This window comes from Salvia hispanica, chromosome 4 (assembly GCF_029641045.1).
Source record: "Salvia hispanica isolate PSC_SH4W2 chromosome 4, Shi_PSC_v1, whole genome shotgun sequence".
NCBI lineage: Eukaryota > Viridiplantae > Streptophyta > Magnoliopsida > Lamiales > Lamiaceae > Salvia > Salvia hispanica.
This window is the reverse complement of record NC_142695.1, coordinates 40,630,804-40,915,972: the sequence shown is the minus strand read 5'-3', so window position 1 is coordinate 40,915,972 and position 285,169 is coordinate 40,630,804. Positions and strand designations below refer to the sequence as shown.

Genomic DNA, 285,169 nt, shown 5'->3' with positions numbered 1-285,169 from the left:
TATAGTGCACAATTACTACTTAAACCACATGTAATAATGTAAAAAAATTATTTCCCTTTTATTAAATATAAACATAAATTTTAAATACTAACATTACGACTCTTTGATGCATGTATAGTGATGTTTCAACTTCCCCACACTATTTATATTGGTATCATGACATATCTAATATATTAATATCACTAAATGCAGTTAATAAAATGATTACTTTATGTAGACAATCCCTAAATGCGTAAGTTGTAAAATGATTACTCAGTTAATAAAAAAGTGTATAAGATGGAGTAGTAGTAAATAAAAAGAATTTATATCATGAGTGACATGTGCATGAGTTTGCCTAATTATAATGTGGTAATGTTTGAGACTAAAAATCTCGGATTCGAATGCACCGGTCTTGGATTTGAATATACCGTAAAAACAATCTATAAATTTTATACCTATTTACCTATAAAAAAATCTGTATCAGAAAATATGAGATAAATAATAAGCACTAGACTACTATAAATAAGCTAGTGAGGCCACAAGCATCGACCACATTCAAAGCAAAACCAAAGTAAATCATGGCCAAGCTTTTCCAAACCCTAATTCCACTCCTTTCCTGCATAGCCTTGCTCCTTGCCACCGCCAACACGGTGCGGGCGCAGACGACCTCCTTCCAATATGATTTCAACGGCCCGCAGCCGACCGACCTACTCTACCAAGGCGACGCCCACTTCCCATACGACTCCACCTACCTCCGCTTGACGAACACCAACGAGACGACTGGGCCAACCCGTTAAAGTACCGAGTTGGCCGAGCCGTGTATTCCCACCCAATCACATTTTGGGAAGCCGAAGCACAGGTGGACCTCGAAACCATCGTAACATTCATCATCAATTCCAAAGTCGGCGACACAGACGTCCCAGCTGATGGCTTCACCTTCTTCATCGAGCCCGTTGGCACTCCAGTCGGTTAGACCGGCGGCAAGTTTGGAATCTTTGACTAATCAGGTATAAATCCATCGGTCTTCGTGGTGGAATTCGACATCTTCACCAACCCCGGAGTGGATCCGGGATACCCTCATGTTGGGATTGACATTGGATCAAATGTTTCCAAAAAGAAAATCAACGCCGGCACCGCACTTATTAGGCAGGAGGTGACTGCCCGCATCAACTACGAGGAAGCTACCAAAGTCATTGTTGGAAATAGAAAGCAGAGAACAACAAGAGATAGAAATATTCGTAGTCTAAAAGTGTATATCAGAAGATGACTCCAAATTGACTTGTTTATTCCACTAATATGAGGTGCTATTTATAAGCCCTCTAAGCATGAAGATTACAACGACAAACTGAAATGAGCTTAAAATCAGCAATAACAGAATATAGCTAATGACTAGGAACATTAAACAACTAACTAAGAATGAGTCAAACTAAAGCTGAAACCAACAAAGACTAAGTCCCGATACTTTCAATTATGAGTCAGCAATCTTCATTCAACAGTCATCAGGGTTCAAGTCAAGGCGGGCTCAAAAGAACCTTTTGAGCTAAGCTATGTGTTCGATTTGAGCATCATTCTCCCTCAGAAGGTTGAGGTCAGAATATCCGCATCCACTGGAGGGGAAGTCGTCGTTCACGACCTCATATCGTGGTATTTCACTTCCACTCTGGTGTACTCAACAAGATAACGACGATAAAGGAAATCGCGAGGACGTAGAACCTCGACGATCAACCGGAATTTGGGTAGTTTAGAAGAAAGCAAATAAAATATAAGGCAAATTGGTTATTTCATAAAATGCAAAAGTGAAATAACAAGCCTTTTTATACTAAGGACCGTAGGGTTGATTCGACCTACGATTCGAGAAAGAATCAACAAAAAAAACCCGAAAAGGAGCTTATAATTAAAAACGACCCAAAATAGTATTTAAATAATTAAAAACAATAATTCTAATTGAAAAAGGAAAAGAAATCAATAACTAGTGATTAAACAAAATCACCGAAGTAATCTGGCTTTTTCCGCGGTTGAGGCAGCAAAGGCCTCTCCTTTGCCGGCTGATCTGAGCTCTCCGGTTCCCTGGTGTTGAATGACCCGACACCATCCGTCTCCGTCTCTTTCGGCTCCTCTAACTCCTTAGTCTATCGCGGATCGCGTATCAACTGTTACGAATTGATCGGATTGCTACGAACAACAAACAACCAAGAACGAGTAACCAAAATACCACAACCACAACGGTATACGTGGTTCGATCAATGTGATCTACATCCACGGGAAAAGCACTCAATCTTTATTGCTCATTCACACACAACGATTACAGAAAGTGAATCAAGAATCAAACGCAATACAAACCATGCACTCTAGAAATCAATCAGCTCAAACTCGAGAGCTCTTTCAACTATTTCCTCACAAAGACAAATGCACCACACTCTTTCTTGAGCTGAAAACCGTCAACTCCGAGCCTTATATGCGAAAGTGAGGCAGTTAATTTGGTGTAATAGAATGAGCTCAAGCTCCAGCTCACCCATTTGTGAAATAATGGCCCATACTCCAACAAATCTCCACCTTGGGACATTAGTGAGCAATGCTGATTGTCTTCTCCAAATTTCCATCTTCCTTCACTGTTCCATCAAGCTGACCAGATCCATAGAATGCCTCAGTTTGGATGCTGGCAAAGTCTTGGTTAGCATGTCAGCTACGTTTTCCTCGGTTCTTTTTTATTCAGTGTAAATGTGATACAGAGTTTACAACGTTAAATAGACTAAGGAAATCTTCATATGGTAAACCTAATTACAATTATTGCTCCTCTATTTTTGGTACAATATATTCCCATACCAATTGCATATCTTCTCCCTGATTTCGTGCGATATTATTCTAACACTCACCCTCAAGCTAAGTAATGGGGTTCCCGATACTTAGCTTGCACAGTACTTCTTGAAAAGACTTTGAATTTACTACCTTTGTCAGGATATCCGCCAGCTGATCTTCAGACTTGACATAAGGCATTTCCACCACTTTTGCTTCAATATTCTCCTTTATGAAATGTCAACTTCCACATGTTTGGTTCTATCATGTTGAACCGGGTTCTCAGAGATACTAATGACCGCCTTGTTGTCACAAAACAGTCTACAAGGTAGGGCAGGTCCGAGGTCCAATTCCGTCATCAATCTCCGCAACCATAATATCTTTGTCAATCCACTCTTAATTCCTCTGAATTATGCTTCTGTGCTAGAAAGTGCTACTACTTTCTGGTTCTTGCTTCTCCACGTCACAAGAAGGTTAAATATCCGGCTGTCGATTTCCTATCATTCGGGTAGCCTGCCCAGTCAGCGTCGGAGAAACCGTGTATTTCCATGTGCCCGTGTTTTTCAAATATGAGCCCATGCTCAGCCGTACCCTTCAAGTATCGGATAATCCTCAAGACTGCCTCTCAGTGTTCCTCTTGCAGTGTTCCTCTTGCTGCACGTGTGAACTGACTCACGACTCCCACTGCATAAGCAATATCTGGTCTCGTGTGGGATAGATAAATAAGCTTCCCGACCAATCTCTGGTATCTTCCCATGTTAGTCTGTCTTGCGCCTTCCTTTATCTGCAGTCCATGATTTTGTACCATCGGGGTGTCCACTGGTTTGCAATCAACCATTCCAATTTCTGCCAACAAATCGAGCACATACTTCCTTTGATTTATGAAGATCCCTTTCTTTGACCTCAACACTTCAATTCCCAAGAAGTACTTGAGAATACCAATGTCCTTATCTCGAACTCATGAAACAAATTCTTCCACAGCTCGACTATCTCTTCCCCATCATCTCCGGTAATGAGCATGTCATCTACATATATAATCAAACACGTGATCTTGTCACCCTTTTTCTTAATGAATAGGGTGTGGTGTGAGTTGCTCTGTGTGTACTCGTATTTCTTCCTCATTTCCGTGAATCTCCTAAACCATGCTCTCGGGGATTGTTTCAGTCCATACAATGTCTTCTTGAGTTGACATACCTCTGATGCACTATTTTTTAGCACTAAAAATACCTGCAAGTATACAGGGTAGATCTAGTATAGCTAAAGGTCAGTACCGGGATATCGAACACGGGGAATATAATTGCAACTGGCTATTATGTACTAAGCGTCAAATACTATCTAGAGAAACAAGAGATTTGGTTTAACTAAGCATAAATAAATAAAGTAAAACAATAAAATCAAAGAAGATAGAATTAGGCAAATAGAGGAATTTCAAGGATAATGATTTCACTGACTCTTTAGTTATTCTAATTAGTTCTGCGTTCATCCGACTCAAGTTTTACCACGATCTCTCCCTATCATGCATCAATACTCATGTCACAATTATTGTATGAACATATAAGATAAACCAATCAAAGTTATCACCGATCAAACAAAGAGGAGAGGAAATATATCGTGGCCCGAAGTATTGAGTTGGCTGAACATGAGAAGATAAACACAAAAGCAAAGAGAAAGAGATAAGTATGGTCGATTGATATGGAGATCAATCGTGAAGATATGAGTTTGATATTAAAAAAAAAGAGTTTTTATTATTATAATCTAAAAGATTGAATTGTAAATTAGTTTTCGGATTCTTTGCTAAATAGAATTAGGAATTAGTTTGGGATTATTTAATTATTTAGTGTCTAGTTTTAGTTAGTATTTACGTTTCATTTGTTTTTAATAAGATTTAGTTAGATTTGAGTCTATCATTTAGCTTAGTTTCAGTTAATTATTTTGTCTATAAAAGGCATAAGATGTATACGCATTAGAGGAGGCGATTTTGATGAATAAAAGTTTAGTTTGTTTTCTTGAGTTTGACTCTTGATTTCCCTATTTTGATTACTTGTAGCAACGTTTTCGTTCTCGAAATAGTTTATTGATTTATCGATTGAGCTTCCGCCCTCAATCGTGGCATCATTCATTCCAATTCTCACCACCATATTTCACGTCATTCCATATTCATCTGTACTATAAAGTTGTAGGAATGTTATGGATACAACAGGTTCTTGCAATTTTCATTCATATTCCGAAGCATGTTCGTGTTATGGATGTTACAAGTCACGGAGTGTCATGCCAAAACCCGATTATCATAGTTATCGCAGACCATACGGTCGACGAGAGGCTGATTTGTTTGGAGAGGTGTCGCGAGTTATTGGCGAGCCAACGAGGCTCACATCAATGAACATATAAGATAAACCAATCAAAGCTATCACCGATCAAAGATTGACAATAATCAAGGTAACGGCCAATTAGTCGAACAAAAGTTCAAGAAAAATCAAGTGGAAACGAGTTCTGAACATTAAACATAAAAAGAACTACATAAAAGTCAAATACTATCAAACCTCAAAATTCTATTGTTTAGCAATCCATAGACAGATGAACTAAAACAATAATTAAAGTACGAGACATGAAATAAACAAACAAAATCCAAGGATGAATCTTGAAGTCTCCATGCTCCTCTTGCCTTGCTTCAATCTCCAAGAATGGTGATGGAATGATGGATGAAGGAATTAGGGTTGGAGAATGGAGGGGGGAGCCATGAAGGCTCCCCTTTTGGGGGCTATGAATTGGTTCAATTCTATGAATGAGGTTATGGGGTATATAAAGGCTTTAGAAGGATTTAAATTTGGTAATAAGTGCCCTCCAAGCATTAGGAAATATGTAATTTTCTTTCCTCATAGTAGAAGGAAAAGATTAGGCTTCACAAGGTAAGATCTTTTTTCCTTCTTCAATTTTCCGCCTAGACTGCAGCTGGCAGCTTTGCGCGACTTTGGTAGAACGGCCATAACTCTCTACACAGAACTCCGATTGAGGTGATTCTTGTACCATCTTAAATCTCTTTTCAAGACGAAGAGAATAGTATATAGAACGCTCCGATCGGACTTTAGGATCGCCGGTAAATTGAGTTTGAAGACAGCTGTCGCGCGCCGCATTTTTGTTGTGGGCCGCCGCACCTTGGCCGGCGGTCGCCGCGAGTAGTCCAGAAGCTTCTGACTCTTTGTGGCGGTCGCTGCGCACTTCCCGGCGGTGGCCGGGCGTGCCTTTGTCTCTGCTGAGCACCGACGGTCACCGGAAGTGTTGCGGCGGTCGCCACACGCCACCTGAAGCTCTCCAGATTTCCTACTACGCGTTTTAACTCCCTTTTTTGGCTCAAATATGCACATTTTTCACAAAACATGTCAAAATATCAAAATAGATAAAATATGCAAATAATGGACATGTAATGCAACTTTGATATTAAAAACGGACCAAAAAATGGCCTTAAAATAGTGCAAAATGCGAGCGTATCATACCCCAAACTTGAATATTTATTTGTTCTCAAACAAAACAAGAAAGAAACATAAAATAGACGCATGGAATGCACAAGGACTAGACGTCATAATTGCCTCAAAGGATGAAAGAATAGATTAAGCATGTATTAACGCAATCAAATCAAGCAAGGCTTATTAGTGCACTTTCATTACTAACTCGTGGAACACCTTGAATTCATGCACTCACATGTGGCAAACTTCCAAAGATGGGAAGTGTTCTCTCACTCTCAAAGTGTATAAAGGTAATGTGTATATAAGCACTCAAATCATGTATCATGCAAAGGTTACCATAGGCTTGCTCAATGTGATTAATCATCAAAAGTCCGAAAGGTCTTTATCTTTAGTTGTAATGTAGGCTCTTTGGTAGGTGAGGAATATTTGGCTAAAAAGTGACTAAACCCAATAATAGCAAAAGAGATCAATTTCTACCACATCAAACTTAGCACCCAACCAACAATTCAAATATCAGTAAACTTAGACTTTGTCTATCTTTTTTCTCACTTCCCAAATTCCTTTGATTTTTTTTTTCTTTTCACAACCTTTCTTTCTCTTTTTTTTCATAGACATCCTTTCTAAGATCAAACACATATTTGGAGTTCTTCACTTTTTCACAACTAGTACTTTTCTTTACATTAAGCACACTACTTTTTATACTTTTCCTCCTTATCTCTCCAATTCTTTTACAAAAGATAGAAAATTCTAACTAACTCAAGGAATTGTCCCCATTGTCTCTCAAAATTGGCTCCAAAGGGAAAATTTTGAAATTTTGAGAGGGTCGAAAATTTTGGATAAAAGTAGGCTAAGAAAACATGGTCATCATCCTCCTAAATCAACTTAAACACTATGTAAACTTAGGCAAGACTAAGAGCAAGTTCTAGAAACATATGCATGCATGCAGATAAATCACACAAGAATGAAATTTAGGCTCAAATCCTCACAAGGTATAGGGCATGATTCAAGGCGAACAAGCAACTCACTAATTATGCACCTTTTCACCAAACCATCAAATCAAAACGTTAAGCCAAACTTAAACATAGATGGAATGTAATATCATTGGCAACTCGGTCTAAAGTGTGTCCCTAAGCATTCATGTTTCTAGGTTCTTCATGTTAAGTTCACGAAATGGATTCAAGAAAACATTTTTAGAACACAAAATTCTCCTACGGGGTTTTGTAAAACAAAAACAAAAACTTAAAGTAAAAAGAAAATCCCAAAACAAAAACCTAAACTCACGGTCCACCACTTCATCCCCCTAAACTTATTTACAACAAAGTGTAAAATAAGTTTGTAGAGTCGGTAGGGACGTGAGTGAACTACTAAAAAGAAAACATACCTTGAAAAATTTAGCGTAGAGGCTTGACGGGGTGAAAATTCAAAAAAGATCAAAACATCGCGCTGGAAATTGTGCTCAGGTGGCGGTCCACCGCGGCTTGTCCGGCGGTCGCCGCACGATGTCAGATGGTTCCAGCGTTCAGGTGTATAGGCACAAGATGTCTGGTGGATCACTCCCTTTTCCTTACAAAACTGAGTCATAGTACTGTTCACAAATTCCCTCCCATTGTCGGACCTAAGGGTTTTGATATTAGTATGAAATTGTGTTTGAACAAGTTTAAAGAAGGATGCAAATTTATCAAAAACTTCAGATTTGTGTCTCAAAAAATAGATCCATGTCATTCTAGTGCATTCATCAACAAATATCACAAAATAACGAAAGCCATTCCCACCAACAAACGGCGCGGGACTCCAAACATCAAAATGTACCGAAGAAAACATAGATTGCATACAAGTATTTGTGGGTTTAAAGTCTGTCTGTGGCTCTTGGCCAAAACACAAGTTTCACAATAAAAATCAGAAGGAATAGAAAGGTTCGGATAAATCAACTTAAAATAACCAGGAGAAGGGTGTCCTAGTCGTCGGTGCCAGAGCCAAGTTACCTGTTTCGTGGATCCGTGAGCCAGCATCGCACTCCCATGTTGAGCTATCTCATCCACGTAGTAGAGCCCTTGTCTCTCAGTGCCACGACCAAGAATCCTCCTCGTCTGAATATCCTGTAGAATGCAAAAATCGGGATGCATTAGAAGGGTATAATTTAACTCTTTCATCACATGACTTATGGACATCAGTCTCTGAGTTAAAGTCGGAACTGTTAGGTTTGGTATACTGAAAAGTATGTTTCGAGCAAGTTTCGCTCGAATAGAATCTTGCTTGTATACGTAAAACTCTATAATTCCCTTTTAACCCGATTCAGTATTATTCGAGCAGTTTCGCACGAATAGAATCAGTATATTATTACATTGTGTTTGCTTGTGCATTTATAAAATGTTTTATAAACATTTAAATGTATAAGAAGCAAACAAAGTCTAAGTCTTTTGCTTAGTAGACTAGTTGTGGGCGACGTCCACTTTAAGGTAACATAGTCGGTTCTATGAAATGCTTTGCAAAAGAAAAAGAAGAATTTCACAACCCAGATAGGCTTAGACTACCTATCGTGAAAGGTTGCAATGTCAGTCCGATTATTTCTAAGCCTTACTGAAATAAGATGACGTTGGTGTAGTATAGCACTGAATGGATCTAACAGCAAGACGTGTCTTATGCTATCTAGTGAAAGACTAGGTCTTGATAAATAACTATTTCTTAATCTACATACGTTAGCATTGAGCATGCGTTATTGATTATGCACTACTTTGACTTATCAAATGGTGCGGGTTTTTCGCAACCCAATAATCCTGATATATTGGGTAGTGGTAATTAATATCTAGCGGTGCTAGGATTGCTATTATGTTGAATCGTGCGTGAGGCGAGTCTCGTTTGATAATATCCTCAAGAGGAGCTCGAACAAGGTTTTATTATTCGGGAAACTGGTCAATTGGAGTTTTATTACTCTATGAATAATAAATAAGTTTCTTGCTAAGTTCACTCTTGGAATTAATAAGATGTTAATTAATTAAGTCCATAGCAGACTATAATTAATCAATGGACATTTATATCTTAAGCGCGGGTAATAAATAATATAAATAATGGAAACCCGGATTACTTGTGATTTCGGATTTGGATGGGGAGTACAATATTACTTCTGTAGTGGCTGATTACCTTCAAATTATATGAATTTCATATCACACTTGTTAGTACAAACCTATCCCACATCGGAAATTTAGGGGAGGTTGGAAGGTGTATATAATTCATGTCCAACCCCAATTAGTTTGAGGCCTTTTGGGAGTGACCCAAAAACAAATCCGTGCGAGCTTGACCTAAAGCGGACAATATCAAACTAATGTTAGCCGACGTCGCCAACCCTGACAAGTGGTATCAGAGCCAGGTTGGCGTCGGGTTTAGTCCGATTTGCGAGACCCGTGTTTGAGTGGGGTTAGCGATCGGTCTGAGTCGGATTATGTGTTTTGATGTGGTTTCGGTTAGAGGGTGGTTATGTATGAATTTGATCATATTTTGTCTATTATTGGACATGTTTATATCTACTTCTCTATTATGTTGGTATGTTGACCATTTTGTTAAGAATGTGTAGAAAAGGCACAAAATATGAGGATGTACAGCAGCCTTGGTTTGAGACAATATTTACTGGAGATTTTGAAGTCCATTCAGCCCCTAATTCATATCAATCTCTTCGTCTTCGAAAGATCTTCCCGTGGGTATCTCGCACACCTCAATTGGAGTTCGGTAGAAGAAGTTATGGCCGTTACAAGAACACTGCGCTGTCCAGAAACTTTCACGCGGCCGGGTGAATTATTACACTATATATTCACCCGGCCGGGTACAACGATTCTGCGCGAAAAGGGTCAGAAAGTGGTCGAAAATGACCACCCGGCCGGGTACGCTATTTTGGCGTATTGTCTTGCCAAAAACGCGATTTTTTATGGGAGATTAAAGGGAAAACGCCGAGGGTTCATATCATTCTACACTTACCGCCTCCAACACTGGCACACACCCCCAAGAACACCTTGGAGAGAGGGAATTGAAGATTGAAGACTCTAGATCGGAAGATTGAAGTTGTCATTCCATAGATTCATTCTCACAGGAATATCTTAATCTTTTCTCCATGTATTTCATAGAATCTTTTGCTTTGAACATGGTTTTTATGAAGAACATGAGTAGCTAAACACCTTTTTGTAGAATTCTTGGTGATGATGCATTGATTTCATAGTTTTTATCCAATTAATTTTGTTCTTACCTTGGTCTTGTAGTTATTTGATTATTCTTAGGTTTATTCCTTTCAATTGCTTGATCACCACTTGATTGTGTAGGATTAATTAGATTAATCGGGAGATGAAATAATTAATCTGGAAATAAGAATAATTCACACTTTAATGCAATAAAACTCGGGAGAGTTGAGGTTTTGAGTGAGTTCTTTGACCTAATCGAGCTTTTGGGAGTTAGGGGTTTTAGGATTAGATGGGGACTTCAATCCTAGCACCTAATCTACAGGTTTCTCACCTCGGGAGGGGGTTTAATCTATAATTGTGGTCGACTTAGTAACTCTAGAGACACCAAAAGATAAGCCAATTTGATTGGATAAGAGCGTGGAATTGTGCATCGGATCCTCGAGTTCTACAATTTTCTCCATATTATCTTTTCACTCCGTGTTTATTTGTTTTTACTTGTATATTTGCTTATTATATGCTTTTATTAGTGTTAGAAAAAGACCAAATCTTTCCCGATTCTCTAGATAGTAGTCAACGTTTGTTCGTGGTAGTTAAGTTGATACGAATTTGTCTCTGTGGGATACGATACTCTTGCTTGCTAATTGCTACACTAGCCCCATACACTTGCGGGTATCACTTGTGTTAAAATAAGTCGAGTCACCTGTGCAGCGAATCTGTGTCCAATTTCCCCCCCAAATGACGAATCGGCATTGCCATTGGCTTCTCCGGTGGGTGAGGGCGACGCCGGTGGCATGATTCGACGTCGAGCCGCCTCCATCTTCACCCATCTGTAGGCTTGCTCAACTGATGGGGTCGGTTCCTCCTTCAAAATGTAACCAAATTGAATCGTACTCTTGATTCAATCCAATCAGAAATTTGATCAATCGTTTCTCATTTGAGTGTGTTCGGAACTGATCGATTCCCTTATCGCAGCAACTAATCGGTTGCTTCTGGCTTCTGTCAATGCTGATCCACAACCTGTGAATCCTCCTTCTAATCTTCTTAGATGAACCGTCATATGGAAATATGAAGCCTACCCTAGAAGAGGCTCTCGCCACCTTCTGTATCTGGCATGGTTTTTCTGTAGGGTGTGGTTTCTGGATTTGATTTTGGCCGGAAAAAGGTTGAGAATTGGTATTGGCTATGATGAAATTTTTTTGAGCCTAGGATCGTTTTTCTGCTCTGAGGCCATATTAGAATCGGTAGAGGGAGTTCTTTTTTATTCAGTGTAAATGTGATACATAGTTTACAACGTTAAATAGACTAAGGAAATCTTCATATGGTAAACCTAATTACAATTATTGCTCCTCTATTTTTGGTACAATATATTCCCATATCAATTGCATATCTTCTCCCTGATTTCGTGCGATATTATTCTAACAGATATCTTCACATACCCTTTATCAATCTCATCCTTGATGAAGTGAAGTTTAACATCTATATGCTTGCTACGCTCGTGGAATGTCTGATGCTTAGCAAGGCATATTGCGCTATTTGAGTCACACAACACTGTCACTGGCACTACATCCTGCTCCCTTCAGCCAAAAACTCTCTTTGATTGCTTCTGTAAGAGAAATGTACTCTGCTTCTGTTGTAGATAATGCAACAACCGATTGTAGACTCGATTTCCAACTCACTGCTGCTCCATACAAAAGAAACACATAACCAGATTGAGACTTTCTTGTATCTACACTTACTGCAAAATCAGAATCGCAAAACCCCACCAATGCTCCAACTTCACCTTTGTGATTTCCATCAAACAGTATACCATATTCTTGAGTGCCTATCAGATATCTGAGTACCCATTCTAATGGCATAAGTGGTAAATAAAATGATGTGTAGGGTTATTATTTTGTTAAAAACTTTCCATAAATGAATGTGCTCTATTTTTTGTGGACGGCGAAAAATGATAAATGTGTCCTATTTTTTTGTGGACGGAGGGAGTATGTGAGAAAAATTTAAAATTCGAGAAAAGGAAAATATGGAATTTAATTATTCAACTATTTTATAGAAACATTCAATATATTAAAATTAATTATAAAAAATTACGCAGATTCTCGAACAATTTTTTTTATAATATGCTAGTTGGATGCCAATGATATTATTTCCATTGGTCTCTAAAATCATGAACTTTGCCTAAAATTTGGTATTTCCCATGAACTTTGAAATTGGTATATAATATCACGAACTTTGCATTTTGTTTGGTATTTCCCAAACTCACTCAAATAAGATATGTTCATCAAAATCTTATTTAACGTAGGCAACCGTGATATGTTTTATAATATTTTGAACCACTTTTTAAGTTCATAACATGTATGATAAAAAGTTACGTTGAAAATCACGTTGATTTAATTGTGTGAAGTATGAGAAAAAAGCCTTGTAAGTTAGTCAAATATAGTAATAGACATGCCATGGGAAATACCAAACAAAAAGCAAAGTTCGTGATATTATATACCAATTTCAAAGTTCATGGGAATTACCAAATTTTATGCAAAGTTCATGATTTTAAAGACCAATTTCCCTAATTTTAATAACAACAATTATCATCGTTGTCAATCTATATAGCTAAAAAAAAAGCAAGCATCTGCCAACACCTTCCACTGAGCACATAACAAGAACCTGTACACAAGAACCTCTCCATACATACTATGGAGGCATAAGTTAGTTATGCAATTAAAGGATCTGGAAAACTATAATTTAAAATTTGGAAAACATGGTCTTTGCAAAAACCCTACTACAGTACATACTTGTAGTAATCCGAGAAATTTCCCTCTCAGGCTTTCCTTACAAATCTAGATTTAATATACAAAGCTATGGACGAGAAGATGGCTAATCCTCTTGCTCTTGCGTATATATTTCTCTACGTTATTCCTGTAACAGCCCGGATTTCTAGGATATAATAACTACGGGAGCTGCTACCAAAGCGGACTTAAAAGCACCAAGAATAAAGCCTAGGGTTTCCATTAAAGAGGTTTGACCAATGTATTGAACGAACTACTAGGAATTTAGTCAACGATTAAATCAAGAGAAATAAATGAAGGATAAATATTATAACTGTGATAAAAAAAAACAAGGGTTCAACATAATTCCAACGAAAAACCACAAGAAGTCTCAAACTCCGAATTCAAAAGGAATAAGTTCAAAGTAACCAAGTGATGCTAAAGTGTTCAAAGATTCAACGGAAAAAGGCCAAGAGAAAGTGGAGCCATGTATGAAGACATAACTACACTCGATTGTTCAAAATAACCATCTTAATTAATTAATGTGCTCAACACCCGCCACCGCTCGTCGCCATTCAACCTGCACATAAGGAAAACACATGCAGGGCTGAGTATTTTGAAATACTCAGTGAGCTCGTTGGCAAAACATTTTACAAGTTATGCCGCCCTTACCATAATGAACTCGAGGTTTTACAGTTTTCAAAATAAATATTCAACGAGTATCACAAAAATATTTCCATAGATTGGCCAATCAAACAATCCCCCATTTTCTCATCAAATTCCACAATCACAATCATATCCATGGTGCGACGAAAGTGTGGCCACACTTTTCGCCCACGAGACCGGCCAACTAGCAAGGACGGCTCCCGATCCCCACGTGTACACAGCCTGGTAGGGTTTGCGGCCCGTACTCAGACCCGAATTCGTATAACATATCCACAGCCCTATCCCAATGGAGCGAACTCACAAACTAGGCATCAGGCGCACAATATCACAACAAAACAAACATAGGCATGGCATAACAGTTAAACCACCCTTATAACACCAATCAATATTTTTGCAAGAAGTAAAAGAGTTTAAGAATAAAGCCCACCTCGACTGCTTAGATTTCAAGTAGTTTTGCTTTTCCGTTATCCGGCTTCGCAACCAAAGTTTCACCTTTTAATCACATAAGCACATATCACGAATTAGGTTCAACACTACTCTTACTCATGCATGTCTCAATACTTTTCCCTTTTCCCAACGATTTATCTTATCATTACTAATCAATAAAAATCATGTTTATCACACAAGAATATTTAGCCATCAAACACACACTACACAAACACAACACACACACACACGACACGCATACACACACACGCCACGCATACACATACACGCCACATACATACACGCCACACACATGTAACATATTCTCACATCCCTTTTATCCCACTTTCACTCAACCAAGATGCATGAGGGTTCAAGAAGACCGGTTAATCGGTTAGAAAGAAGAGGAGTCGAGTAGAAACGAAGAAGATGAATATAAAATAGCTTATGAGAAAAACGATCGGTAGGAATTAAGTATTAGCCTTGGTTCTTCAAAATTCTTGGATTGAACTTCAATTCTTCTTCAAAAGATGACAAAAATATTGGAGAATGGAAGAAAAATTGGAGAGAGTGGGAGAGAGGAGAGGGGCGAAATTTATTGGGGCTAGGGTTAGGGGTTCTCTTATTTATAGTGCTCAACAAGATCTTTAGGTAATTAAAATAGAATATTTGGTAAGATTTTATTCTCCACAATTAAATAAATAAATATTGTGAAGTAGGGAAGAAGAATTAACAAAAATAGACTAGGGTATCAAGGCATGTAATTTTCGAAATATATGGCTCCCAATTAGCCAAGATTTTGTTTTGGTATATTTTACGGAGTAAAATAAAATATCATGGAGCAAAATAAAATATTAAATCACCCACTTAGAGATTGGAAATAGGCGTGTAGTATGGTTGATATATAAGGAATGGATTTTTTTTTTTATATTAACTAAAATAAGATATGGCAAGATCTCTTGAGGTATGGAAAGATTTGGTAGAATATTTAAATTCTAGGTATGGAAGGAAATCAATAAGGGATCAATTAAAAATGAAATAAATTCCTCCTTCCCAAAGCTAGGTGATTTTCGAAAATCACCTTAATATTAATAGGGCTCGATTTTTCCCATTAAGAAATAGGGAAATAATTGGGTTTTGGATTTAATTCGGATAAATATCCCAAGAATTAAATTAAATCCGGAAAAAATAGAATTCCTTCTCCAAAAGTCCAAAGGTTCGAAAATCTCACTATTTAGGTGGCTAGTATTTATGGAGAATTTTCCCAAATATTCTCATTCACCCTTAAACAAATAATTCACCTCATAATTTAATAAATCACATGCCACTTCACATAGTCAACAAATTTGACTTTTCAAACTTCCCGGTCAAAGAAACTCATGCAATAAATTCATTTATCAAATAATTCACATCTCACATCTCCCACGTCATCAATAATAAATTTCAGGGCTCTAAAATTAGGGTTCGGAAGTTCGGGATGTTACAATTCCCCCTCTCTTACTTTACTCTCTCCATCAATGGCGGACACACTAAGATAAGCCCTCCCCAAATTTTTTTCCTACATTTTTTCTTGTAAATTTTTAAAATTTGTAAAATTGAATGTCAGCCCTTGCCAAAAAATGCTTATGAAGAGTAAATTATTGAAAGTTGAACTAAAAGAAGGGGCTGAATCTTAGAATCAGTAGAAAAAATGGATGCTGACTGCGTGAAGAGAAGACGACCGTGGGCATTAAAATACAATATAATACTCCTAAATGATTACTATCTGTGAATTTTTTTAATAATTATTTTCAATTCAATTTTATCTTTCTATTGGACTGTATTTTATACTCCTAGTTTCCACTAAATTTTTCTCTTCTAATGCACTGTTTTAACTTTTAATTCATTCTCTTTTATTAGCCATTTTATTTCGTAGCTTTTGTATTTTACAATCTTCCGATACATCAATATTTTATCTTTGCTATTTTGAAGTGCTAAGAAGCTATAATTATACTATGATCGTATATATAGTCAAAGAAGTTGGAGCATGATTAATAAAAACAAACAGTAATTTCATAAAACCAGTGGTGCATAGTACATAATAACATACACACACAAATGGATGAGAGCATCATCTTATTTTAGGAACTCAACGAGAGCAAATTAACTCAGTCGCTAGTCCTTATTCACATTTATCGCATACTTAATCACACATACTGGCGAATGTGGGCGTCGTGGTTGGCATTGGTATGCACAAGAGTGGAAATGAAATACCACGATATGAGGTCGTGAACGGCGATTTGGCCTCCGGTGGATGCGGATATCCCGACCTCAACCTGCTGAGGGAGAATGGTGCTCAAGTCGTACACATAGCTCACCTCATAAGTTTTTGAGCCTTCCGTCATGTGAACGCTGATCACTTTGGTAGCTTCCTCGTAGTCGATTCGGGCAGTCACTTCCTGCCCGATTAATGCGGTGCCGACGTCGGTTTTAACAGTGGTTGTGAGAAAGACTCATGCCAGCTCACGGATGAAGATGTGGCAACCCGATCCAAATCATCTTGTGCAACGAATGAAAGTGAAACAAGTCTTACAAAGAGGGTGGAGAATTACGTATGTAAGAAGAAGGATGCAGCTACTATAGATAAGAACCTGCCAACTGGTGGTGTGGACCACAAACGCAGCTGGAAGCAAGTTGTTACAGGAGCAGCTTGATTTGTATTTTTGTGTCATCAGTTATTAGATGCTTTTAGGGTTTATTATCTTGGGTGCTGAACCCCCTGCATCTATATATGTATAGGGTTTGACAGCAGCTGCACTCATTGAATGAAACAGTGAAAATATTTCCTTTCTCAGCTTAAGTCTTCTTTGCTTTCATTTTTCAAGGCTTACTTCGTAATCTTTTAGTCGGTTGTGTTTTGGAAACATTTGATTCAATATCAATCCAAACATGATGATAATTCGGATCCACTCCGCCGTTAACGAAGATGTCAAATTCCACCGCAAAGACGGATGGATTTTGACTGGATGTGTCAAAGATTCCGTAGCTATCGCCGGTGAAACCGATTGGGGAGCCAACGGGTTGGATGAAGAAGGCGAAGCCATCGGCTGGGTTTGGAGATGCTCTAAAGATTATATTAAAAAATTACTAAAAACATCTCCAAGGGGAGAGGTAGAATGGTGAGGTTAACTAATATAAATATATAACTATCATATTTATCTTTTTTCATGGAAAGTCATTCTCCAATGTGAGATGTATTTGAAAAGGTATTATATCTTTTTTCCATTTTGAAGTGATATCTTTACCTCTTCCATCAATGGAGAGGTAAAATCTTATAACCACCATATTTACCTTCTTTTCAGGAAAAATCATTCTCCAAGGGAAAAGGTATTTGAAAAGGTATTACACTTTATGTTTTTTAATGCACATTTTGCATGATTATTTAAAAGAATTAATTTACCTTTCTATATACTTCCTTCGTTCTATAGTAATAGAGGTGTTTCTTTTTTACATGGAAATTAAGAAAAATTGTACTCCCTCCGTCCCAAGGAAGATAACCCATTTCTTGGGTGGCACGGGATTTTATGCAAATTTATTTTGTGTGTTGAGAGGAGAGAGTAAAGTAAGAGATAGAGAATAAAGTAGAGATAAAAGTGTTTCCATTTTAAGTAAGGAGTCATCTTAGTTGGGACAAACTAAAAAGGAAAGTGGGTCATCTTCAATGGGACGGATGGAGTATTAGGTAAGTTAATTAAAGGGAAAAAGTAAGAGAGAGTAAAGTAGGTGTGGAAAAATATGTTGACTTTTACTAAAAATGAAATGACTCTATTAATATAGAACGTACCAAAACAGCAAAATGACTCTATTACTATGGAATGGAAGGAGTACCTTTTTTCCTTTAAAATATGTTAATTTTGAGAAAGGTATATTTCACTATTTAAGAATGTAAATATATTATATCCTACACACTGCCACTCTGTACTCAATCATCCACGTAACTTCAATTTTCAAGGAATCTAAGTATGTAAATATATTATATCCTACACACTGCCACTCTATACTCAATCATCCACGTAACTTCAATTTTCAAGGAATCTAAGTATAATTCATTTTATTCTGTTCTAAATATTCGTTAACACAGGGTAAAGAAAACATAACATTGCTATACACGTACTCTCTCATTTTGTGAATAGGAGTTCGATTTTTCCATTTTATTTTGTTCATAAATAGGAGTCCCGATTCATTTTGATAATAGATGATAATAGAGTCTCACATTCTACTAACTCATTTTATTCACATTTTATTTAAAACTAATGTATACAAACGAGACTCATATTCCACTAACTTTTTTACCCACTTTACTTAACATTTCTTAAAATTCGTGCCAACTAATCCACTACTATAATTCATTACATTATGTTCTAAATATTCATTAACATAGTGTATAGAAAATATAATATTACTATACATTTACTACAGTTTGTCAGCGAATATGAGTTTCATTTTTCCATTTTAATCAGTCCATTAATAGAAGTCCCAATTCATTTTAACTACACATGGTAATAGAGTCTCACATCCACTAACTCATTCTACTCACATTTCATTTAAAACTATTATATAATAGTGAGATTCATATTTCACTAACTTTTTTCCAACCCACTTTTCTTAACAATTCTGAAAATTCATGCCGCCAAGAAATAAGACTTCTAATGGCGACGGAGAGAGTAATAAAGAATCTCGAGTTTTCAAGATAATATCATAAACTTCAATCGATTTGCAATTTCTACCCAAATACAAATTCGACCAAATTAAACTTTGTCACCGTTTGACCCGCACAGGTTTTAAGAAATGTAATAGAAAGTGGGTTGAAAAAGTTAGTGACATGTGGATTCTACTTTTATGTACTACCTCTATCCCATTAAAAATGAAATATTTTCCTTTTTGGATTGTCGGATTAAAAATGAAACTTTATTAAAATGGAAACACCATCCTTTCTACTTTTTCATCTCTCTTACTTTATTCTCTCTTCATTGACTTACAAAACAATGCTACATAAAATCTCGTACCTAAAAGCAAATGACTTATTTCTAATGGGACGGAGGGAATGAGTTAGTGGAATGTGGGTTCCACTACCAAAAATGGTAAAAGAGAAATCGACAAAATTTTAGGGACGAAAGAAAATGGAAATACGTGACAAATTTTCAAGGACATGGAGAGTACTACTATAGTAAAAATATACTAGTAAAAAAAATTATTCTATGTCGTTCCTAAAACTTCTATCTTGTTGGAAAGGACAGATATATACTCCTTCTGTTCCATAGTAATAGAGTCATTTTGTCATTTTGATACGTTGCATAGTAATAGGGTCATTTCCCTTTTTAGTAAAAGTCAATCACATTTCTCCCCACCTACTTTACACTCTCTTACTTTTTTCTCTCTCCATCTCTCTACCTTTTTTCCACTTTATTCTCTTTTTACTTAACTCACCTAACACAATTTTTCTTAATCTCCGTGTCGAAAAGAAACGCTTCCATTACTATGGAACGGAGGGAGTACTTCATCTTTCACATAAGAATATTCATTTTTTTCCTTAGTATTGTGCTCCGCAAAAGATAAAAAAAAAACTACCAAATTAGGATTTTGAATGAAAATATCAATTTAGTGTTTTGAAAATATCAACACAATGATTTGAGAATTTCAACACATTGTTTATATCAATACATTGGTTTAAGAATGACATTCTACATGAATTATATTGACATATTTTATATACTATGTTAATACTATGTTGATGTACGAAAAAATTGAATTTTTTTTTATTTTTTTCAAATTTTGATATCGGAACATATGCAAGTGAGATCTTGTTAGAATCCTTATGAAATTATCTTTAATTTAATATATGTTGTGCGAAAATATAATTTAAATCGAGAAAGTTATATGTATTTTAAAGTTATGTGATATTTTTCAAAAGTTAGTTACAACTAATTTGTTATAAATTGATCTTAATACCCTTATTAACGTTTTTTGTTGATCATATTGACATTCCGGAGCTGATGATAGGCCCTTGATTTAAATATCTAAGGGCTATTATTTAATTGTAGTTAGCAATTAAGTATTTAGTTAGTAATATAACACTCTCCATATGTGTTATATATATTCTATTAATTTATATTTATATTTTATAGATATATATTATATTATACTATACTCCGGGTTTTTTTTTCCGATTTTTTGGTTTTTTTATATAATTTCAGTTTTTTCGGTTTAGTTCAGTTTTTTAAGTTCGGTTTTTAATTTTTCGGATTCGATTTGGTTTGGGTTTTGAACTAAATTTGGTTTTGACAAAAACCGAACCGAAACCTGAATGCTCTCACCCTAATTGAATCTGATATTATTTCTAAACTATTTTCTTCTGCCCTCTGCTGTCCTCCACGTTTCTTTTCTTTTTCTCTCCATAACACTATTCATATCCCACCAACTTTTTCAACTCACTTTCCATTAGATTTCTTAAAACTCGTGACGTGTCAAAGTGTCCCAAATTATATGGGACGGAGGGAGTAATATAACAGTTCAAGTAGTTTGAAATAATATCAGATTGAAAAAGTGAAATTGTGAATGACCAAAAATGCTTATCTCACTTCTTGGGGCATTTTCTGGAAAAAAAAAACAGTGCAAAAGGACCACCGATGAAATAAACTATTAGTCCAGGGACCATTGGAGATATTTTAAAGTCGAGGAACTATTCGCGAGATAAACCCATAATCCAGGGACTGTTTTTGTAGTTCACTCTTTAAACTAGTACGTATATACTAGTAGAACCCACATTCCACTCTTTTTTTCACCAATTTATCTTAACAAATTTTAAAACCCGTATCGAAAAGATACGAGGCTGCTATTCGCGGACGGACAGAGTATACATAATGACAATTTGGATAAATTTACGAGAGTCAATTTTCCTTTTTTATGAAGTTACAATTCTTTTGGGCTTCAATTTTCATTAAACAGTTCATATCATTTTAAAATTTTGGCCCAGTTAGATATAATTAAATTATTGTAATTTTGGGCTATTCAAACCACCATCCCCAGTAATAATAATTATGTAAATTCAAAATTAATGAATTTAGTAAAATAAATTATCGTTTATATTTTCAATATTCCATTATTACTTTTAAGTGAAAAGTAAACGCAAGAATATCGTAACTAAACAGCACAAACTGATTCCATTCCATTCATACTAATAAAGACGTGACACATAACATAATACAGCAACAAGATGGTTAATAGCCTTATTTTTGGACTTAATTATAAACGTCCTTATTAAGCTTACACACACTCAAACAGTACTACCATGAAAATCACACATACTGGCGAATGTGGGCATCCTCCAATTCACGGTTGGCACTGGTATGCACAAGAGTAGAAGTGAAATACCACGATACGAGGTCGTGAACGGCGACTTGGCCTCCGGTGGCGCCTGATATTCCGACCTCAACCTGCTGAGGGAGAATGGTGCTCAAGTCGAACACATAGCTCACTTCAAAACTTTGTGAGGCTGCCGTGACTTGAACGCTAATCAATTTGGTTGCTTGCTGGTAGTTGATACGGGCAGTCACTTCCTGCCCCAGAAATGCGTTGCCCACGTTGGTTGTGTTTTTGGAAACATTTGATCCAATGTCAATCCCAACATGACGGTAACTCGGATCCACTCCGGGGTTGGAGAAGATGTCGAATTCCACCGCGAAGACGGCTGGATTTTGACCGGATGTGTCAAAGATTCCGTAGCTGCCGCCGGTGAAACCCATTGGGGAGTCAACGGGCTGGATGAAGAAGGTGATGCCATCGGCGGGGTTTGAGTCGCCGCTTCTGGGGTTGATGATGAATTTTACGGTGGTTTCGAGGTCGACCTGCGCTCCGGCTTCCCAAAACTGGATGGGGTTGGAATACACGGCTCGGCCAACGCGGTATTGCAACGGGTTGCCGGAGCTGTCGGTGTTGGTCATGCGGAGGTAGGTGGAGTCGGATGGGAAGTGGGCGTCGCCTTGGAGGAGTAGGTCGGTCGGCTGCTGGCCGTAGAAATCATATTGGAAGGAGGTTGTCTGCGACCGCGCCAAGTTAGCGGTGGCAAGGAGCAAGGCTATGGAGGAAAACACTGGGATTAGGGTTTGGAAAAGCTTGGCCATGGTTCACTAAACTTCGGTTTTGCTTTGGGTGTGGTGGATGCTTGTGGCTTCTCGAGCTTCTATTTATAGTAGTCCAGGGCAAATAAAGAATTTTAAAAATTACAAATGAGTGGAGTAGTACTATATGTTTTCCTCTTTATCAATAATTGGTGGTGATTAGATTGATTGCTACGTATGTCCTGATTATTCATTTAAATATATAGTGTAAGGAAAATGTGACACTGCTATACGTGTACATAACCTCTTATTTTCATAAGGATGTTATCGAAATCTCAGTTATAAATTTTGACAAAGAAATTCGCAGAAAAATGGAGTATAATTTGTCATGGGTCAATCAATATATAGTGGCTTACTCCTTGAGTATAATGCTAAAAGAAATGATCTATTCATCTCACTATAAGTGATTCTTAGTTCTTCTGTTTTTGTTCTTCCACTCTTTGCGAGTTACTTTTTTTTTTTCAAAATTCAAAAATTATAGTACTCCCTCCGTCCACGAAAATTCGTCTCGGTTTGACCGGGCACGGGTTTTAAGAAATGTAATAGAAAGTGAGTTGAAAAGGTTAGTGGATTGTGGGTCCTACTTTTAAAGTATTAGTTTTATAATAAAATGTGAGTATGAATGAGTTAGTGGAATATGGGGTCCACTACCAAAAATGGTAAAAGTGAAGTGGGACAAATTTTGGGGGACGGACGGAAATGGAAAACTGGAACAAATTTTCGTGGACGGAGGGAGTATTATTTTTGTTATCTTTTACTTTATGCTTCACTTCTATATTCTAATTTATCCCCTATTTTCTTTATTTATTTAAATCACAAGCAATACATTTTACTCTCTCCATTCACCAATATATGATCATATTTGATTAGCCACAAATTTTAAGAAATGTAATAGAAAGAGTCAGTGAAGTGTGAGTCTTATTTAGTTATTTTGATATATTATTAATTTTATAATTAAATGTGAGTGAAATAAAGTTAGTAGATGGTGGGGTCCATTACCATAAGAAAATTGAGACATTTATTAGTAGACGGGTGAAAAAGGCAAAATGGGACGTTTATTGGTGGACGAAGGAGTGATTCTTTTGCAAAAAAGAAGTGCATTGTGTCGGAACAGAAGTATTACTCCCTCCATCCCACGGAAGACGTATAACTTTCCTTTCTAATATATCTCACTGAAGATGTCATATTTCTATTTTTGAAAAAAAAAGTTCTCTCTCATAATAATATACTCCCTCCGTCCCACTCTAAGTGAACCATTTCCTTTTTGAGATGTTCCTAAATGACACATTTTTGAAATAGAAACATCATCTACTTTTTTCTTTCTTACTAACTTTATTCTTTCATTTAACTCACAAAACAACACTACATAAATCTCATGCCGGAATAGACATGCCCTACTTAGAGTGGGACAGGGGGAATAAAAGTTAGTGAAAAATGGGTCTCACTTATATATACTCCATCCGTCCCAAGGTAGATGGGGCTTTTTTTTTGGACACGAGATTTAAGAAATTAATTTATTAAAGGTGGATAGAAGAAAGTAAGAGGGAATGAAGAGAGAAGAAGAAAGAGTAAAGTATGAGAGAAAACAAAGCTTTTACCAAAAAAAAAGTAAAAATAAGAGAGGGAATATATTTTTTACCAAAAAGGAAATGACCCAGCTACATTGGGACAAACAAAAAAGGGATATGACTTAGCTATCTTAAGACGAATGGAGTATTTATTTTATGATAAAATGAAAGTGAAATAAGGTAAGTGGAATGTGGTCTACTTACAATTTATGATAAACGTGAAATAAGACTCTTAATGAGGGATGGTCGAATATGTCAAAATAAGACTCTTAATAGGAGACGAAGGGAGTAGTATATACTTAATTATACCTGAGATTTATTATTATCAATTTATATATTACCCATTAATATTTTTTATTCACTAAATATTACTATAAATTTAACTAAACTAATTAACAATTTATGTTTATTTATGCATATATTTTCTGTAATACTATTATGCCGCATAAAATATTTTCAATTAATATGAACTTTTATCTATTTTTCTGTATATAATAAGTATTAAATTTTTTGGCTACACTAATTAATAAATTATGTAAGTATTTAACTATATTTTTGAAAAAAAATAATTAGTTAAAATTTGTCATTCACGGAGTTTTTTTTATATTTATATAGTACTCCCTTCGTCCCAATGAAGATAACCCCTTCCTTGAGCGACACGGGATTTTATGCAGTTATATTTTGTATGTTAAGAGCATCCACAATAGGAAGGACTTCCCAAAAACACCTTCTACCATGTAACTAGGACTTCCCACCCCACTGCCACCCCACTTCCCACCCCACTGCCACATCCCACTACACAATAGTGGACTAGCACTAGGACTAGCCGATGCCCTAGCCAATAAAACAAATTAAAAAATATGATTAATTCATTTTAATTGTTGGTGTTTATCAAATATACAAAAAATAAAGTGCAATGAGTTGTAAATATTGAGTATAAATAAAAAAAAAATTAAAAGTGGGACGTCCTACCTCTTTGCCGGCGCCAGTGCACAGACAAGGAGACGGACGCCCGCCTTTTACGACGGACGACCTCTCGTCCTTCTGAGACGTCCGTCACCCGCTCGCCGCCCACAATAGTGGACTAGCATACAGATTAGCGGCTAGTCCGCGTGCTAGTCCACTATTGTAGATGCTCTAAGAGGAGAGAGTAAAGTAAGAAAGAGATGATAAACTAGAGATAAATGTATTTCCATTGTAATGGGTCATCTTGGTTGGGACAAATCAAAAAGGAAAATGAGCCATCTTCACTGGAACGGTATAAATTTTAGTTATATATGAGGTTTAATATTTTTCGTGATACAATATTATTAGTACTCCCTCCGTTCCATAGTAATGGAGGCAAAATTTTTCGGCACGGAGATTAAGAAAAATTGTGTTAGGTGAGTTAAGTAAAGAGAGAATAAAGTGGAAAATGAAAAAGGTAGAGAGATGAAGATAGAAAAAAGTAAGAGAGAGTAAAGTAAGTGTGGAAATATGTGTTGACTTTTACTAAAAAGGGAAATGACTCTATTACTATGGAATGGACGGAAATGGAAAAACGCCCCTATTACTATGGAACGGAGGGAGTATATTATAATTTTCACTATATTTAATATATTTATATTAAGTTATACTCCATATTTGCACTAATATAACACTAGTGATTCAAATTGTTTAACCCGTTAAACAAATATAAGTAGCTTCGCTAAATGGTCTGGTATACCCCACTAAATTGTGCTGACCACGTTTGTCATTTCGAACAATATTTTTGTGCATATAGGGGTCAGTATAAAAATCAATCCACGAGATATGCAAATCTAATATCGTACATTTGGGTGAATATAAAAAACCATTCCACGACAATATATACGCAAATCTTTCATAGACTTATATAATATAGAGACAAAATCGAAGGCGCCATTTAGATTACTATTGTAATTTTGTAACACATCACCGCGTCTCATGCACGTCAATTTTTTTAACTGCTGAAAATTATCTTTAAAATGTCGTGATTCTCGTAAAGTGCCAACTCATCCACCTATGCAATCATGGGTTTATTTAAGTCATTTATGATATTATATTATGAAAAATATTGATTAATTTTAAAGATCGAAGGAGAGGCCAAATTAGGACCATTAGATTGAGTTTTTTCTATAAAATTTGCTATTGTGTAAATTATTTTAGTCTTCATTACAAGCTCAATTTACGTCATTCTTGCAGGTTTATTACCTCATTGTAGTATACCTTGAAACTACATTATGTTTTTAGTAGGTTTTGAAATAATTCAACACATGCTTCGTTCAAATTCCTTGAACCGAGTTTTTGCGTTATTCACTTTAAAAAATACAATTCATTACAGTAGGTTTATTACTTCATTAAAAAATGTTATTAATTCATTTGACAAGGTATTTACTTTATTACCGTAGGAATTCAAATGTTTTACACATACTTCATTCAAATAGTTTATTACATCATTCAATGTGCTTATTACATCATTCAATTACGCTATCATTTCATTTAGTTGTCATAACTGGAATTTGGGGACTATCACAACATCAACAGAAGTTCTTGACGTCTCCGTCCGCAAAACAGCACGTATGCACTGGAATGAAGTAATAATCCTATATGAATGAAGTAAAAACCTACTGCAATGGAGTAATATATTCTGGATTGAAGTTAAATTCTCCTAATATTTTATGACTTATTTGTCCTGGACTGAGGTAAAATATGCTCATGATGAAGGCGAAAATAATTTATACATTTGCGTATCTCATCCATAAAAAACTAAATCTAAGGACCCTAATTTGATCTAGTTCTACAGTCCCACAATAAGGAGTGAATTTACATGAGACTCCATGTTCTAAATATTCATTAACATAGTGTAAAGAAAATATAACATTGCTATACACGTAATACGGAATCTCGTGTTCTCAAGATACTATCATTAACTTCAATCGATTTTCAATTTCTACCCAAAATAAAATTTCGACCAAATTAAACTCTAGTTTTTCTAAAACAAAAATTCTTCTACAATTAAATTCTACTACTAAAGTTAAAATATAGTATCATCCACAAGTGTAAAACAAATATAACAATTAATGCGGGACGGGTCTAGTAATATATAGGACTACTACAATTTTAGTACTTCCGCAATACATAAACGTTGGAATCGAGATTCATCAACATAAATTTAATCAAACCAACTTTGGGAAATGGGCAGAAAGATGCGAATTTTTTTGAAGAAAATGAACGCGCCCGGACTTAACTAATTATCATTTAATTATAATGGTTATTATGGCACAGTTATACGTAGTATTGCCTATGGAATGCTTTGTTAAATGAGACACTGACTCAGCTGCATAAAATTAAAATGAAACTTTATCTTTCTTTTATTACACACCCACATGCATCTTCCACCTATAGTATGTTCGGTTGACAAGACTAAATCTCATGATTAAATATGTATCATATTTGGTTTATAAGATTGACCATACAACTTATTTTAGATGGATAGTCTCATGATAATTAGTCATAGCCTCCCCCTTCTAACTAAAACAATCCCACAACTTAATCCTAGATGGATAGTTTCAATATATTTATAATGGCAACCAAACGCTATCTTATACTCCCTCCGTCCCACTTAAAATGCAACATTTGAGAATCGACACGAGATTTTATATAGTGTTGTTTTGTGTGTTAATGAAAAGAGAGTAAAGTAAGAGAGATGAAAAAGTAGAGTTAGAGTTGTTTCTATTTTAGGAAACGTTTCATTTTTAATGGGATAACCAAAAAAGGAAAACGGTGCATTTTTAATGGGACAGAGGGAGTAGTATTTAACAAAATAGTCTACAATGATTACAATTTACAAAGGCGGGAGATAGAATTATGCTCGGTATAAAATATGAGTACAATTTTAGTAGTTCGGTACTCCCTCCGTCCCAGGGAAGATGACCCCTTTGTGGGACGGCACGGGATTTTATGCAATCTTGTTTAAGATGTTTAAGTAGAAAGAGAAAAGGTTGGTGGGTGTTTTAAGTATGAGAGAGAAATAAAGTAAGATAGGAAAATAAAGGTAGAAAGAGAAAATATAAATGGAAGTTTTAAGCGAGAGAGAAATATGAAAAATCTATAATTTATTTCACTTATTGATTTAAAAAATTCTCAAAATATACAATTAAAAATATTGACAATTTCAACAAATTTTTTTAAATTAATTATATGCTAGATTAAAATTTTTGAAAATTAGGATATGATTTTGTCATTTTCTAAGTTAATGACTTATTCAGAAAACATAATTGTAAAGACCCATTTGATTGTTAATTTAATTAAAGTGTGAAAAATCATAAATTCATAAACTACGTAAAACGTAAAATTATGTGAAGCAAAAAAAACCTGAATTTAACTTGGCGGCAAATCTATTCATTCAATTCTGGAAATTTCAACTTGGCGACAGATTTAACAATTGAGGATTTCATTTATTTCATTTTGAAACCTTTCAAGTTGGCGGCAGAATTCAACAATAGATGAGGCAAAAAGGATTCTTCCACACAAAAAATTAAATTGCTTCCTAACACTAAACCGACAGCTAATTTAGAGGAAGTCATGGTGGGCAAAAAGGAGTCTTCCACACCAAAAATCAATCTTGTCGTCCAATTTATCCGTCGTCAAAATCGGCAATACGCCTGAAATTTGGGAAATTTGTTTTGACATCGCCGGAAATCGCATCGGTCTCGTCGGCCATTGCGGTTCTCTGCGCTATTTGGCACAGACAAAAAGATGATTGGTGAAAGGAGAAGATTGCCGGAAAATATTGCCGGAGATGATTGTCGGAGATGATTGCCGGAGTCGATTGTCGGAGACGATTGCCGGAGAACGAGATCGCCGATTAGATCTATGGTTTTGTCAAAGAGAAGCAGAAGTGGGCGGTCAAATTGGGTAGTTAATTAGTGAATTAATTAGGGTTAATTAATTAGATTTAAAATTTCTTATTTTCTTCTGATTATTTCCTTACTAAGTAATGGGTCATCTTGATTGGGACAGACGAAAAAAGAAAGCGGGTCATCTTTAGTGGGACGGAGGAAGTAATATTTTCTCAATAGCGCGCGTTATAAGTAATTGGTTTTAATTTTTAATAAAAAGATAATATACTCATGCAATAATGTTCTCTTATTATATCATTTCTTACTTTAATATGAGTATTTACTTTACTTTATTTTATTTTTACTTTTTTATATTTTTTCGTTCTATTAGTTTAACTACATAAGTACATCCCCTTGTCTCATTACAGAGTTTCCTTTATTTTTTTGTCCTAATACTTCTATTAGGAGTGATCGTTTTTATTTTTTAGCAAAAAATAATTGCTTATTCTTCTTAACTTTATTCTCCGAATATTTTCATTTTTTTCGAAAAAATAATTGCTTACTCTTCTTTAACTTTATTCCTACTTTAATTATACTTTACATATATCTCTACTCTATTTTTTTCTATTTTATATTTTTTCAGCTAACTCATTAATTAATAGTATTATTTTTAAAATTTCGTGGTTAAAAAAAATCAACCAATAAGAGGGAATATATATTATCTTGGGAATGGAGATTAATAAGATTAGATTAATTGCACCAAACCAACTTGGAAAGCGGACTGAAAGATATGAAAATTTTTTGATTTGACAAAAGAAACTGAACGTGTCCGCATAGAATTGATTATCATTTAATTAACTAATATTATTATGGCATAGTTAATTACTGCTGCACGTGAAATGCTCTGTTCGATAATGACTTTGGATCTCAGCTCAGCTCTAATAACCCCGTGATAATCCAACTATTAATATAATCAATCAAATCTAGAAATGGAGAATTTATATTTAATTTCGATCCATATCATTTTTATGTAACTAAAATATCATTGCTGATATATTTTTATATAGATAGAAAACCTCTGACCCTAGTTATTTGAGTTTTGTTCAATTTTGAGTTATTCTAAATTATTTGAGTTATTTATTTTTAAGGTTAAAACAAAGTATTTGATCTCACTTATTTTATCTTCTTTCTTACTTTTATTCTTTTGTCTTTCCTAATTTATCCTTTCTTATATTATATTTTTTCTCCCTTTAACCTACTAAATACTAAGTACAACTGTAACAGCCCGTCCTCTTAGGGTACAATAAATGCGGCGGCTGCTACCCAAACGGACTCTAAAGAAGTAAACAAAGGCTAGGGTTTCATTTAAATAGTGTTGACCAAAAGATTAGGAAGAATATCAGAGTATTTAAAACAACAACTTCACCTAGAAAACTTGAATAAGAAAAAGGAAGGTATGATAAATGACGTTCAAAGATCTCAAGAGTATGACATACTCCCTCCGTTCCTTCATAGTTGAGTCATTTTTCCATTTCAGAAAGTTCCCTCATAGTTGAGTCATTTCCATTTATAGTAATTTTTTCCTCTCTCTTACTTTATTCTCTTACTTTATTCTCTCTACTTTATTCACTTTTTACTTTATTCTCTCTACCTTTTTCTCTTTCTTACTTTTTTATCTATTTATTTAACACACTCAACATTCATTTCTTAAACTTCGTGCCGAAAAGTTCCGCCTCAACTATGAGGGAACGGAGGGAGTAGTTTCCAAGATAAAAACCACAAGATAGTCTAAGGCCTCTAAACCGAAAGGAGAGTGCAAAATATTCAGAAGTAACATAAGTGTATCAAAAACTCAGCGGAAAGCGACCAAGAGAAAGAATAGCTATGTATGAAGACACAACTACGCTTGAAGTTCAAAACAACTATCTTAATTAATTATCATGCTCAACACCCGCCACCGCTCGTCATCATTCAACCTACACATAAGGAAAACACATGCAGGGCGAGTATTTTGAAATACTCAGTGAGCTCGTTGCCAAAACATTTTATAAGTTATGCCACCCTTACCAAGTGAACTCGAGTTTTAAACAGTCATAAAGAATATCACGAGTATCACAAAATATATATTTTCCATAGACTGGCCAGTCAAAAATAACTCCACATTTTCTCATAAATTTCCACAATCACAATCACAATATTTCCATGGTGCGACGAAAGTGTGGCCACACTTTTCGCCCACGAGACCGGCCAACTAGCAAGGACGGCTCCCGATCCCATCGTGTACACAGCCTGGTAGAGTTTGCGGCCCATACTCAGACCCGAATTCGTATAATCACATCCATAGCCCTATAGCCCAATGGAGCGAACTCACAAACTAGGCATCAGGCACACAATATCAAAAATAAAACGAACATAGGCATGACATAACAGTTAAACCACCCTTATAACACCAATCAATATTTTTGACAAAATAAAAGAGAGTTTTTAAGAGTAAAGCCCACCTCGACTGCTTAAATTTCAAGTAGTTTCGCTTTTCCGTTATCCGGCTTCGCAACCGAGGTTTCACCTTTTAATCAAATAGGCACGTATCACAAATTAGATTCAACACAAACTCCTAACTTATGCATGTCTCACTACTTTCCCTTTTTCCCATCGATTTATCTTAACGCCATCATTCAATAAAATCAAGTCATGCTTATCATATAATTTCATTAGTATTCTACCTCTAGATCTATCATCAACATGTGTCACACAAGAGTATTTTGCCAACATACACAACACACACACACACGCACACACACCCACATGCATACATATTTACATATCATTTTTTATCCCACGATCACTCAAATAAGATGCATGAGGGTTCAAGAAGACCGATTCATCGGTTAAAAAGAAGAGGAATCAAGTAGAAAGAAGAGGATTAAATATGAGGATACCTTATGAGAAAAACGAATGGTAGAAATTTAGTATTAGCCTTGTTTCTTCAAAATTCTTGGATTGAACTTCAATTCTTCTCCAAAAAATGACAAAGTATTGGAGAATAGGAGAAGAAAAATTGGAGAGAGTGGAGGAGGGAGGGAGGCGATAATATGGGGGCTAGGGTTTAGGAGTCCTCTTATTTATAGTGCTCAACAAGATCTTTAGGTAATTAAGATAGAATATTTGGTAAGATTTCATTCTCCGCAATTAAATAAAATAATATTGTGGAGTGGGGAAGAAGAGTTAACAAAAATAGACTCTAGGGCAAATCCCTTAATTTTCAAAAATTTAGGCTACTTAATTAGCCAAGACTTTGTTTTGGTATATTTTACGGAGTAAAATAAAATATCACGGAGCAAAATAAAAATAAAAAAATCCTCCCCATTGGCATAGAAATAGGCGAGTAATGGCCTTGTAAATAAGGCATGGATTTTTGAATATTAACTAAAATAAGGTATGGCGATGATCTCTTGAAGTATGGAAAGATTTGGTAGAATATTTAAATTCTAGGTATGGAAGGAAATCAAATAAGGAACCAATAAAATAAGCAAAATATTATTTCCTTCCCAACATAGTGATTTTCGAAAATCACTATTAAATAAGGGGGGTGTCGAAAATCATAAAAATTAGATGGCTAGTATTTATGGAAATTTTCTCTAATATTCTCACTCACCCTTAAACAAATAATTTACCTCTTAATAAACCACATGCCACATCACATTAGTCAACAAATTTGACTTTTCAAACTTCCCGGTCAAAGAAACTCATGCAATAAATTCACTTATCAAATAATTCATATCTTCCACGTCATCAATAATAAATTTTAAGGCTCTAAAATTAGGGTTCTAAATTCCGAGATGTTACGACAACATTCTTAAATCTAATACTGAAAACAAATTAACGCCTCAAATAACAAGATATAAAGGGACTATAACCTACAGTCCTATATATTGCACCAGGGCGCATGTAAATGCACCTCTTATATGTAAACCAAGCTACTGTGATTTACAGTTCCCCTAATTCACAAAATCTCGAACGGTAACGTAGTATAATAGTATCAAAATTATTGAATGTTTACTTAGTGATGCAAACTTGCCACAAAAATAAACAAACCAATAATGAAAACATATAAGCCTTAATTTTTAAACCCCAAGACAGTAGGTTGATTATATAAACCTTATTGTACGAAGATAAGCCTCAATTTTAAAATAACGAAAACATATAAACATATAGTAAGTTTCATGTGCTTTCATAAGTTTGTGTTAAAATGACACCATACCACCATTCCTAGCTAATCATTTGTACGCGTGGACGAATTATCAGCTGCCATGTGGCAATCATAAAAAACGCTCAGGGGTAAAATTTCTTGGACTGCAATATCCAATATGCTAAACTGCAATTTTTGCTCGTCTGCAATATCCAATACGCTAGGCTGCAATCTATAGATTGCAGTATAACATTTATACTATTGCTGCTACGTGGTGTCACAGTATTATTTTAAAAGATGTTGTCATTTTAATGCACCCCTGTTTTCATAATATCAAACTTGAAGAAAAGCCTTAATTTTTAAATAATGAAAACATATAAGCCGTAATATTCTCAAAAGATATTTTAAATAAGGACTTATTGTACGAAGCCTTGCCGGGTTACTTGGAATTTATTATATACAATGTCATAAATGAGGTTTCAAAATAATGCATTCAATAAAAAGAATTAATTAATTTAAACTAACAGCGGATTTAATTAAGTTACTTAAATGGTATAGTAATTTGAATATGGACAAAACATGATCAGAAGGAATTAGTACAATTGCAATAATATTCTAATAGAATTAAGCTCAAATTTATTAATTTAGGAAGTCCATTAAGGAAGCCCAATCCATATCGCCTTGGATTAATTCCTAGCCTAAAACATCACAAAGGAAAATAAGATCACAATTAGGGATTAAACTATTTAAATTGCATCTGCTTGATCCTTTTATTTTTGATGATATTTATGGCTTTGTTAACAAATGAGAATTCAGATAGCTTCTTTTCGTTTTGCATTAAGCAGAAGTATCCGTCCATTCATTCACAAGAACATTTGAAAAGGTGAACTTATTGATGAGCAACCGCTAAAGAAACAATGATTTCTTAACAAACTCGACATTAATGAAATAAACACTCATTAATCTCAATAAGAAGACAATCCCTTTTACATCAAATAAATCAGACAACAACAACATCAGCAAATAACAATAGCACACCAATAAACTAGACTGATCAGAGGCAAACAGTCTTTATTACCACAACCCCAGAAAGTAGAAACCAAAAGACCTCACACACAAAAACATAGTAGCACATTCTGGATCCATCACTCCACGCAGCAACGATACATGATGAACTTCTCCATGGGTTGATTACACTCTCCGCAGAGCATTGTTCCGAGGATGTCCTCAATCCCCGGAATGGTAAGTCGGTTGCAATGATGAGGAAAATCGCGTGCCAGGCGGGCTAAATGGTCGTGGAGCCCTGTGGTGAAGTCCAGCGTGGTCTCAGAACTGCTCCACGAGCTATATCCTTCGAATGCCTTGAGTATCATATCCCCATTAGCCTTGGCGATCTTCTTGAGGCCGGCCCCTTCCCCTTGGCTGATGAGGCCCCACCCCTTGTCGTGATCGCCAAGGGCAAGCATGTTCATTGCCTCGCGGAGGAAGGGGTGGCGCTCGCTTTCTTTGACTCCCTGGTGGAACTTTGAGTAGAGCAAGCATTCGATTCTTTTCCAGAAGTTAATGGATGTGGATTTTTCCCATACTTCAACACCAGTGCTTGACAGAGTTTGTGTAATTTGAGTCATGTGATCTTCTCTCGTATTCTTCTTGTATATGTACACCATCTGCAGCTCGATTTTAGCTTCACCAGCAACTCTCTTTGCTTCATTTACGAATTTTTTTATCCATTCGTAGTCATCACCACCAAACAAGCAGATGTACTTGTTTTCTTTTACCTGTACATAGAATCAAAATTATTTTCTTTTTTCTTTTTTGTTTTAATTAATTGAGAGTAATTAGTTGAGTAATTAGTTACCCATTCGGACATTTTTTGAGTAGTTTGTTGAACCATAAACTTGAGGCTCCATTCCCTGAGAGTCTTCCATTGCTCCTCCTCACGCGTCCGACTGAAGGGGAAGGCTGCATTACCCCATGTGCACATCATGCTATAGGAATCTTCATGAACCACTTTTCCTCGGTGATCTATCGACACCATTATCGACTTCTCGGAATAGCGCCACTCCTCTCTCGCGTACTTGACCAAACCCGGTTTCACATATTTTGGATGCTCGATTGCATGCCATGGCATCTTGCACTTCCAATCATTAAATGTTTTCTCATCATCTTCACTCATCTTTTCCACGATCGGGACCCACACGATCTCATACTGCGCTTTCTCTCTCGATCGTTCTCTATAGAAAGTGCCGATTTTCGTTATTTCTTCTTCGGTAATTTTAAGACCCGAGATTAGTAACAGCACTGTTTTCCCTTTCAGAACTTCCACGTCTACCTGTTTTTCAATCACTAAATATTTTGATTACGCACTCACAAAATTATATTCATACTATTTACTCAGAATTATTGGTTGTACCTTTTTGTCGCCTTCACATGAAACTAGACGGGATTCATCTTTTTTTCTTTTTAGAATAGTCTGTAATACACTCAGGTTGCCCATATGGGTTATGTTCTGGTTCAACACCACCTTTAGCTTCTCAACATATCTGATCCGTTTCTTCTCCTCTGCCAAGTTTTAATTTCCATCAAATTAATCACTACCTAGTACTTATAAATAATAGTAGTAATTAATTACTCACCTATGTGTATGTTGCACTCATCAAATTGTTTCTCGAATGAGGTATGAATTTCGGTGATCTTTTCCTCCAATTTAGTAATGCTCCGTGTTTCAGTGTACGAACTTTTTCGGCAAAATTTACAAGCAAAGTTAGTAATACAGAAAACCATATGATGCATGATGCATTATTAGTAGTAATACTTTAATAGCTTACATTTCTGTAGTGTTTCCAACAATTACTGAATAATGAGATGCGCAGGCGACGACTAGTCTAGTCATCCAATACACAGCAATTGGTATGTGATTCCTTGCTTCAATCATCACTTTTGCCTCATTTGCCATGTATTTTGCTCTGAAACTAGTCCTAAATTTGGCAATGAACCTTGTCACCTTAATTGAGACTCTCAATGCCCCCATAATAGCCTCGAAGCTGGATTTCATATTTTCGTAAACATCATCAGTGTGGTCCGGAATCTTCTTGAGCAACGCCACTAAATTTGTGAGTTGATTGCTTTTTTCGAGCTTGGCAAAGAGACAGTATTGGCCATATTCTACAACAAAAGATGCCAAAATTATCACGATTTTATCCTCCCATGTGTAGTTTGTAAGCAGTTGCAGAATCTCCAGCGATGTCTTGTTGCTATCCCCTTCCTTCGAGCACTGGCAGTTCAACTTTACAAAGAAATGACATTTTTTTCAGTTTCCCAATTATACTATTGGTGAGGTACTAGTAGTATATATAGTAAAGAAAAGTAAGTAGTGAAATTAATAGTATCTAACCACACAAGTGATCTGGTGTAACAAATAGGGTAGATTGTCTGGAAGGCTATTGGGTCCAGATATAATCTTCTTGGCCTCCTGACCCGGATCTATCTCCTGTGGAATCATAAATATATAGCCTCATCATTTGAAACTCAAATAAAGCTATATAAAATCACAACAAATACACTTACATCAACGTTGTCCGCACGATCATGATTGATGATACATTCGACCGAGTTAAGAAGACATTCATCGTCGAAGAAGCTGACGCCATCTATATGATGTTCTAGAAGATTCTTTCTGAGAGCAGGGTCGTCAAATGAGAAAGCTGATGTCTTGGTTGATGTAAATTCCATCTCGCCTTCTCTCTAGTCTCTGCTATGTATATATGTTTTGCTTGTTTTTCAGTGTGATTCTTGATTCACAAAATGCGCTCTTTAAATAGCGGAGAATTCAGATAAGGTGACGTTTTAGCATGTACGTAAGCATGTAGAACTACAGTTAACTATATAAATTGTCCTACTAATTAACCTATAATAATATGTAGAACAATGTACATGATCGGGTCACTTCTTTTATTTTCCTACGTGTTAATATTAGTTGATCATAATTTTATAATTAGAACTTGAATTCGGTTTGAAACTACTCCAAAAACTTGTCATTTATTGTTGACATCGCACTGATATATTTTAGGTCATTTTCTACTTACCTTAATTTTGAGTTTTGCGAGAAGCTTCAGCTTCTGCTAAAACATGATAAGAACATATATATTTTAGGTCATTTTATGTCATATAATTTAAAATAGAGGAGTTATTTATCGTACAAAACTGCCCCTCAATATTGTTAATTTTTGTGAGATTCATTGTTTGTAATAATTCATTTAATTATCATGTGTTTCTTCAACAGACTAATTCAGTTCTTGGTTTTATTTGAAGTTTGAGGCTTTATTAAAAGTAAAAACAAATCAAACATTATGTTATTCTTTCAAATACTAAAAATTTTGGGGCGTAGACGATATTTAGAAGAAATGTTAGTTTCGAATTAGTCAACTATTGTAAGTTGTAACAAACTTGTAGTTGCATAAAGGCCATGTTACTTGTTGTTATAGTACTAGTTAAATTAATTACATATTTGATAACAACCTAGTTTTGTTTGATTTGCCTAATGACTACAAGGCGACGTAGAAACTCTGTTTTATACTTTTATCAATTCCACAGCAACATGGCTACGCACACCGTTCCCACTTATATATACATTAAATAAAATCCTAACAACTTAGAATCGAACGATCGAGTAAGAATTTTTTTAATAAGCTACATAGTTCTAACATTCCTATTGCATCTTTAAAAATTCCCATCAATTAGTTATCTTTGATTAGTTTTTCTTTTGTGTCTTCTAGAATTTGAAGAAATTATCAAAATTATTTGTTGATTTTTGCTTAGCTGTTCTCGGACAAGCATGCATAGATCTAATCGATTCTTTTAGCAGTATCATATGATAAATATGTAGACAAATTCTCCTTTAGCACCAAGCCAATGTGTAGGTTAGTTGGGTTAGTACGTAGGGATCAGATTAGGGTCGGATTCACTAATTACCAAGACCTCTTTGTTCTTGTACAAGAGAGCTCAGCCAAACTCTCACCCACGCGGCTGATAAGTTTACAGGTTACAAAGGAGAATCCCTCACAACTATTACAATTACAGTAACTAGTTCTAGCTAGGGTTCTTGAGTAATCTTGACATCTTGATACACCTACACACTCAAGAAGATTGTTAGTATAACAACACAAGATCCTTGCGGATCTAAACAACAATCAACAAAGTATAACAAAGAGACAACTGAATAGATCGCATAATATGGCTCAGAGCCCGCCACATAGCCCAGATCTATTCAACTAGAACCAAATCCAAGGGAGCAACGATGAAACGACTGGAGTCTACCCTCACACCGTCACAACCTTCACCGAACCGCCCCTTCACACCGGATTAGGTCACTGGAACCACCTCGGAACAGAAACCCTAGTTCTCACACTTACAAGCAACCGAAGCAATTGCCTTCCACACGACTCAGGGATCAAGTATTCACACAAGAATGGTGAATCATCTCTAGAAATCAACCGGAAAGGCAATCGGAGAGTAGAGAGAAGGTTGAGAGTCTCAGAGAGTAGAGAGAGAGAGTGTATCGAATAATAAGAGAACAGAAACCGGCTAGTCTCACACATAAACAAACACACATCACAAACCCTTAATCCAACGGCTGAAGAGCCCAATCCAAGTGAAGAGACACGTGGCAGCATCTGGTGTGAGAGGGAGAAGCAGCTGGGCTTCTGGGTCAAGTCCAAAGAATGGATAAAGGCCCAGACACAAATTAAATCAGGCTCAAGCAATAATAGTCCACATATATTCAACACAGAGCTTGACCTTAACCCAACTCAATCCAAAATTTTACTTCCTTCGTCCCACCGAAGATGACATACTTTCATTTTTTACTTTGCTCCAATCAAAATGACTCACTATAAAAAATGGAAACACCTTTTATCTCGATTTTATTCCCCCTCTCTTATTTTACTATCTCCACTTAACACACAAAATAAAGTTGTATAAAATCTCGTGCCTCTAAATAATGGGTCACTTTCATCGAGACGGGGGGAGTACTATTTTGTAAAAGTAATTAACAACTGTAATAAATCACTTCTGTTGTGTGAGTAAGTAATATAAATAGAAGTAATTATTATTACAAAATTTAATATGAAAAAAATTAATTGCGTTCAAAGTGATTTTTGATTATATAAAAGTTTTTTTTTTATTTTAAATTAGATAATACTCTTTCCGTCCCACAAGATTATGCACTTTTTTCTTTTTACCCCGTTCCACAAGTGTATGCACTTTCTGATTTCGAAAACTCTTTTCTCTCTATTGTGGCAGGAACAATACTTTGATTACTTTTCTTTTTGTCTTTGTCTTAATTATATTTACTAATTATACATTAAAACCTTGATCCACCCAAAAGTGTACTCTTGTAAGACGGAGTGAGTAAAATAATTGGTTTGGGTACCCTGTACTGACTAGGCGTTACTTCTAATAGATAAAAAAAAATCAAGATCTGAATAACAAAAATAAATAATCAAAAGAACATGTATAAATTGGTTATTTTTAAATCCTAGAACTCTAAAGTTTAGTATTCTATAGACCAGAAAATTAAACGAGGACAATATTTAAAGTAAATGATATAAATAAAACACTAGATGAAATCCGTCAGTTGAATCTGGCGTTCTTACGTCTTCTTCCTCTTGCCTTGAATTTCTTGGATCTTTCAACTCTTCAATGAATTTTTCAATGTTTAAATCATACTGTAGTTTGGACTAGAGTGTTTATAGGGTTCTAAATCGGTGGTTCCACCTTTTATCCCCAAAATTTAATGATATATTTATATTACCATGTTATTAAAACGTCAATAGTACTGTAGCAGTACTCAGCTCACTAGTTCCAGTAAAATACCTAAGTTGGAGGATCAAGTTATACATTTCTAATTTTTTTAAATCTTTTTATTTTTTAAAGGTGAGACATGAGCATTTTTCTATCAAGTAAAAATGGGTTACTAAGTTTACCAACTTAAATTAGACTGTGCTGGTGTTGTTTGTACGATAGATGTTATTCTCACGGGTATGTATGGCTGAAAAAATCACCAGCAATAATGCATACACAGGCTTCGTCGGATCACTCTCATTTTGTAAATTTTTGGGTATATCAAACAACTTTGTTTGACCGAAACTCTACCTTTTCTAGCCTACTTTCAAACACACCTTAAGGAAGACTAAATTATTAATGTGTTCAGCAAGGTGAAAAAGTTTCGGCACAAATGAATCAGAATATTTAACTAATATAGCAAGTTTAGATATAGGCAGTTAGATACACATACTTCATCGGATGATTCGGATCACTCATTTTTTTAGGGATGAGATGAAAGTAATTTTTTGGTATCAAACAACTAATTTGTTTGACCGACTTTCCATTTTCTAATTCTATTATATTACTCTATCGTCCCACGAGTGTATGCACTTTTGGTTGGATACAAGTTTTAATACTTCCTCCGTATCATAGTAGATATTACGCTTGGGGATTGACACGAGATTTTAGGAGGTGTTATTTTGTGTGTTAAGTGAAAAGAGCAAATAATATTTTTATATTAATGTGAAAGAGAATTTTTTTAAATAAGTAATGTGATATTTGTAGGACAAACTAAAAAGGAAAGTGTGACATCTACTAGGGATGGAGGGAGCATAAAATTAATAAAATAAAAAAAAGATAAAATAAAATGAAAATAATGCATACTCGGTGAAATGAAAGAGTTATTACTTTTAAGTGTTACTTCCATCATCTCATGTTAAACATAGAATTTTTGAGCAAGTGGTTTTTTTTGAGTAGGTGGAAAAAGATCAAGTGCCAAAGAGAATGGTATAGGGAATTGAATAAAGAATAAGGTTAAAAGAAATAGCAAAGTAAAGGAGGAAAAAATGAGTGCTTTTATTTTGGGTAAAGAAATGAGTGCTTTTTTACGAAAGACGAAATGAAAGTAACTTTTGGGCATCAACAACTAATTTGTTTGACCGAAACTTTTCATTTTCTAATTCTTTTACTCTAAATCATGCTACAAGAGTACACCTTTGGACATAAATTTTAATATAAAATTAATAAAATAAAAAAGAGAGAAAATAAAATAAAATTAATACATGCTCTTGTGGGGTGAAGAAAGTTATTATTTTAAGTATTACTTCTATCATCTCAGGTTAAACAAATAACTTTTTTTGCACATAAATTGAGCAAGTGGTTTTTAGTGAGTAAGTGGAAAAAGATTAAGTGAGAAAGAGAATTGAATAAAGAATAAGGTTAAAAGAGATAGTAAAGTAAAAAAAACAAATGAGTGATTTTTATGAAAAGAGGAAATGATAATTTGTTTTGGAATGTACGGTAAAGAAATACGAATAGATTTACTTAGATAGAAAAATTAAACTAATAATTTCACATACTAAAATAAAAATAAGAAAACCTATATGCATATTAATTTTAAAAGTGTACTGACCTTTTTTAAAGGTGCATTACCGTTTCCAAACTATAGCTCTTCCCAACTCTGCAATCCTTTCCTGCAAATCGCAATCAGCTACTAAAACACAACTGCAGCTGCAATTGACAGTTAATAGGTAATCCTTGCCTTCAATTGCTTATTTGTTTTTTCCATTTCTTCATCTTTTAATTTGCTTAGACGAGCTTCTGTACGCCTAAATTAGTTGAGAGGAACCGTGAATTAGAGCCAGATTTACTAATTAGAGGGTGAATAATTGAGAAAGATGAAACAAACACTGTATATGTTAGAATAACAAAATATAATTGACTATTTTTGTAAATTGATTGTTGTTTACAGTAAGATCGTGAATACTTTGATGAATGTAGGGTGATTTCTTGATACAAATTACAAACCAATGAATTATTTGGAAGAGTCTGCTTTGCATTGCACGGGTTTGTATGTTTCATAATCATGGTTTGTCGCATTCAGTCAGGATAGAAGATTGGAAGAATAAGTTTTTCCTAGTCAATTGTCATAGTTAGGCTTGGCTTGTTGATTGTTGGAAAGAAAGTATAAAAGGCAAGCATTGTTTATGTCCTCAAAATAATAGTGTTTTGGTTAGCTTTAAAATCATGCAACTCGGTGAAATGTAATCGTGCATCCTCTATACATTCTCTTGACTCAGAACAGATGAACTAGATGCTCTTATATACATTCAACTACAGGTCCCTTGATTGAGAACTAGATGCTCTTAAAGTTGATTCCGGAACTAGATGCTGTTCAAAAACTTGTTGAGGGAATGAAATGCTCTTAATGTGTGCAAAATATAATTGTAAACATTACACACTCTAAAAACACCCCACCACTTAGTAAATTCCAAACTGCCATCCCCTTTAATCTTCTTGTGAACCCCTGCAGCCACAGCACATCAGACCACCATCTCCCTTGTTTCTTGCAATCTCCATCAGCCACTGTAACTATTAGTTTATCTGTAATTCTTTGCTCCAACTGTTTATTTCTTTTGCGTGCTGACTAAGCACTGTTTCTGTTTTTCCATTTCCAATACTTGTTTATTATTAATACCGTGAGTTAAGTGATTATGAACAATCGAAAAGCATACATATATTTTTTCTTTGAAATATAAAAAACGCAGATAGTACATGATGATTTATAGTATAATTTTTAATTGTTATTTCAGTTGTTTATGATTGATTTACCATGATGGAGACCATTTGCAGGCCGAATATCCAGTTAGAAAATTGGTGTTTCTTCTTCTGTTATGACTTATGTGAGGTAGATTATTGCAAACATAACAATGTGGTAAAATTAAGATTTACGGCAGATGAAAGTAGTACTAACAAATAAACCATGAAAATGTCCGATTTTGACAACTCCCCTTTCATTTTCACAGTGGAAATATTCAAATTCTCATTAAATATCTTGTTTCTTTTATGATGAAAAGTTTCAGTTTCAGAAAATTAACTATTTGCTTGCTTCATATTTCATGTTTTCTTAACAAATGCCTATGTTGCTCTCTTTAATGCAGTTAAACTGAATTTTGTTTGAGAGAGAAAGAGTCAGATGGCTTATGCTGCTGTTATTTCTTTAATGAACACAATTGAGGGTCTCCACAATTCTTCTCGTATTACCTTTGATGTCACCACCCCTTGTCCAGAAATCATAGAACCGGCTTACGAGGAGTTGAAGTCCTTGCAAGAAGTTCTTAAAAGATTGGATGGGAGCAGCAAGAGTGGCAGCAGGAAGAAGGTGAATGCTTTGGATTCTCAAATCAGAGATGTTGTTTCTCAGTTTGAAGATAAACTTGAATCTCATATCTCAAATCAGTTTCTTTCACAATCTAATGAAAAGCATTAATGGAGATGAGAGCCATCCATTGCTAGTGTCCATTGACCTGCAGGATTTAAGGAAAGATTTTTGTTCTTTTGTCGAAATGGCAAAGCGAATGGAGGAGCAGTATGTTGATCGGTTAATCAACATGACTGAAGAAGAAGAAGAAGAAGATGATGATAATGATGAAGTTGTTTCCTCCAGAATTGATTTAAGTGGAAATATGCCACATTCAAAGATGGTTGGATTCTCTGATCTGTTTGACCTAATCAAAGATGGGATCATGGGGGATGAGAGGTTCCGTGCTTTATCAATTGTAGGAATGGCGGGCATTGGTAAGACTACTTTGGTTAATGAGATTTTCCAAGACAAAATGGTTGCGAGTCAATATGACTGTCGCGTATGGGTGAAAGTTGGTAGAAAATTTCTATTACATGAAATTGCACGGGACATTCTAGCTCAAGTGGAACATCCAGTTACGGACAAGGAGATTGCAGAGAAGGGGGTAGCTTTCTACTTAAAAAATTTTTTGAAGAAGAGATGTCTTATTGTACTGGATGATGTATGGGACAGAAGTGTCTGGGGTTACTTGAGAAGTTCTTTTCCTGAAGATGCGAGCTCTCAAACCTTGCTCACAACAAGACTACAAGAAGTTGCTCTTGGTGCTCTGAATTTGAATATTGATGGCATCAAAGAAATGCGCTTTTTGGACAAGGAAGAAAGTTGGGATCTTCTCCGTGACAAGGTGTTTGGTCAGGATTCATGCCCACTTAAACTTGAGAAAGTTGGAAAGAAGATTGCTGAAAACTGTGGAGGCCTTCCTCTTTTGATTGTTAGGGTTGCTGGCCTCCTGTCCAAAGCCGAGAAGACACCAGAGTACTGGAATGAGGTGGCAGAGAAACAGAACTTAGTTTTTGTGGATGCATATGACCAAATGATAGAGGTACTATATCCAAGCTATGAGTATTTACCTCAACATCTAAAAGCATGCTTTCTTTATATGGGCGTTTTTCCTCAAAATTATGAGATTCCTCGATCCAAGCTCATCAATATGTGGATTGCCGAGGGTACATTTCTTGAGCTAAGTATGCTTGAAAAATCAGACTATCATGCTATTAACTATTTGAATGAGCTTACTTCTAATAGTGTTATCAGCTTCCACCGAGCGACCTGTTGGTGGCTTGCTGGACAAGAACTTATGAAGACACTGAGAATTCATTCCGCCTTTGGGTATATGGCTACCAAAATTGCTAGGATGACGAATTTTTTTCATGTTATAAGAAGTCGTTTTGATGGTTTAGAAGAAGATATAAAATTACAACATCGACTATGCATCCACAATAACATTTTATTGGGCATCAAAGTATTTTACAAGTCTATGGAAAATGATTGTGCATCCATTGTGCGTTCTCTCCTTTTATTTGGGTCCCTATTATCAGTATCCAGTGTCAGTATCTGTCAATATGAGGCTGCTTAGAGTTCTTGATGCTCTTAACATCCGCTTCTATGAGTTCCCACTTAAGGTACTTAAACTAGTTCAATTAAGATACCTTGCTCTCACATACAACGGAAATCTCCCTACTTCGATATCCAAACTTCGAAGCCTTCAATTTTTAATAATCCATAGACATGTGAGCGTTCAATCTTGTGGAGATCTCTCATACAAGTATGTGCCGTTGGAGATATGGGATATGCAAGAACTAAAGCATATTGAAGTCATGAGAAGCAACCTACCAGATTCTAATTGTAGTCTTTCCTTAAAAAAGCTCTCCAGACTTTTAGGTGTGAGTGCTTACAGCTGTACTAAGGGGGTGCTTGAGAGAATCTCCAATCTGAAAAAGTTAGGAATTCAAATTGAACTGGTACCTGATGAAGATAGTAGGCTCTTTGGTCCCTTGAATTGCATTGGTACTCTAAATGAACTAGACTCTCTTAAATGTGTTGTCGTGAATCCTGAGATGAGTTGTTGTGTTATTCCTCCGCCTGCCCCTTGTTCAATGTTCCTGCCAAATCTGCGAAAGTTGACTCTGAGTGGCCTAGGCTATCCTTGGGAATACATGAGTATAATTGCTAAGCTGGAAAATCTTACCGTGCTTAAATTGCAATGCTATGCCTTTCAAGGCCCAAAGTGGGAAATAAAAGAGAACGAAGCCTTTGGCTTTGGATTCCTTCAAATTGAAGACACTGATTTGGCTGAATGGAAAGTGGCGCCTGGCGGTATGCCATGGATTAGGAAATTGAGCATGAAACACTGCTACCATTTAGAAGAGCTCAATTGGGAACCTGATAACTACATGATTAGGAAGATAGAAGTGGTTGATTGCAACCCTTCACTTGTGGCCCGTGTAAACCAAATTGAAGCAGCTCAGTTGGCAAGGAAATATCGTAACCTTGGCATTTCTCTCCATTCCTCATGGGTTGATGGGAAACTCAAGTCGACAACAACCCCGGTCGAGAGGTTAGCCATTCCACTTGCATTACATTTGTCTCGTATTTCATTGCATCAGTTATTTTACGACAATAATGTATACTGTCATCGTGTGAATGAAAATGTTATATTAATGCATGTTTATAAATTAGGCCATCTCAATGTATAATTATCAGCAATCAGTGTATTCTACTATGTGAACCTGCATATATATAATTATGTACTGTGAGTCTGTGATGTGAATGCACATTTATATATTAAGGTTACTAGATATGAATGATCAACTTCTCAAACTTCGCCCTCGAATACTGCAGGGTAAGGACATTTTGGGATAGGGTTCCTTTGAATTCGGGGAATATGATTTAAAACCACACAGATACAAATTGAAGAGTCTGGTCTGATTGGTGATGAATACTTCGGCTCCTTCGCTTTTGGTACAGGCTCTATCCATGTACACTCAACTTCTGAGTAGCAGTCATATGTTATATTTCTGACAAACTATCTTAACCTCCTAAATTATTAAGGTGAAAGAATTACATTATCGTGAACTAATGATTTCAAGTATCATAAAATTAAATATGTCGGAATATTATTAAGGTGAAAGAATTACATTATCGTTCCCTACGAATTTGGTCGCTTAATTATATTATGCCCCCAATAATATATTACTATGGATAATTGTATAATAGTAGTATGATATGATATGGTATTATATTATACTCCATCCGTCCGCCATTAAATGTCCTATTTTTCTGTTTTGTACGTCCGCCAATAAATGTCTCATTCCACTTTTATTTCATTCCACTTTTATTAGTATTTGTTAAGTGAATCCTGCATTCCAAATAATTTCTTAAAATCCATGTCGGTCAAATATGCAAATTTAATCGTGGAAGAGGGAGTATATATAGGAAATATAATAATTTATTGAACTCTATATTAAAGCATTTCTTTTTAAAATATTTGAAAAAAGAGATTGAAACCCTGATGTGAATTCTCGTCATCCATCTTATTGATGTAGTAGTAGTTACGGTTTCTTAGTAGTTACGGTTTCTTATGGGGCTGTGAATGTTACAAGTACACATCTTCCTTGGACAACCTAGGCACCATAGTATCTACTCCTTCCGTCCCTGATAATTCCACCTAGTATTCCATTTCGGGTCGTCCAACATAATTTGTCTCACTTCACTTTTATCATTTTTGGTAGTGGACCCTATATTCCACTAACTCATTCATACTCACATTTTATTATAAAACTAATACTTTAAAAGTAGGACCTACATCCCATCAACTTTTTCAACTCATTTTCCATTAGATTTCTTAAAACCCGTGTCGGGTCAAAGTGTCCCAACTACATACTGACATCGATCTCTTATGCTTGACCTCAGGTATATCTGCTGACTACAAGTACGTATTACATATTTATATCCGTGTGTGTATATATTGATTCTATGATGATGATGATTTCTTTTGTGAAAAAAAAAAACTGATCAATATTTGCGTGATATGTTGCACTTGTTCCATGAACTAATTTTCAAAGATATTAAATTCCTGCGGAAGCGCGAGAATAAAAGATCATCTACTATATGAACTTACCTAATACATAGTCAAATTATCTTTGAACAATTCAAATTCAACAACACATCAATTTAGTCTATCTAAGTCTATGTGAGAGACGATAAACAAGGATTAAACATCTATAACGATAGAGGCTTCTAAAGTGATAGATTCCAATATTAAACACATCAACGGCGTCAAAATGTGGATTCAATGGTGTAGATACATTTAAACAAGCCTAAATTACAACTTGGAACAACATTGGGAGTTTAGCCTAAACACATGGTAAAAATCACAAGGAAGCATGCTCTCGTTGAGTGGAACAGAGACTTGAGATCGGATCGTCGGAATTTTGGCCAGAACTTATTCTTCTTCTCTCTCTATCTCTCTTTTTCCGTGTCTGAATTTCCCCAAAAAACTTCCAAAAACGCCACTTAAAAATCATAAAAAAACTGCCAATTTGCAGTTGGGCGTAAAACTCCACTCGGGTCGATTAATATGATTTAATGCTTTTGAGACTTGATGAAATGTGTGTTTGTTGATGAATTAATCCTAAACAAAGGCGCTTGTTTTGTTTAATTTTGTTTTAGTACATCAAGGGTTTTGTTTATTCAATTCTTTCCATAGGTGTATTTTTTCTGTGAATTGAGTGTTTTTTAATGTATTTTGTGTTGTTTTTGTAGGAGCACATTGAAGCTTACACCTAAAAGAGAACATGGACCTGTCCTTGCACCTAACAAAGATTTTGAGACTTGATGAAATGTGCATGTATTAAGAACGAAGTTCTTATAAATGGAAAAGACGGCCTCCAAATCGCAAAAGTCGTGACCTTATGAAAACAAAAGGATAGAAAAGAGAAACAAATGGTGAAATAAAGGTGAAACTTCTATTTTGAGGGTCTAATCTTGTCTTGAATTGATCTCAAGTTTGGGGGAGTGAAATTGGGTTGTAAAGACCTTGGACCTTATTGTTGACACATTGTGGATGTTTTGTAAATCGCTTAATGAGTTAAAGAAGTTTGATTTGAAATCCACAAGCCTCTAATGTAGAAGGGACTCTCTTTTATATTAATTTTTCACTTACTTTATTTTCTCTCCACTTGAACTATTTATTACTCCCTCCGTTCATGAAATATTGCCCAAGTTTGACTCGGCACGAGTTTTAAGAAATGTGAAGAAATGTGAGTTAAAAAAGTTAAATGGAATGAAGGTCTCATATTTACATACTCACTCCGTCCCAATAAATATGAAACGTTTGCTTTTCGGCACAAGATTTTATTAGTGTTGTTTTGTGAGTTAAAGAAGATAGAGTAAAGTAAGAGAAAGGAAAAAGTAGAGATAAGGTTATTTCTATTTTAAGAACCGTTTCATTTATAATGGGACAATCCAAAAAGGAAAACGTTTCATTTCTAGTGGGACAGAGGGAGTATTAGTTTTATAATAAAATGTGGGAGTAGAGAGTTGGTGGAAAGTGGGGTCCATTTACCAAATATTGGAAAGAAGCAAAGTGGACAACTTTTCACGGATGGTCCATGAGAAAACTGGACAACATTTCACGGACGGACGGCATATTACTTTCTCAAAATACGTGCGAAAAAAGAAAGTGGTCATTTTAATTGTAACCGAGGGAGTAATGTAAGAATGAATATTTATGTAGATTCAAAATTAATTAATTCACTACTTGTTATTCCGATATTACTTTTGAGTCAAAACAAAATCAAGTTGTTTAGACCATTTTTTTTTGGGTAGTTACCAAGGATATCCATCGGCGAGTCCAATGACTGTTCCCCGTGCTGATTTTTATGCACCTCAATGGGTGGGACAGGTGACCTAAGAATTTAAAACTGCTTCATACCCAAAGGCAGAGATCGATCCCCCTGACCATTTGATTAATTCTAATCATACATTAAATCTCAAAAAAATTTTAAGAAAACTTCTTCAATCATAAGGCAAATCAAAACTTATTTTTGATCAGTTTTCCTATTGAACAACACGAAACTCTTTTGGGTTTTTTTTTATGGAACAACAAATATGGCTGTGTACCGAAAAATTTATGAGGTAAAATATAGGTGTATATATAATATTCTTTTGGATATTGTGTTTGGTATAAATGATTAGTGTAAAATTAATTTTTAAAGTAACACTACTATACTAAGAAATGGGTTTCAGTTTTGTGTAAATTGTTGGAGAGGCCTTAAAACTGTTTTATATTAGTAAAAGTCTTAGAGAGAATGAATGCATATTTAAGCGGCGGAATACACATGCATTCGTGACTTAAAAACACAAACTAATTCCATTCCCATCTCATCTCATGGTGACAAAGTGATACATAAAACATAATGCAGCAACAAGATGGTCAATAGCCTTATTTTTGGACTTAACGTCCTTATTTAGCTCAAATAGTACTACCATGAAAATCACACATACTGGCGAATGTGGGCATCCTCCAATTCGCGGTTGGCACCGGTATTCACCAGAGTTGAAGTGAAATACCAAGCAAAGGCGTCAAAGACGGCGACTTGGGATCCGGTGGAGGCGGAGATTCCGACCTCAACCTGCTGAGGGAGAATGGTGCTCAAGTCAAACACATAGCTCACCTCAAAAGTTTCCTAGCCTGTTATGACTTGAACGCTGATCAATTTGGAAGCTTGCCGGTAGTTGATGCGGGCAATCACCCCATTCCTAAGAATTGTGTTGCCAACGTAGATTACGTTTTTGGAAACATTTGATCCAATGTCAATCCCAACATGACGATTACTCGGATTTGTGACGAAGATGTCGAATTCCACCGCGAACACGGACGGATTTTGACCAGATCTGTCAAAGACTCCAAAGCTGGCGCCGGTGTAACCGACTGGGGAGCCAACGGGCTGGATGAAGAAGGTGAAGCCATCGGCTGGGTTTGTGTCGCCGCTTTTGGGGTTGATGATGAATCTTACGGTGGTTTCGAAATCGACCTGCGCTCCTTGTTGCCAAAATTGGATGGGCTTGGATTACACGGCTCGGCCAGCACGGTGCATTAACGGGTTGCCTGAGTCGTCAGTATTGATCAAACGGAGTGAGGTGGAGTCGGATGGGAAGTGGGCGTCGCCTTGTAACAGTAGGTCAGTTGGCTCCGGGCCGCCATTGAAATCATATTGGAAGGAGGTCCACTGCGACCATGCCGTATTGGCGGTGGCAAGAAGCAAGGCTATGTAGGGAAGCACTGGAATTAGGGTTTGGAAAAGCTTTGCCATGGTTTTATTTAGTTTTTGCTTTGGATTTGGTGGATGCTAGTGCCTTCTCGAGCTTCTATTTATAGTAGTCCAGTTATAAAGTTTTTTTTAAAAAATTACAACTATATTATTTGTACAACTACGTACAGCCCACCAAATTGGACTCCCTGTGTCAAATAGAGGAGTAATTTTTATTTTTTGCATAGAATTACTATCGTGCGTTAAAAATTCGGTCAGTATAAAAAAAATTCATTTTGTAAATATATATAATATCTTACACTAATTATTTGGATCAATATAAAATCATTCCACGAGATATATGCAAATCTGTCATCACAGTCAACCATCTATATTACTATTGTAAATTTGTAATCCCCTATGTCATGCATGTCAAATTTAAATGCGTTAATTCAGGTAAAACACATTCCTAGGTCCTTATACTTTAGTCAAAATGTTTATTAGGTCTTTGTACAATTTTTTCGTTTTAATAGGTCCTTATACTTTTCACAATATTTTTATTAGATCCTCGTATAAATTTTCGTTTTAGTAGGTCCTTATACTTTGATCATAACTTTCATTAGATCCTTGTACAATCTTTTATTTTAGAGACTTTTTTACATTTATTATGGATAATAACTAAATTTAATTAAACTTAATGAACTTTTTAATATTCCATTATTTAACTAGCATAGTCTATAAAGATAATATCATTATGTTATCCAATAATCTCAATAAGTTGTAAAGAATAATAAAAAGATTAACCGTGATGATTGAAGATTAAAATCGAAGTTTTTTTTTAGAATAACTATCCAAATTATCAATTGATTATTTATATTTATATTGAAAGATACATTTCCCTTAAGAGTCCCATTATCCACAAATCCACTCTTAAAGACCGAACCACCGAACCCTATCAAATTAGGGCTTTTAGATCTAGTTTTTTATGGATAAGATACAGAAATTTATAAATTATTTCCGCCTTCATCACGAACCTATTTTAATTCATCCGAAGGTAAATAAGTCATACTAACATGTTACGAAGATTTAACTTCGTTCCAGAATATATTACTTCATTCTAGTAGGTTTTTACTTCATTTCAGTAGGTTTTTACTTCATTCCTGTACGTAAATGTGGTTTCGCCGTCGCGTGCCGTTCTTTCTCTCTACAATATCTATCACCAACGCCATGACGCTAATATGGTTTAATAAACACATGGAATAATGTAATAAATTATTGGAATGAAGTATGTGTAGAAGCATTTGAAGTCCTACGGGAATGAAGTAAAAATCTTATCCAATGAAGTAATAACGTTTCTGAATGAAGTAATAAACTCACTTGAATAAATTGTATTTTTAAATGTTAATCAAGCAAAAACTCACGTCAATGAATTTGAATGAACCATATGTTGAATCATTTCAAAATCTATTGGAAGCAAGTAAAAACATGTTGTAGTTTCAAGGTATTACGTACATAATGAAGTAATAAACCTATATAATGAAGTAAAATGGGCTAGTAATGAAGTAGAAAAAATTTTCACAGCAGCACATCTCATCAAAAAAACTAGATCTAATGACCCAGATTTGGTCTCTAGTTTGGTCTTTAAAATTGGTTCGACATTGATCACAACTCTTTCCCTGAATATTTATAATCATAAGATAAGTTAAATAATTAAATTAAAAGGTTCATTAAATTTAATTAAATATAATTATTATCTAAGATAAAAATAAAAGAATATTTTAAAATAAAAAATTGTATAATGACCTAATAAAAGTTATAATCAAAGTTTAAGGACCTACTAAAACGAAAAAATTGTATGGGGATGTGATGAAATTTATGAGAAAGGTATAATGATCTATTAAAACGAAAAAATTGTACGAGGACCTAACGAATATTTTGATTAAAGTATAAGGATCTGAGAATGTGTTTTGCCGTTAATTTATTCAAATGTTAAGAAGTTCCAACTTCACCATGTCAATTTTAATTTTTAATTTCTGTAATTTATTGAAATGTCATGACGTCCGAATCACCCACTATAAATTTTAATATTTAATTGCTTTAACTTATTCACGTCATGAAGTCCCAACTCCCAACTCATCTACCAACGCAAATTCATGGGTGGATCTAGTGCGTTGGCAGAGGGGCAAATGCCCTCTCTCACAGTTCTCACTCACAATTTGTACTCGCTACTCAAGCATTCCGACTAATCAATTACATCTATACACGTAATAAAGAATGTGTTTCATGATAAATCATGTTGTGTAGTATCATGTATTTCAATCTATTGCAGTTTCCACCCACGATGGAAAGTCAGACCAAATTAAACTCTAGTTTTCCCTAAACAAAATTCTACTAACATTAAATTCTAAAATACTGTAGCAATATAGTAAAACAATTTTTTTCTTTAACTAAATATGTAATGGTACAATTAGATGTTAAGTGAAATGAGAATAATATAAAAGAATGAATATTAATGTAGTTAATACATCTATTTTATTTTATTATATTAAATTCTCATCAACATACCATCAAAAAACTCTAAAACAAATTATAATAAGACACTTGTTATATCTATTTTATTTTATTGAATTCATCTTCTTGTTGGCAACATAAAAGGATGAAACAATTTGTATTCATAGTGGAACAATTTTGGTCACGGAAGAAGTTGTATATATATGTTTGTTATATTATATTCCCTCCGTCCCACAAAAGATGTCACACTTGTGGGACAGTATGAGATTTTAAGAGGTTTTGTTTTGTGTGTTAAATGGAGAGAGAATATATAACTTTTATATTCATGTGAAAGATAACTTTTTCCAAAAAAGGGAAATGTGACATCTTTTGTGAGACAAACTAAAAAGAAAAGTGTAACATCCTTTGTGGAACGGAGGGAGTATATAGTAACTACTCCCTCCGTCCCAGAGAAGTTGGCATACTTTGAGAATGGCACGGGATTTTAGGAGGTTTTGTTTTGTGTGTTAAATGGAGAGAGAAAATATAATTTTTATATTCATGTGCGAGGAAACTTTTTTCAAAAAGGGAAATGTGACATCTTTTGTGGGACAAACTAAAAAGGAAAGTATGCCAACTTCTCTGAGACGGAAGGAGTACTAAATTTGTGAATAGTTTTCAAATTTAGTAATAATACAATTTTTATAAGGAAAATGAATGTATTTAGTGTAATTCTATTTGTCAAAATTCAAAAAATTATTGTTGGTACATATCATTGCCATATGATATACCTATAACATTGACTTTTTGCTCAATACAAATTAGTAAGATAGTACTTCCTCCGTCCCAAGGAAGATGACCCCTTCTTTGGGCGGCACGGGATTTTATGTAGTTATATTTTGTGTGGTAAGAGGAGAGAGTAAAGTAAGAGAGAGAATAAAATAGAGATAAATGTGTTTCCATTTTAAGTAATGAGTCATCTTGATTGGGACAAACCAAAAAGGAAAGTGGGCCATCTTCAATGGGACGGAGGGAGTAATACTCTCTATGTCATATTAAAAATAAAATATTTTTTTTTAGATTATTCCATTAAAAATGAAACATTTTTTAAAGTAGAAATAACTTTATCTCTACTTTTTCTTATTTTTTCTTACTTTATTCTCTATTCGTTAACTCAAAAAACAACACTGTATAAAATCATTTGCCGAAAAGCAAACATTTCATATTTATTAGGACAGAAGGAGTATATTAGTTATAATATGGTATTATACTCCCTTCTTCCCAAGTTACTTGAGTCGTATTCCTTTTTGGGTTGTCCTCATTTCTCTTTTTGGCTAAAAACAAAACATCTAATCACACCTACTTTATTCATTCTTATACTTTACTCTCTCTTCGTTCTCTTACTTTATTCCCTCATCTACTTTATTTAACACACAAAACACAACTTTCTTAAATCTCGTGCCAAAAAGAAATGCATCAAATAACGTGGGACAGAGGGAGTATAAAATATAAATGAAGGGTCACGTAATAGAAAGATAAAGTATTAAATAGATAAAAAAGTATAGATTACTCCCTCCGTCCATGAAAAACAGTCTCATTTTACCATTTTGAGATGTCCAAAAAAAATAGTCTTATTTCTATAAGTGGAAAATTTTTCTCTCATACTTTTCCTACTTTATCACCTCTCTTCCATACTTTATCTAGTTTTTCAGTTTTCTCCATATCTCTCTTACTTTACCTACTTTTTTTTTCCATATTTCTCTTACTCTATCAAATTTCTCATTAAAATCCATGTTGTCCATAAGATGGTTTTTTTTTTGGACGGAGTAGTATATTAATGACTTAATGTAGAGTCACGCAATATATACATATAAACTACTAAATACAGTAGATTATATATGAAATATTTCTGATTTTCATAAATAAATTAAATAAATGTTAGTTCAAACATAAATTATGATAAAAGTCTATTCCAATACGTTATATAAGATTATATATGAAATATTTCGGATTTTCATAAATAAAATAAATAAATGTTAGTTCAAATATAAATTATGATAAAAGTCTATTCCAATACGTTATATATAAACATGGGTATATGGGGTCATATTCTAATGCTCATAGCACCCTAATCTAAAATCAAGACCAAATCTCCACCCTTAGATTTTAAATGAGTGGATGGGATTAAATCTTACTAATCTAAATAAATAGTAGATAAAATATCGGTAATATCGTCTTTATGTTATCATATGATAATATTCGTGAATGTTTGTTTATATCAACATAGTTGTAACATCCCGGAATTTAGAACACTAAATTAAAGCCCTAGAATTAATTATTTGATGACGTGGAGTCGTGAATGCTTTTATTTCATGAGTTGATATGGTCGATTTGAGTTAGGGTATGTGTTGAAAGTTTGAAAAGTCAAACCAATTTAATTTAATGGTGTGGCATGTGATATATTAAGTTATGAGACTATGTGGCAATTTAATTGTTTATGGGTGAGTGAGAATATTAGAGAAAATTTCCATAAATACTTATCACCCTAATTCTTGTAAATTTTCGAACCCTAGACCCCTTGGAGAAAGAATTTCTATTTTTTCGGAATTTATTTAATCCTTGGGATATTTATCCAAATTAAATTCCAAGAGCCAATTATTTCCTTGTTTAGAGATGGAAAAATCGAGCCTCCTTATTCTTCTAGTGATTTTCGAAAATCACTATAATTGGGAAGGAAGGAATTGTTTTATTTTATTTGATTCCTTACTTGATTTCCTTCCATACCTAGAACTTAATTATTCTACCAAATCTTTCCATACTTCAAGAGATCTTGCCTTACTTTATTTTAGTCAATATTCAAGAAATCCATGCCTTATTTAAAAGGCATAGAAATCGCCCCTTACCTTGCTTCATGGAGGATTTTCCTTATTTTTATTTTGCTTCATGATATTTTATTCTATATGGAAAAATACCAAAACAAAATCTTGGCTTTTTGGAAGGCCTAATTTTCGAAAATACCATGCTAGATGCCTAGCCTATTTTTGTTAATTCTTCTTCTCTACTTCACAATATTATTTTATTTATTTATTTAATTGGGAGAATGAGATCTTACCAAATATTCTATTCTAATTACCTAAAGATCTTGTGGAACTCTATAAATAAGAACCAAAACCCCAACCCTAGCCCCCATATTTTCGGCCCTCTCCCTCACACACACTCTCTCAATTTTCTTCTACATTACTCCATTAATCCTTCATCCTTTGAGGAGAAATTGAAGTTTAATCCAAGAACTTTGAAGAATCAAGGCTAATACTTGTTTTCTACCGATTGTTTTTCGCTAAAGAGGTATTTTTGTTTAAGAGTTATGTTTGTTCTTCTTCTACCTCTTCTTTTTCTTCTTCCAACCGATTAATCGGTCTTCTTGAACCCTCATGCATCTTAGTTGAGTGAAAGAGGGATAAAAAGGGACGTGGGGACATGTGTATGTGTGTGTGGCGTGTGTGTGTGTGCACCGTGTGTGTGTGTGTGTGTTGTTGTGTTGTGTAGTGTGTGTTTGATGGTTAAATAATCTTGTGCGATGAACATGATCTCGATTAATTAGTAATGATAGGATGAATCGTTGGGAAGAGGGAAAAGTAATGAGACATGCATGAGTAAGAGTAGTATTGAACCTAATTTGTGATATGTGCCTATGTGATTAAAAGGTGAAACTTTGGTTGCGAAGCCGGATAACGGAAAAGCGAAACTACTTGAAAACTAAGCAATCGAGGTGGGCTTTACTCTTAAAACTCTCTTTTATTTTGTCAAAAAAATATTGATTGGTGTTATAAGGGTGGTTTAACTGTTATGCCATGCCTATGTTTGTTTAAATGTGATTGTTGGATATGCTTATACGAATTCAGGTCTGAGTATGGGCCGCAAGCCCTACCAGGCTGTGTACACAATGGGATCGAGAGCCGTCCTTGCTAGTCGGCCGGTCTCGTGGGCGAAAAGTGTGGCCACACTTTCGTCGCACCATGGAATGATTGTTAATTGATGAGAAAATGGGGGGTTATTTTGACTGGCCAGTCTATGAAAATATATTTTGTGATACTCGTGATATTCCTTTTATAATTGCTTAAAACTCGAGTTCACTTGGTAAGGGTGGCATAACTTATAAAATGTTTTGGCAACAAGCTCACTGAGTATTTTAAAATACTCAGCCCTGCATGTGTTTTCCTTATGTGCAGGTTGAATGACGACGAGTGGTGGCGGGTGTTGAGCAGATTAATGAATTAAAAAGGATATGTTGAACTTCAAGCGTAGTTGTGTCTTCATCCATAGCTATAATTTCTCTTAGTCGTTTTCCGCTGAATTTTTGATATACTTTAGAATTTCTTTTTGGAATATTTGCATCTTGCCTTCGGTTTGAAGCCTTAGTCTTTTCTTGTGATTTCGTCTGGGATAATGAGCCGTGCTCACTAGATATTTTGATCGCCATTTATGATATTTTTCTTCCTTTAATCTTCTAGGTTAAGTTGTTGCATTTAATACTCTGATATCTCTTTCAATTCTTTTGGTCAGTACTCTTTAAATGAAACCCTAGCCTATGTTTACTTCTTTGGAGTCGGTTTTGGGTAGCAGCCGCCGCATTTATTGTACCCTATGAGGGCGGGCTGTTACATTTGGTATCAGAGCCTCAGTTCTTTCCGCTCTGGACCCAAGAGTCTTTTTCAAACTTTAGGTTGTCTTTATAATCTTTTGTATAAATGAACCAAATGTGGAAGGCTCAACACCGCAGCTCGTCTCGTTCAACCGCAAAGAAAGAGGTACTAGATATTTTGTGACTTGTGCTTGAAACTTGATGCTTTTAGAAATGTTGTGAATGAGAAGTGACGCTTTCTGAATAATGATTTGTTGAATATGAGAACTTGTGAAAAGCATGTTCTATGTGCTAGAAATATTATGAATGCGAAGCGATGCTTCTTGAATGATTTGCTGAATTACACATGAGAACTTGTGAAAATTTGTGAAATGCGAATGTGATCACGTGAGACTATGTTGAAATGTTGCTATGCTTAGATTTGGACTTTTGGACCTAGCATGTTTAGCTACGATCACAGCGCTTGTACCAACAGTAGAAACGTGAAAGAACTAGTATAAGGCCGTTAGTGTATGTGGAGATTCGACGAAACGCGAATAGAGAACGCACGAATAGTCGTCTTAAGAACGAGAACCTTGGACGCGACGTTTTGAACCACCATCTTTTGACTCTTATACACTTTCGCAGCACCATGTGAGATCACGCACTATCTATTCTTTTCCACCTTTGTGATGGTGCTGACTTGTTCCTTTTCCCCTTTTGTAGATGGTCCAACCTTATCACGCCCTTATGCGTTGCCGTTACGCTAAGAATAGGAACTTTCCGGTGGAGCGCTATAGAGAGCTAGAATGGGACGGAGAGCAGTTCCTTCTGAACTTCGTCACCGACTTCTATGGTCATTGGCTTGACGCCTACGTGTACGGGACTACCCATCACGAGAGAATCATGCGACTTATCCCTATACTGCCTTCCCCTTGGAGCGAGTGGACCGCTCAAGCCTCAGTATCCTACACTTGGTTTAGCCCGCCCAAGTACACGCCTCGAGGAGACTTCGTCGGCCTAATAGGAGTCTTACTTCCGGCCATGTCTGCCGCCGTTGACGGACCTCCACTCCATCCGCCAACGCAAAGGTACTCGCAAGGAGCAGCACGCCAGATGAAGTATCGCGATGACGAGGAACCGCACGTTGCTCGCGTTCCCCGTAGAAGGACCCTTAGGATGCCTGTTTCGGCCCCTCGAAGGATCATAAGAGAGGCCGAAGAGATGCTTACCTCGATTCCTTCGCCCCTAAGCAACGAGAAGAAGGACGAGGAGATGGGATCGTTTGGGAAAGGAGAGAGTTCGAGCGCCGAAAGTGTCGGAGAGTCGGGAGAACCCGAAGAGGACGAGGGCAGAAGTGGCTAGTGCTCGAATAGCGACTTTGTTTTCTTTTCCCCACGTTTTGAATTTCTAAGAACTTTTTTTTATGTTGTTATTTTCCTTCCGCGATTGAATCGCTCTTTTCCATTCTTTGTACCAAGACCTTTTGGGATCATTTTTTTGAAATTTTATGGGGAATTCGCACCTTTCATTCTATTACATGGCAATGAAGCCGTCTTCACTCTTTTTATCCTTATTGCATGAATATACTTGCTCTTTCTATTATCTTCCGAGTGTTTTTCCACCTTATGGTGCAACCTTATTATGTTCTCTGTTTTCCTAACAACTGCTATTGTGCGGTCTTTCATTGGACCCTGCTTGTGAATGAGTTTAAAATCTTTTCTTTCAAAGTACCCTATCGCTACCTTGAAATGTTAAGTAAGTGCGCTAACCGTTCGAGTGTGATAAATCAGAATGCCGCCTAGACGCAACGTGAGGAACGAGGAACCATCTTCCCATGCTTCGGAAGAGCAAAGCGTGACGCAACCAAGACCGCCATCACCACCTCCACCACCACCTCCTCAAGTGGATAGGGAAGTTGTGAAACTTTTCCTGGACCAAAAGCCTCCTACCTTTGACGGGATGGGTGAACCTGCGAAAGCTGAAACTTGGATACGAGCCTTAGAGCGCATCTTCCGAACCTTAGTGTGCAACGATGCGGAGAAGATGATCTGCGTGACACATCAACTGATTGGATCCGCCGATTTCTGACGGGATGACTTGGGAGGAGTTCAAGACAGAAGTTTACGATAAGTACGTACCCAAGAGCTACCGCAAGGCGAAAACAGCCGAGTTTCACAACCTCACCCAAGGACGTCTGTCTGTAACCGAGTATGACCGTGCACTTTGTGACATGACCCGCTATGCGCCGGAACAGACCGAATGAGAAGCTGGCTGATAAGTTTTGTGAGGGCCTTAGGCACGAGATTAGGATGGCATTGGCAGTCCGCGGAACCCTTACGTACGCCGAGGCGCTAGCCCTCGCACTGGATGTAGAGGCAGCAATGCCAAAGGAGAAGAGTGCGGGGAACACCGCAATGACATTACCCCCGCCACGTCCTAACCATAACAAGAAGAGATGGGAGGAGAGTAGGAACCACCATGACAATAAGCGATACCGCCCCAACGGAGGAGGACAGACTTCGTTCAATCCAAGGAGCGACCCCCGTGCCAGACCACCTCAGTGTAACGTTTGCGCCAAGTACCATTTCGGGCAGTGTAGAGGACCGAACTCGAATAGATGCTTCAACTGTGGAGGAAACGGGCACTTCTCGAGGGAGTGTCTGAGCAAGGGAAACGGACCAAGGCAGAACCATCAGGGTTTCCGTCAGCAGCCGAGAGCGCCACCTACGAGCTCGGGAGCAAACCCGAATCAGCAACTGCGTCTGCAGCAGCCTGTCCGCCCAAGACTTCCAGCCCCGGCTAGAGCATACGCTATAGAGCAGAAGCAACCCAAAACTGAGCAAGGAAAGCCCGAGAGTGGAAACCTGGCAGGTATAGGCGAAATCCTTGATACCCCTATTGTTGTTTTGTTTGACACGGGCGCATCTCATTCGTTCATCTCTGAGTTGTGTGTGCATACCTTAAGCTTACCTACTAGGAAGTCTGAACATAGGATGATGGTGTCCTCACCAGTAGGAGGACTGGTTGAGATCTCTCGTTTTTGCTTGAACGTAGAAATCGTACTAGGAGAACTTCAGTTAGTTGCTCACGAACTGCGAGTTATGACGATGAGAGACGTTGACGTGATCCTAGGAATGGATTGGTTAACTGCGAACTTTGCAACGATCCGTTGTAAAGAGAGGCTAATAACCCTACAAACCCCGGTATGGAACCCGCCGTGTACCACGGAATCTCGATGAACCAACAAATCGCTGTAGTCTCTGCGTTACAAGCCACCGCCATGATGAGGAAAGGACGCCCGGCCTACCTTGTCTATCTCCGCGGAGAAGAGAAAGAGGAAGCAAGGCTTGAAAACGTTGCTGTCGTACGAGATTTTCCCGATGTTTTTCCCGAGGAGTTACCTGGACCGCCGCCAGATAGGCAGTTAGAATTTACGATCGATCTCGAACCTGGAGCCGCCCCCATATCGAAGGCGCCGTACCGCATGGCACCTAAGGAGTTAGAGGAGTTAAAGATTCAGCTGCAAGAGCTCATGGACTTAGGTTTCGTTAGGCCCAGTGTTTCGCCATGGGGCGCACCGGTGCTCTTCGTTAAGAAGAAAGATGGGTCAATGAGAATGTGTATCGACTATAGAGAGTTGAACAAATTGACCCTCAAGAACAAATACCCTTTGCCGAGGATATATGACCTGTTCGACCAACTCCGAGGAGCCGGAGTGTTCTCTAAGATGGATTTGAAGTCCGGATACCACCAGCTGAAAGTACGAAAGGAGGATATCCCTAAAACCGCATTCCGTACCAGATATGGTCACTATGAGTTCGTGGTGATGCCGTTCGGTCTGACGAACGCCCCAGCCGTGTTTATGGATTTGATGAACCGCGCTTTCCACCCGTACCTAGATACGTTCGTCTTAGTGTTCATAGATGACATCTTAGTCTACTCGAAGGACGAAAAGGAGCACGCGGACCACCTACGGATCGCGCTGGAGACGTTGAGGAAGGAGAAGTTGTACGCCAAATTCAGCAAGTGTGAATTCTGGCTGAAGGAAGTCAACTTCTTAGGACACATCGTGTCAGCAGAGAGAATCCGAGTGGACCCCGCTAAGGTCGAGGCGGTACAACAGTGGAAGTCGCCATCGACGCAGAACGAGATTCGGAGTTTCCTAGGTTTGGCAGGATACTACCGAAGGTTCATAGAAGGATTCTCCAAGATAGCGAGACCGATGACCCAGCAGCTCAAGAAAGGAATCAAGGTGAACTGGACGCCGGAGTGTGAAGCAAGCTTCCAGCTTTTGAAGGAGAAATTGACCACCGCACCAGTGTTAGCTGTGCCAGAGCTTGGAGTCGACTACGTAGTTTACACCGACGCTTCGAAAGTCGGATTAGGATGCGTGTTGATGCAGAACAACAAGGTGATCGCTTACGCGTCGCGACAGTTGAAACCGCACGAGTTGAACTACCCTACCCACGATTTAGAGTTAGCCGCAGTAGTGCACGCCCTAAAGATTTGGAGGCACTATCTCTACGGAGTTAGGTGTGAAATCTTTACGGACCATAAGAGTTTAAAGTACTTCTTCGAGCAGAAGGATCTGAACATGCGACAACGGAGATGGCTCGAGCTAGTGAAGGACTACGATTGTGGTATCAACTACCACCCCGGCAAGGCAAACATAGTAGCAGACGCTTTAAGCCGTAGAGACCATTCGCAACTCGCTGTTTTTCTAACAGAAGAGGAAAGTTTAGTGCGAGAGTTGAGTAAGTTGCGGATAGAAGTAGTTAGAACACCCGATACCGTGAAAGGCCGAATCGCCGCGTTAGTAGTAGAACCTGATCTAAGGACGAGGACCGTTGCAGCTCAACGGCTAGATGAGAAATTGGAGGAGATTCGAGTCGAAGTAAGAACCGGTGAGTCCGGACAGTTTAGCGAGGCTTCCGATAACGCTCTCACCTGTGCGTGCCAAACAACGAGGGTCTTAGGAACGAGATCATGAGCGAAGCTCACGAAACCCCATACACTGCTCACCGCGGGAGCACGAAGATGTACCAGGATCTGAAAAAGTCCTTTTGGTGGAACGGCATGAAGAGAGATGTCGCAGCTTTCGTGGAACGTTGCTTAGCCTGCCAACAGGTGAAAGCCTTACACCAACGACCGTACGGGAAGCTACAACCGCTTGAGATACCCGAGTGGAAGTGGGAGCACATCGCTATGGATTTCGTGAATGCGTTGCCGAAAACCCTTAAAGGGAACACCGCGATTTGGGTGATCATCGATCGACTTACCAAGAGTGCGCATTTCTTACCAATCCCCGTAACCCATGGATCGGATAGGCTAGCTCGGATCTACATCCAAGAGATCGTGCGACTACATGGAGTCCCAGTGACGATTACGTCTGATCGTGACCCGAAGTTTACCTCAAAATTTTGGATTAGTCTACAACTCGAGCTTGGAACACGCTTAAACTTTAGTACCGCTTTCCACCCACAATCCGATAGGCAATCCGAAAGAACGATACAAACTCTCGAAGATATGCTAAGAGCCGTGGTGCTCGACAGAGGCGGAAGTTGGGAGACCGCACTCCCTTTGATCGAGTTCGCCTACAACAACAGCTTTCAAGCGACGATCGGCATGGCACCATATGAAGCACTTTATGGGAGAAAGTGTAGATCTCCGCTCTACTGGGATGAAGTTGGCGAACGAAGAGCACTTGGACTTGACGCAGTCGAAGAGATGGTCGGAATCGTTCGACAAATTCGTGCGCGAATGAAGGAAGCTCAGGACAGACAGAAGTCGTACACCGACGTTCGACGGACGGACTTACAGTTCCACGCTGGTGATAAAGTTTTCCTCAAAGTATCCCCGTCGAAAGGGATAACGCGTTTTGGAGTCAAGGGCAAACTAAAACCGCGTTTTATCGGGCCGTGCGAAATTCTAGAAGGAGTAGGACCCGTAGCTTATCGTTTAGCGCTGCCGCCCAGCCTTGGGAATGTGCACAACGTTTTTCATGTGTCGCAATTGCGAAAGTACGTGTTCGATCCGAAGCATGTGATTCGTTACGAGGATATTGCTGTAAGCCCGGATCTGAGCTACGAGGAGCAACCCCAGATGATCTTGGATCGAAAGGTCTAAACCTTGAGGAATAAAACCACTGCCTTCGTGAAAATTCAATGGAGAAACCACGGGCCCGAGGAAGCCACGTGGGAGCGTGAGGATAAGATGATAAAGCTTTACCCGGAACTCTTTCCGTAAAAGGTACCAAATTTCGGGACGAAATTTCTTTTAAGTGTGGTAGGATGTAACATCCCGGAATTAAGAACCCTAAATTAAAGCCCTAGAATTAATTATTTGATGACGTGGAGTCGTGAATGCTTTTATTTCATGAGTTGATATGGTCGATTTGAGTTAGGGTTTGTGTTGAAAGTTTGAAAAGTCAAACCTATTTAATTTAATGGTGTGGCATGTGATATATTAAGTTATAAGACTATGTGGCAATTTATTTGTTTATGGGTGAGTGAGAATATTAGAGAAAATTTCCATAAATACTTATCACCCTAATTCTTGTAATTTTCGAACCCTAGACCCCTTGGAGAAAGAATTTCTATTTTTCCGGAATTTATTTAATCCTTGGGATATTTATCCAAATTAAATTCCAAGAGCCAATTATTTCCTTGTTTAGAGATGGAAAAATCGAGCCTCCTTATTCTTCTAGTGATTTTCGAAAATCACTATAATTGGGAAGGAAGGAATTGTTTTATGATTTCCTTCCATACCTAGAATTTAATTATTCTACCAAATCTTTCCATACTTCAAGAGATCTTGCCTTACTTTATTTTAGTCAATATTCAAGAAATCCATGCCTTATTTAAAAGGCATAGAAATCGCCCCTTACCTTGCTTCATGCAGGATTTTCCTTATTTTTATTTTGCTCCATGATATTTTATTCTAAATGAAAAAATACCAAAACAAAATCTTGGCTTTTTGGAAGGCCTAATTTTCGAAAATACCATGCTAGATGCCTAGCCTATTTTTGTTAATTCTTCTTCTCTACTTCACAATATTATTTTATTTATTTATTTAATTGGGTGAATGAGATCTTACCAAATATTCTATTCTAATTACCTAAAGATCTTGTGGAACTCTATAAATAAGAACCAAAACCCCAACCCTAGCCCCCATATTTTCGGCCCTCTCCCTCACACACACTCTCTCAATTTTCTTCTACATTACTCCATTAATCCTTCATCCTTTGAGGAGAAATTGAAGTTTAATCCAAGAACTTTGAAGAATCAAGGCTAATACTTGTTTTCTACCGATTGTTTTTCGCTAAAGAGGTATTTTTGTTTAAGAGTTATGTTTGTTCTTCTTCTACCTCTTCTTTTTCTTCTTCCAACCGATTAATCGGTCTTCTTGAACCCTCATGCATCTTAGTTGAGTGAAAGAGGGATAAAAAGGGACGTGGGGACATGTGTATGTGTGTGTGGCGTGTGTGTGTGTGCACCGTGTGTGTGTGTGTGTGTTGTTGTGTTGTGTAGTGTGTGTTTGATGGTGGAATATTTCTATTTTTATTAATGCATGTTAGTAGAATTCCATTTTAATGAAGGGCTTTAGTTTTATTCCAACTTAGGAAGTGACGCATAATCAATATGCGTCTTTAAAAGAAAAACGCACAACGGTCATGCGTCTTTACGTAATGACGCATAATTGTAATGCGTCGTCTGGCAAAAACGCACGAAATTTTGCGTTTTGGAGTGACGCACAATACTTATGCGTCGTTAGTTTGTGACGCATTAGACTTATGTGTCTTTAGTTAGTGACGCATAACCCATATGCGTCTTTCGTTAGTGACGCATAAGGGTTATGCGTCTTCCAGTCGAGTTTTAAAGCAGCAGCAGCGACGCAGAATCGCGAAAACGAAGAAGCAGACGAGAGAAGCAGGCGATTTTCCACTCTTATCCGACGCGATTTTCATCTTTTCCGACAAATTTCAAACATATTTCGGTAATTGCTCTTCAATTTGGCTACATTTATCCTTTATTGGTTAATTTCTGTATGTTTTCCCTAATTTAACAAAGTTAGGGTTTAGGATGAAATTGATGAAATTTCGGACGATTTGTGTTGTTTTGTTGCCTATTTGTGTGTTTCACATGTATATAAATTCGTAAGTGATTCAATTTTTGATGAAGTTGGATTGTTGAAGTTGAATTTTTTGATTAAGTTGAATTTTTTGATTAAGTTGAATTGAAGTGTGTTTTTGAGTTGTAGTTGCGATTTAAGTTGAATTGTTGAGTTTTTATGATTAAAATTGAATGTTGATTAAGTTGGGTGATTCTTTTTGGTGATTATTTTGAAGCTGGAATGTATGTTGATTAAGTTGGAATGTTGGAATTTTTTGGAATGTTGGAATGTTGATTAAGTTGGGTGATTATTTGGGTTTAGAGTTTATGATTAAGTTGGAATGTTGATTCAATTTGGGTGATTATTTTGAAGCAGATGGCATCTTCAAGTTCTGAAGAACAGTTATGTTATGGTCCTGAGGATCCATCATTACTCTTTCATCAAAACGAACACATTTCAGCCTCATTGTTGGCGAATGGCGCAACAAATGTGTTTAGAGTTCGTCGGACGGAAAGTAAGGTCTGGATAGTACAAATACATCCAACTGTGAAGCATTGGCTGGATGTATGGGGTTTCAAAGGCTTGTTGGAGTGTGGAAGGCCGATGAGGATAGACAACGAGCTTATCACTGCCTTGATCGAGCGCTGGAGGCCTGAGACACACTGTTTCCACCTACCAGTTGGAGAGGTTACTGTAACCTTACAGGATGTGCAAAGCCTGTGGGGCTTGAGAGCAGACGGTCGTGTTTTCACTGGCCGTGACTATCCTATCGGATATGAAGATTGGCCCAGCAAGTGTCGAGATATGTTAGGATGGATACCTGATGTAGAAAATGAAACGAAGCAGGGCGGTTTGTTAATGACATCTCTTATCCACCAAACGACGATACCGTTGGGAGATGGGTTGTATGATTATGTATACATGCAAAGGGCACGTATTCATGCGTTGATCTTGTTAGGAGGTCTTATTCTACCGGACACCACAGGGTGCAAGGTTTCATTTATGTGATTGAATGCCTTTGACGATGCCTTTGACGTGTCCAGTATCAGCTGGGGTAGCGCTGCCTTAGAGTTTCTGTATCATTATTTATGCGAGGCATCTGTAGGCAGACAGAGAAGAGATGTGGGTGGACCTATGGTTCTATTGCAGCTATGGGCGTGGGAAAGAATGTCCACATTGAGGCCATCCTTTTTGATATCGCCTATGCACACGCCGTATACCCCGTCTGGAGCCAAGTAATGTATTTTTAACTCACTTAACTATGTTTCTTTGACAACTTCTGACATAATTTTTTTGTATAGGTGGCACGGAGTTACAGAAATTGGAAATGCTCCCCGATATTCAGTAGCTCATTATCGTGATCAGTTATCACTGATTCGTCCCGGCCAGGTGAAATTTATTTTTGTTGTGTTAGTTAATGAATTTACTATTTTCTAAACTATGAAATTAATTTTGATATTTATATTTTTTTTTTGTAGTTTCTGTGGACACCGTATGCAGATTGTATCCTGCCTGATTACTGCATTGATTCGACTGCATCCTTCTTGTGCGACACTTACTTGGTGTGTTGGTCATTTGTCGAGGCACACGAGGCTGGACGAGTTTGCCGACAATTTAACCGCTACCAAGGTATTCCTGAGTATCGTGATAGGATGCTAGATAAGGCGGGACATTTGTGTAAAAGTCACCGCCGTGGGAGGAAGGGCGCTGATTGGGCAAAGATACATAAATTCTACATTGATGAATGGGATTTGAGACACGACAGGTCCCAATCAACTTTTCACCATGCAACAGCGTCCGTGGAAGGTTCTTGTCATCAGGGCTATCTGGCGTGGTACAATAGGATCACAGTGTCGTACATAGTTCAACCTGGGACGCAGTCAACAGTTGGGATGAACGAGACAGCCTCTTCGTTGAAATTGATGGTATGTTATGTTTTTGTACATAAACATGTATTTAGTTTGATGTTTGTATAGATTGATTGTAATGATTATATATTTGTATTATCTAGGTTGAAGCCCTTCAGGGGATATGGCATTTGACCTCTGAACATGACAACGACCCTCGGTTACGGCAGATCCGAGAAATAGCCACTGAGGCCCTTCGTGCGACGAACCATACTGATGTGATGGAGTATCCAGCTTCGCAACGGCGAAATGTGGCCATGCCGCCACGCCCACCAACTTCTCTTCGTCATGGATTGTCGGGTGTTCGGACGGGTGGACACGAGTGGACACGACAGCATAGGTTGTCACAGCCGCAGCAGCCGCAGCCCGAGTATACGGTACCATCGCCACTGCATCCAGAATACGATCCCCCAGGTTGGTCTCAGTTGAGTGGTGCAAGCCACGAGCACTCGCAGTGGGGAGCACGATCATCATGTGACTCATTCTTTGGCGGTGGGTCTGATTGGGACGCAGCGGTAGCAGGACGTGATCCATACTTCCAGAATTATCAAATTGTGGATCCGGTGGGGGAAGAAGAAGGCGAGAGCGAGGAAGAAGAGGTTGGGGAAGAAGAGGGTGGGGAAGAAGAGAGCGGGGAAGAAGATCACGAAGTAATATTTCGACCACCCACCGAGGGATCCTCACGACCAGCTGTGAAGAGTTCATCAAGTACGTTTGGGAAGGCTATGCACAATGTATTGAGGGGATTTTCAACAAGGAAGAACAAAGGGAAAGCTCCAACAAAATTCACGCCTTCGGGGAAATAAGTCTTTGGTAGAATAGGGGTTGGCATCATATGTTGTTATTTGTTGTTATTTGATGGTATATGTTGGTATATGTTGGTAGTTGTTGGTATTGAAACAGGTTTTGGCCACATATTTAAGGTGAATTCTTGCAAAAAAAATTTAAAAAATGACAATACAAAGTTTCGATTGTGATTTGCTTCCGTTTGAATATCAGTTACAGCATAATTGATAAAATACTCGAAATGACAACAATAGTCTGATACGCCCGGATTTTGCTTCCGTTTGAATAACAGTAGTTGTTTACTGCGTTTAATATTTTCAGTTTTCAAAAGTTTCCAAAAAAAAATTCTTGTTTCTCCAGATAGTAATTGAGTTCTAGTAGGAGATAGACACTTTGTGTACGTCTTCCCCGTGTTCGATATCCGGTACTAACCTTTTGCTATACTATACCTACTCTGTATACTTGCAGGTATTTATAGTGCAAATAAAAAGTGCATCATAGTCATCTGACATAACAACTGTCAACAAAAGTCAATCAAAATCATAATAACCGTCAACAAAACAAATTCAATAGTCATCTCACAAATGTTACAAAATAAACATAGTAACTATCAAACAAGATCCATCGCATATGCCCCAAAACAAATATCACCAACATTCGCCCTAGAAGCCATGCCATCTGTTGTCAGCATTTCCTGCAATTCAACTAAAATGTCAATACAAAACATAACATATCTCAAATACACAACTCAATTCCAAACAGATAGCAAATATATACCACACATTTACTGAACAGCACCGGCTGAGCAATTTCTTCGGTCATGCCCCTCTATCCCGCAATTTCTGCAACGGCGGGGAGCTCTCGGCGCATCTTCCTCGCGGACATCCATTTGATTAAGTATTCTCCTTCTTCTAACTCGGCCACGCGTTCTAGGAATCAACTGCTGAGGGGTGATGTGCAAATTCCATGAAGGTTCTACCCAATAATCTTCGTGTCTTGGTGCATCAAATGAAACTGGACCATAGTACTGCGACCTCCATGTACCGATGTAGTAAGACTCATCTATGAGGTCAATCATAACGTGACTTCTGTCTCTAGCAACAGCACAACCATGCGAACAAGGAATTCTCCACGTCTGCCACTTACCACAACTGCAACTCGAATCCAAATACTTGACTAGTTGAACATTGTTGCCCTTTGACACTCCCTTTTCTATTCTTCCTCGAGTTCGGACATGGTACTTCCCTATATCTCGGTCAATGACAGTAATGTAATGTTTTCGCCCCTTTGAGTCATTCTTAGCAAGCATGTCCCTCGCCCACGGGGTTAACTCACCTTCGGTGTGTTCTATGAGTGTCTTCTTCTGCACCCACCAACGTACCGTCCTCCAAAATGTCAAATCTACCAACGCTCTAATTGGCAACTCTCTCACACCCCTCAACACGTTGTTGTAGCACTCCGACATGTTTGTTGTGGCCACCCCCCATCTAAGACCACCATCATAGCACAGTGACCAACGTTCTTTTGTAATCGTATTGAGCTTTCTCACCGCACCATGGCTGACATCATTTAGTGCTCGACGTCTTCTGCCAAATTTACGTTCTTGAGTAGTGACCCCCAACTTCCAGATCATGGCCTTCACATTGGTGCCCTTGTGCTTCTTCAAAACATTTGCCCTCATATGGATCAAACAAAATTTATGGTGTATCTGCGGGGCGGTTGTCATGATTTCAGACTTCATTGCATGGAAGATTCCTTTATGCCTATCTGATATAATGCACACCTCTCGTTCGTATTTCACCACATGAGTTCTTAAATGATCTAAAAACCACGACCAACTGTCGTTGGTTTCTTCATCCACCACAGCATATGCAATAGGCAAGCATGTCTTGTTCGCATCAAAACCACAAGCAACAAGCAACTTACCTTTAAATCTTCCTCGGAGGTGAGTCCCGTCTATTGTTAACACCGGTGCGGCCTTCTGGAACGCATGTATTGCAGGCCCAAATGCCCAGAAAACATAGTTGAACACCTTTGTACGCCTCCGACTGAACAGCTCGTTGTGCTTCCACTCAACAATGGTGTCTGGATTCTGTGACTGGAGTTCAAGCATGTAGCTTGGCAACTGCCTAAATGATTCCTCCCATCCACCATATACAAACTCTATAGCCTTTCTCTTTGCATACCATGCCTTCTTGTAACTGATCGACACACCAAATCTGTCGTGAATATCAGCTATTATTGAGAAGACCTTGAAATCGGCACATTGTCGCACATGATGTCGAATCAACAGAGCAATCATTGGCGATGAAAAGTTTGCATGATCTCTGTTAGCACGGTGGCCTACACAAGTATGTCGATCCCTCCACTTCCTAACTTCCCACATATCGTCATGCGACCTTTGTGTAACTGAAACCTCCCACTTACATTCCCTCGCTTTTTCAGCGTCGGTGGTGCTGATGATGCCTGTTCCTGTTGCTGTCGTTCCTGCGGGATATTTGCATACGGCATGCCACCTTCTTAATTTGCTCTCGACGACCTTAAACTATTTTTCCTGCCACAAACTCCACATAGTTACAGCAGTCTTCACATGTAGCTTGGAATCAAATTTTGTTCCTAGCACAATCCGATGCGGCTCTTTCTCATCCCAATACAAATTGCTGTGTTCATTATCAACAACGTCATCAGAAGGCCGACTTGGTAATTCACGAAAGAATCTCAACCCCCTAGGATTGTATTCCGGAAGTGGCTGTTCACCTTGCACAACAGGTTTAAATGGTACTATCTCATCATCAGAACTACCATCATCAGAACCATCACCATTACCATCACTGAGATCAAGGTCTGGCTCTGTCTCAGATAGCAGTGTAGGCTCAACAAGAACATCTACTTCATCTACCTCATCATTTGGCTCAACAAGAACATCAGCATCATCTACAACATCTTGCTGCTCATTCATACTACGATCGAAGCTCGTATGATCTACCCTAGCAGATGATTCAATACCACAGTCAAAGCTCATTTGTTCAACCCTCGCAGATGATCCAATACCACAATCCACAACTGGTGGGATTTCTGAACCTCTCACAGGTGAGTACTCTACAAATAATTCAATACATCCACTTGAATTTTGAGCATTGTTGAACATAAACATCACACTTTCATCATTGCAAATCACAGAACATGTATAACTCATACCGGAAGCAAATACTATACATTGTCTCCATAATAATTCAACCGTGTATTGGTTTATATCTATTTTCATCGCATCACATATCATTGCTACCAATTCATAATAGGAAACACACGAATTTAATATGATGGAGCTCCTTGCACGAGGTGGTTCATAACCAATACCCATATGCGGTAGTTGAACTACTCTACCACCCCAATACAAACTCACAAATACTTGCATAATTTCTGCATCCAAACATGTAAACAAAACAACAATTAGGGACATTTTTCCTACAAGCCCTAATTTACTAAATTGGGGAAAAACTAACAAAGGAAAGCAAAATAAACATGAATAATGATGAATGTAGCTAAATTGAAAAATAATTACCGGAACTTATGGAGAAAACGTTCAAAATCGGTCGAAATCGTCTCACAAATCGCCAGAGACGCGATTTGAACTCGCCACTTCACTGTTCTGTGAAGTTCTGCCTTCTGTGATCTGTTAAAACCCGACAGAAAGACGCATAACCGTTATGCGTCACTGCTTGAAGACGCATAACGGTTATGCGTCTTTCAAGAAAGACGCATGACGATTATGCGTCTTTAAAGACGCATGACAATTATGCGTCTTCAACTAATGACGCATAACCATCATGCGTCTTCAAGCTGTGACGCATAAAGGTTATGCGTCACTCCTAAAGATGGAATTCAACTAAACTCCTTCATTCAAATGGAATTCAACTATCATGCTAGAACAAAAAAAGAAAGAAGTCGTTTGATGGTTAAATAATCTTGTGCGATGAACATGATCTCGATTAATTAGTAATGATAGGATGAATTGTTGGGAAGAGGGAAAAGTAATGAGACATGCATGAGTAAGATTAGTATTGAACCTAATTTGTGATATGTGCCTATGTGATTAAAAGGTGAAACGTTGGTTGCGAAGCCGGATAACGGAAAAGCGAAACTACTTGAAAACTAAGCAATCGAGGTTGGCTTTACTCTTAAAACTCTCTTTTATTTTGTCAAAAAAATACTGATTGGTGTTTTAAGGGTGGTTTAACTGTTATGCCATGCCTATGTTTGTTTAAATGTGATTGTTGGATATGCTTATACGAATTCGGGTCTGAGTATGGGCCGCAAGCCCTACCAGGCTGTGTACACAATGGGATCGAGAGCCGTCCTTGCTAGTCGGCCGGTCTCGTGGGCGAAAAGTGTGGCCACACTTTCGTCGCACCATGGAATGATTGTTAATTGATGAGAAAATGGGGGGTTATTTTGACTGGCCAGTCTATGAAAATATATTTTGTGATACTCGTGATATTCCTTTTATAACTGCTTAAAACTCGAGTTCACTTGGTAAGGGTGGCATAACTTATAAAATGTTTTGGCAACGAGCTCACTGAGTATTTCAAAATACTCAGCCCTGCATGTGTTTTCCTTATGTGCAGGTTGAATAACGACGAGTGGTGGCGGGTGTTGAGCAGATTAATGAATTAAAAAGGATATGTTGAACTTCAAGCGTAGTTGTGTCTTCATACATAGCTATACTTTCTCTTAGTCGTTTTCCGCTGAATTTTTGATATACTTTAGAATTTCTTTTTGGAATATTTGCATCTTGCCTTCGGTTTGAAGCCTTAGTCTTTTCTTGTGATTTCGTCTGGGATAATGAGCCGTGCTCAATAGATATTTTGATCGCCATTTATGATATTTTTCTTCCTTTAATCTTATAGGTTAAGTTGTTGCATTTAATACTCTGATATCTCTTTCAATTCTTTTGGTCAGTACTCTTTAAATGAAACCTTAGCCTATGTTTACTTCTTTGGAGTCGGTTTTGGGTAGCAGCCGCTGCATTTATTGTACCCTAGGAGGGCGGGCTGTTACAATAGTGTATTACAAATATCAACAATATAACATAAGAATATCAACACTAGTACAATAAAATATCAACACATATTTATTGAGATTTTTACATGGTTTTATTGAGATTTTTACATGGTTTTATTGAGATTTTTTGATGTATTTGTTGATAAAAATCTGGTTATCAACATTTACGAAAAATAAAATAAAAAATATCAAATTTCGGAACATATGAGATTGAGATCTCGTTGGAATCCTTATAAAATTATCTTTAATTTGATATATTTTTTGCGAAAAAATAATTTAAATTGAGAGAGTTACGTAAATTTAAAGTTTTAAGATGATTTTAATGAGAGATAATTGACATTAACACCCTATAATTTTATTTATTAATTTTATTTATTAATTTTCTTAATTAAAAATATAATCCATGTGGCATTATTTCAACCACTAGATCTTCTAATCTAATGACTATGATTTAGTCTTAGTTTGGGATTGCTAATTAGTTAGCAATTAATCACTCCCTTGTGTATATGTGAATAATTATGTATATATACTCCCTCCGCTAGTAAAAATAGGTTGAATCTCATTTTTCATTTATCTATAAAAATATTCCATACTACCTTCGTCCCTGAAAATTTGTCCCATTTTTTCATTTTCGTCCGTCCCCCAAAATTTATCTCATTTCACTTTTACCATTTTTGGTAGTGGACCTCATATTCCACTAACTCATTCATACTCACATTTTATTACAAAACTAATACTCCATCCGTTCCGCGGTAGTTGAGTCATTTCATTTTCTGCACTCGTTTTGGAAAAATGCTTCTCCCTCCGTCCCGGCTAAGATGACACATTGCTTAGCCGGCACGGGATTTTAGGAGTTATTGGTTAAAGTGTTTCATTGGAGAGAGAGAAGGTGGATGTAAGTATTAAAGTAGAGAGATAAAGAAAGATGAATATTTTAATACGAGTGAGAAAAAGTGGTTGGGTGTATTAATTGGAGAGAGAAAGTTACCGAAAAAGGAAATGTGTCATCTTAGTTGGGACAAACTAAAAAGGAAAACGTGTCATCTTAAGCGGGACGGAGGGAGTAATAAATAGTTAAAATAGAGAGAGAGTAAGGTAAGTGTCTGATTAAGGTAGATAAGAGTTTTATCTACATTATTCCCTCTCTTATTTTACTTTTTCTTCACTTTAACTATTTATTATCATTTTTTTTAAAACGAGTGTAAAAAATGAAATGACTCAACTACTGCGGAACGGAGGGAGTATATAAAAGTAGGACCCACAATTTACTAATTTTTTCAACTCATTTTTTATTATATTTTTTAAAATTCATGTTGAATCAAAGTGGGATAAATTTTGGGAGACGGAGGGAGGTAGTATTTGTTAGACTTACTATATTATTATGTCATAATGAGTAATGACATTTTGGTTCCCTGTATACAAGTGGGAGTGGCCGTCATTTTGAATAAATATGGTACAATTATAAATTGGAAATATATATATTTGTAAGTCTATTCCTAAAAACGTAACCTTACTTTACTAATTTGATCCGCCCATTAAAATTAATCCTTTTTTATATAGAATTATTTTTGCCACACATTAAATTATTAATAATGTGAATTCCACTGTCACTAATACTAATTCAACCAATTTTTTCATTAGCTGACTTTATCAATTTATATAAAATCTATGTATCAAATTATTAATAATGTGAATTCCACTGTCACTAATACTAATTCAACCAATTTTTTCATTAGCTAACTTTATCAATTTATATAAAATCTATGTATCGTTTCTAAAATCTTTATTTAATGTGGATGAAGAGAATATATTACCCAAAGTTTCCCATTTGTTAATCAAACTAAGACTACAAATGCCCTAGTAACAGTGGCGTATCCAATTAAGTACAATGGGTATAATTGCATTCCCAAAATTGTGAGTAGCCTAGTGGTAAAATGCTCCCATTTCTAGCGCTGGACCCGGGTTTGATTCCCCTTGAGCGTGATTTCGGCCATTCTACCTATATTTTAGTTTGTATATTTGGCTAAAATCATTTAAGTACTCCATTATTTATGTTTCTAATTAATGTATCATTAATATACTAATATATTATTTGTTTTTTCATTTGTTTCAGTTTTGTTACGTATGAATATATTATAGGCTGTAATCATAGTTATTTATATTTTTTAATTATCATCACATTTTATTATTTATACTACTAGTAAATATGATACATTCTGCTTTAAAATTTTTAAAAATTCCTTCTAAACTACTAAAATAAATTCTTTATTATATATGTAACGACCCGTCCTTCTAGGGTATAATAAATACGACGATCGTTATCTAGGCGGACTTAAATGCAATAAGGATCACTGGCTAGGATTTCATTTAAAGGGATTTTACCAAAGTATTTAATGAACAACCAAAACGATAAGAGTAACGGCTTAGCAATGAAGTTCAATGAAAAAGGGCTATCACAATTAATATTCAAAACGACAAGGTCTTAAGAGGTCTTAAGATAATCCAACAATCCAAACTGTATCATGTCTCAACAATTCAACAAAATGAAGTAGTTCAAACTCAACCAAATAATAATAAGTCTCACGTTTCAGCGGAAACATCCAAGAGAAGGGTGAAGCCATGTATGAAGACACAACTACACTCGGAGTTTCAAAATGACCATATTATTCAATTATTTTGCTCAACACCGCCAATCGCTCGTCGCCGCTCAACCTGCACATAGGGAAAACACATGCAGGGCTGAGTACTATAAACATACTCAGTGTACTTATGCCGAAAACAGTTTTATCAAAATAATAGTTATCATGCCATTTCAAGTGTCCATCGGGGTTTTATCTTTAGAAATGCCTGAAGCACCAAAATATATCCTTTATCAAAATCACGGTCACGCAACCATTTTTCACATCGACGTTTACCATATCCTCATTCTACATGACAAGGAATGCGGCCGCAATCCAGGTCACTAGACCGGCCAACCCGTACGCTGGCACACAGTCTAACATTGGTGTACACTAACCCAAGTAGAGTTTGCGGCTCTACAAGGATCCGAATTCGATTAAATCAATAGTGGCATAGCCACAAGGGATAGGCACGACAAAACAAATCACAGCATGATAACACAGATTTCATTCTCATCAATAAGGATTTAGGACGATGTCCTTATTTTAAAAGAAAAGCCCACCTCGACGGCTTAGATCGCAAGTATTCTTTTCCCTTTGCTATCACGCTGAGAGCGCAGGTTATCACCTTTAAATTATGTGTATCACAATTCAGTCTCGGTCATTGATTCAAAAATCATGCATGTCCCCAACATTTCCCTTTTCCCATCAATTCATTTTAATATCACCATTCAAAGTCAAGACATGATTATCATATCACTTTTTTATTCGCACTACAACTCCAGATCTATCATCAAAACATGTCACGCATGAGTGTTTCACAACACAAATCACACGCACACACACAACACACGCGCAGGCACACTGAGGCACGCACACACACACGCACGATCCGCACACACACACATATGCATCCCATTCATCAATTGGTTTCCTCCTTTCACTCGATCTATATGCATGAGGTTTCAAGAACACCGATTGGTCGGTTAGATGAGAAAAGATTGATATAAAAATACATTTTCTTGATAGAACGAACGGTACAACAAAGTAATAGCCTTGATTCTTCAACAATTCTTGAGTTTCAACTTCAATTCTTTGTAAAGAATGAAGAGATCTTGAATAAAATAGAAAACAAGTTGAAGAAAGAGTGGAGGAAGTGGGAGGCGTGATTTTCAAGAGTGGGAGGCGTGATTTGTGGTTTTAGGTTTAGGGTTTCTCATGTATTTATAGAGTGCAAGATATAATATCTTTAATTAAATAAATTAAAGATTTGGGAAGATATGGGGGAGGGAGTTGGCGTGATTTTTGAGAGAAATATGGAGGGATTCGAATTTTATGCTATTTAATTAGCATATGATTAAATTTGGGCATTTCACGGAGTAGAATAAAATATCACGGAGCAGAATAAAAATAATAAATCCTCCCAAATAAATTGGGAGTAGGCGTGAATTTTGGCTCATTCCACAAGGAATTTAATTAAATTCCTAATTAAAATAGGATATGGCAAAATCTCCTTAGATATGGTAAGATATGCTAGAATATTCATATTTATTCATGGAAGAGAATAAATAAGGGATCTAATAATATAATAAAATAATTCCTTCTCCCATAAATAGGAGATTTTCGAAAATCTCCTTGGAATAAACATAGGGGACGATTTTCTCATGGAGAAAATAAGAAATAATTGGACTTTGTATTTAATTTGGATAATTATCCCAAGCGAATAATTAAATCCAAGAAAAATAGTATTCATTCTCCAATAATAATAGGGGTCAAAAATTCCAATAATATGTGTAGGATATTTATGAAAATCCTATTTAGTCTCACTCATCCCTTGGGAAATAATTCGCCAAAATATATATTATCCCGCATCAAAGTATTCACACAAAATCAACCATTTTTACTTCCACCTCATATTCTCAACACATTGACCTTTCAACGGCCACATCATATTTTCTACATCTTTGACTATTCAACAGCCACATCATATACTCAACATATTTGACTATTCAAATAAATCTCAACTCCAAATCGCAATTAGGTCACAAAGAATCATGCAATTAAATCAATCATCAATTAATCCACATACTCCACAGCATTAAAAGCATTTAATGCAAAATTTTTATGTCTCGAAAATTAGGGTTCGAAAAAGTGGGGCGTTACAATATAATAATAATAATAATAATAATAATAATAATTTGTATTTTATATAGTGAAAATTTTCAAATAATAAAACACAAAAAATTATTTTTTATACTATATAATAATTTGACTCCCTTGAGAATAAATAATCGAGATAATAGAAAAAAGTAGTTTATATAATAGAAAAAAAAACAGTTGAATATTAAATCTCTAAGTTAATGTAATTATTAATCGTACCCCCAATCTAAAATTTCTGGATCCGCCACTGCCTAGTAATTTTTCAGCAGTTTAACATAAATGCGATGGGACTAATAGTAAATTAATAAGTATTATCACTATTATTTAAAAAAATATATTATAATGAGTAAACAGGTCGGAGATACAACTATCTTGTTAAAAAAAGAGTGAACTACATAAATAAAGTACTTGAATTTTGATATTTGCACATAAATAATCCCTGAACTTTAAAAATATCGTGGATATAGTCCTTGAACTTAAGGGGTAGTTTAATGCATAGTACTTTTTCACTGTTGAACCTATTTTTCCACAAAAATTCTCTCTAAGACATGAAGGATATTTTTAGAGCATTTTTTTACTTTCATAAAATTGGGATACCTGGTACTAGGTATGATACTTTATGTTTGGTATCTGAAATGATATTTTTCACTTCACTTGCTCAATCACTTTATATCAAATCATCTTTCTCTCTTTTTCTCTTAAAATTATAGGAAGGAAAAAAATAAAACAAAAAATATTATACAATTATTAAATATATTCATCATAAAAATAAAAATTATAAATCAAATTGAAAATAAACATCTTTCTCTTTTCACTTTTGTTTATGATCTTTATTATTTTTATATGATTATTTTTTATGCCGAACGTCTAGCATATATATTTTCACTCTTTATTTTTTATAGTGAACTACTCCCTTCGTTCGCAAAATATTGTCTATGTTTGACTCAACACGAGTTTTAAGAAATGTGAAAAAAAGTGAGTGGGAAAAGTTAATGGAATGTAGGTCCCACATTTATGTAGTAGTTTTATAATAAAATATGAGGGTAATGAGTTAGCGGAAAGTGAGGTCCATTTACCAAAAATGGAAAAAAAGGCAAAGTGGACAACATTTCACGGACGGACCGAAATGACGAAACTGGACAACATTTCACGGATGGAGGGAGTATTAAACTAGTACTCAGAAAATGGAGTTGTACTTTTTTATTACAAAATCAAATTTTCATTCAGAAAGTTTTATAAATCTCAAATTCAATTTCGATTTTTACTCTTCTACCCTTAAGCCCTTGAGCAGTCCATTTGTGCATTTAGTTTGATTTAGTATTTGTTTGTCTGTGACGGACAGACTATGCCAATCCTTTTTGCAGACCTTTTTCTTTATTAATTATTCATACTATTTTAAAGTTTCGCAGATTTATAATAGAGTGAACTACAAATTTAGTACTCCCTCTGTTCCCTCGTAGTTGAGGCGGAACTTTTTGGCACGAAGTTTAAGAAATGAATATTGAGTGTGTTAAATAAATAGATAAAAATGTAAGAAAGAGAAAAAGGTAGAGAGAATAAAGTAAAAAGTGAATAAAGTAGAGAGAATAAAGTAAGAAAGAAGGAAAAATTACTATATATGGAAATGACTCAACTATGATGAAACTTCCCGAAATGGAAAAATGACTCAACTATGAAGGAACGGAGGGAGTACTTATGTATGGAGGTTCGAACGCTAGACACCCCTATATTTTAAAAATATCGCCATACATCTCTATGTATTGACTTAATATTATTTGAAGAATTTGTTCCCGGTTCACGGACGTTTAAACCCTTTTTCCACTTGAATTTAACCACAATGCCACTAAGGGCATTCTAGTCTTTCTAGAACCAGAGGTACCATTTATGATATTTTAATATTCTTATAGGGGTACCTCAAATGAAATTTTAATACTATTGATACTTGAAACGATATAAAATTTAACACTTTACAATTTCAAGGAAATAATTTGTCTTCATGTCTACATGTTTAACACGAAAGCTAATATAATAATATTATATTATTATTTTTAAAAAAGTTTACTTTTCTTTATCCTCTCCAACGAGGACATCCATTTTTTACCTCTACAATTTTGATACAAAAGTGCAGTTCAGCCCCTTCTACCATTCCAATTTTGATTATTTACTCTCCAATAATATTAACTTGGTGAAGGCTGAAGAGTTTTTAATAATTTTCAAAAAATTGAAATAGAAAAAACAAAAAAAAAGTTCTCGAAAGGGGCTTAAGCCCTCCATCGAGAGAGAAGAGAAGAAGTGAACGGTCCTTTTTATTGAGAGTGAAGTTCAAATAGACAATAGGCAGAAGTGGCAGAGTGGAAAAGAAAATAGTGCATTCTAAATATTAAAAAACCCTTCTACTAGCATTTTGGTTAAATTTGAGTGGAAAAATAGCTTAAAATTATGTGAGTAGTGAAAAGGCCTTTCAAATGATATTAGGTTCATACATAAAGGTGTGTGGCGATATTTTTGAAACTTAGGGGTGTCTAGCGTTCGAACCCCCATACATAGGTCCCAAATTTGTAACTTACTCTATTTGAAAAGACTGAAATGCCCTAGGTGGCATTTTGGAAAAGAAAACGAGAGTGAGAAGGGCATGAACGACTGTAAAAAGTGAAAAATTACTTTTTTTTTCATTAAATAAACTCCTAAGAAAGGAGGAAATTACAACTGATGTCAAGAGGGCTTGAACTCAGCACCTCATACATTGATGTCTAAGTTATTTGCAGCTAGGACAAAGGCTCTGGACAAAAAAGTGAAAAATGACTTCAAATGATATTATATGCATGCATAGAGATGTCTGATGCATTTTTTGAAATATGGGTACCTTCAAATGACAATTATATAGGGGTGTTTTTTGTAGTTCACTCTTTAAAATATGGGTTTGGGGAGTGATCTTATTTTACTTTTTATCATTAATATATTTAAGATTTTTATAGAATTTTTATTTTAGTTTTTCATTTTCTATCATTTTAAGAGAAAGAAAGAAAAATAATAATTTGATATAAAATGATTGAAAGCGTAAAGTGAAAAATATTATTTTGGATATACAAACTATACAAAAATATTATACCCTTGCTCCATATTAAAGAAAGAGATAAAAAAAATATAATACCTGATATCGAGTATCCCAATGCTATGAAAGTATAAAAATGCCTTCAATGCCCTTTGGGGGCATTTTTGATAGAAAAAGTGGCCAAATAGTAAAAAGTAGTACTTCCTCCATCCCATAAAAGATGTCACACTTTCCTTTTTAATTTGTCCTATAAAAGATGTGACATTTTTCCATTTGGAAAAAATTCTCTCTCACATAAATATAAAAATTATATTTTCTCTCTCCATTTAACACACAAAACAAACCTCCTAAAATCTCATGTCGTTCCACAAGTGTGACATCTTTTGTGGAACGGAGGGAGTACTATAAAAGAGATTACCTTCTAAATCAATGGGCTATCTATAATATTTTTAAAAGAGTGAATTATAAAAATGGTCTTTGGTCTATGGATTTATCTCGCCCATAGTATCCGGACTTTAAAAATATCGCTAGTAGTTCCTGAACTAAGGGTTTATTTTGAAATTGGTCTTTTTGGTTATTTTTTATCCGAAAATGCCCTTGGGCTGCTAGGCAATTTTGTGTATCACAATTTTTAACTCTTTTTAATGATGATCTAAATATGATATTATTTTAAAATTATCTTCTTCTTCCCTTTTTTTCATCCTCCACTTTGTTTCTTTTTTCAATATTAGATTTAATTATATAAAATTAAATTTAAAATTTAGATTTTTAAATACCAATAAACTGTTTTTAATTAAAATTATTAATTTATGTATAAAAGACTTTTGTGTGAGTTGGGTGCATAGTTTTATTTATATATATATAGACGTGAGTCGAAAAAGAATACATAAATTATTGATTTTAATTAAAATAATTTATTGATATTTAAAAATCTTAATTTTAAATTTAATTTTATAAAATTATTCTTATATTAAAAAATAAAACAAAATGAAGGATGACAATGGAAGAAGAAGATAATTTTGAAATAATATCAGATTTTGTACATCATTGAAATAATACCATATTGAAAAAATAAAAAATGTGAAAAGATGCCCAGCAGTCCAAAAGGGTATTTTCGGATGGAAAATAACTAAAATGACCAATTTCAAAATAAACCTTAGTCCAGACTGGACTACCGACGATATTTTTAAAGTCTAAAAATTACGAATGATATAAACTCACAGTGCTGATACTTTTTTGTAATACACTCTTTTTTAATTCAGAATTCAGAAATCCATAAATCTCGAACTTTCAAATACAATTAAATGAAAGTAGTGCTCCTACAATTTAATGTACTTCGAGATCGATGATGAAATCGGGATTCATCACCATAAATTAAATAAAACCAACGTAAGAAAGTGGGTGGAAGATCCAAAACCTTTTGATTTCAGATAAGAAAATGAACGTCTCCGCATTTAAGTGATCATCATTTAACTATGATTTTTATGGCACAGTTAATTATAGTATTGCCTTTTAAATGCTCTGTTAAATCAGACAATGACTCAGTTACAGATATATAATAATAAAACCTTATCTTCATTGATAAACACACGCATCTACAGTATCTATTGTTTATATATCTATATTTATATGTAGTACTACGATGAGTGAAAGCGGCTAGAGATAGAATTATGCTTGGCATATAAAATATAGTATTCAATTTTAATAGTACATTACTAAAGTAGTACCCCCTCCGTCCCGGCTAAAATGACATATTGCTTAGCCGGCACGGGGTTTTAGCAATTATTGGTTAAAGTGTTTAATTGGAGAGAGAGAAGGTGGGTGTAAGTATTAAAGTAGATAGATAAAGAAAGATGGATATTTTAATATGAGTGAGAAAAAGTGGTTGAGTGTATTAATTGGAGAGAGAAAGTTACCAAAAAAAGAAATGTGTCATCTTAGTTGGGACAAACTAAAAAGGAAAACGTGTCATCTTAAGCGGGACGGAGGGAGTAGTAGTTTTCAATTTTAATACAGTACTAAAATAATAGTCCTTTCGTTCGTGAAATGTTATCTAGTTTTGCTATTTCGATCCGTCTATAAAATATTGTCAGTTTGTAATTTTGGTCCGTCCGTAAATATTATCCACTTTGCTTTTCTTTAAGTGCATCTCACTTTCAACTAACTTATTACACTAATATATTAAATTAATATATAAATATAGGGCCTCTATTCCACTATCTTTTCTATTTATTTTTTTTACATTTCTTAAAATCCGTGTCGAATCAAACATGAACAATATTTTGCGAATAGAGTGAGTATTATCGTGGGAATCGAGATTCATAATCATAAATAATTACACCAAAACAACTTTGGGGAAATGAGATTCATCAACATAAATTAGACCATAACAACTTTGGGGAAATGGACTGAAAAATATGAAAAGTTTTTATTTCAGAGATGAAAAAGAACTTTTCCTTTATTTAATAATTAATTTAAGTAATGTTTATTATGGCACAGTTAATTAATGCTGCATGTGAAATGCTTTGTTAAATTAGTCACTAACTCACTTACTATAGATCTCAGCTGCAGCTAATTAAAATAAGAGAATTAAAATACACATGTCACAGTAGCCTAATAATTAACCTTTAGATGATATATAATCCCACTTTAATATGGACCATTAAATCTAGAAATGGAGAATTTAGATTTAACCCAGTGTACAGTAGACAAATTATCCAAGGTATAGATATTGATGCAACATGCCACAATAAAAACGAAACAGATACAAAAATAATACTACATGTGATGCCAGTGTTGAAAATGTAGAATTGATTTGGATTGAGAAACCTCCATTGCAGCAAAAGAGAAAACTACAAAAGATGAGAAAAATCGTCGACTCTGGAGATGGAGAGAAAAAGGAAAAATTTTATTAATGGGCTACATTTTTGCTAAGTGTTCGTTGCAAAATACAAAGAAGGCCTTAGGCACAAATACAAACAAATAAAATGCTAAACACTAACTAATAAAGGAAAACAATATCAACTAATTATATTTTTATTTTTAATTTCAACAGCCAGCATCTCTTTTTCCTTTTAATTTTAAGTTTGGTCGCGAGTGAACGTCGAACATTTAGTTGTATGTCGTCCTTGTTATATTTTGGAAATTAGTGGAATAGTATTAACCCTGCAAATTAAGTTCTTTTCATATTTTATCAGATCGAATTAAGAATTTTCGAAATGGCAGTGGATATGACTTAGTGAATAATCCTAAGAAGGACATATGTTACTAAATCACGTTTCATAAAGGAAGCAAAGGAATAGTAGTATAATATTTTAGGCCTATGAACTAAATGAGAGAAATAAGACACCTTTTCTTCAGCCCACGCCTAGGCCTGTTACCTGAGTCCTGTTTGGATGAACCCATTTCAATCTGCCAGCTCCAACACGCCTAAATACTCCATTTTTCTGTGTGGAAAACCGAATCCAACAACAACTCATTCACGTGCTCCCGGCTCCCGCCGTCCCATAAAAATATCTATCTATTTTTGTAACATCCTTCTCTTTAGTAAAGGCAGTCACATTCTCCATTAACAATACTATAATTACTTTTTCTTTCTATCGCTCTATTACTTTATACATTAGTTTCCGTCCTATCCCAAATCCTATCGCTCTATTATAGAGCTGTTTGTTCACAGCATATAAAAACCATAATGATGTATGAACAGAGGCAGGTGATACCGTTACCTTCATTGGATTGGTGGGATGAAATTATTTTCAAACTCCTATATTATGTACTCCTATGGTAGAAATTTGGACTTCCACATAATTAATTTAATGTGTATGATTATTTTTTTATTGTTCAATTAAGTATTCCATTAAAGATTAAGTTTGGGCTGAAATGTATATTTAATTTGTTACAAAATGAGTGGATACAATAAGAGATTTTCTGTTTGTCGAGCAAACAAAAAGTAAATAAAAATTTTATGTAATTATTCATTCAATTACTACAACAATATATACTTGTTTTATTAATAATAATAATAATAATAATAATAATAATAATAATAATAATAATTGCCGACAATCTATATCACCAGAAATGCGGACTTCAGCCAGTTCCTTTCTCCGATTGAGCACATATCCATACAGGATTATCAATCACTAATTGAGTATCTCACTGTTGGTAAATCCGCTTTTTGCAGTGACTAATGTACCATGCACAAAATTAATATAGTAACGAATATTTGAAGGATAAAAGAGTTCTGTAGGTTCAACGTTAATTAATTAAGTACTAAAACAAATTAGCGCTGTTAGTATTCCATGGAGTATATATTACTTTTGAAGCAAAACTAAACGCAGCCGCTTAGAGGTGGTATTAGTGTCGCAACTATTTTATAGTAAGAAAAAGTCGAATCAATGCATATTTAATTTAAGAGGAATTTGTGACTGAAAAACACAAACTAATTCCATTCCCAATTCCCATCGAAGTGAAACATAAACATAATAATACAGCATGGTCATGAATAGCCTTATTTTTGGACTTATAAACGTCCTTATTTAGCTCACACACACAAAGTACAATCACACATATTGGCGAATGTGGGCATCGCTGTTGGCACCGGTATGCACGAGAGTGGAAGTGTAATACCACGATATGACGTCGAAAACAGCGACTGCGCCTCCTGTGCTGGCGGAGAGTCCGACTTGAACCTGCTGAGGAAGATAGGTGCTCAAGTCGTATACATAGCTCACCACAAAAGTTTGTGAGGCTGCCGTGACTTGAACGGTGATCAATTTGGAAGATTGCTGGTAGTTGATGCGAGCAGTCACCTCCTGCCCAAGAATTGCGTTGCCGACGTTGCTTGTATTTTTTGAAATATTATCATTAATGTCAATACCAACATGACGGTAATTTGGATCATTAGTGTTGATGTAGGTGTCGAATTCCACTGCGAACACGGCTGGATTTTGCGGACTAAAGATTCCAAAGGAGCCGCCAGCGGATCCGATTGGAGAGCCAACTGGCTGGATGAAGAAGGTGATGCCATCGCCTGGGTTTGAATCAACGGTGTTGATGATGAATTTAACGGTGGTTTCGAGGTCGACCTGCGCTCCGGCTTCCCAAAATGTGATCGGGTTGGAATACACGGCTCGGCCAATGCGGCCATTTAATGGGTTGCCTGAGCTGTCGGTGTTGATCAAGCGGAGGTAGGTGGAGTCGGATGGGAAGTGGGCGTCGCCTTGGTAGAGTAGGTCCGTCGGCTGCTGCCCGTAGAAATCATATTGGAAGGAGGTCGTCTGCGACCACGCCGTGTTGGCAGTGGCAAGGAGCAAGGCTAGAAGTGGAATTAGGGTTTGAAGAAGCTTTGCCATGGTTTGATTAGGTTGATGTATTTTGTTTTTTGCTTTGGATTTGGTGGATCCTTGTGGCTTCTTGAGCTTGTATTTATAGTACTCTACTGCTAAGTCGTACTCCTATACTGTACTATGTTTTATAAAAAATTACAACTACTACTCCTCACACTTTGTACTTAAGCATCTAATCCAAGGTACTATTCCCTCCATTCCATAATAATAGAGTCATTTAACCATTTTGGTACGTTCCATAGTAATAGAGTCATTTCTTTTTTTAGTAAAAGTCAACACATCTTTCCACACATACTTCACTCTTTCTTATTTTATTCTCTTCATCTCTCTACCTTTTTCATTTTCCACTTTATTCTTCATTTACTTTACTCACCTAATATTACAATTTTTTTTAATCTCCGCGCGTGCCGAAAAGATACGCCTCCATTACTATGGAACGGATGGAGTATTAATTATACATTTCATTACATTATGTCCTATATATTCATTTAAATAGTATAAGGAAAATGTAACGTAACATTGCTATACACATGTAGTATCATTATAAACTTCAATTACAATTTCAATCCAAAATAGAATTTCGACCAAACTAAACGCTAGTTTTCCCTAGAACAATAATACTATCCAAAATAAATTCTAAAATATTGTAACAAAATAGGAGTAGTAAAACAATGTTATTCTTAGACTGCATATGATAGTACAACGAATCTACGAATCATTATATTAATACTTTTTGTTTAACTTATTTCAATAGGTCCTTTTATTAATTTACTTTTATTAGGTCGTCACCAATTCATAAATTCATTTTATTTCGTTAAGTCCTTTTACAATTTTTTGCTTTATTAGTTCCTTTTACTAGTTCCTTATACGCTTTTAATCTAAGAAAGCCCATAATTTAAATTATACTGATGCATACATTTTTAATGATGAAAATGTCAATTGTGGTTAACGAAGTCTGTTGCAATAATTTAACGACTCTCACTCAAGTGAAAATGCAATGTATATAATTTTGAAAAAATGTGTATTTTCTACATATATAAGTATACACAATGCAACTGTTAATTGAACAATTTTATCTATATATGTAGTGGGATGTTCGTATATAAGATTCGAATACATTATCTACTTATATTATGTAGTAGTAGTAATATTTATTCTAATAAACGGACAGGTGTGCAGCCAGCAAATTGGAGTCCCTTTGTTAAATAAATACTTTTGTTATTTTACTATAATAGTATAATGTGATAATTAAATGAATATTATTTATACAAATATAATGTACAGCCCACCAAATTGGACTCCCTTTGTCATGTATAGAACCAATTTTTACTTTGTAACATCAGTTGGTTAATATAAAAAAGCATTCCACGAGATATGCGAATCCAAGGCAGCCATTTTCATGCATGTCAATTTTAATTGCTTTAATTTATTCAATTGTCATGAATTCCCAACTCATCCATCTATGCAAATTCATGGGCGGATCTAGATATCTAGTGCATTGGCAAAGGGGCAAAAGTGCCTTCTCTCAAATTTCTCGCTCACACACATTGTAGATTGTACTCAAGCATCAAACACAACTAATATTTACGATAATTCATTGCATTATCTCCTAAATATTCATTTAAATAGTGCAAGTAAAATAAACATTGACATACATGTCATAAAGAATCTCGTGTTTTTCATGATAAATTTGTGTAGTACTCCCCATTAAATTTCCATTTAAAATTTCATTTGACTTGACACGGGTTTTAAAAAATTGTGTCTTTATAAAAAAAAAGTAAAGGATAAAGCTAGTGGAATTTGCATATGTGATACCAATTTTTAGAAGTATTAGATTTATAATGGGTTGTAAGTATAAAAGTTAGTAGAATATGTGATCCACATACTAAAAGTGGAATAAAGCAAATAGTTATAAAAATAGTAGACAACCCAAAATGTAAAAATGAAAGGAAGACAAGGGGAGTACCATAAGCTTCAATCGATTGCAATTTCCACCCAGAATGGAAATTCGACCAAAGTAAACTCTAGTTTTCCCATACAAAAATTCTACAAAAATAAATTCTAAAGTATAATAGAACAGTTTTATTCATTAACTATGTATATAATGATACAACTAGATGTTTAGTAATTAAGTGAAGTGAGAATCAAATAAAAAAAAAATAAGAGTAAAAAGCAGAAGAAGGAATAAAATAGATAATTAAAAATTAAATAAAATAGGAAAGAGATTAAAATATAAGAATTTATGTATGTTGATTTTTTTAAATATCTTAACCATAATGAAACAACTAAAAATAGATTACAAACTCAATTTTTGTGGGACGGTTGGGTGAAGTATTACTTATCAGCCTAGCTAATCCCTGCAGTAGACCTTCACTATATACAAGTGGTCGTCATTCTAAATGAATATGGACAATTATAAATAGAATTATTTTTATTTATAAAAAGTGGTATTTGTTGTCTTTTGAAATTATTTTATTTAAGTAAAAGAAATTGTTCGTGTGAATAATATTTACTGTAATTCAAAGGCTTGATATGTTTATATACATAGAAGCAAATCATTCTTAGATACCACGGGTCAATATTAGTTTGTTTTAAGATCATTTAAAAATGAATAACTTAAAATGATCTATAAATAACGTATGAATTTTCAAATCAAGATTTCATAAGATGATTTAAAATTTAACTAATAATGACATTCGTTGTTATCTAATAATGATAGTTTTGACTTTTGCGTTCGGCAATCAGATGCATAAATTGTTGACAGTGAGATTACATTATCTTGTTTGGTCCGTGTTTTGAAAAAAATATCAATTCTTATTTTGATCATAATATAATTATATACATATAGATGTTTCGTCATATATACATCTTCCTTTCCCAAAAAATATCCTTATTTTGCTAATTTGGTCCACCGACTAAAATTAATCCGTTTCAACATAGAATTATTTTCGCCATACATAAAAACTATTGATGTAGGTTTCACTGTCACTAACACTAATATAACTATTTTTTTCTCGCTAACTTTACTAATTTGATATTAAAATCTGTATTGTCTCTAAAATTTCTATTTTATGGTGATAGAGAGAATATTGGAGTAGTACCCAAGATTTCCCATAAGTTGTTAATCAAATTACGACTATAGATACTCTAGTAATTTTACTAAACTAACAATTTAACATAAATGCTATGGGACAAATAGTAAATTACTGTTATCCTTACTATTTTCAAAGTATATATTACAATGAGGAAAATAAGCTGGGTTGAAATCGAGATTTATCAACATAAAATAAACAAAACCAACTTAGGAAAGTGGGAGGAAAGATACGAAAATTTTTCGATTTCAGAGAAGCAAATGAACGTGTCCTCACTTAATTGATTATCATTTAATTATAAATTTTCCATGGCACAGTTAATCAGTGTTGCATGTGAATTTTGAAACCTTATCTTCTAATCTAGAGTGTATAATACTAAAATAAAAAAGAGTAGTGATTTAGAGACATAATGTTTCCAAGCCATAATAATATTGTGACTAATTTACCCTAACATTAAAGTATTAAATAGATATATACCTAATTAAGGAAAATTTAACCAAATTAATTATTCTTATCTAAATGCATATATGTTAATTGGAGATAAACTTAATCATGCAACTAGAGTAATGAATTTAAAATTTTTTCAATCAAAACCATTCTTGTCGTGTAAATTTTTAAAACAATTAATTAAAAAATCAGTAATTTAGATTACCAGTATTAATTAACACACTACATAACTAAATTATTATATTTAATTGTAAAATAATTTGATTACTTAAATAGCATCATATGCTTTTTCAAATAGATTTTACGTTTGTGCTATTCTTTCATAACTTATTTTTTTCCTTAAATTTTCTGAAACATTTTGTCAATATAGTAACAATGAAATCATTCATTTAATAGTATATGAAAAAATATGTAAAAAATTAAACATTTGTCTTATTCAAATTGGTTTATATAATAAAATAATATACTATTTTTTCATTATCTTTTCAATTTTTTTGTTATTTTTCTTTGCTTTAACTAAATTTAATATTTTTTATTTAATTAAGCTAGGGCGTCTAATATTTTAATATAACTATTTAGTTTTAAAATATTAAATAGATGAGTTAAGAAAATACAATTAATTTTTATTCAGATTCAAATCTATCGTTTTAAATGTTAAAAATCAAAGAAATTATGAATTTAATACAAAAATAATTGGATGAATCTACTTTTCTCATTTTAGATTATTTTAATATACCACATGTCAACTACTACTAATTGATTAATAATTAAAAGTAATAAAAATCATAAACTCTGCTAATATTATAAGATAGTGCGGAGTATTATTTGTTTAGAGTTAGGAATTCTAATATTTGCAAAAAAAAAGAGTGAGGGAATATTAAATATGTAGCTTTAAAATGTTAAATATATAAGTTAAGAACATGCGATTATTTATTGATCACTGTTAAACATAATCTTTCAAAAATTATAAATTAAAGAAATTATAATTTTGTAAAATAAAGAATTAAACTTAAAATCATAAACACTAGACTCAATTAGCATTCGTACACCATGTATCAAATCTAATTTATTGCATGTTATAGTTAAATATTTTAATATATTTAAAATATGAAATAAATGATATAAGAACATATGATTTTATCGAGGTTCAACTATAATGGTCCAAGATTTAAGAATTTAAAAAAATCAAAATAAAAAAATAAAAAATTAGAACTAGAGAATTCTTAAAATCAAAACCATATACTCACTTAATTAGTAGTATTAATATATAATATAGTATTATCAAATTTTAATGTGTTGGGTGTTATATTAAAGTGAGCTAAAAAATTTATTATTTTTTAAAGATTATTGTGAATAAAAAGTGATTAAAAGAATAAGTTTATCAATATTGAAGATTATAGTATTATAATTACAAAATAATTATTTTTTGTCACATGTTATAGTAACTCTAAGTATTTACAGTTAAAAAATATTAGATAACTAATTATTTATATTTTATAGCGCTAATTATTTGTTAAAAATTATTTAAATTCACATTTATAAAGACTAATTCATTAAGAAGTCTGAAATTATTTGTTTGCTGATAAATCTTATTTTATTTGTAGACAAAATGTACACTAAATATATAAAGCTAATAAAATTAATATTTAAAATTTTAAAGAAATATCTTTAAGTAAATGCATTAAAATGGGCATATATAAAAAAAAGTTATCAAATCATGTTTTAAACAATTAGATGATTGCAACATGTTATTAAATGCATGCATCATCTATGAATAATCAAAATTTATATCCTTAAATAGGTGTATTTAGTAAACAAATTAATGTAGGGATAATAAAGTACATATACAAAATATAAATTTAATTAAAAATATGATATAATATATACATACCATTTTAAGCATTATGGCTTAGAGACATTATGTCTCCAAAACATTTTCCAATCAAAAGAGTAGTGATTTAGAGACATAATGTCGACTTTGCGCACCAATCAAAGTGCTGTCGACTTTGCGCACCATCAAACCGTGCAATCTCTGTGGGAGAGCCTGCAAACTACATTCGGAAGTACTGTAGATCCGTATCTGTTGTACGATCTAGATGAAAAGGCAGGCCGAATTATGCAAGGGGAGCAGGGGCTGGATATGTATTGGCGACATCTCGACGGAATCTTGGTCGAGATCAACCGATGCCAACATCAACCCGTGGATTGCTGCGACAAGGGGATTAGCCAATTTCGGACATATGTAGCAACAAGACCGCTGTTCGAATTCCTCACCGACTGAATTTGAGGTATGACAGAATCCGAAGGGACATCCTCAAGGAAGTCCCGTTGCCCTCAGCCAAGGCCGCATACAGTCTAGTGAAACGAGAAGCTACTCGGCTCAAGATTATGCCAGTAGCAGACTCTGATTCCCAGACCGGCACAACCATCGACGAATCATCATCGGGCCGAGTATGGCTTGGTTTTGCAGTCAGAAACCAACCAAACCAACCACAGCAACGCTCAACATACCAGCCACCGCCACCAAGAACCACCACACAACGCCGCGGATTCAAACCCGACAAATAAAAAATGTGGTGCTCACACAGCGAAAAGAACAAGCATACAAGAGAAACATGTTTCCACCTCGTCAGATTTCCAGAGTGGTGGGACGAGAATCAGAAGGCCAAAGCCCGACTTGCAATCGGACTAGAGGATGGAGGAGAGATGTTCCCGCAAGGGACAGGCAACCGGGAAGTCGTCGTCGCCCGTGGGAGAGTAGGGGTGATGCACTATTTTTTAGCACTAAATAAACCTGCAAGTATACATAGTGTATATAGTATAGCCAAAGGTCAGTACCGGATATCGAACATGGGGAAGGCAAACACAAAGTGTATATCCTCTACTAGAACTCAATTACTATCTGGAAGAACGAGAATTTTTGGAAAACTTTTTGAAAATAGAAAACAATTGAAAACAAATAACAACTAGATGCGAATAAAACACGGAGACAATCGATAGAGATAATGGAATCCCAGGGATGTGCGTTCATAGTTATGGTTATACAAATTCCACCCTAGCACGATTATTACTTTGATAGGAAGAGTTGCCTAGCTTATGCTCATGCGATACAAACGTTGATTACAAGATTAGGGTTATCAATCCTAACACGTAACTCCAAAAAGCTCCAAAGACCCTTGAAAAGTCCTCACTCTCAATTAACAGTGCCGTTTTAAGGGAAGTTAATTGTAGTGTCTACTAAGTGAATCTAACTCGCTAGAACTCTTTCACAGTTATGAAGCAAGTTGTATTAAATCATACCACACAACGCCGCGGATTCAAACCCGACAAATAAAAAATGTGGTGCTCACACAGCGAAAAGAACAAGCATACAAGAGAAACATGTTTCCACCTCGTCAGATTTCCAGAGTGGTGGGACGAGAATCAGAAGGCCAAAGTCCAACTTGCAATCGGACTAGAGGATGGAGGAGAGATGTTCCCGCAAGGGACAGGCAACCGGGAAGTCGTCGTCGCCCGTGGGAGAGTAGGGGTGATGCACTATTTTTTAGCACTAAATAAACCTGCAAGTATACAGAGTGTATATAGTATAGCCAAAGGTCAGTACCGGACATCGAACATGGGGAAGGCAAACACAAAGTGTATATCCTCTACTAGAACTCAATTACTATCTGGAAGAACGAGAATTTTTGGAAAACTTTTTGAAAATAGAAAACAATTGAAAACAAATAACAACTAGATGCGAATAAAACACGGAGACAATCGATAGAGATAATGGAATCCCAGGGATGTGCGTTCACAGTTATGGTTATACAAATTCCACCCTAGCACGGTTATTACTTTGATAGGACGAGTTGCCTAGCTTATGCTCATGCGATACAAACGTTGATTACAAGATTAGGGTTGTCAATCCTAACACGTAACTCCAAAAAGCTCCAAAGACCCTTGAAAAGTCCTCACTCTCAATTAACAGTGCCGTTTTAAGGGAAGTTAATTGTAGTGTCTACTAAGTGAATTTGACTCGCTAGAACTCTTTCACAGTTATGAAGCAAGTTGTATTAAATCATACAAGATTGTGTCACCAATCATGCAGCATCAGAATTACTTAGGGAAGAAACAAAGTAAAAACAAAATAGATATTAAATAGAAAACTGGAATTGTATAACCAAAGTCGTTACTAACACATCCCTAGAATCCTATGAGTTTAGTTACACATAATGAAATAAGTTAAACACATAGATTGAAGGAAAAACAATTTGAACATAAACTTAAAGCAAATAAAATCCGTAGATTGAATCCTTTTCGTTCTTGATGTTCTTGAAATCCTTCTCCAACTCCTTGCACAATTGAAGTACTCTAGCTTTGATCTCTGTGAATTATTTTGCAAGTAGAAGCTCTCTCTTTTGATGAAACTTGAGGTCTTATTTATATGGGAAAGCCAATCCTTGTTATAAAAGGAAAAGATCTTCAAAATATGGTAAATCTTGGAGCAAATCTAGGGCATCTCGTATTCGCCTCCTTTCTCCAGCGGGCCGCCGCACATTGGCCGGCGGTCGCCACGTTGGAGTCCAGAGACTCTGTTCCTTCGGCGGCGGACTGCCGCACAACTTCCGGCGATCGCCGGGCTAGACGTCTCTTCCAAGTGTAATTTTCCGAGGTGGACCGCTGCACTGCTCTGCCCGCCAGGCGCCGGCGGTCGCAGTACAACTTCGCGGCGGTCTCCGGTCGCCGTCTGACTCCAGATTTCCAGACTTTGCATTTTGGCTCCCTTTTTCGGCTCAATTATGCACATTTCTCACAAAACACGTCAAAAATACCAAAATAGACAAAATATGCAAATAATGGACGCGTAGAGTGACTTTGATATAAAAAACGGACCAACTAATAGCCTTAAAATAGTGCAAAATCCGAGCGTATCAAGGGGACGACAGTCAGCTGCAGGGTGGAGGCGGCAGAACTGGTAAGGCAATCGGAATCGCAGAAGTCGCGTTTGCAGAACGGAAGGAAGGAACCCTGATGAGGCTCGTTTCATGCATGTGTTCCATAGTAAAACTACACCTAAATCTTTGAACTAACGTTTGTTTCTGAGCCAGGTGTGTGAAATCCTCCATTTTTAAAAGAAGGAACAAATCAGTTGGGCGGAAGCACGAATCAAGAAAAGAAGGCAAAATATTGCGGCATTGAGTTGATCAAGTTAGAAATCAAGCGGAGCCAGCAGGAGTTCTGCATTGGAAGAAAGAGCGAGAGACCCCACTACAAAATGTGAAGGACATCAATGACATATCGGAGAGGTGGTACCCTAGGGATGAGAGCCCTATGCTTTTCTATATAAAGAAACCCAACACATGAAGAAAAGAGAGTCCCCTCCAGTAGTGTAGGGAGGGGGTTTGGGGTCTCACAAGCTTTCTTAGGTAGAATATCTTTAGGAATTCAGCCCTCTTCTTAGGCTGAAATCGGAACTCTCTTGCGCTTCATCTTTCTGATTTCGTTGCACGCACACACTTGGTCCTAGCTTAGTTCAGTTTTAATCGGTGTTGGTTTTATTTTAAACTTTCTGTTCTGCTATTCCACCTCGAGAAGGAGTGATGAAACAATTTCCTGCTTTCCTTACTTATTCACAGTTAACTTTTGATGTAATCGACTTTCTTATGTTTTGTTTTAGTTAAATTCGAAGTTATGCTTTCATTTCCATCTTCGGTGTTTTAGCTTTGGAACGTTTTGGTTTGCTTAGATCCGAAGTTTTCTGGTTAAAAGTCCTCAATATGTTTAGATCTGGCATTTCTTTATCATTTCTTGCATGAATATGGTTTAATTCTTGTTTTTACGTAGTCGTAGCTTTTATCTTAGGAGTAGATTTAATTTTATGAGTTGTTCTGATGTTTCATCTTCCTTAGCTTTTTAGATCTGTTATTTACTCTATTTTTCATGTTGATTTGTTGAAAAAGATGAAATTGTTAGAAAGTTTTTACTTTACAATGCTTTTTGCAGGGGACTTACAGTCCCCGTTTATTCTGTTTGTCCATTTATGGAAATGTCAGTTGACTTGATCAAGTAGTTAGTTTCGTCAGTTTAGTTGTTCGGTTCGGTTTACCTTTCAAAATCTAGTAGTTTAACTTAACCCACCCCCTAGAAAGCGTGGAAGCAGTCAAGCCCCAAATCGTGTCATGCAAACAAATGTCCAACGTCTCATCTCTGTGTGATCGATCCTTACTTCCCTATATTAGTTAATAGTATTAGTGGGTTAAGGTTTTGAAAACACGTCCTTTTAGCTCTTCCTTTCTTCCCACTCGAGTCGGAGTTAGTCAAGTTGATCAGGCTGAGCTTTTATCGGATCCACTCATCTGCAGTTTTGCAGGTAGCAGGTAGAAATAGGCTAGCTGATCAGGTCGACGATCCAACTTGAGCAAGCCACAACGATATAAACCAGAGAAGAAAATAAAGCAGAATCGGGCGGGTCAGTTTCAAACCCCAATCCCCAATTTAAATTGCTATTTGGTCCCTCAAATACTTAGTGATGCTAGAGAATTACCCCATTGTATAAATAGTATTCAGTCTAGTCCCCTGAGTTTAAATTATACGCAATTAAGTCCCCATAATAAGGAAATTCAAAATATGGTCCCTTAAATAGCTGAAAAATCAATTTTGAGTCCTAATCGTTGCGCCCCTGGATAGTATTCCAATTGCGTGTGTTGCCCAAAGTAAAACTGATTCTAAAGAAAAAATGGTAGACTTTTAAGTGTAGGGCGACGAATACTATGTCTTATGATAAAAATGATTTTTCTGAATTTGATGGAGCAATGAAAAGCCACATACAAACTGCTGATGGGAAATTGACAATTGTGAGTGGCAGTGGAACCATTCAGTTTTCCCTAACCTTAAAGCTCACAAATTGCCTCTATGTGCCCAAATTGTCCCATAAGCTCATGTCACCATGTGACGAAAGAATTAAATTGTACGTTACGATGCATCCAAACTTCTGTGTATTACAGTATCAAGACGAGGAGGATAACTGGGCACGCCACTGAGCGTTAAGGCCTCTATTACGTGGATGAGATTGCTCAACAAGGTGGCACTGCGATGCTTTCTCACGGATCTGCTAATCGGGAAGCTTGGTTGTGGCACCCAGACTGAGGCATCCATCCTCGGGTTATTTGAAATTATTTTTTCCAAAGTTCTCTCATTTTAAAGGTATTACTTGTGAATCTTGTGTGTTGGGAAAAAGCCATAGACAAATCTTTAGATCAAGTGATACTCGTGTTAAAACTATTTTTTCTATAGTGCATGCTGATGTTTGGGATCCTGCTCCTATTATTGGTGATCATGGTATTAAGCATTCCCTTATCTTTATGGATGATTGCACTAGATTGATTGAGTATGTTGATTTTACAAGTGAGAATAAAATAAAACAGAATAAGAGTAAAAAGTAGAAGAAAGAGTAAAATAGATAATTAAAAAATTAAATAAAGTAGAAAAGAGATTAATGTATACGAATTTAGGTTTGTTGATTTTTTTAAAATATCTTAACCATAATGAAACAACTAAAAATAGATTACCACTCTTGTGAGATGGATGGACGGAGTACTCCCTCCGTCCTCCAATAATTGTCGACTTTGGTTATGGCACGGGTTTTAAGAAATGTAAAGAAAACCAAGTTAAAAAAAATAGTGGAATATGAGTCTTACTCTTATTTATTAGTATTATAATAAAATGTAAGTTGAATAAGTTAGTGGAATGTGAGACCTACTTATCATTTAAGAAATGTGAGTTGTATGCTACTTATCAGTTAGTGGAGTATAATAAAAGTGAAAGTGAACAATTAATAAGGGACGAACAAAAATAGTAAAAATGGACAATTAATGGGGAACGGAAGAAGTATCACTTCTAAATGAATATTGTAAAATAATAAATAGAATTACTTTTATTTATAAAAATGGTATTTGTTGTCTTTTGAAATTATTTTATTAAGTAAAAGTAATTGTTCGTGTGAATAATACATACTGTAATCAAAGGCTTGATATGTTTATATACCTACATGACTGAGATGTATACAAAATTTAATTTTATTGCATAACATTGATGCAAATCATTCTTAGATACTATGGGGTGATTATTATTTTGTTTTAAGGTTATTCAAAAATGAATAATCTAAAGTGATCTAAAAATAACATCTATATTTTTCAAATCTGAATTTTATAAGATAATTTAATATTTAACTAACAATGACATTCGTGTTATCTAATAATAAGAGTTTTGCGTTCTGCAATAAGATTGCATTATATATCGATCGTGAGATTATATTATCTTGTGGTCTAAATTTGGTCCACATTTTAAAAAAAGATCAATTCTTGTTTTCATCATAATATAATTACATACATATAGATGTTTCGTGATATATACTTATAACTTATTCCGTCTCCAAAAAATAGCCTTATTTTGCTAATTTAGTCCACCGACTAAAATTAATCCATTTCAACGTAGAACTATTTTCGCCATATATTAAACTTTGATATAGGTTTCACGGTAACTAACACTTATTTAATTATTTTTTCCACTAACTAACTTTACCAATTTCGTATGAAAATCTTACTATCGTTTCCAAAAATTTCTTTTTTATGGTGATAGAGAGAATATTGTACCCAAGATTTCCCATTAATTTGTTAATCAAATTACGACTATGAATGCTCTAGTAATTTTTCCAAAGTAACAATTTAACATAAGTGCTATGGGACAAACTAGTATTTCCTCCGTCCACTATTTAAATAGTCTTTTGCCATTTTGGTTTGTTCACGATTTATAGAATTATTTATTTTATTCATTTTTAATATGCAAACTCCATATTCTATCAATTTTTTACACTCACAATCTAATATCTCACATTCCATTCATTTTCTTCTTTTACTTTTTTTCATATAGTGAAATAATTTTTTAAAATCCGTACCAAGTTAAAATGGCTTTTTAAATCGTGGACGGAGTATTATTCTTATTGTTTTCAAAGAATAGTATTACAATGTGGAAAATAGGCTGGGGATACAAAAAAATGTTGAAATCGAGATTCATAAAAAAAAAATAAACAAAACCAACTTAGAAAAGTGGCAAGTGTTAGTGGCAAATGTTGAAATCGAGACTCATCAACAAAAAATAAACAAAACCAACTTCGGAAAGTGGGAAGAAAGATAATGAAAATTTTTTGATTCCAGATAACAAAATGAACGTGTCATCACTTTATGGATTATTAGTTAATTAATGATTTTTTATGGCACATTTACTGAGCTAGAGATATATACTATCCTATCCATATTATAGTAACGGAGACGTTTCTTTTCAGCATGAAGATTAAAAAAAATTATTTTAAATGAATTATAAGTAAAAAGAGAAATAAATTGGAAAATGAAAAAAATAGAGAGATGAAGAGAGAAAAAAATAAGAGAGAATAAAGTAGGTGTGAAAAAATGTGTTACTTTTACTAAAAAGGGAAATGACTTTATTACTATGAAACGTACCGAAATAACAAAATAAGGGCATCCACAGCAGTGTCTCTTATCCGTCTCTTAACCGTCTCATCTCTTCACTATTCATGGGCCCCACTGTACTTTTCACTCCATCTCTTAACTAAGAGATAGCACTCACATCCATCCATCTCTTAACCATCTCATCTCTTAACTATTCATTCAATTTCATTTTTCATTTTTATTTTCAACAAATCCAATTAATAAAAAACACACTTCATTAAATAAAATAAAATTACAATTTAAAATTCTAAAAATAAAAAAAAATACATAATTAAAATCCTAAAAAAATAAAAACACACATAATTAAAATCCTAAAAAAATAAAAATACACACCATTAAAAAAAATGGAGGCAAAGAGCTGTCTAATGAAGATCATTTGCGTCTACTCATTGCCAAATTTTGCCCAAATGTGCTCCATTAGATCCTCCTGGAGTTGGCCGTGGGCGGTAGAATCACGTGTCCTAGCCCGAATACACATCCGCTCTTCCAAAGACGGATGCAATCCACTGCGAGGCGGACTACTTGCGGTAGAGCTTCCCGCGGTCTCAGGGTCGAACCAATTTCCCGCCTGAGGTCCTTCGTCGGCAACAATCATGTTGTGCAAGATTATGCACGTATACATGATGTCGACCATATTATCTATAAACCAAGTACGAGTCGGGGCTTTGATAATGTTCCATCGAGCTTGGAGAACCCCGAACGCTCTCTCCACATCCTTGCGAGCAGCCTCTTGCTTCTGCGCAAAAAGAGCCTGTTTTTCGTTCGCAGGCCTGTTGAACGTCTTCACGAAGGTTGGCCACTTCGGATAGATGCCGTCGGCAAGATAGTACCCCATTTTATACTGGCGGTTGTTAGCGACGAAGTTGATGGCCGGCGCTTTACCATTCAGAACTTTGGTGAAGAGGTCGGAGTGGTTGAGCACGTTGATGTCGTTGTTCGAGCCGTGGATCCCGAAATACGCATGCCAAATCCATAGCCGGTAGTCGGCGACGGCCTCGAGTATAACGGTGGGGTGGGTGCCTTTGTGGCGGCTCGTGTATGACCCTCTCAACGCCGTTGGGCAATTCTTCCGCCAATGCATGCAATCGACGCTCCCGAGCATCCCGGGAAACCCGTGTGCTTGTTCGTGAAGTTGAAGCAGAAACTGACAATCCGCGGTGTTTAGCTTCTTCAGAAATTCGTCGGTGAAGGCTGCCCGGACGCCTTTGCAGAAGTTCATCAAACAAAGTCTCCCAGTGGTTTCTCCGACGTGTAGGTATTCGTCGAACAAATCCGCCGTTTGTCCAGTAGCAAGCTGACGGATTGCTGCAGTACATTTCTGGAGCGTCGTGTGACTGGGACGGCCAGTAGCGTCGAAACCTTCTTGGAAGTACTCTTCCCGGGCCGCCAATGTATTTGCGATATGCAAAAATAGCGGGCGTGACATACGGAAACGGCGACGGAAGTAGGTATCATCCCATCTCGGGTTGTTAGAGAAGTAATCGCGTACCAACCTTGCGGCGGCTTGCTCCCTGTCACGATGGATGTATTTCCGGGTTCGCTTTTGACGCGCCGCGGCTTCCTCCTCCTCCCTACGTCGATCTTCTTCTAGCGATTGTTCCATTAGTTGACGCATTAGCTCAAATGGATCCATGAATTGATTAAATTTGGGAGAAGAAAAATGTTTTGAGATGAAGAATGTAGTGTGTTTGAGTGAGAATAGAGAGTTTTTTATGGTGGATAATTTGTGGGAATGATTTGGTATTTATAGAAGTGATTTGGGGCTTAAAAAAAGTTAAAGAAAATTAAAAATTTGTAAAAAACGGCTAGTATAATTTTTGAAATTTTTTTTATATATATTTTTTATTTTTTTTTATTTTTTTCTGATTTAAAAAAAAATAAAAAAAATCAATTTAACGGATATAAACGACGCCCACTTGCGGGACGACGAGTGGGCGTCACGCACGAACCGGAGCTCGCCACGTCGCCCAACCGCGTGGCGTCTCGTCTCGCCGGGAGCCCCTTCACTAAGAGACGTGGGACGAGATAGAGACGGGATGGGGACGGGATGCATCCCACAGCGGCGTCTCTTATCCGTCTCGTCTCTTCGAGACGAGATAGAGACGGTTTTGTAAACTGCTGTGGATGCCCTAACTCTATTACTATAGAACGGAGGAAGTACTAAACAAAACCTTTATCTTCTTGGAGTCTACACATAATTTTTACTATTGTTTTTTATAAAGAATAAACTACAGTGAGTAGAGAGGATAGAGTTAATTAGTATTATGCTTGGCAGCGCGACGGAACTAAAAATTTATCTAAGGCAGGCCTAAATTTTTTAAAAATAGTATATGTAATAATACTCGATAAAAATGATATTTTCATAAATAGTACATTTCCTACTTATTTCACAAAGTTTAGGACATCCACAACGGGGCGTCCTATGCGACGCCCTAAGCCCCGCCCTATGTACTGCCACATCAGCATTTTATCCTCCGCCCCTTTCACTTGCAGTGGGGCGGACTATAGCCCGCCCTAAGCGACGCCCTAAGCATTTTATTTCTATTTTGTATTTATATTTTTATGTTTGCAAATGTAAATAAAAATAAACAAATAAAAACAACAAAATTAAAGGGAAATTCTAAATTTACTTAATTAAAAAAAAAGTTAAAAAATAAGAAATAAAAAAAAGCACTAAATACAAAAAAAGTAGGCTAGTCTAGAGTAGTCCCAACTTGCGGCTGAGGCCATCGGTCATACGCTGGATACCCTCAATTTAAGCCGGGTTGGTCGCCTGCATGAGGGCGGTGTGCGCGTCCAACAACGTCCTGTAGGCGGAGGAGGCTGCCAAATCCGAGTAGGCATGGGCCGCAATCGAAGTCGCGGACGGCGTCGAACTCGGGGTCGGCGATGGGGCTTGGTCAAGTGGCGCCGCGGCGGATGTGGTCGCCTTGCCCTTGGCTTTGGCAGCCTTGAGGCCAGAGGGACGCCGGGATACCGGAGTGCCGGAACTCTCATCCTCGAACACCGGATTGTTGAGGTCCATTGGAGACGCGCCGCTATCGCTGCTTGTATAATCAGCGAAGGTGCGCTACGACGCCCTCCTCCTCGCCGCCGTCGATGGGGGAATCACACCACCAACGAACTTCTGCTTGTCCCTCAAGAGCGCCCGGCACTGGTAGTGCTTGAAATCGCCGTACAATGAAATGTACGACTGCATCGCTTTGTCCCGCACATCCGCGAGACTCTCGCCACTGCCCTGCTCCCTCTCGCTCTTCTCGTACTCCCCTGCGAACAAATTTACTTGCTTTTTTATTTGATCTCAGTGCTTGCGGAGCTGCTCCCTGTGGCGCTTGTAGGCGTACGCCGGCTTGGCCTCGTTTTATTTATCGGCGATGCGCTCCCAATACGAAGTCACCTTCTGGTTGTTGGCGTACACCGGATCCTCCGAAACATCAATCCAACATCTCGTCAAGACGATCGATTCAGTGTCGGAGTAGTTCGACCTTCCCGGGGCGAACTCTTCACACACCTCCATTGAATGCAACTTCTGGGCTCGTGCCTTGGTCCGCTTCTTCTTGGTGGCGGACCCAGACGCAGCGGCGGCGGCGGAGGGGCGGTGGGGAGAAGGCTCCATGTCGGAAAGGCCGTACGAGTCGGTGCTGAAGTCCGGATCGTACTCGGCATTGGTATCGAATGGCCGGTATTCGTCGGGTTCTGTACCCGGCCATCGTGCACTATCGAACATCGGACTGTTCGGATAATCTCCGGAATCCATTTTGTTTGAAATATAGAAAATGTAGTGTGAATTTGAGAGTGAAGTGAGTGAAAAATGAAGTGAAAATGAGAGGAATATATAGGTTTTGAAAATTTAATAAAATTAAAAAAAAAACAGAAACGCGTCGCATCGTCCGCGTCGTCCACAGTGGCGGACAATGCGACGGACGATGGGGTATCCTCCGCGCATCGTCCGCGGACGACGTATCGGGCGCGGACGATGGTTAACCCATCGTCCGCACCATTGCGGATGCCCTTAGTAATAATCATATAAGTTGGAGTCTCATATTTTTTGGAACGGATTTTAAAAAATGTTAAAAAAAGTTGATGAAAAAAAGTTAGTGTAATATGAGTCTCTTTTATATATATATATATATATATATATATATATATATATTAGTTTTTAAATGAAAATTGGGTGGAATGAGTTCGTGAAATGTGAGATCTATATAACTTTTATAGTAAAATTGAATCGGATCTTCTATTTGTGGATGAACGAAATAGAAAAACGAGACTCTTATTCGCGGACAGATGGAATATTAAACCAGGAAATTTTAATTTTTTTTATGATATTATCTTGTCCCTATATAAATGTTGTCTTTTGGTTTATTCAAAGCAATATTTTTTCCATTAAAATAAGAGAAGAAAAATATTGATCTTAATAAAAATAGTAATAGTACATCGTTTTAAATGGCATCCTAAGTCGATGGAGCATTTTGTAAACGGATAACACAAGTGAAAGAATTAAATATATATATATATATATATATATATATATATATATATATTCAAAATATTAATTTTAGACCTACTATATTGACTAAAAGTTAATTACTACCTCCATCTGTTAAAAGTTGAATCGAATTCACACGAACACAAAAGAATTTGGGGAAGAATTTTGAGAGCGATTTTATTGAGCTAAGAAATTTGAATGAGAAGAATTACAATTCTCGGTGCCCCTCTTTCTCTATTTTAATCCAGCTAAAAAACAAAGAAAACTAAATAAACTAATTAAGTTGATCTAACGGGTGTAATACAATCTATCAACTAAAGATCAAGGGTCGAGATTTAAACCCTCATTTAAATCTTTCCCACCAAAACTAAGTGTTGGGGTATAATGGTTGAGCTGAATTGAGCATATATCAACAAATCTCCACCTTGCTCAAGCAGCTTCAACTCTCTCTCGCAAGAAAATCAACCTCCTGCACAGCTCCACCTTCTCCCTTAGCAAAGCTTTGGTCAGCATATCAGCGGGGTTCACAGCAGTATCCACTTTGAACACCTCCACCTCACCCTCTTCTATCCTTTCTCTGATGAAGTGTAGACGAACATCTATATGCTTGTTGCGCTCGTGAAAGACCTGATGTTTTGCAAGACATATAGCACTGCTATTGTCACAACCAATAGCTATAGACTTCTGCACAACCCCAAGTTCAGCAGCCAGCCCCTTCACCCAGAAACTTTCTTTAACAGCTGCTGTCAAGGCAAGGTATTCTGCCTCTGTAGTTGATAGTGCAACCACATTTTGGAGACTTGATTTCCAACTTATTGCAGCTCCAAACATGTGAACACATATCCTGATTGAGATCTCCTGTTATCCACATTTCCAGCAAAGTCTGAATCAGAGAACCCCATCAGAGCCTCTCCACTCGAGCTGCTACCACCTCCATACAATATTCCCAGACTTGCAACTCCCTTTATGTATTTCAGCAGCCACTTAAGAGCTGCCCAGTGCTCCTTGCCATGATCAGCCATGAATCTGCTAGTCAAACTCACAACATGGGCAATGTCTGGCCTTGTGCAAATCATGGCATACATCACACTGCCTATGATATTGACATATGAGATGAGCTCCATTTCCTTCCTTTCCTTCTCATTCTTTGGCTTTTGATCCATAGACAATTTAAAATGTTGTGCCAATGGTGTAGCTGTCTCTTTAAGGTTGTCAACTTTAAACCTCTTTAACATTCTGAGTATATAATCAGACTGACCCAACCAGATTCTTCCCGCCTTTCTATCTCTGACTATATTCATCCCAAGAATTTTCCTTGCAGCTCCAAGGTCTTTCATGTCAAAACCTGACCTTAGATCATCCTTTACTTGCTGCACTTCCTTCATACTAGATCCAGCCACAAGCATATCATCTACATATAGCAATAAGTAAGCCACTGACATCTAGCTGCTCGAGTTCCCAATTTTTGTTTGCTACAACTGCCATCAACATCCTAATAGAGCTATGCTTTACAACATGTGAGAACACCTCGTTGTAATAAATACCATATTCTTGGCTGAAACCTCTTGCAACCAATCTGGCTTTGTATCTGATAGAGCCATCTGCCTCAATTTTCCTTTTGAAGATCCATTTGCAAGTCACTAGCTTTCTGCCTTCCACTTTATCCACCAGACTCCATGTTCTATTAGCCATTAATGAATCAATTTCCTCATTCATAGCCTTTAGCCACTTTTCCTTATCCTTACTTGCCATAACTTCCTTGTATGTCATTGGCTCTTCAAGCTACAGCTGCTCTGCAACAGTTAGAGCATAGAATATCATCTCAGAGTCAGAAAATCTGCCAGGAAGCCTTGTTGATGTTCTTCTGACCCGATCTCTAGCAAGTTGATAATTTGTCAAGTCCTCAGTAGTATCACCTTGATGAGTGCCAGTATCTGACCCAACATCCACATCAGTGCCCATCTCTTCACTCTCAACATCTCCCTCAAGTGTACTCTAACCCTGAGTTCCATTTGCATCAACACCAGACTCCACCTCAAAATCATTACTCTCATTAGCAACAATCCTGACACCATCAGAAGTACTTTCTTTGTGGAGATAAGGCATATCATTTTCTAGGAATATCGCATCTCTACTAATCAGAATCTTATGATTACCAGGCTCTATAAACCATAGACTATAACCCTTGACCCTTTTTTGATATCCCAGCATTACACACATCAATGCTCTGGGATCCAATTTCCCCTGCTTCACATGAGCAAAGGCTTTACAGCCAAAGATCTTTAATTCAGAGTAACTTGAATGCTTCCCATACCACCTAAAATCTGGTGTATCACCATTAATGGAGGAGGATGGACACTTATTCATCAGGTGCACTGCAGTAGAAGCAGCCTTCCCCCATAATTTCTTTCCCAAACCAGAAGAGAAAAGCATGCATCTAACTCTCTCAACTATGGTTCTGTTAGCTCTCTCTGCTATCCCATTTTGTTGGGGATTCAAGGGGACTGTCATGTGCCTCTTTATTCCCCTCTGCTTACAAAAGGTGTCAAATTCTTTAGACAAAAATTCAAGGCCATTATCTGTCCTGAGGCACTTCACCTTACATCCCTTCTCTAACTCAACCTCAATGCACCATTCTTTAAATTTCTCAAAGGCCTCAAACTTTTCTTTTAAGATATAAATCCAAATTTTCCTTGAATAATCATCTATCAAAGACATGTAGTATCTACCTCCCCCTATAGAGTTCACTGAAGCAGGTCCCCACAAATCACTCTGGATATAATCAAGAGGGGAAGTAGAATTGTGTTTACCAGTGGTGTATGGTAGTTTCTTTGCCTTTCCTCGTATGCAATCTTGGCATGGTGGCATGTCCTGTTCCTCAAAAGCAGATATGACATTCCTTTTCACCAATTCCTTTATGCTCCCCATTTCTGGATGGCCAAGCCTTTCATGCCATAGCTTTATACTGGTTGGCTTCACCAGGTTGAGCTGACCCTTCTGGACTTTGACAACAGAAACATACAGATAATATAGACTCCCTCTTCTCTGTACTGTCATGATCAGATTATTGCGTCTTTTAACCATCATCTTTCCACCAGAAGAAGAAAAACAACACCCATTCATCTCAAGTGACCCCAATGATATTAACCTCCTCTTAACTTCTGGAATGTACCTGACATCATTGAGTATCTTCACTAATTGATCTTGCATCTTTAATCTGATGGATCCAACTCCCTTGATATTACAAATCTGATTGTTTCCAAGAACAACTGTGCCAGAAGTCTCATTAATATGCTCAAACCAATCAAGATTGGGCAAATATGGAAGCTACAACCGCTATCCATGATCCAAGAAGCTCCATCAATGGTCTCCATCACATTCAAGGCTTCAGCTGCCTCATTTGACTCAACATAATCAGATGTGTTGGTGCTCTGATTTCCAAATGTTGTCTGCTTCTTCTTCCACCCAAAGCAGTCCTTCTTGAGATGTCCAAGTTTCTTGCACCAGAAACACACCCGGCTCTCTTTCTGATTAGCTCCAGAAGTCTTGGGACCATCATACTTCTTCTTGAATGCCTTTTTTCCTTTAAACCCCTTTATATTTAAACTTTCTGAGGTTGAATCCCCAACTTTGGAACCAGAGTCTTGCAACTCCTTGGCTCTAAGAGCAGACTGAACTTCCATAAATTTGATAGTTCCTTCCCTTCCATACATCATAGCATCACGGATATGGTTATAAGATCTAGGCAAAGCATTAAGCAGGAGTATAGCCTTATCCTCATCGCCTATTGTTACATCAATATTCTCGAGATCATCTATAGCTTTATTAAAATCCTTTAATTGCTCAAGAACTCCCTTCTCATCCAAGAACTTATACGAGTAGAGCCGTTGTTTCATACATAGGCGATTAGCAAGAGATTTGGTCAAATAAAGATTCTCTAACCTTGCAAGAATACCGGCCGTCGTAGTCTCTTTCGCAACCTCCCTTAACACCTTGTCAACAAGACATAGAACCACCACGCTGTGCGCCTTTGCCATAATTTCAGCTCACTTCGCAGCTGCCTTCTCATCAAGATCCGCCGGATCCTTCTCCTTCTGATCCGCCGGAGCTTTCCCCTTCTCATCCTCCAACGCCGCCGATAAACCCTGTTGAATGAGCATCGCGCGCATCTTCATCCGCCATAGACCGAAGTCGTTTTTACCGGTGAACTTTTCGGCTTCAAATCTTGAAGCCATCCTTCTTCGCGAGTCCGATTCCAACCAAAACGATCTCAATTGCCTGCGCTTCCCACAGACGGCGCCATTTTGTTAACAGTTGAATCGAATTCACACGAACACAAGAGAATTTGGGGAAGAATTTTGAGAGAGATTTTATTGAGCTAAGAAATTTGAATGAGAAGAATTACAATTCTCGGTGCCCCTCTTTCTCTATTTCAAACCAGCTAAAAAACAAAGAAAACTAAATCAACTAATTAAGTTGATCTAACAGTTCTGATACAATCTATCAACTAAAGATCAAGGGCCGAGATTTAAACCCACATTTAAATCTTTCCCACAAAAACTAAGTGTTGGGGTATAATGTTTGAGCTGCATTGAGCATATATCAACACCATCCCTGAAAGTTTGAAACAATTTACCATTTCAGTCTATCCCTAAAAGTTTAACACACTTCACTTTTTATCATTTTTGGTAGTGGACCTCATATTCCACATTCTTACTCATATTTTAGTATAAAACTAATACTTTAAAAGTAGAACCTACATCCCACCAACTTTTCAACTCACTTTCCATTACATTTCTTAAAACTCGTGTCGGGTCAAAGTGTGTCAATATTTGGGGGACGGAGGTAGTAAATTTTATAATTTAAATTGCTATTAATAATTTTATATTAATATAGAAACACAACAAAACCAAGATATTTCAAAATATATTATTGGAATAAACTAAACAATTCACCTAAATATAAATACGTAATAAGTAAAAAAAAGCATAATATTGAATCAAATGACAAAATCACAAATTCACAATATTTACATGGATGTTTTATTCCAAATCCGATTACAGACTATAAAGAAGACGAAATTAAAGTGGTCCCCACATTACAGCTGTAAAGTAGTATCATTCCCATCTTCCTTACCCTCTCTCCTCCTCTACTCCTCTGTAAAAAAAAAGTCAAATTCGCATTTGGGCTTTGGATTCTCAATAAAAAAATTTTTTACTTACTTTAAACTCTCTAACTCTATTTTCTCTTTATTTTTCTATTTTTTTATTTTTTATTATTTTTTCTTTATTAATAATTTAACACTATTTTTTTAATCACATGAGGAAAAAATTCTTCTACTATATAGGAGTATGAAAATAGTATACACTTTTTTAATGCAGTTCAGTAATATTATCGTGGGAATCGAGATTCATCAACATAAATTACACCAAACCAACTTCGGGGAAATGGACTGAAAGAGATGAAATTTCTTTTTTCAGAGAAGAAAATGAACGTTTCCGCATTTAATACATTATATCATTTAAAATGGCACATTTAACTAATAGTATTGCACGTGAAATGCTCAGTTAACTAGTAGTATTGCACGTGAAATGCTCGTCTAACGAGACACCAACTTTAAACTAATTAAAATAAGAGAATTAAAAGTATACATGTCACGTTAGCCTAATAATCAAGATAATAGTACTTTCCCTTTTCCAGTGACGTATCCAGGATTTTGAATTTAAGGGTGCAAAAATAATTACAACGACTTCAAATTTTAAAATGTGACTAATTTTTTTTGTTTTTCTGTTGTACTTTTTCAATTATTATTTTTATATAAATCTTTTTCTTTATTTTTTTTATCAAAAACTTTATTTTAAACAAAAATAAATTATTTTATAATATCATCTAAATTATATATTTGAAATACATGTATTCATGTTTGTTAATTAGTAATATATAATATAGATATGAATATAATGAGGAGGTTAGTTTTATAAACATGGAGTATTTTATAATACTTATTTCAATTTAATAATTTACATTGAGTTTTTTATAAATTACAAATATATACTTTATATTATTCATATAAGTATCTATTAAAAAATTAATTAATGAAAGTTAAATATGAAAGAATGCATAATTAAATTAAAAAGAGCAAGTTAGTGGTTAAACTAGTAAACGTATTTGTTAAAAACAAAGTAATTAATAAAACTTAAATATGAATTGAGAACCAAAATAAAATTGAATTAGATATGATATAGATTAAAATAAAGCTAATTTGGAGAAGAGAATGTTTAAATTAACGTTAAAAGTTGGAAATGTGGTTAGCAGGTTTCGAAACGGGTGTACAGCTTGGAGGATGAGGTATCTTACCACTGGGCCATCGACGAACTTGAAGGAAATTCGACTACATATAGTATTAATGTACAAAATTTTGGGGGTACAGTTGTACCCCCTTATATCAACGTGTATACGCCACTGCCAACTCCCAACTAAGATTAAAATTTTTAAAAAGTAGGAGATAAAAAATAAAGTAGAAAAGATAAAGAGAGAGTAAAGTAGATAGTGGATAAAGTAAGAGTGATTGATGTTTTATTTTTTTTAAAAAAAGAAAATGACTCAACTTAATTAGGACGTTCAAAAAAGAAATATGACTCAACTTAGTTGGGACGAAGAGAGTATTAAAGATGAATAATGCTATGCGGCCACATTATGGACATCCAATAAGGGTATAAGATCATCCATAATCTCGGCCTGGTTTCAGGTTCCAAGTCCTCTCTACGTCATCATTTCCCTAAGTTTCTGGACCAGACCACAACTACTCTATCCCTGCAGGCCCCAACTACTCCCTTCGTCCCACTTTAGGAGTCCCGGTTGAGTTCGGCACGGGTTTTAAGAAATATAAAGGAAAGTTAGTGAAAAAAGATAGTGGAAAGTGAGTCCTACTTTTATATATTAGTTTTATAATAAAATGTGAGTGGATAAAGGTGAGTGGAATATGGGGCCTATTACCAATTATGGAATATTCCAACCGGGGCTCCTAAAGTGGGACACCTAAAAGTAGTAAACCGGGACTCCTAAAGTGGGACAGAGGGAGTATTAAATTGCACAATTCACAATTGCAACATATTTTACTCGTAAAATAGAAAACGTTGAACAACTAAAATACGGAAAAGTCATTGTGGACTAGGCCCAACATTTGCATGGGGCGATGCCGGTAGGTACCAGTTGTTGCGTTGACGAACTCGTTCAACTGTCGTTTGTCGCTTTTAAACCAATCCATACGAAGAACAAATATTGAAATAATTTAGAGGATTGAAGTGAGAAATTGGTGGAAGAATATTGAAAAAATGAGATATAAATAAGCCAAAAAAATCGGAAAAAAATATATAGGAGGTTCGGGTCTGGACTGAAGGCCCTCAAACACCGGGCCAGGACGCAATAGGGCACGGCCCCGGAGGCTCCAACGTCGAGCCGAGCCGCAACGGGGCACAGCTCCGGGCGGCTCCTCTGTCACCAGGCGCGGCTCAGGCCGCGAAACGCCTCCCTCCAACACGCAGATCGCAGGCCGGGACTCAGGTGCGGTCCGGCCCGCCTATGTTAGTGATGCTCTAATGGTACTAAACATTATAAAATATTAGAAAAACTAAGCCTAGTTGTTAGTGAATAAGTATTTTACATAATAGCCCTTTCCCTTGAAAATTCTATGTTTCCAATTTAATGTCCGACTCTTTAATCTTCCACCATTTCTTCAATTCAAACTAATTATTCGGACCAAATTCTATAATGATGATTTATAGATTCAGATATAATTTAAACGATTAATAATAGTCATAATGTTAATAATAATAGTGATATTAACAACATTTTACTATTATCATTAGATTATATCACACCTTTAAATTATTAATTTATAAAATATAATGAGATTATTAAACTTTTATTCCCTTCGTCCCACTTTAAGTGAAACATTTTCAATTGGACACGATATTTTATGCATTGCTATTTTGTGAGTAGAGTAAAGAGAGTAAAGTAAGAAAAAGAGAAAAAATAGAGAGGGATATATTTTCATATTTGAAAATGTGTCATTTAGAGTAAGACATCCTAAAAAAGAAAATTTGTCACTTAGAGTCGATATATTTAAATATTATATAAATATTTGTAACTATATAATAATAATAATTATTTATTCATCTTTTTGATATTGTCGTATTATAAACTTTATTACAGTTTCATAACATTATTTTTAAAATTATCATTAACTTTGTATTTCACTTTATACTATCACTATATTTATATTATATTGTATTAGTATTGTTATTTAATTATTACACTACACTATATATATAGCGTGTAGAGTAAAAATAATTTAAATATTTCATTATAGAAAGAGTGATCAATTGTTAACTAATTAACAATCCCAAACTAGGACTAAATTTTAGCCATTAGATTAAAAGATCCAGTGGTTGAAATAATGTCACATAGATTATATTTTTAATTAAGAAAATTAATAAATAAAATTAGAGGATATTAATGTCAATTCTCTCTCATTAAAATCATCTTAAAACTTTAAATTTACGTAACTCTTTTGATTTTAATTATTTTTTCACAAAAAATATATCAAATTAAAGATAATTTTATAAGGATTCCAACGAGATCTCAATTGCATATGTTTCGACGACGTTCGGATGATGAAATTTGATATTTTTTATTTTAGTTTTCGTAAATGTTGATAACCAGATTTTCATCAACAAATACATCAAAAAATCTCAATAAAACCATGTAAAAATCTCAATAAATATGTGTTGATATTTTCTTGTACTAGCGTTGATATTCTTATGTCATATTATTCATATTTTCTTGTATTAGTGTTGATATTCTTATGTTATATTGTTGATATTTGTAATACACTGTGTTGATATAAAAAAACATTCATGAAAAATTATCATATGATAACATAATGATGATATTACCCATTTGTTGATATTTTGTCTACTATTTAATGAGATTCGTAAGATTTAATCTCATCCACTCATTTTAAAATCTATCTAAGAATGAAGATTTAGTCTTGATTTTAAATTAGAGTGCTATAAGCATTAGAATAGGACCCAGTATATTTACTTAATATTGTTCATTGTTATTATAAAAATCTGAGAAAAGAAGAAAAGAAGTATGCGTATATCTTACAGAAAGCTAACTAAAATATTTGTTAATGAATTAAGACAAAAGGTGAAATAGTCATGGAAATTTTGATACTATCCAATTGCATTAAATTTGATAGAAATGAGCTCTGTTTCACTTTTATGTTATGATATGATTACAACTTCTGATAATTAATAACAAAGTTTATAGAATTAGTGAGAAATTTAAAAAAAAAATACCGTTACATTAAAATATGAATATAATCTATATCTATATAAGTATAAAAACAACAATTAATAGATTTAAATAATGATTTAGATTAATTTAATTTAAAAAAATAAACATAACTTGGAAATAATTGAATAGATATTTATAAATTAAGAAATAATTTAAGTTCAAAGTGTTAATTATTTTGAATTTATGTTGCGTAATTTATTGTCGATAAAGTTAAAATAAGCTACAGAATAATCTATCAAACAAGTGAAATGAAACCCAAAAAAAACTAGGGTTCACTTTTGGGCCTATCAACTGAGAAAAATAACCTAGTGAAATGAAATGAGAGAAATAAGCCCACACCTGTTTCTTGAGTCCACTTTTGATGAGCCCATTTCATCTTTTCTTGAATCAATAAACCACCTTTTACAGCACAGATGCTGCAAGATCTTCATCTGCCTAACCCACTAATTATCCTAGAAATTAATAAAAAAATATTGAGAAAAGTTAAGTAAAGAGTGAAAAGAACTGGCGAAGCAGCGATGGCCACGGTGGGGATGGAGCAACGGCGATAGTACCACTCTTGTTGGATTGCTCCCATTTTGGACCAGATTAATTATTTGGGCTGAAAGCAAAAGACTTGGCCCAGCAATTTAAATTAATGATATGGGAATCAACGTAAGGTTTAGGCCAAGGGAAAACAAACAAATTTTTTCGATTAAGCTGGGCAAAATAAATTAGTTCTTGGATTGACTAATTAATTTTCATTTTATCAAGTAAAAGAATTCAGAATTTTTCGTAGGATGCATTATGCATTTTATTTAAGTTTAATGATTTCTTAAAGTTTATAAACTCTCCAAAATACTAATATACTCAAGATACATTAGTTGTAAAATTATATCCTAAAAATAGAACTAAATTAAAGAGAGTATATAATTTATGTATATTTACTTTTTTTTCTTATGACTATTAGGGCGTGTTCATTTTGGAAGTATTGGGCAATTCTTGGCCAATTGGGAGAACTATGATTGTTCACTTTCCACTAATTAATTAGACTAAGCCTTAGAATTCGAGAGAGGATCGTCCTGTTCATACGAAATGAACGAGAATTGAAATCTTGGACAATAGGCAAGATTTGTTTAGTTTTTCCACCAAGAATAGGAGTTAATTTTCCACATTTGCCCAGACCTTCCACCTCATTACCTTCTCTCTCACTCTTTTGGAGGTTAATTTTGTTATTTTCCTTTTTGATTAGTCAAACTTTGAATTTAGGGCTATTTTTTTCCATATATATATGTGGGATATAGTGTATCAATTCTTGAAAGAATTCAATTCTAGGAGATTGTAGAATTGGAAATCTTATAGGGTGAATACACCCTTATACTAATTAATATTCCAACTTACAATTTCTTGCCAAATTTATACATGTACATAAAGACCTCTACAATTGGTAGTTTTATCCAGCGAACAATGGAGGATGCTGGCAGATCGGTTGCAGGTTGCGAAAATCATGGATTCTATCTAGATGCGTTCACGATTCTGGATACAGCAGTTCCTGTAATTGGACCGTGAAGAAATGGACCGAACCATGATGGTTGTATGCTAGTTTTGACGGTTCTGGTCTGGTGTTGGTTAAACAGATTATAAATTTAAACCATTGAAAATCAATAATCCATATTTAAAGTTGGGCTCATGAATTGTGAAAAAATATACAAGGTGGTTCTGTTTTTTTTTCAAGCATGTACGGAAATGAAATTTTCATTACACTGCTACAAACAAGAGTAAAAATTATAGGTATGCTACGTTTTGTACAGTGTAGTTAAGAAAGGGCTAAATTCTATAAATAGTGCATTCTGGAAATCGGCTTCCACCGATAGGGGTTTTTTTTTGAATTTCTGTAAATAGGTGTTGCGCATTCTAAGAATGCGTATTTCAAATACGCATTCTTAGAATGCGCAACTAAGCTGAATTCAGCAGTCAACCAGAAAAGTCAAAATTCAAACTAAATACGCATTCTTAGAATGCATATCTCACTTGAATTAAATTGGGGCAAATCGGCCAGAACAGAACGCACAACAGACACGCTGCTTCTTCGATTCTGCTGCTTCTTCGCCGCCGCCGCCGCTCCCGTCGACCTGCCGCCGCCGCCGACGTTCTCCCCCCCCCCACGGTATGTATACCTCTGCCCGATTCTTGGAAGGGATTCGTGGGTAAGGAGGCTGGAGTTCGCGCAGAGGGCAGAATGCTTCTGCCCGATTCTGTTTTGGACGAACTTTATGAAGGGGAGATACGCATTCTAAGAATGCGTATTTAGTTTGAATTTTGACTTTTCTGGTTGACTGCCGAATTCAGCTTAGTTGCGCATTCCACGAATGCGTATTTGAAATACGCATTCTTAGAATGCGTATTTCAAATCACCCATTTCCAGAAACAAAAAAAAAACCTACCTATTGGTGGAACGATTATTGTAGAAGACCCCATTTATAGAATTTAGCCGTTAAGAAAGTGTGGCCTAAAACATTCTTAGTGTGATCGAACAAAAAGCTGTTGGATCATATATACCAACATCAAAACTGGATTGCAGCAACAACACCTACAACACAAATCAAAATCAAGTTACTACTCGTACGAATGCAGCAGCGTGTATCTGTATCTGTTCGGTTGCATGTTGCCCTTTGATCAGTTAAGTGCTTTGCATTATGGTGATTCCTTGTCACCATATGGTGCTGTGCTGATTGCCCTAAAATCGAAACACCGTCACCCGTTCAAATTCAATGTCACCATTTGAATCTTTACTCATTAGACAGTTTGACACAAAGTAGAGCAATGTTTTACCTCTCCTTGCGCTTCTCTAGAAATCGAGCCAACGATTTCCTCCTAAATTGAGGTACAGAGCCTGATCACAATGCAAAATCAGCATATTAGAGAAAGGGAGAGAAGGGAGATAGCATGAGTTGATTTGATTCATTTATAGAAACAGAAGAATACTTGACGAATTATTGAAGGATGCAGAACTGGATGCTGGCGAACTAACTGCTCTCAATGGCTCGACTTTGTTAGACGAGACAAGAACGCTGCCTTGTTTAGAAGCATTCATGTCACTGATAGCACCAGCCCAGCTGAGCGATTGAGAAACGCTAATAGGGGCATTTGCTGCAGGGTTAGGCCGATGCAATGCAACGCCATAGGGATGATTCACTACATAACTTTCAAGAATTGAAGGCCTAGGCGTGACTGCTTGAACGGCCGGTGAACTAGAAGCCGTGGGAGGCCCATTTCCAGCCAATAACATAATAGCCTGAGCCTATACATTTATTCATATATTAAAAATACAAAACCAGAAGAGCAAAATAAGCACAAATTCTTGCAGCTACAACATAATGTGATGTACCTTATCTGCAGAAACATTGTCGTATACACAAACTGAGCCGTTATAGAACATCGTTAGTTGGGCCGGAGCCCCTGATATCTTGGGTGAATTCCTGCATAATGGATGTAGTTTTTGTCATTTTCTTCAGAAAAAGATTTCAGGTCTATAAATGCAATAATAATACCTTAAATCTGTAGTTCCGACAACAGGGCTGCTCGAAGACAGAGGTGGGATAGCAGAAATCGGTTGTGGGCTAAGGGGCAGAAAAGATGGATGAACAGAGGCAGGTGATACCGTTACCTTCGTTGGATTGGCGGGATACGTTGTGACCGTGTACCGCACTCCTCCTTGATCAATGTTTTTCTGAGTAGTCAAAATGAATCAACAATTGAGCCTAAATGATGAAAACATGTGAAACAAAAAAATAATGAAATGAAACAAAACAAAAAAAAGATATTGGCTACCAAAGTATCTATTGAGAAATGAAACAAGGTCAATAAAATACACAAGCAAGTCTACTATTTGATATACGTCGAGCAATACATGGAGTAACTCCTGATGTAGCAGTGAAAGCGGATCGACTTATCAAATTCCATTCAATGGTTATTAGCAAAGAAAATCGAAACTAACCTGCATAACGGTAGAGTAAGAAGTGCGATCAGAGTCGATTTCTTTGGTGGTTATCGTCACCAGACCAGCAGAAGCGAGAGAGTCGAAACCCGTCTTAGCATTAGAACCATGAAAGGGCAAGAGCTGAGGATTGGCATAGCTCTTGTTTGGCAATGGCCATTCCATTGCTGCACTTACTAATGAAGCTAACAAATCTTCAAAAAAAAAACAGTATGCAAATCTCCAACAAGTATCCAATCAACCACAACTCTTTGCTAACTAATGTAATGAAATACTAACATCTTAAGCAAGAATTAGGAGCTGTCTAGATCCAGAAACTTCATGGAAAATCAAAATATTGAAATTTGTTATTATTATAACGTTAATCAGTGACAAAGTATAATATTGCGATCCCAATTAAATAAATTGAAATGCCGCCCTTCAATAGCTGTAAATCAGCTTCAAAATATTCAATTGTAAGTTTCTCATGTGCATTAAGATAACATAATTGTAGTTATCAATGTAATAAAGCGAGAAATATGGGCTTCCAAGTGGTTAATATAATATTAAATATAGCATACATGGGAATATAAAAACTTGCTTATTTTAATTTGGAATCATTTTTAGCCTTTAGGAGACTAATTTATTCTTGTCTTCTGGTGACTTCTAGGGGTGCACAACTAATTTCATAATAAAATCGATTCTTTAATACTATAAACAATGAAGAAAGCACGTTAGATTGCACAACCAACTAAAGGGAAATGAAAAGTTTCAAAGGACTGTTTTCCTTTTCTTTTTTATTACTACTCCTACTAAACAATTTAATTATTAGCAAACTACATCTTTATTAGCTCATTATTTTATATCGCATTTAGACTTCTTCTTGCAAAACGTGAACCTTCATCCACTCAACACGTATATAATTAATTTAATCCAAGAATAATCATAAACTGCAATGAAATTCATTTCACCGAAAATTGAAAATCTAATTAAGCAAGATTACTTGAAATTAACATATAAAATCAAAATCTTGAAGTTCAACCAGAAAAGATACAAGGAAGAAAAAACTGGAAGCTCACTGTAAACAACTATTTTCAGTTTTAGAAAAAATGTAAATTTCATAATTCGTTCCTGGAAAATAGGGTTGCATCTTAAATATCTGAACTTGAATAAAAATCACATTTTAGGGATCTTAATTGCAATAAGTCATGGTAGAGGTGCCTAAGCTGAATATTTTGCACCTGAACCTGAATTCTTTTATTTTCACCTTATGTTGAAACACGTATAAAATAATTGATTAAAGTTCAAGAGAAATTAATTTTATGCCATAATGAGATTAGGGATTAATTATGAAATTCAAATTCACTCTTTAGAAAATAATTAAGTTGTTTCCATTTTAAAACCCATGTCTAAGAGGTATCGCGGTATAGAGTTAGAGATCTTCAATTATTCGAATATCAATTCAAGATGCATGCCAAGCAACACAATTAGAATATTGTGAGTCAATTCAATTGATATTTTGTATAAAACCCAATCATATAAATATAATCCCCGGACAGTCTTATTTAGTTATTTTGACTTGGAAGGGTAATGGTATCCATAATCTCTCAGTCTAAATAAATGTTCTTCACATCTTAGATGGCCATAAAGAAATTTATTTTTTTAGAGGAACTCCCAATTACTCGAATATACGATCTTTGTTTAGGATAATTAATCCACTCATGACCTAAGCAATCTAAATTTATGATATACATATATATTTATAGTCGAAAGTCCTCTAAAATATATATATTCTTACTTTAAACTCGAATAATTTCTGTACATTGAACTGTTCTAAAGAAGCATCAAAAGTCAAACTTATTAGCTTGATTTAAATTACCAACCTAACATTAACATTAACAATAAAGAATACTCCAATTAATTACACTAGCAACCAACTAGATACATATAAAACAATATTATACAACTCGATCGGTTAAGAACTACTGTAGAATAAATAATGGAGGGGAATGGTAACCCTAATCTTTCAAAAACAATTAAATATTGGCTTCAATACGTCATTTCCTAAGTCATTACCTAGTTTTGTTCCAATTTGTTTATCTTTTTTAATATAGAGAAAAAAAATATTTATAAAATGTGGAAAGACATTGCATATGATGGGAAATTAATAAAATGCACTTAATCATGGTTTCACTTTTATTTAATCAAAATAGAATAAAATTTGATTACGCTTGGACGTCTACAAATTACGTTCTATACATTAATTTTCAGTTTGAATTTGATAATACATAATTAAATTCAATAATTTCTAACTAGATGATTATATATTTTATGTTTGATGTGATTATGTTGAAGTATAAATATGTAATTAATTATTGATTTATTTAAGGAGTTAAAACCTTTTTAAATTCCCTCACCCCGCCCTTTAATTTGTTCTTTTTTACACTTTGAATCTAGATTAAATAATGTATATTGAGCATGTACATTATTTTATTCCTTAATGGTTAGATCTAAATAGATTTGGAATCTTACTATCTTGATCCCGTTTTCTACTTTGAGATATCAAGCTGACACGTATAGATTGTGGCATCAAATCACGATACATAAAAGTACAAATGATTTATTGATCAATTATTGAATTTAACTTATTAAAGTTGACCAAATAGATAAATTAAATCCAATAGCATTATAAATATAATTGGGCTATTTATTAGCCCACTCACTAATATTTGCCGGTTAGATAGGCTTTCTAAGCCCATACAAAAGGCATATGTAATATATTAGTCATTCATTAGCAGATTGGCCCTTATTAAATAATAGAGGAGATTTCTTGATAAATTAAAACTCTCACCATGCTATCTTGATTGGGGTTTTTTAAAATCTAATTTTCCAGCCTAGGAAACTCTATTATACGCCATGTCAAGGGAAAAAAAATATGTAAACCCTAAATAGTTGGTTTTAAAAAGGGTTTGTGACTTATGAGTATGGCTATCTACAAAATTAAATCATCTATCCCACCAATTAAATAAAATTGCACTACAAAAATTTAGATTTATATAGTACTTGATGAGTATTAGCAAGTTTGGTCCCAAGACCTTTGAATCATGAGTTCGTTTGTTCCACCAACTAGGTCATTCTAAATTCGAAACCGTAAACATACGTATGATATTAAACACAATCCAAAATTAGTCCAGCACAAAAATGATTTATTTCAAAGTTTAAATTAAACCTATCTTGTTTGTGAAATGTGCGAAGCAAACAAAGAAATCAGAGTGAATACGTACACAACGTGTATATATATATATGAACGATGAAATATTTTATTATGTACATAAATTTTAACTTGCCCGAAAAAGTTTAATTTCATTTTAAGGTGTCAAGAAAAAGACATTGACGAAGAAACTATACTTGTATTGGCACTCAATCTTAGGACAAATCGTCGCTCCTAAATCCAAATTAACTTCATCCGTTTGTCTGCAAAAACCCTAAATGTCTCCGCGATCCCAACATCGTTTCTATAAATATGTGGAATTCATCTTATAAGGAGAATAAAAACATGTCATTGGGAAGGTTAATAAGTGTTTATCGTTAAATCATCAAATCAAGGAATGAACAGGTTCGAGCGATTTCAGATCGATGCTCTAGAGGTGGCATTTGGAGAGAGAGATCATCTGTCTAGAGAGAAAAAGGCGGAGCTAGCAAATCAGACAGGACTGGATGTGGAGCAGGTAACGAGCTGGTTTAATCGGAGGCGGAAGCGGGAGAGAGAAAGGGAGAGGAAGAGGATGTCGGAACGGAGATATTTGGAGCTGGAGGAGGCTTTGCGGGAGAGCAGAGAGAGAGAGGCGAAGCTTGAGCAAGAGGTTGAAGAGAGCAGAAGGAGAGAGAATGGACTTAGGGCTGAGATTCGGATTTTAAGAGAGGAAATTGGAGGTTGCATGGTCACACACTTCGGATTATGAATACTCCTATGAGTTTGTCATTTCTGATTGTCTGTTTAATTATATTTTCATGTCGCCTTAATAACTTACTATCATTTAGATATATTATTTTTGTATCGAAGACGAGATTAAATATGTTCGTTTTTTGTGGGTTGTATTTCGTTAAGTTAGAATTTGCATACCTAGTTTGTTCAATTCCGGTTGTTCATGTAACTTTAAGATAGATGAGCTATCTATCCTACCAAACTATTATAACACGTATTTTTTTAGTTTTTTCTTGGAACCTTTACTTTTGAATCTAAATACACAGATTTTAGTCTTTTCAGATTTTTTTTCTTGAAATTAAAATTTCTCTAAATTGAAGCTTACGTTTCCGGTGGAAGTATTAGGTTAGGTTAGCAAAAAAACAATGATGATTGAAACGAGCTCATTTTTAGATAAAATAAGATAATTTGTCTGCCAATACACGAACTTTTGAAATTTTCTACATTTCCCGAAACATTTGAGATTTTCTTGACTTTCAACTGAACTTTGATTTTTTTTTTTTTTTTTATTTTCTGGTTTATCCTCAGCCGTTGATTTTTCTCTAAAATTAGTTAATGGCCAACACTTTGTTAGAAGATTGTATGTGAGTATTGCAAGCGCTTGCGTTTTTACTTATAGAATGAGTATAACAAACACATGTGTCTCGACAACAAGATGAGTTTTCAGATTGAGCTATATGGAAATATTTTGAGAGAACTCATGTGATTATTTACTCCATGCACAAAAGAACAAAAGAATTGTTACGTACACAAATGTTAAACAAATGCAATTTTAAAAAGACAAATTAGGGAAATTCACAAAAATAATGTTAATATAATCGAAATATTCGCCGAGGGGAAAACAGAAAATTCGAAGTTCACGTATATAGATTAGAAAAAATGAAAGTAGTAAAAGTAAAAGTTCACGAGTAGATTCAAAACTTTTACTTTTGAATCTAAAGTTCATGTATATTCAACTCTCTTTCGCTCTCTATTTATTATTCCACACCCACATTTTCTCTCTCCAATTAAACATATTAATCAACAACTCCTAAAATTTCGTGCCGACTAAAAAATATGTCATTTTAGCCGAGACGGAGGGAGTAATTGTCAAAGTCCTAATATAGGAATATTATCACATAAAGAAATCCAATTTCCATATAGCATAGTACTCCCTCCGTCCCCCATTAATTAGTACCAGTTGATTTGACACGGATTGTAAGAATCTTAGTGGAAAGTGAGTAGAAAAAATTAGTAGAATATGAGTCCTACTTTTATATATTAATTTTATAATAAAATGTTAGTGAAATGAGTTAGTGGAATGTGAGGTCTATTACCAAAAATAGTAAAAAGTTAGGGTGTCAATTAGTTGGGACGAACGAAAAAGAAAATTGGTGTAAATTATTGAGGGACATGTGGAGTACTAGTATATAACTATTTTTCGTATTATATCCACTGACAAAAAAAATCTCGATCATCGAAATTAAATCAAAACAATTCTTTCTCCCTTGTCTTGATCATGACGGCCGGCTTTGACAATATTTACAAGCTTGGTCCAATAGACGAGAAGAATTATTAATGCTTTAATGTGTGTGATCATAAGCAATTTTGTTTGTAGGTTTTGCCTCTCTATTGTTGTCTTTGTTATTGACTTATCATAGACGACACTTATACTTTAATTATTAGCCATTGGATATGTAGATGGATACGACGAGAGCCTAATTAATCATTTATGCTGCTGAGTCTGTCGGCGGCAGCTGCACTGGGGCATCCACAATGGGACGCCCTAAGCGACGCCCTATGCACCGCCACTTCAGTATTTTATCCTCTTCATATTTCACCTGTAGTGGGGCGGACTATAGCCCGCCCTAAGCGACGCTCTAAGCATTTCACTATTTTGTATTTATGTTTTTATTATGTTTGCAAATGTAAATAAAAATATTAAACAAATAAAAACAACACAATTACAGGGAAATTCTAATTTTACTTAATTAAAAAAAAAGTTACAAAATAAGAAATAAAAAAAAGCTGAAAATACAAAAAAAGGAGGCTAGTCTAAAGAAGTCCCAACTTGCGGCTGAGGCCATCGATCATCCGCTGGATGCCCTCGATTTGAGCCGGGTTGGTCGCCTGCATGAGGGCGGTGTGCGCGTCCAACAACGTCCGGTAGTCGGAGGAGGCCGCCAAATCCGCGTACGCATGGGCCGCGGTCGAAGTCGCGGACGGCGTCGAACTCGGGGTCGGCGACGGGGCTTGCTCAGGCGGTGCGACGGAGGAGGATGTGGCCTTGCCCTTGCCCTTGGCAGCCTTGACGCCAGGGGGACGCCGGGAGGACATCGGTGTGCCGGAACTCTCATCCTCGAACACCGAACTGTTGAGGTCCATCGGAGACGCGCCGCTATCGCTACTTGTATAATCATTGAAGGTGCGCTTCGACGCCCTCCTCCTCGCCGCCGTCGATTGGGGAATCACATCACCAACGAACTTTTGCTTGTCCCTCAAGAGCGCCCAGGACTGGTAGTGCTTGAAATCGCCGTGCAATGAAATGTACGACTGCATCTCTTTGTCGCGCACATCCGCGAGACTCTCGCCACTGGTCTGCTCCCTCTCGCACTTCTCGTACTCCGCCGCGAACAAATTTACCTGCTTCTTTACTTGATCCCAGTGCTTGCGGAGCTGCTCCCTGTGGCGCTTGTACGCGTTCGCCGGCTTGGCCGCGTTGTATTTCTCGGCGATGCGCTCCCAATACGCAGTCACCCTCTGGTTGTTGGCGTACACCGGATCCTCCGAACATCAATCCAACATCTCGTCAAGACGATGGATTCGGGGTCGGAGTAGTTCGTCCTGCCCGGGGCGAACTCTTCACACACCTCCGTTGTAGACAACTTCTGGGTTCGTGCCTTTGTCCGCTTCTTTTTGGTGGCGGACCCGGAAGCGGCGGCGGTGGGGGAGCGGCGGCGGCGGAGGGGCGGTGTGGAGACGGCTCCATATCGGAGAGCCCGTATGAGTCGGTGGAAAGGTCGGGATCGTACTCGGCGCTGGTGTCTAATGGCCGGTATTCGTCGGGTTCTGTACCCGGCCATCGTGCACCACCGAACATCGGACTATTCAGATAATCTCCGGAATCCATTTTGCTTGAAAATGTAGTGAATTTGATGAGTGAAGTGAGAAAAATGAAGTGAATTTGATATATATAGGTTTTGAAAATTTAATAAATAAATAAAAAAAAACTAAACCGCGTCGCATCGTCCGTGACCCATCGTCCGCCTCGTCCACAGTGGCGGACGATGCGACGGACGATGGGTATCCTCCGCGCATCGTCCCCAGACGATGTATCGGGCGCGGACGATGGGTTACCCATCGTCCGCGATGCTGCAATGGCAGACGATGTGACGGGCGATGTCGCATCGTCCGCCCCATTGCGGATGCCCTAATATTTAAAACTGTGGTTTGCGTAATGCAGTTAAATTGATTGATTATTACATGCAATAAAAAACTATCTTAATAACATATGCAAAAATGGCATTTTGTTGTGACTGTGAATTAGCTGATTATGTAAGAATTTGTACACTTTTGTAATCATTCTGATTAAAAAAGCTAATCAGTAGTTCTCAGTAATCAAACACTATTTTTGATGTGAAAACTTGAATTAGTACCACCTAACTAATTGACATGTCTTGTGATTTGAGACATTTCTCAAATCATAGTTGAAAGTGCCGTTTATGTGTCTCATTGCGCTGTTACTAATTTATTTTTATTTTTGTTGTTACAAAGAGGAATTTGTAGACCTATATGAATTATGTGTTCGTGCAATAGTCTACATGCACTGTGAATCGTCTTAGACAAGAATTAATGTTCAACAAATTAAGTTAACCTTAGTAATTCAATATTTACAAACTCATTCAATTTACTAACTAGGCTAACTCAAGAGTCCGGCTCTATTCTTTATCGTGCATTTGTCATGGCTAAATCAATTATGAACAAGATGTAAGCATCTAAATTGTTTTATTAGGCCATTATTCGACTGTTTTTTCTGTTTTGCATACGCAAGAGATGGCTTAATTTATGAGATAATAAAATTTCTAAATACAAGAAAGACAGATTAATTAGGTAGCAGGTAGCAACTAGCTTGGCCTTCACATCAAATACTCCATACAGAAGCAAAACCTGTTGTCTAATGACTGAATATGCGATTCTTGAAAAATATTCTTGTTTATTTTATTCATATCAAGTTGTAAACAATTATAGTAACAATTTTCTTTATTTACAACTTACAACACACTACACTAAATTTGAGTTTTTAGCCTATGAGTTGAGAAATAACTTCTTACTTGAATTTGTTCGACTAATATACAAATAACTCATTTGATTCTATATATTTTTTAAATCATAGTACTACTACTTTCTTGAATACGGAGTGATTCGTTGTCGATCGGAATACCAAAATCTCCGACTATCAAATTTCAAATATGATAATGAATTTATACATGATAATAAAACTTCTTTTAAGCTTACATTTGAAAACATCAAAGTCGGCTTCTCGAAGCTCAATAAGTAGTAATTAACTTAAAACTAGTATATATACAAATGCTACAGTTTGAGTGAAGTTTGATTCAACTAATTATACTCAATTTTGTCAAAGGTGGCCATATAAGAGTTATAAATAAACAAAATGAAGAGCAATCATTGAATCTTGATGATAATTCAAACAACCTTCAACTTATATAATTGGCTCCATTTGGCCCATATCTACCAACCTATAACACAAATGTATATAATATTAAGTATGTCCTGGATCATTATTATAAACATAGATTAGTATGAATTGGGCGTGTCTGTATGTGTATATATATGTCATGTTCGTCGTACCAAATTACAAGTAGGATCTTTTGTTTACCTCTACACCATTTCAAAATCTTCTTGCTCTAAATAAACTCTGCATGTGTCTCTTGATCTCGATACAACGTCGGACAATCGGTGGAGTGACTTATCTGGGCCTGGGTATGGAGTATAGCTAGCTTGTGTTAATTATATATGCAGTGAAGGCTATACTCCATATCCAGTCCTGGCTAAGTCTCTTCTGCTGCTGCTTCATCCTACTCTTTTTCTGATAACTCGTTGCCGCTACCTGTAAGTGTGTTAAAATGTCACTACCAAAAAAAAATTGTCTAAGAACAATTTTCAGTCAATTAAGGACGCTAAGTTTTATGTTCTAAATACACCACATACGATTTAAAACTGTCTTATTCAGTATTGGAGTCCTAACTAAAATTAAAAGCCAAATGAATACTATCTCAAAAAAGCAAAATATTTAAGTTCAGTGGACAATTATGCCCTTAGCTTATAGGATATTTTTCTGTGTGCCCTTAATTTCTGTTGATATTCAAAATTTTCCAACGCTAAGTAATTGCGTTTTTAATTTTGTATCCTTATAAGATAGTGTGTTGTAGTACAAGATGAATGGGGTTTTTACTCCGCCAGTGATTCTTCAAAGGCTGGGAATTGAGAGGTAAGTACTTTCTTCCTACTTTCTCTTCTAGGGTTATTAACTAAGAGAAACGATGTTCCAAATCATCTACGCCATTGCTTTTGTTCCAAGCACACCACAACCCCAGAAAGATGTCTCGCCCATCAAATTTTACGCCAATGATCGATTCGAACTCGATGTAATTTGTCGTTGTTTATGTGAATAAAACACCTTTGCATGTGTTCTTTCTGTGATTATGCTTTATCCGAATAGGCTAAACACAATATTGACATGTTTCTATGTATAGTCTTGATTGTATATCTCAATGTTCTGATCGATTTATCAATTTCAAGTTGGATTAGCATTTCTATCTAACTAGATTTTTAAATCAATCCAATCATACAAATTCTCTTTGATCAATTCAGAATTCCATATTTACTTGCTCTCAATACAAACAAACAAATAAATAAATAGGTCTGAAAATTCAGATTATCATAAAAATAATCAAATAGTATAATAAAAAAAAAACTTCAATCCACGATTTAAATAATAGAAGTACTAGATCATATTGCATGTGTCAAACTAAAATAATAGAAGTGCATTAATCGAACCAGCATATATTACAAGCCGAACCGAAATTAATATTTGGAATTGATCAGTTTCGTATGTGAAAATATTACATCCCACAAGAACAACAATTTAATGACTGATCATAGTGAAACTTTAATTTCCTATTAAAAATTCCAACGATAAAATTATTCAATTTAATTGATGGTTGAATGAGAAGAGGCATAGAAGCCAACGAGAACCTAGCATAGATTATATTAATAACATCTCAACATCGGGATATTATTTTCAAATAAAAATATAGAAATTAATATGATATTTTTAATATAATATTTCAACGATTGTACAAAGCTCTTATTCCTGCAATATCATCTGCATGTAAACCCTTCGTTAGTCCAGCTCCGATCCCTGAATACATGATTGCTGCATTAACTGAGCTATGTCCGAGCCCTAGAAGGTGACCGATCTCATGAAGCGCAACGCTTTCCAAGTCGAATGCACCTTCAACTGCTCCAATGGACCACCTCTCGTCAGCATCATAATGAAACCTTCCATTAGTTGGTGGAAATGCATGAGCTAGGGTTCCACCGCGGCCATCAAAAGGGGACCCGTCTCCATGATCACCGTTGTGGAACCCTATGACCAGATCTGCATTTTGATTGGTTTGGGCACGTGCGAAGGTGAAATGTGTGGAAGAATCCCATTTTTGGAAGGCACGTGCCACGGGCTCCATGGCATTTGGAGGGAAGTTGGGCAAGAATCTATAAGTGAGATGTGTTTTGGAAGATGGCCATCTAGGGTTTCCTTCAATGAAACTGAAGTGAGATATTGTGTGGATGTTGCTTGATCCCGGCTCGTGGTTCATGTTGCGCGGATGCATGTAGTTAGTGCCATTAACTATATCAGGTACCCCACATCGTGGGGCTTGCATTTTTGAAATCGTTTCATCATCTACGATTCCCGAGGGTTTGATGTGGTGATTTTTCTGGTAGGTTTTGATGGCTGATTCTAGGATATCATCGAAATCATCATCAGTGGCATGAGTTTTGCTTTCATATTTGAGATAACCGAATTTCTCGAGATAGGCTTTCAGCTTGTGGATCTCTTTTGTGTTGTTTCCCTTGTGACAACCTTTTAATTTATTGATGAAATCAAAAGGGGAGGAGGTTTTGTCACTTGGGTTGCTCCTTTTGGCATGGCCAATTGGAGCAAGTAGTATGAAAATGAGAAAGATGAAGGAGGTGAACTCAAAAATCTTAAAAGCCATGAATAGGTATTTGAAGAATTGTAAATGTAATGGATTTGTTTTGCGATACATGTTAATTATGCTCTACATTCTACGTATTTATAATGACTCTTGTGGGGTATATTATTCCTTTTTGTAATGACTTTGACGAGGTAATGGGGACAATTGCGGTTGCCTTCTTTTGTTTTTCATTCAATTACTATGACTTGGAATAATTGGGTGTAGAATACGTTAATTACAATTAGATAATAAATAAAGACTAGGTCATCTACAACAAATTATTCGTTCTAATAAACAAGTTTTGTATAGTCTTCTAAACAAGACTTGGTATAATTAAATTACAGCTTCAAATAGTTATATATGGATTGAACATACGTAATCAAATTAAAGGTTCGATGGTTTCAATATGATGGCTTCCTGTTGGGTTTACAAACAACACAATTTTTTTAAAAATCTTATGTTTAGAGAGTATTAACAGAATCGAACATGTTAATTAAAATGTAGGAGTAATTGTAAATTCGATCTATTTATTAGTAATTTCAAGGCAACATTATTGATAGTGAGAAACAAAGCAGCCTTTTAGGTTTCTCATTGAGATTAATAAGCAATAGTATAATCAACCTGTTGATGAAGTCTTTATTTTGAAAATTATTAACATTTGCTTCGAGATGAAAAGTTATGTCAAATATTTAACTTTGCTTAATTCAACTACCAATTTTAAAACAGTGTTCCCAGTTACTATATTAATTAACTTTATTGAGGGGTGGAAATTAGACAGATTTATGATTGTCTTTTTCCATTTAGCCGCATTAATTTAAAGAAGATTGACTCCCTCGACGACGTTGAAATTTAAAAGATTTGACTCCCTCGACGACGTTGAAATTCTACTGCTTATTTTCCAACAACTTAATTAATGTACTTCTAGGTCTAGGTATATAAGATTGCATAATTTCTCTTTTCTATGATTAAGAGTCCACAAGAAATTGTAAATAAAATATTCCTATAAGCTTTTTAGTTTTTATATCAAAGCTCGTTATAAATTAGACTTCTAATATTCCCTTCGTCCCATAAAAATATGTGCGTTTTCCATTTCGTCCGTCCCAAAAAATATGTGCATTCCATTTTTAGAAAGTTTTACTCATCAATTTAATGATTTAAGTATCACTATGTACTAACACTACTTTAACTATATTCTCTTACTCTCTCTTACTTTACCATATCATTCTTTTCTTCTCTCTTATTTTACCAATTTTTTCTTAATTCTTATGTCATATCCATTGTTCATACTTTTTATGGGGCAGAGGTGACTCATGCTAAATTTGCAATAAATATGTCACCCACAAGTGTATGGGGTATGTAGCACGTGGCAAGTTGAAATTATCGATCCTCGAAGACTAAATTCCGACTTGAGTACTACGATGCAACTTTGAACACTATCTAGACTAATAGAAGGGGTTTTTGGTTTTTCTTAACTAAGATCAAAGAACAAGTAAGCAATTAAGAGCAAATTAGGAAACTAAAGCAAATAAAGGGTAGTTTTCACTCAAATTGGAAAGGTAGGGATATGGATCCGTTGGTATGGATCACGGGTGTTCACCTAGGGATCATGCTCATATAAATGGTCTTATGTGTGGCTAGGAAGATCGGGTAAATTGGTTAGACCCCCTCTCGGGTGCACCTAACGCGTTGATCGGCCTCTAATGTCGGAGTCTCCTCCCTACACTTCGAAACCGACTCCTAAAACCTACGGACCCAAGCCCTCTCTCTAGCTATGCCTCTCTCGAGCACATACAACGCACGGAGTTGTTGGTTATTTAACAATCTAATCAAGCATCTCTCAATGACAAAAATTAGAACAAGACATATCCAATTGGTAGCTAATCAATTAGACAATGAAAAAGCACAATAACCAACAAAACCACCACAAAAGAAATAGATAAGCATAAATCAAGGTTTAACCCATTGATTCCATACAAACTTCACCAATATCCCTAATAAAGACTTAGCTACTCATAATGGAAGCTAAGACAAAGGAAAATACAAAAACATCAAAGGAAAACATAGTAGGAAAAGATAATAGAACTCCCTAAGGTAGACTTGATGTTGGGGAGAATCTTTCTTCTTCAATCTCTTGAAGATGGAAGCCTCATTGCCTTCAATCCTCTTGGATCTCTCGATTTTTCTCTCAATTTGCAGTGGGGGAAGTTAGGGTTCGAAAATGAGTGAGAACCCTTTTATACTTGGAGAGAAAAAAGGGCAAAAATGGATACTGCGTAAAAACGCCCGATCAGGCGATTTCCAATATGCAGGACGCCCGATCGGGCAATCCGAAAATATCGCGATGCCATCCAAAATGCCCGATCGGGCTTTTTGTCGGATGCGGAAAGCCCGAACGGGTTTTCTCTCTGGACTTCACTATGCTTCAAAATGCCCGATCGGGCGTTTCGTCGGATGAAATACGCCCGATCGGGCGAAGTCCCTGGAATCATCCATTTGCTCCGTTTTGCTCCGTTTTAACCTGTTTGAACTTCAAAACTCCAACAAACTCATTATTTCATCTAATTAATGTCTACATGGGTGAAAACCTATTATAAACACCTTAATTCAACAAAAACATGGGTTAAACACCTCTAAAACCATACTAAACTATGAGTTTGTCAAGAGGGAATATTTTATTTCAAATTAGACTTAATGCATTGCATGAGTTGTGCATTTATGAAGTACTCGATGTTCTCAAAGTTGCTTATCTGACCGAATTATTTTTATAACTGTCACAGCGTGCTTATTAAATTAATTTAATTATCGGATAAATGCAGACATGGGTCGATTAATGTGCTAATATCGTTAGGCAAACCAAAAGCCCATATTGAGCCCAATACAATTACTTAATCACACTTATCTAATTGTTGGACCGGTTATTTTAATAACTTTAGAGGCCCACCCAAAAAAATAGTTATAGTAGACTAGAGTTGAATAAAATTGAGTGAAATGGAGGTAGACAACGCCTTAATCAATATGGTACGAGGGTAAATCGAATGTGCTATTAGGAGCTATGTGCTTACACTCTTACACTATAAGGGCACTTTGGCCTAGCCTGCACCCTACAGATCGTGGTTTCGAGAGAAGACATGTTTTTTAACTTAGTGATAGCTTAATAAATCTTGAGACTTTAGTCGGCAACTCGGCATAACTCGTAGATTGATTAACCACAAATTGACATAGAGTTATCGTTACGTAATCAATAGGTACACCCATGTGATAGTGTTTTCCTCCAAATTAATATTTTAACATATAATTTATTTTTCTTTAGTAGTAATAGAATCATTTTCTGCTTAGTTGTCTAGATAGTGATCGAGATTAAGTCACGGTATTTAAGCTTCTACAATTTTTAGTTTATAAAATTCCATCTCTAAATAAATTTTCACCCCTATCAAACATGCCATAAAATAATGTTGACCCAACACCAAAGCCAAAACTAACATAACATCAAAATGATACATAAACCAAATCCATTACGGCAAATGGAAGATAAAACTAGTGACCAACGTCACAGACATTAGCAGTATCCAGGAACGAAGCCACTATGGGCCTGGGGGCTACTGGGCCCCCATGAATTGGTTTTATTATTATAGTTATGTTGATTTTGTGGAGAATACGGAAATTAGTTTGGGATAGGGAAAAAATAGTTCTATCATTGATGTTGTTTCTTTGAATTTCTCATATTTTTTTAATATTATTTAATTTATATGTTAAAATATTATTAAAATAATTAAGGGTATAATTAGTGAGTTAAAAATCACAATTAAAAGCTTAATTAGTTGGTCAAAATTGGGTTAAACCCGTTGACCGTTATAAATTTAACGAAATTATTAACGGATGACCAATTGTGATCCGATTTGAAATGTATAGGACCAAAAAATTCAAAAGATAATGTTTAGGACCAAAATCGTAAAATAGACATATGTTCAGTACCAATTTTGGCATTTACTCTTATACATATGCTTTTAGGGTAGTAATAAAATGCAAACTTATATATTGTACAAACTCAAAACTCCTCAACACAACTTCAACACTGTTTCAATACAATATCAACACAGTGTAAAATTTCAAGATTTTAATGCCAATACAGTATCAACACAACATCAATCATTGACTACCGTTGAAATTCTATTGACATTTTGCTGTTGATGTTTTTTTGTGATCTGTTGACATTTTTCAATGGTCCAAATCATAATTTTAAATTTGTACAATATTTAAAATTTTCATTTGATCACGTCCCTATGCTTTTAATAAACAAATTTTGTGGTTAGCGCTTAGGTCTGTGTACTTATTGGTTACTGCTCTCGAATCCTAGAGGCCACAGTTCTCATTTTTCCCTTGTTTTATTTTTCTTTCATACAATTCCTAATTTTTGTTTCCTTCTTTTAATTATACTTCAGCTTACAAAACTCATTTTTTCGTATTCCATTTTTTTCCTTGTTTTGTTTATCCTTCACCTACAATTCCCATTTTTTCCTTTCCTTTTATTTATACTTCAGCTTATAAATCCCATATTTTTCTATCCCATTTTTTCAATTTATTTTCTTACACTATATGTTCAAGAGTTTTACTCCCACGACTATTTTATTTACATCAGACTTTTAGTCTTATTTTTTAAACGGCACGAGTTTTAATACACAATTTGGTAAAGTAAGAGAGAGGTAAAGAAAAATTGGTAGAGTAAGAGAGAGGGAGAAAAAAATTGGTAAAGTAGGAGAGAGGGAGAGAAAAAATAATAAAATTAATGTTTAGTGTATTATAGGGCACACTTTAAGTTGTTAATTGTAGTGGTATAAGTAGTAAATAAATTGATGTATATGGGTGTAAAGATTTCCTAAAATAAAAAGTTTGAAAGTTGCTATTTTTAAAAAAGTACTAAAATGAAAAGAGTTGTTATTTTTAAAAAAAACAGAGGGAGTAATTTACTTGCATCTTATTTTCTAAAATTCATTGCTTCGTCACATATAGTTAGCTTTTTTATTTATACTATACTCTCAGTCATTCTCTACAAAATTTAGCCGTTTTCACAACTGTGTTGTATATCGAATTCTGAATACGATTGTCAACAAAAGCCATAATAAGTATATTGGGTACACCTTAGTCTTGTGTAATAGTAGTACTATAGTATATCTTATTTTATCATCGTGAAATCAATTTTTTAGCAGGTAGAATGAAAATCATAAATCATCTTTATTCATGTTCGACGCAATTAATTTTATGATCTTGCTCATAAAACAACAAACTAAATTACATACTCCCTCCGTCCGCGAATAGGAGTCCCGGTTGGCCATTTTCATCTGTCCGCCATTAGGAGTCCCGGTTAGACATTTTATCTTGGGAGTATAAAAAATGACCCCAATTTTCCCTTAATTTAGAAGCTGCAATTAATTTTAATCCACTTTGATTACAAATAATAATATAAATGGGTCCCACATTCCACTATCACACACTTAAATTATTACATTCAAACTTTTCTTAAAACCCGCACCCAACTCAACTGGGACTCCTATTCGCGGACGGAGGGAGTACCAAATATCATCACTTAAAAAGTCATCTCGATTTAAACAAAAACTAGATTACATTGCAAATTGTGAGAATATGGCTACAATGAGAAACATTGACATAGGGAATTTACCAGCATATTTTATTAATAAGAACATTAAGAGATGAATTATTTAACTCCGAGGTGGTTTCAGAGATTGTATAAAGCACTTATTCCTTGAATATCATCTTCATGCAAATTCTTGATCTCGCCTGCACTGATCGAGGGATACATGATTGATGCATCAATTGAGCTATGCCCGAGCCCTAGAAGGTGCCCGATTTCATGAAGTGCAACGGTTTCCAAGTCGAATGCATCCTCAACTGACCCAATCGACCACCACTCGTCCGCGTCATAATGAAACCTTCCATTAGTTGGTGCAAATGCATGAGCTATGGTTCCACCGGGGCCATCAAAAGGGGCTCCGTCTCCATGGTCATAGCGGTGGAACCCTATAACCAGGTCAGCAATTTGATAGGTTTGGACACGTGCAAAGGTGAAATGTGTGGAAGATTGCCATTTTTGGAAGGCACGTGCCACAGGGGCCATAGCCTCTATAGGAAAGTTGAACAAGAATCTATAAGTGAGATGAGTTTTAGAAGATGGCCATTTAGGGCTTCCCGGAAAGAAACTAAAGTGGGACACCATGTGGACCTTGCTTGAGCCCGACTTGTGTTTCTTGTCGCGAGGATGCATGTAGTTAGTGCCATTCACAATATCAGGCACCCCACATCGCGGGGTTGTCATTTTTGATATAGTTATAGTATCAATCCTTCCCGTAGGTTCGATACCATAATTTTCTTGATAGGTTTTGATGGCTGACTCTAGGATATCATCAAAATCATCGTCATTGGCATGAGTTTGATTGAGATATTCGAGATAGCCGAATTCCTTGAGATAGACTTTGAGTTGATGGATGCCTTTTGTGTTAACACCCTTGTGACTACCTTTTAATTGTTTGATGAAATCAAAAGGTGATGGTTTTTTGTCACGGGGGCTATTTCTCATGGCATGGCTAATAGTGGGAATGAATAGAAAAGCAAGAAAGGCAAGGGAAAGCAACTGAAAAAGCTTAAGAGCCATGTAATTAGTGAGTATGGGAGATTGTGTATGTTATGTTGTGAGTGATGCTAATGCTCTTGCTAGAGATCTATTTATACACATATAATTCGCATGGGACAAATTAATGGGAAAAAAAGTCAATCTTAATCACCTCAATGGTCTAACCTAAGCTAGCCAGGTATCTTCATTAAGGAATTCAATTAAGGTAGAATGGACTTGTAAGACTTTTAATTTTAAAATCGTGACTGCTAAATTCTAGGCTATAAGTCCGGTCTATAAAAATTACTCCGTACTTCAAGATTCCAATTTATTCTATTTTTCCTGTTACTCAAGAACCAATCTTCATTTTTCTTGATATAATTTGAAGACGACTTCTCTAGATTCAGCTATATATGTGTGTATGTATAATTTTTTACACATGATCACGTATAAACAGGGTAATAAATATATGTTGTGAATAATCGTGCCATATTATTAAATTGTTGAATGATTGGGCGGCTAAGCTTACATTTAATTTTGGGTTTCAAAGTCTAATCTTAATTACTAACATGCTGAGTAGTGATCTTAAAGATAATTTGAATTGATCATCTGCAAACTTGCATATATATAATCATTATAATCATTGGTCAATGATGTATAATATTGGTTCACACAGTTTCACTAACCTAAAAACACAATGCTTGGATGATACTATTACTCTAGAAAACAACTATTACTAATCTAGGTCATTATATTAAAAAATAAATGATCCAGAATTAATGGTTCAAAACGTTTTCGTTAATAGCCTGTATCGTTTCGAGGCATTTAATTTTATCCAGGTGGGAAAAACATTACGCAGTTGATTATGTTAACTAATTAAATCTAATAACTTCTTTCTCCTTAACATGGTCTCTCAAAATTATAGTAGTAAAATTTTACGTGTGTCTCTCAATTTTAATTATTTTTCGCAATACTAATTTTATGAGAATTCTAACCATATCATATTTGTACATGTTCAGATTTAAAAAATATATATATATATAATATTATTATCGCTGAAAAACAATACTTATTTCATCTCATTTTAGTTGGGGCATTTTTTTTCGGCATGAATATATAAAAATGAGTGTTTAGAAGTTAAATGGATATAGAATAAAGTACTCCATCCGTCCCAAGATAAGCGAGTCATATTCCTTTTTGGGATGTCTCACTATAAGTGAGTCATTTCATTTTTTGGCAAAAAATCATCCCTCTTACTTGATCCTCCACTTACTTTATTCTATCTTCACTCATCTACTTTTTGCTCTCCACTTTAACTATTTAAATACCGATTTATTAAATTCCATGTCCAAAAGAATTGCTTAGTTTATCTTGGGACGGAGAGAAAAGGAAAAGTAAGAGAGAAAAGAAAGAGTAAAGTATGAGAAAAAATATACAGTAGATATTTTGTCCCAAAAAAGGACTCAACTACTTTGCGACGACCCAAAAAAGAATATTAGAATATGATTCAACAACTGTGTCCCAAAAAAGGACTCAACTACTTTGCGACGACCCAAAAAAGAATATTAGAATATGATTCAACAACTGTGGGATGGAGGGAGTATTATTTTTGCTTTGACACTACAAAAAAAGAGCTGTTTCCCGAGCACCAAAGTGCTCGGCAAAAAGGGAAATTTGCTCGGCATATCCCACGTTACCGAGCACTTCACGAGTACTTTAGGTGCTCGGCTTTCCCTTCGTCGGCATTTTTATCCGAGCGCTTCTTGGTGCTCGGCGAATTGGTCAACTAACCCGGCAGTGGCGAGCACTTCAATGTGCTCGGCAGGGCGAGCACCTCCATGTGCTCGGCAATTTCGAGAGGTGGGGTTTGGATGTAGCGATCACCCCACTACTTCGAGCAGGTTGGCGAGCACATATATGCGCTAGGAATGCAGCAAGCACCTGTGGGTGCTCGGTATTTTTGAGGGATGAGGTTTGAGTGTAGCGAGCACAGGCAGTGCTTCGACATAATGGCGAGCACATCCATGTGTTCGGAAAGTATGTTGTCCTGGAATTTTTTTAATATATATATTCTACAATTTTAATTATTTAAAAAAATTAATAAATAATAAAAAATAAAAACAAAGCTTACATAACATTAAAAAGATAAGATTGTTTAACAAAAATATATAAAGATAAGATTGTCTTACAAAATTACACTAAACTACAATTTTTTTTCATTAAAAAGGCTTGGAGGGTGGAAGTTCTTGCTTTGTCGCCAGGGTTGAATAAGAGAACACATTTGGATACTCCTCGCGTAGCACGTCCATGCTGTTGTTTCCGTATATTTCTCCTGCAACGATGTAGATTTTCGTTGAAGAAGGATACCCCATCGCCTTGAGCAAGAAAGCTGCCTCTCTCGGAGACATGGGGCAGCCTCCCTGCAACCGTCTCTCTTTGCTGTCGATCTCCTTCTCCTTCCAATGTTTCATGTTGTACCTCATCTCGCGAAGCTCCTCTGCTTCCAGAGGAGCTAAGATTGTGGTTGCACCTGGTGAACGCAAGCATGTATTTCTCGTACCTGATCCAAACAAAATCAAACTAGGTCAACAATTAATCTTCTTTAACCTACCAAGGTAAAAAGTAATACTAGTAGGATACTTTAATTACCTCAAGTGAAGAGCAATCTAAGGTACGTCTTCGCCTCTGAGGCGCTCAACCAGTTTCATTCAAAACTCTTCAATCTCAGGGATGTAGCAAAGGGTCTCATAGTTAGAACGGCATCTCAGCTTCTGTATGGAGGGAAGGCCATTGTTGGTAAGGTGAGCAATTTACACAATATCCAGATTTCATCAATTAAAATAGCAGATAAACTAAGTTTGAATTAGTGTGATACCATCTCCTGCAAATTCATGGGGTAGCACATGTTGACATGGAGGCCAGACCCGATAATATCAGCAAGGATCTCGTTGACAGCTCCCGTTGGATGAAACTGATCCCACCATATATGACTAGAGGCGTTCAAGCAAGCCATGTCAGAAGATATGGACAGTATCCAACCCTGATAATGGCCTAGGCCGCAGCATGCATCACTCGTGACATTAAACCCTGGAAATGAAACCAAAATCTAGAATTAGCCGTAAGTTCTCCTAGCACGATATGAAACAGAGCGATTAACATTCTCACCATAACGATCAGAGTTCTTCATTAGGTCCATTGAGCCTTCAAATGCATCGCAGAAGACAATGTTGGCCCCTTCAAGCTCGTGGTTGAGTTTTCGACCATGTATCTCATAGCATAGTTGAACTCCACTATCATGTCGTTTATCATCTCTACACACTCTCCATTCTCGCTCTCATACAGCCATAAGTAATAAGGGGCACATCCCAGAGGAGCTAGTCCCATTACAACCACATTTCTCACATTTGCAGTGTACAGATTCTGCAATACAAGTATAGCAACAATCTTTGATAACAAATTCGATATTCCCTTAATCACCTAAGTAACAACACTCAATTAAACATAAAAAAGATCACAATAACAAGGAAGAAACGATTCCAAAAGAAGTGAAGTGTAAGAAGCAATGCAGCATAGTCCTTACAGGTTACCCGAGACGAGTCTATCTCAATAATAAGTGAATGTAGAAGCTGAAAGGGCAGATGAAGATTCCTTACCTGAATCTCGAGCTAGGAACTGGTTGAAGCTCCAAGGCAAGTACAAGGATTGCACTTTGGATTCATTTAGGAGATAGTAGTGTATGTAGTCGTTGCTCCCAATCAAAATGTAGAATATGGAGTTGGAAATCAGATTTTTTGCTGCAACCTCCTTCATGGTGATAATGAACTGCTGAAACGTGTCCATCACCTGCTGGATCTGCTGAGCAAGACATATATGTTGCCCCTGTATAAAATATTGAAACAAGATGTTACTATGTAACGCAGGAAACAAATGCAATCCACAAATTTAGCATTTGAAGCACTAGAAACTTTCTGTAGAAAAACATTTACCAATCATGAACCCTAGTTTTTATCTTCCAAAACATCAATTAGTTTTAACCAAAACATGCTCAAAATCATCTTACAGTAGAATATGATACTCAATAACTTATATGCCAGTCTACTGTAAAATGCAGCATATAATTTTATTTTATCAACTCCTAATCAAAAAAACACACTTTTCCATATTCAACGCATCAAAATAACCATCTACAAACTAGTATATATGATTAATGGAATCATTAACACATAGTCATCATAATCCTCCATTTTGATCTACAGAATATCTAATTCCAGTTACACACGAAAATCCAAACCTTAATCGACTCCTCTAAAGCACGAAAATTCAGAGTATTTAAAAGCTTATCAATCAAGCACCAGAGTCAACAATCCAAACCTCAATCGAATTAGATAATAGTACAATAGAAATCGATGATACCTCACCGATTTCAATCAAATTTTGACAAATAAAAACCAACAATTACATAACCTCCTCACCGATCTCGGCTCGACGATCTTCTCCAAATGCTTAAACGCCACCAGAACGGTCGAATCTCGCCGCCGATAACTATTTAACAACGGAGTGGGATGAAGAATCAGAAAGAAGAGAGGTTTAGGGTTTTTCTATAGAGGCGGTGAAAGTGAAATTTGCGCGGAAATCATTTTGTTCTAACTGATATAGTAACTTCCAATTATAATTTTTGAAATTTCCGAGCACATGTGCGGTGCTCGGCATTTCTTAAAAATGTAAGAGCATCCGCAACGCTGACTCGATGCGGGCTCGGTCTCGTCTCGACGAGACGAGCCAGCATCAAGACAGCGTTGCGAGGCTCGTCTCGTCTCGACGAGACGAGACATCTCGTCGCACGCGACCCGGCGAGGCGACGCGCGCACCCACGTGGCGCGCGTTGGAGCATAACGTGACGCCCACTTGCCGGCCCGCGAGTGGGCGTCGTATTTATGACGTAATAATTTTTTTTAAAAAATTTGAATTTAATTAAAAAAAATAAAAAAAATTTCAAACGGTCGAATTTTTAAATTTTTTTTATTTTTTATTCTTCTATAAATATACTCCATACTCCATTCACTTTATACACAAACACTACTCTCATTCCTCTTTCATTTTACACACAAACACTACTCTCAAATTGTTGAAAAAATGTCCGGCAAAGGAAACTCCAGCGGCGGCGGCGGCTCCAGCAGGCGGCGGGTGGCGGGTTCGACTTGAACTCGTTCGACGATTGGGCGAGCATGTACAACTGTTTGGGTACTCCCGGTTCGTCGCCGGGCACCCAAGGCTCGACCACCCCGCCGGCGTACCAAACACCACATTTTGATGTGGATGCATACTATCGTCCTTCCCCCCAGAGGTACGGGCAATCGCCGGGATTATCCCAAATTCCGGAGAATTTTTTGGCGCCTGAACGCAGTTTGTCCGACTGGCCAATTGGTGGAGGCTCCGGCTCCGGCTCCAGCTCCGGCAGGATCAGCCTCAGGCTCGGCGTCAATGCCGGGGAGGAAGAGGAGGAAGCGGATGCAGAGGCTGTGGGAGACGGCAGCCGTCATCCATACAGCCAAGCTGAGACGTTGGCTCTGTACGACGCTTGGATCAGCGTCTCGTACGATGCTGTCGTCAGGAATCAACAAACCCACAAGTGTTTTTGGCTAAAAGTCACCGAAGTTTACAACGCACGAAGGCCGAAGAATACCGTTCCCTGCAACGTGAAGATGCTCCGCAGTCATTGGGACCGTTGCAACAAAGATGTCAAAAAATTTTACGCGATATACAGGGGAGAAGAGGCGAATTATCAGAGCGGAGCCAGTGGAGCCGACATTCTGAGAGCGGCGTTGCGGGTCTTCAAAGACGACGTCGGCAAAGATTTCAAGCTTGTCGATGTTTGGTCGCAAGTCCACCACCTTGAAAGGTGAGCTGGCGGTGTCGAGTCGGGCTCGAAACGCACGAAGCGCACGGCGCGTGGCCACTACTCGTCTAGTGATGGCAGCGAAGGCAACACCTCACGTGAGGTCATGCCAACCGATGATGCACGGGGGTCTTCTTCCGGTGCACGACGTCGGCCGCAAGGGACCAAGGCGGCGTAGGCGGCGAGAGCGAGAGGGATGGGCCGCGGCGGACCAAGCCAGGCGAGCGAGGGCTCGGGCTCTGGCACGGGCACGGGCTCACACACCCTAATGTCCATGTACCTGGTCGCCACGATGGCGGACCTTTCAAAAATGACTTCTGCCCAAGTTTCAGCCCATATGGCCGGAATTGAGTATATGAGAGCTCAACTTGGTATAGGTGCACCGCCGACTTCATAATATTGTATTGCTTCATAATATTGATACGTAATATTGACATGTTTTATATTTTTTTGTTGTTAAATAAGTGGAAAATGTATATATTCTATGAATAATTTCATAAGTCTTTATTTTAATATATCCTGAGCACATTTTGTTGTGCTCGCCATTCTCCGAGTACATAAATGGTGCTTGCCATTGTTGATTGATTGTCAGGCCAAGCACGTTGACCTGCTCCGAAATTGCTCGGTGTTAACACTCCCGTGTCTGATATTGCCGAGCTCCTTCGATTGTGCTCGGTATGTTGCCGAGCATAGTTGATGGTGCTCGCTATTTTCAGAGCATATTTAACTGTGCTTGGTAACGGTGCTCGGTAAATAGCCTTTTTTTTGCAGTGGACACCACAATATCCACTCAGAAATATAGTATCATCATAAAAAAATACTACTCCCTCCGTCTCATAGAAATAGACCGAATTTCTTTTCTCATCTGTTCGATAGAAATAGTGGTAACCTTTTTTTCTTCTCTTTTACTTTATCAGCTCCACAATCCACTACATAATTTCAATTATTTTTCCTCCTTCTCTCGTACTTTATCAATCACGCATTAAAACTCAGGTCATTCTCTAATTAGCCTATTTTTATGGAGCGGTGGAAGTATTATTTTTCTTCAGCCACATTATAATTCATTCAGAATATTATTTTCCGTACATCAGAATTTCATAACTCATAAAACATAATGTCATCTTCACATAAAAGACAACTCCCCCCCGTCTAGAAAAAAATAGTGCTATGTTTTCATTTCGGTTCATCAACCAAAATTAGTCTCTTGGCATGGCATATATTGGAAAAGAATATATTTGGACTCGTTAGTTCTATGATTCTTAAACATATAAAGGTGAGAGAAAGCAAATGTCAGCGTAATTGAAGAGATCGAAACGAGTCAAATATATGACAATTGGTAATTAATTGTGTGAGAAATTTAATCAAATTTTTTACTTCAAATCAAATTCACCTATCAAAAACCAATTTTTTGTGTTTTGCACTGAATCAGATCTTTTTCTATTCATAATATCCACAAGGAAATGAAAATGAGTTTGAAGTACACACGATCGAACACAATTGTTGTACAAATGAATAGTAATCTGATCTAGAGTTTATATAAAGCCTTAATTCCTTGAATATCATCTTGATCCAAATCTTTAGTCTCTCCATGTTTAAATGTTGGACACATAATTGCTGCCTCAACTTTGGAGTGTTGCAAGCCAAGAAGGTGCCCTATTTCATGAAGAGAAATACTTAAAAGGTCAAAAGCATTTTTATTTATGAATAGATAAAACCACTTTTCATCGAGATCGTAATGTAGCCTTCCATCTGTAGGGTAGTACGCATGGGCTAGGACTCCCCCTTCGCCATCAAACGGGAACCGATCGCCATGGTCACCTCGGACAAACTCTAGGGTTAGGTCAGAGCGTTCGGCGGCCCCAACTTTCGAGAAAGTGAATTTTGTGACAGACGCCCACTTTTTGAAGGCAACTTCAGCAGGGACTATAGCTGTATCGGGAAAGTCTCCCGCGAACTTGTAGGTCAAATTCCGGTTAGATGGCTCCCACTTCTTTCCGTTAAAGAGGGAGTAATGGGACACTGCGTGGATCATACTCGAACCCAAACCCGAATGATGTTGCATGTGGTTCACGCCATTGATGATGTCAGGGACCCCACATCGCGGTGCAGTCATTCTTGATACTGTGGCCGCGTCTAGTATTCCTGTGGGGTTGAGGTTGTAGTTTTCCTGATAGGTTTTGACTGCTGACTCTAGGATGTCGTCAAAGACATTGTTGTTTGCTTCAATTTCGGAGAGATGTTGAATATAGCCAAATCTTTTGAGATAGGCTTTGAGCTTGTAGAGCCCTTGGGTGGTGTTTCCCTTGCCACAACCTTCTAGATTTTTTATGAAATCAAAAGCAGAGGGGTTTATGTAACTAGCATAGCCAATTGAAACATTTAGTATGAAAATTAGGAGGATGCTAACAAGCTTAAGTGCCATGAAATGGAAGGACTATGTACACACTTTAATCAATTTTGTTTTTTATTGTTTATTTGTACGATTACGAACGTGCGTATTTATAGGTATAAATTTGTTTATTATTTGCCACAGGACACGCTTGCATAAGTTCTTTTATTATTTGCCACTTATAAATACTCCATCTTAAATGGAAGTGAAAAGATCTTTAAATGATGAAAAAGATAAATTAACAAAAATTGTTTATATAAAATAACCTTTAATTTAATTCTATTTTTAGGATATAATTTTATGATTAATTAAATGTTGGATATTATTTACTTTATTATTTAGGAAAATATCATTGATTTAGATTATGAAGTATCAATTAACACACTACATAATTAAATTACTATATGTAATTATGAATAATTACTACTATAATCTAATAAAGTACTATATATTTTTTAAAAGAAATTAATATTTGATCATTTAATAGTTTAGTATCTAGTTTTTATTTTAGTTTGTACTCTTTTTTTCATAACTTGTTTTTTATTTTATTTTTGTTAATTTTTATTCCAAATTATTATTCGATATATATCATTAATGTAGTTACAATGAAATAATTTAATATATACAAAAAAATAAATTAAATTAGTAGTAATGCATTTTTATTATTGAATTGTGAACTACATGAAAAAATGTTATAGCCATAATGATTTAACATTTTTTGCATTATCTTTTTTGTGTTATTTTCCTTTAATACTAGTTTCCTTAGCTTGTTCCTTTTGTCATTAAATATCCAAAAGCAGATATATGAATATTTTTTATTTTAATTTACTTTTAATTATGAGTATTTTATATTAAGGAAATATTAATTATTATTTATTTCTTATTTAATATGAAAGGTATTTATAGTAGAATTAAAGCACATACATAGGTAGTTGCATTTATAATTTATAATTTTTAGAATTATTTAATCACAAAATAGTTCGATGCAAATAAACTTCTTTTTAACTTATTTTTTAATATTATATCAATTTCAATTTTATTCCATGATTTTTTATTACAGATGTAGAGAACAAAAGGAAACCGACTTAATGGTAATCAATTTGTTGAATAAAGATACTCAGAAATTAAGTACATATTCTTGTAGTCATTTTATAATTTAAATTTTTCTTGTGATCATTTAATAATTTACAATATTAAAAATAATTTAATAATAAAATTATTGGATGTGACTGAGTATTATCGCTTTAATGTATTTATTTTAGTAGTACTTATCGAATTTATTTATATTGCATGTTTTTGAGTGATGTGTAGAAAAAAAATTGATTTAATGATTATCAATTAGTTGGGTGATAATAAAAAAGTAAATATATATACATGTAGTACTTTTTAGAATTAATCAATAATAAAATAGTTAGATATGAATGACTACTATTGTTTCACTTTTTATAATTACACAAAAAATAAATTTGTTTTATGATTTTTAAGTCAAGATATAGAGTACACAAGTCTATCGACTTAATGATCATTCATTGGTTGGATGATAGTACTAAGAAATCATTAGATGTGAATGATTTTAATGGTTTAATTATTTCTTACTTATTACATAGTATCAAATTTATCTTTATTTATTAAAATAAACTATATATACATGTAACCGTTTTTATAATTTAGATTATTAGAACTATTAAATATTAAAGTTGAATGTGAATAATTGTTATCATTTTAATCTATTTTTTATATTTATACTAGTATTACTTTTTGTTTCATAATCTTTTAAGTCAAGATGTAGAGTACACAGAAAATCGATGTAATTACCGTCAATTAGTTGGATGAGATTACTAAGAAATTATGTACTCCTATTAGTCCTATATACTAAGTATATAGTCATTTTTATAATTTATAATTTTAAAATTGCCTAATAATAAAATTATTGGATGTGAATGATCTAGAGATTATATAAAGCCTTAATTCCCTGAATATCATCTTGATCCAACACTAAATGATGGATACATAATTGCTGCCTCAACTGTGGAATGATCCAAGCCAAGAAGGTGCCCTATTTCATGAAGAGAAATAGACCAAAGGTCATAAGCCTTATTATTTGAAAAGATAGAACCACTTGTTATCCAGATCGTAATGTAGCCTTCCATCCGTAGGGTAGTATGCATGGGCTAGGACTTCACCTTCGCCATCGAACGGGTAACCATCGCCATGGTCCTCTCGGACAAACTCTAGGGTTAGGTCAGAGAGTTTGGCACCCCCAACTTCCGAGAAAGTGAATTTTGTGACCGAGGCCCACTTTTTGAAGGCAAGTTCAGCTGGGAGTTTAGCTGTTTCAGGGAAGTCTCCCAAGAACTTGTAGGTCAAATGTCGGTTAGATGGCTCCCACTTTACGTCAGTATAGAGGGAGTAGTGGGACACTGCGTGGATCATGTTGGTTTCTGGAATTACAAGATATAAAACTAGCCGGGCGTAATACAACCCAAGAAGAAATACAAATGGAAAAACTGAAACACGATTACAAGAAAAAATTCGAAACAAGTAAACCGTGAAAGTGTTTAGCCGAGTCGAGGAGTCCTCTTTCCGCAAGACGAGATACGCCCCGTTAGTGCTCTTCGGATTGGCGTTTCGTCCCCAAATATAAAATGGCTACGTCTCTGATGAAGCAGCACCGCTATCAGCAGAGCTCCGGCGAACTGGATGGAGGAGAGGGCAGAGCTTTTGACAGAAAAAACAATGCAGAAGAGAGGAGAGAGTGTATGATGCGGAGTGCTATCTAGTTTCTGGTGTATAGAATGCTAGAATGACTAGCCTATTTATAGGCTCAGTCCACTGCAGGGGTCAACACAGCCTTGATGGTTGTCATCAATGCTAGACCGTAACGGTCTTCGGTTACGAGGCGTTACAGAGCTGAGAGTTGAATCTAGAAACTTCTAGATTCGATCATGACGAGGTGTCTTGGCTCGCTGACGTGGAAATGGTGGTGGTCTAAAATAAGGTTGTAACTTCCAATGTGGGATAATTAACTCTCTTAATTATTCCCTAAACTTCTCTCATAGCTCATTAAGTTTGCAATTTTGCACAACTTTAATCCATTATTTCTCACTCACCGGGAATCGGATTTGAGAAAATGAATATACCACGGTCATCTACTCCGAACGTAGATCGACGCTACATCATTTAATTTCACAAAAATTAAATGTCTCGTTGAAATTATAATTGGTCAAAGTCCATTGACCGGCATATATTCCAACAGATCATACTCGAATTACTCGAACGATGTTGCATGCGGTTCACGCCGTTGATGATGTCAGGGACCCCACATCGTGGCGCAGTCATTCTTGATACCGTGGCCGCGTCTATTATTCCTGTGGGCTTGATTTTGAAGTTTGCCTGATAGGTTTTGACGGCTGACTCTAGAATGTCGTCAAAGACATCGTTGTTTGCTTCAGTTTCAGAGAGGTGTTGAATATAGCCGAATCTTTTGAGATAGGCTTTGAGCTTGTAGATCCCTTGGGTGGTGTTTCCCTTCCACAACCTTCTAGATTTTTTATGAAATCAAAAGCAGAGGAGTGTGACTAGCATAGACAAATGAAACATATAGTATGAAAATTAGGAGGATGCTAACAAGCTTAAGGGCCATGACTAGGGAAGGATCATCTACGTAGGTACTCTTGTTTTTTAGATTGTATGTTTGCATGACTACGAACGTGCGTATTTATAGGTATAAATTACTGAAGTCCAAATTTGGTCCCCAATATTTGTCCTAAAAAAACTTTTTGGTCTTATACATTAAGCGTGTGTAATATTTTGATCCCATTTGTCCAAACATATAAACTAACAGTCAAACGTGTTTGACCAACTTAATGATTTAATTATAATCTAATTAACTTAACTAATTTAATAGAAATATTATAATTTATAAAATAATTTTTTCCTTAAAATAAAATTTGATTAAATTAAAAGGAAATTTACTTAGAATAAAAGTTAAAAGGGAAATTTTTCTTTCCACAAATCGTCACAAAAATAACTTTAAAAATTTGTAATTTTAGTAAAATACTCCGTTTAATACGACTAATGAAAAGCTCCCCTTTTTTTTGCACAAAATTTTAGTGTTTATTACATAGAGAATATATATGAATCAAATTCATAAGTATTTAAGTAAATTTTCTATAAATTTAATCAATTTTTATTTTAAGTGAAAAATATTTATAAGTTTTAATATTAAATTAATTAGATTATAATTAAATCAATAAGTTGGTCAAACATGTTTGACTGCTAGTTTTAACGGAAAAAAGTTAAGTTTATACTAAAACATATTGTTTGAGACCAAAAGGTCACACACTAATGTATAGGAACAAAAGCAATTCGCGTAGGGGGGAAAACAGATTTTAGTCAATTTTGCTTTATTCCAAATTATATGCAATATATATCATCAATGTTGTTACGATGAAACAATGTAATATATAAACAATAAATTAAAATAATAAACCATTTTTATAATTGAACTGTGAACTACATGAGAAAATATTATAGCCAAAATGATTTAATATTTTTTATTTATCATTTTTCTTTTGTGTTATTTTCCTTTAATACTATTTTCCTTATCATGTTTTTTTCCATTAAATATCCAAAAGCGGATATATGAATTTTTTAGTATTTTAATTTACCTTTAATGATGAGTATTTTTATATTAGGGAAATATTAATTGTTACTATTTCTTTCTTAATTAACATGAAGGGTACTTATAGTAGAAATTAAGTACATATATAGGTAATTGCATTTATACTCTGTAGCTTTTAGAATTATTTAATCATATAATAGTTCGACGCAAATAAATTTTTTTGCTTTAACTTATTTTTAATATTATATTAGTTTTAATTCCATTTCATTATTTTTTTATTCCAGATGTAGAGAATAAAATGAAATTGACTTAATGATAATCAATTTGTTGAATAACGGTACTCAGAAATTCAGTAGATATTATTGTAGTCATTTTTATAATTTACAGTTTTTCTTATAGTCATTTTATAATGAGTGAACTATAAAATAGTATTCCCTCCGTCCGTCATTAGAAGTCTCATTTGAGTTTGGTACGGATTTTAAGAAATATAGATGAAAGTGAGTGAGAAAAGATAGTGGAATATGAGACCCATTTTTATATATTAATTTTATAATAGAATGTGAGTGCAATGAGTTAATGGAAAGTGGTGTGTATCTATCATTTATAGTAAAACTGAACTGGGACTTCTAGTAGCGGACAGACTAAATGGTAAACCGGGACTTTTAATGGCGGACGGAGGGGGTATCCAGAAAATGTCATACTCACCTTCTGAGCATCCAACGTTCCAAAAATCACATGTTTGGTCAAAAACGCCCAATAATAACAAATTCAGGCACATAAAAATAGTCTTCTTCCTCCATTTTGGTTCGTCCAACAAAAATAGCACATTTCTATTTTTAGCAAGTCTTTTTTTTTATAAGGTGGAACTTATTCTCTATTAACAAAACTTCAATCATTTTTTCTTTCTACATCTCTACTACTTTACCAATTTTGCATTAAATCTTGTGTCGTCCACAAAGTCCCTATATTTGTGGGATGGAATGGGTATCAAATTATCAATTAAAGTATATATACAAACTATACACAAATACCTCATGTTAATAGAAACTAAAATAAGATAAATAATATTTTATTAATTTATTTTTAAAAAATAATTGCTCTTATAAAAATTAAACTATAATCTCTAATCTTTTCATATTTTTACTGTCACATTTTTAGAATAAAATAAATACAAAAGGTTTTTGAAAACAAACTTTTTATAGAGTACAATTGAAAGAAAGACAAATAATTAAATGTAATCTAGAGATTATATAAAGCCTTAATTCCCTGAATATCATCTTGATCCAAATCTTTAGTCTCTCCACGACTAAATGTTGGATACATAATTGCTGTCTTAAATGTGGAATGTTGCAAGCCAAGAAGGTGCCCTATTTCGTGAAGAGAAATAGACCAAAGGTCAAAAGCTTTTTTATTTATGAATAGATAAAACCACTTGTCATCCAAATCGTAATGTAGCCTTCCATCCGTAGGGTAGTATGCATGGGCTAGTAATCCACCTTCCCCGTCGAACGGGGCACCATCGCCATGGTCACCTCGAACAAATTCTAAGGTTAGGTCAGAAAGTTCAGCGCCCCCAACTTCCGAGAAAGTGAATTGTGTGACCGAGGCCCATCTTTTGAAGGCTAGTGCAGCTGGGAGTTTAGCTGTTTCGGGGAAGTCTCCCAAGAACTTGTAGGTAAAATGCCGGTTAGATGGCTCCCACTTAGTCCCAGTGAAGAGGGAGTAGTGGGACGTTGTGTGGATCATGCTTGAATTACTCGAACCATGTTGCATGTGGTTCACGCCATTGATGATGTCAGGGACCCCACATCGCGGTGCAGTCATTCTTGATATTGTGGGCGCATCTATTATTCCCGTGGGGTTGAGTTTGTAGTTGGCTTGATAGGTTTTGACTGCTGACTCTAGGATGTCGTCGAAGATATCATCGTTGTTGGCTTCGGTTTCAGGGAGATGTTGAATATAGCCAAATCTTTTGAGATAGGTTTTGAGCTTGTAGAGCCCTTGGGTGGTGTTTCCCTTGCCACAACCTTCTAAGTTTTTTATGAAATCAAAAGCAGAGGGGTGTATATAACTAGCATAGCCAATTGAAACAATTAGAGTGAAAATTAGGAGGATGTTAACAAGGTTAAGGGCCATGACAAGCGAAGGACTATCTAAGCACTCTAATCACTTTTGTTTTTTTGATAGATATTATATCTTGTGCGAACATATTTATAGGTATTATATCCCGCAAGTCACGCTCACATCAACATGCAATGTAATATACTATCTTAAATGAATAATCATGAAAAGATTTTTAAATTAATACATCATAATATAGATAAAATATAGATTTAAATAAATATTAAATGATTTTTTATTGTTTTCACGTGTAAATATTATAATATATATTGATTTCAATTTATTTATTCTTTTATTGAAACTGAACATATGGTAGTACTCCCTCCATTCCCTTATAACTGAGGTGAAACTTTTTGGCACGAAATTTAAAAATGAGATATTTAGTATGTCAAATACATAGATAAAAAAGTAAGAGAGAGAAAAAAAAAATAGAGTAAATAAGATAGAAAGTGAATAAAGTAGAGCGAGTAAAGTAAAAGTGAGAAAAAGGGTTTATTATTACTATATATGGAAATAACTCACCTATGACGGAACGAAGAGAACACTTTTTTTTCCTCTCAACTCTAAAGAAACATTTTGACTTTTGAGACCGTGACATATTAAACTTTTTTAATTGATATTGCTATATTTTCTTCTCTTTTCATTAATAAAAATTAGACGAATCTATATTAATAGTACTCTCTCCGTCCGACTTTAAAAGGCTCAGTTTTTCACTTTAGTCAATCCTACATCTGGAGTCTTGGTTAGAATATTCTCTAAATGGTATTCGGTTACATGTTCTATTAATCTCATTCCACTTTTTCACTATTTATGGTGATTTTTGGGTGAAAATACCTTCCAAATCAATTTTTTAGCAAGAGGGCAATTTCATCCATTCATAAAAATGTGATAACTAGGTACTGGATATGATATTTTCAATATCTCTTTCTAGTATTAGATTTGATATTTTCTTATAATTTGAGTGCCTTAAATGATATTTTTCATTTCACTTTCAATCACTTTTAGTCAAATCCTCTTTTCATTTCTTTCTCTTAAATTATTAGAAAATAAACAATCAAAATAAAAAAATACTAGTATAATATTAGTAAATTTATTTATTATAAAAATTTTAATCATAAATTTAATTATCAAAATATTTTGTAGCTAAATTTAATTTTGATTATGATTCAACCTTTTAAATTACATTATCAAGAATAGAGTCTTACTTACATTATTCTCTATCTTGTTTTACTCTCTCTCCACTTTAATTACCATTATTCACTTTTTACTTTACGCTATCTCCACTTTAACGATTTATTACTCTCTCCGTCTCTTATAATTTGTCAACATTTAAACCGAAAGGGTTTTAAGAAATGTATTAGAAAGTGGTTGAAAAAGTTAGTGGCATGTGGGTCCTACTTTTATATTTTAATAAAATATGAGTTGGAATGAGTTAGTGGAATGTGGATCCATTACTAAAAATGGTAAAAATAAAAGGTGATAAATTTTTAGGGACGGACGAAAATGGAAATAAGTGACAAATTTTTAGAAATAGAGAGTATTATTTTTTGCAAAACGAGTGTAAAAAAAGAAGTGTGACAAATTTTCTGAGACGGATTTTCTTCATTGGATTCAAGCTCTAGACTCATTTGGATATATCTCTTGTGCTTAAGTCAAGAGTTTAAGTTAGGAAGAAAGAAAATGAAGTTTAAGGCGAAATGTCATCCAGATAGATAGTGCTAACATTGTCATCTCCATAACATTTCACCTGGCCGAGTACACTTTCCCCAACTTCACTCGGCCATGCCACTAAGTCGCACTTTTTCGTCGAGATGAAACTATTTCATTTAAGTTGCATTTCTAGTGCATATTTTTATCAGTAAACTATATCAGAAATGATATAACCTACTTATACTTTATTTTGTAAATCCACAGACTACAATAATTGAGTTCGAGATATCTTTAATAGTTAGATGGTTTTAAAACAGATATTGCACGCAGTTACGCACATACAACCACCATATTATACAACAACAACAACAAACCTTAACATAAGCATTATCGTAACAAGATCACACAGAATCATGTGTGTGAAATTCTAGCAGACACCGCTGCTCTTCTTGTCCGAGATCCTCCTCCAGTAGCTGAACACATCCCTCTGAACCTCGAGGACGCTCTTCTCCGACCTCTTACCGTCATCGGCAGTGACATGAGCTTCTTTTACAGCAGCACGAGGCGGCATCGCATCGAACTCCTTCACTACTTTCTCCATGTCTGAGATGAGCCTCTCCGCCAGTGTATGGCTGAAGTCTTCTCGCACTACAATGCGGAGCACTGCAACGTGCTCTGCATTGGGAGGCATGGTGTACGCCGGGACAATCCATCCGAACCTCCTCAGAGATTCAGATATCTGGAAAACTGTATAGTTGGTGCTGTCCTTGAGGGAGAAGGCCACGACCGGCACTCCGACATCTTTAGAGACGATGTCGAAACGCCCGGTCTTGGCGATCCCTTCTTTTAGGATCTTTGCGTTTTGCATGCAGTTCTCCATTATGCTTTTGTAGCCCTACCCACAAAACAGTTAGATGGAATACATATAGTACTTACTATATATGTTGAATTGTGACTGTTTCTTTTTAAGGTCATGACATTCTTCAAATTCGAAAAGCAGACCTAAGAATTAGGTGTCCTAATATGGAAAATTATCCTCCCTCCATCCCACCATAAGCGACTTGTAATCCTTTTACGGACGTCACACCTAAAGTGGGTCATTTCTTTTTTTGGCAAAATAAACACTGATATTTACCTTATTCTCAACTTTATTCTCTCCACTTCTTCTCTTAACTTCATTTTCTTAATGTTTAGCTTACGGCGGAACAGAGGGAGTATCAAGAACTAACAAATAATAATGGAGAAGAATTGACGAAATCTAAGGAAATGTACCTCAAAACCAAGTCTTATGAATTGATAGTACTGGGCAATGATCTGGCTAGAACCTGCAATAAAAAAAATGAGTGGAAGGTGATAGCAAAGGAAAGAAAACAAATACTCCCTCCGTCCCGTAGAAATAAGCTATATTTCATTTTTCATCCGTCCCATAAAAATAGTCCATATCCATTTATGACAATCTTTTTCTCACTCTCTTTTAGTTTACCATTTATAGGCCCCATAATCTACTATACAATTTCAACTACTTTTTATCATTCTCTCTTACTTTACCAATTATACATTAAAGCTCGTGTCAACCCAAATGGCTCATTTCTTTGGGACGGAGGGAGTATAACAATATCAAACATTGGTGCAAGATACAATTGAAACTATATAAGTCCAAGTCTAATGGCTCACTATATCACCAATTGATTTTAGGATAAAATTTCTATCGAAAGAGAGGCAATATTAGAGCAGTGAAAGGTGGTGACCTTTGGAGAAGTTCAAGGTGAAAGTAGGTTGATCAGAACCAAGGTAGTTGATATGGAAAACAAGGTCGTCTGGCAAGTCATGGTGGCTCCTCCAGACAACCCAGCCAACACCGGCATAAACAAGGCCGTATTTGTGGCCACTCACATTGATGCTCTTCACCAGAGGTAAACGGAAGTCCCATTCAAGGTCGGGATAAACAAAGGGGGCAACAAAGCCTCCGCTGGCAGCATCAACGTGGATGGGGGTGTCCCACCCCGTCTCCTCGTTCTTCTTCGTCAGGAGCTCGTTTAGCAGCTTCACATCCTCGAATTCTCCAGTGAGAGTGGATCCTAGAATGGCTGCAACGCAGATGGTGTTCTCGTCCACAAGCTCCACAGCCTCACCCGCATCCATCGTGTAGTAACCCTCTCTAAGCTTTACCTCTTTAAGCTCAACATCAAAGTACCTACCAAACTTTTCCCAGCAAACCTGACACCACACACCTTTAATTGGACTATATAAACAGAGTAGCTCTGCATTATCCTTGTAATCAATCAAATTGTATAAAACCGAGTAAGAAATACCTGGACATTAGCTCCGGTGACGATGTTGGGGTTAGTAAAGGGTTTGCCCATCAGCTTCATTTTGGCTTGCCATTTTCTCTTGAAGGCAAGGCCAGCAAGCATTATAGCTTCTGATGAGCCCACAGTGCCAACACCAAGGGCTGTTCCGTCGTCGCCGACCGGGGCGTGGAACAGATGTGCTATGATATTCACACACCGATTCTGCAATGAACAATTAATTAATTAAGTAATTGATTAATCTGTGGACACAAGATGAGTGATGATGATGAAACCTGAAGCTCGGTGGTGACAGGATACTCATCCATGTCGACATAGTTCTTGTTGATGGCGGCCATGATGAGCTGATCGCACTCGGGTTCCATCCAAGTGGTGACAAAAGAGGCCAAGTTGAGGCGAGGGTTGCCGTCCAGCATTAACTCATCCTTCACAATCTGATAGGCAGCCTCCTTGGGCATCGACCCTTCTGGAATCTTCAACCGGGGAAGGGAACTGCACGCATATCTCGAAGCAAAGGTGCACCGGAGATTCTCGTCGGCGTCGCCTGCGGTCTTGCTCAATACCATGATGATCGCAAATGATGGATGATTCGGCAATCCCACACACACGCACACGCACATATATTAATATCATATGTCAAAGCGCTGTGAGAAGGCCATGTAGCAAGCTACTTCTGTAACGTGCCATTCAAACTCGCCACTCGTCATTTTCCCATCAATATATTTTATTTATTCATTCTCTTTTCTCGAGGATGCCCTTCATGTATCTAATTAATTAAGTCTTCTAATTGTACAGTTAAATGGAAGAGAAATGTGTGGGAAAAGACAGCGGGGGTGCATTGCATAACTCTTGAAACGCAGCAAGGGGAGGCAAGGGGATCCACGTACACGTTACTCTATTATACTCTATAGGTAGGGCTGGCAATTTTTGACACGACACGATAATCCGACACGAATCCACACGAAATTATTGGGTTTGGATCAAGTCTTATTGGATGCGGGTCATTATTGGATCGACCCACTAAGAACACGAAAAAATCGGGTCGGATGCAGGTCGGGTCGGGTAACCCGTTAAAAATTAATATTATTATTTTTATTTTGAGTAAAGATAAATTTGCAAAAATTGTATACACAAAATGCTCTTCAAATTTTAAAAAGGATAATATTAATTTATTTTGATTAGATAGCATCATTAATTACATATTTTTGTGACTAATTTGACCTTATTTATAATTTTTCATTTTTCATTTGTATTGTTGTACAATATGTACCAAGACCCTTATTAAAAGATAAAATTTTAGAGAGAATAATCATCCATAGTATTTTAATGGAATAATAATGGAATAATTTTTTATTCATTTTATTTAAACTATCACAATGATATAAAGATAAATAAATTGCTTTTTTTTTTACAAAGTATAAATTAGGAAAACACTCTTTTGTTAGGAAATTCTCTCATATTATTTTTGAAACCATTGATATTTTATCATTAATTTCTAACTTTTAATTTTGAAAATAATATTATACATATTGGTTGATTATTCTATCTAAAATTATTAACATTATAATATGGGTCATTCAATGATGAAACATTGTTGGACTCGACACATATAATAGTAATACAACATTCAAATGTATAGCACTTGCTCCATAAATTGATAAGATCATGAAAAATTATTAGTATTACTATATTATAAATCACAATATTTTCAATATTTCATTTACTGTATTATTTTAATATTACTTTTATAATTATTTTCATAGTGCGTAATAATATCATAATAGAGATGGTATGATGATAACATGTGGAACCCAACATGTAAGTTATAACATATCCTTTAATTATATGACTACTATATAAATTGATATATTTAAATATTATGATAAACCACAACAAATTTTAGACCCATATTATAAAATTAATTTATGATTAATAATCTGTTATATATTATAGTGCATCAAATGATACATAAGAGCTAGTTCGATGATAGAAGGTTGTTGCTATCAACGTCTAGGCGTGTGACACTTCAAGTATATTAGTTAATATATTCAAAATATATAATTATGTCTTCATTCATGTAATTTTAGATAATAATATTAAATGACCATGTAATGACCCTACTTTACATATTCCTTCATGTTATAATATATAGAAAATATTTGAAATTACAAGCTTCAAATTATATTTCAAATTACAAAAATTTAAGTAGTCGAAAGAAATGAAATAATACAATGTACGTGAGAGATCCAAGTGAAAAATAAAACTAAATCAATTAGTGTTTAGAATAAAAGGATAATTTGAATAAATTTATGAAAAGTAAGTTTATACTTATAGATACAAAACGTTAATTCAGATATTATGTACTAGCAAAACTAATCAACAAATACTTTTATAATATAATTTATTACTATTATATTCTTTTTATTTTGATTTAATAAATTTAATTTAAATATTAGTATTTTCACTCTTTTTTGTTTTGTTCTTTTTACTTCTTTAGTTCTTTTATCTTGTTTCAAAATTTTTTGTTGGGTTTTGGAACAAAAGTTATGTATTTGGAACAAAAGTTATGGATTTTGTTGGGTTTTTTTTGGATTTTGTTGGAGTTTTGTTGTTTAAAATGGAACATCTTCATGCTATATGGCTTTTTAAAATGGAACAATATGTAATCGTGTTGTTATCGTGCTTAGGTTGTTATCGTGTTGTTATCGTGTCGGGTCAACCCAAAGTGGTTCGTGTCGGTATCGTGTTCTTATCGTGTCCAGGTCGATATCGTGTTCTTATCGTGTCGGATCAACCCAAAGTGGTTCGTGTCATTATCGTGTTCGGGTCGTGTCCAGGTCGTGTCTGGGTTTGAAGGTGGCGAGTTGGGTTCGTGTTCGGGTTTGGGGCTCCCTTAACAGGTTGGGTTCGGATTTGGCCTTATTGGGTTGGGTCGTTATCGGGTTGACCTGATAACGACCCAATCCGCACGATTTGCCAGCCCTATCTATAGGCAAGGAATTCTATAAATAATATATTCAATAAACTTCTTACTTAGAGCATTCCCAACAGTTTTTCTAAAACCTTCCTTATTTCTCCCTAACTCCTGCCACATCAGCACCATAATTTATCTCCAGTTTTTAGCCAACTTTTAGCCAACTGCTCCAATGGTTTCTCCCTTATTTCTCCCTAATTCAACATTTCATTTTTACATCATCACTAATTTAATTGTTTTATTTTTGTATATAATAAAGCTAGCTAATTTAATTTATAAGACAAAACAAATAATAGTAATAAAGTTCGTTGTATTAAACATGGGTAAACAGGAGGAAATGAAGAGAGAAAAGAGATGAGGATGGGGAGAGAATGAAGAGAAGGTGTGTATTTATAGGGGGGAAATTAAAATATATATATATATATATATATATATATATATTTATCGCCGAATTATCGCCCACAGTGGTCGGCGATAATCCGGCCATTTTTCGCCGGTTGGCGATAAAACGGGAGGAAAAATCGCCGAATTATCGCCGACCTCTCCCATTGGTCGGCGATAACTCGGCGATAGACGGCGAAAAAACGCCGACTTTTAGCCGGCACCATTGGGAGTGCTCTTATGCTTTACTGTGTCATTTTATTTCTATTGATTAATAGTACATACTTATAAACCGTATAATATGTAATTAAGTAAATAAATTATGTATACCATTTATCCAAATATTTATATTTTTAGTTTACCGAAATTAGTTGATATTAGTAGTTTTAACATTTTAATTCTTTATAACGAGATGTGTTAAAAACTTATAGTACATGCGTAATAATATTATACTACTATAGTTTTTAATATTATAGTAAATAATATCGTAATACTCCCTCCGTCCCAAGATAAGTGACTTGTATTCCTTTTTGGGGTGTCCCACTATAAGTGACCCTATTTCCATTTTTAGCAAAAAGTCATCTCTCTTCCTTTATTCTCCACCTACTTTATTCTCTCTTCTCTCCTCTACTTTTCCCTCTCTCATACTTCACTCTCTCCACTTTAACTTATTTAAATACCATTCCTTAAATCTCGTGCCCAAAAGAAGTAGGTCACTTATCTTGGGACGGAGGGAGTACATGTGTTATAAAATAAGAAGTTTTGAAACATATACTCCCTCCGTCTCCCATTAAGAGTCACATTTTTCCATTTCGATCCGTCCCCAATTAAGAGTCACACTTCATTTTTACCATAAATAGTAAGTAGGTCCCACATTCCACTAACTCAATTCACTCACATTTTATTATAAAACCAATATAAAAAAATGAGTCTCACATTCCACTAACTTTTTCAACCAACTTTTCTTTACATTTCTTAAAACTCGTACCCGGTCAAAGAGTGACTCCTAATAGGGGACGGAGGGAGTAAATGATAAATAATATTGTGTGTGTGCATTTTTTTCATTCAAAATAAAATATTAAAAAATAAAAAGTGAGTTTTTGACAATGAAAAACCATTAATTAAAAAGATGGGTTATGCGGTGTGAGAAAGACGAGTGAAAATGTAAAATGAATATATTATTCATAGAGTTCCTTGCATATATTCTAATTCTTAATTCATAGAGTATAATTGAGTAATGTGTTCGTGGGTCCCCTTTGCCTCCCCTTGCTGCGTTTCAAGAGTTATGTCTCGCGTTTTATGCACAGCAACCCCTGCTGTGTTTTTTATCACATCAGTCAGCAGGGGATCCATCCCCGAAACGTGTACAGGATCTCATTTGATTACATGCAAGCACATTTTTTCTCATAATATTATTTCTAATTAAGTACTCCCTCGGTTCCATAGTAATGGAGGAAAAACTTTTCGGCACGAAGATTAAGAAAAATTGTGTTAGGTGAGTTAAGTAAAGAGAGAATAAAGTGGAAAATGAAAAAGGTAGAGAGATGAAGAGAGAAAAAAGTAAGAGAGAGTAAAGTAGGTGTGGAAAAATGTATTGACTTTTACTAAAATGGGAAATGACTCTATTATTATGGAACGGATGGAAATGGAAAAACGCCCCTATTACTATGGAACGGAGTGAGTAATAATAGTAACATTTACACTCTGAGTTTGTCTTGTATAAATTGATTCCTTTTGGCCCTACTACTACTAATAAATGTGCTTTTCGAAGTTTTTCGAATGGTCTTGATGGATCTATATAATTAATCACGAATTTTTGGCAGCATCATATGCCCAACTTTTTTTTTCTTTTTCTTTTGACTTGTCGCTCATCGTCGTGAATAACGTGGAGATAACTGTAAGTGATACAATTAAAATGATTGAATACTTACACGATTAAAGTGATTGAATACTTAATTTATGGCAGGGAATATAACTACAGAATATATTTTGTAAGAGCATCTCCAATATTTTTTGGAACAATATTTTTTACATAAAATTGTGTTTCCAGACACTTCCTTTCTAAATTAGAATTCGATTCGGATTCATGCAATTGTGTTTTTAAGTGCCGATATTGAAACTTAGCTATCTGAAATTTTGCTTCTTTTTGGTTTTTATGCTTAGCTTTTTGCCTGAAATTTTATTTTAGCTCCGTCGCGATATTTTCCTACATCCGCCCCTTCTGTGCTGACTGTTGTGTGTTTGTTGATTAGTCTACAAATGTAGTCATACTAGCCTGTTAATGTCATATACTAGTTTTGGATACAATGATGTAGTAAGATTTGAATGCAATTACAATGAAATCGAACAAGGTTGTGAAGAACATGAAGAAGACAGAGTAAAACTTAACCTCATCATATAGACCTTGATCACAAGTGGGGTGTGACGACATTCTGATCAGCGCACTGTCGCCTTGTCTGGCCTGGCCAAGCACTGGTATCATCTTCACCTCTGCCTGGGGTTCTGCTGCTTCATCTCTTGCCCATGTTCGGCCCTAGGCTTTGCAGCCTCAACAAAGATAACCCGCCCATCCAGAAACTGCAGACAAGTTCAAAATCAGACAAGGCCGGTTAGTGACTTTGTGTGTTTACTAGTATATTACAACACCAACTGCATTATTCTGAGAGGCAAAATAATCAGAAGAAATTAAAAACCATAGATTTTTGTTCCCACTTACTTTCACAACGTATCTCTTCATGAATGTTGTGCATCAAAATCATATTTCTCTCTACCAGCTTATGCTTTTAGATCCTACATAGAAATAAATCTAAATGAATGGAATATGTACAATATTTCCAATTAAAAGATATCATTAATATTATCATGCATTTCTGTATGTGTTCCTATGCATTTCTGAAATTTCTAATAACACACACCTATCTTCAAGAATTTACCCTATTCTCTAATGCAGGAAGATGGTCGGTAGCTCAAGAAAACACAGCTCATTTGTATCGAAATCTAATGTTTCAGAGAAGAGGAGTTCGATGAATGAGATTGAGAAGTAAGACTGAACCTTCCCATGCATTCCTTCAACAGCTTTATTGGATTCCTCCTCTGTCTTATATTGCAGGAATGCAAAACCTCGAGGCCGATTCGCTATCCTATCCATCACCAACTTAACTACAATAACCAACGCATATCCTTTACCACAACTACCAAAATCCACAGACATTATTGATTTTGAAAAAGAATCCAAAAACTAAATCAAGTATAAAAATAATCTTGTCACCTTCAATGAGTTCACCAAAGTTTTTGAATGCGTTTCTTAGACTCTCCTCCGTTGTCCGGAATGAGAGACCTGTAGAGCAAGACAATAAATCAAACATCTGGGATGCACAGTGTAATCTTTCAGCTTAGTTGATTTTTCTATCTCGTATTCATTATCAAACAATATGCAGCTGATTTGCTAACATATGCTTTCTGGTTTAAAAATATTGAATTGATAGTACTATTTACACAATTAAACAGAAAACACAACAAAATGGCTTCTTATTGATGATACAGATACCCAATCATAAGTCAGTATAAAATTGAAGCACTCAAATTCAAAATTATCCACGAAATCAGCCGCATATATAATGAGCAACAACTCACCACTAACGAATAGCCTTTTAGAAGGATTCAATCTAGTTCTTGGCGTTGACGAAGGAGAATCAAGGCATGAAGATACGCGAAAATTAAAATTTGGGGGAAAGTGTGGAGGATTGTTGTGGATGGATAACAGAGAGGGGAATGGAGGATGAAACCGTCTTTTCGATTCAAGCACTACCAACGTAACTGAAGATACCGGCGGTGGTGTGAGAAACCGACGCGGTAGAATGCGGTGACTGAGAGCGGGAGCGGCCATCTTCTCCGGCTAATATTCTGTTTCGCGATTGAGTCGATTAGGCACTCAATTTGTTGATATAATTTAATTTAGAGCCCCTCAAGTTTGACTAAACCCAGATTCGCCCCTTTGAGAGGCGATATTTCAAATACGTTTAAATAACGACGAACAGAGTAAAAATGAAATCAACCATATTTTCCCTCCAGCTTTATTTCAAAGAAACAAAATTACATAATTACTTCCCTCAATTTTATTACAGAAACAATTTATTTCAAGAAGAAGAAGAAAGAGAGAAAGTGAGATCCGCGGCAGCAGCGCAGCTTAATCATTTGATCATCGAATACATCTTGAACAAAGCATACATAACAATGGCGGAAGAGATGCACAGGCAAAACCAGTGGCAAGCGCATGGTGATGCTCTCGAATTTCCCAACTTCTCAATCGCCGTCGACGTTGTGTCTTCATCCTCCGGTTTGGGCTTTGGAGCTAGTGGCTCCGGTTCTGGTTTTGGCGCCGCCGGTTTGGGTGTTGGAGTTTTCGATGAAGTTGCCGGTTTGGTTTCTTCGCTGATCAGCAAATTTTTGGCCTACCAAATTTACCAAGTTATTATTAACCGTATTCATCCAAAAGTTAAGTTGGTGAAGAATATGAGGGTTTTGAATTTTGGTAAACTCACCAATTTCCTGAACTGGAGATTGTAAAAAATGTCAATGTATCGTTGCTTCGCTTGTTTTTGGTCTTTGATGAGCTGTTTCCAGAATCCATAGGCTGATCCCATGTTGAGAACTTTGTTTGCATAGATCTTCCATGTATAGCTGCGTGGGAGAAAAGATGGGTGTTTTAGAAGTGATCACAATGTGTTTGTGTAATGTGCAAGCGAGAGGGCTGCGTGTATTACCATTCATTAATTCGTCTGAGGCCACCGTGAGACATTCTGTTCCAGTATCTGCTATCCGCTTTGCATTTCTCGAAGAAATCAGCTATCTTGTTGCTGGACTCATCTCCGTTGTTGGGATCGATGTGGAAGCCTGAGACCCCATCAACTATGATCTCTGCTGGCCCTCCTTGATTGGTTGCAAATGTGGGCAGTCCGCTGTTCATGGCTTCGATCACTGTCAGGCCGAATGCTTCGTACAATGCAGGCTGCACGAAAGCTCCCTTCGTGTCTGCAATGCAACGGTATAGCTCACCATTGCGGTATCTGTCAGTTTGAGCTACTATCCATCTTAGCTGGCCCTTGAGTTGGTATTTCTGAATGAGGGCATGCATCTTCTTGATTTCTGCCATTTCTTCCCTGTCCTTTGACTTGGATGGATCGAAGAATCCACCTACAATGACAAGGTTTACCAAGTTTCTGAGCCTCTTGTTCTTGCCATACCACTCAGTTAGTCCTGCAATGTTCTTGACAATGTCTAGCCTTGCCATTGAGAAGATGATTGGTTTCTTTCTGTCTGCAAGATATCCTCTGGCCAAGACATATAAAGTTAGTTTTTCAGTTGGATGATTTTGGGAGAAGAATGAGTTTATTTATCTTTATCAAGTTTATGTAGTTACATGTGCTCGTCGTTTTCCACCTTGCTGTAGACCAGTTCCTCGATGGCAGGTTGGAATTTCGTGAATCTCTTCTGTTTCTCAGAGGACGGGAAGTAGACAGATTGATCGGCTCCCGGGGAGGCAATGTTGAACTTGGGATCGAATACATCAATGCCTGAAACTGCCCTATAAAGCCCTGGCATTGTGAACGAAACATGGCTTTCGTATTGCCCTGCCCGGTTCTTGCTGAAAGGTTGAAAGATCAGTAAACAGCAACCTTAAACTTTCTACTTGCTGGTAATGTAAGATTCTGAAAAACTCTTAAGCTTTCTAACCTTCCTGCAATTTCTTGATATGTGCTTGTGATTATGAAGTCTGCAGCATTCATTGCTATGAGATCAGCAGTGAACTGGCAGGAGAAGTGATATTTTGAGTCTAAGTCCCTCCAGTTGACATCTGAATCTTCATATTTTGTCTTCTCTAAAGCATGAGCAATCGTTCCCTAGGATCAAGGACATGTACGTATATGGACGTTATTTTCTTTTAAAAACCGTAAACACATACACACACCCGCGCATTGCAGTAGAAGTTGTTTGAATGCTTACCTGAGTCACTCCAAGCTTGCTAGCCACTAAAGAAGCAACTAAGTTTCCATCTGTGTAGTTTCCAATTATAAGGTCAGGCTTTCCTTCTATTAGCTCAACAATCTTTTCCGATGCATCCTAAAGCCATGAAAGAACACATAGAATTTGATTAATTCATAGTAAGAAACTCGTTTCAGTGTAGTTCGTGTTGAGAGCTTGCCTGAGCATATCTCTCCAGGTAAGGATAAATGTCAAATCTAGACACCCATGGTCCAAGAACTCCTTTCTCAGTAATGAATGGAACCCTGAGGATGTGGGAGTGTGTTGTGCCCTCAATAAGCTCCATTTCTTGATTGCATTTGTTTCCTTTTGCGTCCGGGATTAGACGAGTGACCTGCATAAACATGCACAAAACAGCTTTAGCCATCTGCACCTCTAGTGGCGTTCCCAAAGATTATCAAAACGTCACTTTAGCTACTATTTTATCAGTAGACTCACCACTAAAATCTGGGGCTTGACATTCAAACCTTGCTGCTTTATTCTTAGCAACATTTCTTCCTCCATAGCTCTCACTTGATCAAGGATGTAAACCACCTGTCGACGTATTTCTTGATCAGCAGGTTCACACTGAAAAGTACTACTAATCTTGACTAATAAACCAAACGACATGTTCACCTGGCCACCAGTGTCAGGTAAGCCTAAGACATCTGCTTGTCCAAAGTATCCATGAATAGAAAAGACAACAACATTGTATATGACCGGAAGCCTACTGAAAAATGCTTCCATGTTTGCAGGATCAGGTGCTTGCATTATCTCTGAAAGTATCCTCATTGTTTGCCTAGTTCTTTCTGCATTATCTCCCCACCCCTTCTCAAATCCCCATTCTTTAAGCCTGGAGAATGTGTAGATTTGAAGAACAAAGTTAAATTTCAATTTTATATCCCCCCTTCTCAATATAAAAAAATTGGACTATGTAAAGAAAATGAGGTCATTACTTCTGCTCAAAATTCTGGTATGGAGTGTCCTTAGGCATAGCAGATACAAAAACTTCTGCGATTACCAATGCCTCTTGAAGCTTCATAACAGTATCAATAGTGTCATTGATCATAAGCTTCTGCAAAAGGAATTTCCAAAACAGTTATGCATCTAATAAGTATCTTTTCATTCTGCAGGTTCTGTCTGATCCTTAAACTCCCCTACCTCTCCATTTCGTTCAAGAGTTAACAGGTAATCAACCAAAGGCTTTGCGCTCTCAGGTTTCCCACCAAGCACCGAAGTCATGAATTTAGAGACATAGCCAAGCCCATTTCCGATTGAAGATGATAGAGTCAATTTTGGAGTGCTAATATCAAATACTCCAAAATCTATCTCTAGAGAATTTTCATCATTTGCCCTGTGAAAAAATAAAAACATTATTTTTCCAAGCTCGGGGAAAAATCCTCTACAAATTAAGACTTAAGTTCTATCAGGTACTCACCAGTTCTCATCATATATCATTTCTTTGAACTTCAAATAATCTGTTGATGTGATTATTTCGACAGAAAGGCTGTCAGCTTCCACCTTCACATAGTCCCAGATACCAGGATTATGCCTTACTGCAAAGGCAACATATGGTGGCACGACTGCTGCTTCCTGCATATTAATGTCAGAGTTGAATGCTTAGTACTTGCAAGCAGAGCTCATTATGCTAGACTCTCGAGTATCAGCTCCTAGAAATGTGGCCCAGGAGCAGGATAACAAAATGGTACAGAAATGTGCAAAACCACCACCCTTACCTGCGTCGAGTTCAAGATATCACCAAGTGTACCCTCCATAACTTTGGATCTTTCCGCCTTATCCTCAATGGTCTGCTCTATCTCCTCCTGCAAATGCTGGAGCTTCATCAGCCTTCTTCCCTTTTCAGTAAACCTTCAAATTTCGAAGAAAGCCAACAAGGTCAGAAATCCTCACAACACAAGAAAAGAGCCAGTATCTACATGGATCATTTATATATATATATCTGTATACCTAGTGAAACATCTCTTCATATGGTACCGGCTCTGCCTCAATGCATCGGGCATAGTATCCACCGCAGCAGCTGAAGCCATCACACTTGATGAAAGACTGGAAAGGCGCCTTTGTAAGAAGGGAAGTTTGTGGGGTTATCTGTTTTTTGGACATGATTGTGGGGTTGCTTATATAGGAGATGAAAATGGCATGTGTTTTGAGATGCATGTTGGAATAATTGAGAAGGCTGCTGCATATAGCTGATGGAAGCCCCAAGAGGAAAGAACATTCTTTGAGCTGATTGTGGGGAAGAGAAACTTGTCTTGAAGAAAAGAATTCACTTTTTCAAACAGGTAAAATTTCACAGGAGCTTGCCTCCTTTAATTGCCCTACCAATTTAAAAAGTGGAGGGAAAGTATTTTTTTGGAAATATATTCTTTTCTTTAAGAAGTTCACAGCTGACTTGTGGCCACATTGTGATTGAAACGTTTGAGTTCAAACCATAATGTTAATGTTGAGTGTGGTCATTTTAACAAAAAAAAACGAGTAACCTTTTTTTTAAATTACGATATTGCTTTAGAGAAAGTTATAGGATCTAGTTTATATTCTTTTGAGACACTTACGTGAGACAACCCACTAATTTCTTGCTAATAGAGCATTTTGTACTTGATGAATTGTTCTCGAATTTAATATGTATATATTTGTATGATACCATAGTTAATAACAGTCGCGTACTACTTGGAGTGGACCAATATGATAGTGTTATTTGTGGGAGTATAATTTTTCATATGCACATTTTTAATTATTATATCATGAAATTTTGTTTCGTTATATTGATTTTTTGTACGACTTGAGTCTGGCCCAATACCAAGCCCAAGACTCAAATGATAATCAGCAGTTCTGCACGAATATGGTGATGATCTGACCCTGCCCGACCCGACCCAACAATCTGGATCCGGACATCCTTTAAGGCATCTTTGTCTTAGGGCGTGTTCAGTATTTTTTATATGGGCTATTAGGTATAAATCTGGATTAGATTTGTTACAATAGGGCCCACCAAATGAGAGCATAATTTCTCGGGTTCGGTGTTTTAGAAATAGGTTGGCATTTACCACTAAAATAATGGCTTTATTTTAAAGGTAATTATTGAAAGACGGAAGTGCCCCTAAAAGTGAAAATTTTGAAATTTCCCTGCTAAAGCCAAATGAACGCGGCAGAGTGGGTATATTTAAATTTTTCGGTGTCTACATATCAATAATTTAGTGGGCGTGTAGTGGATAGACTCAATTTCGGAGAGCATTCATTCTAGAGTTTTGTCAAAATGCAGGTATGCCCAGTATGCCTTTCCTTACTAGCTTTATTCAGATTACCCAGGTTAATTAGGTTAGGCGTTTCATGTGTTTTCAGAATCGAACTGGTTGTTTCGATTGTGTTTGTTGTTATGGTATATGGTATGCGTTTGGTTGAGTTCGGGGATTAACGACAATTTAGTTTGTAATCAAGATAATGCTTTAATTTTGTTGAACTCATTTGAGAGTGTTATGTGCAATCTCTGTTTGATTCCATTGTGTGGGCGAAGCATTTGTCGCCTATTTTGTTGATACAACTGATGTCTGATTTGTAATATTTCGGTTTGGTTGTAGGGTGGGATGTCTGGGTCAAAGAGTAGTTTCATGGGTCATGACAGTGTAACTGCAAGCGAAGGTATTTGTTGTGCCTTCCCAGTGGATAAAATCCCTTTATTTATAGTCATGTCCTCCAAAGTTTCTGCTGTTCGGTTTTTGCTTGATATAGGTCTTCATCACATACCGCGGCAGAAGTACCGCAAGGGCGACCGCACTCGGAGAATGTGGGTTGAGCGTGAGGAGGAGATTTTGGCAACAAGCTTACTGGGATTGGTTGCTACAGGATGAAAATCCGACAACGGATTTCGTACGGGGTATCTAGCCAAAATTGAGGATAGCCTTCATCAAGAGTTCCCCACCACCGACTTAAAGGGAAACCTCACATACAATCTAAGATTGGAGCATGGAAAAAGAGCTATGGACTCCTAAGATCAATCCTTTCGCGCACTGGAATTGGATTCAATCATGATGGTGATCATAGGATTGATTGCACCGATGAACAGTGGGAGCAAATTGTTGCGGTGAGTAGCCGGATATATCTCAAGTTTCGTCATTGGTAACTATATGTTTATAGGCTGACAAAGAAGCTAAATTTATGCGAACCAAGTCGTGGCCGTATTGGGAGACATGGAAATGTATCTTTGGCAAAGATAGAGCATCCGGGCTGGGGGCAGAAGCACTTCATAAGGCAGCAGAGCGTACGTGCGCCCAGATGGCTGGACGTCAGATGGCTGGAGGGAGTCAGGTTAACGAGAATGATTACCACCCCTCACTTGATTATATTTTTTTCGACACATCTTCAATGACTGAGCAGACGGCCGAGGTTAATGACACCGCGCCAGTGATAAGGCAATGTCCTTTACCAAAACAAGCGCAAACGAGATATGAGTGATCTGAATTACAACGTACGTAGAGATTCGTAATAAATAAATAAATCTACTTCAATATATCTACTTGTGATTTTGTAACAATATACATCTCGTAGAGTGATATAATATCACACATTCACATGCAATGTGCAACATTTCATGATGCATTTTTGGATAAATAAAGTGAAATATACTTACGCGGTCGGTTAAATAACAGATACACTCATTATCGGGTAGGGTATTAATGGCTCATCAATACATAAGTGACCATTTGTAGAATTCAAAATTACAACACCACATAGTGTGACACGATTATTAAATGAGCAAATCTCATAAATAGAACGCCCTACCTAACTCAAAATTAGTGCAGAAAACACACATCTAAAAACTTCATATGCATGCTACGTCAAGATCAATCTTGGTACATGAACAACTACTAAAAAGCTTTAAATCCACCCATTTAATGACTTTGGCATATGCTATTAAATGATCATTGTGCAACACCATCTAATCTAGCTATATGGTTTATTTATTCACATCATCATATTCATCTATCAACTTATGAAACTTAGTACTGTTAGAAGGTGTTCGATTTACTAGATAAAATGGTACCAATATTATAATCTTAGATTAAGTTGTCATGAGATTATTTTAGTTGGAGGTGATTGGCTATGACTAATTACCACATGATTATTTATCTAGGACTAAGTTGAGTGATCCAATTTCATGAAATAAACACACTAAATATTTGATCCTGGGATACCAATATATTAATTCCTTTAAACTTATATTCAGTTCTACGTGAGTTGCTGTTTGTCTATGTGAATGCATGACTATCATAGACTTTTCAACTTGCAATCTACGTTTTGTGCATTACTATCTCTCTAGTACTATACTTTTTTTTGATAGAATAGTTGAGCATAAGAAAATGAAATTTGCGAAGTTGCATGGACCCCTACCCCCCTCCTGCCCCTACCTAGGCCCAGACTTAGGTTAAGGATGTTTCAATATTATTTAATTTTGTCAGAACAACTAAAAACAATTAACTAACTTGCAATTAATTCGAAGCTGTACATAATATAAAGGGAATGTGCCTCGTCCTTAGTTACTTCAATGGTCCATGCGCCTTGATTTATTAATTACACTTGATGTTTGATTATATTTAGTAATATAATTTATATCCTTGATAAATTATAATCACGTATGCACGAATATAACATTACGGAGGATTAATTGCCTCTAAATACACCAAGTTTATAGTACAAAATTTGGTTTGTAATCTGAATATATTGTTTTGCTTTCTTATGTCGTCAAAGATTCAATTCAACCGAATACGACGTCGTGTGTAACTCAATTTCCACGTACATAATCAAGCTCACGATGGATTCCGTTGAAAATATTACCAGTACTTCCAAAAAATTTACCGACCGTTACTAGTGTCGAAAATTTTATCAACACACAATCCGTCGATGATCAACAATAAATTAAATAAACAATAATTTGTTGGCAAGTACATTGGTAAATTACCACTAATAAAGCATGGGAAATTAATAAAATATTAGTCTCAATATAAATTACTCCATATATAAGAACTTGATAATTAAGACGTAATTAGTGTAAAAAATTGGCTAATTAATTGGTATGATTTGCGTCACCAGTTACTCTATCAAATCTTAAAAAGTTTAAATGCCAAAATTATGTACACCTAATTTACATATCATCTCTGATCAGCACGCCATATAATTACGCATTGATTAGTTTTAGAAGAAAAAAAAAAGAGATCAATAATTTCGCATAAATTTCCACATAAGGAAATTAAAACTTAAGTGAAACTGAAAGTGGCAGCAATTAAGAATAAAACGTAAAAACGGTATGTTAATTTTCACCAACGGTAATACACGTTTGGTGTGAATGTCGCCATGAAAATGCTTTCCATAAATCTTCAATACAATTTAATGTGCGTTACACTGCACATTTAATTTCACTAAATCGTAAAGGACTACGTCTAATTCTACACATTTAATTTAATTCCCTAGCCTAAGAGAATGACTTGTTATATCCAAATTTACTACTCGCACTAGTATTTAAATGAGGATTCATTTTTCGGTGTTAAACGCATAATAAAGTCGATAAATTTAATTTGTAAGATCATCCACAATGCTGGATATTAAGAGACACTTTACTTACACAATTAATGAGTTTTCATACATTTACTTCAATAATTTTGTTTGAGATTATCCCAATTTAAGGTAATTGAATATTAGTATTTGAAATAAACACGTACGTAAAACTATTACTGCTACTATAAAAATACCGTTATCAAAAGCTAAGGAGATTCATTTTTTTCGGTGTTAAAACGTATAATAAAGTCGCTAAATTTAATTTTCAGATTATCCACAATGCTGGATATTAAGAGACACTTTACTTACACAATTAATGAGTTTCACATTTACTTTAATAATTTGTTTGATATTATCCCATTTTAAGGTAATTGAATATTATTTGAAATGAAACTATTAATAATATAAAAATACCGTTATCAAAAGCTAAGGAAAGACTTAATTGTGCAAGCAGAAAATGAAATTGATGGGTATGGAAATACAGATGTGCTGGCCCCTACCCCTAATTTTCAAATGCTTTCTTCCCTTGAGCTCTAGGGGTAAAGAGGTGAATCTACATTTCCAACCTGTCAATTTTTTATTGCATGCCCCCCACTGCCATGACTTTAAAATTAAAGCCAAGCTCTGATGATGTATTTATTTCTACATTGGACCACACATGATCATATTGCATCAACATTAATTTGTTTCAAAGCTGTCCAAATTTCAGACAAACCAACATATTCAACCCATCAACATAACCAATTCAGACCGAAATCATCTAATTAACAGAAGTCAATACCCGAACCATACACCATTTTCTTTGCTAAAACGAGATCAGCAACAAAAAAACGAGCGATATGGTGCGTTCTTGACTACTACCCCTTCCCGACCAATATAATCATGCTAGAACGTGAATCCTCTACAACAGCAACAACAACAGCAACAGCAACGAATCATGTTCACTGCATTAACACTCCCCAACCAACCGCAGCATTTAATGCATAATGCTGACGTGGACATGATGACGTGGCACGGTAATCAGCAAGTAGTGGAGCAATTCAACGCAGCCTTAATTTGGTGAATAGTGTTTCCTATGAGGTTGTTGACAGTGGTGACTGACTCTGGGCTGAGCCTTGCAGATGGCAAGTTGCTGACGAGGATTTGAAACACCACGGTGATGAGGGACCCACTGCTGATGCTGGTGGATGCCCCTCCCTCCTGGACCCTCCCATCGGGGGATATGGTGAACCCCGATGGGAGTAAGGGGAAGTAGGATGGGTCTTCCCCGCTCATCGCCATGTTGATGGCTGGCAGATCCACCGGGCAGTACACCACCACTGAGCCCGATGAGTCCACGCAGCTTTCTTGGAGGATCAACATGTTGTTCTGGCTCGTGTTCAAACCCTGTAAAACTCAACAATAAACACGTCAATCTACTATTAAAAAACTAGTACAAAACAACGAGTTTATCAAGCAATTTATACCCTTAGCACAGATATGCAATTCCCTGGATGAGAGCCATTCACAATGTGGGCAACTTCTTGCACTGGATTCTGATTTGAAAGCACATCCCACTGCAAAGAAAAAAGGATTGAAAGCTTATAATTTTACATTCAAAACTAGAAACATAGCCACATTTGTATGTATTTACCTGAGGCCTCGTTCTCTCGTCCCTGAAGAAATTGAAGACACTAGTAGGAGGCAGGGGAAGCCAAATGGTGGCGGCCGCGCTGAGCACCACTCCACTGGGCTGGCCAGGATCGGAGCTCTTGTGCAGCGTTGCTCGCACCTCAAACTCATTGAGACCAGAGAGTGTGGTCCATTGCTGGCCATTGGCAGGGTTGATGCTTGCACAGAAATTGTTAACCATTCTTTGTGCAAGTTTCATCATGCTTCTTTTCCCCTCAGGCGACGGTATCACTGTCATTTACCATAAATTCATCAATCCATTTTTAGGCTGCTACAAACTAGGGACTAACTGACTGGCTTACCTCCTCCAAGATCACGGGGCGAGTTTCCAGACACCATCAAGCAAGCGAATCTCTCGCACGCCCTTTGAAGAGTTGACAGCCATCTCTCTGCACCAAATGCCAATCCATTGTGGATTAGGTCTCTGTAAAGCCTGTGAATTGGTGCTTTCTCTTCGACTTCCCAATGCTCAACCCATGTAACCTGTTTCCAATCAAAGATGCTACTTAGTAAGTTACACCACTTATTTCATCAAGTCTAGGCCTCAGCCTCACACCTACCTCAGAGTAGCCATTAGGCATCTCTCGGATCAAGCAGCCGGATGGGAGCCTCTGCGCTTTGGAGGGAGACGAAAACTGGCTGTCTTGATGAGGAACTTCGTATGATACGTCCACTACTGCCCACAAGCCTTGCTCAATCTGCTGACAGAATCTGAGCAAGTACAACTGCCTTGTTGGAACCAAGGCTGAAAGAACTTGCACTTCTTCATACATCTGTCAGAACGCATCCATGAGACGAAGATCGCTGCACAAGACCTAAATAGGGAATAGTATATAATCATCCTTACCAGTTGCAATGTGCCACTCTGACTCCCAAGCATCCCAGATGATATAACCTCAATAGTTTTAGCTCTTGATACAATTGTAGGAAACAATTCCATCCATTTTTTCTGCAAACAACAATTCAGCAACATTACTAAAAACAGATCATTCGTGTCAGATTAGGGGAAACGAATGAAGCTAACCGCATCCATGAACATGTCGACTAATGCCAAACAGTTCATTATAACAACGCCAGAATCCCTCGAGGCCTCAATCCGAATACCGGGATTCTTCATGTGACTGTAAGGGCTCTGGAAGATCCTCTCATAGCTGTCAAGATTGAGAGTCTCCCTCCCATCAGCGGCGCCCTTGATCCACAAGGGCTCGTTGGTCTGCACGAGCCTAATCAACTCCTCCATGGCATTGGTTGCAATGTCAGCCATGAGGGACTTGTCCATGTCAGAAATGGTCAACTGTGGGAAGGGCAAAGTGGGAATCACAGACGACGAGCTTCCGTGGAGAAGATCAAGATCAAGGGAAGGGCCTCCAATCCCATGCCCCCCAAAACTAGCCATGGATAAATCCAGTGAGGAGACATGAATGGGTTGCACTGGTGGCAGCTGTGAAATAGGCCTCCCTATGTATTTTGCAGCAACACTGGAAACTCTGTCTAACTGCAAAATCAATCAAAAATTCAGAATCTGCTAAAAACAGAATGAGAAAAGAGGTAAATTGATTACCTCCTCTTTCAAATGTGCGTTCTCAATTCGCAGTTTTTGCTCGTCGAAATACGGATCTTCAGAAGCAGGAGAGGTTCCGCAGCAAGGGCAGATGACATTCTTGAGGGCCTCTCTGATAGCTATGTTTTCACATCTGATCTTATCGTTTTCTGCTCTCAGCGCAGAGTTATCCGCTCTCTCGTGCTGTGCCTACACCATTCAAAACAGAGGAAGTCGGAGTCAGAGGGAGAGTGAGATTAGATGAATTGTAAAAGAGATGTGACCTTCATTTGAGTCCTTCTGTTCTGGAACCAGAATTTGATCTGGCGAGGATGCAAATTCAACTCTCTGCTTAGCTGACTCCTTGTCTTCTCATCTGGATGGGGGCACTCTTTGAACATCCTGCAACCAAGAAAGAACAAAACATTCTTGATGTGCATGGAGGGAGAATGAATGATATGAGTTATGAGGCACAGACGATTCGAGGCGCTGAATCTGGTGGGCGGTGTGGCGGTGGTACCGCTTCTTGCCGCGGTGGGAGTCGGGGTCGTCGCCGCCGCTGCTGAACTCCATGGGAGAAGATTTGCCGCCGGCGGGATCACTGGGAAAACAAGGGGGTGTGAATATGGATATAAATAGTCATGTTATTGAGAAAAGAGTGGCAGATTAGGAGCTCTATTCCCATAATACAACTGTAATAACTGCGCTTACTATAATAATACTAATAAAAACTGAAGAAGAATATTGCAACGGAAAACAAATGGTCATTTAAATACGGGAAATGGTATGGAATTTCGGAGCATGTCAAGTGAGAGAAGCGTTGGTCAACCATGCTTTCCTTTTTTTGCGACTCTTCTATTCTTTACAATTACAATTTACAACAACTTACACACACACATATTATATATATATATGTATATGCAGAGAGAGAGAGGTGGTTGATGTTGGTGGAGAGAAGGAAATAGGAATGAAAAGAGGAAGGTGTGGGCAATTAAGATGGGAGAAAATAAGAGAGGCATACCATTGCAAACTTTACACTTCACACTTACCTAAGTACACACACTACTTACTGCTGCACTAATATTTCTTCCAACTACTCACCCTATTTATTTATGTATATATATAATAATATATGCATCCACCTATATGAATCACTCGTGTGAGAGAAAAATTTTAATTGCTGTAATATGAACTAAAAAGTCTACTTACTACCCCAATTAGCGTTAGATTAGACTATAGATTAGACTTTAGAGTGATGAAAGCTCTATTGTAGGCTCAGGCTTAATCTCGATCTAAATTCAGGGCATCCAATAATTTTTAGTCCATGATCTATGGTATGATACAATTAAGGAGCAAATTGAATCATAATTTCTAGCTTCATTTCATTCTTATGCTTTGATATAGTTATTTCCTAGGCCTCGTCATTTTATTTGAAAACACCATTTCTATCTCTAATATATTTATTCTAGCTCCATCTAATAGACTGTTAAATCATACGTATTGGGCCATTGTCGAGTTAATCTTGTAATGACTCAACCCAATAAGACCAAACTCTAACTCAATTTGAAATAGTCTGATTCATATCGAGTCTCAACTCATTAACTTCGTGTGTGTTTGTTCGAATTATCGTATCATGTCAAAAATTGTCAGTCTTACCGTTTATAGTAGTAAGTTACTATACAATATAGTTTGACATAACACGATAACGACCAAAACACTATATTATACTATTAAAATTTGATATTACAGGGAAAAATTAAAATATAATACTTTTAATTACTTAAATTAATTAAAATAATAATTTTATTTCTTAACCAATAATCCAAACCCAATCCGAACTGACTCTGAAACCATCGTGTTCTTATTGAGTCGATCCAATAAGGATACAACCCCAAAAACTGTGTGTTCATGTCGAGTTAACTTCGTACGTGTTTATGTCGGATTATCATATTGTGTTAAAAATTGTCAGTCCTTATTCATATCTATCTTGGTATACTCATTCAATTTTACTCCAATTCCAACTTATTTTTAACTTTTGACATAATTACTGGAAAAATATTACTCCCTCGCACCAAGGGAAGATGACCTCTTCCTTGGGCGGTACGGGATTTTATTCATCTTTTGTTAAGTGGAAAAAGAAAATTAAGTAAAAATAAAGGTTCCAATTTTAGTAATAAGTAGTCCTATGTTTGTTGTTGTGCATTTATTTATAATAATAATTATTTTAAATTTAACTATATTTTTCATTTGCTGCTAATTTTGTAAAAATATGATTAATATTAATTAATCATTTTTGTCAATTAACTTAGGAGTATATCCACGAACAAAACTATAAATTGTCAATGTCTATATCAATTTTGTATATCCCTAAAAAATCTTTTCTTTATCATTTTGGTTTGCCTCATGCAATTAATCCACTTTCTATTTATTAAAACGTTTTTATCGTAGGACATTACATTATTAATGACTGAGTCACATCATCTACTAATACTACTATTTTAACTATTTTTCTTTTTATCTCTCATATTTTATCAATTTTCACGTTAAAATTTGTATCATCCTCAAAGTTCCTATTTATAGATCATTCGCAATAAGGCTGCAAAATGCTGCTGCTCCGCCACAAATCAAGGCCGTCAAAAATTCCGGTGGTCCGCCTAGTTTTCTCCTTGCCTTATTGCAACATTTCCAGCCACCCTTGTTTTTTAAAGTATAACTTTTAATACAGTATTCTACCTACATTCTTCTTCTAATTTATAGGATGTGTAACAATTCAAATTTAATGTAGGAATTTTCATTTAGTAAAAATATTATTTTTGAAATTTGATTTTAATTTATTTTATTTGTTTTCTAAATTGAAAACTAAAAGAAAAATACGAAAAATAGTAATTTAAAAACTTATATTCAAAATAATTTTCCACCATAACATTCATTTCAAATATTATAGTATTTTATTTAATATATTAATTACTATTAAATAAATTAATTTATTATATCCTATTTTGGCACGTGTATACTTATTTATGCGAAATCATATTAAGGTTAAATATTTTTCGTAGTTGAGATCATTCATATTAGAATACACGAACTTTAGCCGATTTTTAAATATGCAAATGACATTTTCTAAACGGAATTATATGACCCTTTGATTTGTTTGATTTTGCACGTCAAATTGAATTGTCTCCGAAATTTCTTATGATTTAGCAGTTTTGTTGACTCTATTTTTGTCATATAAATCAATCTGGGGACAATTAAATTTATGTACAAAGTCAGACAAATCAAAAGTGCGTTCAAAAAGAAAAAAATACTCCTATTTAAAATTATTTTCTTGTTATATTTTACTCGGAAAAAAAAAAAACTATCGATTATTTTACAATATATTTTTGTGTTGTGATTTTAATGTTTTTTTTATCCATATCTATCTTCTTCAGTAAAAACTTTAGTTAATTAATAATTTCAATTAAATTCTTTTTTGGAACCTCTTTTTCGAATCTCATTAAATTTTGATTTTTCCTACCGAAAAATGGTTGTTTGTAACTTCAAGAAAACCCAAACGTCGTGTCTATATACGCTAATATATATTCACAATAACTTTCGCTCAAAATTCTGACAATAAATTGTACTGTTATTAATTGTAACGTAATTGTTTCAAGTAATTAATGTAATAGATTGCAGTTGCAATGCCAACATGTTTGGCTTATTCGTTTTTTATATAATTGTGTTTTATTAGATTTAAATCTAAGAACTTTGGTTATACTTTTGGTTATTTATCATATACTTAGATGATAGTAAATCTATGTGAATTTAGAGTATCAATTATCAAATTATAATTATAAACTAACGAAATTCAGATAGATGTCAAATTGATTCTAAAGTTCTTAGGGCATCCTCATCATCACGCTTAAAGAAAGGAAAAAATGTGTTTGGCATAAAGCACTATATATGTTCTAGATCTTTAAAGCACATACCATGCACACGTTTGTTCATGAATAGGTACGTTGGTTGTGCTGCAAATTGACGCAGACTCATGGTTAAAAAGGACTTCTAATTTGATAACTTGTAGAAGTATATAAGTTAATAATATTGTCCGTCTGGATAGATATGGACACTTTTGAATGATTGTTTATGTTAACTCGAAGTCACTTCCAATCTTGGTTGACTGATAGCACTAGACTAATTGTGGTATATCACATTGAAGTAAGCTCTTCATGTTGGTTAAACCAAATACAAGATTCAATGATTGTTATTTATAAATATATATAAGTAGCATTGAGCATACGATATTAACCATGTGTTACTTTGATTTACAATATGTGCTGGGTGTTCGCAACTCAATGATCATGACATCTTGGATAGCGTGATTACTTTAAAGAATCGTGTCTCGACGATGTCGGGGATGATGTTGTCCCCAAGAGATGTTATGAATAAATTTTTATTTTAAAAAAATCTAGCAAATTGAAATTTATTCTAACTAGTTCAATAAATAAGGTCTTTTAAATTTCTTGTATTTGAGAATTAGATCACACACACCGTGATATATATATATATATTTCATAGATTTAAGATTTGATATGATATATATATATATTTCATAGATTTAAGATTTGATATGATATTGCTCATATCAAACCATGAGTAAGGATGATTGATTAGAAGATTTAAGGTTGAATTCAACTAGGGCAGTGACGACAGTTGTAAGCTTTCGTCTACAAAAAGAAGAATTGCAATAAAGTAATTTTTGATCCATATGAGCATGCCTAAGAATCTAATTAATTCACATATATTGCATGTCATCCTACGAGATCCTTGAGAATCAGGGGTCTTCTATATATCCCCAACAGTGTAAATATTTGATGTTGTTCCACTCTGATAGCATGTAAAGAAAATATCTCAATATTAACATAATTGCCAAAATATTTATTCCACACTACCAAAATCAAAGAATTTTCATCGCTAAACAAAGTTAGTGACAAATTAGTATTGGATAGAGCCATAATCAAAAAGCTGGTCACTAAAGTTACTAACTAACCCAACGACGGAAAACATAGGGCGGCTGCTTGTTAAGGTCGTTTTAGTGTCAGAAAAATCTGTCACTAATTAGTGAATGACGGCATCCCATCACTAGTTATTGAACGATCGCCTGTCATCACTAATTTCCTCACTAATCAACGACTTTTTTTGTAGTCCCAAACGTTTCAATTTTTGCTCAAACATGTTTCACAAATATCTTTTCGGAGTAATGTCCCTGAACTTTCAAAAGAAAAAAACAAAATGAATGAAAAAGAAGCTAACTTCGCCAGCAAATCTCTGAATGTCGACTATTCTTCGAGCATCCAATTAAGTGATATCCAGAATTAAAGCTCAGAATTATAAAATTAATACAACATCCAAATCAGATCCAAGCATAAGAATCTGGATTTGACTTATATATCTTGACAAATGTCAAATTAAATTTGGATAAATCACTAACATATTCTTCTTCTTTTTTAATATCATATAACAACTTGTTCAACAATTTTTTATGAGCCGTCCTAAAAAAAATTAAAAAATTGGATACTTTTCTATAGTTAGAGATAAATTGGAGAAATGATATAGGAGTAGAAGTTATTGGTGGATACAAATTAATAATTGATGGCCATGCACTGTACAGCTTCAAAACTTAAATAAGGATGGTAAAACCCGCCGGAAACAACTTAATTGCTGGTGGTGCGACACCTGCAGGAGTAACTTCTGCGACCAAGCAATGTGGAATGACTTATATCCCCCCCTCTTTGGCTCTCCTGCATCTCTGAAATATTATTCCTTTTTAGTTATACCTTAATCAAACATTCTTAATTGTGGAGGATTAACTATTCATTATTATAATAAATTATGCGAGATCCTACAAACGAAATCATATTTCTCTTATCCCCAAAATAAGTCTAAACGGTCTACATAAATTTTAATAAAATAGTGAATAATTGTGAATATTTTAAAACTGGACTGGTAAGTGAACCGACGACGCTACTGATTTATGGTTCAACCAGTCCAACTAATTAAATCACTTTCAAACAAATAATATACAAAATATATTAAATTTAATAAATGATAAAATATACATCTCATAAAATACATTAAACTTTATAGATAATTAGGTATATACTCTATATGATTGTAAAAATATTAGTAAAATTTAGTGAATGATAAATTGTATTAAATTTTTTGCCTAAAACGCTACTCCTTAAATATAATTAACTTTTAGTTAGTGTAAGTAAAATTTTAATATTTTATATATAAAAATAGATCAAATTCAGTTTAATTCAAAATAATATATATAGTGAATAATATTGTAGTAGCACATATACATGAACAAAAAAATATATTAATATTAATAGTTAAGATACATAAATTAAATTATACTATAAAAATATAAATATTTAATAAATAATAAAATATAATTAATAATATATTAAATAATATTAAACCTTATACATGGAGTATATTATAGAGATAAGAATAAAATTAGTAACTAGTAAAGTATACTTAATATTTAGATGATGATAATTTTAGTTAAGTATATGTATAATTAATGATTACATAAAAGAATATAAAATTAAAACAATTTATTTTTGTGTTGATAAAAAATTTCATATATACATAAGAAAAATATTTCGAAAAGTCCTTTTGGTGGATTGACATAGAGATGTTGTTAACTAGAGTCAAGGTTCTATGTTTGAGTCCTACTAGCAAAAAACTTTTTAAGAATTTGAAAAAATATTTAAAATAAAAAATCGGTTTTCTAGTTTCACTTGTTCATGGCGGTTCAACATGGTGGTGTAAGGTGCGAACCGAACCAGAATGCTTGCCGGTTTGCAGCTAAAACATTGTTGATTGTAGTATAGTGAGGAAATGAGCTTACCTTTATACATTGTTGATTGTTGTATACTGAGGAAATGAGCTTATCTTAAAGGTAGTGTAAGTAATGATATATTGTCAATGAATAAAGAAAAACGATGGTATATATGATGATTAAGTCTTATAATGAAGTTAATATATTACTCTCTTGTTTTAATGTAACTGGGTTGTAATCCTCTTTTATTGCCTCATTATAAGTTAGGAAACATTCCTCTTTTTGTCAAAAAACAATACATATAATCTAACTTACTTTATTATCTCTTTTATTTGGTTTTCTTTTCAATTTTTCTACTTTATATTTTTTATACTAGTACTTTACTTTTTTTTACTTTAAGTGCTTATAAATTGAATGTACCAAAATAATAAAATAAATTTTTTTAGGGCTGGCGAGTAGGAAAGAAAACTACAATAATTTTGAACGATATATGTTGTTGCAACTCATTCAGTTATTTAGTTCCAATTACGCGTTTCATTTATCGTGATATTAAATGTAATAGTGTCATAAATGTGACTACAATGGAACCTCCATCAAGAAAAATAACTCAACAAATATACTATCACAGCAGAAACATTAAAAAATAACAATAGTAACATAGAGTTTCTTTATTTTAAATGGTAACTATGTTGAGAGCTTATTTTACTATTCGTTGAATTACTAGGATTTCGTGATAGAGCCTACTTATTTTTTGAAATTTAAATCTAATGAGTACATCATATCCAAATGTTGGACTTCCCTTGTGTAAAAGGGATATATGTACATATAGAAGTTGCGTATTAAAAAGATTAAATAAATAAAACATAGTGTTATGTATATTGCCAATATTTCTATTTGAAGCATATAAAAGTGTTGATGGTGGCACAGCCCCTACCTGTACGATTAAAATAAATATACATTAAACCGAATGCATATACATAGATTTATAAATAGGGTTGAGTAATTTATTAAAATATTCTGCAATTTATGATATTATAAAAATATTTGTAATAAATTGAGTTAGATTAATGGGAATTATAACTTTAGTGGTGGAAGTGCCTATCCATTTGAATAATTGAGTATTAATACTTAAAGAAAGATTAACTATAATTGTTTGTAAATGTAATTAAAAGCACATAGAAAAATATATGCCTTCATCATGATATCTCAAACATCAATATACACAATCATTATCAAATTAAATTCACCTTGTTTAACAACCCTATAAATCTTCCTATAGCTTTGGTCATATGATCGATGTAAGAACATTTATAATAAATTGTGTTAGATACCAATGGGGATCATAAATTTAGTGGTAGTAGTGCCTATCCATCCGAATAATTGGATAGTAATAGTTAGATAAGGAGATTACCTATAGTTGTTTGTAATGTAATTAAAAGCTCATAGAAAAATCCATGCCTTCATAATGATCTAAAGCTTGAAATATACAATCATTATCAATTGTATTTATGTTGTTTAACAACCTAACTATATAGTAGTAGTACTTTCTCCATCCTAATTAAGTTGTTTGGATGGTAATATGGTGAGATTAAAAAGTGAATGTTTAGTATTTAAGTGGAATTGCCGAATTGGTAATATAGTGGATAACATGATTTAATATTTTTGTATTTTTGAATTTTAGTTAACTGACACTTTTAGTTAAATTGTGATTTGATAATACTACTACTTATAAAAGTGAAAGAAAATGAAAATTGAATAATTGAGGGAGGGAAAATAATAACATGACAGCTGATGAAACAGACAAGAGAAAATAAAATTCTCACCTATTCTGTAAGACATCTTTAATTACAATAATGCATCTCTAACTTTGGTCCAACACCTTTTGGCTCCAAAACAGATCACACATTTATTCACTACTCAAAATAATGTCGAAACATTTCTCTGCCCACTTCATTAGATGCACACAATAATCATAAAAACTAATCTTCGACATTACTCACCACCAACACACACCTACATTGTGCTTGGATCATCTATCTGCACTTGTGGAGGATGTGTTACGCGGAGTCTGCGCGGTTTATCCGCTTCATTCTGTACTTCCACGCCACCTGGATTTGCCTGGCTGCACGTGTGCGCCAGTAGAGCGACCCATACCTGCAGCACAAGTTGTATAGAGTTGAAACAATAAGATGGAGGTGCATCTTGTTGGGATGTACTACCAATTTAACACATGCATCTACGACAGCAGATGAGCCGCGAACTATTCATGAGCTACATATAGATTACCTGATGGCACCCTGAACGCGTTGACTTTTCAAGAATCTTGCAAACAGACTCGTCACTTCTTCAAGATCAGCACAGCGCAGGACGAAGGCTTCCACGTTTGTCAGGCACGTTACCTTCCTGTTGCTCAACAATCTAGGTCCCGGGATCCTACGCTTCACATCTGAAACATTAGAAAGGAAGGCACTTATCACTAGTTCAAGACAAGTTTAATGGAATTATAGGATGACTATACTCATCAAGAAACCATTCTTACAACCTCAAAAATGTAAAATACAACTTAGAAAGTCATTCTTCGGAGTAATTGAGGCCATAAGAGAAGTCGATTATGTGAGAAACAGCTAGAAGGGAACAGTAGTTGCAGGTTAATACCTTTATTTACGGAAGAATGCTCGAGGCACCAGGTAAGAAGTTCTTCTCCACAGACATCCCCTTCGCTTAAAAAAGACTCATTCCCGTCTTCTCCCTTGTTCACCATCTGTCCCCGGATTATGAAAACCATTTTGTCAACGAGGCCACCACGAACCATGATGTTACTGCCTTTGATATATGTTTTAGTCTTCAGCTTCTCACGTATAGCGTCTATGATTGGTTCATCCAGTATTTGGAAAATCCGGACCTGTAACAACAGCAGATGTACAAAAGTCAAAGATCTTAAACATGTGATACTAAATATTTTGTGCTGCTCACTATGTTACAAACTTACTTTCTTGACAAACTTGAAGAGATGGCACCTTATTTCTCGTTGAAGATCTTCTGGTAAGTTTTCCATTAACCTTTCTTCGTTTACACCTCTCGTTGCAGCCCAAGTATAACGCTCTGAATCTCGAACTAGCCTGCATATGCATCCGATACAAATAAACAGATTGATATTGCATGATGCAAGGCTACAACTCTTTTACTGTTTTAGCTCTTTGTATATAAAATAGGCAGATTGAAAAGTAAATTAAAAAGAAACATTTTTAGACAAATGAAATAATAACCATAACCATCCTTCAGAAAAATACCTTCGTAGGTCTTCAGGCAAGCGACGATGACTCATCCACTGCTCAACATCACGGCGTCTGAGAGACATTTCTAACCTCCTGAAGGAAAAAAAGGAATAAAATGTTTAACTACACTGAAAGTTAGATTGATCGAAGATATAAATCAAAGTTCTGTATCTCTCGTGTGAACTCGAGATCCATTTTCTACCTGCGCCCAAGAGCCTGGAGAAAATTCTGCATATTCCCAATAAGCAAAGCAAAAAGCAGGAGACCAATCCCTATGATAGACATGGTGAAAAGAACTTCCCACTCGAAGTAGCTCGGAACTTGATTTCCAGCAAGGGTACTAATTTGCTTCACAAAGATTGACAAGATGGATTTGTGTCAGATGCAAATCATCTCTACAAGAATAATGAGACTATGGCATATCCAGCCAATCATGTAAAGGAAAAATTTCTTGACAGTATAGATCTCCAATTAGGTTAAGGACTTCTCAATGTGAGGAAACATGAAATCAATATAGATATAACATGATGGTGTCGCATAAAGATACCTGGAACCCCCAAAACAACGAGTACACGTATCTTTTAATTAAACTTCTATGAGTGGTTAGATTGACAGCAGTCTCATAAATCCCGAAGTCAAAACCTTCTTTCCCGAAACAAGCACTTGCATTCTCATTGTTCTTCCACATATCCCAATCTTCTCTATTCTCCTTGAACCTCTCGTTAGCATTTCCGTGTCCGCAGTCGATGAATTTTGTACACTCCGTAATGTTGCTGTTACTACAAGCGTCTCGAAAACATTGATTGACCCTCTGCACAGAAGTACATCTAGAAAAAGTCAAATGCACAGCCTTAAAAAGGAACATAATGCTTGGAATTTGAAAAAAGAAGACAAAGAATGATGCTCGTAGCAGAGCAGTCGAACCTGTAGGCCAAAGAGATACCAACACGAGCCGACTACATGGCTTGCCAAAACAAAGGTAAGAAGATTGATGACAAAATTTGACCATGCTGATTCAAAGATGAAGCCAGTTGGAGATGGACCGGCAACTAAAGGTAAGAATCTCCACAACCTTGGAATATACTGTATGAGGATTGCTGCTCGAAGAAGATTTTTTGCATAATTTGCGCCAGATGCTCCAATTGAACCGGGTAAGACCAATAATATAATTATCTAAGAAAAACCAACAAATAAATTAACTCAGTTTAAATGGTTATAATGCTGGTCAGTGATATTGCTATTAAACAAGAAGATAGAGATATATTCATATGCAGAGATCAGATTAGAATATATTAATGCAGCAGATCAGTAGAAACAGGACAGACTACTTGCCTGTGGCAGGGGCAGTACAATGAAGAAATCAATAGCAAAGCATCCACGGAGATAATTACGAGCAATCAATTTAGGGTCATCGACTAAATCTCCAGATCCAGCAACTCTGGACTCGGGAGCAACATAAGCTAGCCTGAACTGCAAAAAATGACATAATATCTTTACTTGTAAGAGATGTTTAGAGAAAAGGACGCATCACTACTATGTCTTTTGCCCGAAAAGCTCGTTTGGTCTGTAAGTATTTTGATTGCAAAGTTCTCCAAGGAGAAAACGAGAGAAAATTTTGTATAAGTATGACTAAAATGTCCATTTTCACCGATCACTACTGTAATTGTTCGAAAGTTTAGTTAATTAAAAATTGAATCAATCTGAACCCACGTATCCCGTTTCCAGATAAGGATAGGAAAATTTAAGGATAATATAGTAGTATTAACTTCCTTCACATGTATTATATGACTAGTGCATGAGAATTAAGAGAATAAGACAATTTTTTTTTTGTTGTTACAGTACAAAAATGCTTGAGTACCCAACCGTACAGGCCAAACACAGCATAGAACAAGGAACAGCAAAAGGATTCAATGGAGTGGTAAGGGTGCGTGAGTGCATGTACCTGAAGGAATATATGGAGCAAGTAAATGAAGTCAGTCATGCTTCTCAAGACGATCATTGCTGTTGTCATCGGCCAATTTAGTACTATGCACTTATTATCCTGGTAAAAGGTAGTGATGTTCAGATTTATACGAGATGTGGGAGCTTATTTGTTACCTTCTGTAGTTATATATAGAAGGTTACACATATAACTTTGGAAATGAAGACTAACACAATCAATTTACAAGATACTATTCTCACATTTCATAGCATCCAGTGAAGCTAATCATGAGCAGACATGAATGGAGCAAGATCAACTTGCTTTAAAAAGATTACCTGCTGCACAAATAACAGGAAAAAGAACAATGGGTCCAAAAAAACTGCAAACGAGCAAGCAAGGACAAAGAACTGGTTCCACCGTTGAACATGTTCATTGTGGGGGTTCATAACTGTTCCAATATAAGGGAACAGAAAGGACCACATTCTCTTAGCCCAACCTTTCCCATCTCCATGTATCATATTGTGAAACTGTAACAAATTTATCAGAATAACACCAAAATTAATACGTGAAATTTGTTAAGCATTACGAACTGCTCGACAGTGTGCAAAACTTAGAAGTTTGGTTATTAAGAGAAATGTGAAGAAAACAAATTATCAATCAAGCAGCTATAATTTCAACAAAAAGAGATAGCTTAGATGCAAACCACTTCCAGAAATAAGAAAAAGGGTTTTTACATTGTAATGCTCCTGGATCCCGTGACATAATTTTTAGTACCTTTGCATCAAATATCTCTGTTTTTCTTGAAGGCTTTGTGCGCCCCTTAACATTGTAATACATTGGACAAGTTGTGCAGTATGGATCATTGCACATCCCCAGTTGCCCTGACTTCAAAAGATGCTCATTCCTACCCCCATAATTCTCCGCTGACCAACCATTATTGGCAGCCCCATCTAGTTTGGGCTCTGTCCCCTTTTGGCGTAGTGTACCTTTGGGAGGTTGAAAGACAAACTCCTGGTTGCGGTTTGCATATAAAGGACCGCTCATCTGTGTATTAGGAGCCCGTCTTGGATTTCTCAAAGGACCGGTGAAACCCACAAGACTTGGTTCATATTCAGTGGAATCCATAGAGTTTGAAGGGGCAGACATCGAAGCACTTCTTCTGGTTGACAATCCTCTACTACCAGAGTCATCCCCAGCATCTGACTGTAAGTATGCAGCTGGTAGCATAGGTATCTCATCTCTTTCATAAGAACTCATTTCTCAAAATATACCTATTTGTTAACAAAACAGTTAGTTTTTTCGATGGTTGAAAGCTAGAAACAACTATGCTTCCATCCAACATCACATTAAAAACATAAAAATCATGAAAGCTGAGGATTTGAAGTCTCAATTCCACATTTAGATTCCTGGAGCTACAAAAGCTATCATTTTTTTAATCATACCATTCCTCTCTTCATCCACTTATTCATGTTCCATAAATAATTGCAGGGAACTTCCATGTAAAATTTTGCAATTGACATTTTATAATTCCTGCTTTCTCTTATACCTCAACATCCAATATTTCACTATTTATATTACAAAATTGAAACAAGCAAGCACTAAAAAATGAGGAAAAAGAAACAAAAAGCATGAAACAAGTAACTAGTATAACTCACAGTTGTAGCAGAGAGTGCAATTAAGCAACCATCAATATGCCTTATCACAGAACAGAGATTAAGTTGACCAAATTGACTAAGAAAAAATCATGCAACCAAGCCCACTGCACACTGATCACAAGAAAACGAACCCAGAAAAGGAAAATGGAAAATTCAACGTACCTGCTGTAGTAAGATGAGCAACGATTTAATCAAAACTCAAAACTCAAAATTCAGCTCACCATAGAGCATAGAAGTACTCCCAGAAGAGCAACGGCTGCTAGAGAAAATCAAAGTGGAAATAATGAAGCAAAATTAAAACAATAATTGAAGTGGGAAAAGGCAAGAGTTGAGAGAGAGTGAAAGGCGTTGATTTGGTACGGCGGTCAAGAAATCTGTATGTGGTTAAATATAATTTGGTAAAGGAGGACTTGAGGCGCTGACCCGCAAAGGGATTGAGACGATGGTAACACGAAAGAGAGTTTGCAGCAAGTTGGCCAAGTCGTAGTCGTTGGGACAGACAATAAAACACACAGCCGTGCGGGTGTGTGTGTGTGTTGACCCCATTGTGTTTGTCGCTTTGTGAAGATTGGTGGCAGCCTCCTTTTGAGATTTTCGAACTCCGGTGGCGACTGGCGTGGCGTAGAATACCATGCTGCATCTTTGTCGTCTCTATCCCTTCGATCAAATCCCACTTGCGATTTCCAAGCTTCTTCAACCTCAAATTTACTCTACTAAATTACTAAAACTCATTCATCCTAAGTGGTTGATTTCTTTTTTATTAGCGTTTTGAAAAAACTGATACTAATAAATAATTAAATGGAGATAAAGTAAATAAGAGATAGAATAATATAGAAGAGAGTATTATTTATCTTACTTACTTTAATTTCTCTTCATTTTAACTATTATTATCATTTTTTACTTTACTTTCTCTCCATTTTAATGATTCATTACTCCCTTCGTCCCAATTAAATTGAGACATAACTTTTGGGCACATAGATTAAGAAATTGTATTGAAGATATAAATAAAGTAGGAAAGATAAAGAGAGAGTAAAGTATGTGATGGAATAAAATAAAAGTGATTAGATGTTTTGTTTTTTGTCAAAACGGGAAATGACTCAACTTAGTTGGGACATCCGAACAAGAAATGCGACTCAACTTAGCTGGGACGAAGGGAGAATCATTTTCCTCAAACACATACCAAAAAGTAGTCAATCACTTAGAATGGGATGGAGGGAGTATAATTTAATAAGGCTATTTATGGCGGAAAATTTATAATATTAAAATAGCCGGTAATTTGATTACTATAATTGATTCAAAAGTAATATGGAACCTTGTAAAATTGACCTAAAACATCGTATTCAACTTTCATAACTTTTTCAAAAAATTTGAAAATTAAATAAATAAATCATTGTTTAAAGGCAAATCATATATCTGAGTATGCCACACGACAGAGTAGAATTTGTTCCACAAGCCACTCGGGTGGCGCTTGTTGTCTCCGTCGCCGTTTCACCTTGCGACTCACTCATATGATGCTTGCATACCCCTTTGCGCATCATATGATGCTTGTAGACCTCTCAAACTCTAATATCTTTCCCGTTTCGTCCATGTTTTGCTTATGTGTTTGTCTTTCTGCCCCTGCTCCATCCACAACCATTGATGTGTTGCATTCTATGTCAAACAACTGTGCTTGCACCGCTTTTTTGGGGGGGAGGTGGGGGTGGTGGTGTCTTTAAGTGCCCATCAGGCCCAAGGTAGGGAGATTGCCAGGTCACTCGGTCTTTGAAATAACAGCGTGGACTTGACTTTAAGAAACGTCTTCTAAGTTTTGATTTTATTCTGCATCACATCTTCCTTCTTGGTCAAGTCTCAGCTAGTGTGGATGCATCATCTTGCTTCTGTTGTATCATAGCCCGCGTGATAAGTCTCCCTAATCCTTCAAATGGATTTGCGCCGTGCAAACCATCCATGTGATAATTTTTCTTTTCTTAATAAGTATGGACATTTTGATGTTTTTGTCTTCATACATGATTACACGTGACTATGTTCATTTCCATCATGCATTGTTGATTTAGACAATGTAGATTGTTATTTCCAGATAATATATCTTTGACGATGACTAAGATTTCTATTTAAGTATTTGTGATTAGGCAGTTATTATTGTGAATTTGGTCATCACGGTTTCTCATATTTTGTTATACTATGCTTAGCAAAGTGCGAGCGTGACAAAAAAAAACCATTATATTTTGAGTGTTAATTAAAATGACACCGATTTATCCAAAATTGACCTATTTTGGCATCACATCATATCTGATTTTGCCACATCAATTTCAATTTTTTACTATCAAAAAAATAATTGCAAAATTATAAAAACTTGTAATTTAATATTTTAATTTCAATAATAAGCAAAAAAAAGTCAACACAAAACAAAGTAATAAGTACTCCCTTCGTCCGCGAATAGAAGTCCCGGTTGAGTTGGGTGCGGGTTTTAAGAAAAATTTGAGTGTAATAATTAAAGTGTGTGATAGTGGAATGTGGGACCCATTTATATTATTATTTGCTTTATTATTTGGAATAGTGAAATATAACATTAAGAGAGAGAGTGAGAAATTGCAATCAAAGTGGATTAAAATTAATTGCAGCTTCTAAATTAAGGGAACAATAAGGTTATTTTTTATACTCCCAAGATAAAATGTCTAACCGGGACTCTTAACGACGGACGGATGAAAATGGCTAACCGGGACTCCTACTCGTGGACATAGGGAGTACTAACTAATTAAATTCATATAGGAATCTATTTTAATCGATGAATAAATAAAAATTTAATAACAGCATTATGGTGGTGGAGTCGAGACATTTATTTTATTTTAATGCATTAAGCACTTGTGACAATTTTATTTCAAGAATTCTAATCCAAAACCTAAGCAGGTAATTCTAATCCTATTGAAGAATTTTGAGGTACATGCCTTCATCGATTGAAGATCCTCCATATAATTGTATTGTTTTTGCGCGTTTTTCAATTTCTGTTTCTCTTTAATCAGAAACGCATCAGCGTACGATGGCAAATTCTCGAAGCGCATCAGCGGCGATTCGCCTGAGCAGATCGGCGGCGTCAGCCTTCCGAGGCTCAAGCGCAGGCCGCCAGATTCCCCACACTCCATCCGCCGCCGGCCAATCGGCTATCGGGCGCCCCCGTGCCCTAATGTTCCCCACTGGCGGCAACATCTCTTCCTCTGCTTCATGCCTCAACCGCGTAGCATCCCGCCCCTACTCCTCTTCTGCCCAGGTGCGTCGTTTTCTAGTGACTCGGATATGCATTATCGATTTCGTCAGAATTCAACTCAGCTGCTAATTGTGCTATTATAAACGTAGAGTAGAAAGAGATCTGGTTGTGTAATTGTGAGTTCGATGGAGATGCCATTCGCATTATCTCTTTTTGCGGTTCTGGTTTACGTAGTTGAGGAGTTTGTTTCCGTTAGTTATCTGGAAAATTTGTGATTTTATATGGAAATGTATTTCATGTCTTACAAACAGATACTCCTAGTTTTCGGATTTGATTTTGCTACGGATCAGTAGCTCGAGTATATCTATTGGTTATATGCCAATTGGTCTGGGCTATTGAAATGCAAAATCTTGTTAATCCTTCAGGCCATAGGCTTTAGAAGGATATGCTCACGGAGTGTAGTTTGAGAGTATGATATGTGATTGGGTATTATTATCCTGACTACTAGCATTTTTCTAATCCTACCCTTTCAATGGAATGTTAGTCAAACAAAATTAGCTCAAATGATAAGAAATTTATCAAGGGTCTTGGGATGCATTAAGCACTTGTGACAATTTTATTTCAAGAATGTTAGCCTATACCACTTTTATCTATCTAGGCTAGTTCTCAAATGCAAACTCCCTCATGTTCTTTAGGTGCAAAAGTTCTCTCTCTTTTTCTGTGCAACCTCACAACTCTGTTTAAACTGCATATCCTTTTCCTTTGGTTAGTCTTGTCTATGCCTTGTTGGCTCCCCATTTGGGCATGAGCTTGACAGCTTCTCTCTCCATGCTTATTGAATTAAGATACATGTTAATATCATGAATGAGTCCCCTTCCGACCATGATCTTTGTTCTCGATCGTCATAGTTCTCATGAAATTCCTTTGAGATTATGTTGCTGTGTATATTTCTTCGTTACCACTTGTACACCTTGTTATTTGTGTCCAAGTCATTAAGCATTAAGCAGGCCTGCTGCATTCAGTTTTCTGTAGATTTTTAAGACTATATATAGTTCATGGTAACTGTTCTAATAGAAAAGATTGGTTATTTCCAGATCCCAGGAACTAGAGCTATTCGGTCTGTACTCTGGCATATAAATGACGGAATGGAAGAGGTTCTGGCTGATTATGTTCACCATGAAATGACTCGAACATGGATCTCAATCTGTTTGAGACTGTTTGTTATAATCATGACCAAGGATGTTGTCGTGGCTGTTGCTGATCTCTAAAGGCTGGGTTGTCTACGTGCAAAAGTGCCCATTTGGAACTCGTCTCAGGCACAATATTCCTGCCTTTAGCAAGAAGGGATATGAATAAAGTGTTCTTCAGATGACTCAGCTCTGTCTGGAAATGTATGAATTCTGGAATAGATTGTTATAAGGTGCATATTACCTACTGCTAGGAAATAAAATTGATCTTGCAGAGCAAGTATGAAGTTATGGTGTGATTTCTGTTTTTATACCGTTGCTGCATTTGGATGCATGAATTTTTTGAAACAGAGTAGGTATGTTCTTCCATAAAATTATTATCAGAATCCCGAAGTTGCTAAATCATCTTTTCTTCACAGATAAGATATTATAAACAACATTATACTTAGATTACATAATAACCAAGTCCAACACCTATATATTACTACTCCAATTATAAAGCATATTTTATGGTGCTTTGTATTGCAAAATCCCACCAATTATAAGAAGATGGTTTTTCCATTATAATTAAATTGATAAAAAAAACATAAAACAAAGGATAATGGAACAAACAATCCTTTATATTTGCTCTTATTTATGTAATTAACTAAATAATATAACTAAATTTAATTAATTAGTTTTGGCCATTTGGTTGGATCGTGAACAGGGAGGGACATGCAAGTTGAGCATCCTTGTTAAATGGATGCGTTCAGTTATGACCTCGCTTTGCGCTTCATTCGCCAATAAATCCCGATTTAAATTTAATTTGCAATCTCCCTAAAAACATAGAAACACTAAGATTAGAAGCATAGGGAGATTCCAAACATATCATTACACGACTTGATTTTCTTCCTTTCAAAGAAAAGCACAAATTTAAGGATTCAGATTATGTTCTTTATCTGAAAAAGGGACAATAAATTTTCATTTTCAAATGAGTTCTGATGATGGATCCTCTAAAAAGGTTTCCAGGAAACCCAGATGTAAAATTTCCTGATTTTCCCTTAAATCTTTTTTTTTTTTTTTTTTTTTTTTTTTGTGTGTCATGCATGTTACAATCTTTTCATTGTCAATTATTAAATTTTGATTTTTTTGCAGATTCAAGATTTACTCAGCAAGAACTCCCCGCCTGCAAACCGATTCTTACTCCTGCATTGGTATGCTTTCTCAATCTTTGATCATTGATAATACTGAAAGATTCTGTCTTTGATCATAATTGTTGATTTTAGGTCATTGGAATTCTTATGTGCCTTGGCATAATCTTCATACCAATCGGTCTGCTTGCTCTTTCCGCATCCGAGAATGTAATCATCTTCCATCTCTCTCTTTATGATCTGCAAGATTGTTTTTTTTGCTGGTTTACATGTTTTTTTGCAAAAAATCCATTGGAAAACAGAAGCATATCTAGAATTCTGCTGTTCCCCATTACAAGATCCTATGTTGTTTTTGTTTGTGTAAAAAATGATCAACTGTTACATGTGTATAAATTTAGGTGGTTGAAGTGGTCGACCGTTATGACGACGTGTGCATTCCATCAACTGACCAGAAGGTTGGCTTCATCAAAGATCCTGCAACTAACAAAACCTGCATCAGGAGCTTCACTGTAATTAGTCTAATCTCCTTATCTGTTTTTTTAAAAAAAAATTTATTGGTGTTGAATCTCTTGTTTCATGGCCTATTTCTCACCCTACAGATTCCAAAGAAGATGAGGAAGCCAGTCTATGTGTATTACCAGCTTGACAACTTCTATCAGAATCACAGAAGGTTATGGATATCATCTGTGTTGCAATTAGATCAATGTGGACTAGTTGAAACAGACCGAAAAAGGGGATTTAATTAGCTAAACCTTTTGCTAGTGCAGATATGTGAAAAGCAGAAGTGACCGTCAGTTATGGAACCCCAAAGCTGAGTCTAGCACCACTCCATGTGATCCAGAAGGGCAAACAAGTGACGGTAAGCCCATTGTTCCATGTGGGCTGATTGCTTGGAGTTTGTTCAACGATACCTACATGCTGTCCAAGAACGATGCTGCTTTGCAAATTAACAAGAAAGACATCGCTTGGAGGAGCGATAGAACTCATAAATTCGGTTCCAATATCTACCCCAAGAACTTCCAGAATGGCACCTTGATTGGGGGTGCAAAACTTGATGAGAGCATACCTGTTAGTATACCTATCATCGTTTTCTTGCAAGTGTTGATTTGTTTGTCATATGTTCTTTGTCTGTTGTTTTACTCAAATGGGATCATCACTATATGCCTCCATCTTGCTAGGATCATCAATTTGCATATACATATAACTTCCAAAACAACACCTAAATCAGAAAACACACTTTCTATCGGTGCTTATTATTTTCATTTCTTGGAATTGATTTGCTGTCATATGTCTAATCCTTATTTGTTCTTTATGTGAAAACAGCTGAGCCAGCAAGAGGATCTGATGGTGTGGATGCGGACTTCAGCGCTGCCTACGTTCAGGAAACTATACGGGAAGATCGAGACAGACCTCGAAGCCAATGAGAAGATCACAGTGACTATACAGAACAACTACAACACATACTCCTTCAATGGGAGGAAGAAGCTGGTGATCTCAACGGCGACATGGATTGGTGGGAAGAATGACTTTATTGGCAAAATGTACATGGCTGTTGGAGGGACCAGCATTGTTCTTGGTGTCATTTTCTCACTTCTTTATGTTTTCAAGCCAAGGTAACTAACTCACCACTTTAATATCAAGTTTTTGTATTCATTTGCTCAGATTCATCTCTGTGCAGGCCTTTGGGAGATCCCTCCTATCTGTCATGGAACAAGAGTCCAACCTTGGATTGACTGTTTTGTTACTCACAATGAAGTACTATGATTCTCTCTTTTTTAGAGAGAGGGGTGAAGCAGTTCTTGCAACATTTTTCATCATGGGATTGCTATTCTATTTTCTTCCTTTTTTACAAAACCTTTAATCAGCACTAAGAAATTCATGGCTGGCGGAGAATTTCTGTTTCGAAATTCAGTAATGGAGACTTTTGCTTCTTTAGCTCATATTTATACTTCATTGTATTTGCCAAGTGGGGTTTATTGCAACGAGTTGATCGAATGAAAGTGATATATGCTTGTCTTTATTACTCATATTTCTTGAATTCATCTAGTGTTTCTGTGTTTGTAGAGACACCTATTTTTGAAAGAATATGGAGTAGTAAACATGTTTATACATTTCTTATATCCCCTTAATGAAAAAAAGTACCCCACAATAAAAATATTTAATTAAACTTCAAACTATCAATTTGATACCGGATGTAAACGTGTAATTTTTGTATGTAGAGTAAAGTTTAACTTGGGTATAGTTCAACCATCACTTTTTAAAACTTTTGTTTTAGGTGAAACTACCCCCAAAAAGGCCAAAACCTTCAAGGGCAAGAACGGAGTTTCGGACCGAGAAAAGGAGTGCAACCCTGTGCGGTGATTGTTTACAATAGTAAAACTTTAGTGGAGTATAATACTTATCCGTCCCGTAAAAATATGAACATTTTTATTTATAAAAATTGTTCCTAACCCATTATCTATATACATTAATTTATTTACAACTTATACCACTATAACCATCATTACAGCTCATTAATCATTAATAATAATGTGAGTTCAACTATCCAATAACCATATTTTAACTACTCTTCTCATATTCTCTCTTATTTTATCAATTGTACATTAATTTCTGTATCATCTCAAATATCCATATTTTTTTCTGCCTATAAAAACCACATCATCTTAGCAAAAATAAGACACGTAAAGGTCATGTTTGGCTGTCAGGATTCTGTCTGGGAAAATAATATGATTCCTTAAATTTTAAATTCTTGTTTTTGTTTCGGTTTTTTATCAAACCGAGAAAGTAATCAGAATCCCAAGAGCAAGGAAAGTTAGTACAACTTTCCAGGATTCAGAATCCTAATTTTTCTTAGGTATTCTTTTTCTCAGTTTTAGGATTCTTACATATTTAATGCAATATAGTATCATTTATTATTATTATTATTATTATTATTATTATTATTATTATTATTATTATTATTATTGTTGTTGTTGTTGTTGTTGTTACAATGTTTAAAAATAATTTAAAATTACAAATCATACTTAGTTTTATTATAATAAATGACTATAATTGAAATTATCATAATTATGACTATATTTTATAAAATCTTATAATAGTAATTAATAATTTATTAAATAATTAAAATATAATTATATAATATAAATCGTACTATAATAAATAATAATTAATATATTTTATAAATTAATAATTAATCTATAAAGTCGTAGTAAAAATTTGAATTATAAATTTTAATCAATTATAATATCCGTAATATAATAATAATAATAATAATAATAATAATAATAATAATAATAATAATAATAATAATCATATTTATTAATAATAAATGAGTATTACTCCATGTAATTTTAATTATAATTATATTATTATATATTATGATGGATAATCTATATTTAAACTATCCATCGTAATAATAAATAAGTATTATTATTTGTAGTTAATAATTTATTACAAAATTTAAATTATATTCTTTTTATAAATAAAAAAAGTAATAAGTAGTATATTTATAGTTTGGAGTTTAAATTAAATATAAATATAAAATCTTGATATTTTTCAAACACGAGAAAGTAAAGTTATTGGGAATCATATTCTAGAGATTCATTTCCTAGGAATCATTTTCCATGTCAACTTTACTTTCCGGTCAACCAAACACGACCAAAGAGTATTGTGAATCCCAACTTCTAGCATATCCCAGAAATAAATATCCTGTAACACATACCGTAATTCAAAAACTGTGTTTTTTTTTGTCACCGAGTTTAAGGAATAGTATGTTAAATGAATGGTTGAAAAAGTAAGAGAGAGTAAAATGAGAGAGAAAAAGAGAAAATAAAATAAAATGAAGAATTACTTTTGTTAAAAATAAAAATAACTCAATTAACTCGGAATTTATGACTCTATTAACATGGAACGGAAATATATGCATTGTGATGAAAGTTTAGTGAACTGGACATGTCATGGACTCAGAATTGCTGAAAGTAAAGTTGGGCAAAAGAAACACAATTTAGGAAGTATTTACCAATTAAATAAAGAGTGAACTGCATAAAAGGTCCCTAACTTTTCGACTTGTTGCACCGTTGACCCCTAACAAAAAAAAAATCCCACCATAGAGATCTAACAAACTATAAAATCACAAACCAGGTTCTTTCGGACAATAACACCCTTAAGCCCTTAAAGGGCATTTTCGCCTATTTGTATGGACGCCGCCTCTGCATGTCTGCAACATGCAGTTTGTCTGACATCCGCCCAATGATGTGATTGCAATGTCTTGTCTCTCATCTCTCTCCCTTGAATTTTTGCAGGCGACGTTTGGCTTCTCACACGCAACGTGTACCTGAAATGAAATATATTACATAGTAGTAGAATGGGAAATTAAATCACTTATTTACACTTCCCTCCAATTTACTTCTCATCTCTCTCTCTCAAACGCCATTTTCATCAATGCCGCCTAAACGAAAACGAGGTGGTACATTTGGAGCTTCCTCGTCCCATAGTTCAACGCGGCGGAAGAAAAAGCATCCGGTACCGCCGCCGTGTTCTTCTTCGTCTACTTCTCCATCTCCGTCTCCGCCTCCATCTCCGTATTGGTCTCCGCCACCGTCACCTAGACGCGGTCCGGAGGTAATCGACGTAGAACCAAAAACATGGGACATCCGCAATCCTGCGTTTGATATCTTTTACCCGGAAGAAGAATACAGTAAGTTCAATTTTAAATTTCACAAATCGTTCACCTACCAATTTTGTGATTTAATTTAGGGTTTCGAAAATTGTTAGTTTTGGGATTTTGTTTTGGTTTTAGACTCTATATGTGACATTTGTTGGTTTAATTTTGGTATTTTTCTAATTTTCTAATAACCTTAACAGAGGAGCATCCAGAGAGGTTTTCCGTTGCGTTTCATCACGGTGGTTCACTCATCGAAATCAATGGACAGAAGAAGTATGTTGGGGGTCACCTGACATTCTTTGATTATTGCAATATTAACCAATTCGAGCTATTAGATCTGTCCAGTATGGTATTGAGGTTGAAGTATGATAGGAAAACCGTCTGCGAGTTCTATTACGTTCATCCAAAGTATAGTGGTGATTGTATGGGCGTTGACATACACGGTGAGCTGATGCCCATTATTGACGACCCACATCTGGCCACTTTTCTCGAAGTTGCGGCTACTAGCACAAGGCTAGTTCACATTTACGTCGTCGAGATGACGGCGGCGGCAGCCTTACTTAAGAAACGAAAGGAAGAAGCGGAGGAGTTTCTAAAATTTGTCCAAGATAGGAAAAAATCCAAAGTTGTGATTGAGGAGATTGACGAACCTGAAACAATTACTGTGCCCAAACATAAACCAAAAAAGAAGAGACAACAGCCGGATGAGTTTAAGAAAACAGTGTCATCAATGTTGATGATTGAGTGGTACCCTAGGGATGTTGAGTTTGAAGAGTATTTGACCAAAAGTTTAGAAGACAAACGTCGGGAATGGAAGAGGGAAGAGGAGGCAGCCCGTAAGAATTTGGAGGAAGCATTTGCATCATGTAGGAGTGCAGAAGGAGCACAACCCAAAGTTGTTGTTGCCGAATGTGAAGAGATTGATGCAGTAGTGGGAGTTGATGGACTGGGAGACATACATGCATGCGTGCAAGAGGTAGATGTGTTGTTTGTGATTTATGAATAAAATTGCAATATTGGGTCTTCTCCTGTGATTTATTTATGATGTTTTGTGTTGTACAAATACTGTAGGATGTCACAATCCCAAGACCGTCATCACTTGATTCCATGACAAGTATGCAAACTGAGCAATCTGTACAAGATAATCTTGTTGAAGAAGTTATAGTAGGTGGCCGAAATGGCCATGAATGCATTGCAGAGGTTACTACTCAACTTGGAACTACATTTGTGATTTATGTTTTATATTTGGTATGCATCTGAAATTTATCTTTTTTGTGCATTGTAGGTTGTAGTTCCAATGGAGCATTCAATTCCTACTCCTTCACCTGCACATCCTCGTGACCAAGTGGAAGAGCCAAGTACAGTTGAAGATAATATGTACCAACCGAGCATGGACTTTTCGGCAGAACCACAGTTAGAAGTTCCCATTGTCGAGGACATATCGGATGAAATGCTAATGTCAGGATTCCATCATGATGTACCGGATATACATGTTGGAGCTCCAACGAAAGAAGTATCTGAACTGCCGGAAGTACCACATGTTGTACCGGATATACATGCTGAGCCGGAACTAGAAGCACCAGAGGAGGTTTACATACCATCATTTGATTATGTTCCAGACGGCTGCCATCTCCATAACGAGGGACCTCCGAGTGAGGATGAAGAAGAGGAGGTCGATCATTTTATCTCGTTGGCACACATGTGCCGAGATGAGCAGCAGTTTACGTCGTATTATGAATCCATATTCCAGCAACAACATCCGTGTGAGGAGCAAGAGAATGTAGACCATCCGGGGGAAGGTGAAGCCCAGCCGGGGGAAGGTGAAGACCAGTCAAAGGAAGGTGAAGACCAGCCGGGGGAAGGTTTAGACCAGCCGGGTCCAGGGGAGAAAAGGCGGAGGAAGTATTCGCCTTATGTGGAAAAGAAGAAGACGTCAGAGAATCCATTATGCGAGGATGAAATTGTGGACGAGATTCAAGATATTGATGACCTTGAAGATTTGGAGGGTTTGAAGAAGAAAAGCATCAAGTATACCCCGTTCAAGCTCAACCCTAATGAGATACCGATGTGGAAGCCTGGTAATGTTTTTAAGCATAGAGATTTCTTGTTTGATGTGTTGAGGCAGTATGCAATCACGACCAGACGGCGGGTGCACGTAAAAAAAATGATGGCGAGAAACTACGTGCCGTGTGTAAAGGGCAAGGTTGTCAGTGGTATGTGTACTTGAGGAAGCTCGAGTCAAACAATGGAGCGGATTATGTACTCATGAATATGCAACGGGATCACGCGCACACATGCTCCCAAGTGCTGGATCAGAAATGGCTCACTGAAAAGTGGCTAGGTGAGCGTTACATGGAAAAGATCAAGGCCAACCCTCACATTCCACTAGCAGCTATACGGCAGTGTGTCGATGAAGATTTTGGGCTAAAGATAGGTAGGATGAAGGCATATCGGACCAGAGAGCACGCACTGGATGGCATATTCGGCTCTGCGGCAACCCAGTACAGGAACCCGTTCTACTACAAAGCCGAATTGGAACGGACACACCTTGAGTCCAGTGTACATATACATTATGAGAATACAAGGGATACTGGCGCCGTAGGCCCGAGATTCCTGAGGTTCTACTGTTGCCTTGGACCATTGAAAAATGGGTGGACGCGGTTATGTCGACCAATTATCTTCTTGGACGCGTGTTTCTTGAGAGGAATGTACAAAGGGCAACTAATGACAGCAATGGGAATTGATCCCAACAATGGTTGGTGGCCGATTGCCTGGGCTGTGACCGAAGCGGAGAGCTATGTCCAGTGGAAGTGGTTTCTGGAGTACTTGTCCGACGACCTCGATTTGCATGCAAATGGCCCACGATATGTCTTTATGTATGACCAACAAAAGGTATGTACCTTTTTGTGATTTCACTGTTACATATTATACTTCAGATGTGATTACAGTTTATTATATCTGTGTTTTTATCAAATATTTAGTACGACTATTGTGATTATGTGGTAATGGTGTTGGTGTTGTGTTGTGTACCTGACTGTGGCAGGGTCTTGCGAAAGTGATTACTGAGGAATTCCCACAAAGAGAGCATCGCTTCTGTGTTCAGCACATATACAATAATTTCAAGAAGAGATTTGTTGGGGAAAATTTCAAAGAACGGTTGTGGGAGATAGCCGCGAGTACAACATTAGAACATTACGTGGACAAGATGGAAGCTCTGCGGATTGAGTACCCTTCAGCACATCAGTGGCTATCTGGGGTTGCTCCAAAAGATAAATGGGTGAAGGCTTTTTTCTCCCCACATACTTGTTGTGATGTGCTCCTCAACAATATTTGCGAGACCTTTAATTCGAAGATTGCATTGGCTCGAGAACCAGTCAGATGGAAAGGCTCCAGATCAGAGGCCAGTGGATCAAAAGCTACAATCACGCAGTCCCTCCTGTTATCAAGGAGATTGTTGATAAGTGGTACGCGAGGGCTTCTTCATGGAGAGCTACATGGAACAGAGAGTCTTCGTACCAAGTATCAGGGCCGTCTGGGCAATATGTTGTGAACATGCGCGATTTTACATGCTCATGCAAACTGTGGCAGCTAACAGGGATTCCGTGCACTCATGCTATCGCAACAATCAACAAGAATGGCGAGGATGTCACGCGATACGTCTCTCGCTATTATTTGAAGTCCACTATGACGTTGCTATACGAAAATGTGCTTTACCCAATCAATGGGGTGGACAATTGGCCCAAGAGTTGTGATGGTGCATTGGAACTGACGCCTCCGAGGACAAAGCGACAACGCGGACGACCGAAGAAATTGAGGTGAGAGGAGCCCAAGATTCGTCTCCATGCGGACGGAGGTGAGTCACTGCGACGGACCTTCATAATGAGATGTCGCCGGTGCGGGCTAGAAGGCCATAACAGGAGGACTTGCAACAATGATCCTGGGACAGATGCTCGTGCTGAAGTTGGAGAGAGTTCGCAACAAAGTGGGTCGCGTACAACGGATATGAGGGGGAGTAACTTGCCCGATTCGTCAAACAATCGCCAAAGCCAAGAGATAGTATTCATTACATTTTCGCAAAAAATAATACGAAGTGCTTTTGTATATCATATTCTTTCTTGCAGCCTAATATTGCGGATCCGGGACCTAGCACTAGGAGCAGGACCAGGGCCAGGGCGCGGCCTCAGCGTTGTGGCCGCCGCGGTGATCAAGATTGACTATCTTACTTAGTGAAATAGCAGTGGAGGTGTTGGAGATGGTTTTTTTATCAAACAATATGGTGCATGTAATGTGAATTATGGTGTTTTTTGAGGAAATATTTTGGTGCATGTATTTTGTAACGTATTATAGTAGCAGCGGTGATGAACTGAAATTATGTATGTTAATTTGTGGTGTCAAACAATATGGTGCATGTATTTGGTATGTATTTTGGTAGCAGTGCTGATGAACTGAAGTTATGTATGTTACATTGAGGGAATATTTTGGTGGCACAGATAAGCTGATGATAACTGATGCTTAGTTGATGGTCATCTTCGACAATTATTTTGCACTGGTGTTCGTAGTGTGTTATTTCATCCAAACTAGAATACCTCATTCGTGATTTTATGTTAGAACTGAGTCGTGATTTATGATATTCCATGCAAACTAAATACGTGATTTCTCACATAGTTTGTGTCCTGAATTGTGATTGTATCCTAGTTTGTGGCTTATGTGATTATATCGTATAATGCTATGTGACATCGAAAAATGAAAATTAAAACACGAGGAAAAGATAACTAGATAACAAAATATAGTACGTCCCACATACCATAACAAAAGACAGTACGTCCTACTTTGTTACAAAAGTAGAAATATTACAATGCATAACAACAAGATTGTGAATTTATACTTTCGGGACGTCTTCGTTGTATTAGCAATTTTCAGTGTCAAAGCTTCACACTGGTCAGTTTTCGTTGCCAATTGTAACTTCAACGCTTCACACTCCTCAGTTTTTGTGTGCAATTTCTCTTCAAGAACACCTTCAATTAACGATTTGGCTCTAAGCTGAGATTCGAATTGGTCTCGTTCAAGTTTCACTCTTTGAAAGTAACTATCTTGGCTTGGGGACAGACTCGCATCAACCCATCGAAAAAACTTGCAATCATCTTCCTGCCAACAGAACTTGGTGATTAAACTGTCTGCCAACAAAAATCAAGTTAAGTATACAATACAAGATTTTAACCTTCCATATTGGGCAGCGATAGTAGCGTCTACCCGGGTTAGTAGCCGTCCTAGATATCACAAGCTCAGCCTCAAGATCATGATTACAGTTCACAATTTCTGGACGAGGCCAATTCCAATTGAAGCTTGACCCGTAAGATTGAGAAGAAGAAGAGGCCATTGCAACAGGGCCTGAATTCAATTCAACATAACAAGATTCAAATCAGCATTTCTACTTAGACGAAACCAAAATTAAATCCAGAATTGGAAAATAATATTCTAAAATTAAATCCCCAAAAATTCAACATAACAAAATTCAAATAAGCATTTCTAACGAAATAGCAAAACAACAACAACAACAACAACAATGAAATCCCCAAAAATTTCCATACTACTGTAACCTTAAATCGTATGCTAAAATTCTCACCACAAATGCAAAATCCCTAAAATGAAATCCCCCAATATTTGCATAGTACGATCTAAAATCGGAAATCCCTAAACCCCTAATTCGCTTTGCAAATCGTTTAGCCTAAATGGGTAGCAGTTCACTCTACCAAAAAATAAACAGAAGCACACTAACTCGAGTTAGGGATGACGATTCGCGGGGTTCACAAAACGACGATGGAGAAGAAAAAAACGAGACCGGAAGAAGGCAGAAAAAAACGAAGACGAATGATTGAAGAGGGAGAGATAATATAGTCTAACTCAACATCATAAAAAAAATGGAAACAAATAGCCTGTTTGATTTTTTACATCTCTTACACGCTATTGCCCTTCAAGCTATAGGTGTGCAGGGGCTGGCAGGTTTCAGGTATAATGAGACGCTATTGCCCTTCAAGCTATTTGGGCAATTTCGTCCGAAAATTGGCAAAATATGTACTGTTTGTGATTTTATTGTTTGTTAGATCTCTATGGTGGAATTTTTTTTTGTTAGGGATCAACGGTGCAACAAGTCAAAAAGTTAAGGACATGCAGTTCAGTCTTAAATAAAATGGTTAAATATTGAAAATATTTATCCCAAACAATTGCTATTATCACCTTTTACTGGGGGATCGGGTTATAATCAATCAAAGAGAAATAAGGGGATAAACAGGAAGAACCCTAATTAAACCCTACACAAATCCAGTTGGAAAAAGGAAAAAAAAATTCCAATTGCTCCAGAGACACCGCCACTATTCTCCGATAACGGGCGCATAGCTGCCTCAAGAATCAAGTGTTAAAATGTTGGACGAGAAAGTATTTGACGTAGAGTTGAATTTGTTGGCGCTTCGAGTACCGCGGGAGCATTGCAAGCTTGCAACACGGATTCTAAATGGGTGTGTGATGAATAGCTCCATATGTTGCGTTTTCTCAAATTCTATGCTGCATTGATTAGTTATTGATTTTTTTTTTGTTTGTGTAGTCATTTACTTGACAGACCACGCATCAAACCTGTAACTGAGGATCCGACGTCTGATAAGAATCGCTACATGCTATTGTCAGAGAAGATTAAAAGTCCTGGTACTAATTATTAGAGGAGTTTGCTTGAAAATTTTCTAAGATTGTTAATTTCTATTTAGCATTATTGATGCTAATGGGCATTGATTTTGTCAAATTCTGACAGAATTATCCGAAATTCCTGCTGGTAAAGTTGATGAACTGAAAGAGCTCTTTGAAATCCAAGTAGTTCCGTATTCAATGACACTTGGTTATTCATATTGGGGTGCAGGTAGATCAAATTGGCCTTTTAGTCCAAATTTGTTATCCTTTTTATTTTCTTTGCACAAATTGTGTCTTTGGAACTTGGTAGGAGTAAAACTAAGTATGTAATGTCAAGTAGGAACTGTTAGTATCTTTTTATATTGCGTAGGTAATGTCATGCCTTAATCTATTTTAAAGTAACTGGTGGTTTTCTTTTTAAAATATACTACTATCAGATTGATATGAATATACCGTACTTGGTATTAGTTGCGGTTTGGTTGGATATGCTTCACTGAATTCCAGTTTTGGCCCGTAGGGTTTTCATTTTGGTGATTATAACTACTCATGCTGCATGCCGTTTTGGATGACCGGAACACACTAATTGTCATTTTGGATGTTAACTTTTCTTCATAATTGTGTTACAGATCATATACTAAAGCAGATTCTTCCACCTGGGCTTGACGTACCTTCATCATTTGAGACCATAGTTAAGTATTTTATGTTTTAGCCTTCTTACTTATGATTTTAAGTTTTACGTCCTTTGTACTCCCTCCGTCCCACTTAAAATGCAACATTTGAGAATCGACACGAGATTTTATGAAGTGTTGTTTTGTGAGTTAATGAAAAGAGAGTAAAGTAAGAGAGATGAAAAAGTAGAGATAGAGTTGTTTCCATTTTAGGAAACGTTTCATTTTTAATGGGACAACCAAAAAAGGAAAACGGTGCAGTTTTAATGGGACAAAGGGAGTATTATAGTAGTATGTAGGTCACTGGCACCATATTGGATGTGTTGTACATTTGTTACATGGTGATTGATGTTTTGTCACAGGCATCATTTAACCTGTGGTTGGTGCTTTGCAAATAGAAGATTGGATTGTCTGGTTTCTGTTAATGATTATGGAGCAACTTTTACTTGATCCTTTTGCAGGTCACATTGCCCATCTCAATATACCAGATGAGTTACTCCCATACAAGGATGTTATTGCAAAAGTTATCTATGATGTATGTTAACCTTCCAATTACTTCAATGTTATTTTGGAAATTATTATAAAAAGTTACCGCACAGTGTCAAATTTGGATCTGAGAACGATCAATAATCAAATTTGTGCTTTAAAAATTTGCTCTTTTTTTGGTTTAATTTTTTTTGCGTGAGATATGAAATATTTTGATGTATATACTCAATAGTACTTGGCAGGGTCTAACTTGCATATAAAGAAGTGATCTTTACAGTAACAATAGTTTATAACATAGTTATGTGGAAAATCTGTTAGATTTATTTTGAGACACTAGTATACTTTGAATTACTCCACCTTGTTTTAATAAGCTAATTTCCTCTTTATGTACCATCACAGAAAAATTATCCACGAATCAAGACCATTGTCAACAAAGTTGGATCGATAACTAATGAGTTTCGTGTGCCAAAATTTGAAGTATTGGCGGGAGATTCAGATATGGTTACAGAGGTGAAGCAGTATGGAGCAACCTTCAAGCTTGATTACAGTTTGGTCTATTGGAATTCTAGGTTGGAACATGAGCATTTAAGGCTAATTTCTAAGTTCCACACCGGGGATGTTGTGTGTGATATGTTTGCTGGTATTGGCCCTTTTGCTATTCCAGCAGCTCAAAAAGGATGCCAAGTGTATGCAAATGATTTAAATCCTGATAGTGTTCGTTATCTAAATATTAATGCACAAACCAACAAGGTTTCTGATCTTGTCCGTGCCTACAATTTGGATGGGCGGAAATTTATATCTTCACTAATGGAAGTACCTTCAAGTGATACATGTCTGGTGTCTAATAAAGAAAATTTGAAGACTTCTGAGGAAGAGGACATGCCTCATAACACACAGATAAAGCTGGAAGAGAGTAGTCTAACTGGTAAAATGTTTTTTATGTAAATTCTTTTTCTGTATATAGATCTTTTGTTGTATTTAACATGAGCTATTAAGTTAGACCTTAGAGCTTATGGGGGTTTTCTGCAAGAAACTCCAGGTGAGACTGGTGCTGAATTTGAAAGTAATGAATTGTTGAGAGCAAAGGTAGAAGGAAATATAACCTCTGTAAAAAGACGCTCTGAAAGCTTGCATGAAGGTATGCTAGCATTGTGTAAAGTGTGAATTGCTTTAAGTCGGTGTCACTGTTGATATTTGAGTATAGGATCAAGTGATTAGCTGTTTCCCACTTTCCTGTTACATCTTTATATAGCTACTAAATCCAATTCTGTGCACTATTACAGAAAATGGAAACGGTAGCAGTGCTGGTAACTGTGTTCCTGAAAGGAAGAAACGGAACTTGAATAAGCATGTTACAGGATCTCGCCCTTTCAGTGCGAAGCCCTGGGAGCACATTGATCACGTCATCATGAACCTACCTGCTTCTGCTATACACTTTCTTGGTGAGTTTTTTTTTTTTTGTGTTTCCTAACTTTCTATGCCAATAACTTTAACTCAAGCTCTCACAAAGAAGCAAGTATATTGCATCCAAGAAATTGGTGATGTCTGAATAGTTTGAGGGAAAGCTATATAACATTGTACCTATGCAAATTTAGTTTTTTTATGTCTGGGATTGAGGCTATATTGAACAACAGAGCAAATGCTTGTATTTTTTAAATGATTAACTACTTCTATGATGTTTGTGTATAGTTTGAAATTGCCTCTGATCGTTGTATAATTGTGCAGATTCCTTGAGAGGTGTTATCAACAGAAAATACTGGAAAGGGTCTCTTCCGTGGATACACTGTTATTGCTTCATACGATCAAATGAGACAGAGGATTCAATAAAATTAGTACGCATTTTCTTGTCGTCTCTCTGTTTCTATTCTCAAACTTTATCTAAGCATTCCATATAAATTTGAAATCGTTGGTGCTCATCAGATAGCAGAGGCTGCAGTCGGGGCTAGTATAAAAGATCCAATATTTCACAGGGTTAGAGATGTTGCGCCAAACAAGGTATAAATAAGCCCAGGTCAGTTGCTCCATAAATGATAACTAAGATTCTGAATCATGGACTTGATTTTCTGCAGGCAATGTTTTGTCTAAGCTTCAGGTTACCTGGGGAAGCCTGCATTTGTGGTGCTGAGACTCCGACCGAAATCTCTCCTGCTTTGTGATGGGGCACGGTCTTTGCTACAGCCATCAAAACTACTTCATGATCAGATGCAGCTGCTCCTTTTCCATGGGAAAACAATCGTTTTATGCCAAGTGCAGCTGCTGTTGTAGCCTATAGGGAACCCACATTTTTGCACTTGTTTCATGGTGTTATCAATTTTGTATTGGATCATGTATAAAAGTATTTAATGTTGTGTTCAAGATTCTGGTAGAGTTTAGCCATAGTAATTTTCAGTTTGTCTAGTAATCTTTTACCTTGAAGAATCGAGTACCTTTTGAGTAGTAGTATTAAATTTGATCCTTGTGTTCGATTACATAAACTACAAAATCATAGCCTATACAAATAATAAGGGTAAAAATATGCAGCTGAACTAAACAACCTTATCTGGAACGACGTCGTTATAGCCATCCCAAATCAAGCCCTAATTATTCCAATTCAATTATCACCTCCATGAGAATTGAGTGAAGATGGAAGCGAGAACCACTGCTTCCGCCTCCCATTTGCTCCTCTATTCCACTAATAAATTCAGAAAACAACCCAACCCATTCACACCAAAAGCTTCATCATCTTCAGAAAAGAAGGAAAAGCTCGAAATTAGAGTGTGCACAAACAGGACTTGCAGAAAGCAGGGCTCTTTGGATGCTCTGCAAGTTCTCTCCGGCATTGCGCCGCCGTTTGTAACGGTGAACTCATGCGGGTGCCTCGGGCGGTGCGGCGCCGGCCCCAATATCGTGATCCTTCCAGGGGGTGTGTTCGTGGGGCATTGTGGGACCCCCAGCAAGGCCGCAAATGTCATGGCAATTGTCTGCGGTGCTGACAATGGCGATGCTGAGAGCAAGTGTTTGGAGGCGCTGGCGTTGAGGAAGAGAGCTGATGATGAGATGGCCCAGGCTGATTTTGCGCAGGCTTTTGCTTTGCTGTCGCAGGTACAATTTTAACTCGTTATCGAGCTGTGATTTACTGCTTATGGTTTGTGGGAATGTGTGTTGGAAAATTGGAATCTTTGCTATTGAAGTTGTGATATGAATGTTTCTGAGTGGAAGTGGGAAGTGCTCATATTCGCGCATATCTCGTCTTTGCAGGCTATAGAGCTCAGACCATTTGGGGGTTTGCATATAATGTACAAGGAAAGGTTTGTGAGCTCTGGCTTCATTCAGTCTCCAAATGGGAGTCGGTTCATATTTGCTATGGAATTTGAGATGTTTATTGCCTGATTTCGACTAATTGACTTGTATGAATGATTTGCGGTTGAAACTCAACCTATTTGACTTGCTGCATTTGAATATGATAGAATTGCGTACTTTTATCAGGTCAGCTGCAAGGTTGGCGATGGGAGACATAGGTGGAGCGTTTGAGGACGTTAAAGAGGCTTTGATTATCGCACCTTGTTATCCTCAGGTAAGTTTGGCTTTCGAATGTGGAGAAATTCTGTCATCAGATTTGGCTATATATGATTTTACTTATTGATATTACAATGTATATTCTCTATTTCAGAGCTATTAGAAGGATATGTAGTAGAAGACATTTGTCAACTTCATTACTTTGCTGAGTGTTATTCAATCTTCTGTTATTCTCACTTGTTTGAAATCTGACTGGTCATGAAAAGATTCACCAAGGCTATATTTACAGGCATATCTTTGCGAAGGTGATGTTTATATGGCTATGGATCGATTTGACAAAGCTGAGGAGTCCTATTCAATTGCTTTAGATTTAGACCCATCCATTCGTCGTTCAAAGTCATTCAAGGTACTGTTCGTTTTGGTCAGATTATGACACACATACTACCTTTATATAAGCATTCTGGGATTATTCTCATTTCAGGCAAGAATAGCAAAGCTTCAAGATAAATTATCTCCTGCAATTTTGGGATGAAGCTTCTTTCAGATGGAATTGTGTATTCAAACTAGCATAACTAGATCTTGCATTGTTGTATAAAACTCTAGAAGTTGCAAACTATGGAAATCAATAAAGAAGTCACTTCATTTCTTGCATATTCCAGAGCAGAAATTCTAATACTACATATATATATATATGATATTAAGTAGCAAGTGCTATACTATTGTTTGGATAGGGATTGTTGCCCTTTTCATGTCTCAGGTGGTAGTAGCAGCGTCAAAGTGAGAACCACACTGGAACAAATCAAACTTCTTGACCTTATCCCACAACTTGGAAGCCTTTCTGCCATCTAGATCTCCAACTGCTTTCAGATCTCCTTTTGCATGCTGATCGCCTGTTTTCTTGACGTTGAAGCTAAAGCATTTACTCAGTCTGATAGCTCCAACACCACCACCTCCTACTTGGAAGCACTCTTCCAAGTTGACCTCTTCTCCACCTTTACTCTTCAACCCTTTAGAGATGCTCTTCTCTTCTTGTTTCACAAGTTGCTCGTAATATTCCTTATTCCTCTTCTCCAACCCGTGAATCTGCCCCTGAAGATCCTCAATCTTCCGACTCAGCATGCAAACCCTGTGATCCTCCCTTGTCTTCAAGACACACCTAGCTAGCTCGGCCGCCTTCCTCTTCAAGAACATAGATTCAGAGGCCAGCCCTTTGTTCTCTTCTGCCAATGCAGACACTCTGTAACCCAGTGTCGTGTTGTCATTCAGCAAAATCAACCTCTCTGACTCCAGCACATCCAACAAGTTCTTCTGCAGATCCATCTTCCTTGACGACTCACTCCACCTCTTCTCCACCACAGTCAGCTCATTCTGAACAATGTCATACTCCACCGTCTTCATGATCAAGTCAGCAACAATCATATCAGCATCAACCTCTTTTGTTTCAACAGGTGGCAGAGTTGGAGGCTGGAAAGACAGTGAGCTCTCAGCATCAGAATCAATGACTTCTCCAGTGTCCCTTTCATCCGTCTGAGCCGCATCTTCAAATTTGGCACGCAGATTAGGGGAAGGGGATCGACTGTGGAGCTTCTGCTTCTGCTGCTGCTGGTTCTTGGCAAGTACCTGGCAGTAACGGTCTGCCAACGAGAGGTAGCCGTTGTACAAGTCATCAAGCAGCGCCAGAAGCTGAGGGCGCTCGTGGTAGTAAGAATTAGCCCTTTCAGAAAAACTATCAGGACTCTTTCCTTTATTAGTTTTCCTTGTCAGCATCTTCATCCTCTCGTCCATATCTATTCAAAACCCAAAATTCGATTGGCATTAAATGAAAGATGTTGGCCTTCTCTTTTGGAAGGAAGCAGTTGAAAACTGGTCCCCAGGTGAGGAAGAAAGGATTTCATTTGAAATTCAAATAGTCCTGCTATAAATCTTCCGTGGGCCTATAATTGCATTTTTTATTTCCTAACCATGTGTTTGAATTTGCAGGTAATTAAAGAAAAAATGTAGTCCAGTGATGAATATGCAGTGTGTAATAAGGCATTTCTTGAATGAGACATGATATGATCCAGCTTGAAATATTAATGGATGATGCCCTTATGAATAAGGATTTCTTGGCAAAGTTATGGTTTTTACAAATAAAAAGAGAGAATGTTAATACACGTGTAAAAATCACAAGGAGTCAGAATCATAGATATGTACACAAGATTTTGAAAAAAGGCATCAAATCTGACGTAGCCACAGTGGGCAGAACACATGGGATTAGAAACTGAGAGGCAAAATCAGAACAAAATCATATTCCATCTGCAATAAAAGCTAGTTGGCCAAAAGCGTTCAAATTTTGAACAATGGAAAATAAGGGGCTCTGCTAATATGATGAGCGAAAGATGGTAAAGTTTGTAGCTTTGTGAACAGAAACTTTTATGAGTCAGATGTATTTTTGTAGGGGTTGAAAATGACATGTCAAGATTGTATTTTTTTTACTCAATATCTATGAGGGTACATATGCAGAAAAGCAAATGCCAAGAAACCATCCTGGCCCCACTTGATGCAATTGAAAATTGAAATTCAAAAATCCCATCTTTTTCTGCACTAGCTTACAAATTGAATTAGTCTCGGAATATAATCTCATTTCCTATTCATCCAAGAATCTATATGATGCTTTTCAGTGTTTCAAATTTGAATGCTTAACCAAAAAAGTAAAATAAGTTTGGAAATTCAAATCTTTATCATAAAATAGAGAAACAAGATTAAAAGAGGAATTTACCAGCAATGGCACAAAGAAGCCAAGATGGTTTGTTGAAGCCTTTTCTCCGAGATGATTGGTGAATGGGGGAGGGGTCTCCGGCGCCAGTTTTGTCAGCCTTGGCCACCATTTTAGGAGACAGATAAGGTCCCTACAGCATTCAAAATTTGAGCTAAGAAATTAACTTCACATATCTGTATGCAGAAATTCATGTTACAGATAATGATCCCAGAATACTGCCTCTCATTATAAATATATTAGCAGTCATAATTCGCATCCAAATCGGCGTTTATATCTTATTAGTGTGTGAGACTGACAAATGAGCAGATATATTTAATACTGCAACTGTAGCTAACACATTGAATGATGAACCAACAAATACATTATACACTACACCACTTTCCAACCTCAATTTCTGGGCTTGTTTGTGTTGCGATTATAGCAGATGAAAAGAAATCAACAGATATATAGCTAGCAATCTCTCTCTATCTCTCTCAAGGACTGAAAAATTACATAAAAATTGAATCTTTGCATGATTTTGCTCGAAGGAGGAAAAATAAAACATAGTAACAAAAATGAAGAAAGAAGTGCATAATGCATTCATAATTTCATACATATCTACTTGATACCTTAAGAATTTCGAGCTGAAAACAACACACACACTAACACACAGTGTGAGCTGCGTAGAGGAGAAGTAGGTTGGACTTTGAGTAGAGAGAGAGAGACAAGGATGGGATGGGTTGGGATGGTCAGAGTGAGGTTATATGGAAGAGAGAGAGGGGAAGAAGAAACCGCGGTAGAATGATTTGATTGTTAGCCAATGGGAGGAGGCCACGTAGGAAAGATGGCCGTACTAGCATTTAATGCATCAGACCTAAAGCCTAACGTTCGCTGCTGGAAATTGGAAATGGAAGCTATGAAAAGTAGGACAACCTTTCTTGCTCTTTCTCACCTTTTATATGCTATACTCTCCAATCCAATTCAATTTTCACTCTTTATAATCACGTAGCTATTCTAAATTCCAAGTGCATTATTATGGGATAAACTCACATTTCCCATTTCTCCATCTTATTAATGCTCGTCCTAACATAAGTAAAACTCGAAACAATCATTTTATCACTACTCACTAGATTGTTTGGCAGCATTAATGACATGTTTAATGTGTTGGGGCTGCATTGTCCTCCGACAAAATACAGTAGAATTCAGTTCAATATAAAAGTATACTATGCCTCATCCTCATCTATGGAGTATGAAACAAATTATATCTGTGGGGAACGATCGATTGTAATTTTGAGTAGACACAAATTATAATCATGATAACCGAGCCATTTTGGTATTACAAATGTTTCTCAAAAAAGAGCTAATTCATGAGTATATAATTAACTTGTATTGCTATATTAAGAAAGTATATTCATTACTTAACAAATATTGCTGTATAAAGTAAGTATACTTATTACATAATTAATCTGGTTTCCTACAAGATAAAGTGAAATTAGTAAATGTATATATTTTTAATAATTTATTAAAAACTGATGGGAATTTTTTCAAAATTAATACTCACTCCGTCTCATTCAAGATATCCTCATTTTTTAATTGCATAGTTATGATAAAGTAAAGTGAAAAAGGTGATTAAATATTTTAATGAGATGAGACGAGAGAGGAATTTGTTTTCAAATATGAAGAGTGGACATCTTGAATGAGACAAACTAAAAAGGAAAGATAGAACATCTTGAGTGGGACGGAGTGGGACGGACGGACTATATTCCTAATCAGCTCACTAAAACTCAATATGCTGTGCAATCAATAATCCAAGCCTGACCACAATTCAATAAGAAACAAATCAATCTTTGGGTCAACTATCTCAAGATTCTCAACACATGAAAAATGTCAAGTCTTTCAACTTGAACATAAAAACTCTGCAAATTCTAGAAGAATTGGTCGCACAACAAAATCATTCAACACATTCTGCTAAATTGTTAACATACACATACATCCAATATGGCAGCCCAGATATAGCAAGATAAATCCCTTCTTTTAATTCAGCAACAGCTAACGTGTCATCTATGGTGAATGATATGGCAAAAGTTGAATCTTGATAGACTTTCTACTCAGAAGCCCAGTATCTGCATTTAACTTCTTCCCCTTCAATAAGCCTCTCTACTGCATCTGATGGTAGGCCAATTAGTTCCAGTGTCTTCTCCCACACTCTAGATGCAGTTTCAACGTTGTGTGCTTCCTCCGAAGGGTTTGCAGGTCGGCAGTCGTGATTGATGAAAGCACAGACAGGCCAATCCTCTGATTTCAGTGATTCCGTGTAGTCCGCAAGTTGGGGATCAGTGGCTGCGAAAAGAGTGCTTCTAGATCCTGTAATATTCGTACAAACTACTTAGATGCTATCAAGTACCATTTCAACTTAAATTCTTCATGTTGCAGAGCAAGTCATCCGCAATTCAAATGTCAGTGCATTTACCTTCTTCAGGGCTGAAGATAAAATATGGAATTAATTGGTAACCAGCTTGAACAATCTTCGGGAGATCCCTAGCCTACATTTGGAGTCTTCACATATTATTGTGAACTACTATGATATGCAAAAAAAAAAAGCAATTAACCAATCATTTAAGTTGGCAAGATCCTCAGTGGCTAGGATCTTGTAGAAACTTACAACATTTGTGTGGACTATTCCTGGTGAAACACATGCTATATTTATGCCTGCTTCAGTTGGCAGTTTCTTGTTAAGGACACTGCTGAACATGATCTGCATTATCAAATCTAGAGGCTATGAGTGAAGAAGCAAAACAGAAGATCATGGGCAGTAAATGTCTTAAAGGAAAGATGTAATCAACTAAAATATTGAATTTTGCAACTAAAATCACGGGTTACAAACTTCAACGCTAAATTGGAGAAAATTTGAAAAGCAGCCACAAAAAGGAGTTGTCTTCCCTATTGGGAGCATTAATCTAAAAACACTTGAATGTTAAATTGCTGCAGATCCGCTTGAATGTGCAACCAAACAAAAAAGAAGAAGAAACAATTAGAGTAAAAAGTTTAGTAGATAACTGCTAAATTTTAAAGCTAGTATTAGAAAGTACCTGTGCTAGCTTACTGCTCGAATACCCAACCATACTTGTAAATTTTCGTTTACCAGATGTAACATTCATGTCTTCTGGATCAACAAATCCTAAGTTATGCATCTGCACAAACACAAGATGAAATCATGTTCAGTTCATTATCGTGTAGTCTTGCGTACAGTTCTCATCAGTTAATATTTAATACTACAAAAATAAAGCGATAAACTAAAAAAATCTCATTAGTTTATTCCCGTACAGATTTTTTCCTCTTCAGTGATTTGCTTATATAGCAAGAAGTAACAACTTTCTGCTCTTACAAGTGAAGGCTTCTTTGTGCAGGAAATGATAATACTTACCTCATAGTAGTCCATTCTCACTATCAAATAAAGTTCCAAAACAGGGTAGACCAGGTGCATTCTTTTTACATTAGGTTCATGTGTTGTTAAGTTTTGTAATATAATAACAAATTCTCTACAAAAAACATGCAAGTTTTCAGAGTGCTCAATTTTATCAAAGCAGAATTGTCAATGTTCTTCCTGGTGGAATCATAACAACATTCAAAGAATACATACTCTTGTCACATTGGAAGATATTTATGCCCAAACGTATAATGTACAAGTGCTCATAAAACTTACAACAGAATTCACATTGACAATGCGGCTGGGCGAGCTTCTAATAAGTGAGGGCAAAAGCAATACTGATAGCAGTGCTGGGGCTAGATGGTTCACTTGCATATGTTCTTCATAGCCATCCCTTGAAAATTTTTGGGGTTCTGAATTGAAGTGTAATGGAGTGAATTAAACTAAGATTCAACATGTTACCTTATTCCAGCTTATAAGAATAGGACAGCATGTGTGGGACATGAGCTAAACAATCAATTGAAACATGAGTTATCTGTCCATACCTAGAATATTTTACTAGGGGGAGATAATAAACTAAGAGAGCCAACTAATAGGCACTAGGCAGTCGCTCGATGTATAGGTAAACCAAACATGGCTTCATTATAGTCAAACTAAAGGCAAAATAAAAAATAGTGCGCCTCTGTGTGTGTCTGTGCCTGTTTCCTTATATAGTTATATGGAAGTCGACCCTTCATATACAAACCTCCAATTGAAAATATCCCAGCATTATTGATGAGAGCATGTAAACGTCCCGAACGTGCATTCCAAGCTTCAGCAAATCTCGCGACAGACTCCAGAGAGAGAAGATCGAGTTCCATAACCTTGAAACACATAGCAGTTAAAAAACTACTCACGGATACTTAGAAAAAGAGTGGCAGAGCCAACACAAACTTGATACATCCTTATTCCAGACACAGATAAAATAGAAAGGCCGAAACAGCCAAGAATTCACATATCTCCAAATGCATCAATTGATAATGGGATTCCAAAAGCAAGACTTCACATAATAAAAGTAGAAATCCCAGTATTTCCTAATAAGATTATGGATTCTAGATGACTTTATTTCCATTCCAACTATGAACTCAGTGTATTCATTAAGTACCTCGATATTAAGAGGAAGACCCTTCCCGGACCAATTCTCCTGCCACTTCTTTATCAGATCATTAGCAGCCTTTGTATTTCTTACTGCCATCACAACATGCCCCCCTGCTTCTGCCAATTGCCTGTGCAATAATAAAATAATAGAAAATCATCAAATTCCCTTCATACAAAACCAGTTCGCAAAATGCTGGTAGACCAATGCACGATATGAAAGACTCAATCTCAACAGCAACAATAGTACACTAATCACTATAACAGACAATGTCGGAAACTAATTAACAGAAATCTGGAGAAAAATAAAAATCCACTGTTCTTATGAACTGATGCAGGGTTGCCAACTTACTGCTTACATTTTTCAACTGTTTTTTAAGGAAATTTTACAGTTTTGTTTAAAAATTCTAAGATTGTGAGTTTTTATTCCAGTGTTATTGAATGATGAAACCTGTTGTTTTTGTTAAATTCTGACAGAATTATCCGAAATACCTATTGGACAAATTAATGACAGAAAGAGCTCACTGAGACTCAAGTAGTTCCATATTCAGTGACACTTTGTTACACATTGGAGTGCAGGTAGATCATCTACTTTATGCAGATTATGAGATTAATTAATACGGAGTACTCCCTATTCAACTTTGTGCTTTAGAATATGTACTTTTTTTGGTTCAAAATCATCAAATCCAATTCCTACAAAGCCAGCTCGAAAATGCTGGCTGATCAATGCACGATGCAGATGATAACTCAATCTGAACTGCAACCATAGTAAATCAATCACTATAACAGCAAATGCCAGAGACTGAAGAAAAGAAATCTTTAACTTCAGAAATTCACAAGTATTAACCACATTCCTACATGATTTCCAGCTAAGTTAATCTATTAAAAACATTCAAAATTTATTTCCAGAAATCACTTCCGATTCTAAAGTCCAAATCATAAGGTGCCAAACAGGCATAGGACCTCAGCATTCCACCCGCATGAACCCTAACATACTCAATCAAAGCTGGAAAAAGGGATCAAACAGTTGTTGAGAATCTCATTCTTATTTCAAACACTTCCAATCTTCAACATTTCATCAAATGAATGCAGCTAGTTTACCTCTATTCAAAATAAATGAGCTACAGAATGCACATATATGCAAGTATATGTACCAACTTGTCCAAGCGTAATTGAAGCAAGTAAAAAACAATTAATTGGAGAAACTAACAGCTCTAGTTTACCAACATGTAAGAAAGTATCAAGTAAATAAACTAGAAAATGCAAATCAAAGTTAGAACTCCACGACAAACACACGTGGATGATCCGCACAGTGTGATTGGGCAAATGCAACTATCATGTCTTGTTTTCAGATTAGAGAAATAACTGAATTGGCAGTCAAATTTGTACAGTGAGCATGAGAGTTTATACTTTACTCAATCCCATAGAAGGGTGCATATGCAGAAAAGCAAATGCCTAGAAAACATGTTATGATTCCACAAATAATCAAAAGAAATCACCAATTTCAGAAATCCATAGCTAATAACCAAATTCCTGCAAGATTTCAGCTAGTTACTCCATCCAATACATTCAATTAAATCTCCTCAAATCAATTCCGATTCCGAAATCCACATCACAAAGTAGTCAACAATCCAGCCACATGAACCCAAACTCACTCAATCACAACTGGAAAAAAAGGATCCAACCACTAAACTTAAGGATAAAAACAGCAATAGCAAAAGGTATCAACGACAAGTGAAGAAAAAACCTTGCGATTTCCTTGCCGATGCCGGAGGTGGAGCCGGTGACGATGAAAGTGAGATCATTAATCGGCGGCAGGAGCATTGGATTCGGAACGTTGCTGGCGATGATTCTCTGAAACAGCATCTCGTAGGCGAGGTAGAACCAGCCCATCAGCCACTCAATCCACCCTAATCCTTCCTTCTTCGCCTTCTGTGCCACTGCCTGCTGCGGTGGTTTTCCGTTATCATCTCCCTTCTCCGATAAAGATGAAAGCGTCGCCATTACTCACTCAATGAGAGGAGCTTTCGGCAAAGCAATGAAGGTGTGTATGTATAGTTTGGGAGATTCCAAAGAAACGACTCAATGAGGAGTGCGTGAGTGTGTTTGGGCGGTCGATTAATTTTCATGATGGAATCGTGACCGCTGAGAGTTTAAGGCTGGTAGATTCTCCTCATTTTTGTTTTATTTTGAGGAGCATCGTATTCCTCTTTTCTTTTTTTATCATGATAAGAAAACGATTTCGATCTATAGGCCAATTTTCAAATTTGAAAACGGAAAAAGGAACTAATCAAATACACTAAGTTTAGGAATTTATTTTTTAAATTATGGCTGTAATTTGATGTGAATCATATGGTACTATTACTTTTTCCATAGGTTCTGATGTAATTATAAAAATGTTTTACAAATTTATTTTGATTTTAGTTTATTCATGAGTAGTGGCACGAGAAAATATAGCGAAAGAGTGAATATATCATTCAAAGAGTGTGATCATGACAATCAAAGAGTAAATCCTTATTGACTGAACCTGCAAACCATTCAAGATGCTGAGAGTCTTTCATATTGATTTTCGTTGTGGTGTGAGTAATTACGATGTCACGACGACATAAGGAAATGTGTCGATGGTTTCAATTTAATGTTTGCGGCAGAGTGAGAGGAGATAACACAGAGAGAGGTAGAGTGAAATGAAAATGAGGGGGTGAGATGGCACATGGTAAGTTTTAGGGTTAATTCTTTTATTATATTTAAGAATTTAATCAATACTCTATTAATATGAAAGTAAAACACGAAATAGAAATATGTCATGTTATATGGGACATAATTTTTCCCAAACTTCTAAAATGGTGAATTATATTACTTTTGTGTGTTGTATTTGGGTGCATTTAATGTGTGTGTATTGTGTGTTTATATAATGTGTATTCATTGATGTGTGCGTACAATGTGTGCGCACAATTCTTTTAAAATTTCATTTCATATCAATTAAACGCAAGATTTTGAATTGAATTAGAATTCAATATCTTCTAATTCATCTTCACTTCGTGTATTAATGACTATAGCTGAAATTTTTTGACACGGCACGAATCCTTATGAAATTAATAGTTTTGAGTCGAATCTTATTGGGTTCGTGTCTTTATTAGGTTGATCCATTAAGAACCCGATAATTTTGGGTTGGGTTTGGGTTTGATGTGGATAACCCATTAAGAAATACTCTATTCGTCTCACTCAAGATGTCCACTTTTTCTTTTTAGTTTGTCCCACTCAAAATGTCCATTTTCTATATTTACAACAAATCTCTCTCTCCTCTCTTCTCATTAAAATATTCAACTATTTTTTTTCTCTTTACCTATTTCACCTAATAATTCCTCATAAAATCATGTGTCACTCAAGAATGTGGACATCTTGAGTGGAACTGAGAGAGTATTAATATTATTATTTTCATTATTTTTATTAATATTAATTAAAAAAAAAATTGTTTTACTTTTATTCTTTTAAGTTCTTGTAAATCAGGTTTAAATCATATTTTTATCATAGGTTTAATCGTGTAATGTCAGGTTTTCATTGTGTAATATCAGGGTCGGTATCATGTGGTGGCAACCCATACTATATCGTGTCATTAACAGGTTCGTGTTGGATTCAGGTCGTGTTCGGGTTTGAAAGTAGTAGGTCAAGTTCGTGTTCGGATTGACAATTTCTTTAATAAGTCATGTTCGGGTTAAGCTTTATTGAGTTAAGTCGTTATCAGATTGTCCAATTCACACGATTTGCCATTCCTATTCCTATAAACGACTTCGGTGAATTCAGATATAAAGAAGAGAGGAATGTTAACGGGTGACCGGCAAAGAAACATAGGCATGCCATAAGTTGGGAAAATATCACTTCATGTTCTTGGGAGGACACATATATGCTTGGCGTGACAGTTATTACTTATCACTACGTCAACAACTTGACTTATCCTACTTAGTACACTCGTGCCAAAAGTTGCCCATTAAAACTAACTCTTGAATAGTACTAGTACTTATTAACACTGAAAATTCGACATTAAAAGTGGGTTTAACTTTAAGTAATAATTGTAGTAATTAATATGAAGAATTATGAATTCCCTCCTGTGTTGGAATGTCACTGTCCCACCCACCAGCTTCTACACATCTTATTTTAGAGAAAGAGAGAAACTATATACCTAATGAAAAGATTAAACACTGCAACTACATCTACAATTCCCATCAAGATTTACATGAAACAAACAAAAAACAATGTTCATTAACCAAAACACAAGCTGGCTAGGCAAATAAATTAATTAGAGTCCTCGCTTGATCATATCTAAAAACCTCTGATCAGACTCTTGCCTCTGCAATCTCATATCCTGGTTGAACTTGTTGATAAACGCTTCAACTTGTTTGTTGAAAGCCTCCACATCCACCGACGGATCTCTCCTTAGGCCGCCTAGTCGCCTTATCGACGCCCTGTCGTTGAACGTCTCCAGTTTCCTCATCACCTTCTGCTCCTCCACCTTCCTTCTCGGTGGCACAGACTCACTCTTGCTCAGCTTTTTCGACTGCCCCTCGACTATCGTCTTCCATGTCGACTCCATCGTGCACTCGCTTTCTCCCTCCTCCGCCTCACTCTTCATCTCATCAATTATATCACTACTAGCTTGTGCTGTGCCAATGCAATCATCAATTTCACTAGAGGTGGATTCACTACTCCTTGTTGACAATAATGTTAACGTTGTTGCTTCTGCTTCTTCTTCGACTTCTGGATGTGGCACCTCCACCCAGCGCGGTGGAGGGTCATGGTCGTGGTCGTGGTCGTTGTTGTGGGAAGTAGAGGAGGTGGCTGCTATGAGCAGGACCACGGAATTGATGATGATACAAATATATAGAGGAGAAGACAAGAAATACCTAAATGAATTCCAAAAAGCTACGAGATTGGGTAAAAAAATCTCATACAAAAAGGGGACCAATGCCTCTTTCACCATTACCATACTGGAAAATAGGCCTGCTGAAAAAAATAGCAGCTTCATGGCCTTCACTGCACTTTGCATAACACTGATGTTGGACTCTACATAACTCACTTGACAAAAACTAGCCATGATACAAAAAAGGCCAAAAACCAAAAACAAACTTGTATAGAATTTTTTTATGGTGAGGAAAAACTGAGTCTCTGTAATGGAGATGAGAAGGGGGAGGGGGGAGAGGCAGAGGGGCTTAACTACTATACATGATATATATATGCGCACAAGTAATAAACAAAACCACCATACCCTTTTTCCTATTTAAGTAGTAAAGGAGGGAGCAAGTGGAGAGGAGAATGGATTTGAATAATCACAAGACTATTATAAAATTGATAACTAATTATTCCATGATTGATTAAGGGTTAACCTCTCTTGTGTCTTGTCTTTTTTTGAACTTTGTTTGATGGATAAGACGTGGTTTCATCAAAATTAGGGACAAGTTCAATTAAGTTGCATGCTAAGTTTGAGCGACTAAAAACTTCAAATTTGTGTCATTTCTTCCTTTATTGCGAAAGATATATGTTATGATTTATGGGAGTACATATTTATGTATACGTACGGACGTATTATTTTCTTAATTTGAATAATTAATATATACATGTTGTTAATTAGCATAAGATTTCGTATAAATATGATTGTCCATATGGGGGGACATGCAAAATTAGAGAGACAAATAAAGAAATAAGAAAATAGCTAGGGTTTTGATAAATGTTCAAATATGAGAGAGCACAAAATAGAGGAGGATTAGGCTGTCTGCAGATAATGAAAAGAAAATTCACTTAGTGTTGTTGCCAACTTGTCAAAAGGGTCCATCAAACTTTAGCAAGATTAATTATTGGCTATAAAAATGTGTTTAAAATATAGTAATATACTAGTTTTTACATATTATAATATAATGCATAATGACAACAACTTAGGGGTGTGTGCACAATAATGAGGAGTGTGTTTCCTGAATATTAATTAATTTTTGTTTCCTGTAATTTCGTCTTAAGGATATACAGATACAGATATTAATTAGATGGCATTACCGTGTTTAGTACTATTAACAACTCGTGTGATTCGCATAACTCCACTTTTCGAGATAATCAAATGCCAAATGAAATCTGAACGTTTATGAGGTGTTATACGCCCTACCAACTAAGACAATTCAGATTAAAAGTGTATATATTCCTTATTTTACTTAAAAGAAAGCAAATGAATAAAAATGAAGAATAACAAACTACGAAGCATATTTTATTTTATTTTAATTTTTAATCACAAAAGCGAATCAAAGACCTCGAAGGTCTAATGTTTAAGTATAAACATAAACTTATAAAAATATCTACTACATAAACGAATCTTGTTTTGCGAAATTTGATTTATTTACTATGTCTTTCATATATTTAATTTAAGGGAAATAATGTAATAAAGTAATATAGTATGATATATTATAGTTATCTATTATTATCCAAAAAAGTTATTTTCTGATAAGAAATTATCATTACCTATGATATTAATCTTTTACATTTTAAATTTGAATTATAATTTTTTGCGTCAACACTCAATATGTGTAGGTTTTATATATATAGTTGATATAAAATCCGGTTAGTCTTGATATAAAAAGTTATTATTCTTAATAACTTTTTTATGTCTTGCCAGTACTATAAAAACAAGGTATCAAATGGTAAGAGAATAGAAATAATTAAGATTATCCTGATTAACCATCGAGGGCATGAGAAGAAATAGCTTGTGTTACCGAGCTATATAAATGATTAATAGAAATCGAATTACAATTTAAATTAAGTTGGTGACTCCATTAATTTGGAAACAAAAATGATATGATCACAAACTCATTTTACAAACACACAAACTTGGAGACACAATTAAGTACATCTGTTATTTATTTTGAAAAATTGCCAAATTTTAGAACGTAGAGAAAAATGCTCTTAATTAAGTTGATTACATAGTTGTCAACTACTAGTTGTGCCACTAAGAATAAAGACACTTATAATTGGAGCACAAATGATGTACTTAAAAATAATGTACTAAGCATTCTTAACTGTATTAAATAATGTACTAAGCCTATTTTTAATGTGACAATTAGATGTATGAAGAAATACATAGTGGTGGCTGGTAGCGGTGGCGGGCCACCACCGAGCGGCCGCGGCCGTGGCTTTTAAATTTTTTATACGTGTTTGAATAGAATTAAGGAAAAGCAATGTTGAAATTGAGATGTTACTAATTTATAGGGGTAGCGTATAGGGTAGGGTGGCTCAACAAAATTTCTCCATTCCTCTTAGATTTTGTTTTTTACTGACAAAATATTAAATATATGTAATGTGGAGTAATATTATTGCTTTAGAGTTTAGAATATATATAAATGCAATCTAGTGTTTTTTCAGATAGAAGATTGAGATTCGCATTTTGTTCATTTTCATTTTTAAATTTTACCTTACTTCTACATACTACTTAGTACTATAACTTAATGTAATGTTGTATACTAAAAAGAATAGTAGTACTACTAGTATTAATTAAAATCTAACATAACTATGATGACAACTAATAAATAATCGACTTCATGTCACAATTAATTGTAAGAGAGAATCTATTTGTATAAAAGAGTCAAGCCAAGCAGCACAAGCAATGCAATGTATCGTGATATATAAATCAATTAAACCAATTATATACAGAGTTTTCTAATGATTTGATTTGACTTAAATTTGAATTTGAAAATAGTTTGTTCTGAAGTAAAGAACACAATGGACAAGTTGACCTTTCACTATTTACTTTTGATTTAGAAAAACCGATAGTACTAAATTGAATCTAATAATTCAACTTACTAGCTTATAGGGGTTGCTTGTGTGTCAATATATGAGCTTATTAGTCCAGTCACTAAATCAATACATAACTGAATAACCAATCATATAGGTCAAGTTTTATATATCACGAATATAAGTTAGATCATTTTAGTTCATACAAGGGAAATATAACAAAAAAATGTTTCAGTTCATACTCAGTTACCATCCTAATAATTTATTGCATGTCTTCCCCTCCAAATTTGACTGCAATATGGAGAGAAATAGACTTTTCAAAATGCAAGGTAGCTTCACAACCACCTCAAGAGCACAACTATATATTCCATAGCAATAAAATATATTCTATGTCAATAATTGCTACTATTGTTTAAACCCTTTATGCACTCCAAAATAATAATGGAAGCAGACAAAGGGAAAAGGATCGCTCATGTCTTGTTGTTAAAGATTAAATAAATCATCATTGTGTATCTATATTATATACACATGCTTCACAAATTTGATTCAATAGGGCATTTCCAAGTGTATGTGGAACCAAATTTGGTGGGGGAAAAAGATAAGGGTAGGGCCAATATATCATTTTCAAATTTTGAATGGACCTCCTCAAATTATTGAAAGGAGAAAATTTTGCTAAAGTGATCAGCTTGATCGTGGCTCTTCCTATTTCTAAATATCTCCACAATTCAATGAATTGCGACGACATATAAATAAATTTGCAACATCCGAACTTATACATCAAATTTGAATAAATATGGACAAATAATGGATATAAGAGAGAAGTGGAATAAATACAAAGAAAGGTGAGAAATTTTTTTTACTGTGATAAGGGGTTTACTTTTAGCAATTTGATTAGAAACCAGGCTGTCTGAATAAAGTGGTTTAAGAATTATCCATCAATTTATTATGAGCACTATCGCAGGGTCCATTGTGCTGTTTCTCCATTACTTGGTTGGTATCATGATTTGCATTAGTGGAGTTGGGGTGTGGTTATCCAAGAAACAAACATATCCCTACACCTCTAGTTGTTACACTCAACTTTAATCTAGTTGCACCGACTCGAACCAAAATAGCATAACTAAATTGAAAATGTAACATGTAACCAAATTAGATTAGGTCCAAATGAGTTGAAAAACTAAGATCTTATATTGATAATCGCTTTGAAAAACTAAGATCTTATATTGATAATCGCTTGTCCTAACCCATTCAATTAAACCTCTTTATTAAGTGTGTCAAATCTGAATTCTAAACTACTCTGTCACATTAGTTTGTGAGTAAATTTGTTAATAGTACTACGTTCGTTTGTAATTTGTATACTTGAACTAGTAGTAATAAGCACATTGGCCTACTTAACTTTTTTTTTTCTTCCAATTATGAGTTTTAGAAAATACTAATACAGTAATTTTCTTCATAGTAGTTAGTACTGCGTTATTTTTAGATAAATGTTGGATGTTTAAATTTAAATCTAAATTTTAAAGTGTAATCTACTGTAAGTACGATGAAATCGTTCAATTACACCCTTAAATCATGCATCAATCTTATTAACAACACTAATTTATTTTTATAATATTCCAGAAATTTAAACATATCTTAATTAAACACCGAAATGATCCATTAAATTTTGCTAGCCCTTGATGAGACTGGAAAAAACACTACTCCATCCGGCCTTGAAAATTTATCATTTATTTTTATTTTAATCCATCCCTAAAAATTTGTTACCTTTCACACATTTTTTTTCATTTTTGGTAATAGAACCCACATTTCACTCACATTTTAATAAGACTCACATTCCACTAACGTTTCCAACTCACTTTCTATTACATTTCTTAAAACTCATGTCAGGTGACAAATTATTAAGAACGGAGGGAGTAGAACTTGTCATAATGAAAAATTACCGAAAATATTAAAATTTCCATGTATGATTATTTTAATACGATACGATACACTATTAACAGGTTTAGATACGATAGAATTTTCATATACCGGCATACCGCAGTAAACCATGATTTCGATATATACTTTAATTTAATTTAGGCAAAATACATACTTAGGTCTTTATACTTTAGTCAAAATGTTCATTAGGTCCTTGTATAATTTTTTACGTTTTAATAGGTCCTTATACTTTTCACAATATTTTTATCAGGTCCTCGTACAATTTTTTGTTTTAGTAGGTCCTTATACTTTTATCATAACTTTCATTAGGTCCTTGTACAATCTTTTATTTTAGGGACTTTTTTACATTTATCTAGGACAATAATCTAAATTTAATTAAACTTAATGAACTTTTTAATATTCCATTATTTAATTTAGCATAGCCTATAAAGATAATATCATCTTGTTATCCAATAATCTCAATAGGTTGTAGAGAATAATAAAAAGCTTAACATGATGATTGAAGATTAAAATCGAAATTTTTTTTAAGAATAATCCGAATTTTCAATTAATTATTTAAATTTATATTGAAAGATACGTTTCCCTGAATATTTATAATCATAAGATAAGTTAAATAATAAAATTAAAAGGTTCATTAAATTTAATTAAATATAAATTATTATCTAAGATAAAAGTAAAAGAATATCTTAAAATAAAAAATTGCACAAAGACCTAATAAAAGTTATAATCAAAGTATAAGGACCTACTAAAACGAAAAAATTGTACGAGGATGTGATGAAATTTATAAGAAAGGTATAAGGACCTATTAAAATGAAAAAATTGTACGAGGACCTAATGAACATTTTGATTAAAGTATAAGGACCTAAGAATGTGTTTTGCCTTTAATTTACAAGATACCATGTACATAGCAACATCAATATACGCGTGTACATAGCAACATCAATACATACCGTGCAAACAGTATACAATGTATATACCCACATTAATATAGTAGTGTACAAATGATATATACAACGAATACCAAATATTTATTTATATGAATTATGAAATATATTTATAATATAAGTATATGTAATGGTATAATGGAATTGCAATATATCTTACCAAATTTCGGTATGGTATACTGAAAAGACGGTACGTTATCAATATTGAAATTAGGCATACCCAAAATTTTGATAAAGTAAGGGTTTAGTTTTTACTCATACCAAATTTACAATATGATATATATGAATATGATATGGTAGTTTCAATACAATATATCATACTGATCCACCCCTAGTAGTAGACATCATTTGAGATGAAAAATATACAAATGGAGGCAACTACTCAAGTCTTAACCATCTCTCCTGCACGTTATAAGCCATAAAGAAAATGAGGGAGAAAAAGGGAAAACATGGCACCATATATATAGGTAAACAAATAAGCTTGATATAGTATTAGTAGTATATCACATGAGGTATCATATATGAATTCAGATCCTGACTATATTAAACTTAGGTGGTATTGAAGCACAATATGCAGTTTTCCACATAAAAGAAGATAAACAGTTGATCACTACTCATTCTCACCATATGTTATCAGTGTTTTTTCCTACATTCACTGGTAATCACATTGCAATACCACAGAATTGATGCAGTAAATAGTGTAATTCTTGCTTACAAACTAAAAAGGAATTCACAAGCCACTCAGTTCCATGCCCTCAATGGCAAACGAAACCAAAAGGTACCTAAAATGCAACAATTTAACGCAGAGCATGACCACACAAAGAGAATGCACCCTTGGTAAGTTGCATCCCACTGAATCCTAAGATGCAAATCCAGAAAGAGGGATCACCAGATCACACGGGTAATCGAACAACTCACAAGCATTTTAGTGCAGGAAGATGCTGATTGCGACAAGGGGAAATTTCATGGCATGGAATACAAATGACTAACAGAGCTCATGAACTGATACCTTCACTAGATCTTCTTGTCTACTAAGGGGTTGTTCGGTTGTGATGTTTGTTTGTGCCCAAAGGCCATGTTGTTTTCTTAAAAGCTCGACATGTGACAAAGTATCTTGACCCGTCTCCATCAAGATTATATTTTATCTCAAGATTATACATCTCACACCACCACTATAGTTGATATAATCCTAGATTAACCTCACTTTGGTTTATCCCATATTGTTGTACACTATTCTTTGGTCAGACAAATATAATGAACTAAATCCAGACACCATAAGTATAACACATCAATTCACCTAAACTGAAACAGAAAATGAGTAAAACTCAAGCAAGTCAATTTCTATAAATCCAGCTACACAACATAAAAAACCCATGGAGAGATTTTGATGTCTCATTTATCAACTGAATAATCAGATATCAAATTCAGAATTTCAAAGACTCGGCCTTTATCTATCTAAGCAACAATCTGAAATTCTGAATCATATGAAAATGGGTAGTCGAATAAATGGAAGAAAGAAGCATGCTAATTTGAATTAAGAATCTATGCCAGCTTCTTTAGGGGTTTTGGCGGTGATGGAAAGCGCGTGCAAACCAGATTGGAGCTCGTCGGAGAGGAGGTCGTAGACCATACGGTGTCGTTTGACTAGGTTTTGGTCCTGGAATTTGGCGGAGACGATTCGCACATTAAAATGCGTCTCTTGCGCGCCGCCTTCCATATGTCTGACGGCGGCGTGGCCGGCGTGCTGGTGGGAGACGTCCTCCACCTCCAGAACGGCGGCTTGCAGCGCCGTTTCGAGCTTCGTCTTGATCCGACTCGCCCTTGAAATCGCCACTCGCGACGCCATTTTACTGTCCAATACTTATTCAATTACTCAATTTTTATTTATACCAAATAAAATAGAATTGGGTTATTAGTTATACACATTGGGAATTTGGGATCAACCCAACTAGATTAAGTTATCAGACTATTTGAATGCAAGATCAATTGAGTTAATACGCCCTCCGTCTCGGGTAATTTGTCCCACTTTGACCGGACACGGATTTTAACAAATGTAATAAAAAGTGAGTTATAAAAGTTAGGGAATGTGGGTCCTACTTTTATATAGTACAATATTAGTTTTATACTCCCTCCGTCCCAAGATAAGTGACTTGTATTCCTTTTTAGGGTGTCCCACTATAAGTGACCTATTTCCATTTTTTAGCAAAAAGTCATCTCTCTTACTTTATTCTCCACCTACTTTATTCTCTCTTCTCTCCTCTACTTTTCTCTCTCTCATACTTTACTCTCTCCACTTTAACTTATTTAAATATCATTCCTTAAATCTCGTGCCCAAAAGAAGTAGGTCACTTATCTTGGGACGGAGGGAGTACATAAAATGTAAGTATGAATGAGTTAATGGTATATATAGTTCACTACCAAAAATGGTAAAAAGTGAAATAGACAAATTATATGGGACGAACCGAAATAAAAAATGTGACAAATTATTCGGGACGGAGGGAGTACTTATTTTTTTTATAGGAGTATAAATTTTCTAGCAATAGGGCTGAAAAGATTTTCGATAATAAACCCCACGTCCATTAACATATAATTTCTTTTATTTAATTTATTTTATAAAAATAGTTTATTTATAATTTTTTAATTCTTTTCTTCAAAAAGATTACTTCATTAATAATATTTTAATTACTTTATCTTTCTATTTATTTTTTATATTATTAAATGTGTATTAAAATTTATACAATTACAAAAGTGTTTAATTTTATAGGACGGATATAGTAGTATATTTTTGTTGATAATTTTATATGGAATGGTCATAAAATTGAGTACTCCCTCCGTCCGCTATAAGGAGTTCCATTTATGAGCGGCACGGGTTTTAAGAAATGTTAAGAAAAGTGGGAGGAAAAAAAAAATTAGTGGAATAAGGGTCCCACTTGAATATATTAGTTTTAAATGAAATGTGAGTGGAATGGGTTAGTGGAAGGTGAGACCCTATTATTATTTATGTTCAAAGTGAACCGGGACTCTTATTCGCGGACGGACTAAAATGAAAAAACGGGACTTTTATTCGCGGACAGAGGGAGTATTATCTTAACTCCGAAACTTATGGAGTAGTATATAACTCATAGAGCTACAATAATACTACCTTCGTCACGCATTAACTGTCACATTTACTTTTTTGCACCCGTTTTGTAAAATACTCCATCCGTCCCAGATTAAGATTCACTTTTTGCCATAAAAGTCCGTCACAGTTTAAGAGTCACATTTAAAATTTTCCATATTTGATATTACAATTTTACTCCATTGTTCATCAAAATTACATGAAAATGTCATTATCTACATTAAAATAAACCAAACAAAAATAAAAAACCAAATAGTCAAAAAGGGACCCACCTTCAACCAACTCACTTCATTTATTACACACTCCACCATCTCACTTCATTTAATACACACTTCAACTCTTTCTTAAAACCCAAGCCATAACAATAAGTGACTCCTAATCCGGGACGGAGGGAGTAATACTTAATAAATAGTTCAAGTCGAGAAATAGTAAAATAAGAGAGAGAATAAGATAGACAAGAATCTTTTTTACATTATTTTCTCTCTTACTTTACGAGTATTTCTCTACTTTAACTATTTATTATCATTTTTACAAAACGGGTACAGAAAAGTAAATGTGACAGTTAATGCGATACGGAGATAGTATATTTTTTCCTAAATAATTATAATTATTTATAAATACAAATATAAGTAAATAAAAAATAAAAATAATGAGCAATTTTCAAATAATAAATCAAAATATATGTTCACATATATTGGAGAAAAATGTAATAGTGGTAACTTTTAAAATTAAAATGTAAAAAGTAATGAAAAATAAATAGTTATATTGGAGAAAAATGTAATAGTGGTAACTTTTAAAATTAAAATGTAAAAAGTAATGAAAATTAAATAGTAATAAAACGAGTATAGGTCAAAATTAGTCCTGAATATATGTCCATTTTATCATTTTGGTCATAAACTTTATCTTTTGAATTATTTGGTCCTATACATTTCAAATCAGATCACAATTGGTCCTCCTTTAATACTTAACAGTCAACAATTTTAATCACAATTTTGACCAACTTAAGCAATTTTTAATCAGATTATCAACTCCTAATCATAATCTTAATTATTTCAAGGATATATCATTTAAAATACCAAAATAAGAGTATTAAAAAAGAAAATAAAGAGGAAGAAACGATTTAAAAACACTTGGACGTCTTACTTCACATCTTCCTCCTTTGACGGCGCCATTGTTGGGCGAGCGACGGGCGGCGGAACAAGAGCTAAGCTAGTTTATCGGTAGAAGGAAGAAACTCTAGATGGAGAAGGAGAACGGGAAGGGGAAGAGCGCCTGCCCTCCGAGAATCTCCTCCCTTCCTTCACCTACGGGAAGCTATCTTAGCCCTCGATCCTCTCCTCCTCACGCCAATTCCTCTCTCCCGCGCAATTCGATTTCACCATAAATTCCCTAAATTCTCACTGATTTCTCCTTCGCGATTATATCAGCTCATCTATTGCTAAATATCTGGATACCAATTCCAATTTCACTCTGACCTACGATTTTTTGAGAAATTCCTCCAATTTCACCGGATCTTCTTCCTCCTCTCTCTGCGCCACCGCCACCGTAGTCTCCGAGACCGCCTTCGCCGCCGCGCCGCTCAGAAAATATTGAGAACAAAAACGGCCGCTCGCTCGATTGGTCCCGCCGCTCGCCGCTCGCCCAACAATTGCGTCGTCGAAGGAGGAAGATGTGAAGTTTCGTTTTTTTTCAAAAGACGTCTCTGAGTGTTCTATATTGTTTCTTCCTCTTTATTTTCTTTTTTAATAATCTTATTTGGTTATTTTAAATGATATATCCTTAAAACAATTAAGATTATAATTAGGAGTTGGTAATCCCATTACAAATTGTTTACGTTAGTCAAAATTGTGATTAAAATTATTGACTGTTAAGTATTAACGGACTTATTAACGGAGGACCAATTGTGATCCGATTTGAAATGTACATGACCAAAAAATTCAAAAGATAAAGTTTAGGACCAAAATGATAAAGTTTACACTCCTTCTGCATTTTTTGTCATCACTTTTTTCTATTTTCGCCCGTCCCCCTTTTATTATCCACTTTTACTTTTTATCATTAACGAGAGTAGTAAATATTAAGAACTCCTCACATTTCACTCACATTTTATTATACAACTAATATATAAAAATGAGACTTAGTAACATTTTCAATTCACTTTCCTAGAATCCGTGCCCAATATAAAGTGGATAAAGAATAGGGGACAGATGGAATATCTCATTTCACACCAAATTTATGGGGATTGGGTTAATTTCATGCCAACACTATAAATTCAGTTGTGTTATGAGTTTCTTGCGCTATAAATTTCCAATGCTAAATAAATAAACTATAAAATTTTACTACTACTTCAAAAATAAATAGACAGTTTTTTCTTATAAATAATTCTTGAACACAAACACGCATATATGCCACTTATCCAAAATTTTCAATCTTAATGGTTTGACAACCTTCTCAATAATTTTTCTTAATATTTCTATTTGAAACTTCTACTCGGACACTAGATTGAAGATGGTGAGGGGTGGCTAACTTGTGATGAGCTTCATACTTGGATAGGAGGGTTGCAAAAATTTTATTGCAAATGTGTGAATCTCCATCACTAGTAATGGCCCTAGGAGTTCCAAATCAATTGAAGACATTCTTCATAAGAATTTTGGTTTCTATGTTTTCACCATTGGTTGGAAAAGCAATCACCTCTAACCATTTGGATACATAGTCCACATCAATAAAAATGTACGACTGTCCATTCGATTATAGAAAGGTCTCATAAAGACAATTCTCCAAACATCATACAACTCTACCTCATGATATTTTGCATGTGCATCTCATTTCTTTATGATATGTCTTTCCACAAAATATTTTTGCATTCTTAAAAATCGAAGGCCAATAGAATATTTAAACTCTGCACATAAAAAGAGGGTGACTCTAAGAATGAGTAGAATGGTGTAACCACAATTTAGAGGAGTTGCAAGACACTAGGGTCTAGGGAAATAGATCCCTGGGAAGGTAGGAGGAAATTCTCATGTTCGGTGTACTTGACCACACAATCGGCCAGGGGCGGATCTACTAAGAGCTTAGGAGGGGCATTTGTCCTACCTCATATTTTCTACTTCATATACATATTGTCTATTATAAAATTTATTTTTTTTAGTTTTTCACCAAATACCCTGCTTTAAATACTTAAATTTTTTTCTTAGATAAATTTGCCCCTCTTTACAAATTCTTAGCTCCACCCCTGCAATCGGCCATAGGTTGAGTTTCTAGCCGTTGTCGAATAGTGTTTCTAGGACAACAGTACCCATGGAACCGAAGATCGATGATGAAGTATCCTCCCATGGATGAGTAAAGATCACATACAAATGGATTGCAATAGGCGTCTCAATAGATTCCAAAGAGGAAACATTTGAGAAATCGACTTTCTCACTGGAATGGGAGGAATTAGCTCCAAGTTGACAACTATGTTTCTCGATGGAGAGAAATTTAAGAGAAAGCAACAGATTAAGATTTTGAGAAATGAGAGAAGACAAAGGAATGGAGGCGAGGAATTAAGGTCATGCTCATGCTCAGAAAATCCAAACGTGTAATCCAGCTCGGTGAGAGAGTGAGAGTGAGGGTGCGGTAGCTCAATGTTTTATTCAGAGTGTCAGTCTCTACATGGAAGCATAGTTCCTTGGATGGGAATTAGGGTCATGCAGTTAGTTTTTCAGCATTTGTGTAAATGTTGTTATTATAACATCGCAAAGTAATAATCTTTAATTTAAAGTATTGTACTACTAGTTTTTTTATTAATATTATTCCAATATTGATATGTGTCTTTGCAATTTTCGACAGAGATTCTTATCATGGAACGGATTGAATTAGCAAAAAGAAACTTTTTTGCCGTATAGAGAGAGAGGATTATGTATTTGTATTTTCAAATTGAATTTTTCTTTTTAAGTAAAAATATTGTATTGTCAAATCATTGGTAAGTGGCATATATGCGTCTACCATATTCTACTCCAAGCAATCCGCTCACCTACACTCTATGTACACTCAATTGTTATTCTATACTAGTAGTATTATTGATTTTGATGGTCGTATAATCGCATGGCTAACCTTTTCAGTTTGGAAGAGTAAAAACGGTGGAAATCGAATCCAACATTTTCTCTGTTACTACTCCGTATTAGAGAAAATTGAATTACGAAGAGATAATCTGAAATCATAGCCTCTGTTTTACAATTGTATTAATGTGAAATATGTAGTTATGAAATTTGACTTTTAAGAATCGTAATAGTAATGTGGTACTAATTATTAATTAGCGTGTTCATTTATTTTTAGAGTAAGTAGTTTTATTTAATTTCATTTGCCATTAGTATTATTATCCACACGTTCTCTCAAACAATATTTTTCTTGCACATTTCTCTACTGAATCTTCTCTCTCTCTCTCTCTCTCTCTAAGATCATGTCTACGGCGGAAAATTTGGGCGGCGCAGCCTCTCACCAGTACTACTGCTACCAATGCGAGCGCCACGTCACCATCACTCCTCCATCCTCCCCCACCGACGAACTCGCTTGCCCCATTTGTCACGGCAGTTTCCTTGAAGAATCCGACACCGCTCCTCCCTCAAACCCTACCCCCGAATCCGATCCCTTCCTCAACGCCGCCTTCCCCAATTTCGGCGGCCTCCCCCTCATCTTCTCCTCTTCCTCCGCCGCTCCCGCCTCCTTCACTGTCTCCTCTGCTGGCGGCGGCCTTGATGATCTCTCCTCTCTCTTTGGCTCGCGATCCCCCAACGATTTCAATCCCTTCGCTTTCCTCAATAATTACGTCAATAACCTGCAGGCGAGGGGGGCGAATATTCAGCTTGTTTTCGAGTCCCCTGGAGGCGCTGGGATTGGCGGCGGCGGCGCCAATTTAGGCGATTACTTTATCGGCCCTGGTTTGGAGCAATTGATTCAGCAGCTTGCAGAGAATGATCCCAATCGTTACGGGACGCCGCCTGCTTCGAAGAATGCGGTTGAGGGTTTACCCGATATTCATATCACTGCGGAGATGTTAGAGTCAGATTCATCTCAATGTGCGGTGTGCAAAGATACCTTTGAGTTGAATGAGGAGGCGAAGCAGATGCCTTGCAAGCATATTTACCATAAAGACTGTATTCTGCCTTGGCTTGAGTTGCATAATTCTTGCCCGGTTTGTCGCTACGAGTTGCCCACTGATGATCAAGATTATGAGAATCGGAAGAAGGATAACAGTAATGGGAACAACAGCGGTAGTAGTTTGGGATTTGGGGCAGCTGGTGGAGCTCAAGATGATAGTAATAACAGTCAACAGACTCCAAGGACTTTGGAAAGGAGGTTTAGGATATCCTTGCCATCGCTTTTCAGAGGTTTTACCACATCAGCTGAGACGAGCGGTAGTGGGGGTAATGAAGGAGGAAATAACAGCAACAATAACAATACTACTGGATCATCTAATAGGGGCTCAGGAGCAGGAGCGGATCAGGCTAGAGAGGAGGACCTCGACTGAAGTATGTTGGTGCTACTTTCTTACCTTCCTTTTGTTGTGTTGATTGATTTGCTACCCTTATTGTGCCTTACTGTTTCAATGTAGTAGTAGTAGTGAAGGAGGCACTTTTTATTAATATGAACAATGTAGTTGCTTAAGAGACTAAAGTTGAAAGGGTTACCATCAATTTTGATATTATGCTGTGGCTTCCATGTACTCCTATTTCTTATTGTCTTGCTCTACTTGGTGAATCCAACTTGCTAAATTAGTACTGATTTCATGATGATTGCATACTTTCTTTACTTTTTTGTTCAACCTTATTATGTTTATGGTTTGATCTGTCAATGGGTGATGTGATAAATTAGTTATTAAGACCAAAAAAGGGAACAAAACCAACTCCCTGGTATTTTACATACATTTGAATTCATTGTAGCCTCAGCCTGGCTAATCTAGTAAAAAAACACCTCCATTGTATTTTCATCAACAATCTTTTGCATCTATTGATACCAAGTCTGGTGGTTATAGCAGAGATCGTTTTGGTATGGTCGACCAACTCAATCATACGAATTAGCTTTTTTTTTTTAATTTTAGATGTGTGCTGCATATACTTAAACCTTGTGAAGCTTTGTATTGAATGAACACATTAATCCATTCTTAACTCATGTTCTTGTGAAATCTTGCATATTATGTCTGTATGCTACTACTTCCTTCTTTTGGTATCCACACATATCTGTCTGTATCTGGGGATGGTACTCGGAAGGAAATAGTTGTGAATCTGGGTGCTTGAGTTTCTGTATGTACCTTCGTAAGGCATATGTCAATCAAAGTTACAGTTTTGAGCACCATTTAACACCCATACCATAAACTGTAGTAGACAATTAACTGCTGTCAGGGAATGTAATGACAACATCCAATAAATGAACATTAGTTATATCCCACCAACAAATCTACCATATGTATGGACTGGGTGATTTTGCACTTAGCCTTACTCAGCAGTAAATGGGAGAAGAAATTGTATGTGATGTTCAAGCCAACAGAAATATATGGATATGTCTATAAGAAATTAATTTTCAGTGTTGGGTTTCATTAAACTATATATTCCTCGCGATCTTGAACACACCTCTTATGTAGAGAGCCGTGGTCTAATTCTCATCTTTACTTCATATGTCGCTGCTCATTCTGTCTGAGTTTCCACAGTGCCATATGCTGGAGATTATGTTGCACTGAGTGCTACTTGACTACTGAACATTATGATGGATACGTGATTTCTGAATCTCTTACAACTTTCTCAGAAGATTGCGTCTGCAGTTGGTGTTTTTGGGTGGGGGTGTAGAATTTATGGTTTTTCTGCACCCCGACAAATTTTGTCTTGTGAACATGTGATGTGAGAATTTGAGTTTTTGATGCATTGGGTGTTTGCTGTTATTGAACTTTGTGGTGGGTTAAATTTAGTGATAACTAGGAACGTCAATTAACTAGAAAACTAGACTCTGTGAAACCTGAAAAATTATGTTTATGGCTTGGCCAACATATATCTATTCTTGCCTTCCTATAAAAATAAGAAATCAGTTGCCGGTGTAGTTTTGGGTGTAGGTTATGCGTCTAGTGATAACAGATTGAGCAAAGGATGTTCATGATTGGATTTTGTACTGTTTTGAGCTGATCGGATTTCATTATTTTCTTGTAATTCAGGAATGCAGCTAAGATATGAAGCAAGTTGAGCACAAACAATCTTTGTATACACAGAAATGTACCGATGACGCATTTTTACTGGTTCTCTCATCAATAAATTAGACATGGTTCTAATTTCAAATTTTTAGACAGTTCGAAATGACATATGGCTGTGTGCGTTGAGTGAATCTATTTTATCATTTGGGTACATTTAAATTGATAGACCCTCAGCAGAAATTTCTGTAAAATATAATGTCTCCAGTGTGGCAGATTTCAAGTATGCACATATCCTTATCTCTTAGTTGAAAAGCATGTATAATATGCATATGATTAGCCATCTGTATTTGGAAGTTGTGATATTGCTTCAACGTGACATTTTATCTCTCGATGGGTAAGTTTTGGTGTAGTAAGCTGTAAGCACAGTAAGACAAATCTCAACCATAAGGAACTACTTAGTTACTACGTAGATTCAGCTTACAGAAACGAGGTATCAGTGCAACAAGAATTCTGGATCTCTGAACGTTACAAAAAGAAAATTCCGAATCCAAAATGGTCCTATGCATATGCTCTGCAACGTAGAAGTGATCACCATCTATTGTTTGGCGGTTTGACCTTGTATATCCTAACTATCCAGTTCGACGTTGTAAATGCCTCTTCCAAGTGTTCCAGCTTTATGTCTTTGTTTCCGATTTCAACACCCCGAGCCCTGTCATACCTGTCACCAACAATAACCTTGCAAATGTCAATGACGGAATAATCACATGTATATATGGTGTATCATCTTCAGAATTGCTAGTGTCAGTCTCAACTCAAGTGTAGTTAGATAACAAATACAAATGCTTGACTCACCCAGGAGGCTTCCCATATTCTGTTGTCAGCTCACCAAATCGATAGTAGCAAAGCTTGTACCTAAGCAACAAGTCAAAACAATTAACGGAAAATGTTGTGGCTGAGGCATGAGATGCGAATAACAGTTCTATACAGCAGCTTTACATTAGTTGAATCCAAGATAGCAATTTACATAGGTAGAATACTATTTACCCAAGTACTAATCCTAATCCTACAACTGAGTGATCCTATATATTTGTACTTCAATCCAATAAATTTCATCACTTTATAACAGTAAGATTGACAACCAAGCTGTAACATTTTCAGTGAACAGACATAATTTCGAGAGAAAAAACTAAAAAAGAAACAAAAAGAGGTCTTTTCATGGTCAATTTCCAATAGTAATTTCGATGCTTATACCAACACTAAAGACGTAAGTAACAGCAAGACAGACAATGAAACTGCAGAAAATATGGTCACATTTCATCATATAACTCGGACAGGAAAATCAACTTACATTAGACAATTCAACATCTTTGGAGCTCCACCTTTGTCAACACGATACTCTCCATTAACAAGGTAATCAGGCTCCTTAATTACAGGAAATACTCCACCACCAATTCTCACCATCCACAAAAATCTGAGACAAATTAGGTTGTATCAGTTGGCCAGGAATTCTGATACTATCAGAAGTAGCAATCAGCAAAAGAATATGAACTTGAAAGCAAATTCTAAACATCTCCTATCACACATGAACAAATTGGACAGAGTCACTGAAGACTCGTTCAATAAAGGACAGAAACAAAAAGTAATATTAGTCTGGTGATGAAAACATGCTTGCTGGCAGAAGATAGAAAAACTAGATGACTTCAATGGTAGAGTTCTTACTTGTTAATATCATCTGAAGAATAGCCAGTTACACCCCCGAAAACAACTAAAACATAATCAACGTCAAGTGATTTTATAATCTCGTATGCTTCATCTTCATAAGATGACATAGCACGTCCAACGGTAGCAATGTGTGTGTTATTCCAAGTGTTGTTATCAACAATCACAGTTCTGTTCCCCATGGCTGTAATCTGGTAACCATAATCCCACCAAGACATCACCTTGGCATCTGGAGGTGTATTCTGTCGTAGCCAAAAGTATGCTTCACGGTAGTCATCAAATATCACCCTTTGGCCATGGGCACCTCTGGCGGCCAAGACAATTGATGGGGAAGAGTATGCCTCTGATGTAACCCACGTACAATGGATAACATATCTGCTTAGCAAGTACAATGCTCCAAGAAGCAAGGCAATAGCACCATTTCTTCCAAAAGGCATAGATTGGTCTAGGGAACCCTGTTTGAAAAAAGAAAACAACAAGGTAAGCATACCTTGTAACCTATCTCAAGGATTTAAGATTCAAGCAAACTTAAATCCCAAAATCACAAAACAAAAACAAATAAAATACTGTAAATTAAAATAAAAAAATTGAGTGGTATTTGATAAAAGGCAGTTGCTTTTTTCAGTCAGCTCTTAGGTTTTACAGGTTGAGAAAGGGAAATAGTCTGAATCCTATAAATATACTCCGTACTAATTATTCAAAACAAACTAAAGAGATGAAAATTACATACATTCCACATGAACTTTACCTAACAATGTATGCTTGGTTTCATTTCTAAAATCGGCCTACCTACTTTAAGTTGCAGCAAGTTATGTAATGTAAGTTGAAGTGTCCAACGTGTCAATACAATAATCGAACCCACCAAATAATAATAATAATAATAATAATAATAGGTGCATATTTGAAAGATTTCACCATGAAACAGATACAACAATCATAAAACTGTGTACTCTACACAATGGGACACAGATAGGAAATTTAAAATGTAATGAAACATGATATGGATGATGGAAAGTAAGCATTGGATGCCCACCTTAGATGAAGCTTTGGTGTTACTTGCTCCCTTACTAGAGCCTGCAGGAGCAGGCTTGCTCTTTGACCTCGCCAGCTGAGTTAGATTTTTTACAGTAGCTGAGACCGCAATAGCACTAATAAGGCATACTGCAGGTGTTGCCACAAGGATCAACCGCACCATGACTCCAGCAAAGTACATACTAGTGAGACCATACATCACTATGAATATCGTGGCATCCGACAAACGTTTGAAGCAGAAATACAGACCAGCTGGGAAGAGGAACAACAATATATGAAAATCAAACATGAACGAGGACCAAGCTGTTGGCTGATGCTCAGAGACAGACGCAATTATTGGAATGTGATCCTTTGCATAGGTGGGATCCAGGAGAGAATAAAATCGACCAGTCCATGGAGATATATACCCAGAAGCAGTGCCAACTCCCAGAGCTACTGCACCCAAACCTACTGCACTAGTCACTGTGAACCTCAGGAATGTGTGGAATTTCTTTGGGTCATCTAGCAGGTATTTGACCCAATCCAAGAAATTAAAAACCTGCACAAGGTAGCTTGAGGTTAGTATAGCCTTTATGATAACAACATAAAACCTTGAAATAGTTTCTCTTGAATACTGATGAGAAGGAAGAAACTGCAACACAACATGTTAAAGGTAGCTTTTAGAACAGGAAGCAACAATTTCCACCAGCTTAAATGCTTTCACACTAGAGATTGAACACAGCTGCCCAAATAATCAATCACCTTATTCTTCTATCCAACTTAGGAAAAATCCTTAAACATAAAGGACAGCAAGCAAAAGAAAGAATTTGACTAGGATTAGTTTCCAAGTGGACTATGGTCTCCATCTTCCCAATGAGGGCAATATATCCTAAAAATTCCATTTGATCAGCCTCAGCCCTCAGTTCCAGGTATATTAGCAAAAACATATGATTCATATTAAGTGGTTACTTTAGCGGAGAAAAGAAGCAATCAACATCGACTGCATCGTACCAGGGTCTAACTACTTTTCAGTTCGAACCAACAAAGCAATCCTTTTCACATTTAGGTGGTAAAATGAGAACATTTGATAAATTCCTGAGTCCCCTACTCCCCTTTACGTGAACCTATAAGCTTATACGCAGCAGTTGCTGTCCAAGTTACACAATTGCACTTAGAATCTTAAAAGACACACCTGAATCAAGAAAAACACCCCCATTGCTGCCATGTGTTCTCCAGACTGAACATGTTGAAAGCCCACAAAACGGATCTGCATAGCTAGTAACATTCCCAGCACATACATGCAATTATAAGCTACGTATAATCTCATTGAGTATCTTCCAGTAATCAATAAAACCAACACATATAGTGGGATCAGATTAATAATGAACACATAACCACCCCACGCCGAAACCATGTAGAAGTACCCAAAAGCTGAGGCCAGGGCCCAAGCAAGTGAGCCTGTATTCACTGCCTTAACAAACAGATAGAATGTAAGTAGCAAGGCAAATATAGCAACACCCTCGTTATCATACGATCCAGCCACCGACCTCGAGATGTAACCAGGGCATATGGCAATTAATACAGCTGCTACAAGTCCAGCTCCAGAATCCCATAATTCTTTCCCAAAGAAGTAAGCTACAATAGTGGTGTTGGCAGCAAAAAATGGTGCAGTGAGCACACAAACTTCACGAATGTGAACAGCAAACCTGCACAGAATGGAGATAATCTTCAGATCTCTAAATCACTACATCTCTAGGTGCTGGAGAGTATGAAATATGCACAAATCCTCAAGCAATAGCAGATCAATAAGACCAGTTTGTGGTATTCCTATTAAGTATGAGCCATAGTGTCTTCCCATAAACCACAAAATCTCAATTATACATTCTAAATCAGAAGAATAAAGGTTAGAGCATTAAATCAAGATAAACCTTATCAGCTCATCCTTAACTGGATCTCCTTTTCACTAACAAGGTATGCCTATTTCCAGTGTACAAAATTGCATAACGCGTGTGTAATTGCTAAGGTGACATAGCATTTCTTTTTCCAAAAAAAAAGCAACAACTCTCATCTTTCCCAAAAAGTTTTTGAGCTTGAGACCCAGAACATAACGTCAGAAAAAATGTGGCCATGTTCGGAACAAGGGAAGAATTTTGTTAAGAAAAGGAGACAAGTCCCTATCAATAACAAATGGAACATATTCAAACCCTTTTCCTGGACGGTAAAAACTATACTACTATGTTAGCATCCAGGAGGACCCCATTTTGTAAGTTAAAAAGAAAAACCTTTAACAGATTCCTAGCATCCACGCATCAAGAAGTCAGCTAAGCATATATTCACAAACCGAACATACAAAAAAGATACACAATGCTTGTACTTTCCTAAAGGTGTCTGACAAGAAAAGTACCGGAGAAACCGAAGAGTCCAGTAAATGAAGGCAGCAGTGACCATGAGACCGGGATAGAGAGTCCCGCCAACAATCCTCCCAAGCGGATACCAGCTCTCGTAATCGAACCAGTTCCAGAACTCATAGAAGCCGTTCTGAGTCAAGAACTGAGTGACTCGGTAATTGAAATAGGGGTCAAACTCGTGGATCATGCTCTCGTAGCGCAAGATGCTAAATAGACGAGTGATGAACGCCAAGAGGTAAACCAGGAAGAGGACTGAGACGCGGATCAGGAGCTCCTGCTGCTTCGTCTTCAGCTTCAGAGATTTGAGCACCGAGCTCAATCCCGGAGACGCCGGCAGATCCGCAGCGGATTTCTCCATTTTCGCTGCGACCATTGGACGAATTTGATGGATCGGATCAAAATTGGAAATTGAGATTTGGGGTTTTGGAGAAAATTGATTAGCTGAGGAGATCCATGTTCAAAGGAAGAAGATTCAGTGATTAAACCCTACTCCATTTCAACCAATTCAGCAAGGACTTATTTGTACTTTCCAATCTTCAATTTTTTTTTTCTTATCTTTAGCAGCAGCAGTAGTATTTTTTTTCTATATTTTTGGGTCTATATTTGTTTGAAGTTGGGTGTTATATTGCTAACTCATAATTTAATTGTTAACTATAACTAAATAATAGCGTCATTAGATATTTAAATTAAGGGCTTAGATCATTAATCCCTAAATGTCAATACGATCAATGAAAAACGTCAATAAGGCCATAGGATTAATTCCAAAAAATATCAATTGGGGTATTAATGTTAATTAACTACATGTTTAGTTATAACTAACTTTTAAAATAAATCCCAAAACTTTAAATTCATATAACATATATCAAATTAAAGATAATTTCATAAGGATTCCAACGATATCATACATGCATATGTTCCAACGTCAAAATTTGAAAAAAAATTCGAAATTTTTTAATTTTTTCGTACAAGCAGAAACGTCAACATACTATATAAAATATGTCAATAATACATGTAGAATGTCAATATAAGCAATGGGTTAAGAGCATCCACTATAGAGGAGCCACGGCCGGGCCACGCCAGAGCCGCAAGCCGCGGCTCCCTATAGTGACGGGGATGGGCAGCCGCGCCGGGGGGAGGGGGGGGTTGCCCACGAGAGCGCCACGATCGTGGCCCGGCCGCGGCTCTTGGGCGGGAGCCGTGGCTCTCCTATTGCAGCGGCCACGGGCCGCGGCTCTCCATATTTTCTGATTTTTTTTTAAATTCTATAAGTATACACATTTTTAACCTCATTCCTACACAAATTCTATAAATATACCCATTTTTAATTAAAATATACACAAAATGAAAAAAATAAATTATTTGGTGGCTTGGGCATGTCCACTATAGTGTAAAACATGGGCGTTGGTGGCCCGACCACGATTTTATGGCTTGGCCTCGTTTTGTGGCTTGGCCCGGCCAACTATAGTGGACACTGTAACATTTAAAGCATTGAGTTCATATTTTCGGAACACTATATTGACATTTTCATCCAAAATCCTAATTTTGAGTTTTTTTTATCTTTTTCGATTTAATTAATTAAAACAAAAATTACACGTGGCAAATTGTAAACCACACGTTATCTAAAATCCTATGGCTTTAAATTAGTTGTAGTTAGCAGTTAAATGATGAGTTAGCAATTAATAACTCACCTCGGTTGAATTATTCATTTTTACTTTGATGCTTTTCACATTTATTATAAAAATTTATGGTACCTATTAAGTAGCAAATCGAAAGAAAATAAAGAGTTGACTTATCTTTTAATTTTCTTTATTTGTTAAATATATAGAATACAATAAAATGCAGGCTTAAACAAATATGGCATTCACCCATACATACAAATACAATAATCACCTGATAACTTCAACTGGAACACAAATACCAACAGCAACTAATTTGCCTCGCCTAACCAAATCTTTGTGCCTCTGACAACAACAATCACCCTCTCAGTTTGCACTCCCTGGTTTTTTTTTTCAAAAAGCAAATAAAGATTATCAAAACCGGGCTTTTCTTTTCCGGGCAGTGTACTTTGAATCAGCTGGAACAACATTTCCCTTTCTTCGCATTTTTTCCTTCTTTTCCATAACCCACTCTCTTCCCTTCACCTTCTTGTTTAGTTTATGCTTCTTCCTTGGCCTGTGCCTGTCTGATACAGAAACCTGCAGTGCGGTGCACACACAATTTAGCAACAAGCTACATTATGCGAGAGTTCATCAAGTCCGCTCACGAAAAGCACTTACTGACTGATTTTCTTCATCTCCACTGAAATCTTCATCCTCAGAACAACCCTCTTCATCTTCACCTCTTGCCTGTGGAGTGGCACTGCTCAACGATGCTTGACTACACGTGAGCACGAGGAATTCTTTTCTCATCTTGGTGCTGTAACAATGATAAAGAGCTGAATAAAAACCTTCAACAAGAGTTGGTATAATGGTTTGTAAATTTCATAGTACGTTCTTATTCTACTTTATGTATTTTACCTTTCCCATTTAATGATTATGTTGATCAAGTGAAGCTACTTCAAAGATTTTCCAAGGAAGGAAACATAGAGCCCATTATATTAGAACGAATCACATTTGCAAGCATAAAAGAAAGGACAGCTCTACTATGTTCCACATACCCATGTGGGAAATCAACAACTACACCCCCAGAGAACCCAGCTCGCATAGCAGATCCCAGGATCAGCTCACGTTGTGCCAAATTTTCAGGACTGCCCTAGCTCCCCGTGCCAAGCATCGGTACAGTGACCCAAAGAAGGCTCTAAAATCATACAATAATAATACGAGTCATACTACTAGAACAAAAGAGAAGTAAATTGTTTTTTCAATGAGGAAAGCATGGCTGAGTCATGACAGTCGTGCAAAATAAGAAGGATCAAGATGTAAGACATCACATACTTCAGTCTCAGGCGTGGCTCATGGGAAGATCTATCAGCATTGCATAACCACTAGTTTGACAAATGAAAAGGTAAGATCAAGTTAGCACATACTCCACCAATTATACATGTAGAAATGTGTTTCATTTCATCTAGGCCAACTACTGGAATATTAAAACCAAATAGATATATGGCTAATAAATTGAGAAATAAAAATTACGATGCTCAATTTGCTTTTTAAATTTGCATTTGAGTAAACTTGATGAAAATCATCTAAAATACTGAAATACAGAAAATAAAGTGAAAAGTGAAATACCAAATGTTTTCACAATCAATAAAATGAGTGACATGGATGCAACTTCTTATAAGGATATATGCAATTTTAGTACATGCACCACCCGATATCAAGGCCTTGCACCCGTCATGGTTCTTGCAATTGGAGATGGAGTGTGTGAGCGTGAGTGCATGATAATAGTAACTAAGCTATCAAGATGTTATTAATATGCAAATGCATCCACAACAAGCCTTATTCCTCTCGTACACTAAAGGAGTAAACGGTCATTATTGATTGCATATATTACCTTCACGAAAAGTAAAAATATATGAAGAAGAGTTGAAAATGAACCTGCACAGCTGAGATACTTATTGCACCATCAATAACTCCTGGGCGAACCCCTAAGCCCTACATAATTCATCATAATTGAAAAGTGTATGTTATAAACAGAACAATACACATGAAAGTTCAGATTCTTGAAAGATTGGGTACATGAACAATTTGGCAGTGTAATTAGCCAAAATCAAGTACAAAAACACACATGCAACTATGGAGCTTATGAGGTGTGTGTGAGAGAGAAAGAAATGGAACTGTCCAATGTGTTTAGGTTCCTCATCACCCACCACGTAAAAGCATAAGCATTACATTCAAATTTCAAACTTAGATAAACAACCAATTCCAAAGATTCTGGCTCTATAAAAAGATGGATTAAGTTCTCAAAGTATAGTAGCTTAGCCGATCTTCTTGGTATGCTGCCATACATGAGTTTATGAAAAATTCCAACAACCATTCTCTCAACAGGAACAAAATAAAAGGGGAGTCTTGCTCGATAACAGAGCACCTCACTTTCTGGAAAACTTAAAACTTATAAACATATAAATGGAAATGATACAAACATCTATAAGTACAGACCCTGAATACATGAGGTTTGGGCAAAGATATAGTACTACAAGTTTTGCAATATTCAGACTATCTAGAAGTGCAGACATAAAATTTGAGAGTTTTGGCTTACCTGACCCATGTCACCAAGTATAAGGTCACCCTCAGCTTCACGCTCCAATGCAACATCTGGGGTAAGAACAAATTAGTTAAAAATCACAGAGCTAAGGCTAATGAGCAGAGCTAGCAGATAAATATGATGGTTGGTTGTAGCATACTTAGCATTGAGCCAGATATATCTAGACCAATCCAGTGGTGCCCGTTCTCAGTCAATGTCTCCCCACTAAGTCCAGATCCACAACCTGAACAAACCAAATATTGAAATTCTTGACAAAGTCATGAGATGGCAGGAAGAGGCACATAAATATCACACAATGAATCACAGCCAAGTATAGTGGCGAGGTATATACATTACATCCGGAAAACTCTGCATCAGTCAAAGGTAACCGCTTTGTTTCTACAAGTCTCGTGATCGTGTATAAACTTTCATTGTAGTTTCAAACGATGTAAAACAAAATCTCAGAAGATACAGTAGTAGGGAATGCACGAATAAACACAACAATTGAAGGTGATACGACATGTAAAAATCATCATCACAAAAGTGAAGTCTTCTCAATCTGCAATGTACTACTACTAGTACATAAGGAGAGATTTCGGAAAAAGGGGCTCAATTCGCAGGCCTTTCGAAATTTGACATTAAATTTATTGCCCTTTCGAAATATGAGATCGTGGCGTGCGAATTTTTCGGAATATGGGATTTTCAAATTTTCATGTATTTTCACTTATTATTTATTATTTCTTTCATTATATTTAACAACTGACCGAATTATCCCTAATAATTTTTAACACAATTTTTGATTTATTTTTTTCCATCAACCACCATCTCCAGCTCCAAACCCTCCCACGCTCTCATGGCGGAAAACGCCCATTTCAATTCCTCCACCCACCAAGGCCAAATTCCTTCACAATTGCATAAACCATTTGCTAATCTAACTGTAAAGGTCCCAACATCCAATTCCAATTTTCTTTCATGTAATCTGCAAATTAAGTCAAACCTTAAAGAACGCGGAATTGAATTAAGAATTTAACTGGGAAAAATGAGGCTGCCCGGGCTGGAATGGCACCGGGCAGCAGCTGTAATATACGCCTGCTGGAGGCAACGGCGGCAGTTTGACTGCGGACAGCAGTAGCAGCTGCCCTCGGAGGATAGCAGGCAACCCGTAACGAAGAAGAAGAGGCGCCAAGATCTTCTTTTGAGAGAGGAGATCGAAAGGGAAAAGAGAAGGAGTCGAGAATCTAGTGTGCCGGACAGAGGACGCAATTGTGTTAAGACGGAGGAGGAATTTGAGTTTTTTCTAACTGAATTTCTTTTAGATGGATCATGGGAGAGAAAGGGGATCATGGGAGAGAAAGGGGAGGAGGAGAATTAGGGTGGAGGCGGCAGTGGTAATTTCTAAAATTGGAGTTGAAAAAAATTCAAATTATGCTGTAAATATTATGGGTAATTTGGTTAATTTGCAAATATTATAATAAAAATAATTAGTGAAAATACATGAAAATTCAAAAATCACATGTTTCGAAAAAATCCCACGCCACGATCTCATATTTCGAAAGGTTAACGAATTTAATGTCAAATTTCAAAAGGCTTGCGAATTGAGCCCCTTTTTCCGAAATCTCTCAGTAAGGATTGTAGCATATGTTAAGTAAATTACCGATATCAAGCAGCAGTCTTGGAACGCCATCCTGAGGCAGAGCAAGAAGCTCCAGTGCTCTATCAGTAAGTTTGGCCTTTCCACAAATAAGAAAGCAGCAGCAAAATCAATTGACGGATTCTACTTGATCAATGGAAGACAAGAATTGTATTTAAACCTGAATATCGATGATGCGAGACGAGGAGTTGTATTTACGAGCTTCGTCGTCGTTATAGAATATCTCAGGCGGCGCTTGAAGCTCCGGTCGCGATGTCATTTTTTTGTCCCAAAAACGACTCCAAACTCTTTGTGAAGCTATCAACTACTACTCCGTAGAGTATGATATAAATCCTACCCGTAGCTCTATCCAATGTCATAATATTATTATTATTATTATTATTATTATTATTATTATTATTCCCTCCCTCTCATTGAAAATGACGCACTTCCCTTTTTCATTTGTCTCATTTAAGATGATTTTTTAACATCTAAATCTCTATTTTATTTCCCCTCTTACTTTACTCTCTCAATTTAACACACAAAATAAAGTTATATAAATTCCGAGCCACCCAAATAAGAGGTCACCTTCTTTGAGACGGAGGAAGTATTAGTAACAGTAGTATGTTGAATAAAAAAAACTAAAAAAACAGCATGCACGAATAAAGTTATTTTATTATTTTTAAAAATAAAAATACACTATAATCCTTATTTGAGACAAATTAAAAAAGATAAATGGTCATCTTTAATCCAATACTCCTGTAAAATTATTAGTCGAGAAGAAAAGGGTCCATTTTGACGTAAGAGCATCCACAATAGGTAGGACTAGCCAATAGTCTAGCACTAGAACTAACCACAGTCTGTCATACCACTAGGACTAACCACAGCCCCATAATAGCCTAGCATTAGAACTAGCTGGCGCTATAACCAATAAAACAAATGCACAAATTCTCAAATACGGAATTAAAAATTTGACACGAATACAGAGAAAATGCAACCATTTTATTTCCTAGAAAAACATACATATTTCAATCTTTTTAAAAAAAATGAGAGTGTAGATAGAGAAACTCGTTAATACAAGTGATGCAAATGAAATGAAGTGCAACGAGCCGTATATATAGAGTTGAATTAAAAAAACGCTAGCCGATCGCTCACCGATCGCGTCAGCACAATAGCGGACGACCGCTCATCCACCTCTTTCGTCCGTCATGCTTGCCGCATGCAATAGCGGACGAACGCGACGCCCGAGCCGCTAGTCGGTCGCTAGCGTGTGCTTTCGTCCGCTATTGCGATGCTCTAACAAATTAAATGTACTCCCTCTGTTCCATGTTAATATAGTCATTTTTTCTATTTCGGAAAGTTCCAAGTTAATTGAGTCATTTCTACTTTTGGTAAAAAGTAATCTTCTCTCTTACTTTATTCTCTCATCATCTCTCTTACTTTATTTTCTCTTATTTTATTCACCATCCACTTAACACACTATTCTTAAACTCCGTGGCGGAAAAAAATGTGTCTAAAGTACTCCCCCCGTCCCACATTAAGAGTCACTTTTTGTCATAAAAATCCGTCCCAGTTCAAGAGTCACATTTAGAATTTTTCATATTTGGTCATACAATTTTACCCCATTGATCACCAAAATTACATCAAAATGTCATTATCTATATTAAAATAAACAAAAACAAAAATAAAAAACTCCAAAAAGCCAAAAGGACTCACCTTCAACCAACTCACTTCATTTATTATACAATCTACCATCTCACTTCATTTACATATTCCACCATCTCACTTCATTTATTACACACTTCAACTTTTTCTTAAAACTCGAGCCATAACAATAAGTGACTCATAATCCGGGAGGGAGTATAAATGATAAAGTAATGTAAGCTTTTATTGGATAGTACAGGGGTAGCTCGGGAATTACCATTTATAAGGAGACAAGCAAAAGCTTCTCCCATAGCTATAATAAATAATGCTTCTCTCTTTCTGCGGCTCAAATTCTCCTAAAACATCATTCCACATAATCTCAAAATCCCAGCTCCCATTTTGGCTTTCGCTTTCTTTCTCTCTCTGGTAAATCCTAATTTCTCAGAAATGTCGATGGCAATTTTCTCCCCAAAGCTTCCATCTTTCACCCCTCACTCTCATTCCAAAACCCATCTAGGTTTGAGACCTAGTTATCTCCCCCTCAGACACCTCGAGAAGCTTCAACCCCCCTTGGTCTTGAGCTCCGACAGCGCCTCTGGTGTGGCTCCTGCTGCTCCGGAGGAGACTTCTGCTGTGGAGTCTCTTGGCTCCAACGGCTCTGCAACACCGCCGCCGGTGGCAGTGGAGTCTGTCAATGGTTTTCAGGATGCTAGGTGGGTTGGGGGAACTTGGGACTTGAAGCAGTTTGAGAAAGATGGCAACACTAACTGGGATGCTGTCATTGATGCTGGTCCACTTCTCTCTCTCTCCCTCTCTCCAAAGACACTTGGTTTATCTTAATTGTTTCAGCTCTTGCTCTATTATTGTCTTTTCTATGTATCAAAAATCGAATCTTTAAAATGTGGGGGTGAATAGGAGAAGGTAACCTCTCTTTGTCTTCAATTTCTTTGTGGTATTTAGTAATTCTAGTTCTATTTCAATACACGTTGATTCATCTAGTAAAGGTGGGATTAGTGAGCCAATGTATACACTTCAAATAAAGTAAAGATCGTATCTTGATTGCTAAAGAACTTTGAAGATCTTCAACCCAATTGTTGTCTCGGCTTCAAATTTTGTTATTTCTGTCAGAAATGATAAAGTGATGAAATCCCCTTCTACATATGTTTGGATTGTTGCCGTTTCAGTCCAACCATAATGTAACCATTCACTTCCACTTCTTTGACCTCAGCTTAATTGTACAAGGAAGTTTATTCAAAATTTCAAATCATATGTAAACTCCCTTTTCTGAAAAGCAAAATACTTGTGTCGGATTTAAATTACTCTAATAAGTTGGTCCCTCATTGATCAGCTGGTGATTAGACTCACCTCTTTCTGTCTCTTTGTGTATTGCAGAGGTGAAGAGGAGGAAGTGGATGGAAGACAGCCCGCAATCATCAAACAATGATGAGCCTGTTGTTTTCGACACTTCCATTATTCCTTGGTGGGCATGGATGAAAAGGTTCCATCTTCCCGAAGCCGAGCTGCTAAATGGTTGGTTTGCACATTCATTTTCTCTACCTAAGGTTGTAAGAATCACTACAGGTTGAGCAAGTTGGTGGGCTCTTATGCAGGTCGTGCTGCAATGGTCGGATTCTTCATGGCCTACTTTGTGGACAGCCTCACCGGGGTAGGTCTGGTTGATCAAATGGGCAACTTCTTCTGTAAAACGCTGTTGTTTGTAGCTGTAGCAGGTGTGCTTCTTGTAAGAAAGAATGAGGACTTTGAAACCATCAAGAAATTGGTGGACGAGACGACATTCTACGATAAGCAGTGGCAAGCTGCCTGGCAGGATGAGACATCAGAGAAGAAGTAGTAGTTACTAGGGAGATTTTGCAGACCAATTCTCTTGCAATTGTGCCTTTGTTTACAAGTGCTTTTTCTTCTTGAATCGCAATATTATGATTGTTATCCACTCATCTTATTTTGATTGCTCAAAGCTTCACTCCAAGAGTGTCTAACTTGTTTTGGCTTTGCTAAGATTCTCCCTATAAGCTCTTTAAAACATCCATCGAATTAAGATGTTATGTTTTGTTCATGCTTTTTGAAAGCAAGAACTATAGGTTTCATAGTTTTGCTCAAGTTCAAAAATCAAGTAAGAAAAGTTAGAAATGTAAATCATGTTGTTTGTTGGATTGACTACTCATCAAGCTAAGTTTCAGAATTGTTGTAAACTAATCGAGCTGAGTTTAATACTAGTCGACTAATAATCAAGTGTTCGAGTTCGACTTGAGTTCCACTCGAGCTTATGTCTTGTTGTTTGAACTCGGTCACCTTCGCCCCTACATATACATCGTGCATGAGCTTTCACCAAAATAGAATTCGTACAATTGCATTCATATAAAAAAGTGAAAAACTAAATGGATGATTTAGTGTAACGGTAACGGCATGCCATCAATATAAGTTTATGCTCTCCCGTTTTACATCCAGGATCCGGTAACGGAGGGGGCGGAATATATAGTATTAGCTTGATTTAGTGCGGACATGACTATTTTTTTCGTTGTTCGGGGCAACGACGGAGATAAACGGAGAGGGCGGACATGATAATTCTACGTCCCGATAAGGGAAAAATAGTCGCACGGAGGGGGTGGACCCCCCGGGATCCGCTAGTCGGCCAGTGTTTATGTCTTACATAAAGCAAGAAAGTACTACTACTACTACTATAAATTACCAAAATGATGAGAATAAATGTTGAATATTTGATTCACAATGGACATAATATATTCAAATTTAATTTCATATTAATTATTTCAAAAAATCAAATATATATGATTTGTAAATAATATTAGAATTCAATTTCATATAATTCTAATTTTAATTTTGTGCACAAACCGTCAACCGACCCGGAAAGAATTCTAATCAAAATATGGTAAGAATTTTAATTGTATTATGATTCGTGTTAGGAGTTTTCACTTATTATAAATATCAATTCATATAGAAGTTCATATAGATAAAGTTTTATTAATATTTTTATTACTATTTCTTTATCATAAAATCGAATCATATTACTGCATTATTTCGTATTTGCAATATCAATTCTCAGTAAAATTGAGACAAAGAGGGCGCGGTGCAGAAGTGAACCGGAAAGCTTAATTCACCGCCAGCGAATTCGTCTCGGTTAGTCTCCATTTATCACCAATTGCAATTTCAGATTCACTTTTCTCAACACTCCTCTTGTTGCGTGATTTCAATTTACGGCGGATGATATTTTACCCTTTTCCCCCTTGCAGCGGTGTTACAACGATTGGCCACATTTTAGGAAAACTTCTTCTTTTGGAGGAAGAAGATGCCATTCAGCTCTAACTTATTTCTTGCTCTACTTGTTATATATTTTTAACTCATACCGCACAGACTTCAAATACTCTCCCTTTGCAATTTCTTCATAAAAATCGGTATGTTGGGAGCAGCTTTAAATCATTATAAACCAATCATTCTTTTCTTCTTGTCTAATTCCAAATTCCTCGATGCCGGATTAAGTTGTTGTTACTCATACGGCAGGATTTGCGAACATGCCTCGCAAAGTGAACTATGGAATTGATTACGATGATGATTATGAAGATGACTATAATGATGACTATGATTATGATTATGATGAAGAGGTTGAAGAAAATGGTGAGTCTTTTTTTTTTTACTTTTTCTATGTTGGCTAATAAAAGTTTGGTGTTGGACTAATAATAGAGCATGTGAAGATAAGAGATTTTGTTTCTCCTCAACTGACTTCCAGTTACAAATTTTGCATTCTTTGTATCACCTGTCTTGCCCTTTGTTGTACACTCTAGTAGGAAGGTGCAAGGCCTGGTAGTAAAAGTTGTGCTCTTATGGAATTCAGTAATTAACTAAGCAGCAGTCATATATTGAAGGGTAGAGGCTACATGCATAAGTATTCACTATTGAATGCGATTTATCTTATCCTGTGCAACTTGGAACCTGGTGAAAGTTTATTTTTCCCCGATTGCGTATTGTGGTCCTTGTTAGATCACCGTTCTATCTCTTTGCTTCTTTGGATATAGAAACTCATGTTGTCTGTACAGTTCATCGCATATTAAAAACTCGAACAGTTATGGGAAAAATAGCAATTTTCTTTCAAGTTTTTACCCTGTGAAAGGAAATAAAAAATATGATGCATCATTAACAGTTGGTTCCTCTAGATTTTTCGAGTAAAGGTTGCATCTTGTGATCCAGGAATGCTGGTTTTGCACCTAATGTTAGAAAACTATTTTTATTCTTTGAAGACATCTAATCATGTAGTTCATCTGAATTTCAATGATGGTATTCAGGAGCTTCTAAATTGATATAAGGTTCAATATTACTTTTTCGATTAAATATCCTCTTATTTGTTTCCTGATAGGTATCACAGCTAAGACGATGCCTGCAAAAGAAGTCAGGACGGCTAAGGTCTGGCGATGCCCAATTTGTACTTACGATAATGAAGATAGTATGTCTGCATGTGATATATGTGGGATCTTACGTAACCCTTTGGTCAAGAGCAATATCCAAATCAATGATGTTGCAGGTAGAACTGTTTGTAACATGTATTTCTCGATTTATATTTTATTTTTTTAATTGTAATTGATTGTTTCGTAACTGAATCACATGCAATAAGGGAAGTGGGGCTGCCTTCTGGACTTCTTATCCTTTCCTCTTTTCAGTGCCACTAGATCGTCAAAGTTTCATTGAAATCTGTTATGAGAAATTACTGATGCCACTTAATCTTTCTTCTTTTTAAATTTGACCATAGGCTAGTGTGGATAATAGTGCATCTAGTCTCTTTTCACCATAGGTTCTTATTATTTTCGTCAAATCCTTCATAGAGTAGATACTTTCCATGCAGTGGGCGGCAAATGCAAAGATTCTGGAGTATCTGTGATGGCCAAGTCTCTTTTTGCATCATTGCCGCAACATAGAGTCCAACCATTCATCTTTGAAGTGCAGGATGATGTTTCTTCCACAGATAACCACCTTAACTTCCACAAATTCAGAAATATGCGCAGCACTTTTTCGGAATTCAGTAGTGCTTTTAGTAATCAAAATCATAAAAGAGTTAATATAGGTTCGGAACATTTTGAGTCAGTTATCATCACTCGATAATCATATTTTTATGAAAATTATTCTACACACATTAGATGATTATCTGTACCGCAAAGATGAGGACTCATAATCTTTTTAATCTGCTACTTCTTTTCTTTCTTTTCTTTTCTTTTCTTTTCTTTTCTCCATCTATCCTCACTCCCCTGATATTTCACTTGTTGTTGACAGCCCCTTTCAAGTTTAATGTTCCTTCTCCGGATGATTTGGTGTCAAGTGGACTGCAATCACTGAAAATGAAATCCAAAGGTATATCTCTAGTAGTTAGGCTCTATAGTTGCCACTCTTTTGGCAAATAAACTGGCAGATTTTTTTTTCCGGACTAGCCTGTCATATACAATCACCAAAATTTAATAAATCTTCCTCAGATAATCAGAGGGACACAAATATTCCAGTTGAACTGGAGTTGTCTGCTAAGGATCAAGAGTCCACTTCAGCATCAGTAACAAGACAGAGAGGTAATGGAGTTAATGAGAAAGATTATGCTCCAACCAGTGGAAGCATACAAGGGGTGCCTCATAGCAATGTGAATACTGAGGCTATGTCTTCCAAAACTGGAAAAGTAGAACAGTCTATTGAGAGAAAAACAGCATCAATTTCTGACTTCACTCCTGAGACATGGATGATCCCGGAAACAGTTGATGGTGAACTGAGCCAGCTAAATCTTGCGATTGTAAGCATCTGATATTATGTCAGAGGTCATAACAAAACAATTTATTTGCGCCCAAAACTAACGATTTCTTGTGTACTCAGGTTGGCCATGTTGATTCTGGGAAGTCAACACTTTCAGGACGGTTGCTTCATTTATCGGGACGGATATCACAGAAATTGATGCACAAATATGAAAAAGAAGCTAAACAACAGGTAATAGCATTACCAACTTTATATGTTCCAATGGCTCTATATTATATTTATGGATATATAATTATTTTATATGCCCATTGTTATTTGACCAGGGAAAAGGATCTTTTGCTTATGCATGGGCATTAGATGAAAGTGCTGAAGAAAGGGAAAGGGGTATAACAATGACAGTGGGCGTTGCTTTCTTCACTTCCAAAAAATATCACATTGTGCTGCTTGATTCCCCTGGACATAGAGATTTTGTTCCAAACATGATCTCAGGAGCAACACAAGCAGATGCTGCAATTTTAGTTGTTGATGCTTCAATGGGTTCATTTGAAGCTGGCATAGATGCTACTGGGGGGCAAACGAGGGAACATGCACAGCTGATTAGAAGCTTCGGAGTTGATCAGATTATTGTTCTTGTCAACAAAATGGATGTGGTGGGATACTCAAAGGAAAGATTTGATTTTGTGAAGCAGAAACTAGGGACATTTCTCCGCACTTGTGGTTTTAAAGAATCTTCTATTTCATGGGTTCCAGCAAGTGTCATGGAAAATCAGAACTTAGTTGCAAACTCTTCTGATGCACGGCTGTCGTGGTTAGTAGCTGCATTTGCTGTTACTTAGTCTCTCTTTTCCCAAGATTTCTTTGTGTCATCTGTCATGCTATGTATGCCTCTGAAATTATAAATCATTCTTTCACCTTTTTATTTAACTGTTTCTTGATACATCTATTTTACTCAAACTATTTTCGGGTTTGATCTCATGTGTATAAACTGAAGTAATAATACGTTGGACAGCTTGAATTCGTTATTTGGTATAAATCTTTTATCCATAACATGCATAATTTCTGAACGTCGGTCGAGCCTAGAATCTACAGAGCTTCAGAGCATGGTATAACTGCTGCGTTTTCTATCTGTTGCTGGGAAAATAGTTTTTATTTATATAGTGGGTGGTATTGTTAGATTTTTTAATTGCTGTACAATTCTGCAGCACACTGTATTATTCTAGAAACGTACTAGATCAGATGACTATTAAAATATTTGACATTCTGGTTGACTATATTGGATTGTTATTTAGAGCTGAGGCAACCTTCCTCTTATTTTGCTATGCAGGTATAGAGGACCTTTTTTGATGGATGCAATAGATTCTCTGCAACTTCCTGCAAGAGATTACTCCAAACCACTACAAATTCCTATATGTGATGTTAAGTCACAATCCCAAAGTCAGGTGTCGGCATGTGGGAAACTGGAAACTGGAGCTATTAGACCAGGACTTAAGGTAAGAGTGTTTTGTTTTTCTTTACATTTTGATGAAATTGAATCTTTCGTTTAGGGTGAGATATGATCCATTCAGAATTATGACAACATTCTTCTTGAGTAACTCTATACTTCTCAATCCAGTGACATTTTGCACCATATTTAGGAGTGATGTTGTAATTTGACAATTACCTGTCTCGGTTAAAGTTAGACTGGAATAGGATAGGTTACTTTGTAATGGCACTTGTAATTCCATATCATGATTGGTAATATTAGAGATTGTTCATAGTAGAATGAAGGCAGTAAGAAACTTCAAAATGAAGTAGTTTAAAGTTTGGGACTCTAGGATTTTGATCTCTATGTCTGCTTTTAAGATATACTATAAAGTTAAAGTTCCACCTATCCTGCTCTTAGGATGTTTTATTGAAGTGCTTAGGCCTCAGAATATGTTATTAGGACCATACTTCCACTCTGCACTGGTTTAACCTCTTACCATTATAGTTGATTTGTAAGTTGGTGTTTTTTTTTAAATAGAAAATATATGATGAGATTGTTGATGGCTTCCTTCATTAAGGGCACTGGCATCATGCAAATTTTTTCAGTATTTTTCTTCTTTGCAGTATATGTAAGCTGTAAATTAGCACTGCCCTCGTTTCTGCTTTGCTTTGTGGCTTTTTTTGTTTGCAATTTTTATTCTCTCTTCATTTTTTGTTCAGATGATATATCACGTAATGGGAGGATATATGTGTTGTCAGTTCTTAGTATTTTGTTCCCTGCAATGAAAAGGAAACTTCTGTACTTGCATCTGTTTTTAGATACTTTGGTGAATGCAGATTTGCAATTTCCAATAATACATTTTGCCTACAGGTATTGGTTATGCCTTCAAAAGAAATAGCCACAGTTCGCTCGTTGGAACGTGACTCTCAGCCATGTAGTATTGCAAGAGCTGGTGACAACGTAACAGTGAATTTGCAAGGCATTGAGGGCAATCGTGTAACAGCCGGAAGTGTGATATGTCACCCTGACTACCCTGTTCAAGTTGCCAGCCAGTTGGAAATGAAGATTCTGGTCCTTGAAATTTCAACTCCGATTGTTATTGGTTCTCAGGTTAACATCAGAAAACACTAAAATATACTATACTTTTGTAGTTTATATTGTTAAATGATTTGACGTCCACAAACTCCACGATGTTTTTCAGTTGGAGTTTCACATACACCACGCAAAAGAGGCTGCAAAAATTGTGAAGATATTGTCTCTGCTTGATCCAAAGACAGGAAAAGTAACAAAGAAGTCCCCAAGATGCTTGTTGTCCAAGCAGAATGCCATGGTTGAGGTTGGTGCAAAATTTTTCTTTCTGTGACTTTGTGTCTCGTTTTGTTGCGAAGGGTTTGTTTTGATGTTTTGCTACTCGCCGTGGCAGGTGGCTTTGCAAGGTCCGGTATGTGTAGAGGAGTACAGCAGCTGCAGAGCTCTGGGAAGAGTGTTCCTTAGAGCTTCAGGAAGGACTATTGGTCTTGGTGTTGTGACTCAAATCATTAAGAGAGAAAACTAGCTTATGGAGCAGTAGTATTTTGTGACTAGTGTTGTGTTAGCTCACCACTTTTAAGCATAGGTGGGAAATTTTTGCACTCGGTTTCATTTTATAGTTTCTTGCATAAGTTGTTATTTCTTGTGAAATGAAATGAAATGAAAGCGTTTTTGTTTGTTTCAACATTCACCAAAACTGTATTGAAATGAAAGAGTTTTTGTTTCTTAATTGCTGTTTCAACATTCACCAAAACTATAGCTCGAGTCTTCAGATACATGTATAATTGGAAATGTTGAATTCAGCGGCACAATACATGATTAATTATTTTGTGGCATTCCACATCCCCTATGCATCAGCTGTATTTTAGTTGCAGGTAACATGAGAGTTTGCATTTCCTAATCAAATTCTTGTACATTTAACATATTTCACAATGGAGACAGCACCAACATTGCGGACTTTGCTTTGGCCCTCAAACACAACGATTGGGAGGAAGAACCACTTAACAACCATCATAGCTAAAACCCCAACACCAAATTCTACGTTTTCTATTCCTAAGCTTCTTTCTTTGATCACAAACAAGCTTGCATGCAATCCACCATAATCATTAGTTACAAAATCTTCCCTCTTCATAGTAAAAAATGTCTATTACATGAGGCTAGTTAAGTTTTTCAGTTACATTTCAAAAAAAAACAAGGATAATGATGTCACTACATCAATCTTCTCCACCAATTTCTGTGGCTTCTGACCTCCGGTTTGCTTCCTCCCGTTCTGCACAAGCCACAATCAATAATGAGCATAAACATGCAATTGACAAGTGATACGATGATTATCATCTTCATGTTTTATTTTGCACAACAATGGATGTGTTGACAGATGTACTAAAGGAGAGTGGCTGGGGTTCAACCAAAGTCTGTTGTGTTGCCAAAGGCATAACAAATGCTCACCAATGAATAACCAAGGTTTCAAATGTGTTTTATGCCTTATTGCCTCAAAATCATGCTTTACCAAAAGTCAGCCATAGCCCATATGCAAAATTATCCCAAATAAATCATGATAAAGTTGCATAGAGGAGATCCAGAATGCCTTCCAGCAGTTCAACCATATATAATAATCTTACACACAAGAACTAATTTGGATTATTATTGTGTACACATGAGGCAGCTACACCAGAGAGGTGCTGTAACATAATCTAAAGCTACTAAATACAAGCTCTGTGCCAGCTGAGTTAAATAATTTCCTCAAATCCTCCAAAACTCAACACCTAAAAAATTACTGCATTTTTCAAGTCACAGTATAACTCCTTAACTTAATTTCTTTTCCCTTCCCCTTTAGGAATATATCATCATCCTCAAAAGTAAATCAAAGTCAATCGATTCTGAAGCAATCAAACCACAAGCTTGTCTGAGCACAGTTTCGTAACTTTTCTCAATCATGCGATACCTAATCCTCTCAGCAAGCTTAAATCACAGCATTTTCTACAGCTAAAAAATTTAAATAAAAAATCACAGCACAAACAATACTAGTTTTAATGTTTCATTAATGAAGAAGCTAGTTGAGAAGTAAAAGAGACTTGTTAGGAGAAAACTACGTAAATCAAATGCACTAGGGGCAGGAGACATGAAAATGTTAACAAGAACAAGAGAAACCATCTCAAATAACCAGTAAATTGGACAACCAAGGTCAAATGTCTAGGAAAAAGATAGCATACCCATGAGTATTAACATAGCCTTCTGAGTGCGCCTTTCGAGCTTGTCAAGCCGCTTCTGCACATCCCTTCGCAAATCCCAATTTGGTTTCTTTGGTGCTATGTTGAGGAAAGGATCCTATTTGATTTAAATCACAACAGTTAATATCAAAGGATAGTACTATATTCGATTTGAGAGGGAGCAAGATAGGGGATGGTGAGGACACGTGATAAACTACTACCTCTGTATTTTCCTCTGGTGGAGGAGCTGCAAGTACAGGGTCTATGAATTTAGGCAACACGGGCGGGGCAAGTTTACCCTCTTGCAATTGCTTGTCGTGAGGAAGGTAATTCCTAAATTTCATATTAACATTGCTAGGAGAAACAGAGATAAGCAGTCAGGAACATAGTCCATACAAATTCTAGCAAAATACTAGTAGAAAATAGCAATGAATGGCTTCAAAGGAAAATTATATGAACTCATTCGTGAATAAAATAAAGAGATTGACGAAATAGATCAAAATGAAAAAAATATATGGCCATAAGGGAAGTGCACAAACCCTAATCATAAACTGTGAGCAGCAGAATTAAAGATTAGAAGGAATCTTACTCATTTTCTTTCTCCTCGGGTTGATTCTCAGAAGCAGCATCGTCGTCGGGAGTGTTGAGGAGTTCCTGAGCAGCCCTAAGGGCTCTCAGCCTCTCTCTGCGAGCCGCCGCCGCAGCATCGAGCGATTCATCGTCTCCACCGCCCATGTTCACCGATCAAGTAGTGTGCTATTAGGATTTATGTACGCTTTCACTCAAAAACTTGGTTTATCAAATTCCAATACCTCAACCCTAAAATCTAAATACTCCCAACTTTATTTTATGATTTTTGGTAATTGAAAATTAATTCACGGAAAATTAAATTCTACCATTTGCACCTTTGAAAACATTATTTTTCTCATTATGAATAATCTTTAAATATAATATAAATAATTACATTTAAGATACTTTTGTACTTTAATAACATTATTAAGTGCACCAATTTTCAAATACAGTAACTCTTGTTTCATACTCTATTTGGGGTAATTACACCTTATATAGGAGTAGTAAAAAAAATCTGAAAACTGAATATCCAAACCGATCTAAATCGAAATTTTGAAATTTAATTTGGTTTTTTCGATTTTTGGTTCAGTTTAAAATAATTTTTTTTTTCGATTTTCGATTCGGTTCGGACAAAAAAACTGATTGTATTTTTTATATAATGTATTATATTCTGTATACCGTATATTCTAAATATATATAGAATATATTATTTTATGGTTTTGTATGTTTATTTTTCAGTTTTTCAGTTTTTTTAAAATCTCATATAGGAGTAATTTCGATTTTTTCGTTATATATTTTTCTCTTAAAGTTTTCAGCTATATCACTCACCATTATTCCTCCTACAATATTACATGAAAATACACTATACAACTCCACTATTTAGGTGAAGAATGATCATGGTTGGTTATTTACAGAATAAATATAATCCCTATAATTGACTAAAACTCGTATTCGTGTAAATCTGCATGAAGTTTGCCATCGGTAGACATTCTACTCAACAACATCATATGGAATTATCGATCCATCAACAATCATTTCATCGATCATGTCAATGCCCTCAGCAGCTAAAACACTAATGACAATATTCCTGCTTATACTTTCCATATAAATAAGATACCAATTGTCATACAAGGTGAGGATCAAAGCAAGCCTAGCACACTTAATGAACCATGTCAATTACTTCTCATAATCAAGCTGTATAGGATATATTATAGGATGTACAAGATGTACAACATCTACACATAACAATAGTTCTATAAAGTGGCCTTGCATGAAGCCTTGTTGTGTCCAGGTTCTTTACATTTAGAACAAGTCACTGTTCTCCTATCCGGATCATCCATTTTACTCCGCTCCTTTAATTGATTTGGAGAGCAGGGAACCGGAGGAAGCACCTTCTCATCGTCATCTTCTTCTGCCGTAGGTGAACCAATCCCAGGAATAGGATTTATGGACTTGGAATATATTGAGCGGTAACTGTCCGAGGTGAAGTATTGTGTACAGAAGTCGTAGACAGACTTCCCCGAGCAGTTGAAAGCAGCAATAGCATGCCGACAGGGTAAGCCACTAGCTTTCCATTCTAGGCAAGTGCAGTCCCAGTTCTGAATATTGACAACATGTGTAGAATCATCATGAACTTCAAATAGAACATCTGAGGAGATGAACACTCTAAGACAATGTGCATCAAGAGCTGCTTCTTGTATCCTTTCTTCTTTTGATGGAGTCAGTCTTGTGGCCCATGTGCTCGATTCCATTTGTCGGCTATCTATTAGTTGGCTTATCATGTATACAAGTGCTTCTATCTTCTGCATTATAGTTGATTCTCTAATTTCTTCCATCAGCTTGCCATAGGGTTCTGCTACATTCTGTACAATATAGTTATATCGCTCACCTTTAAAACTCAAACACGTCCAATGTTCTGGTTCAATATGCATTACCCAATCGTAAGCAATTGGCGATATCTGCCTGATTTCTTCTGTGATTCTTTTGAAACCACCTGGTCGAACAGCATGTGCAGCGGCCAAAAGTTTTCCAGGTAAAACACCCCTTCCTTCTCCTTGGAATGGACCCTTCAAGTTTCTCTTGAAACTTTCCAAAAGATGATGAATGGAATAACCATGGTAAGCATTTTCAAATACCTCATGCACAGACTTCTCTAGGCCCTTTTCCCTATCTGAGACAAAGGTCAAGGGTAAAGAAGTTGATATGGCAGATTTTAGCTGCTCAAGAAACCAATGCCAGTTGTCATCATTTTCACTATCAACTATGCTAAATGCAACTGGAAAGAATCCATCATCTGCATCCACTGCAGTGGCTGTTAACAAGCTCTCTTGGTATTTTGATCTCAGAGAAGTAGCATTGAGGAAAAGAATGGGACGGCAAACATTCTGGAAGCTTTCTACACAGGAAAGAAATGAGACAAAAAGGCGCTGGAGTATTTTCTCTTCATTAGTCTCCAGCTTGACAAAACTACCAGCATTTGTCTCGACTACCTTTTTGCAGAACCAAGGCAAGCGATTGTATGATTCTTTATATGAACCCTGAAGTTGCTCCCGGGCACCCTCTATCCCACGCCTTACTTGTGTATACTTCAACTGAATCCCCAAGTCTTGAGAAATGCTTTTCGCGATTTCTCGGGGTTTGTGATGCGGAGAATCTCGCAATTTGTCCTTAATAACACTTACCAGCAACTTCTTTGCTGGAAGGGCATTCTTCCAAGATTCTCCCCCACAAGTATGTGATTTATTGAACTTCTTAATTCTAAATGACTGAGAAGCAGGAACCCAAGATGCAAGGATACTCCATGAACAGCCTTCCTCAACACATTTGCCACTAGCACGATTTGAGTCATTTTTCTTCAACTTGTAGACAAAGCGGTGAGCTATAGCATACTTTTGAAGGGCCTCTCTAAACTCTCTCACACTAATAAAGTCCTGTCCTACACCAGTGATGCAATCCTTCCCCGAATCAACTAAATTTTCTGGCATACCATCACCAGGTAAAGTGACTGTAGGTGAGTTGTCAAGATCATTTGTCACTCCAGCAATATCTCCGGAGTGTTCCAAGTCATCAATGGCAGCTAAAATATCATCTCCTTGGTTATTTCTTTTCTGCTTTCTCCTGTTCACATCAATATAACTAGCAGCAACACCAGTTGGATCATGAGCACCAATCATCCAGGAGGCAGTGCGCCTCCTCTTTTTGACAGTATCTGCTGGACTATCACTCATGTCTAAACCTACTGGACTCTGACGAATATCAGAATTGGCACCTAACTGTGGCTGATAATCACAATCATGGTCTGCACAATGTCCAGAAGACACAGGTGAAGTTGTATCTGTTTGACCTGGACTTGAGCTTTCTGCATCCTTATCAGCTGCTGTAGCATCAGGTGAAGTTTTAGCATCACAAGCCACATTAGCCACATTTTTAAGGTTACTGACATTGGGAGAAGCAGGAGCTAAGGGTCCAGGATTATGGTTTACTGTCTCAGCGAGTTTCACACCATTGTCCCTGCAGTTATCATTCATATATATACTGTAAGCTTATTCAAGAATACTTTTACCAGCAAGGTGAAGTGTATGATTGCTAAATTGTAAATTGAAGCCAAAGAATTCAAACACTAGAAAATGAAGGATGCATAAATATTGACATGCATGATCTCAACAGACATCAACTTCATAGAATATTGCAGTTCAAGACAAAATAGACTAAAATGGAACACTTATATTGCTAGAAAAGAAGTTAAAGCTAAGAAGCACCATGCTTGTGTACCTGCTCATGTGTATTTTATACGCATCATGGTCAAATCCATCTTTTCCATTAACAAAGATATCAGCAGTTACTGAATTCCCATGATAATCAATCATTCGCTTCAGGTCTTTGTCATTTCTTAATGTAATGAGATTTCTCCTATTTCCTGGGAGGAAGTACTTGATAGAAATGGTATTCTGATCCAAATTAAACATTTCAGCTAACGTTAGTTTTAGGCCATCGAACAGGGTTTCATGATTGATATTGACAGCATTCGCCTCTGACCCTTCATACGACAAGGTGCCATCATCCTTGGTTATAAACTCGCCTCCAGACTGGCAAATCAGTATAAGCTTCCCCTTTACCATGGCATGTATTTCTGGAGATCAAGAAATGCATTAGACAAAGAAGGAATGTTTGCATATATGTTCTGTAACTTCTGTTTTCTGTAGCAATTCCCTCACTTAAATTTTATTGCAAGTTTTGCAGACCTTCCTTCGGAGATCCAAAAAGAGCAATTGAAGTCATATATTTACTTTATCCTTTATGATCATATATTCATTAACTTATAGTCCCTAGCAGTTTCCTTTCACTATGCACTCAACAAACTCAACCAACAAATGTATGTAATATCAAGCTGTGGAAGATTAGATGTCCATGTCCTCTAATTATCACAAAAATGCAGTTAGTTGGTGTATCAGTTATATGACGAAGCTATGTTGAGATTCATATCTGAGGCATTAATTTACAAAGAAAATAAGGGTTCTGCAAAAAAATTGAAGTAATGCACTTATGGTATCCGGATGTGCCACCACGAAGAAGCTAGGGAGATAACTGCTTCATTCAAATATGAACAGAGAAATGTGCAAAGAACGGAAAGAAAGAAAGTGTTCACCCTCTCTATATATGGAGAATTGGAGATACGAGAAGATGAAAGAGCTCAAGAGTATTGCACACCGCAACATAATCAGAGAACAGGCACCACTCAAAAACTTTTATCAGGATTGTAGGAGCATGATGAAATTCTATTCCTCATGTTCACATTTACAGTATGCAAATAAGTCATTTTTCATGTTGCGGAAACAAGGACAATAACTACCAATTTACAGCTTATAATATCTTACAAGTCCCTTCCATCAGCATAAATTTCTTTAGACACAAAATTTGGTATCTTTGTGCCAGGTGATCTAAATTTCTGTTGGATGATTTATTTCAGAAGGGAGCAAACTATATTTTTTCTAAGGAAATCACAATCATCAAGCCATTAGCCGATATTTAATCACCAAAATGCGTAATCTAGACACATGCATATAAGGATATTCCAAGTAAAAGTAAAAACAACTCGGAAAGTTAAAGAGCAATGCGTTGACACCCGAATCATAAATTGAATTGAATGATAAACGATCGGCATTACCTCAACAATGCAACAAGATACTGAGAAACAAAAATTAAACTACATACAAGTCAAACCAAATCACGGTCAAGAAAATGACCAGAATAACAGCAGGAATGCAGGGAAAATAATTGATCTCTAACAATCAATCAGTTGATTGGACATCAAATAAGAAGTAAACTGTAAGAAAATTGATGTTGAGCTGAAATTAACCTGTGGAGGGGCAAACAGTGATTGGAGAAAGGTTGAGGCAGGGTCTCCGGGCACGCGAATGAAGAAAAACCCTAGAAATGGGGCCAATTTTTAATTTGAGATGGATACCTGCTGCATAATAAAAATAGCCTTAGTTGGAGGGCTACTTTTCTAATTATCAGAAGAAAATGGATACCTGCTGCATAATAAAAGTAGAAAATGAATATATTTTGAAATAGAAAATCACCGATTTAGAAAAATGAAAAGTAATGTTGATAGGTAATGAGAGCCTTTTAGTATATTCATGCGTAATGAAAATATTTTTTATAAAAAAATAAACTTATTTTACAGAACCGACTAAAATAGCAAAATAAAATTATTTTATAAGAGACTGATAGAGAATAATGTAATGTTAGATAAACGTACTCGGTTATGATGAATGAAGTAGTATATTCTAAAGGTATGAATTTTGTAATTTTTATTTAATGACAATGCAACTTTTGTATCGTACTTCCTCCATGCATGATCATAAGTTCACATTTTGATATGACACATGTTTTAAGAATTATAGTAGAAAATGGACGAGAAAAAAGATTAATGAAAAGTGAGTCATATTTTATATACTAGTTCTGTATTAGTTTTATAATAAAATGTGAGTGACTAAAATTGGTGGAATGTGAGGTCTATTATGAAAAATGCTAAAATATATGTAAATGAGATTTTATTAGTGGACATACAAAAATAACAAAAGGAAAGCTTATTGATGGATGAAGGAATTATGTAACTAAGATTTTGTTAGAATATTTATAAAATTATCTTTAATTTAATATGTATTTTATAAAAAATATTTAAATATATAGTACTACTTCACTATAAATTGATGGCCTCATCTTATATTGGATGTACACAAAACTTACGATCAAGGAGTTAAAAAAAATCATTAATAAAATATTGTTGCTTTGTTTTTTTTTTCCGAATAAAAATGTAGTAATAGGAAACTTAGGTTTCTCGCAGTCAAATTATTTATTAAATAGATTTAGATTGTTGATAAATTAAATAATTCAATAATCTGAAGATCAAATTGTAAGACAATTAGACAACCAATCAACTAATAAATTTATTTTGTTATGAACGTGTATGGAGTGTTATATTACTAACTCAATGCTCAATTGCTAACTACAACTAAATAATAATTATTAGATATTCAAATTAAGGGCTTAGATCATTAACCCCGAAATGTCAATACGATCAAAAAAAAACTTCAATAAGGATATTAAGGTCAATTTACAATGTAACTAACTTTTGAAAAATATCTCATAACTTTAAAACACATATAACTTTCTCGATTTAAACTGTTTTTTCGCACAATATATATCAAATTAAAGATAATTTCGTAAGGATTCTAACGAGATCTCACTTGCATATGTTCCAACGTCAAAATTTGAAAAAAAAAATAAAGATAATTTCGCACAATATATATCAAATTAAAGATAATTTCGTTAGGATTCTAACGAGATCTCACTTGCATATGTTCCAATGTCAAAATTTGAAAAAAAAAATTGAAATTTTTAAAAAAATTTCGTATGGTAGAATTGTCAACATGGTATATAAAACATGTCAATATAATACATGTAGAATGTCAATATAAGCAATGTGTTAACATTTTCAAAGCATTGTGTTGATATTTTTGAATAAATTAATTGTAGTTAGCAATTAAATAATAAGTTAGCAATTGATCACTCCCTGTGTTTATATATGCATTTGCAGTTCACTACTTTTTTTCGAACTAATATAAATATTTGAAATATGATGGTATTGGCAGTAGTGAGTATAGAAAAGGACCATTAAAATTTAGAGCGAACTATATAAATGGTACCTGATCTTTCACTTTCGCACATAAATAGTATCTGATCTTTATTTTATATCGTTTTTGGTACCTATAAATCACATTTTTGGTACCTGATGTAATTTTCACCCAAAAATACCCTTTAAATAAATTCATTTTTCCATTTGTATCCTTAAGGATATTTTAGGCATTGACAAAACTAGTACCAAAAGTGATATTATAATATCTTCTCTCATTCTCCTCACTCTTTATACTATTATTATTAATCAATATTAATATTATTATTTTGATGTTATAAATTAATATTTAATTTATTTTTTATTATTATTTAAATATACTTAATCATAATTATAATTGTAATTATACTTAATTACTATAATAATATTATTGTTATAAAAGTAAAAACTAGTAGTAATTAATAAATAATAATAATTATTTTATATTAAATTAATAACTAATCAATATAGCCTTAATCAAAATTTTAAATGGTGAATTGTATTCATAATGATAAAGAGTTCAATATTTTTAGTTAGATGTGTTAAACCCTAAAATGAGTATAAATAATTTAATTAAAAAATTAATTTAATTACTTTAAATAATTAACTTAATTAGGTGTTTTGTTCTTGATTTATATTATGAATGCAATTAGATGTATGTATAAAACTCTAAAAAGAAAGAAGAAAAAGAAAGAAACTTAAACTATGAAGAAAGAAGAAAGGAAGATAAAATGCTAAAAAGAAAGAAGAAAATGAAGAAAAAAGAAAGAATAAATTAAAGAAGAAAAAAATAAATAAGAAAGGAAGAAAAAATAATCACATATTTGGTTCTATTTAATTGAAATTTCCAAAAATATCCTCCATAACAAAAAAATAACATGTTTAGTACCTAGGGTTATTTTTGTCATATGGTACAAAAAACGATATAAAATAAAGATCAGGTACCATTTATGTGCGAAAGTAAAAGATTAGGTACCATTTACGTAGTTCACTCTAAAATTTAAAAGGATGGGGCAAGAGCTACAGATCGTACATAACCTATTATTTTAAAAAGAAATGTTATAAATAATCCAGACAATGAAAACAGCTGAAATCACTCAAAACTATCTGGGAAACACATGAACATAACATATGGCAAGTTCTGGCAAGTTTGAATGGTGGATGAAAACAAACTCAAAGGAAATAAGGTACTCCAGTTCTGGGTCCTCGCATTTGGTTATTCTCCTCCGTCTCGGTGAAGAACTTCACTTCTCTCTCCTAATCAAATACCAACAGCGATCACATTAGCAAGTGAAAGAGAGAGTAGAGTAGAGTAGAGCAGAGCAGAGCAGAGCAGAGGTTCACTACTACCATATTCTCATTGAAGCTCAGAATGGATGCAACGTTGCCACATCGGTAACAATAATTTGGTGCAGACCACACCTGCACAGCACACAGCATAAAGAAGTAAGAAAAGCCAACAGTGGGAAACAATAACTATGGATGTAATTTAGCAACTCACTGTCACAAGCCCCTTGTCTTGAAACATGTATTTCAGACCTTCTTGGACAAGTTGGTGGGCACGGCATACCAGATCAAGTTTGTTAATATGATTGAACTGCAAAAAGTAACAACTACATCAACAAGATTTGCATTCTCCAGACTTCCCATACAACCTAATCTTACAAAAAGGTACTAGTAATTTTTTATATCCGGACTGCTTTAAGCACATTTAGTCAACTCACCTCAGAAGTAACCCTGGAACCAAAAAGCCAACCTGCTCCTCGGGGACTAACTGCCCATGTCTCAATATCTTCAGGATCACTCCACATTAAATCACAGAAGGGCCCTTCATGGGGGATTTCACCGTTTCGTTCAATAACACGAATCTGGCATGAAAAAATCAGCACATGAATAATTAAACTGAACAACAGAGACAAAGCTCATAGATACCAAATACTACTGTGTTATCTGAATAAAAAGTTTATCAGAATAGATGAGAAAGCTTTGTAGAAACAAAAAAATGGAAGGCCACTCCACTCAGAAATATATGCAGCCATCTCGCTGAGCAAAACAAACATGAAAACTCTAATAGTGCATGTCAACATTGAATGCAATAATTTTTTTGCCAAATTATCCAGCCCTTTTCTCACTAGATAGCCTATCATCAAACTACTTTGCCTCAAATCTTCTTGTGATGAAATATGCACCCAGAATAAATAATTTAGAAAATGATCATGGTTGAACCTGATCAATAGTTCTAACATCTGGGGATAGGCCACCATGCACACAAAGTACCTGAAATGTAAGAAACATAAATGTCTTGAGTACAAAACGAGTAATCAACTAAAACCAACATCATTACTGGGATTTTCTGAATATGATGAGTTTTTTTGTCGGGGGAAGATCTGAAGATAAGAGGCATGTAAAATAAAATAATTATACAATTCAATGGATAATATGGGTGAAGTTTTACAATTTAAAATTGGTTCTATTCCCCGGGGTGGAGTGTGAGGACAAGAGATATATTCCATACCGTCCCATCTATTATCGCAGATAAAGTAAGATAATCAAAAACATCAGTGCAATATCGCCAAGCATTTGCATTCCCATATTTCCTCTGGCATTCATCATAAAATCCATAAACCTGACAATAACAGGAAATGTCGAAACTCATGAATATTTGGCAATTTGCAGTTATAAGATAGACCTTGTAGAAAATCATAGTTTGGCTTTAGCAAAGAAACAACATTAAAAACGGCACCAAGTTGCATGTAGTTGAGTAATTCATATCTAAAACAACTAGGTGTAGTATGATTCAAAGATGGTTAAGAAAATTATATAGAGTATATGAAATTGATCAGCATAGCAGAATAATGACACAAGCATATCGAAAGGATTTGAGATCCTGGACAATGTGATATTCCAGTGTTTTATGAGCATTTTTCCTTAAGGAGCCGGTAAGCATTTCAATAAGACATTGCCAAAAATTAAAGATATCAATATCAATAATTTTTTCCCTGTAATCCAAATGTTGCAAGAGAGAACAAGAATTATCTTTATCCGATTCTTAATGCAAAATAGCATATGTTCATCTCCCTTTTCAGGGGCTGGCAGAGTCATGTCAAATAGAACCAGTACTACATGTAGAGTAACAAAGAACTCAAAGTAAGCTCGGTATCTATAGATCAAAAACTGCTACCTGATGTTTATCTGCTTTTTTATGAAAAATAGAAAGAGTGATGCACAGAGGCCTACCATTCAACACCAATTCTTTCCTGAAGGACAAGTTTCTAAATCCCCCTAATATAATTGATTCAAGCATTGTGATTTCAACCACTTATGATGATATCACACAGACCTACCATGAATTGCATACATTACCTAATTAAAAGATTATCTTTTTCCAACTTTGATAGTTCAAATATGTAAAAACCCAAGCCCACGAGTAGGACAGAATGATGATATGGTGCTTTCATCTCCATTATTCCAGATTGTTACGTTGATCTATGTTAGGGCCATGAGACACCATGCCAATTCATTGGGGGTAGATCAAGGTGCGAAGAGTAATTGTAAACTATAGAATTTTCTTGTTTCAGTATAATTATGAATATTCTGATACTCCCTCCGTCCTCAAAATATAGACTAGTTTTATCATTTGGGGTCGTCCCCCAAAATCAGACCAAGTCTAAATATGAAAAGTTTTCAACAAATAATAGTCCTACACATAATTTATAATGTGGATCCCACAACCCACTAACACTCCTTCCACTACCTTTTTCTCTCTCTCTTTTACTTTTTCTCATCTCTGCCTTACTTTACCAATTGCACATTAAAGCCCGTGCCATTTACAAGTTTGTTTTTTTGAGGACGGAGGGAGTATTTCTCTATGATAGGGAGCTGTATGAAAATGGGATACATGTCATGTAGTTTGTGACTGAATATAAGTGCTAATAATTGTTAGTGAATAGTTTCTGACTGAATATAGGCATTAATATCTTTTTAAGAATAAATTTCTCTTAATAGGATTATAGGAGTAGTTTTTTTACTGTTTCTCAATGTTTTGAACTGTGGCATTTTAAATATTGTAAATTGTAAATTCATTGTTCAAAACATTTCCAAACTGTAGACAACAAGCTCTCTCCTTCCCATGCCCAAGCAAATAACTAACTACATATATACAACTTCCTGCCCATGTTCGCCCATGTTCTCCTGTTGTTGCTATCATGAATAATAGACTCTTTTCATCCCCTGGTGTTGCACAAGGACATCCATCAATGTTTCGGAGTGTGGATGCTCCACTTGTTTCCAAATCATACTCTAGATACATATTAGTGGATCTTCCTAATGTTACTGGTAAGAAAGATTTTTTCATAATTGGTTTCTCCAACATCATATCTTCTTACCTTTTCAAGAATGTGACTCCCCATCCATTTATGTGAGTTTGACACACCTTTGACGCGGCTAGCTTCTAGATTCGTATTAGATTTTTTCACTACCTAACATTTTAGAGGGTCAATGCATGGGAGCATCAACTCATGTTGTCATGCATCAGTTTAACAATCGAGGTCAAAGTGTTATAAATGGTATTTGATCAACGTAGGGGTAGTGGGGTACTAATCTTACACTAGAAAGAATAAGACAAGGATGTTGCAACTCCAGATGGCACACATTTACTGGAAAGTACATGTTTAAAGAGCTTATAAATGGGTACAATTGGATATTCTAGCAACTTGAACAAATTATTCTGGCAAAGTAAGCATGAATGCTTTGTTATGCCTTTGCATTTTTACTGTGAATTAAGGTGGTAACGCATGTAAAAATATAAACTTAAAATATAAAATTTGAATGGTATTAGGACCACCTCAAGGGAGCTATCCATTGACGTGGCAATGTCCCACATATACTGCAAACTAGATATTAATAAATGTATATGAGTGCAACAGTTGCTTGAAGAAATTTGGTTGGACCATTTTACTAAAGAAGCTTGCTGTCTTGTTGCGTTGTTATTGGGCCAAACACATGTTGGTCAAGGCCACTACTATGTTGTTCACAATCAACAATTAACTCGTTTCAGTGACATAAACAATAACAGTCTCCAAGAGCTATATACAAAAGAGTAACATATACACTACATCATAAACAAAGTAGACTTCAATTATCAAATCCTAGTACTTTCTCCATCACCAAAAAATAGCCTCATTGTGGACAATACAAATTTTTATGCGCAATTGGTAAAGTAAGAGTGAGAATGAGAAAAAATGGATAAAGTTAGTGCGTGAGAGAGAAAGTGATCGAAAAGTTTCCATAAATAAAAGGGACTAGTTTTGGTGGACGAATTAAAATGGAAAAATGAGACTATTTTTCATAGACGATGGATTATATAGTTTTGCTGTATTTTTCTATGCAAAATTGCCTACAAAAGAACACAGTAAAGCCCCCACACAAAACCTCCAAGATGACTAAATATCAAAAGTTCACATCTAAAATCCAAAACATACTTTCCAAGATTATTTATAAGACTCAATCCCAATCAACAATCACAACACAGATGATCAAAATATAGAAACTAATCTCATTTATCCAACTTGACCATTCGAAACAAATTAAAGTACAAACAAGACTTGATCAATCCCATAAATCCAAAGTTAGAGGATACAGACTATTTGTATTGCTCCCATCTCCTAACCACAAAGCATCCCAAGATAGACTTAACACTATAAAAGCAAGACAAATTTTCATATATACCAACAAAGAGAGTAAAATTTTGATGATGATTAACACTTGCCTTCTTCCATCTTCAACATACTAGTATACATGGATACACTATCAAAATACCAAAAGTTATGCTGTTCATTTTCTAGAACTTAAAAATTAAGTACATAGCAAAGGAAAGCATAATCATACCTGTGTTAGTTGCCTACTTTCGTGATTTCCGCGGAGGAGAGTGATGTTAGCAGGATATCTAGTAAATAAGAAAAATCACAAAGATGAGTAATCTGAAAATCTCATTTTTAAAGTAATGCAGTAACATTGTTAAATACTGTCTGCCTATAATCTGAGAGGAATTTTTGCAATACTTCAGCATTAAGCTATTCTAGAAAATAAGTAGCACAAAAATGTCATAAATATAGTGTGTTATTCTTAATTTCACATAACAGTACTAAAAAACAATTACAGCCAGAATTCCAGCAAACTTGCAACATTAATAATGCTGATTACAAAATCTTGACAAAGTTGTACAACAAGTACGCAACGCCAAAGTATCAGAACTGAGATTCATGAGATGAACAGACTTGCAAGAATGATAAAAATGTGCCATTACTGATTACCAATTTACTAAATTTCATATTCTACATACCTTGCCTTGAGAAGCAAAAGAATTGTGAAAACTTCGAGACTATTGTAGCCACGATCCACAAAATCTCCCTGCCAAAGAAATATGTAGTTTCTTTACTTCATACAGTCAAATTGGCAACGATAGGCATGTACTACGATATCTACCATAAATATGTAGTTTGTATCCGGTACGTGACCCCCGGTCTGGAAAAGTTTCATTAAGTCATGAAACTGCCCGTGAATATCCCCACATACTGTGACTGGGCTATTGACAGGCTGAACGTTTGATTCCTCGATCAGTATCTCCTTTACCTAAGATTTAGAATATATGAGAAAAAGGATCCATCAAATATTGCACAATAATTATTAAATCCAACATTTAGACCTGTTATGTTACAGTCATAACTGAAAGATTGAAAGAAGAGACCCAGCCACAGATTTCAACCCCAGAAAGACAAAGCTCCAATCTGAAAATGCAACTATCATGCTGAATATTGAACCAAGGGCCCCATCCCCAAGGCCGAAAAATAAAAATATGTAAAACCCTAGGCACTAGATCCTAAATGAAGGCTCAATCTTCTCCCAATTGTTCAGCCCATCGATCAAAGAATCACTCTAGTTATTAAAGAACTAACTTGGAAAGAGTACTCATAATATTATGAAAATACAATAAAAAGAAGAAAGGAAAAGACGAAGTAATACGTATTCGCAGAGGAGCTGGAGCTCATCTTCGGATAAGTGCTGGCTGTCTTTCACCTTTGCTATCCACTGGTCCAAATCCATTTCCTCAAAATTCTGCTTTCTCAATTAAACTGCAACAAATTCTCCCACAAATTATGATCAGTCAATAGCAGCAGCTTTATACGTAACCCAAGATGATTCTTCCTAACGGCTGCGTTAGCCGATCGGACACCGTGGCGGGACCGGCGGAGGTGAACGGAGAGAGTGAGAACCACTTGTAGTTTACCAGATCCACTCAAAGCCCTTATGCCGCAATGACATTCAAATTCACTATTCACCAAATCTTTGCTTATTTTCAAAAATGACCCTACATTTTCAACTTAATTTAATGCTCTACCCAAAAGTTTACATGTGTCACCTTTGGATGATGTCATTAGATATTCAGATATACCCTTAAATATGAAATGTTTGTTTTTCGGAAATTTTTTTTATAATTATGTAATGTTATTGTGTGAGTTAATGAAGAGAAAATAAAGTAAGAGAAAGAAAAAAAATTAGAAATAATAATATTTCATTTTTTTTGTTTGACAAACACCTTCACGGTGGAGGGTTGCGTAGGTCCCTCATCCCATGTAAGTATATCATTCCAAAAAACCAGTACATGATGATAGTCCCAAATTGACAAGATCAAACGAAAAAACAAAGACCGTTACAAAGAAGGAAAAAAAAAAACGTCAAAATCGGAAATTTGGGAGGACAAGCTGATCCAATCTGCATAAGGCTCTGACTCAAGCAGGTGCTGAGTCCCTCGTATATATAGTCTTCGTCTCAGTTTGTAAGCCAACCTCCGCCAGGAAATCCACAGCCTTGTTACCTTCTCTAAATATGTGAGAAACTCTCCAAGTAGTAAATCCTTCCAGCTCCCTAATCTTCCACATATCAACACAAGACACAGCGCGCCCCTTGCTGATCCGAGGCCAACCAACGGACCACGATCTCGGCATCAGATTCAATCCTGAGTTGACAGCCATGTTGTTTGGCCAAGGTTACTCCTAATAGAACCGCTGCAACTTCAGCCTCCAGTCCAGAACCCCCTTTCAGCCTTGCCGGTATTTCTATTTGGGTTATTCACATATAAATACATGAACTTTGGACACTTTCTGCTTTTTCCCATGAACTTTATTTTCTGAATGCAAATAAAAGAACTTTGAATTTTTTTTGATTTTTCCCTTAAACAAACAAAATCAAAACACATTTCCTTATGTAGTATAACCCTAATAATGTAGGACGAAAGGAGTAATATTCCAATTTCAGTCTCAAAATGGGAGAAAGGTACATTGAGAAGGTATTCTCATTTACGTTCTCAAAAAGATTATTATACCTTCTTAAAATGTAATGGACTCCAAGGAAAGAAGGTTAATTAAAAAGACAAACAAAAATAACTAACTATTTACCTTTTCTATCAAGAAGAGGTAAAGATACCTTCTCAAAATGAAAGAAGGTGTAAGAGCATCCGCAATATTGTGGATGTCCCATTGGACTTCCCAAAAACACCTCCTGCCACGTCATAAGGACTTCCCACTGCACAATGACAAACATCCCCAAGGACTTCCCGCAATAAAAAATTCACAAATTCACAAATATGCAATTTACGTTACGGCATTAAAATTTCGACACGAATACAGAGAAAATGCAACGATTTTATTTAAAAAAAAAACATACATATTTAAACTAAAAAAAGTACATGGTTCACCAAAAAAAAAAACCCATCCCAAACCAAAAAACGATTCAAAAAAGTACATGTTATGCCTTGAATCTCTATAGTATGTCGCTAGTCGAACGGGGGTCTCGCTGGGGGCTCAAGGGCGCGGAGTGCCCCCGACCCGGCGGTATGATATGTTTTTGTTTTATGTCTTAATTTTCGACGATAAAACATGCGTTATAGTTTTTAAAAAAACCGTATACAGAGTTTGCAACTAGCCGTATATATAGAGTTTTTTATATAACGCAATGGCGGACGTCGCTGGAAAGCCGCGGACATGCGGTATCCGCAGCGGACGTCCGCGTCTTTCGCTCCCGCGCCTAATGGCAGACAACCGGCGGGAAGTCCGCCGCTGGAGATGCTCTAATACCTCCTCAAATACCCTTTCCATTAGAGCATAAAATTTTATAAAGAAAAGGTATATACGGTAGTTTCTCTTTACCTCTCCCTTGGAGATGCTCCAGTCTCCAAGTGAACTAAAATTTATAGGACACATCATCCTGGTCACAAATCCAAAAGCTTTGGCCTAAATATTAACCACTATACCTCAGGCCCAACATACACACACATACCTCATTTATAACTAACTTCAGCTGTGAAGAGAGAGACCAATTTTAACAATAACAATGTTCACGACTATTTACTTTAACTAGATCACAACTTGGGGTTACAGAATAACAATTTCATCAATACGAATAACAATTTCAGCAAAACTAGTCACTTAGACAAAGAACAAACAAACAAACAAAAAAACAAACAAGAAACTTGAGACAAACACACAAAAAGAAACGTCTTCACAAAGGTGACAAGCAAGGCTAGCAAGGGATTTGAGTAGTCTATCAACCACAGCTATATTTCACAGGGCTTCAGTATTTTCTATCAATCATTCCACCATTTAACTGGAATCTGAGAAAATTAATGGGCAAACTTATAGTTCCAAGTTGTCCCATGCAAATACAATACAAGATATGTTTATGTACATAAATGCTCCTGGAGCATCAGAACAAAGATAGAGACAATTCATAGTCCTGAAAATAGATTTAAAACAATCATTCATAACAACAATTTTTCCAGTTATGGAAGTTGCTATCTTAGAATTGCAGTAAAACAGACATTTCATGTCATCTGCCAGGAGAGAGGGGATTGGAAACTGAGCTCATCAATTACCATCACCTGTAATACACACTTCAGATAGTGCGGTTAGTCAGCTGTCCAACTCTGTTCAACAATTTCTCGCACCTTCCTGTTGTATTCACGTTTGTTCTCACTAAACAACCTTGCAGCTTCAGAGTTTGCAGGTGAATTTGGATTCGGATCGCAAAGCAACGACTGTTATACAGAAATGAAGAGTTTAACTGATTACCATATCTCCAGTGAGAGGAACACATTTAGCACGAGCATATAGTTTACAATGAAAATAACCTCTATGCATGCTTGGATTAATGCATCAAAGCTTAGCTATATCCATAAAAATTTTAGTTTCTTTATAACAAAAGAAATGATTGCATTTGTACTTCTTACCTGATACTACTGATGTGCATTGTTAAACTAAAAATGCCGTGAAGCACACAGAAAACAAATTCGACTCGAGTTTTCGAGTTTTGCCTTAGAACAGTTCAAAAAACAATCAGACTTTTAACATAACAAAATTTCTCATCATTTATTTGGACAAAGAACATTTTTTTAATCGGTTGGAACATTTTATATGCAACTAAACTTCAAAACAATTCAAATGGTGGATTTTAGATTAAATTAGAATCATTAGATTATACCAAAAAACCAATTTACTTTATGAACATAAAGCTTATATTAGAAAAATAGTAGTAGTATAACCTTATAAAAGACATAATAATCTACACGTGACTAAAAATCTATTCATCTTGCACAGCCCAATTTATAGCTTCTTAAAAGAAACCTCCCACATTCGTTTTAGTCTCTTTGTCATTTCATTCTTTCAAAGATATTGATGGTCCATTGATTGATAGTAAAAGAGACAGCAATTATTTTCCCTACAACAGTACCTGGATAGATGTAAGTATAGCAGCTACATCATATATAGGACTCCACTGATTTTGCAAAATATCCAAGCAAATGCTTCCATCTGCATAAACTGATGAGGGATAGTACATCAGAAGAGCAAATATGCCCAGCCATAGACCTACTTACTGTAAAACACGAATGACCAGTTAAGCTGACAACATAAAAAGACAAACAGATGGAGTATTCCATGGGAATGTAAGTTTCTAGAATATGCATGGCAAAAACATATCCATCAACTTATCATTTTAGCTAAAACATATTTAAAAGTTAACTGGGATAAAAGTGTCAACCGAACAATTGACTAACTCTAACTGGCGGCTGACAAATTAGCTATCACTGAAACCGTAACAAAATTGATTGGCCATGGTTAGAGGATCTTATAAACAGCATGTTTTTCACATTTCTTTCATTTTTAATTACATGTATTATATATTTTAACTTTTAAAAGCAAGTTAAAAGTTATACTCTTCCCTCTCACAATTCATGACATGAATTCCTTTTAGGCCAATTCATATAACATATTAACATGGCATGTTTTCTTTATAATTAAATCACCTTAATTGCTGAAACATCTTTATATAATATAAATTCATCACTCCACTTTACACCATTTTTTAACTCTCCTAGATACATATGCCAAAAAAATGTGTTGTAAATAATGGGACGAATGGAATATTTCTTAAGATGTAAACTACTTAAGTTTACGAAATGAATATAATTTGACTTGTACTATTACTATAGGCTGTTAAGTAATAGTACAAAGAAAAATCCAGGCTATATTTGTAATTTTTTTTGTGCAAGATAAAATATTACCATGAGGTCAAAATTTGAGATTAAGATCGTTGATTATTATTAATTAGTTTTTTCATTGGGTCGAGTTGTTAGAGGTTCATTAGAGTCGGCGTTATCATTAGAGTTAAGAGTCAGATTAAAAGTTCTGTACATTAGGGTTCAGCCTGCATTTCACTTTCAGTTTTGAATTCATTGAGAAATATAATTAAGGTTCAGCAAATAAGTCCTAGCCTCTTCGAAGGAGTAGCCTCTTCATCAGGGTTCAGTCAGTTCATTATTTATATGGTTATGTTTCCTACATTTAATTTGTTTCTTCTTTTTCCGTTCTTTTCTACAAACCACCTTTACTCTGTCAGTTCATAGTTAAATATTTATAGGGCCATGTTTCTTACATTTCATTTGTTGAGAAATATAACTAAGGTTCTGCAAATACATTGTGGCCCCTTTGGAGGAGTGGCCTCGTTAGAGAGGAGAGGAGAGTTTACATTCTTTTGTTTGTTTCTTTATCTTATGTTCTTTTCCTCCACAAGCCCACAACTTAACAATAACTTTAAGATTGGATTGGGCTATAACTTAACAATAACTTTAAGATATCTCATCATTTTCCTTAGCAGAATGTTTGTTGGAACTTGGATTCAGCATATAAAATGCAAAACAAAAAAGGGAAGGCATATAAACATGAAATTATAGAAATGGGTAACTTTGCAAAATACACATACATAGAGAGAGATTGAAAATACATTAAAAGAGACGGTAATTACGAATCCACCAAGTATAAAAGACACAAGCTGGACAGAGAGAATAAGAAACTAGAATATAGACACAGTCCCTAGCAACTGTACTAGCAACGAATAGTCAAGTGCTAACTATGAGAATTTGCAAAATGAAGAAGCGTTGCCACTAATATTCAGCTACGAAGCATATAAGAGTAGTCAGATGCACAATTCATGGATGACACGGTACATAAACTATTTAGAACTCAAACTCCATATTTCTACTAAATGATTAACCTAATACACGTCTTTTAAACTTTATAAGAGATTGTGTATTTTCTCAATGCAGGGAAATAACAGATTAAGCCACTGAAGGATAGTTTTGCTGAAAACCATAACAGCAATCAAATACTGTAGTAGTTACAAACTAAAGCGAGCACACAACACAGGAAAACTATCCAGGCCCGGCCTATATTTTTTATAGGGAATATTCAACTATATCTTTAATTATTTACATATCAGGAGTAGTTAACCATTATGCTTGCTACTAGTAACTAGCTCTCGAACAATTTACAATTTCACAATGTCCACTATCAGTCTTGACTTAGCAAACAATATAATGGGACAACAGCAAGGATAAAAGTAAGCAATTACAAATGAAGTCCTTAAACTACCATATCCATAAATGGTTGAATTAACTTACTATTGGGATGAAACATTCGGGATATAAATCGAACAGTTGGGGGCTTATTTGGGTAATCCTCACTGAACTGAAGAGTCAGCTTAAACGTGCCTGAACACAAACAGTACCATCATCAATGCAAATAATGAGAAAAACAAACGGTGCAGAAAAGAAAGAACCAATATAAACATGCTACACAAGTAATGTAAAGTGGAACAAACTGTCATGCTATGATTATTTATGATATAAATAACTAGATAGGTGCATATTCAACAACATCTATTTAGAAACAAACTAGAAGAAGTAATCTTCTTACCTCCATCCCAAGGAGTATCATCTGGGCTGTAATTCAAAGATAATAAGAAATATCAGTGACAAATATAGTCCGATACCCTCGTTATCAGTTAGTACAATATGATTACTTCACATTACATACCCAAATATTACTGCATTCCAGAGCATAATGTTATTATCATATGGAGCCCCGCTGATGCCAGCGGGAGGATCATGCTGCAACCGCTTGAAATCTCTCATCAATCGCTTCCTAGCTGGCGTTGACATCTTAACTGCCTGCAAGTAACACAAGTCAAATACACCATTTCCCCACTGATACTAACACCCAGCTTGAACCCAATGTAATTTCCTTAACAATCAAGAGCTGACAACAAGCCGACTTATTAAATTTTATACAACATCCCTAATTCAAAGTCTACAAAATTAATTTTTCTTTAAACGAAGAACATTTCCAAATAATAAGAGAGGAAATAACAAAGAGACCATTTTCCCACAGAATGGAATACCTAAACACGAAATTAACCGTCAAGATAACCAAAGATCCTAGATCCACGAATCCGTGGCACAAGTATACATATATAAACAAGTCAACGCCAAAAAAGCTAGGGTTCCTGTGCAGTGCAAATAATGAAATCATATGGGGAAAAAATACGAAACCTGAAATTGAGAAACGGCAGTAGAAGTTTTTCCCTCCGGCTATATATTACAGAGGTGTGCAAAACAGGAAAATTAATCTGCAAAGTTATGGATTCTGCGCCTGAGATGTAAGAAAATGTAAATGAGAGGGATTGATTTGGCGTGATATGAAAGCGAAAAATCTGTGGGAAATTTGTACTTTTTGGTCCTATAAAAATAAGTCATATGGCCTGCATCAAAAAAAAAAATATGGCAATTAGTGTAAGATTTGAGTTTGGATGTAGAATTGATAAATTTCTATAGAAAATTAATAAAGTATGAGAGAAAAAGAAAAAAATATCAGAATGAGAAAAAGTAAGTGAGAAATTGGGTTAGTAGAATGATGCGTGTGATTATTATTTATTGAAAACTTTCCACAAATGAATGTGCTCTATTTTCTATGGACGGTCAAAAATGATAAACGTGCCCTATTTTTTATGGATGAAGGGAATAATCCTTATTCATTTACAGTAATCCTTATTCATTTACAGTAATCCTTATTTTTTTTATCTATTTCATTGAAATAATCCTTATTCATTTATAGTAATATTTTTTACTTTTTTAATTTTATTATTTATAGACCATACCATTCATTACACAAATTCAACTATTTTTTTTCAATCTTTCTTACTTTCAGTTATAAATTAAAACTTATATTAATCCAAAAGACTTATTTCTATGGGACTACCGAATATGTAAATTGAGATCCACATCATTTGTGACGTGGAAATTCTAGACTCTTGATGAAAGCACGTTGGTGCATAGAGGGATATTAGTTCAGCTTAAAATCATGAATGAGTCTTTTGGAGGATAAGATTGAAAATTTTTAATCCAAAAAAATTGCAATTCGATTAGCTTGACTGGTTCGGAATCCGGTGGATTAATAAGCCTATGTACAACTATTATCTAGAGTAAATTTGACATTTTATTGATAACTTTTATAATATAAATAATAAAATAGTAAAAAATAACTATTTTATATTTAATACACATATTTGTTAAATATTTATTAATATAATAATAGATGAATAAATGATCAAATTCAATTGAAATATTTTGAATCTTAAAACACAGCTTTAAAATTTCTTGAAATATGCAAACTTTTATTTGGCTTATGATCATTTGCAACTTGCGGAATATACAATAAATAGCCCACGTTCTCATTAACATACTAATAAATTCAATTAAAAAAAAACAGTAATAGCAATAAGAGTAATTGACAAATAATATTACAATACTCTCAAAACTGATAGTTAATTTTTTTTAAGTTTTACACCATCAGTTATTGTTAAATTAACATGCAATCACATAAAGTCCAACAATTGTTATATGTTCTCATGGCGATGATCAAAAGAAAATTAAAAAACTTGAATTTAAATTAACCTATTCATAACACTACAAAGTTGCTGCACGTGATCTGGTGTAGGGGTGGGTCGATACGATATATCGTTCGAAAATTTTGTATCGTTATCGTATCGAAAATATCGATATAAAAGAATTTCATATCGTTACCGTATCGAAAGTTCGGTGTACCGAAATTTCGATATGGAAAAAAACTATACCGTTACCGTATCAAAATTTCGATATATTATACGAAACTTCGGTATACCGTTCTGAACGGTATATCAAAATTTCCTACGATATACCGAAATTTTATACCATTTCGAATACCTGTATACCGAAACTTCGGTATGCCACTAGAGCTGGATATTTTTTCAATAAATATTTTTTTAAATATATAAATAAATTAATGAATATTTATATATGATATTAAACTTTTAATTTTAAAAAAATTATATTATTATTATAATCAGTATAAACGGTATGTATTGATAATTCAATATGTAATGAGTTTCGATATATATATTTCGGTATACCGATAATATCGATATATATCGTATATTCGATATAAAACGGTACACCGCGGTATAAGAAAATCCATATCGTTATCGTATTGAAAACTTACGATACGGTATTGTTTCATACCGAAAATTTCAGTATACAGAAAATTCGATATTTTTCGATACGATACGATCGATATACCGTTTTTTCGGTATATTTACCGGCCCTAATCTGGTGGGATTTACATTCAAACAACAAAAGTTACAAATGATTACATAAAACCGTTCTTCTAAATCCCTTTACCATTTTAATTAAAATTTGCATTCATAATATTAATCTAGAAGACTAGAACATATATGTCAAGGAATTAATGAAATAAATATTACACAGTGGGATGCAATGTTTTGACGTAAACAATAATCTCAAAAATTTTAAAGAGAGATGTTGCAAGAGAAGACAAAGACGGCCAAACTGTACATGTAATGTTTAGGTAATTAAAAAATAGGGAGGGAAGAAAATACTATAAAATAAAGAAAACAAAATAAGATAAATAATAAGATTATCACTGACATGGAATAACGAGGTAATAAAAAGAGAATATGGGTGACGTGGCAAGTAGGCGCCCACAAGTTGACTCTCCTATTTGGCACATCACCCCGTTTAGTAAATTGACAACTATTCTTTTTTTTCTTATTTATTTATTTATTCTATATCAGTGTTTTAGATTTTATATTATTTATATCTTCAAATCCCCACTATTTTGCTTTTGTTTAGCAATATATTCTATAATTTTTTCTGTTGATCTCTAATACAACATCCCCCACTATTTTGCTTTTATTTAGCAATATGTTCTACTATTTTTCCTGTTGATCTCCAATGCAATATCCGTAAGTTATTTCTTCTTGGTTTGCATCTTCTTAATTCTGACAAGTACTATCATTTTATTTATTCCAACAACTTGCTTCCAACATCAATTTTCAGGAAAACGTAAAAGACACAAGCTGATAGGAGTTCTATATGGTTAAAATTATGCTTCCTCTAATATACATTTATCAAGACTGCATCTAAAATATTTTGTAGTGATACATCAAATAGTGATTTATATAATTTTTTTCCTTTGTTGGTTTTAATTTTTTTTTTGGTAAAAAAATCGGGAAAAGCCTAAATTCAAAAACAAAATCAACGAATATAAGCAATATTTAGTCTGTCATACAACATCCAACTATAGAGGCCCGACGGAAGGACTTCGAGCTCATGAACACCTCTACGATAAGAATAAGCATAATGCGATAAAGACTTAAGCTTTGCAAGTGTCATTAAGATCACCTATCAGTTTTTAGAGCTAATGTCAACTGCAATATGATTAACTATAGCAAATCCAATATTATGGTACATAATGTCTGTGTACCTAGAAATTCAACTATACTATGCCCAAAAAATTCTAATAAGAAAACAAACTTCAAAATTATTTTCACCAACTATGGACATCAATCTTTTCCATGTGCATGGTCATTATTGTCTTGACAATTATCCGCAACCGATCTGAAATTTAAATATGAGAGTAAAAATAATGAAATCAAATATATACAACTATAATACAAAAATCATAATCCATGACAAGCCCTAGGCTTTGAAATTGACTTTTCTTTTGATGTTATCATTCACTTACCGCATCCTTTTTGTTCTTATTCTGGAATGATCGCCAATTTTTCTTGATTTATTTGCTCTTTCCCCT

At 35.8% G+C, this 285,169-nt stretch overlaps 26 protein-coding genes, 1 long non-coding RNA gene and 12 pseudogenes across 42 annotated transcripts; 12 read left to right on the top strand and 27 right to left on the bottom strand.

The window, feature by feature from the left end:
* The first annotated feature begins 557 nt into the window (after window positions 1–557).
* On the top strand, window positions 558–1,660 carry LOC148928656 (agglutinin-2-like; annotated as a pseudogene).
* A 14,766-nt stretch (window positions 1,661–16,426) lies between these two features.
* On the bottom strand, window positions 16,427–18,408 carry LOC148928655 (agglutinin-2-like). The gene is made up of 3 exons (XM_089056742.1): window positions 18,401–18,408; window positions 17,141–17,350; window positions 16,427–16,719 (listed from the first exon to the last, which is right to left on the bottom strand). Exons 1-3 carry the CDS (start codon window positions 18,406–18,408, stop codon window positions 16,434–16,436), a joined length of 504 nt encoding a protein of 167 aa, XP_088912868.1. The 3' UTR covers window positions 16,427–16,433.
* Window positions 18,409–21,423: 3,015 nt separating this feature from the next.
* Window positions 21,424–22,458, bottom strand: LOC125193572 (agglutinin-2-like). The gene has a single exon (XM_048091397.1). The coding sequence runs from the start codon at window positions 22,404–22,406 to the stop codon at window positions 21,582–21,584; it is 825 nt and encodes a 274-aa protein (XP_047947354.1). The 5' UTR covers window positions 22,407–22,458; the 3' UTR covers window positions 21,424–21,581.
* An 11,635-nt stretch (window positions 22,459–34,093) lies between these two features.
* Window positions 34,094–36,733, bottom strand: LOC125195152 (protein SIEVE ELEMENT OCCLUSION A-like). Its single transcript, XM_089056741.1, has 7 exons — window positions 36,563–36,733; window positions 36,396–36,491; window positions 35,830–36,287; window positions 35,638–35,738; window positions 35,415–35,563; window positions 34,860–35,333; window positions 34,094–34,779 (listed from the first exon to the last, which is right to left on the bottom strand). The coding sequence occupies exons 1-7, from the start codon at window positions 36,731–36,733 to the stop codon at window positions 34,147–34,149; spliced, it is 2,082 nt and encodes a 693-aa protein (XP_088912867.1). The 3' UTR covers window positions 34,094–34,146.
* Window positions 36,734–41,463: 4,730 nt separating this feature from the next.
* On the top strand, window positions 41,464–46,262 carry LOC125192942 (putative late blight resistance protein homolog R1A-10; annotated as a pseudogene). The gene is made up of 3 exons (XR_016137634.1): window positions 41,464–41,574; window positions 42,985–45,744; window positions 46,029–46,262. The product of XR_016137634.1 is annotated as a putative late blight resistance protein homolog R1A-10 (transcript).
* Window positions 46,263–49,555: 3,293 nt separating this feature from the next.
* Window positions 49,556–50,515, bottom strand: LOC148928654 (agglutinin-2-like; annotated as a pseudogene).
* A 16,354-nt stretch (window positions 50,516–66,869) lies between these two features.
* On the top strand, window positions 66,870–68,379 carry LOC125195151 (uncharacterized). The gene is made up of 4 exons (XM_089069673.1): window positions 66,870–66,901; window positions 66,968–67,055; window positions 67,145–67,591; window positions 67,678–68,379. Exons 1-4 carry the CDS (start codon window positions 66,870–66,872, stop codon window positions 68,377–68,379), a joined length of 1,269 nt encoding a protein of 422 aa, XP_088925799.1.
* A 17,291-nt stretch (window positions 68,380–85,670) lies between these two features.
* On the bottom strand, window positions 85,671–86,661 carry LOC125192840 (agglutinin-2 pseudogene; annotated as a pseudogene).
* Window positions 86,662–116,000: 29,339 nt separating this feature from the next.
* On the bottom strand, window positions 116,001–117,887 carry LOC125193518 (protein TIFY 6B-like). Its single transcript, XM_048091332.2, has 6 exons — window positions 117,472–117,887; window positions 117,026–117,204; window positions 116,863–116,953; window positions 116,460–116,775; window positions 116,307–116,367; window positions 116,001–116,211 (listed from the first exon to the last, which is right to left on the bottom strand). Exons 1-6 carry the CDS (start codon window positions 117,634–117,636, stop codon window positions 116,169–116,171), a joined length of 855 nt encoding a protein of 284 aa, XP_047947289.1. The 5' UTR covers window positions 117,637–117,887; the 3' UTR covers window positions 116,001–116,168.
* A 9,841-nt stretch (window positions 117,888–127,728) lies between these two features.
* LOC125195148 (metalloendoproteinase 3-MMP pseudogene) lies at window positions 127,729–128,735 on the bottom strand (annotated as a pseudogene).
* A 5,473-nt stretch (window positions 128,736–134,208) lies between these two features.
* LOC125197431 (metalloendoproteinase 3-MMP pseudogene) lies at window positions 134,209–135,379 on the bottom strand (annotated as a pseudogene).
* Window positions 135,380–137,535: 2,156 nt separating this feature from the next.
* Window positions 137,536–140,856, bottom strand: LOC125195147 (GDSL esterase/lipase At5g08460-like; annotated as a pseudogene).
* Window positions 140,857–142,737: 1,881 nt separating this feature from the next.
* LOC125195146 (metalloendoproteinase 2-MMP pseudogene) lies at window positions 142,738–143,634 on the bottom strand (annotated as a pseudogene).
* Window positions 143,635–145,546: 1,912 nt separating this feature from the next.
* LOC148928653 (metalloendoproteinase 2-MMP-like) lies at window positions 145,547–147,244 on the bottom strand (annotated as a pseudogene).
* A 2,220-nt stretch (window positions 147,245–149,464) lies between these two features.
* LOC125195145 (metalloendoproteinase 2-MMP pseudogene) lies at window positions 149,465–150,361 on the bottom strand (annotated as a pseudogene).
* A 1,909-nt stretch (window positions 150,362–152,270) lies between these two features.
* On the bottom strand, window positions 152,271–154,920 carry LOC125192066 (glutamate decarboxylase-like). Its single transcript, XM_048089521.2, has 5 exons — window positions 154,581–154,920; window positions 154,309–154,509; window positions 153,745–154,213; window positions 153,269–153,321; window positions 152,271–152,891 (listed from the first exon to the last, which is right to left on the bottom strand). The coding sequence occupies exons 1-5, from the start codon at window positions 154,869–154,871 to the stop codon at window positions 152,424–152,426; spliced, it is 1,482 nt and encodes a 493-aa protein (XP_047945478.1). The 5' UTR covers window positions 154,872–154,920; the 3' UTR covers window positions 152,271–152,423.
* A 5,002-nt stretch (window positions 154,921–159,922) lies between these two features.
* On the bottom strand, window positions 159,923–161,546 carry LOC125193218 (RNA-binding (RRM/RBD/RNP motifs) family protein). 2 transcript variants are annotated; one of them, XR_007171544.2, is made up of 5 exons: window positions 161,294–161,546; window positions 160,929–160,997; window positions 160,713–160,819; window positions 160,377–160,450; window positions 159,923–160,237 (listed from the first exon to the last, which is right to left on the bottom strand). XR_007171544.2 is itself a non-coding variant. In XM_048090981.2 (4 exons), exons 1-4 carry the CDS (start codon window positions 161,544–161,546, stop codon window positions 160,145–160,147), a joined length of 522 nt encoding a protein of 173 aa, XP_047946938.1. In that variant the 3' UTR covers window positions 159,923–160,144. The 2 variants fall into 2 exon arrangements, 1 of the variants encoding a protein (XP_047946938.1); XM_048090981.2 differs by lacking the exon at window positions 160,377–160,450.
* Window positions 160,129–168,291, top strand: LOC125193220 (uncharacterized). Of its 3 annotated transcripts, XR_016128868.1 has the most exons (7): window positions 160,129–160,268; window positions 160,611–163,360; window positions 164,815–165,111; window positions 165,184–165,981; window positions 167,272–167,332; window positions 167,423–167,774; window positions 167,861–168,291. It is a non-coding gene; the product is annotated as an uncharacterized LOC125193220 (long non-coding RNA). The 3 variants fall into 3 exon arrangements; XR_007171545.2 differs by having other exon boundaries at window positions 160,611–163,355; window positions 167,423–168,291; XR_016128867.1 differs by having other exon boundaries at window positions 167,423–168,291.
* Window positions 161,700–165,774, bottom strand: LOC125193215 (sucrose synthase 7-like). Of its 2 annotated transcripts, XM_048090976.1 has the most exons (14): window positions 165,650–165,774; window positions 165,418–165,550; window positions 165,120–165,274; window positions 164,843–165,035; window positions 164,638–164,756; window positions 164,318–164,534; window positions 164,141–164,236; window positions 163,863–164,036; window positions 163,664–163,780; window positions 163,394–163,560; window positions 163,080–163,304; window positions 162,424–162,990; window positions 162,202–162,340; window positions 161,700–162,111 (listed from the first exon to the last, which is right to left on the bottom strand). In XM_048090976.1, the coding sequence occupies exons 1-14, from the start codon at window positions 165,727–165,729 to the stop codon at window positions 161,851–161,853; spliced, it is 2,643 nt and encodes an 880-aa protein (XP_047946933.1). In that variant the 5' UTR covers window positions 165,730–165,774; the 3' UTR covers window positions 161,700–161,850. The 2 variants fall into 2 exon arrangements, with proteins under 2 accessions (XP_047946933.1, XP_088912559.1); XM_089056433.1 differs by having other exon boundaries at window positions 164,141–164,534.
* Window positions 168,292–170,907: 2,616 nt separating the features above from the next.
* On the bottom strand, window positions 170,908–174,436 carry LOC125193217 (homeobox-leucine zipper protein HDG11-like). Of its 3 annotated transcripts, none has more exons than XM_048090977.2 (11): window positions 174,230–174,436; window positions 173,932–174,054; window positions 173,738–173,855; window positions 173,475–173,663; window positions 172,938–173,408; window positions 172,761–172,862; window positions 172,474–172,686; window positions 172,216–172,396; window positions 171,876–172,144; window positions 171,709–171,798; window positions 170,908–171,628 (listed from the first exon to the last, which is right to left on the bottom strand). In XM_048090977.2, the coding sequence occupies exons 1-11, from the start codon at window positions 174,283–174,285 to the stop codon at window positions 171,263–171,265; spliced, it is 2,178 nt and encodes a 725-aa protein (XP_047946934.1). In that variant the 5' UTR covers window positions 174,286–174,436; the 3' UTR covers window positions 170,908–171,262. The 3 variants fall into 3 exon arrangements, with proteins under 3 accessions (XP_047946934.1, XP_047946936.1, XP_047946935.1); XM_048090979.2 differs by having other exon boundaries at window positions 174,283–174,435; XM_048090978.2 differs by having other exon boundaries at window positions 174,165–174,434.
* A 7,635-nt stretch (window positions 174,437–182,071) lies between these two features.
* Window positions 182,072–187,756, bottom strand: LOC125195869 (putative cyclic nucleotide-gated ion channel 20, chloroplastic). 2 transcript variants are annotated; one of them, XM_048094135.2, is made up of 13 exons: window positions 187,352–187,756; window positions 186,250–186,746; window positions 185,811–186,002; window positions 185,497–185,595; window positions 184,887–185,024; window positions 184,479–184,727; window positions 184,102–184,365; window positions 183,757–183,902; window positions 183,570–183,647; window positions 183,269–183,398; window positions 182,935–183,181; window positions 182,566–182,725; window positions 182,072–182,433 (listed from the first exon to the last, which is right to left on the bottom strand). In XM_048094135.2, exons 2-13 carry the CDS (start codon window positions 186,730–186,732, stop codon window positions 182,337–182,339), a joined length of 2,283 nt encoding a protein of 760 aa, XP_047950092.1. In that variant the 5' UTR covers window positions 186,733–186,746; window positions 187,352–187,756; the 3' UTR covers window positions 182,072–182,336. The 2 variants fall into 2 exon arrangements, with proteins under 2 accessions (XP_047950092.1, XP_047950091.1); XM_048094134.2 differs by having other exon boundaries at window positions 187,293–187,754.
* Window positions 187,757–189,937: 2,181 nt separating this feature from the next.
* Window positions 189,938–191,830, top strand: LOC125196762 (uncharacterized). Of its 2 annotated transcripts, none has more exons than XM_048095380.1 (3): window positions 189,938–190,037; window positions 190,151–190,395; window positions 191,427–191,830. In XM_048095380.1, exons 2-3 carry the CDS (start codon window positions 190,168–190,170, stop codon window positions 191,598–191,600), a joined length of 402 nt encoding a protein of 133 aa, XP_047951337.1. In that variant the 5' UTR covers window positions 189,938–190,037; window positions 190,151–190,167; the 3' UTR covers window positions 191,601–191,830. The 2 variants fall into 2 exon arrangements, with proteins under 2 accessions (XP_047951337.1, XP_047951336.1); XM_048095379.2 differs by having other exon boundaries at window positions 189,956–190,067.
* A 539-nt stretch (window positions 191,831–192,369) lies between these two features.
* Window positions 192,370–194,669, top strand: LOC125196761 (ALA-interacting subunit 1-like). Its single transcript, XM_048095378.2, has 8 exons — window positions 192,370–192,538; window positions 192,654–192,712; window positions 192,785–192,859; window positions 193,048–193,158; window positions 193,249–193,319; window positions 193,417–193,717; window positions 193,973–194,262; window positions 194,328–194,669. The coding sequence occupies exons 1-8, from the start codon at window positions 192,490–192,492 to the stop codon at window positions 194,380–194,382; spliced, it is 1,011 nt and encodes a 336-aa protein (XP_047951335.1). The 5' UTR covers window positions 192,370–192,489; the 3' UTR covers window positions 194,383–194,669.
* Window positions 194,670–200,517: 5,848 nt separating this feature from the next.
* Window positions 200,518–201,539, top strand: LOC148928652 (uncharacterized; annotated as a pseudogene).
* A 2,019-nt stretch (window positions 201,540–203,558) lies between these two features.
* LOC125192631 (S-adenosyl-L-methionine-dependent methyltransferases superfamily protein) lies at window positions 203,559–207,549 on the top strand. Of its 2 annotated transcripts, XM_048090254.2 has the most exons (11): window positions 203,560–203,824; window positions 203,911–204,008; window positions 204,112–204,216; window positions 204,614–204,676; window positions 205,117–205,190; window positions 205,541–206,066; window positions 206,181–206,279; window positions 206,425–206,583; window positions 206,867–206,973; window positions 207,062–207,136; window positions 207,211–207,549. In XM_048090254.2, the coding sequence occupies exons 1-11, from the start codon at window positions 203,730–203,732 to the stop codon at window positions 207,295–207,297; spliced, it is 1,488 nt and encodes a 495-aa protein (XP_047946211.1). In that variant the 5' UTR covers window positions 203,560–203,729; the 3' UTR covers window positions 207,298–207,549. The 2 variants fall into 2 exon arrangements, with proteins under 2 accessions (XP_047946212.1, XP_047946211.1); XM_048090255.2 differs by lacking the exon at window positions 206,181–206,279 and having other exon boundaries at window positions 203,559–203,824.
* A 167-nt stretch (window positions 207,550–207,716) lies between these two features.
* Window positions 207,717–209,287, top strand: LOC125196913 (uncharacterized). The gene is made up of 5 exons (XM_048095577.2): window positions 207,717–208,222; window positions 208,379–208,428; window positions 208,607–208,694; window positions 208,926–209,042; window positions 209,118–209,287. Exons 1-5 carry the CDS (start codon window positions 207,764–207,766, stop codon window positions 209,166–209,168), a joined length of 765 nt encoding a protein of 254 aa, XP_047951534.1. The 5' UTR covers window positions 207,717–207,763; the 3' UTR covers window positions 209,169–209,287.
* Window positions 209,257–212,198, bottom strand: LOC125196912 (kinase-interacting family protein-like). Its single transcript, XM_048095576.2, has 3 exons — window positions 212,003–212,198; window positions 211,395–211,524; window positions 209,257–210,423 (listed from the first exon to the last, which is right to left on the bottom strand). Exons 2-3 carry the CDS (start codon window positions 211,501–211,503, stop codon window positions 209,390–209,392), a joined length of 1,143 nt encoding a protein of 380 aa, XP_047951533.1. The 5' UTR covers window positions 211,504–211,524; window positions 212,003–212,198; the 3' UTR covers window positions 209,257–209,389.
* Window positions 212,199–213,197: 999 nt separating this feature from the next.
* Window positions 213,198–218,010, bottom strand: LOC125196009 (dehydrogenase/reductase SDR family member FEY-like). Its single transcript, XM_048094348.2, has 8 exons — window positions 217,682–218,010; window positions 215,945–216,065; window positions 215,546–215,663; window positions 215,077–215,213; window positions 214,463–214,564; window positions 214,036–214,128; window positions 213,844–213,916; window positions 213,198–213,737 (listed from the first exon to the last, which is right to left on the bottom strand). The coding sequence occupies exons 1-8, from the start codon at window positions 217,936–217,938 to the stop codon at window positions 213,478–213,480; spliced, it is 1,161 nt and encodes a 386-aa protein (XP_047950305.1). The 5' UTR covers window positions 217,939–218,010; the 3' UTR covers window positions 213,198–213,477.
* Window positions 218,011–220,108: 2,098 nt separating this feature from the next.
* LOC125195144 (uncharacterized) lies at window positions 220,109–221,151 on the bottom strand. Its single transcript, XM_048093337.2, has one exon. The coding sequence runs from the start codon at window positions 221,021–221,023 to the stop codon at window positions 220,229–220,231; it is 795 nt and encodes a 264-aa protein (XP_047949294.2). The 5' UTR covers window positions 221,024–221,151; the 3' UTR covers window positions 220,109–220,228.
* A 6,783-nt stretch (window positions 221,152–227,934) lies between these two features.
* LOC125196327 (BolA-like family protein) lies at window positions 227,935–228,457 on the bottom strand. The gene has a single exon (XM_048094798.2). It carries the CDS (start codon window positions 228,415–228,417, stop codon window positions 228,106–228,108), a length of 312 nt encoding a protein of 103 aa, XP_047950755.1. The 5' UTR covers window positions 228,418–228,457; the 3' UTR covers window positions 227,935–228,105.
* Window positions 228,458–234,057: 5,600 nt separating this feature from the next.
* LOC125196229 (E3 ubiquitin-protein ligase RING1-like) lies at window positions 234,058–237,143 on the top strand. Its single transcript, XM_048094654.2, has 2 exons — window positions 234,058–235,193; window positions 236,864–237,143. Exon 1 carries the CDS (start codon window positions 234,125–234,127, stop codon window positions 235,190–235,192), a length of 1,068 nt encoding a protein of 355 aa, XP_047950611.1. The 5' UTR covers window positions 234,058–234,124; the 3' UTR covers window position 235,193; window positions 236,864–237,143.
* A 133-nt stretch (window positions 237,144–237,276) lies between these two features.
* Window positions 237,277–242,472, bottom strand: STT3B (staurosporin and temperature sensitive 3-like b). Its single transcript, XM_048094653.2, has 7 exons — window positions 241,974–242,472; window positions 240,762–241,275; window positions 239,592–240,128; window positions 238,559–239,013; window positions 238,188–238,310; window positions 237,692–237,751; window positions 237,277–237,557 (listed from the first exon to the last, which is right to left on the bottom strand). Exons 1-7 carry the CDS (start codon window positions 242,348–242,350, stop codon window positions 237,428–237,430), a joined length of 2,196 nt encoding a protein of 731 aa, XP_047950610.1. The 5' UTR covers window positions 242,351–242,472; the 3' UTR covers window positions 237,277–237,427.
* A 1,321-nt stretch (window positions 242,473–243,793) lies between these two features.
* On the bottom strand, window positions 243,794–247,513 carry LOC125197333 (18S rRNA (guanine-N(7))-methyltransferase RID2-like; annotated as a pseudogene). Its single transcript, XR_016128740.1, has 8 exons — window positions 247,191–247,513; window positions 246,320–246,403; window positions 246,175–246,230; window positions 245,514–245,570; window positions 244,911–244,960; window positions 244,634–244,773; window positions 244,254–244,392; window positions 243,794–244,172 (listed from the first exon to the last, which is right to left on the bottom strand). The product of XR_016128740.1 is annotated as an 18S rRNA (guanine-N(7))-methyltransferase RID2-like (transcript).
* Window positions 247,514–249,779: 2,266 nt separating this feature from the next.
* Window positions 249,780–251,430, top strand: LOC125197362 (light-harvesting complex-like protein 3 isotype 1, chloroplastic). The gene is made up of 3 exons (XM_048096095.2): window positions 249,780–250,223; window positions 250,826–250,963; window positions 251,044–251,430. Exons 1-3 carry the CDS (start codon window positions 249,881–249,883, stop codon window positions 251,283–251,285), a joined length of 723 nt encoding a protein of 240 aa, XP_047952052.1. The 5' UTR covers window positions 249,780–249,880; the 3' UTR covers window positions 251,286–251,430.
* A 1,010-nt stretch (window positions 251,431–252,440) lies between these two features.
* LOC125194216 (Translation elongation factor EF1A/initiation factor IF2gamma family protein) lies at window positions 252,441–258,411 on the top strand. Of its 2 annotated transcripts, XM_048092321.2 has the most exons (13): window positions 252,441–252,586; window positions 252,700–252,861; window positions 252,968–253,081; window positions 253,818–253,982; window positions 254,301–254,519; window positions 254,726–254,803; window positions 254,923–255,227; window positions 255,308–255,418; window positions 255,511–255,995; window positions 256,512–256,677; window positions 257,523–257,762; window positions 257,854–257,988; window positions 258,076–258,411. In XM_048092321.2, exons 3-13 carry the CDS (start codon window positions 252,979–252,981, stop codon window positions 258,205–258,207), a joined length of 2,139 nt encoding a protein of 712 aa, XP_047948278.1. In that variant the 5' UTR covers window positions 252,441–252,586; window positions 252,700–252,861; window positions 252,968–252,978; the 3' UTR covers window positions 258,208–258,411. The 2 variants fall into 2 exon arrangements, with proteins under 2 accessions (XP_047948278.1, XP_047948279.1); XM_048092322.2 differs by lacking the exon at window positions 254,301–254,519.
* Window positions 258,412–258,787: 376 nt separating this feature from the next.
* On the bottom strand, window positions 258,788–260,717 carry LOC125194217 (Cwf18 pre-mRNA splicing factor). Its single transcript, XM_048092324.2, has 4 exons — window positions 260,478–260,717; window positions 260,110–260,242; window positions 259,892–260,006; window positions 258,788–258,951 (listed from the first exon to the last, which is right to left on the bottom strand). Exons 1-4 carry the CDS (start codon window positions 260,621–260,623, stop codon window positions 258,896–258,898), a joined length of 450 nt encoding a protein of 149 aa, XP_047948281.1. The 5' UTR covers window positions 260,624–260,717; the 3' UTR covers window positions 258,788–258,895.
* Window positions 260,718–261,531: 814 nt separating this feature from the next.
* On the bottom strand, window positions 261,532–265,959 carry LOC125197046 (uncharacterized). 2 transcript variants are annotated; one of them, XM_089057694.1, is made up of 4 exons: window positions 265,815–265,834; window positions 264,494–264,587; window positions 264,230–264,405; window positions 261,532–263,968 (listed from the first exon to the last, which is right to left on the bottom strand). In XM_089057694.1, exons 3-4 carry the CDS (start codon window positions 264,322–264,324, stop codon window positions 261,712–261,714), a joined length of 2,352 nt encoding a protein of 783 aa, XP_088913820.1. In that variant the 5' UTR covers window positions 264,325–264,405; window positions 264,494–264,587; window positions 265,815–265,834; the 3' UTR covers window positions 261,532–261,711. The 2 variants fall into 2 exon arrangements, with proteins under 2 accessions (XP_088913820.1, XP_047951699.1); XM_048095742.2 differs by having other exon boundaries at window positions 264,230–264,587; window positions 265,815–265,959.
* Window positions 265,960–268,613: 2,654 nt separating this feature from the next.
* On the bottom strand, window positions 268,614–274,954 carry LOC125195804 (phytochrome-associated serine/threonine-protein phosphatase 3). Its single transcript, XM_048094039.2, has 10 exons — window positions 274,656–274,954; window positions 274,119–274,265; window positions 273,976–274,043; window positions 273,522–273,579; window positions 270,151–270,261; window positions 269,862–269,912; window positions 269,360–269,503; window positions 269,137–269,232; window positions 268,986–269,057; window positions 268,614–268,892 (listed from the first exon to the last, which is right to left on the bottom strand). Exons 1-10 carry the CDS (start codon window positions 274,734–274,736, stop codon window positions 268,809–268,811), a joined length of 912 nt encoding a protein of 303 aa, XP_047949996.1. The 5' UTR covers window positions 274,737–274,954; the 3' UTR covers window positions 268,614–268,808.
* A 2,314-nt stretch (window positions 274,955–277,268) lies between these two features.
* LOC125196808 (ubiquitin-conjugating enzyme E2 2-like) lies at window positions 277,269–281,734 on the bottom strand. Of its 3 annotated transcripts, none has more exons than XM_048095437.2 (6): window positions 281,575–281,734; window positions 281,060–281,193; window positions 280,940–280,965; window positions 280,645–280,734; window positions 278,418–278,506; window positions 277,269–277,725 (listed from the first exon to the last, which is right to left on the bottom strand). In XM_048095437.2, the coding sequence occupies exons 2-6, from the start codon at window positions 281,182–281,184 to the stop codon at window positions 277,597–277,599; spliced, it is 459 nt and encodes a 152-aa protein (XP_047951394.1). In that variant the 5' UTR covers window positions 281,185–281,193; window positions 281,575–281,734; the 3' UTR covers window positions 277,269–277,596. The 3 variants fall into 3 exon arrangements, with proteins under 3 accessions (XP_047951394.1, XP_088913471.1, XP_047951396.1); XM_089057345.1 differs by having other exon boundaries at window positions 281,060–281,189; window positions 281,575–281,726; XM_048095439.2 differs by lacking the exon at window positions 281,575–281,734 and adding an exon at window positions 281,424–281,565.
* Between the last annotated feature and the right edge of the window lie 3,435 nt (window positions 281,735–285,169).

Excerpts from the sequence above, each read along its gene's own strand:
- LOC125196327 (XM_048094798.2), bottom strand. The coding sequence starts at position 228,417 with ATGGCGTCGCGAGTGGCGATTTCAAGGGCGAGTCGGATCAAGACGAAG.
- LOC125196808 (XM_048095437.2), bottom strand. The coding sequence starts at position 281,184 with ATGTCAACGCCAGCTAGGAAGCGATTGATGAGAGATTTCAAGCGGTTG. Across the intron at positions 280,966-281,059 it reads TGGAATGCAGTAATATTTGG|CCCAGATGATACTCCTTGGG; the intron begins GTATGTAATGTG and ends TTTGAATTACAG. Across the intron at positions 278,507-280,644 it reads CCGAATGTTTCATCCCAATA|TTTATGCAGATGGAAGCATT; the intron begins GTAAGTTAATTC and ends ATCCCTCATCAG.
- LOC125193218 (XM_048090981.2), bottom strand. The coding sequence starts at position 161,546 with ATGGCCGCTCCCGCTCTCAGTCACCGCATTCTACCGCGTCGGTTTCTC. Across the intron at positions 160,998-161,293 it reads TAAAAGGCTATTCGTTAGTG|GTCTCTCATTCCGGACAACG; the intron begins GTGAGTTGTTGC and ends CTTGCTCTACAG. Across the intron at positions 160,820-160,928 it reads CTTTGGTGAACTCATTGAAG|TTAAGTTGGTGATGGATAGG; the intron begins GTGACAAGATTA and ends TGGTTATTGTAG.
- LOC125195151 (XM_089069673.1), top strand. The coding sequence starts at position 66,870 with ATGCACACGCCGTATACCCCGTCTGGAGCCAA. Across the intron at positions 66,902-66,967 it reads TATACCCCGTCTGGAGCCAA|GTGGCACGGAGTTACAGAAA; the intron begins GTAATGTATTTT and ends TTTTTTGTATAG. Across the intron at positions 67,056-67,144 it reads CACTGATTCGTCCCGGCCAG|TTTCTGTGGACACCGTATGC; the intron begins GTGAAATTTATT and ends TTTTTTTTGTAG.
- LOC125193518 (XM_048091332.2), bottom strand. The coding sequence starts at position 117,636 with ATGGAATGGCCATTGCCAAACAAGAGCTATGCCAATCCTCAGCTCTTG. Across the intron at positions 117,205-117,471 it reads CTTACTCTACCGTTATGCAG|AAAAACATTGATCAAGGAGG; the intron begins GTTAGTTTCGAT and ends TTGACTACTCAG. Across the intron at positions 116,212-116,306 it reads CTAGAGAAGCGCAAGGAGAG|GGCAATCAGCACAGCACCAT; the intron begins GTAAAACATTGC and ends TTTCGATTTTAG.
- LOC125197046 (XM_048095742.2), bottom strand. The coding sequence starts at position 264,576 with ATGGTAAAGGGGAAGCTTATACTGATTTGCCAGTCTGGAGGCGAGTTT. Across the intron at positions 263,969-264,229 it reads TATAAAATACACATGAGCAG|GGACAATGGTGTGAAACTCG; the intron begins GTACACAAGCAT and ends TGATAACTGCAG.
- LOC125195144 (XM_048093337.2), bottom strand. The coding sequence starts at position 221,023 with ATGGCTAGTTTTTGTCAAGTGAGTTATGTAGAGTCCAACATCAGTGTT.
- LOC125192631 (XM_048090254.2), top strand. The coding sequence starts at position 203,730 with ATGTTGGACGAGAAAGTATTTGACGTAGAGTTGAATTTGTTGGCGCTT. Across the intron at positions 204,677-205,116 it reads TTCATCATTTGAGACCATAG|GTCACATTGCCCATCTCAAT; the intron begins TTAAGTATTTTA and ends ATCCTTTTGCAG. Across the intron at positions 205,191-205,540 it reads TTGCAAAAGTTATCTATGAT|AAAAATTATCCACGAATCAA; the intron begins GTATGTTAACCT and ends GTACCATCACAG.
- LOC125196009 (XM_048094348.2), bottom strand. The coding sequence starts at position 217,938 with ATGGCGACGCTTTCATCTTTATCGGAGAAGGGAGATGATAACGGAAAA. Across the intron at positions 214,565-215,076 it reads TTGTCAATGTGAATTCTGTT|ATGCATAACTTAGGATTTGT; the intron begins GTAAGTTTTATG and ends GTGTTTGTGCAG. Across the intron at positions 213,738-213,843 it reads TATCTTCAGCCCTGAAGAAG|GATCTAGAAGCACTCTTTTC; the intron begins GTAAATGCACTG and ends CGAATATTACAG.
- STT3B (XM_048094653.2), bottom strand. The coding sequence starts at position 242,350 with ATGGTCGCAGCGAAAATGGAGAAATCCGCTGCGGATCTGCCGGCGTCT. Across the intron at positions 240,129-240,761 it reads GGGTGTTTTTCTTGATTCAG|GTTTTTAATTTCTTGGATTG; the intron begins GTGTGTCTTTTA and ends TACCTTGTGCAG. Across the intron at positions 237,752-238,187 it reads AAGATGTTGAATTGTCTAAT|GTACAAGCTTTGCTACTATC; the intron begins GTAAGTTGATTT and ends CTTGTTGCTTAG.
- LOC125197362 (XM_048096095.2), top strand. The coding sequence starts at position 249,881 with ATGTCGATGGCAATTTTCTCCCCAAAGCTTCCATCTTTCACCCCTCAC. Across the intron at positions 250,224-250,825 it reads GGATGCTGTCATTGATGCTG|AGGTGAAGAGGAGGAAGTGG; the intron begins GTCCACTTCTCT and ends TGTGTATTGCAG. Across the intron at positions 250,964-251,043 it reads CGAAGCCGAGCTGCTAAATG|GTCGTGCTGCAATGGTCGGA; the intron begins GTTGGTTTGCAC and ends GCTCTTATGCAG.
- LOC125196229 (XM_048094654.2), top strand. The coding sequence starts at position 234,125 with ATGTCTACGGCGGAAAATTTGGGCGGCGCAGCCTCTCACCAGTACTAC.
- LOC125193572 (XM_048091397.1), bottom strand. The coding sequence starts at position 22,406 with ATGGCCAAGCTTTTCCAAACCCTAATCCCAGTGTTTTCCTCCATAGCC.
- LOC125194216 (XM_048092321.2), top strand. The coding sequence starts at position 252,979 with ATGCCTCGCAAAGTGAACTATGGAATTGATTACGATGATGATTATGAA. Across the intron at positions 253,082-253,817 it reads TGAAGAGGTTGAAGAAAATG|GTATCACAGCTAAGACGATG; the intron begins GTGAGTCTTTTT and ends GTTTCCTGATAG. Across the intron at positions 254,520-254,725 it reads TCATAAAAGAGTTAATATAG|CCCCTTTCAAGTTTAATGTT; the intron begins GTTCGGAACATT and ends TGTTGTTGACAG.
- LOC125196912 (XM_048095576.2), bottom strand. The coding sequence starts at position 211,503 with ATGGTGGCCAAGGCTGACAAAACTGGCGCCGGAGACCCCTCCCCCATT. Across the intron at positions 210,424-211,394 it reads GCTTCTTTGTGCCATTGCTG|ATATGGACGAGAGGATGAAG; the intron begins GTAAATTCCTCT and ends GGTTTTGAATAG.
- LOC125196761 (XM_048095378.2), top strand. The coding sequence starts at position 192,490 with ATGAGTTCTGATGATGGATCCTCTAAAAAGGTTTCCAGGAAACCCAGA. Across the intron at positions 193,320-193,416 it reads TTCTATCAGAATCACAGAAG|ATATGTGAAAAGCAGAAGTG; the intron begins GTTATGGATATC and ends TTGCTAGTGCAG. Across the intron at positions 194,263-194,327 it reads CTTTATGTTTTCAAGCCAAG|GCCTTTGGGAGATCCCTCCT; the intron begins GTAACTAACTCA and ends ATCTCTGTGCAG.
- LOC125195152 (XM_089056741.1), bottom strand. The coding sequence starts at position 36,733 with ATGGAATTTACATCAACCAAGACATCAGCTTTCTCATTTGACGACCCT. Across the intron at positions 36,492-36,562 it reads CGGACAACGTTGATGTAAGT|GAGATAGATCCGGGTCAGGA; the intron begins GTATTTGTTGTG and ends ATGATTCCACAG. Across the intron at positions 35,334-35,414 it reads CATGTGAAGGCGACAAAAAG|GTAGACGTGGAAGTTCTGAA; the intron begins GTACAACCAATA and ends ATTGAAAAACAG.
- LOC125196913 (XM_048095577.2), top strand. The coding sequence starts at position 207,764 with ATGGAAGCGAGAACCACTGCTTCCGCCTCCCATTTGCTCCTCTATTCC. Across the intron at positions 208,429-208,606 it reads CATATAATGTACAAGGAAAG|GTCAGCTGCAAGGTTGGCGA; the intron begins GTTTGTGAGCTC and ends TACTTTTATCAG. Across the intron at positions 209,043-209,117 it reads GTCGTTCAAAGTCATTCAAG|GCAAGAATAGCAAAGCTTCA; the intron begins GTACTGTTCGTT and ends TTCTCATTTCAG.
- LOC125193215 (XM_089056433.1), bottom strand. The coding sequence starts at position 165,729 with ATGGCTTCAGCTGCTGCGGTGGATACTATGCCCGATGCATTGAGGCAG. Across the intron at positions 164,037-164,140 it reads TCAAGCCCCAGATTTTAGTG|GTCACTCGTCTAATCCCGGA; the intron begins GTGAGTCTACTG and ends ATGTTTATGCAG. Across the intron at positions 163,561-163,663 it reads GCAAGCTTGGAGTGACTCAG|GGAACGATTGCTCATGCTTT; the intron begins GTAAGCATTCAA and ends CCTTGATCCTAG.
- LOC125195869 (XM_048094135.2), bottom strand. The coding sequence starts at position 186,732 with ATGAGTTCTTATGAAAGAGATGAGATACCTATGCTACCAGCTGCATAC. Across the intron at positions 183,648-183,756 it reads CTCCAGGCTCTTGGGCGCAG|GAGGTTAGAAATGTCTCTCA; the intron begins GTAGAAAATGGA and ends TTTTTCCTTCAG. Across the intron at positions 182,726-182,934 it reads GCATTCTTCCGTAAATAAAG|ATGTGAAGCGTAGGATCCCG; the intron begins GTATTAACCTGC and ends CTAATGTTTCAG.
- LOC125192066 (XM_048089521.2), bottom strand. The coding sequence starts at position 154,871 with ATGGTATTGAGCAAGACCGCAGGCGACGCCGACGAGAATCTCCGGTGC. Across the intron at positions 153,322-153,744 it reads CACCTTGAACTTCTCCAAAG|GTTCTAGCCAGATCATTGCC; the intron begins GTCACCACCTTT and ends TTTTTATTGCAG. Across the intron at positions 152,892-153,268 it reads TCATAAGACTTGGTTTTGAG|GGCTACAAAAGCATAATGGA; the intron begins GTACATTTCCTT and ends TTTTGTGGGTAG.
- LOC148928655 (XM_089056742.1), bottom strand. Across the intron at positions 16,720-17,140 it reads GAATCAAATGTTTCCAAAAC|TAAAACCGACGTCGGCACCG; the intron begins ACAACCGACTAA and ends CACAACCACTGT.
- LOC125193217 (XM_048090977.2), bottom strand. The coding sequence starts at position 174,285 with ATGGTTGACCAACGCTTCTCTCACTTGACATGCTCCGAAATTCCATAC. Across the intron at positions 173,664-173,737 it reads ACAGAAGGACTCAAATGAAG|GCACAGCACGAGAGAGCGGA; the intron begins GTCACATCTCTT and ends TGAATGGTGTAG. Across the intron at positions 171,799-171,875 it reads ACGAGAGAACGAGGCCTCAG|TGGGATGTGCTTTCAAATCA; the intron begins GTAAATACATAC and ends TTTTCTTTGCAG.
- LOC125194217 (XM_048092324.2), bottom strand. The coding sequence starts at position 260,623 with ATGGGCGGTGGAGACGATGAATCGCTCGATGCTGCGGCGGCGGCTCGC. Across the intron at positions 260,243-260,477 it reads CCCGAGGAGAAAGAAAATGA|CAATGTTAATATGAAATTTA; the intron begins GTAAGATTCCTT and ends TGTTTCTCCTAG. Across the intron at positions 260,007-260,109 it reads CACCAGAGGAAAATACAGAG|GATCCTTTCCTCAACATAGC; the intron begins GTAGTAGTTTAT and ends TAAATCAAATAG.
- LOC125195804 (XM_048094039.2), bottom strand. The coding sequence starts at position 274,736 with ATGGATTTGGACCAGTGGATAGCAAAGGTGAAAGACAGCCAGCACTTA. Across the intron at positions 274,044-274,118 it reads ATACAAACTACATATTTATG|GGAGATTTTGTGGATCGTGG; the intron begins GTAGATATCGTA and ends TTTCTTTGGCAG. Across the intron at positions 269,058-269,136 it reads AAGACAAGGGGCTTGTGACA|GTGTGGTCTGCACCAAATTA; the intron begins GTGAGTTGCTAA and ends TGTGCTGTGCAG.
- LOC125196762 (XM_048095380.1), top strand. The coding sequence starts at position 190,168 with ATGGCAAATTCTCGAAGCGCATCAGCGGCGATTCGCCTGAGCAGATCG. Across the intron at positions 190,396-191,426 it reads CCTACTCCTCTTCTGCCCAG|ATCCCAGGAACTAGAGCTAT; the intron begins GTGCGTCGTTTT and ends GGTTATTTCCAG.